Genomic DNA, 288,358 nt, shown 5'->3' with positions numbered 1-288,358 from the left:
CACTGTAAAATAGTTGAAGAACAGTGGTGTAGATAGCGCAACAACAGACCAACAGAATTTGGAAACCTTTTCTTTTGGGATCCAGAAACGAGATAATGTGCATTTTAGCATCTTTTTTGCAGCCAATTTTTAAGCACAATAGAACGCGATCTTAAAATATCGCCTGTAAAGCATGTGATTAAGATACAGCCGGAACTACAAAAAATTGAATGCGGCAGTTATATGCAACGCAAATCGTAATAAATATCAATTACGCACAGCTTGTATCGTAGAGTTCGCGCGTGTTTTGTCGTTTGCTATCGTACGGCACCATCTGTGAATAAAATTTTGAACTATTTTTAAACTCTCCAAAAATATAACTTTTACCCCATGGGAGAGTATTGCAGCAGAAATTTCATTGTTTTTTTTTTATGTCAATCAATGTTTTTTATTTAAAAACAAATACTCATCCATATATCTAGTACTTTTCTTTCAGTGATATGGAAAACAAAACTTTTACGTATATTCAAACATTATTTCATCAACATTGAAATTTGTTTTAAAAAGAATTCACTCTCGCTCGCAGATGAATTCCCCAGAAGTGTTATTACGTAATATCGAGGTTTATATAGATTGGCTACTCATCGATGGAAACGTCGGTATGTACTAAAAGAGCCATCACTAATCCCGGCCCAAGTCCAATCAAAGTGATGGTCATTAAGCTCTTTCTCCCATCGAAGAAGGATTTATTCGAGTTCAGTCGCTCCATGTGTGTTTTATTGACATAGCAGCTGTTTCCAGTCCAGTAGTTGTGTGCATTGGACGACATCAAGGATCGGTACAAGGGGAATAGAAAGTATAACAATAACAAGGGGAAAAAAAAACTTAAAGAGAGTAATCTTTATTTTGTTCTCATATTTGCAATCAAGAAATCTCCCGGCTGATGTTTCCAATTTATTTTTTTGTTAGCTATTGTTATTATTGCATGGTGTATATAATAATGCTGTAATATCCCATCAAAATCAGCCGTTAAGTTGTTGGGATTTGTTCTTCTAGGTCGGGAAATGAAAAAATAATGAGGAAAAAAAATCTAATAAGGTATGGTGTAAGTTGAACGTGAATGGATCAAGTCAGCTTTAGTTCGATTTTTGGGAAATTCCATTTAGTAGCAGCGGAATATCCAGTGTATAGACGAGATCTTGTGAGATATAGCAATTTGTGTACTTAAAAATTTGAAAAAATACACAGTGATATTTGACTGATAAATTCACTGCTTCCAAATTGTTTTTTTTAGATTAAAAACGCCTGAGTTTTTAAAGAAATGAGTGGCAAGTGGTGATCAGTTGCTTAATCAAAATACAGGTTGTTCGATATTAAACTGACGGTAGTCAGAGCAATCTGTAGCTTGATGTAACAACCAGAATGACTCAAAATTTTGTACAGGGGCCTAGTGGCGACATTGGAAAAAGGATTTCGCGAAAAAATTTAGTTTCAAATGTCACCAATGGGGGGGGGGGGGAGAGATGTGGTGGTGTTCAGTTCAAAAAAAAGGAATTACGAACAACAGACAAATGAATAAGAAAGATGAAATTGCAGTGGAACATTAAACTTTATTCATCACATTAACTTCTCCGTCGAGAAGATTGGCAACTTTCAATATGATCATCGTGGTCTCTCGTGGACTACACTCTGCATTCTCTCCTCAACAGTCTCTTCATCACGGTCTGTAATATGTTGTTCTTTGAGGGGTCCTTTTTGATCACGGTAAGTGTTTGGTGTCTAGTGACATCACTCGCCAAGTCGATTAATGCCCCTACGAATGATAATGTCGAGACATGGGAAGTTGCTTGAGTTCTCAGTGGATATGTATGACTCATTAGCCAGCAAAAAGCAGTACTGAACTCATCTGGTCCTTAGACTGTCAGCTCTACCGCCACCAGCCATACCATGCTGAAAACACCGGTTCTCGTCTGATCATCGAAGTTAAGCAGCATTAGTATGGGCGCGGTTAGTACTTTGACCTTTGAAGACCGGGCACAACCCGCTTCCCATCTCAGAGAGATATCGAAGCGTTCCCGGAGGATAGGTGTGTCCGGAAAGTTTTATTAAAAACAACAGAACATGACCACCTCAGACGAAGGCAGCAAAATAAAATAATTTACATAAAAATTGATCGTCAACTACTGAAGTCATATAACAAATAAATAAAATCTAAACAATCAACGCCAATGGGCAATCAAAATTATAAACGGGATTATAAGATAGTGGTGTATAGCCGTCCATCCCATAAGAATCTATAGCAATCGTCCAATTGATCGAAAGATTGCATGATAATCTTGGAACATAACATTTCGAATCACTTTGAATTAGTCGCAGATCGTCGTAGTCTAACCCGCAAGTCGTTAATGGAATCGTCGGAAAATCGTAATGGAATAACAGGAATCGTCACCGGGTGAACTAAAATCAGCACAATTCATTATAGCCGAGTAAATAACACTTAATTCGTCCTTGCCATCAATGACTTAATTTATCTCCTCCTTACAGGTGAACTTGCTTCTGTTTTCCATTTATCGGTTACTTTTGTTGACGCCGACGTGGTCGAAGATCACATTTCCTCTTAAGATCAATCACTGGGGCTCTTGCCGGTTTGAACTCGTCATCGCTCCCACCGCTCAGAGTATGCATTAGTATGTATGCGGTGTAAGTTGTTATCGAGGAACAATATAATCCACCGCACCCGAGCAAGGCTCATAGGGCTCTTCAAAACTCTCCTTTCGAAACACAGTCGACCGTTTTCGGGAATAGCACCAAAATGAAATTTTTTTGTATATGGACAAGATGTCAGGTAATGCCATAAAGATTCAATCTCACCACAAGCACACATGGCGTTGTCCGACTTCTTGAAACGTTCTAAATAAGTCGGTAATGGTCGGTAATAAGTTGGTTAGTACTGAAGGGTGATCACCCTAAGTGCTATTGGTATCGCTTTTTTGTGTCCGAATGGTGCAGTGATAAGTTGCTCATATTCCACCATGAAGGTTACCGTCAACGTCCACGGGTTCAAATATAAAGAAGAACATCAGAAACCTGTTCTTTACATTATCAGTCTAGGGCGACCACCAATAGACGGTGCCTTCATTTTCCACCCAAATCTATTGGTTGGAAATTGCTATATGGCGATATATGTATGACCGGAGTTCTCTATCGGCCGTAGTCACGAGATCCCAATATTGATGTTGAAACGGTTTTTTTTCTGAAGGTGGCTAAATGGTGAAGCCCACGCTTTAGAAAGCTACGATGATTGATCAGGAGGTGCTGTTAGGGAAGCCGGATTGCTCTCCGACCCTCAGTCAACCTCCCGACTATCTCAGACGAGCATCGGGAGGCCACAGTAATCCAACTCGACGAAGTCTCAAAATTGTCATATCGGAACTTATTTTTCGATTGGTTATACGGGACACTCGGAATATTTCTAATTCATGGTTGGAATTTTTCGCTCTTTTTGTGTAACTATCTTGGTGCCGTCTTCTACTAACAGTGAGCTTCTGGATGACGGTGTAGTTGTTCCTAGGTGCCTTATGTACGATAGCCAGAACTATTTTCATGTGGAAAGTTCGACGGTTGGTTTATCAGCGTGGAAATTGCTGCGGCCGACCTGCGAGTCGGGTGTTTGATGAATGGTGACGCCTGCCAGTAGACCGGCAAAATGTATTTTGATCCCGAAGTCAATAAAATATTTCAACAGTGAAGTGCGGTACACCACCAAGATATACCTTGGACTTGAGACATATATCCCCGTAGCCAAAAGTCCCCTGGAGGAATGCGAAGGAGCCGCCATGCCACCGGAAACTTAGGAAAAATGACCAATTCGTTTGATAATTAAGTGATGCGGACTGTGATGAGCGTCTCTTGTGACATGTATCGTTCGACCAGATAGAATGTTACGCAGAGGTTGCAAAGTGTGGTCCACGACAACGGCGATCATATTGAAATTGACCGGTGTTCTCGGCGGAGAAGTGAATACCATACAAATACAACGCCACAACTGTGATGTTTCACAGTAATTTCGTCTTATTCATTTAACGGTTCTTTGCAAGTCATTTTTACACTGCACAGCGCTCCCACCAGTGACAACTGAAACTAAAATTTCTTTAGGACGTAAAAAAAAATTAAAAACATTCAAAGATTATAATTTCGCACTGAAGTAATCACAATATATTTTTATTCTCAACAAACACTAGTCTTTAACACACATTTATATTACAATAACAATAGGTCAAAAGACAACAACTGATTCTAAACATTTCAAAAATATAACCAGTCCTGTTAATCAACTGGAAAATACATGTGAAAATATGATTGTACGTGAATGACGTATTTGCATTTAAATATTTACATAGGGCGTCCATAATTAAAAGACCCTATTTTAAAAGTAGCCTACAGGCGAAATCAGTAATCACAGAAAATTGTGAAATTTTGTGGAGGACTTCATGAAGTGATGGGAATTTGTTTCGAGGAAAAATTTAGTTACACATTTCGCCACCAGATGGCTTTTTTTTTTTTAAATGACACATTTAGGCAAACGTTTACAATTTTAAACACTTTTACAATTGTTACTGCAACAAAACATGTTCCACATGATGGACATCATTTTCAGATACCATATAAAATGGCCAGATGACATGTTCCACAACTGACAGAAGTGTGTGCGGGGAAATGTTGAGCAGGTGGCGGGAAATGCTGCCTTTAAGGTCAGGTAAAGTTCTCGGATTGTCAGAATGTGACTTACCAGACGTTTCAAATGATCCCAAAGCCAAAAATCGCATGGATTAAGGTCCGGGGATCGGGGAGGCCATAGATTAGGGAATTGCCGGATGGTGGCACGTTCTTCTGCAAAACGTGTTTTAAGAACATTCTTAACATGCACTGCAATGTGTGGAGGAGCTCCGTCTTGCATAAAGATTGTGTTTGCACGGCAGCGACGTGCTTGCAGAGCCTGAACAATTTCGTTCTGTAACAGCAATGCATATCATTTCCCGGTGATCGAACATGTCACTGGACCTGTAGAACGTAATTTTTTTCCAATTAAAACAAACAACAAATTACAAGATGCAAACACAAAATGTAATACAACATACAAACACAAACATAAGGCATGCATGACAACGACACCAGATACACACATATATTACATGCACTATGTAGCCCCAAGGGAGGGTAAGGTCCTTCCAGGAGGCCCCTATATGATTTCTATTATTGATTTCTTTTTTCCTTCAGCAACAGCTCTTTTATGTATATTAGATGCATTTTACTATATTAATATATTTCTAACACGCATTGGACAATAACTGATTTCAAATCACTGCATTTATATCTGTGTTTTTGATCATATTAAAGAAATTATATTCTGTATTTCTATATATATATACAGATATAAATATATGTGGTGAATTCTGTTAAAAGGTGATGTTAAACATCAACTGCATTTTTAGTTGCACAATCTCGAGATTTTGCCAAGGGAGATTTGCCACGATCATCAGGAGGTCCCGCAAAGAGAACCTCGTAGGTAAAGCAGCTTAATGCAGCTTTGCCTCGCATCTTGAATCCTCTCACGCTAGATGCCCGATTTCTCTGAGCATTTTCACACCTTGGCGATGACGAGCTCGCCAAGTGTGCAAGAGTGAGCTCGCCGCTGGTGTACGTGACTGTCCTTTTGTACAGTAGCGGTCACTGTAACCGGTGCTTTCTGGTACTTACCGTGCCTGTACAAAGGACCTGGCGTTGAATTAGCGATGATAGTGCGCCCTGAGTTGGTAGAAGGTTAACAACCCCCTATTTGTTTCGAAGACATGCAGTCTGGTTGATTGTTGCGAGTTTGAGAGCTATGTATACAGTTGAATGGCGTTTTGTGCAGACAAAAGGAACCGCTCGTTCTCTGTAGCGACCACACACATATTCTTGGGGGAGATGTATGAGTAAATTTTGCGATCGGGGTCGAGTACGAAAATAAAAATGCAAATTCATGCCTGTGATGGCATGAGAATATATATATATTTATATCTGTGTTTTTGATTATATTAAAGCAATTATATTGTGTGTGTGTATATATATATTATTATATATATAATAAAATAAACAATATATAGCCGCTGTGGTGGTCGAGTGGTTATAGTGACGGACTCGCGATGCGAGGATCCGGGTTCGAACCCCACAGTGGTGGTCGGCTGAAGTTGGTTTTCTGTGGTTCCCAACTTCAAGGCGCAAATGCGAGCCGATCTCCCCGTTAAAAAGTCTCGCCACAGAGAGCAACAGTCTTACAACGATAAATTCAATCATAACACTTCACTCATAGTTAGAAAAACTAGTGACAGATGGCAGCACTACACATAACAAGCATTACAGAGAAACAACAAAACTTCACGTCAGGTTTCACTACACGTACACGCACATTCCCGCATGTACCGATTCGTTGGGGGTGCATGTGTGGTGTAGCAGTAGTAGGTAGGTCCTCCAAAAAATGGCTCGGGGATCCATGATGTTCTTAAGTCAGCCACCTCGTTGGGCATTTGCCTGTTGTGGCGTTGTATTTGTATAACAATATATCAAATATTAATATAATCAAAAACACAGATATATAAATATATATTTATTTATTTATGTGATTGCTAGTGTAAATGAAGATCACATTATTTTTGGAGGCGATGCAACAGAAACTTTTTGAAATAGTGTTTATTACTTTTAGGCACTTGATAAATATTTCTATATCTATTCGAGGATCTATTTTGTTTTTTACTAACAATTCTTCATTTCTGATGATGAATTTGAAAATTCCGTACATGTAGTTCTGTCTCGGTGTTCAATATGTGGCACTGTATTTTTTTTTGTTATCTATTGGAACATTTATTAATTTTCTTAATTTATTGTAAAGATTGTCAAAATTGCGTGTGTTTTCATAATACGCTCCTCCCCAGACACATATTCCGTAATTTATATTTGAGTAAACCCATGCATATAGAAAATATCTTCTAAGAAATTCACTCCTCGTAGAAGTAGGGACCGAGAATAAATGCTGCAGTAAATCAACGCCATACCGTCACTTTTAGTGAATGCAACGGAATCTCTAAGATAGCGTGCGGATTTGCTGAGTATTAACTGCACCATCCAAGTAAAAATGCGCTTCGTCTGTCCAGAGGATATTCCAAGGCCATTCCGAATCGACCTCAACGCGAGCTGGGAAACTGCAGTGAGGACCGGAGTCGAGCGTCATAATCGTGTGGAAGCAACCGCTGCACAAGTGAAAGTTCGTACGGATAATATCGGAAAATATTCCGCATGATCTTATGGACAGTTGAACGTGGCCTATCCCCACGCCTGACACTAGTGTTACCACGAGAATTTGAAGCTCCGTCTTCTTCCATCTGAAGCGAAACCTCCTGTACTGCGTCTATATAAACGGGCTTTCTTCCAGGACAAACAGCCAACGATCTTGTGGTTTAAATACTTCGTTATCATACTCCGAAAGTTTTTAACATTCATTGGACCTTTTCGAATCCTCTTCCAAGTCCGATATTTCGCTGGAATTTGCTGTTTTGGTAGAACAATTTGACTAAGAAAGCGCGATCTCGTAAACTTATCGTCATTGTGAGCAGCAAACACATTGAGGAACAAGATTTCCGCGAATGTTTCTAGGTTTTATAACAGCTGTTGCGTGACATCACATAAATTTACATGTTTGCTACAGGTATTCAAAGTGAAACTCGCTCTGGTGGAGATATGTGCGACTATTTTTTCGCTTGAAACTAATTTCCTATCACTTCATGAAGTCCTCTAAAAAATTTCACACTTTTCTGATGACTGGTTTAGCATGTAGGCTACTTTAGAATAGGGTCTTTTAATCATGGATACCCTGTATATATGTATGTATGTTTCCTCTGTTCAGTTAAAAGATTAAAATAAATAAACAATATGTGGTTTTACAAACTATTAGCCAGTTAGTACATTAACAAGTCTGCTGCTTAATCAAATTAACTGTTTAATTAAATTCATACAGACCCACTGTGAGGACACATAGTCCCTTGTCTGTCCATGGTCACAGAGCGTCTTTGTCATCGCTATGTCATTTGGTGTGTTTTTTAGTGTTTTAAAATGTTTTATGCGATCAGTCCAATAAAAAAAAGTGTTTTCACGAATTTTTACTGTCAGACACCAACTCCACAGTTAATAACGACATATCCTTACCACACAAATCAAGACGTAGTTCCTACTTACCGCATAATTTCACTCCACATATCCTGGTTCCCCGTATTTCCCATAATTCATTTCCAAATAGACACGGAAATCCTCAATAAATTTTCGATCCAATTTTTGCATCTTCGATAAGTCCTTTAGGAAAAACGTAAGGAAAAATATAAAAAAAAATATTGAGATCATTTCCCCTCCATACATTTTTCAGATATTCCTCTCAATTCCAATAGTCATATTAATGCTTTCTACTTTACACCAGAAGCAATTTTTCGAAGTAATGACCTTCAATAATTCCACAAAAATGAAAAAAAAAAAAAACTAAGGAAAGCTATCAGGAATTTATATATGTAGCTCATTCAGTAATAAGACGAAAAAAGAAAAAAATGGCAGAAAAAACCCTGGGTAATCTCTTCCCCGATTTTTTTCCACTATCAATCAAAATTTATTATTCTTCCGAAGCCAATGCAATAAAGTTTCGAGACAAATCTCTTAGTTATTCTTTTCTGTCCTTTATTTTTATTCCGTTAAGTTGCTTTAGGAGAAAAGAGGGAGCCCTTGCCCCCCCCCCTCTCATATTTTCTAAGAATTTAATGGCAGCCATTTATTATTTGCCTTAAACGGCATCCGAATGAATGGGTCCTTAACTTTTAAGAAAAACCACTACTCTCACTAAGAGAAGTTAAGAAGAAAAAAAAAAAATTCCAAACAAAATATGTAATGGTATCTCCAACAATTTCTTACCATTATGGTCATGAAATTTATGAGAGAAGGGGGTTCCCAAGTTTTTATATTTTAGATGTAATTTTTATTTATTTATTTCTGAATGTGTAAAGTTTGAATATTTCATCGTGACCGTCTGTTATAAATGAACGTTTTGCGGCCATCTTTTTCCTCTGTTGGTGTTTTTTTTTTTTTCCTATTCATTCTCTTGTAGAGAATGGGTGTCGTTCATACATTCGAGAGCCGAAATTGATGGTTTCAAGTCGAAAATTCAAATAAAGTGAGATACAAATGAACATCAAGGAAGTAACGTTTTATACAAGGCTTATTAAAATTAAACTTGCTTCGAATAGAAATAGCGTTAGAGTCACCAATTGACGGTCCAAAAATTTGTTCCCCCCATTTATTTATTTTTTTGCCGGTCCGCAAAATATTCCTCCTATTACGGAATTTGCTGATCTGCAAATTCTTTCGCTTTTCGTGCCAGTGCTGATACTATTTCTCACATTTATTTATTTTTTCGCCTGTCCGAAGACCATTTATCTCATTCATTCTATTTATTTGCAGTGCTCAAACTATTTCTGGCATTTATTAATTTTTTGTTGGTCCGCAAATTATTTCTCTTATTTGTTTTCCTGCTTTTTTTTTACACGAACATAACTTCTCACATTTCAGTGCGTCGAAAGGTTGAACAACACTGGTCTATAAACGGCACAAAGGAATTCTGATGCTTTCCCAGACCTGTGTACAGCCTATGGTGTACTGTGCATTATAAAGCTTGAAACTTTGGAGAACGTCTAAATAAGAACAGAAGAAAAAAAAAATCGAGCGGGAAAAACTAGAAAAGTTCCAACATTTACCACTAGAGGGTGGTGTTTCTCCATGCATTGTTGTTGCACATGCTAATTTTTAACATGCACATGACCAAACTGTTCAAGCGTTATGGTGGTATCTAAAATCCTCCAAAACAAAACCGTTCTCCGATTCTCGTTTCTTTATTAGATAGAATAAAGTTGAATTCAAAAGAACACGCTTTGCTGTTGAAAGTATCTAATGATAATTACAAAGTACTTTAGTGATATGCATATTATATACTAACATTCATACAGGGTGTCCTAAATTGTTTGAACAGCGGATATCTCTGTGCATTGCGCAACTGTTGACTTTGAAACATACTTTCACGTATAAAAAGTTCTCAAATCACATGCAGTTACTTAAAATCTGAAAATTTGTTTGAAGGGTTGTATACATTGAAAAAAAATGAAGAAAATAACTTTTTATTCAGTCAATGTGTGCTAAAAACCAATCAGAAGTTGTTGCCCTGTCTCTTCTGAGGGCAAAAAGTCCACGTTTCTAAGTGCAGTATTCGATGAATCAGAGCAAAATTGGGAAAGAACAGCATAAACTAACGGACGAGCTCATTATGTCGTTCTTTCCCACCTTTTCCCCAATTTTTGAATTCAAACATACAAATACAAATACCACGTCTGTCAGACAAATTGCCCAACGAGGTGGCTGACTTAAGAACATCATGGATCCCCGAGCCATTTTTTGGAGGCTCTATCTACTACTGCTACACCACACATGCACCCCGCATGTGTGGTCCAATCTTCTTGGAAATGGATTTTACTTTGCCTTTGCGCATAATACCAATCCAAATTACGAACTGGGACCTTTTTAGGCTTAAGCTAGCCAAAAAAACAATGCCCAACAACATTCCAAATTTACACACAGATATTGAGGAGGTTATCAACTCTGATGTCCTCCAAAAAGCAACTATGAGTTCCACACGGGAACTCCTGAAGCGTAATCCGTTAGCTTTGCCAAGGTGGATCAAGGAAAACATCAAGCGGAAAAATAGACACAGACGTAAGTGGCAACGTAAGCTCAATCCATACCATAGAACGCAATACATCAGCCTGGTTAAAGAAACAAAAAAATAAATTAAGGATTTTGTAAATGAAAGGTATATTAACTATCTCACCGAAGCTTCTTGTGAAGACGGCTCCCTTTACAAAATATACAAAACATGTAAACCCAGGAGTAATGCTATGACTTTAATACAGGGCCCCAACGGGCCTGAAAAAGCCGAGATATTTGTTAGTGTCTTTGAACAACAATTCTCGCCTAACAATAACACTCCTATCGCTCAAATTAATAGAGTCAATAATAATGTTTCAAACTTCTTCTCTACTGACCGGTGTGAATACCCTCCGGCTCTCTATCCCACAGATTTCGATGAAATTAAAAGAATCATTAAAAACCTTCATAAAAGAAAAGTACCAGGCTATGACAAAATTAACAACCTAACACTAAAATCTCTTCCTGATAACACCATTCTTTATCTAACTATAATTTTCAACAAACTTCTTGAGCTGCAATATTTCCTTCCCTCCTAGAAAAGAGCAATAGTAGGTGATTCCGAAACCAGGTCAAGACCTCAGATTGGTGCCCGATCTCGCTCCTCAGTTCTTTAGGGAACTGTTTGAGCGAGTCGTAGCCACCAGAATATCTAAATTTGCTGAAGACCACGAAATTATTAGACCTGAACAACACGGCTTCCGCCGAGGCCATTCCACTTGCACGCAACTTCTCCGAGTAACGGAATACCTGCATGATGCTCTGATCAAAAATGACGCAGCTGCAATAGTCTTTCTCGATATACAAAAATGTTTCGATAAAATTTGGCATAATGGACTATTACACAAACTGGTTTGCATGAACATGCCATACAGCATACAGCATAATAAAATTTGTGAAAAGCTATATGGAGGCTCGAACTTTTCGAGTCCAGATTAACGATTCACTATCAGAAATTAAGCAAATACGAGCTTCCATTGCTCAAGGCAGCGTTCTTGTCCCACAACTTCATAACTTTGACATGAATGACTTCCCCAGAGCCCAAAGGAGAATGACAGCGTTATTTTCTGATAATTCTTGTGTTATCCAGGTTGAAAGAAATCCTGAGAAAGCACTGAATAACGTACAATACACAATAGCTAAGGTGCGAATAGTCATAGTGCGAAAGAAGCCGTGTTGTCTTAAATCAAACAAAATCAGTATTTTTGTGGGTGACCCGTCGGAATATCCTTCTCACGAATGCTCACATCAGTATCAATTAATTACATTATGCATAATCAAATGGAAGAGTGGAGATGTATATATAACCGCAGTTAATCGCATAATCAATATTAGTATTTTTTTGAGAATATTTTAATTTGGTAAATTCCGATAAATTTCAGGTGTTTTGTATAATTTTCATGCAAGAATTAATGAGGAAAAAAAAGAGAAGGGTTTGAGAGTAAGATGAAAAGACAAAAATATCAGAACTATCATGATATTGATGAGAGGAACGAAGAAAAGTGCAAAACCAATCATATAAAAAGGGAAATATGAATGAAAAGATATCAAAAAGAAAAAAAAGAGATGATACGGCGAGTTTTTGCCAAACATGGATCCTACGAGCGATGACAGAGTGCGCAAAAAATTGTATTATGATTGAATAAGCTTTTCCTGGGGAACTGCAAAACTGCAGTATTTTAATTCTAAAAATTTTTTTAACCCTAAGTCCTTTAATGGACCACGTCAATAGTGGTCAGGGTCACCATGATGAAGGAGATGTAGACCATTTATTAAGAAAATGGGTCTGGCGCTCTGTTAAACTGTTGCACGGTCACTATCAATGGAATTAACATTTTCCCGTCAACACAAACCAAATATCTCGGCTTCATAATATACAAAAGGCTAAGCTTTCAAGCACACTGTAATAAACAAAGCAAAAATTGCTTCAGTAATGATCCGTCGCCTCTTCAGAGCCAGATCTACACTTTCGATCAACAATAAGTTAATACTCTATAAAATGCTGATTCGCCCCACACTCCTGTATGCGTCACCTGAGTGGATATACCAAAGAATACAACTTGACAGCACTTTGCATGTCATAATTCTACAGCAGTTCGCAATCTGTTGCCGTGTGACCCGTTTGTGGCCTTGGGATACTAAAAAAGGGGGCACAGATAGAAAGGGGGGCCAAAAATGGAAAAATGGTTAGGGGAGCTATGACCAGTGCTGAAGGGGAACACACACACACAGAAAGAGAGGTGAAGAATTGGAGCTTTCAAGTGAAATATGTATAATATATAATGTATGTATATTAATGATATATATAATATATAATGACGCCATAAACATACATGCGATACGATGTATACAATGTATACAAATTAACTTACTTTATACCAGTGGTTCTCAAACTTTTTGGAACCGCGGCCCGGTGAATCGAATTTCTATAAGTCTCACAGCCCGGTCTAGAATAGCTTACTCGTTCATAAGTTAAAATTAATAAACAACCAATTACCTTCTGATTGCGAGCTAATTATTTAATTAATTAAAAACTCATTCAATCAATTAATTAATTAAACCCTTCTTTAATTGAATAATAAATTTAAACCCCTCCTAAAGTGATTAATTAATTTAAACCCTTTAATTAATTTATCAATTAATTTAAACCCTTTTAATTAATTTATTAATTAATTTAAGTAATTTTAATTAATTAAAACCGTTTAATGAATTGAATTCATTATTATTTTACGGAGTGATGCAAATTTTTTTTTCGGTAATGTATTAATAACGTGTAGAAGTCAAAACATAAACGAAGCGTTTCATCAGCAGCTGCAGTAAACATCCTCATTGCTTAGGCCCCGGAACCTGGGTACTCAGGCTGTTTGAGCTCCCCAATATATTTTACGAGGTGGCTGAGCCACCAATAATCAATATACAATGCAACGCTTCACTCCCTCTGCTGCATAAGGGATTGAGCCCGCATATAAGGGACAAATAGCAACTTTCAGTCCCCTCAATGTTTTCTTTATTCCCGTGCCTCTACCTCATTAAAAATGCAATTGGTCACAAATCAATCGAAACATCTTAATATTCTATTTTATAGATTAATTTCGCATAAAGTGTAAATATACGAAGAGTTTTCATTCATACTTATTATTAACACTTTTAGGAACAACTTTTCTCATAGTAATATTTGTATGCTCAATTATCTGTCTTCATAGTAGTTTTGTATTTTCATCATAACAATATTTGTACAGCTTAGTATTTCATTTTCAACAAGTATCCAATAACCTAAAAATTGTCAATAGATGCCTTATCATTGATGTTATACGTATATGTCTTTGATTATGTCGTTCAGTTTAGTAGAATGTGTGTTTGTGTGTGCCTTTTAAATACATAAAAAAAAATGAAAATGTACAATTAGAGATACCTATCATGTACGTCAACAGACATACAAAATAATGAAGAACTAAAAAGGATTATTATTATTTCAAGTCGGGAAAATACATTCCATGGCACTTAAATTAGAGGATTATCGAAAAATAATCGTATCGTCAAAAACACCCTCAACACATCAACATCTTTAGACATCGACTAATTGATAGCATCTTGAATTTTAAACCAAATATCCGATTCTTGAAACAACGGTGCAGTATTTCAGCCCACGCTAATCGACGTGACGATTCGGAACTCCAGCTTCTAAACTCGACCATTCATAACAGACGTATTTATGAACACTTCGCACATCGTACATATATATCCGAAATAATTCCTGCTCGTATTCTGCTGACATTTTCCTCTGGGTTCGTAGCAGTAGAGAGTACGTAGTTACTATCAGGGTATTATATCCACACACGTACGACTCCTCGAAATTTGCATTTAGTTGTTAGTTATCCCGAGACATCAACAGATGTTTATCCGAGAACGAGTTTGATGTACTCTCTCTCGTAGTATATACTTATAAATACCTCGGTTTATGTATTATATGTGTGTATAACTGCTTCTTCCTCGGGGGCTCTCTCTCTCTGAATACACGCGCACGAGCTATACACGGAAACAGGCGGCTAAACAGCTCCACTTTATTACGGAACTTGACAGCCTTGCATAATTCGTGTTACGATGGGAGAGGATATTGAACACGTGGAAATGTAACTTCATCAAGTCGATCCGATCCATTTTCAAGTTATTACTTGCGAGGAAATACAGCTGGAACAGTTGTAATACATCTGGCGTATTAAACTGGAATGACCGAAAATGTGTGTGTCGACGGAATTTATCCAAAAATTATTACTCTAGGAACAGAAATCCCCCAGTAATGAAATGCCTTCGATTAATCACTCCTGTATGTTGCTTTCCAAATTTCGTGAAAATCTGATTACTTGTTGGTAATCACTTAGAATACTTGGATAACTGCTGCGCGGGAACAAGCATAAAAATACTTACAACACACAGAAGGTTGTGCACTTTTTAAACTGACATTATGACTTACTACCTTTATATACCTGCCTACAGCTGGGAATGAGTAGGATGCCTGCTCATTTCTAGGTAATAGTAGAAGTAGGCTACGAGAAACGCGTAGGATTCATACCTCGTGAAACTCTCATGAACCCCCTACAAAATTTGCGGAAGACATGCAAACCCTTTGAAATGTGTGCCTTGCGTATCCCAAGAAATGATTGTTTACGCCAGATATGTGTCTAAAGCTTACATACACCAAGAAATGCGGAAAAGGCGTCCATACCCCTTACCCATGGGAAACTTGCGTAAACCTAGAAATGTGTTGGGCACATACTAAAGCCCAAACGTGGACAACCCCATACATTTGCAGAAGACTTACGTACATAAACACCATGATACTAAAAAGCAACCGGTATTTTACAGTGCATTGATTTTTATATTCCCACCATCACCACATATTGATCATTTTCATGACGATAACGCATGATTTTACTTGAGGAAATGTAAAAAAATTGTTTTTGAGTTTATTTGACAGATGGCAGCAAAGATCCCAATGCAACGCTGTTTTTGGTATGAACAATTATTGAGTATATTATTGCTACAATAGAACCCTTGCCGTAATCTACAAAAATAAAAAATGCACAGGTTGCACAAAAATAGTGGGTTCTCTGCCACACAATACCGTATTGTTAGTTTCATCTGTATTCTGTTCGGATATCAAGAAAGAAATTACTGGGATACTGCAGCAAACATAAGAATATAGTAACCGATAGTAAGTTATAACGCGCGCAATTTACACTGACATGCAGCATGAGAATGGAAAACATATTGATAAAATATCATTTACTAATCTTCATGCTCCTCACCGGTTTAAAACTAGCTACAAATTTTATTTAAAAAATTAAAAAACAGATAGTTTTATTTTTATTTGATAGGTATCAGCAAACGCAAACCTATCACAACTTTTGCTCGCATGTATAATAATAGTGTACAAATATGAAACGTCATAAGTCAGAGGTTTAGGAAATCCTCCTACTAATATGTTTTTCCACATTTATGAGAAGAAACTCCATGTTCACTTAAATTTCACCAGTCCTTAGCATAAAAAGATTGAAGAACACAGACATATAGATTATCTCAAAACCGTATAAAATATTTATAATATATTTCGTAACTTTTCCCTAAAAAATAATATATAAATTTTTTACTCATACGTATCTAAAGACAATCTAAGGTAACAGCATTTCTTTTAAGACTAACGGTTGAGAAGTTGTCAATCGGGCAATGGAAAGAATGTACAATAGCTCTAGAGAATATCAAATAAAAGATTCAGAAATGTTTTATTCGGAATTTCATTTTATTATTTTCTTACATTATGATGTTTATTTTGGCGAATTTTCTTCGAAATACGATTTGGAAACCCCTTGTATGTGTCTCCTCGATCAACACAAAAGAATTTAAACTCCTTCAACATGTGTTTATGCGATATTTCTCAATAAACTGAAAGACTCGGGGGAAATAGCTTTTACAATGTAAAGAAACAGATGTTGTCGAAGTGAAACATAGGGTTATGTACAGTAGCTATGAAAATCCACGTGGGTGTCTTCCTCGTGTCACAAACGTATTCCCATCGTCATATTTTTCGATGGTGAAACATAATCGATAGAAAATCCATTTTGTTCTCTTTTCTTAGATTTGAGAGTTGAATTTGAAGGGAGAACTCTCGTGTAAAGATAAATATCGTAGATTTTATCAGGTTTTGTGATAAATCAGACAGTTTTAAATAAATAATTCCATTTTTCGAATGGAATTCCGTCACGTTTACTATTGATTTCTTTTGCGTGTTAATAATATAGACACCTTTTTTCTGTGCACACATATTAATTTTTATTTCAAAAAATATATTTTTCAAACAGGTTGGAGAAATATATTGCCCGACGTGTTAGGGGTATGGTAAACATGTTGAACGGAGAACCATATGCTTGACGCTACTATATTAGCTTATGATTCGGATATGTTATATTTTAAGCATTTACAAATACATATGCATTTTTCCGAGATTTATCCAGCTCTGGTTTGATACGAGTGCTAAATCATGTTAAGAACATTATTCTATTAAATTGTAAATATCACATCAGGGAATTAAAGCGTTAGAGAGTTGCTCCAGACCAACTTGAACAGGATTGCAGCATGGGCATATGGAGCATGTCGGCCGCTGTGGTGGTCGAGTGGTTATAGTGCCGGACTCGTGATGCGAGAATCCGGGTTCGAACCCCACAGTGGTGGTCGGCTGAAGTTGGTTTTCTGTGGTTCCCAACTTCAAGGCGCAAATGCGAGCCGATCTCCCCGTTAAAAAGTCTCGCCACAGAGAGCAACAGTCCTACAACGGTAAATCATTCAACCATAACACTTCACTCATAGTTAGTAAAACTGGGGGCAGATGACAGCACTACACATAACAAGCATTACACAGAAACAAACTTTACGTCAGGTTGCACTACACGTACACGCACATTCCCGCATGTACCGATTCGTTGGGGGGTTCCGCGGAAGGGAGGGGGTTTCATGTGTGGTGTAGCAGTAGTAGGTAGGGGCTCGGAGATCCATGATGTTCTTAAGTCAGCCACCTCGTTGGGCGGTTTGCCTGTTGTGGCGTTGTATTTGTATTTGTATTTAGCGTTGACATGTGGCTGGTCACTCATTTTGGATCGAACAACCCACGTTTCTCTTACGAGTGGAATGGTGTCGCTATCCCGGATGCAACTGGGAACTCTCATTGACGAGCGGTTTAGATTTTCGGAACATTGTTCAGCGGTGGTCAAAAAAGCGAATAGAATGCTTGGTTTCAATCTCAAAAAGGTGTCTTTCAATTTTAAAAAGGAGGCTTAGTTCGTCCTGGAATGGAGTATGCTGTAAGTTTTTGGAGATCATACCTACAGAGGAACATAGACTTGATTGAAGGGGTGCAGAGAAGAGCTACGCGTGCCCTTATTGGCACACGGGGCTTGAGTTGTGAAGAGAGACTCATTTGTTGAATATTTTTGCATTGGATGAATGCAGGTATCGGGGAGATATGATCGAAGTGTTCAGAATTTTCAACGGGATGGTTAGGATGGAACATGAATTATTAGTACACCGTCAATCGACTGCCGTCGACATCGTCGTTATGCTTTTACAAGCATAACCATTGGTAAGGGACAATTCTAGGTTATGGTGCGGCAGAGAATTTTTCTCTAATAGGGTTGTTAATAAATGTAATAGCTCATACAACCTCCGGAAGTAGTAAATTCTAACACAATTGACACGTTTAAAAAGAAATACGATAAACATGTTGGGGTAAGTCGAGAAGTTATCCATACTTAGAATAAGACAAACGTATTCATTATGAGCATTGTATAATATTTTATCATGTATATATGTTGTTTGCAATTGCATTTTTAATTTTTTTTTTTTTTTTTTAACCGAGCACAACTCAGGTCTATCGCCATAGGCAATTTTCTACCTAGTGAGTTGTGCCGGAAGTGTAATTGTGTGTACCTAACAGTCTGAGTGCGTATCAAGTGTTGTGTATGATTTTTCAGTGCTGTCATCTATATCTCAGAAGTGAAGTGAATGATGTATCGTGACTGAATATTTGTACTGTTTGTAGGTCTGTTGCTCTCTGTGGCAAGACTTTTTAACGGGGAGATCGGCTCGCATTTGCGCCTCGAAGTTGGGAACCACAGCAAACCAACCTCAGCCGACCACCACTGTGGCGACGGTGGGGGCTCGAACCCGGGTCCGCGCGATGCGAGTCCGTCACTATGACCACTCGACCACCACAGCGGCTTTTAATTGGGTTGCTGTATTTTTGAAATATATGACATCCATATTTGTTATGGGCATCTTTTTCCTTAGGAACCTCGTTGGGCAGTTTACCTGTTGTGGCGTTGTATTTGTATTTGTATCAGTTCATCAAACAGTAGTATAAATATTCAAACACGGTGTTGATCGTTTGGAAAATATTTAAGATTAAAGACTATAGTTTTTTCCCCCAGTCTCTCATTTGCGGGGACTAGTGTTCTACCAACTAAGCTATGAAAACAGACTATTTCTCCCTCGGTTACCGGGGTTCGGGTCCCCTTGTAAGCAGAGATGAATGTTCTTCCTTGTAATCCATCGTCTCCAAAAAATAACCACCTTTCGAGGAATCTTGTATTAACAAGTGGAGAGGATATTTCTACATAAATTTATTCATGATTTATTTTAATCAAAATTTTGCTGTTAAATGATCATTTATGCCAATGATTATTAATAGTTAGTTTTCTTCTTTAATTTTTAGATGACCTGATCAATTTCTTCTTCCTCATAATGCTCTTTCTGGAAATGCTTTTTTTTTCTTCTGAATTATACAGAGAAATTTATTTTTACGTAAAAATTGCGAACAATCGTCTTTTTCTGGCGAATGCTAGAGAAAGAAGCCTCCTTGCGCAAGGTTTCAGTCCATAATTATTTATGTACTGGCCCGTTTATACTTTTCTCGAAAATACGTCACTGGACGTCGCAGTTTGATCTGAAATCAACTATTTTGCCTTTTCAATGTCCAATGGATGCAGTCAAACTTCGTTAAGGACACACGCCATGGCGTTCAGATGAAAAATTTTTATTACTGCACATTTCTTGCTAGATATGATTTAATGGCATTTCAGTATCGATATAATAACAATTTCAAGTCTCTTAATTTAAAAGAAAAAATATGTGTTTCAACAAGCTTGGCGCCTTATTTAGACACCACAACCAAATCACTGGATTCGCAAAAACCAATGCTAGATTCAGAATCAGTGCCTAAAAATCACTGAATTATATTTGCCAATGGTTCACTATATTTATTTATAACGCACGGTTTCAATGTGATTTACATGTTACTTATGGTATTACTATTGGGAATTCAATTTCACTTTATCTCAAAAACTAGAGCCAATTTGTCGAAACTAATGCCATATTCGATATAACAATTGATAATTGATTGTTAAAATGTTAACAGTTAGCAAATTTTCTCCAATTCTAGTAATTTATGATTAAAATATGCATAATTGATACTGTTACATTATTTACCTCTTCTGAAGTCAGAATCACATCAGAGTTTCTTGACCATGTTCAAAGCCTGATTTACGGAAAAAAATAATATAATCCGTTCCGAAATTGTTTAGCAAATTTTTATTATCGTTCTCATGATCTCAAGGAAATGAATTTAAAAATTAAACAATTAAATTAAACAATTAAATTAAACAATTAAATTAAACAATTAAATTAAACAATTAAATTAAACAATTAAATTAAACAATTAAATTTAAACAATTTTAAGTATTAATTTTAATTAAATTTAATCGGTATTAAGTGGTACATAGCCTCGATGCACTACCGATAAAAAATATTGAAATCGGCATTAAATTATCAAAAAAAAAAGAGTAGAGGAAAAACATAATTTTTTCAAACTTATATTGATTTTTAAAATTTTTTTGTTAACTTGATCAAAAAAAAGCTAAATTTGATATCTTGTAGAATTTTGTAAACTAAATTTGGTCATACGAAAATCATGGTTTCTGTTTCTCCAACTTCGAATTATCCGAAAATGTTTTTAAAAAGTTCGAGTTAAACAAGAAATTTTAACATTAAATTAGATAGAAAATTCAAGGAGAGTTCGTAAGAGTTATTCATTCCAATTAATCAAATTTTACTGTATATTGTATTTGGATATGTGTATTTATATTGTATCCTATCTCGCGTACAATATATTCCTTTTTTTCACGCTTCGAAAAAAAGTTCGATTTCGCAGAGCATCACTGATCAAAATAGTCTCGGCTGTCACGCCAACATGAGAAACATGCAAATTTATTTCCCCAGACGTTAGAAAAAAAAAACCACGAGTATGCTTATACTTTCCAGGTTTTGACCTGTAAATGTAGTTTGAACAATTTTTTTTCTTGGGCAGCGTAGCACACATCAAAATTATTTTTGATAGAAAATGTTTAGTTCCACTTGTAATTATCGCCCTAAAATTTCCATAAATTTACATCTACAAGTTTTCGAGATATGACGATTTTACGGCTGCAAACTTTCTTCCACCACCGCAGTATATCCGATTGGGATATTTCTACTGCGATTTCTACGTTCAGAAAAGGCAATTCTTATTGCTATTATCTTTACCTTATATAAGAGTTAATAACAACAAAATGCTTATGCCTTTGTCTTGTACACTTTTAATTAAAACATAACTAATAACTAACAATTATTAGCATTAAATTAATCACTTGCCTGACTTGCCCGTGTCAGACACGGGCATCCGCTTCTTCCCAAAGTTGACTTACTCTTGCCTAGCACAGGCATCGTTACCTTCTCCTCTAGAGAGAGCTATCGAAAAGTAAACAGTTAACTAAATCTGCACAAACGATATGGCTTCATGTAACAGCAATATAATGATATCTAGATACCTAATCTTGTAATATAATGATATCTAGATACCTAATCTTGTAATATAATGATATCTAGATACCTAATCTTGTAATATAATTTCACAGATACATAATCTAGTTCAGTTACACAATCTATCTAAAAAGTAGATCATATATATATCCAAACAGAACAGAACAGAATTTTAATTCAAGATATACAGAAGACTGGATGTTGTGAAGATATTTATTATTTGAGATGTTAATTTTTTAAGGAAGGAAAAAACTCATCTCTGCCTCTATCGGGAGTCGAACCCGGGTCTCTCGATTGCCGGACGAGTGCTCTCACCACTAAGCTACAGAAGAGATAGAGATTTTCCTTCCCGGTAGAGGCAGAGATGAGTTTTTTCCTTCCTTAAAAAAATTAACATCTCAAACAATAAATATCTTCACAACATCCAGTCTTCTGTATATCTTGTATTAACAAGTGGAGAGCGACATTCATGTCATAGAATTTTAATTATTTCGTCGTTTCCCAGTCTAATAAGGCTGCCTGACGACTTACAAATATCCTTTCTGAGGCGTTGTGAAGGAGAAAGATAAATTTGTACATGTATATGTAAAGCATGAGTGTGTGTTTGTGTAAAGTAAACAAAAGTCCAACGTCATGTCCAAAGTACAAATAATAAATATAATCATGATATAATATAATCATTTATATCCCATGAAAAAAAGATCAAATGGGAGCTTTCCAAAAAAAAATTTTAATTGAAAAAATGTACTAAATGAATCAAAATTTTACAATTTTTAAATTAAAAAATTAAGTACGACTTTCTGTAATTGTCTATTATTCCTGTGGTGGTGGTCATGTGGAACACATACTGCTGTAATAAACGATTTGGAGGCATTCTGTTCGTATTTGCGCATCTTTTCTTTGACTTGTGTCAGTTAGTGCCACCTATCGGCTATTTTTGAGTTATTTTTTTTCCTATCTTAAAAAAATTCCCATGATCTAGCGATGCTAAACCTGCAAATCGTTTTATATTTTGGTTATTTTTCCGGATTTTATGAATTTTTAAAGTTTTTACAGACTTACTGGATGCAAACGGGGGCATTATTGAAACGTTTGCGGATAACTTTGAAAAGCATTTTATGTCATACAGTCTGCAATCTTGAAGTAATGCTTCAGCTCATCATGGAAAAGTTCAAGAATTCCTGGGTAGAGTTGGCTTGGACGCCTTGCACGGAATGGGTGCCGGTTTGACCAATGTTGACGAAATAAAAACTAAAACTGATTAACAAACTCAAAACTAAAAAAGCTTCTGGTCATGATGAAATTTCAAATCTCGCTCTTAAAAATCTTCCTCTTTCTATCCTCAAATCATTCACTAATATATTCAATAGCATGCTTCAGACAAGCTATTTTCCCAATGTCTGGAAACTTTCTATCGTCAAACCTCTTCATAAATCTGGAACTGACCCACTTTTCTCTCAAAACTTCAGACCTATCAGCTTACTCAGTAACATTTCTAAAGTCTTTGAACGTATCTATATTTCACTTCTTGACACTTTCCTGTCCTTTAAAAAGATTCTTCGAAAAGAGCAGCACGGATTCAGGTGGGGGCATTGAGTTACCGAGTTCGTGATGACTGCGTTCAACTACAAGGAACATTTCTGTGCTCTCTGTCTGGATATATATATGTAAGGCCTTCGACAAAACAAATCGCACGGTCTTACTATCCAAACTAATTGATCTGGCTTTGCCTGACTATTTCATCATCTTTTTAAACAGTTACCTTTCCAATCGAAGATTTAAAGTCAAAAATGGCAACTGTCTCTCTACTATTAGACCAATAAGAGCCTCTGTCCCGCAGGGTTCTTTGCACTGCACTTTCCAGCTCCTCAGAGCGGAATGCTTGGTCTATTTGCTGATGATGCCATCCTATTGACCAATCACAACAAAGGAAAACAAATGTGTTGGGAATTTACAAGAATATCGGCTGGAGACGTTGAAGACTGATGCCAAGACAACGATATAAAATTGAATCATCAAAAATGTCAATATATTCTCTTCGCTAGACAGTAGAAGTTCCAAGAACTCCCATATAAATCGGCAACACGGTGTTAACAAGAAAACTCCAAGTCAAATATCTAGGATGTATACTAGATAAGTCGGTCTCATTTTCTCCTCAGGTGATGTACGTAAGAAATAGGGCCTCACAAACAGCTGGAATGTTGTTATCCAGAATCACATTTCCACTGGCCCGGCTAACGTTGAGGAATAGAGTAATTATTTTTAAAACTATTATTCGTACTATTCTGACATATACTGCCCCAGTGTGGTCTCATGCCAGCCTTACAAATATGAAACGATTACAGGCGCAGCTAAACATCATTCTTCGTCAGTTTACCACAGCCCCCTGGTAAGCGAGAGTTAAAAACATCCGTGAAGATCTTGACTTACCACTAATCTTGGACTATATCGAGGAGCTTGCAAATGCTCATTTTGACAGGCTACGATCTTCTGAACGCCCGCATCTTACAGAAATTGTCTACTATGACCCTAGAATCCCCACAATACACTCTAGGCCAATGGACGTGCTGAGCGTGGATTGGGTGACGAATTCGTGTAATTTTCAGAACATTTTCATGATCACTTTTATTATCAAAACAACCTATCAATTTAATATCAGTTTTATTTGATATTGCAGATTGTGTGATCGCAATTCAGAGGCATTCATATCTGCTTTTTTTCGCAATTAATCACAGTTGTCTCATTAATTCATGATTTGCTCTTGCATTGTCTTATTGTGCATAGCTTGCAGTTGCATTTTCTCCTAATTTTTGGAATGTCAGCAATATGGTTATTTTCCATATTCTTGGTTATTATTGTTATAATAATAATAATAACTTTTTTTGGGTGAACAAATAATTCACCCATGTTGCATTATAATGCATCAGATTCATGTGATATTGCAGTTAATGTGATTACAATACAGAGATGGTGTGTGCTGTGTCATGTCTTCATTACAACTTTTTCTTTGATGTTCTTGATTACAGTTATGACTGATGCCGGTTCTACAGTATCTGTACTGCCGAACGAACTTGTTTACACAAAAATTTTGTCATGAACTAATCTTTTATTGATTTAAACATTTCTGATTGGTGTCTCTGGATTATGTAAAATTTTATAATGTTTGGGATTTTTGGGTAGCATATCATCAGCTACTTCCCTTATGACATTTTCCCCTTGTTCTTCGATTGTGTTGTGTTTTATCTCGATGAGCATTCATTTTGCAAATATTCCTTCCTTATTTCACGCCCTGTGGCGTGAGGCGCTGAAGTAGAGGCATTAGTAGCCTCTCTTAACTTCAGGAAATGGCCCCCGGGTGGAACGGTTTAGAGTGAGATAGATGGCTTTTTTCTCAGCTCGAGATATCAAGGAAATATTTATTTTCCGGATATTATGCTGCATAATATCCGGAAAATATCATCAATTCAAAAAAAAAATCATTCTCAGAATTATTTTAAATATTTATTCCTGTAAAAATAGAACATTTTGTTATCGAAATTCTTTCAAGTTTTTAAAAACAGTCACAAATATTTCGAATGAATTTTGGAGTAATTTCAGAAATTGAACAAATTTATATATTATATCAATTGATGTGACGTAGATTCAAAAATATATTGTAGATTCAAAAATTCTAATATATTTTAAATAAACTATTTCAGCCGAAATTAATTCCATTTGTATCGAATATATGAAGAGTTTTTCTGCTTAAGTCTTACTGGAAAGATACGGTGATTATCTATATTAAAACAGAAAACTTTTCCTTGAGCGAAATAAATAGTCCCTTGTGGGAATAAAAACGTAAATTTCTGCCTTGATGATAATGGATACGATATTTTCCCCCTAAAAATTCACGAGACATTTCTTATAAAAAAGGCAAATGCAAATCAAGGCATTTGAACGTCGGACGGAAAGGAAACAAAAGAAAGTTAAATTCCGCTCATTTGGAAACAAAATTATGCATGTATCAACAGCTGTGACTAAGATTTTGTTTGATTCCCGAACAACATTCGGAGACTTGAAATTCCCTAGAACGTATATCAAAAAATACGAACCTAATTCAATGTCCATTAGAAGAAAAACTCACGCGAATTGTCTCACGCTTATTTTTATCCAATCTAAATTGGAAACTTTTCGAAAAGGGAAATAAAGAGCGTGGGAATATAAATAAATGTGAGATATTTCATTTTCAGAAATAGTGACTCTTACCTATTCAAAGAATTATAATCTAGAATGAGACCTGCAGTTTAAATCAGAATAAATGTATTAGAAGCTTTGACGACTAAATACGAATTCTGAGCTGTCTACAGCCTCAACTACCCGTCACAAAGCTTTGAAACTTGAGGAATAGCTCAATGGGAAAGAAATTTAGAACAAACTGAAACATCAGATCTAACGTTCACAACTATACGACGTTTTCTAAACGAACTGCGGTGAATGTGATAACTTTTTTTGCGAGAATGTGACCAAATTTCTCAAATTTCATGCCATGATATCTGAACATCTCCAAACTGATCAAGCTTTATCCTTGTATCTAAACATCTCTAAAACCTCTCTTCTCGTTCCATAGCATAGTATTTCAACATCCACAAACTCTCTCTGTTCACGCTTCATAGCAGAGTATCTAAGCATTCCCAAACTCTATCTGCTCCAGCTTAATATCAGAATATCTAAACATTTAAACTGCTCAAGCTAGCTTCGTAGCGGAATATCTAAAACACCTCCAAACTGCTCAAGTTTTATAGCAGAGATTCTGCATATATCCAAATTCTTCTCAAGCATCATAGCAGAGTATTTAAACATCTCTGGCAGAACATGTACATTCTCATTCTCTCACTATAAAGACAATATGCCGTTGGATTTATATAACGTGAGTTGCTGGTAGATATCATTCACAGACATGTTGGTTCCACACCAAAAGCCAATATAAAATGTTTGGTCTTCAAAGATGCTTCGTAAATTCGCTTCATTCATTCATTAACATCTTTCCAAATGTTTTTAATATTTCCTGATGGGTAGTCAAGATAACTGAAAACACGCTGACTTCAATTATATACATTCTGTACTTTCTGAGATATCAGTGCTTAAAATGTCACAAATTTTTTGTTATTCTATGTTAGTCGAGTTTTAAAAATGCAGCCAATTCAAAAACGTTTAAAAATTGAAAGTTCTGAATATACTTGTTTAGTTTTTAATCCAATTTTATCAACAGGGTGTCTCAGAAATCTACGCCGAAATAGGTGGTAGTACACATCAAAACAAAATATTTTTTTCGAATAGGACCTAGGTTCAGAACTCATTTATAAGGGTGGGATACGTGCACACTCCCGAAATCACTAAAATATGGGAATCCTGCTCAAATTTGACTAGTGACAAGGGAAATCTGCGCCAGTCACAAGCAATTACGGAGGGAAAGGTTGCCATCATTCTCTCTGAAATGGAAAAACGTTGCCTGTATGAAGAAAATATTTATCTCTTCTCATTACCAAGGTTACTATATAAGGTTTTTTTCTCCATTTTTTGGCACTAGCAGTCTAAATAAATTACACGCTCACACGTGCTAAACAAATAAGTATTTTACGTCCCTGGATTTTACTGCAAAAATTGTTTGTCTTGGCGAGAACTATCAACCATCACATTTCGCCGCTAGGGTTCTGGGACACCGTGTATGAAGTTAGCGGAAAAAGTTCGTCAATATTTAAAAAAATCAATTTTTTTAAGCGTCATCTCGCACCATCTCTAAGATGGCGAAAATTTTAGAAAATAAATATGACTGGGGAAAATACATCTTTTCTCCGGGCCACAGAGAAACTAATGGATAACATGTATTGATAAAAATTTACGCTAACTAATTATGTGTGATAATGTGATTCGATACAAATAAATGATGTTAAAGTAAGATGCTGAAGATTCAACATGTTAATAGTGATGCAATTAATGCTTTATGAATATGATAATAAAGATGTGTGAATGAGATGATATGAATACTATGTTACTTGAGGTAAATAGGGAATATACAAGGTGGGCAAAAAGTCGGTAGAAACTTGAAATGAATAAAAATCGGAAAAATAACCGAAATAAAAACTGTTTGCAGAGTTAGCATCGTCAAGAGATTCTTTTAAGACAGGAAAAAAATAACAAGAAACAGCCGATAGATGGCGCTGGTACGAGCGACTTCGGTGGAAATATGCAAATGAGACAGTTATAAGAACTTGCGCTCCTAATCCATAATCAGTTCACCGTTGTAAATCGTGTATGCGGGTCCTTCTGCACTCTGCCGTTGCTGGATTTTTGAGTCGCCTGCAATGTGTTATCACCTGTGGTGGTGGTCATGTGGAACACATACTGCTGTAATAAACGATTTGGAGGCATTCCGTTTGTTATTTGCGTATCTTTTCTTTCACATGTGTACGTCAGCGCCGCCTATCGGCTGTTTTTGAGTTATTTTTTGTTCTGTCTTAGAAAAATTCCCCGTGACCTAACCCTCCAAACCATTTTTTATTTCGGTTATTTTTCCGGTTTCTATGAATTTTTAAAGTTTCTACGGATTTTTCGCCCACACTGTATAATATATGCAGCCGTAAAGCATTTAAACATATGCAGCGCATCAATTCTGGCAGTACCAGAATGAAGATTATTAGTGAAGTACATGTCAAAGACACGGAATACTGGTCTGGACATCTCGAGAATATTTTTATAGGCTTTTTAAGTCTAAGTATCAGTGCTATTATAATTGGAGATTTCGCAAGGATGTTCGTAGTCAGATTTGTGCAGAGAATCCTAGCAAGTTCCGGAGAGCCTTTTGGCATAATCCACGATCGTTTCAATTTTGGTATCTCCGCGTATATGCTTATTTCTGATGAGCCAGGGGAACCGGAGTGTTCGAAACGTTCAGGAGCAGTTACATTGGTATTTCTAGCATACATCCGAGCAGGAGCTGCGCAAAATAATATAGTTCGTTTTGACAATTTATGCAAAACATGCGAAATAGGTTTGTTATTGATAGAAAGGGTCTGCAGATTTTGCTAGGGGCCTCTCTGGTTTGTTTGGTTTTCTTAGTAACTTCAGAATAGTTGACGGGTGAACGAAGATGTTTATGGAAAATTACACCAACGTATTTATGTTTATCTGATAGATGAATAATGTTTTCTTGAGCGGTTTTGAATGCATTTGCAGGGAAAGCTCGATTTTTTCCAGAGCTGTTGATGTGAGATAGATCTCTACAATTGGTCAAAAGGAATGGAATATGCACATTCAAATACAGCTGATAAACTATCACGCTAATGATGCATGAATAACTTGTATACTTTGGATCGCAAATGGCAAAGGTAGTTGTCAAACTCTCTTCCAACGTTGCCTTCATATATCATTGGGAAAATGTGTGGTTGTATCACTCTGATAAATCCAACTTGATTTGAGATTCCTACTAATTTCATTTCCATCTGATTCGATGGTGATCGATAGTCTCCTCCTCGTTTTAATTTATAAAATGCTTCATTAATTTATTGCATGATTGCGGTTGACTTATTCACCTTCTGTTCATGGGATGTGAATGCGATGCTAGTCAATAACGTTAATTCTTTGTATTTATAAATATTGCTGACCTCGTAATTAGAGTTATCTTGACTGGCTTTGAATGAGCTCTTTCAGTAATGAACAGAATTCCCGAACAATTTTCAAACTTCCCAGATAGTCAACCTATGTATATGTTACGGTAAATATGATAAATCAGTTATATTATACTCACCGATCGTTTTGGTAAGTTCCATAAACTTATAACTTTTACGGGCAATTAGGCATGAGGCCGGGATTGCACTATAAACGTTTTAGAAAACTTATCGATTGCATTTTTCAAGTTTTATAAAAGAACTTTTCTAAAACGTTCACAGTTTAATGCTGTCCTCGGCGCTTGAGCATTATGCATAATGACCGGTAAAAATAATAATTTTTTTAGTATTTATTAAATTTGCCAACGACGCTGGGGTACGATGCGTAAACACCGGCCAAAGTGATTAATTTAGGAAAATTTATCAAATTTACTAACGAACCTTGGGTAGTATGCATAACCACCGGTAAAAGTAATAAAATTTGGTAAATTTATCAAACTTACAAAAATGTTCGACGATTATGCATAATAATCGGTTATTATGCATAATTATCGGATTTATTACATTTACCGTGACTTATACATACATACATACAAAGTTTCTGGATCCCGGACTGAAAAGGTTGTGCATCCCAGCTGTATATCATGGATCCCAAAAATTTTCAAGTAATAACCCTGTGTAGAGTAGGATCAAGATTTCAAATTTCTTATGACATTTCTGCCCGATGTCGAGGCACTTTAACGCGTCCTTAAACTTTTGCGACACCCTAGTTTGGAAATCAATATACCCTTCATTTAATTTTCCTCCGCTGCTCTCAAAATGCTTTCCTAAAATATCCGGCAACACCTTGTTGCATCGGGCGATATCCTAATACTACGCAACACATCGTTTCTCCAAACATATCAGTCTCGAACCGATGATGCCATTTACAAAATTGAGATGAACATTTTCTCGCATTGTCACGCCTTTTCACGTTTCATATTTATTTCCTTAAAAATTCCAACTTCAAGTAACTTGAGAAGCTTTTGTCTTCCCTTAGGTCTCAAGGCGATCTCAACTCAACATTACGTAACGTCTTCCAGATAAGTCTTCAGATTTCCGTTTTCCGAGCGGCTTCGAGAACACTCCCAATACGTATATATAGACATAACTTGTTCCTTTGCGGTATCACGTTGTATCACGGTATACCGTCTAGAAGCCCATTCGAGCGAGTTTCTGTCACCTTTAATGACATGCCATTAGTTATGAGAGCAGCATCCGCCTACTCTTGCATCCTAGTTATGCGTGTACGAACGTAATCCGGCTCTTCACTGTGTTGCTACCAACTTCCCGTCTTCCGCTTGTAAGACTGCCGTGTAATACCCTCTTGATCACGCATCCTGGACAATAATACCCATGCATGAGCACCAGACATTCTAATGGGTAGCGAGAGAGATAAGGCTCTCTCTCTCTCTCTCCTATATTTATACACTAGGGTGAGTGCACTTGAGAGAAAAGGAGGAGTAACGGGGGGGGGGGGATATGCATGTGAAGTCAGCAATTTAAGTGTCATACTGTACCGGAGGCAGTGATTTCGCTTGGAAAAGTTGCGTCGAAAGAACCGCGAATACCCACAAGGGAAGTTGGATTCCAAAATGTCCGTTTGATTCGGACACTTTTGGGACTTCCTCGAGATTTCACGTGCTCTATCAGCCGCGTGAAATTTGTATATGTTTCGAATCTGTAATATTTTATTGTCTTCCGTATTTAGTGCAAGACAATTTTACCACACTGAGAGAACGTTTAAGTCCTCATTTAAGGTCAGCATTTACTTAGGCCTCGCGTGAATTGTATTTCAAGCTATTTGCGTGTTACTTATAATAGAAGGATTTTACGTAGCGATTAAATTTATTGCTTACAGAACAAAAATAATTTAAATATCATTTATATATGTTCCACTGATTCTGTAATTGATTAAATCCATGATTACACTATAAAAGTTTGATAACACATCTTTGACAAAACTTTAAAAGGCAATTTGACTTTTAAAAATTTAATTAAAATATTAGGAATTTTGCAATTAAAGAGCTGGAAAACAAATTAATTAAAGAAATAGTAGATTCTTAAAATGCTGAAAAATAGATGTATCAAGTAATATATACATATAAATAACAAATTCATTAAAATACAAAGTAACAAATTCACTAAAATGCTAAATAACGCATTCATTAAAACTCTACACAACAAATTCATTGAAATGCTGAAATGATGAATTCATTGAACTGGTTAAATAATGAATTCATTGAACTGGTTAAATAATGAATTCATTGAACTGGTTAAATAATGAATTCGTTGAAATGCTGAAATGATGAATTCATTGAACTGGTTAAATAATGAATTCATTAAACTGGTTAAATAATGAATTCATTAAACTGGTTAAATAATGAATTCATTGAACGGTTTAAATAATGAACTCATTAAAATGCTAAATAATGAGCTCATTAAAATGCTAAATAATGAGCTCATTAAAATGCTAAATAATGAGCTCATTAAAATGCTAAATAATGAGCTCATTAAAATGCTAAATAATGAGCTCATTAAAATGCTAAATAATGAGCTCATTAAAATGCTAAATAATGAGCTCATTAAAATGCTAAATAATGAGCTCATTAAAATGCTAAATAATAAGTTCATGGAAATGATGAAAAATAAATTCACTGAAATGTTTCGTAAGTTATTTCCTGAAAATAAAGAATTTTATATTGATGGCTTTACTTTTAAAAATATTACAGATGTAGAAAATTCGATTCGTTGTAATTTGGAGAGATAATTCATTAAAATATTAAGAAATTAATTCATTAAAATTCTAAAAATTAAGTTCATTAAAATATTAAGAAATTAATTCATTAAAATTCAAAAAATTAAGTTCATTAAAATTCTAAAACATTAATTTATTAACATTCTAAAAGATTAATTCATTAAAATTCAAAAAATTAAGTTCATTAAAATTCTAAAACATTAATTTATTAACATTCTAAAAGATTAATTCATTAAAATTCTAAAAGATTAATTCATTAAAATTAAAAAAATTAAATTTATTAAAATTCAAAAAATTAAATTCAAAAAATTAAATTCATTAAAATTCAAAAACTTAAATTCAATAACTAACGAAAAAAATTAAATTCATTAAAATTCAAAAACTTAAATTCAATAACTAACGAAAAAAATTAAATTCATTAAAATTCAAAAACTTAAATTCAATAACTAACGAAAAAAATCAAATTACTAATACCTTACAGAAACGTATTTCTCAAAATAATTGCAAAATATTTACACTAAAGTAAATTTATGTTCAATAAATTCTGAAATAACATAATTTTTGTATAACGCATACACCATAAAAAAACTGATTCATATGCTTGCATTAATATTATTCTATACGAAAATAATTTTAAAAATGAAAAAAAAATTCAATGAATAAATATTATCCATTTCTTTTAAAATAATAAATATTTAAATAATATTCGAAAAAAGTTTTCAAAGTGAAAATAAAATCCAAATTGAACTTTTATAGAAAAAAAAAGTCGTTTTTAAGACCATTAGTTTCGTCTCAATTGATTTATTTGATTTTCTCTTTTGTTTTTAATGCAATTTTTTTCATTCATTTTCTTTTTTTACCATAAAATAATTTTTTAATGTGATTTCATAATTTATTAACAGTTTTTTTCCCAGTTTTCGAAGGTAAGAAAAAATAAATTACTCCAATAAAAATAATTAATGAGACATTTTTTTTAGGAAAATCGAATTTATTAGAGAATTAATGGGTTTTATATGTTTCATTGGGGAGTAAAAATCAATAAAAAAAGTATTATTTTTTCCTTTTGATAATGTCTTATTGCATTTTTCTTCAATTTTTTTCATTGTTTTATTGGTTTTGGAAATTATTTGTTTGTTCTACGCTGTGCTAATAAATCATTCAACTAATATGGAAATGGTGAGTTTTTGTTTTGCATGTGAATTACATTAATTCATTATCGCTTATTATATATCACCGTGTTTTCTATTGCCGAAATATTCGTTTCTTTATTCAGAAATCGAAATATAGATACGAAAAAGGGATTTCACAACCTTTTTTTAGTCTATTTGATCACACAGCCGGCTATAATTGGCAACTTGACTGACAATCGGCAACATGTTTGGCGGGGTTTAGTGATTTCAAGCATTTTTTGAGCTCAATTTCTTGCCCTTTTCTCGGCTAAATATATAAACCCTTTATTGTTATGGAATTCAAACTTCATGTATAGTATTTTACAGGGGCGTAGCCAGAAATTTCGTTCGGGGGGGGGACCACTTTCATTTTGGGGGGGGGGGACCAAAGTGACAGAACAATGGATTTGGCCATCTTTTTCCCTTTTTTCGGTCATTTTCTCACATTTCGGGGGGGGGGGGACCAGACCCCCAAGTCCCCCCCCCCCTCGCTACGCCCTTGGTATTTTATCGTGTAACGGAGAAATTCATCGCTGAGTGAGTGAGTGATTTATCTAGTGCAATGATTCCCAACGTTGGTGTTAACGCCCCCGAGGGGCGACGGAATGTTTAAGGAGGGAGGTAGAAGATACGGGTGTAACATAGGATCTAAGGGCCCTTTCACACGGAGCGGATGCGGGTCCGGAAGAAGTTTTAACAATTGGAATATACTGCACCTTTCAGACGAGCCGAAAAATCTCCTCACCTAGGAGATGTTCATGCGGGTCCGGACGTCGTTCGCAGGTGTCAAAACCTAAGTGCGGGCTCCGCATCCGCACATACAAGTTTTGACAATAGGTTTATTCGGAGCTATTCAGACGATGCGGATGCGGAGCGAATTCGTCCGCATCTTTGGCTACTTTTTGAAGGTGATTTTTCACGGAATTTTTTTAATTATTTGATATAAATACCCTTAAAAACACCATATGAGGGCCCCTGTTCATCAAATACGATGTACCCACATACGTCTATCCCTTTGTTTCCTTCTGAAATTGAGATATAGCAACTTTAACTGCCTTTTGTCCATACTTTAAAATTTTATACAATAAAACCTGTCAACAACGGCCACTGACGGGACCAAAATGATAAGCCGTTCTGTTCATTACGAATATTTAATTGACTAAATACTTTAATAACTTTTAATTTAAAAAATTTAATTTTTTCCTTTTTAAATTTTTAAAATTACTTAAAAAATTATAAATATTTGAAATATTATTTTAAATATTTATTATTTTTTAAAATTTTTAATCTTTTAATTTTTTCAAACTTAAAAAAAAATGCTTTTATTAAACAGTGTTATCCACGTACGGTGTTGGGCTTGAATATTTTTGGTGGTTCCGCCGATACCTACAAGTATATTTTACTCAATATTCAGTCTATAAACTTAAAAAATGAAATTTTATATTTCAGAAGTGAGACTAATCTAAGGATGGGATTTCACTATAAAAGGTTTATGAAAGTTATTTTATAAAACTTGAAAAAAAGCAACTAATAAATTTATCGGTTCCATTTGCTCTAATGCGACCGATAAATTTATGGTTTTTTTTTTTAAATAATTGTTATAAAATTTTTATAGTGTAATCCGGCCGGGATTATACTATAAAGTTTTATAAAAGAACTTTTATGAAAGTTGAAAAATTCAACCAATAGGCGCATCGGTTGCATTCAAGAAAATGCAACCGGTGCACACACACACACATTTTGCATTCAAAAAATTCAACCAATAAGATAATATTGGTTGAATTTTTCACGTTTTATCAAAGAGCTTTTACAAAACTTTTATAGTGTAATCCCGGCCTAAGGCTGGTATTACACTATAAAACTTGAAAAATGTAATCAATAAACACATCTGTTACATTCGAGCGAACTTAACTGATCGGCCTATCGGTTGCATTTTTCAAGTTTTATAAACTAACTTTTATAAAACTTTTATACTGTAATCCCGGCCTAAGACAGAATTGTGATGTGAATATTTCTAAGCACAGACATTTTGAACGTCCCCACCCCTCCCCTTTTTTTCTACTTGCAAATTCTTTGATATCTCCTGAATTTTTTTTTTAGGAACATATTAGTTTTGGATGTTTTTGGATTGGATTTTTCGAACATTGGATGTTTTTGGAATTTTTCTTTCATATTTTTCCGGAAAGACAGATTTGTTTTCAAAATCTTTTGAAAATATTTGAAGACATTTTCTCCCATCGACTACTTGTGAGGATCGGAATTAAGACATATTTATTCCCATATTCTATGCGGCTCTAGATTAAACCACCAAAGAATGCCTCTAGGCTGCATATGGGCACTGAATCAGGGGTGAAGGAGAAAAACAGTTACAAAAATTGCGAAAAAATAGTTTTTATGCACGAATTTCAACCTAAAGATACGGGCGAAACACCCGCATCTTCAGTGGTCGTGTGAAAGGGTATGCGGACCCGCTTCCGCACCCGCATCCACTCCGTGTGAAAGGGGCCTTATGGGTTAGATTGCGTTGGGAGGCGATGGGAGAAAAAAAATTCTGAAGATGGGGGCGATGGGACAAAAGAGGTTAGGAAACTATGATCTAGTGTGTCAGGAGTTGGTGAAAGAGCAGATGAGCAAATCAGTGAGTGAGTGAGTTGATCAGCAAGGGAGTGAGTCACTCATACGGTAACTCACATACTCAATTGCGCACTTATCCGGTGACTCACCCACTCACTCATTCATTCAATTGCTCACTCACTGGTCTTTCATTCTGTCACTCTCACACGCACTTGGTTATACTTGGCTGGCTCACTCACTCACCCACCAACTTACAGGTTAGTCACTCACTCATTCATTCATTGGCTGGTCACGAACTTGGAAACTCAACCACAAAATAGATCACTCACTCGCTCACACTCGATCATTCACCCATTCACAGCTTCACTCATTAACTCTCCGAAACCCACCCACCCACCCACTTCGTCACTTATACGGTTACTCATCCACATAGTCACTCATACGGTTACTCACCCACATAGTCACTCATACGGTTACTCACTCATCTTCTGATAAGGTTAATTACTCATCCATTCACTCATTCATCCACTAGTTGATACGAAGACACATACACCAACTAATTATGTCACACATTCATTCACTCACTCGCTGGTGACCCCCCCCCCCCCAAACTGTTGACGGTGAATTTTGCTATTGATGAATTGCGTGGCGGTGAATTTTTGGGCAGGAATTTTCCATTAATCTTATTTTACTGCATCTGGGATTATATTTTTCATATTTAAAATATGTTTAAAACATCATCCTCGGTTGTAACGGCACATCGGTTATAATGAAATAATCTCACTGAATCTTATATGTCGTTATAAACGAGTTTGACTGTATTTACAGTCGAGTCAAGTTTTAACGAATACCGTTATATCGAAAATCTCGTTTTAATGAACACTTTTGTAATAACCCCAGATATATATATATAAGTTTACATAGGAACAACGAAACAACCTGAAATTCCTTTACAACGATATTTCGTTATAGCGAAGTGATTTTTCCGCTCTTTTGGAGTTCGTTATAACGGGATTCGATCTTATTTGTGAGTATTCTTCTCAAATATTGACGTAGTCAATGCACTTATACCCCAACTTTAGAAAATCTAATAGAAATCAATATTACACTGAACTATCTTGTCAAGTTAAACACGAGCATCGATTTCTATACTAGGCTAGTATATTTGCCCTATTTTAGAAGCTAAACATGAATGTTGTACTTGCAGTATAAACTGAATATTCTAGCAGTGAACATGTCTCTATATATAGAGACATGAATACACTCTCAGTGCATGTTGACGGGAGAACTTATCTCCGGGGCTAATTCATCTGCTTCTCAAAGAGGGTTTACTATAAACGTTTCAAATGCTAGCAGAGCTTTATCAACTGAATTAAATAGCCTTAGAATTATATTTACTGAATAAATGAACGTTTCAGAAACTAATAATTGAATAGCGTTATATACGGATTCGTAATGATAGAATGTACATGAATGTGTACCGTGTCATAACGTTGAGGAATACGCTTAAATTTGTCATCGTATATGAATTTGAACAGAAAAAAAAATCTATAAACATATTAGTCAATCTATAAAATTATAATCTAAGAAATTATTTTTTTGCATTAAGAAAAATAAATTTTTGATTGTCGGGGAGGGGGTGCACGAGCCCCCCCCCCTCATTCACGTCTTTGATCCCACCAATATGCGGTTTTCATTCAGAGGGACAGAGGTGATAATGAAATTTTGCTGACGGGGGGAGGGGGGGGGAGAAGGGTAAAAAATTACTAAAAATTTGCTTACGTAATACTTGAACAGCCCCTTATGTGGAAAAAAGAATTGCAGATGAAATATTTGGTTAAGCGGTCTAGGCCGAATATTTTTATTTAGAAGGGAAATGCTTATATATACAGGGTGGGCAAAAAAGTCGGTAGAAACTCGAAAAATTCATAAAAACCGGAATAAAAAATGGTTTCCAGGGTTAGCATCGCTAGGTAACGGGAATTTTTTTGACAGGAAAAAATTAGCTCAAAAAAAGCCGATAGATGCGGCTGACGTGTGCTTGTCAAAGAAAAGATACGCAAATAATGAACAGAATGCCTCGAAATCGTTTATTACAGCTGTGTATGCTCCACATAACCACCACCACAGGGGATGACACATTGCAGGCGAGTCACAAATCCAGCAACGCCAGAGTGCAGCAGGTCCGGATGTGTACATGACACCTCTCGGCGGATCGCATTTTCTAGTTCCGACATGAACCAGATCAATATACTTTTCTTTGACTTCTGCACATTAGCACCACCTATCGGCTTTTTTGTTATTTTTTCCTTTGAAAAAAATTCCCTTGACCTAGTGATGCTAACCCTGCAAACTGTTTTTTATTTCGGTTATTTTTACGATTTTTCTGCATTTTTAAATTTTCTACGGACTTTTTGCCCACCCTGTATATGCTCGAAATAGAGAAGCTGTGTGATATGACTTCTGCTGCCATCTAAGCAAAGCAATCCGTTATTATTATTCAAGTGAAATTGATTTTTGGTGTTAAATCTATGAGAAGCGCAAAATACGTTGGTATGATACTGCATATTTTTAATTTTTATGCTCAATACCGATGTAAATTTTACATGCCGTAATACCTATTAATATGCTTTTACGTTTGCCACAAAATCGCTCTTTGCAAGCACCAAGGGGGAAAGTGAATGACATTATGACACCGAAAATTAACCGCAGTATGAAGCATAAAAATAAACAGTAAATGACATCATACCATATAATGTTCATTTCCATGCTGCATACCGGTTTAAAAAGAAGAAATTTATTTCAAAGTTTATACAGATAGTTCTATTTTTATTTGATAGGCGGCGGCAGCAGCACCCACAGTTCAACAATGTTTCTCGTGCGCAATACAGTATTATGTAGTGGTCAGAAAGACAGGAAATTTTCCTCGTCCTATTATTATCATCATTGCTGCTGGTTTTCGTATTATTTCTAACATGTATCCTCTTTGCTCCGGAGGTACATATATGTGTACCTTCATTTTTAACTGTTTTTAATGGCTTTAAATGGTTTCAATTATTTATTTTTCAAGTTGGAACTTTGGGTATGCGTAAAGGTACCTAACCCAAATGGTTTTTAGCGAAAGATATCGAACCAAATTAATTAAATACATAAATAATAATGATTGTTTTCTTTTTAAAGAACATTTTGACATTGAAGAAACACAAATCAATGATTTTTTTTAAACAGTTAGTTTTGATGCAGGTTTGATGAGTTTATGCATTAAACGAAAGTTTTCATTTAATTTCACCTGTCCTAAGCAGAAGAAGTTTCAAAAACATTGATCTAAAATATGTTTTGATGAAGAAAGGGACATTTTGGGGGAAAAAAGTCAAGAACGGCAAAATGCATGAAAACATGGCGATGTGCTGCATATACGTCATATCAATGAGCAAGTCAGAATGTAAAACACGTATGCTTTTATCGTTAGTTACCAATAAAATAACTGTAAATCAGCTCTCTAACCCCGTGATTTTTTGGCAAAACACAGTAAAACTTATTGAAAGCGACAAAGTTTGTCCTTACATCAGAGATTTAATCGTTGCCATCGACGTTATAAGCAAATTTAACAATCTCTATGTGATCACCCGAAAACCAACAATCATTGACGTTACGGCCGACGTGTGGTAATAACCGAGATTAACCAAAAATTCGCTATGGAAATTGAAATTCTATTCAATTCCTACAAATATTCTTGCAGATTTTCCCCTATTCCATCAAATTTTAAAACTAATATACAAGATGTACTTATCTTAGGGATTACAGAAAATGCCTTCGAGATAAACGAAGTATCCATGTACCGGATCTAAAATCAAGCGAGCTAATCTTCTTCCTTCTTGTAATCATTAATCCGACATCGGCAGTCGATAATCCGAGTCTTCTTAATTCTGTTTGGCTTTACGAAACTAAACAAGATTAATCCGGTATTTACTACATCCGGCGTTGAAGAATCAACGCTAAGCTTGTGCTACTGGAAAAGAAATTCAGTAATAATCCTTCTTATACTTTATTCTTAGATGCGGTTATCGGTGTTTTTATCATAAAATAAAAATTTTGGGTGAATTATGTTACTCGCGTTAATCCATAACAAGAGAGTTTGTTGCTGTAATTGCGATCCTGAAACATGTTTTATTGAATGGCATGATGAAAACTAACTGCAGAAAGTGTAAGGTAAGTCGATTTTAAAACAATAGCGAAACCATACAGCTAAAGTTGCAAATATTTTGTTAGTTGTGCTGCAATACACTTTCTATTTCCTATATATCTGAAGGGATTATATAAATTGAATTCTCCAATTCAGAGGATTGTGGAGGGCGTTCTACTTGTCAGTGACATCAAATATGAACATCATTCATATGATGCGCTCACAATTTATTAAATAACAATTTCTCGCCTATAGCTGGCACCGCTAATTGAAAAAATATTCTACGGATTTTGACCCTTATGGTGACTATCCACAAAAACATATTGAATTTTTTTAAATGTAAATTGTTGCCAAAGCCCGAAGTTGGCTTGTTCTTGAACTGGCGGGTCTAGTTGATCCGGACAATGCCCGAATTTCGGACTTTCGCTGGGCTTTGGCCGGCCCCTATATCTTTTTTCTAAGATAGCGATCTTCAGATATCTTTGGTTTTTCACATTGCCCTAATTGTCACAAAAAATACACCAATGTGACAATGACCCTGGATCATAGGTCGATGTAGGGGAGACCCGACGAAAGCCAGAATTTCGGGCATTGGCTGGGTCAACTGGACCGGCTAGTTCAGGAACTGGCAAACTATGTGCGGGCTTTGTCATATATAAAACGATACAAAAAACGGATGTAAATTGGTGTTGTTAGCATATTCTTAACTAGAACAACACATAAACACAGGAATTTAATTAATTAGTATTACATGTAATTAACACGTAAAATTTCAGCAGCTCACAAAAAAAGTTTACTTTCAAAAATACCAAAAAAAATTGACAAAACACTTGATACAATAGGTATTTTGACCATGTATTTACAATGTACATAAATTAATAGTTAAAAATTATTCAAAAATATACCATAAAAATTTGAGGAATCGGTACATTTGAATGCGGTTTGATAAAAAGTTATTCTCACGATAAGTTTTTTCCCTTCTTCCTCTTCTACAAAAAAGAATAGTCAAATTTTTCGCCTATAGAATGCGTTGCACGAAAGCAAACCACAGAATCCTGGATTTGAAACTTTCTTCAATATCTTTTGTGTCCGAAACGTCCGTGAAGCACGAGCTGATCATTCGTGGCTGAGGTAAAACTATTTCACCCATATTGCTTTATCCATCGATATCAACATAACCTTATGCGAGTGTCAGTACCAAGAAAATTCAGAAATGAGACGTTAAACGTGCACCCTGAATTTTATAACCAAACTCTGGTGTGTAGTTATTTGCTTTCGAGCAGCGTGATCTTATCAACAAAAAAATTTTAACTACTTTTTCTTCTGTACTAAAAATAACAAAAACAATTAAAAATCATTGCAAACCGCATTCAAATATGCCTATACATTGTTATTTAGAATTTCTTACACTAAAATATTTACTATATTAACTATTTACGAATTTATGGACACCCTGTATATTTTAATAAAAACCAGTTGATAGAGGGTTAAATATCCCCCCCCCCTCCCGAGAAACACAGCATTCTTAAAATTCCATAAAAATTACACCTACTAATATGGTCATTGACAATGATGTCTGAAATTTCTTTAATACTTTTCTCACAATATGAAATCAGGGGAAAAAAACCGAGATATAAAAACTCATTTACCATCATTAAGTACGCATCCAAAAACACTTTTTTCATTAAATTTATGCGGGAAAAAGGTGGAGAATATAATCTCCGTATGAAACTTTCTCCAAGAATATTTTTCCACCTCCTTAAAACTCTATAAAAGTATTTTTTGTTGATGGTCTTTTTCCTCCTCAGACTTTTAAAAACCCAAAGTAATTCAAAGACTTAAATTATTATTTTTTTAGAATTTCTCCAAATTCTGTCTTAGTGAGCAAAAGTGTTGTTTACGCGTTTAAACACCCTCTCACGATATTCTCGTCGGAATTTTTTCTTAAAATTAAATTCTAGTTTGAGAAGTTCTCTCTCTCTGTGTTCATTCTACGAAAACTTCTCTTCGCTATAGATTAATCTCACTCATTAAAGAGAGAAATATGAGTGTTAATTAAGTCGCTGTGGTGAAGAAAAGTCTATAAGAAAAAAAAAAAATTTCTTCGGCATCAGGACGATTCTCTGGAACGTTCTTATTCTTCTTTGAAGTTCCATTAGCAGGCCGAGATTGCTGTGGAAGCCACACAAAAGGCTAATTCCTCGACGGTTCACTTAATGAACAACATGATGGACAACAAAGGAAGAGGTCATGAACAAGAAGGAATGATAAAAATCGGGACTTTATAGTGGAAACTGGATATTTTTAGACTATCCGATTCGGCGAATCACATATGTTTATACGATCTCTCGTATCCCATACATTACATATCTAATGGAAATTAATTAAATTTGGCATTTAAATAATTTATGTGGTTTAAAAATGTTTAAATTGATAAAAAATTTTTAATGATTTCCATTTTTTTTAATTCTGGTAAATTACAGGAGAATAATCACCTTGGAATTAAATTTAAGAATTTCGAATACCTCATAAATTTAAATCTATTGGTGTTCCGCATTATAATCACCTATAATGGAAATAAAACTGCGATAATAATAAAATAAACTATGAATTCATATTAACACTTACTGTAAATGAAATTTATAAGTAATTTCTGTGAAATCAAAAATTTTATCAAGATTTATTTTACTCTAATATGCCTTGGAATTTCTTTAAATTCTTGATTATGAAACGTTTTATTGAAAATTCATGCTTAACGCGAAATTTGTAACGTGATCATAGAACAATAAAAATTGGCATTTTGATTGTTAAAACAAGACATATTTAGACTATCTGATCAGACGAAATTTTCTCCCATTAATTATATTACATTTCCGATTATATTCAATTTAATTTAGCATTCAACTAATTCATATCAGTGATTTAAAAATTTTAAGATTGATATAGAAGTTTATGTGACTTCCATTCTTTTATAATTACTGTAATTTATTAGGAGCAGTTTTTACGCCATCAAGTTTTGCGTTTCATAACGGACCCCTAGAGAGTGTGCAATAATGTGTGTGGCCAAAACGGTGTGCAAATGTGTGAGTGACCAAAATAATGTGCAAGTACGTGAGTGACCAAAAGAATGAACTGGTGAGCGAGGGACGAAAACAATGACCTGAAGAATGTGAAAGCAATTGAACGACCTGAAGTGACAGAGGCATATTTGCAGTGGTGGGAAAGTGTGTGTGTGTGTGTGTGTGGGGGGGGGGGGGTTAGCGGGATATAGTCCAGAGCGGTTAATTTGGAGGGATGACTAGATTTGATGAAGGGTGGCCGCAAAATCATAATTTTATTAAAACCACGCCTCCGAAGAGGGCCCCGAGAAAAGCTCTAAATGGTGGGCCCTAAAATTATGTGGCCCTTGTCAATTATTTAAATCTCCGCTGGGGGAAAATGAAGCATTTGCCCAAGCGACACCTGCCATTTATTATAGCACCTGATTCCAATATCGTGGTGTGTCCCCTTGCACACGAGAAGGCCCATGCGTTTAGACATCCCTTGGGTACTTTATTAAAAAATCGAGCAATCTCTTTCCTTCTTCATTTATTCAGAAACAAACAAAATGGGTGAAACAGCACTCAATGCGTGACAATCAATAAATATCCTCCGTTGAAAAGCATCGTCATAAAAATTTATACATAATAAAAGCGGTTCTGTTTTGGTTGGAAAACAAATGTTAATTGTTGATGTATATTGGCGCCATGTTTTATAAACATATGTAAGGAACATAGCCGAAGATGCGTGCACATGAGAACTCATATCCATGTTTAGGTAAGGAACCTCTGGCAATCCTATTTCAACGCTTTTTCTCGCATATTGAGTACTTATATAATCAATAATATCGTTACAAAGGAACTTCTGCTGACATCTATGAAACATAAAAAATACTAAACATGAGCCTGCTTAAAAAGACAAAATATTTTATTTCGGTGGTACTAAGGATGGACTTTACAAGGACCCCAAGGACCATTTTTTAAGCAACATGATGGCCAAGCCAGGAACCGGCAAAATCTCATATTCTGGTTTGGTCAAACCAGGGATGGATCCATCCGCCACTGTACATTAAAATCCTTGTGAATCTGTATGTCATCTTGCAATTCGTAATACTGTGCGGCAGTATAACTTGGTCGTATTTGCCAGGGCTCCATGCCGGGTCCTAAGACATTTCTTACCATTTTTTTTCACACTATAAATTTAGTATAGAAAGACTGGTGAAAAATCTGGTCTGGGGACTCCCGTTGCAGGATGTGTGGGGGGGGGGGGGTATGAAATTGGTGGCCAGGGCCTTAACGCGTCTTGTCTGGGGCAGACTTTATCTAAGGGGTCAGAGAAGAGGGGGGGGGGTTGTTCTCCCTCCCCCATACTTTTCATATTATTTCAGCAAGTCAAAATGCAGTCTAAATTCCTAAGAATTTACAAATTAAGTGTAAATTTTTTTGTGGGGGCCGCGGGGCATTTGCCCGGTTGTCCCAGTTTAGTTACGCCCCGTTTAGTGGTGGCCCGCGGGCTCCATGGAAATTTGGTCCATAAAGTTTGAAAGTTTCGAAGAGCCCTGAACTCTAGACAAAACAGTATTCTATTACGTTATAAGGATCATTATCGAAATAGATTAGAACTTCTGCTGCCCCCTACTGAATAAACACACAATTATAATGTTTCTTATTGTGATGGAAGTGTCTGTACTGTCTGCAGTTGTTACCAATATTTTCTTAAAGGCTGTATTTTTCTGTAATTTTAGTATTTTGCTGATAAAATTTCACTTTTTACGCGTTTATTGGTTATGGACAAAGTAACTAAAAACGGCGCAATTTTTTCATAGTGTCGTTCTTAGTTAATTTAGTTCAGTTTAGCTTTTTTTTTAAATATGGGCGTTTAGAGTTTGAGAATGAACGCACTTCCGTGTACGTAGATTTAATTTCTGAAAAAAATTCCTCCTGCTGGGGCATGCTATTTATCTGCCTGCAGATATCGGAATTCTGTGCGCAGAGAAACAACAGGTTTGAGCAAATGAAAAAAACTTGATTCCCATTATCTGGGGAAAAAAGTTAGAGGATATATAACTACATGTCGTGTAGGAATAATACTTTTTATTTACTCGCTAGCATCTTTGGTCGCCTCACATCCTCGAGACGCCTTCCTCCCCCAGACTGAGAGCTTTGGTGGGCCTCCTCAATAATAAAATGTCTCCCTTCCCATACTAGAACCCTGCCAGCTCTAACCTTGTGGGTTCACGCTGCTCATTTAAACCATTGGGGCTTGATTTCAAGGTACTCAGGAGATATTCACCGACAATTCAGTTGAACACCCTATGATTCAATGATAAGAATCATGATTATTTAATTGAAACATATGTCGGAGTTCTTGTACGGTTTCTCTGGTGATAGTCATAAGCAGAGCAGTGTTCTTGATATGTGATCAAGGAGGCCTACAATGCCTCGCGATAGGCTGACAGGGCTCCAAACTTGTGCTAGCACATCAACTTTGCCGTCTTAAGAGCATCATGAGCATCCCGGCAAGTAATGTTCAGGTGCCCCAATCTGGTTGAAATTCACAGTATCAGTTCACATACTTTCTCTCGAAAATCATATTGTCAGAACGCAAATAATCATGAGACCTCCCATGCATTCAAGGCCCCGGGTGCGGCCCATGCGTTAATTACTACAGTAATAATAATAATTAAAAATAAACGACAACAGGAGTCTTTTTTTTGTGACTAAAAAATGCTGAAAACCTTCGTTTTCAAAGATTAACCCCTTCACGTACAAGTTTATTGACAACAATTTTGGATGATCTCTATATGTCGAATCAACGATAAACCTGGTAATCTTATCCTAACCTAACCACACGTTAGAAAAAAAGGAAGGAAAAGCAAATATAGAAGAAAAATAAGAAAAATAAATAAATATATATATAAAAGGAAAAAGAGTATAATATATAAGTAGATAATAGAGTATATACAGTAGATTTCTCTTTTCACTCTGAACTTACGTCTTATCTTTCTCTATTTCACGTATGTAGTAAAAATATACATTGTATGTGGTAGGATCGTTAACATATTAAGTATGGAGAGGACGGGAAAGAAAAAAAAACAACTTCGGTTCATGGGGATGCAATAAAGCTTCACTATGATGAGGAGTGAGGAAAGAAAACAGTGAACTGGATTGAATTTATTCCACTGATGTTTGGATGAAATATTTTATCTGTGATCGTTAAAAGGGTTAAGGAGGAGAAAACCTCTTACAATAGTTCACATTAATTCCTACAGATGGAGGCACTAGCTAAAATTTGTAAATACATTTCTTTTGATCTGTTTTTACCACAGTAAGTATGTGAAAATTCCTTAATCGCCAGTCTTGATTTGATAAAAAAAAAAACCGGATGAAAATTCTCTTCATTTATTCACAATCTTTTTAAAAAGTCTTCACATATTCACGAAACACAAACGTCCTAAAAACAACAAAAACAAATCTTGTTTCTAAAATTCGAATTTTTGAATCAGAACCTATTTCGTGAATGTCGTTTTTTGTTTCATCAGGAAATTTTGTAAAAAAGGCTTTTTTTTTTTGTTGTCGAAAATTTTTATCCACGTGTGATATTCTTGACAGTGAGAATTCTTTAATTGCAGAATTTACCAGTATTTTACTGGACAACCAGGAGCATCTTAACACGATTCTCCCTCCCCGGGGATGGCACGGGGACGTGTCAGTTTCATGGGGGGATTCAACTATAAGATCTGGCTCAATGCGTTATGTCAATAATTATGCTAATTTGGAGTTGGTGACTTTCATTTTGCCCTGGAGCAATGATGCCGTTGAGATGATAGTAGACTTTTTTTATGGATAAATATTCAAAACTTGTGTTTGAGTTCCTTGGAAGAATCTCATTATCATAAAGGGTTCCGCGAAACAGCCTTATAACTATCAAGGGTTCCACTAGAAATTTTACGTTGGAAACCTGTTCCTTATAGGATTTTTTCTACTCTTTTCAACTATGTGCTTAGTTTGCGTGTACGTGTCTGAAAATTTTTAAAGTTTTTTTTTAAGTTTGGCACTTTTCTTCTATAACCGATTATCCCCCATAATTTGAAAATGGTTCGATGTAGGTGTTTTACGTTCCACTTTGACTCGTCTATCGCCCTCTTTCGTTTGTCAAGATAGATCTCGTTCACCCTGTACAGAACAAATCATTTCTGATGAGTTCATATTCCCTAACTTAAAACAAACCTTACCCTTACCAAACGTAACACAATAGATTATTATTATTATCGATTACTTTTTTCCACGAGTTCCAAACGTTCTTATTTATCTTCGTATAAGTATACCTTGTCAGTATTTGATAATAACCAACGATATCTCCCCGAAGTTATAATTTTGAATCATTTTTTTTAATGATACATTAGATTGGTGGTCATTCTAGTTCCGAGCATGGAAACCAAAAAAATACAGAAAATGAATCGAACGCTTCTCTATTTGATTTCTTCCTCTAGGACGAGGATAAAAGAAAAGTTTAAAAAAATCGCATCGAAAGCTTTAGTGTGTGATTCTAAGAGAAAGGCGATGGTTATTGGTGTCATTAAATGGTTTTTTTTTCCTATTGATTCCTTTATACATGCAATGCCGACAGTTGCAGTGATTTTATTGGTGGAATGAACTCTGATGGAAATTCTTTCGAATCTTGATGATGGCTCATTCGATATAAGATGGATTTAAGTCTCGTTGAATTCTTCCAATGAGATTATAACAAGAAACTTGCTGTTTTCATTTCTTTTAAAAAGGAAAAATCGTGAAAATAATTTAGAAAAATCACACTACGAAGGACTACAATATCAAAACCTTATTTATATTTTTAATAAAGATTGTTCATTTTTCAAATGTGTTTTATGTGCGAATAACTTTCTGTTAAACTGGCCAACTAAAATTATTTTGATATGTGTTTCTTCAAAATTAATTTTAATATTTCTTTTTTTATATGATCCGAATGAAACTGAATTGATTCAAATGAAAAGTAAAAAAAGGAAATAAACAAGAATGGGACAATCTCGGCAACCTTGCAAGAGTACAAAAACAACAATAGTCAATAATATTACACAATAATATTCAATATAAAAATTAACATTTTTTTAGAATATTACTTACATGTTTAAATATTACCCCTCTCTTCCAAATTACAGTGATTAGTTGATTATCAAATAAAATGAACTGTTCAATATTCGTTATTTCAAATACGCAATTTATTATAGCTCTTTTAAACATATTAAATGAAAGCTGTTGTCTATTAATACCATTAAACTCATTGTATAACTTTGGAGCAAGAAAGCATAAAGATTTTTTATGAATTGTTTTTCTTGGTAATGGTATATGATATAGATTTTCTGTCCGCATAGTACTTCTTTGTGTAATTGCTCTGCTGGGATACCAGTCGGGATTTTTATACATGAACAGCAATACTTTATATAAATAAAGTTGACGTACGTTAAAATGAATTAGGTATACATCGCATTGCGAGAAATTATTGTTAATGTGTGGAATATCTCGTCGAAAAAAATCATATAAACGGCTTAAAGATAGAATAGAATTTTTGTATGTGTTCCTCCCCAGACAGTTAATCCATATAATATATGTGGGAATATCCATGCATAGAACAAACACTTCTCTCAAACTGTTGTATGAAAAAATTACAGATTTTAGTTTAAACATCAAATTCATAATTGCTCTTAGTTTATTGACAATTAAATTAGTGTGATCTTTCCATTTCAAGTTGGACGAGATAACTAATTGAGGATATTTATAATTTATTACTCTTTCTATATAAGCACTATTACAAATAGTATAAGGATGAAAATAATCATATTCATGAAATTTAATTTCAGTTGTAAAAATCGTAAGTTTAGAAATCGATAAAAATTGAAAGAATCGAAAAAAATATATTTGAACGCGATTTTCAAAAAAGTTATTCTCACTAAAAGGGGATAATTTTTTTTTTGAACAAAAAAAGACGCTGCACGGATGCAAGTTACTGGAAATATGCAAATCGGAGTCCTATTTTAAAATGAATCGTGTATGATTAACAGCTCATTTCTGAATATTCCTGTTACTGGCGTGTACATGAGGTTTTCATTGTGATATCGACATTGGTAGATAAAACACTATCGGTGATGTTGACTTACTTCAGCCACGAATCGCCGGCTGAATCGTGAAACGTTCCGGACACAGAAGAGATTAAGAAAAAAATTCAGGTCCAATTTAACCTGATTTACATTCGTTCATCGCCCTTTATAGACAAAAATCTTAATATATTTTTCTTTCCGCACCAAAAATAATCCCCTTTCATGAGAATAAGTTTTTCGCACAAACCGCATTAAAATACACCAATCCCTTGATTTTTCATGAATTTTAAATTATTTATGAATTTAGTGGACAACCTGCATATCTTCAATTATTTTTGTGTTTATTTAATAGCATTAAAAATTTAACGCTTTTCTTGAGCAGTTCAATAAAAAATATTATATGAGCATATTTATTTTTTTGATTTTGTGTGAGTAAATTTCCTTTATAGAATCTAATTAATTAAATCGTGGAAGTAATTTATAGTTTGAACTCTGTTCATTTTTTTAGCTCCATACAAAAATGACAAATGACAAAAATTAACTGGGAAAAATTCCAAAAATCAATAAGAGATGTCAGAAAAGATTTCAGTAACTAATTAAGGAATATTAATGTCAGTTTGAAAAGTTACCGAGAGAATTCAGAATACGGTAAAATAATCTTCTGTATGAAAAATACCAAAAAAAAAAACACACAAATAAATACGAAAAATTACCCGAGTTGAAGAAAACTAATGCAGGAAATAACGAAATATACGAAAATTCTCATTATAAAAAAATTATATTAGACAGAAATAAAAAAAAATTAAGGGATAATAAATACATTGCATACAAAAGAAATTCAAATATAATATCAATATATTTCAAATTTTTAAAGGAGTCACATACCTCTTAAGATGGGGGAAAAGTTAAAACATCATTAAAAATACTATTTAACGATTGATTAATTAGATTTTTTTACATTAAATATGCTATCCTATATACTGATATAAAATTTTACATATCTCTAATATCTAATTTTTTAAAAATTAAAATAATATATTCAAAACAGCTTGCGCGCATGATAAAATGACATGGCATCAAAAATAAAGAAAACGGTTCATTTCATAAAATGAACTAAAAGATTGAAATCGTATTGACTCATTCTTATTTGAAATTTAATTTAAAATTTAAATTTTAAAAAATTAAAAAAAATATGAAAAATAAAAAATTAAAAAAAATATTTTTTTTATAAATCAAATATTTATGTATGGATCTGAAATCTTTTAGTTCATTTTATGAAAAATTAACCGTTTTCTTCACTTTAATTTCAATATTGTATGATTACATTGATGTGATGTCATTTTTATGCGCAAGATGTTTTTAGTGTATATTTTTTTTTTGAAATTTTTAAAAAAATTACGTATTAGAGATATGTAATTTTATACGAGCAAAGGATAGTATATTTAATAAAAGATATGTAAAAAATTTGTAATAAATAAATGGTTAAGTAGTATTTTTGATGTTATTTTAACCTTTGCCCATGTTAAGAATTATGCGAGCCCCTTAATACACGATAATATAAAAGTAAAATACTAATTTCTGATTATGATAGGAATTTAAGAAATAATTTCATTCAGTTTTACAATAAAAAATCAATAAATGTACTCTGCAATAGAAAAATCAAAACCCATATAAATCCAAAACATTTTTCTTCACGTCTGATATTATATTTCCGTGAAAAAACTCATTAATTCACGCTTTCCATGAATCACAAATGGAATATCAGTTTTAAAAATTTGTTTCATTCGCCATTACGAAAGATTATTCCCATCAGAAATAATAAATATATACATGAAGAAAGCTCCAGAATTTTATTAAATACGCATTTCCATTCAATGTGAATCAAAAGAATTCTATACATCAATATACAATGCAATCACAGTAAGTATAAACAAGAAAATAATTTCGAACTAATTACTGTCTTTGTATCATAAAAAAAGAACGCGAAATAACGTAGAGATTCAATTAAGCTGAATCTTTATTGTGAGATGGGAAAACTCTTGTCAACAGCAATGTTATCTAATTTCATTTCCTGGATAAAAAAAAATAATAATAACGTGGAAAAATCTGGAAAATTCCTAATATTACTAAGATTCTCGAGAGCATTGTTTACGGAGAAGAAAACAAAAAAAGCTATTGAAATTACGGGTTTTAGGTGTTAATTAAACGTCCTTTTGTTCACGTGTGAGTCCGTCAATTGAAAAGTTGTTCTTGTTGTTTTCAATCGGGGGGAGATTTTTCTAATTTCAACAGTTGTGTTTACCTTTAAAACTGGAAAAATCTTTCGAGTGTTTTCCGTGAGAAGAATATTAGTTTTGTTCTCACTTTTCTCCCGTCAGTGTAATTAAAGACTTTCAAGTTTCTTTTGCTGCTCATTGCATTTAAGCACTTTCCTAGAGCAGAAATTAATTTTCGTATCTTGAAAATTTTAATCAAAAGTTCAGATGAAGATTTTCAAATGATTTTGCTTTTTTCTCTTCTATTTTTGTTAAATTCTGATTTTGATGACATGATGACAATTAGGTTTTAATTACGGGATAGGATTTTTAATACTTGAAAATATTTCGTTTTATACAATATTTTATACATCGAAAATTTAGTTCGCTTAGTTTGAATGTTACTGCTCTTTATTTCGAAAAGTTTCGTTGTAGAATGACCAGAAGTCTTGCTTTGAAAGAATTATCCTGTTTTGATAACCAGTTTTTAAGTTATCTCTGGAGGAAATAGCGGAACGTGTTTTTATTTTGTCGAGATAATTCAGAAATATTGTAACTTTCAGATATTTGGATATCATAATTTTTTAGTTGTAGAAATTCGAGATAGAAAATAAATTGTTTTCACACTGATGTATAACGCTATCTATATACGTGAGGGCATAACGCAGTTTCTTTTCTTTCGTGTTTTTGTTGATCACAGATTGGCGATATTTTGCGGGAGATTTTGGTAGCAATTGGTTGTTGTGCAGCAATTGCATTTTAGCCAAATCAAAAACAGATATTTCACTACGTCATGGCCTAATGCAGAATCTTAAATCACAAACTTTCTCATCGTTGAGCCTCTCAGATAACATATAGAGCTAAGCAATGTAAAATTTGTAATCCAACATTTACCACATCAAGAGACGTTATTTTTTTCGACCCGAAATAAACTGAGAAATATGATTTTCTGGATGTTATGCCGAAATGAATCTTTGAAAAGAAATGTCTCTCCTCCGGGAATTGAACCCGGATCCTTCTTCGTTAGGTTCCATAGTTTCGTGTATAAATTGGACACTCCTCCAATATCAAGTGTCTAGGGGTATTCCGCCACCTCCCGGAAATGAGACGCACCTCCGATACGACGTCCGCTTAAAACGTCCTTTTGTTGACGTGTGAGTCCGTCAGGGCAAACTGTGCTGATGGCACCGTATATAAAGTATATAAAACATTCAAGCCCTCTTATTCGAGGATTCCTCCGATTATTGGCATAGCCGGAACAGCATATAGTGATAGGGACAAAGCAGAGGTTTTTACCGACACGTATGAGAGACAGTTCTCTCCATGTGACAACGCTCCTCCTCAAGTTATAGCCGTTATATTAGAGAAGTTCAGGTATACTTTAGAGATATTATTCCAGAACAGCCTTCAGCTTTATTTCCAACAGACATTGATGAAGTAAAGTCTATTATTAAAAATCTTGAAAAGAAAAAGTCACCTGGTCAGGACACCATCACAAACAACCCTCTTAAGAATCTTCCCGAAAACATAGTTCGCCAATTGGTCAATATATTCAATGAGTTGCTTCGAACAAATCACTTCCCGGCAGAATGGAAACTTGCTAAAATTAATGTTCTCCCTAAGGCTGGGCAAGATTTACATCATCCACAGAATTGGCGCCCAATCTCACTCCTTAGTTCTCTAGGAAAACTTTTTGAGAGAGTGGTGGCTAGAGCAGATTACATAAATTCATTGAAGATAACAACATTATCGGTCCAGAGCAGCACGGGTTCCGCTGCGGGCACTCGACCACCACTCAACTATTACGCTTCGTAGAACGAATCCAAGAAGCCAAAATTTTCAAAGATACTGCAGCAGTAGCCTTCTTTGACTTAAAGAAATCTTTTGACAAGGTCTGGCATAATGGTCTACTGCTTAAGATTATTCGCATGGGAATGCCATACAACATCATTAAATTTGTGAGCAATTATCTCGACTCGCGTTCTTTCCGAGTACAGATAAATGACTCAATATCTAATTCCAGACAGATTCGTTCATCAATAGCGCAGGGAAGTGTGTTAGGTCCCATCCTACACAATTTTCACATGAACGACTTCCCAGTTGCCCCTAAAGGCTTTACGGCTTTGTATGCCGATGATAGTGCTCTTTGTTGCACAGATAAGGACCCTAGCAAGGCGTTTTCAAATTTACAAGAAATGGTGAGACTGGTCGAGAGCGCTGGTGTGTGCGATCCCGTGTTGAACTGAATGCAGATAAGACTAAGTTCATGTGGTTCACGAACAAAACATCACTACCACAACAGGCATTTATAGAGGTGAAAGGAATTATTGTCAACCCTGTCAGTCACAATAAATATTTGGGTGTGATTGTGGACAAGAGATTCGGTTTCTCCCGGCAGTGTGTGAATGCCGTTCGCAGGGCGACTGTCGCGTCGGTCATTCTCAACAGGCTAAGCTACAGGCACTCAAGTCTTTCAGTTCGAAATAAAATTATATTGTACAAGATGGCGATCAGACCGATACTGTTGTATGCAGCACTTGTCTAGCTGTTTTCAGGGAGGATGAATATCACCGCATTGGAAAGATTTCAAAATAAAATCCTGAGGCGTTACACCGGTTTACTATGGCTTGTCAGAAACGTCAACATCAGAAAGGATTGTGGAGTGACTGATGTAACATCTTATGCTAAGAAACTAGCGAAAAACTATACGATAAACTTAGCAACTCTGAAATTCCACATCTCATGGAGATTTCCTCATATGACAGCAGAGATAAAGCACGTCTCAAAAGACCAAAAATTTTTCTTCATATGCCCAGGCTTGCGCTGCCAGGTCTGTGAACATTGTCCGAAATATACAGAAACATTGTTCTTGAAGACGAGGTGATGCTGCATGTCGGTACATCTATTTATATATATTAATACACATATAATTATAATTATGCGGTGAGCGTACTCACCTTGGCCCTGATAAGATTCCTTTTTGAAGGAAAAAAAAATCCAATACTTGTGACTTGACCCTTTCTTTTCGGGCTGATGCAGATGATGATGTGATGATCCTGGTTTTCTTGATGATGCTGCTGAAAAAAAAAATTGTAAATACATTTAATCATTTTCACTACTCTCATTTATTCGTGATATTCAATTTTATCCTTGTGAGATATGTCTTGCGAAAGCAAATTGCACTGGAACAGTGTAATACTCAGGAATATTCTCAAGTATTGTTTCTCAAGTACTTGTTTATAAAAAAAAAATTGCTACCCTTTGGGTCTCAGGTGAACAACCCACCTCGTTGATCCTTATTTTCTTTTTCATTTGCAAAGCGCACTACTGCAACAGGAATTGGCAGAGTCATGATGAAGTGGGGTTCGATGGGTTATAACTACTCTTGGAACCCTGTCTCACCAATTATGGTTTTCGGTTTTTCGGTGTGTCCGTCAATTGAAAAGTTGTTTTTGTTGTTTTAAAATTTCTCTAATTTTTTCAACAACAGTTGTGTTTACCTTTAAAACTGGAAAAAATATTTCTAGTGTTTTCCGTGGGAAGAATGTTAGTGGTGCTCACACACACACACACACACACACACACACACACACACACACACACACACACACACACACACACACACACACACACACACACACACACACACACTTTTCTCCCGTCAGTGTAATTTAAGATTTTTATGTTTCTTTTGCTGCTCATTGCCTAGCTGTTTCTAGAGCAGAAATTAATTTTCGTATTTTGAAAATTTTGATCAAAAGTTCAAATGAAGATTTTGAAGAGATTTTGCATTTTCTTTGGTTTTTGTTATATTTTGATTTTGATGGCATGGTGACAAGTAGGATCTTAATTACGGGACACGATTTTTAGTATTTCAATGTTTTATTTCATTTTTATACAGGTCAAATAGACACAGTTAAGATACAGGGTGGGCGGAAAGTGCATGACACATTTTAAAACTAATGAAAAAATGTAGCATATTGAGACATAAAAGTGCATTTGCAAAAATACTTGTCATGGTGGAGAAATTTTTCAAGAAATAAAAAATAAATAGCTCGAAATTTCACTCTCAACTCGACATAACCAAAAAACATGCGACACAAACAGTGCATGATTAATGTCATAAACTTTAAAATAACTCGCTATGCGAGCGATCTCTGGAATGTGACATTAATTTCGAAAACTGATTTTCAGATTGTATTTTATTGCACTTAGTGATCAGCTGCAAACTAGCATTCAAAATGCAAAACAGCTCATTTCTGGACCATGAAAAATAGGGCTCACGAATATCGTTGATTTTGTTGAGCCATCCATACTATATACAATTATAAAATTATACAAATACAACGCCACAACAGGCAAACTGCCCAACGAGGTGGCTGACTTAAGAACATCATGGATCCCCGACCCATTTTTGGAGGCCCTACCTACTACTGCTACACCACACATGCACCCCACCCACCCCCCGGAACCCCCAACGAATCGGTACATGCGGGAATGTGCGTGTACGTGTAGTGAAACCTGACGTGAAGTCTTTTGTTTCTCTGTAATGCTTGTTATGCGTAGTGCTGCCATCTGCCACCAGTTTTTCTAACTATGAGTGAAGTGTTATGATTGAATGATTTATCGTTGTAGGACTGTTGCTCTCTGTGGCGAGACTTTTTAACGGGGAGATCGGCTCGCATTTGCGCCTTGAAGTTGGGAACCAACTATGTATATCATTCTACCGTGGTAACTTAGAAATGAATATTAGTAGTGTCACATATTTCTCAGGAAATAAGAGATAGAAAATTTATTACTTTACCGATGTGTTAAACTATTAAACTAAGAATGTACGTGATGATGTAACGCTGTTTATCTTCATTTTTAGTTTTATCACTGTTCACATACTGGCGATATTTGGCGGGAGTTGTTTAGAGCCATATGTGGTTGCATTGCTTCAACTGCATTTTAACTCAATGAAAAACAAACATTTTTCAGTGCGTTATACACCAATGCGATTTCAAAAATCACAAATATTCAAAAAAATCTTTCCGCCACTCAAATCTCATACTAAACTAAGCAATATACAGTTTAGGTTGAGTCATTTAGGCTATCATATTCTTCCTTGTCGTCAATTTTAGGATGGTGTGTGTTAACAGCACAGTGGGCTCCCGGACACGATGTATTTACGAATTCTCTAGGTTCTCAGTACAACATAAACAAACTTAAGTTCATGATACTTACTCGGCTTGATCATATTGATATAAATCAGCAGTTCTTAAAGTTCGGACCATATAGTACCCTGACTTTTGGGTATTTTTAGGAAGCCATGGGTGAAAATAGTGGCTTACGCAGACGGGAGGGCCATAGGAGGCACGTGCCTCCTCCCCAAGTGAACCATAATTTTTTTTTTAATATTTTGGTTAAAAAAAATTTAAACATCGAAAGAAAATATTTTTTTATACGTTAATTTGATCTATTTCCGTGAATTAAAATGCTTGTTTAAAGTTAGCAAATCAAAATTTTTCTGGCAGAAATTCCTTGTGTCCTCGATCCGAGCCTTTTATAATTTTTCCCAAAGGTTGGCTCCTCGTACGCCTCCGGGTGAAAATAAAGTGAAGAGGTGCAGTGAGAGGTGGTCAAGAAGTCACAGAGGACTGTGATACATTGAAGTGAAAAAATGAAGCATCAAGGAGGCTTATGATAGGGAAAAAGTAAGTAATTCTTCGAAAGGGGAAAGCTGGTAGGACCTAACCCCTTGGGGTCCGGAGACAGGGCTATATCAAGAGTTTCATGGGCTCGCGGATTCTGGTAGCCTCTTAACACTAGAAGGGCCGGACTGTGCGTTGTACCTAAAAGGACCGATGACAGTCATTTTGACTGTTGCTTCTTTTTAGTGCAATATATTGAATCACACTAAATTTTTGCAATAAAAAAACAAGCACTATCACTCATGGTTAATTTGTCAATTTTAAAGAAATTTGCATACAGGGTGTCCATAAAATGACTTCCAACTATAAATAACTATAATTTAGAAGGAACTGTGGGTAAGATTTACCATGAAAAAAAAAAAGGTAAACATTGCATTTACATCACATCACATCGTAAATTGCTCCATTTTGGTGATGTATATGAACCATATGATGTACACCTTTTTATAACGGTCTTTTTTGCTCACTTTATTTAGTTGTTCGCGCACGTTTATGGATAACATACAGTATACTATTATGCCACCATGAATTTGTACTATCGAGGAAAAACCTAGGAGACTATTAAAATTTCATACCACAAATTAACTTATGAAGAATATACAAAAAAAAAAAACACATCTTTGTCTCTCTTTTTCATCACTATTATCTGATTCAGTCATTTCCAGAATCACTACTTTTCTCTTTCGAGTAGATGTAGCAGAAAATCATGGGTTACGTTGTCAGAGCATAGTAAGTCTCCTTTTAGCCTCAGACTTATTGTCCGAAACATCATTCAGCACTGATAAAATTAGACTACTTTGTTCTAATACATCTTTTTTTCTAAGCGTCATTTCTACACACTGTGAATGAACCCATTTTCCTAGGAAACGTTCAAAGCAGATGGTGGCATGAAGAGTCATAAATTGTCAAACTAAAAAAAAAACTGAGCTTGAGGTGAACGATCAGAAAATTTTTTTCCCCTCAACTTTGATAACAAAGGCTAAAGCTAAGTAAGATATAGGTTTTGATTGTGGATACATAATGTGTGTTCCCTACCAATAGACATTTTAGATTTCCCAGTAACACGATGCAAAACAAATAGCAATTTATTTTTTCTTATTGATATGTTACTCCTGAATATATGTTGTGTTGCGTAAGGGAATGATAGGGAATAAAGCTAAAAGTAAAAATTTACATCAACGCCCACCACAAGGAGAGAACCCGTACAATTAACATATGACAGTCAAAATGACTGTTCGTGGTCGTTTTAGGTATAAACGTCGATATCTCCCCCCGAACAAAACCTTCAATGGCTTCAAGTTTTTGTACCCAGAGAGAAGTACAGAAATAATGAAAAGTCACCAAAAACGAAGAGTTTACGTTAAATACTGTTGAGATTACAGTTTTTTCGTCTTTTCAAAATCAAAAACCGTCAGAATGACTGCTCCGGCCATTCTAGTGTTAAAAGTCTAGCCAAATTGATGTTTATAACTACACAAAGGACTATCAGAGAGTCTTAGCTCGTGCCCAGTTTAGGGATAAATAGTTTCTGGCACAAAATATGATCATACACGAATATTGAAACACTTTCGACTCCCGTCAATATTAACAAAGAGATGCTTATTATCCACTAAGCCAATAATTCGCTATAAGGATTAAAACGTAGGAACCCACTGAGATCATCAAGCTCTATAATGAAGGATCTAAGTAATATTATAACGAACATTGACCGAATATCATTGAAATATAGCATTAATAAAGAATAATGGACGACAAAAACCACAAAAATATTCTTCTTCAATTAGAAATGAAAATCAATTTATCGGTTGAGATTTGTATCCAACGTAGCGATCGATCCAGCATTAACCGAATATAATGGTTTCTTTTCAAGTAATAAATGAACAATTCGTGGAACGACCCATAACCAGACGCGTCCGTTCAATAATTTTTCCACCATTTTGGGTCATTTAACATCATCTAGAAGGAGGTTATAAATACAATCTCAACCTATTATTATTATTTCTTCTTAGAAGGTTTTTCCTCTGAAAATGAGCAGAACATTGAGTCGAAAGTGTTCACTCGGGAAATAAATCTGATGGTGGACATATAATACACTCACACCCGTTTAAATGAACCGTGAAGAATTACAGAAAATCGTATGGACGTCCCGGATAAATAGGAAAAAAAAGGGACTCAGATTAGTGGGAAAATGGGTCGCTGAAAGAAAGTGGGGAGGTTCTTGGTGCATCTCCTACCGAGTAGAAAGAGCGATAACCCAGACGAACCCAATCGACCTTGTGTATGTATGTGCTTTTTCTCGGTTGAGAAAGGCTAGCAACCATTGCAACAGCCTGCTTTTTATGTGAGTTTGGATACCCCGTAAACTCCATGAGCAACCCCCTTTCACTTTCATTCCCACCATCATCTAACGTAACGTGACGTGTTAATGCTAATGCGTGTTAGAACCTTTTCTCTCTGTTCCGAGTGCCTTTTATAGTGTGTGTGTGTGCGAAAGCGATCAATAAGCCATTGCTTTTACTCCGAAACGTGAATAGGTTGCTGCTATTCATTGGGTGGATTCTTAAGAGATGGAGGAATGTCTCCAGGGTAGAAATAGCCAGCCACTCGTCGTTGATGTAGTTTTTGCCATTGCCATCATCCGGAATTGCTGTTGAACATACGTCGCTGTTCTCTGTTTTATTATTGTTATTTATTTCACTTTTGAAACTGCTGATGGAGGATTCAATATATTTTTTTTCCATCTGGGATCGGGATAAAGTCTCTCAAAACATACCAAGTAATATAAAAAAAATTACTGTGAAAAATATTTGAGGACAAAAATATACAAAAAATTATAGCAAAGAATAAGAGAAAAATTAATAGCTATAAATAAGAGAAAAATTAATAGCTATAAATAAGAGAAAAATTCAATAGCAAAAAACAAAAAAAGGAAATATAAGAAAAAGGAAAAATTATAACAGAAAAGGAAAAATTATAACAAAAAAAGGAAAAGTTATAACAAAAAATAATAGAAGAAATTAATAGAGAAACGTGATAGAACAAATTATAGCAAACGTCTAAATAAAGAAAATATAAATATAAAAAAATTGTAGGAGAAAAAGTTATAGTGAAAAACAAATGGAAAAGTTGTAGAAAAAATTGTAGTAAAAACCATAGACAGAAATAGCTTTAAAAAATGATCATTAAAAAATGTCACACATAAAATTTCAGGAAAAAAATTAGAAAAAAAATCAAAGAAATGAATAAAAAATATAGAAGAGCAATAGAAAAGTAATTTAAAAAAAATAACAGAGAGAGAAATAAAATTGAGAAAATAATGCAAAAACTATTAAAAAAGTAATACAAAAATATTAGAAGAAGAAATAATAAAAGAAAATATGAGAATGATTATAAGATATTATATCCTTATATGATGTTATATTCTTATATATTAATACGATTATATGAAAATAATAGAAAAAAAATTAAAAGAATTATGGTGAAAAAAAAGTAGAAAAATAGTAAAAGAAGAAAATTTAAGTAATTGGATGTGAAAGAATTATCGAAAAAAATAAATAGAATGAATTATAGCAAAACATAATAGAAGAAAAAAGATAAAAATAAAGGACAAATTATAAAATAGAGGAAAAAATATAAAAAGAAATAATAGGAAAAATAGAAAAAAAAAATACAGAAAAAAACAAAACAAATTACAGAAAAAAATTTAGAAAAAAACAAAACAGAGTACAGAAAAAAAAATTAAATAATATATTTTTCTATGTACAATCTGCTAATGAGAATTTCGCTACTTAGAGGAAAAAAAACCGGATAGCCTGTGTGTGAAGTGGCGAACAATACGCATGTTGAAATTTTAAACATCCATGATGGAATATATATAGAAATGGCCTCTCCACTTGCTAATACAAGATCCATTGAAAGACTGGTTATTTGTAGAGATGAAGATTTTACAAGGAAGAAAATTCACCACTGCCTCCACGGGGACTCGAACCCCGGTCTCTCGCTTGCCGTACGAGTGCTCTACCATCTAAGCTATGGAAGCAGGTAGTACATTTCAATTTTTGAGCACATATATATGTTGAAAGGCTCCGTACATGGGCCATCTGGTGGCAGTGAACTGAATGGCATGTGGCCATCTGGTGGTCTATGTCATTCACGAGCTATTAGTTGATTGCTGCCGCCTTGTACGGAGTCTTTCAACATATATATATACGCTCTAAGGTTGAAATCTTCCATCTTCTTCTATAGTTTAGATCATAGTTTCTCAACCTTTTTGTCCCATCGCCCCCTTCAGAAATTTTTTTCTCCCATCGCCCCCCAAGGCAATCTAACCCATAGGGTCCTCTGTTATATTCGCAGCTTCTACCGCCCCCTGGAACATTCCATCGCCCCCCAAGGGGGCGTTAACGCCCACGTTGGGAATCACTGGTTTAGATGGTAGATCGCTCGTCCGGCAAGCAAGAGAACCGTGTTCGAGATGAATTTTCTTCCTTGTAATCTTCATCTCCACAAATAACCAGTCTTTCAATGAGAATCTTAAATATTATATATCCATTTTTTGCAGATTAAATACCGATTTTTCTATTTACATCTACGCCATCTTTGAATTAAAAAAAATAGTTTTTCATAAATTAATTTTCAAAATACAGTATTTATTTATAATTCATCTCCTCAGAAAAAAAGCTGCAGATGAGACGCAACAGTATATAATCCACACTTAAGCAACTCATATTTTATTATACGAAAGAAATACGGTTATACAGCAAACATTGTGAAAAAAACATATCTCAGAAGAAAATGATTGGAAATAATTGAAGATAACAACACATTAATCAATATCAGAAAATGTTAATAGAAAAAAAATATTGGAAGATATTTTTTTATAGAGAAAAATATATCGCAAAAAATAATAGAAGAATAAATTATATAAGAAAATGTTAGGAGAAAAATTATAAGAGGTATAATAGGAGGAAATAAATATAAGGAAATTATAGGGAGAAACATTTAGAAAAAAATACTAGAACAAAGTGAATAGAAGAAAATAATCGGGAAAAATAGGATAAAAAAATAATACAAGTAAATAATAGAAAAAGGAAGTGAAAAGAATGTCGAATATTCAGGCAAACCTGAAACGAATATCGATGACAAATTCATCCTTCAACATAAGCATTTTCTACATGATGAACATGTTTATTTTTTTCGAGCTTTATTAAGGGGGTTGTCGCACGCAAATTTTCCAAAAAACATTACAATTTTCTGCCTCTAACTAAGTTGAAGTTTTTGTTCTACTTGTAATAAAAATATATTTTTAAAATATATATTTAATATAAACTGCTGGCTGGCATTATACACATGCTAATGTTTTTCACTAAAATGCATTTTTCTCCAAACTAAGTTTTTTGTTAGATAAAGAATATTTTTTCAAACATCACTGATTCAAATGTCTTGAAACTTCGGGTGTCTCTCAACACGATTGTTTTTCATACTTTTAACATGAAGATTTTTTTATTAAAAACTATTTAAAAAAAATTTTATGGCACAAAATATGGGGAAACTTTGGTGATTTTTGAAAAAGTTGCATGTTGTTAAAGTTCAAATTCAAAACGAGTTAAAATTATGTGAAACGAGTTTTATTCGCTAGTAGAAGTCACTCATTTACGTACATCGGAAACAAGCATTTTGAATACTGAATATAAATTAGAGTCTCGATAATCCGAGGTGAAAGGAACCGATGCCACCAGTGAAACTGAAAACTAAGATTATCCAGAAGAAATAACCAATAGAAACCGCCTTTGGGGAAGGGGCTCTTAAGTTTATGTGTCCACCCTTTCTCATTACTCTAATCCACTTTATTCTTAATTCAATGGTTTATTTCAGTGGTTCTGGAACTTGTTCCACCCGCAGCACCCTAGAATAATCTAAAAAAAAAGAACTTCAAAGTACTGAACAGGCACAAGTAACTACACCAGGGGTCTTCAATGTATAGCCCGGGGTATACTTGTGGCCTGCCTGGCTCTTTTATAACATATCCGTATTATAGCTTGGTGACTCACTGGCCTGGCCGAAACTGAAAATGTCCCACGGTGTGTCAGTGGTTGGAGACGCCGATAAAACACTAAATCATCGTGACGCGCCCAGGAGCCGCAACGCACACTTTGAGAATCCCTGGCTTACTTCGTTAAGGTTAGATCTGTTAAGGCCGGTGGTCTCTTTATAAGATAGGCTGACAGAGGCCCTCATATCCCTGGGCACCGCTGTGAATGTTATTTTCATAAATATGTTGTAGAAAGGCGTGGATAATTTTCGCATGGGGCTTCACTCACGATCCCAGCCTAGGCATCAAAACCACTTATAACTGAAATTTCTCCCATTCGTTGGAAGAATCAAATAAAAGGAATACGTAAAAAGCGCTTTGACAATGAATTTCGAAAAAAATCCAGCACCTAGGGTTGTCCGGAACGTCAAACTTTCGAAACTCTACTGAACGATAGTTTCACATTTGTATATATTATTACTGCCAAAGTCCGAAGTGTTGTCAAGTCACGTCATGGACGAAACGTTTGTCCAAAGTTTGATTTAGAAATGCTTCGGTCTTTGGGAGGCCAATTCATGAAGTGGCTCGAGATCCTCGATGTGCTGATGTAAGACGGTCCTGTAGGTGCCACATCCGTTTTTTTTCATCACCAACGTGTGATAAATGGCTATACATAGTGTCTGCATTGGATTAGCTCCACGTGACGAGAAGAAAAAAGAGAAATTCGAGAGAAAAACTATTTATATGATGATAAAGACATACTTTTTTTCTCTGTCAAAGTTTGAAAAAAAAAATCTAATTGAGACTGCGATTTGATTTGTAACTTGTGTGAATCGATATAAAGGTAATCAGTATAGTGAGAACTGTTACAGAGCTCCCTTCGGTTATGGCAATATGGAAGAGGAACGTGCCCCTGCCTCAACACATTCTCAATTATTGAACACGCCCCCCCCCACCCCGAAATTTCTATGACTAGCAGTCCCATAGTACAATTCTTGAAAACAACTCAAAATAATTGTCATTAGAACCTGATAATATACGATGAAAAAATGATAATAAATTATATAATACATAAAAAAAAATCAAGTAACTATTATAATATTATTTGAGTCATTGATATTTCAATTTCTTTTGTCGTTAGGGTTGCCATGCTTAACGTGACCATAATTATCACGAAAAAATACAGATACTTGACGATGACCCATAATCAAGCTTTTTTCGAACTTTGGCCAGGGATCAGCTATTTCACGAACTAGCTGCCAAAGCCAGATATTCGGACATTAGCCAGGTCAATTTTAACGAAATTTTCCGGTTCACGAAGTTACCAATCGCGGGTTCTGTAAATTCTTGCAGTAATACATAAATTGAATCCATGTTGTTGGTTTCTCCTCAGTAAGTAACTTATAGCAGTGAAAGCAACATGCAAGTATGATACTTCCTAGAAATTTTATCTGAGAACTTGATAAAACAATTTTATACGATACTAAAGATGAATTGAACTTGATAGAAGGGGGCCCATAACTGAATGGATTTTTCAGCTCTCATTCTTGATTCACCCATTTCTACAAAAAAAAACAGGGGAAAAAAGTTATATTCTCATGATGAAAAATCACCTTGAACCGGATTTTTATGATGAATGGACCGAATTTAGAGAACGTCGCATTTTCGGGAAAAAGAAATGCGGACCTCCAATCCCGTACGCACAATTCTCATCTACATCTTTAAAGGACGAAAATATATGTTTACGACTTTTGTTTGTCGTAAAGAGATTTAAAGTAAAAGAAGTTCTCATTCTGTGTGTGTGTGTGTGATTTACTGGTTCCCGTCTCGGTTTATTTATTCATGCGAGAGCTCATCGAGTTGTTCGAAAAACTCCATACATAAGTTCGCTCAGCCGTGCATCATCCGGAAAGAATTACCTCAAGTTACCATTTCCTGGATACGTCGGATGGAAAACATTCGAGTAGGATACATAAAAAAGGATACATTTTATCAAAGTATTCGATTTTTCAGACTATGAATAGACTTATTTCTTTCGAACATTTAACTACGTTGTATAGAAGAAAATTTTTTATTTCATATAGAATTAGCGGTGCAGAGAAAACTTATTCTTTAGTCTTAATAATGGATTACAGACACGTGGGAATGAATTCCACTAATTTTATTTGTCGTACAATATTTCTTGGAATAATATGTCGCTGGCATATTATTCATTATCAAAGAATAATACTCAACTTACTAAGAAATTTTAAACAGTCAATTATTACTAATATTAATGCTAATTGTTACAAGGAGTACAAATACGAATTTAAACATGAAGGCCACAACACGCGCATTGCCCAGGGAGTTGGCTGAAAAATTATCCCATAAGAATATGAATGTCAGTCAAATAACCAACATACAGTAACCAATATAAAAATATATACAGTGGAACTTCGGTTAACGAGCAATTGGCATAACGAGCAATAATTTTGAGAAAAAAAAAACGATTCGATTAATGAGCAAAAATTTTGAGCTTTGTTTATTTATTGTCACGTTTTCACAACTAAGCTGATGATTTTTCGCTTTCGTGCACACACGTACTGTGGAATTGTAGGTAATATTCTCCCTTACAGTGTCCGGTCAGCGTGTCTCACGGGAAAAACTGAGTGTCACTGTTATACGAAACTAGATGGCGCATTGTAATCGCGCGTATGTGCGCTTGTTTTTTATATAAATTCTGCTTGGCCAGGAGTTGACCATAGACGAACTGATGGAACTCCATTGCATGCAACAGCAAGAGCTTATATTGAAGGTATCTTTTTCTGAGGAAGAGAGAGAAGTCCCTTACTTTTCAAATGTGATTAGAGAGATGTGTAAAATGTGGGAATCCGTGCAAAATTCTGTGGAAAAATACCAATGAAATAGAAGCACAGTGAAGCAAGCAATAACTCTGTCCAACGACATTGCAATTTCCCATCTCCGAGAAATCCTAAAAAGGAGGCAAAAAGCAAGGGTCATTGGTTTATTTTTAAAATCACAGAAAAAGAATGCAAACAACACGAGATAGTCCACTTCTTTCTCGTTGTTTAAAATAAGTTAACGTGGCTCTGCAAAAATATCAACCGTTGAAATTTTGAAGCTAATTTAGTAAATATTATTATTTATAAAAAAAAAGTTATTGTATCATATTATATTATTATTTCAAAAATTCACCAGTCGGAAATTTTTTAACAATGTCAATTGAAAAATCACATCAGTTTTATTCGGTAGATGAGAGCAGATATTGCAGATGAATTATATATTTGTGTTATTAACATGTTAGATTGAAGTGGTTCTTAACATGGTGCCATATGGTCCTCTAGCGTCTCTAGAATATTCTGGAGGGAGCACAGGTGAAAATCAGATGAAGGGGAACCACAAGTGCTGAAGAGGGAGCCCCTCAGAGAGAGAGGTGATAGATTTCAAGTGAATTATAGTGGGAGAAAATGTTAATACTTTCTGAATCCAGCACAGCATGTATCCAGGACCATCTAAATCCACAGGCCCATATGGACAGCCAAGTACGGGTGACCCCAGTACACTTTGTCAGTGCCGTCTTAATACGTGGGCCCACCCTGGAACGGGGGCCTCAAGTTTAAAAGGGGTGGTCATGATAACGATATTTGGTCAAAATTTTCGGGAGCTTCAATATGTGAATAGCATATTAGACAGGCATTTCTATCCAAGTAGGGGCCTTAGAAAAATTACTGCATGCAAGGAGGAAAGCCGAAGGGGCTCTTGAAAGACAACCCTGCACTTTCCTGAGGACCCATGATGTTTTGACGCCCTCCCCGTAAGAGGGAAGTTAACTGATTTCTAGCCCAGGATAGGCACGGGCCAAGGTCAATATCAGGTCAATATCTTTGAAAATTCATTGCCTTGCTCAATATATGTATTTATTGCATTATATATATATACAGTATATATATAATTAGAGAAAATGGGAAGACGTAAAAAATTAGAAGAAATTGAAAAAATTGTGGATCAATGAGAAAGTCGTTCTTAAGGGGGAACACGCCCCCCCCCCTCCACATTGCTCCAAACTGCAAAATTGTTTCTAATGATGGCAGGCGTAATAGGCGTAAATTTATCATCAGTTCCCCTGACATTTTTGCGATAAACAAGTATTGAACTTGAACTACCAGACAGATACCCACGTTAATATTCCTTACGGAACCTCTAACGTAAAGGGTATCTGTTGGAAAATAGGCAACACCTTCCCCAGCCCATCAAATCCATCCACCCTACCCGATCAAACATGAGAACACTTTTTCAAAGTACATGGGGGGGGGGGGGACTTAAAATATATATAGTAATTTACAAAATAATGTGAACATTAAACATTTGTGGAAGCACAATGCACGTCACAGTTCAGTATGTATGAAAAGGGTGGGGGAAAACATCAGTTATATATACTATATATCAGTTATATAACACTGGAAAACACAGAACAATGAAAAATAAACATCTGTGGTAAGCACAATGCAGGTCACAGTCCGAGAGAAAAAAAAAAAAAACGGGGAACAACAGAAATGCAAATATGAAGAACACGGAAATGCAAATATGAAGAACACGGAAATGCAAATATGAAGAACACGGAAATGCAAATATGAAGAACACGGAAATGCAAATATGAAGAACACGGAAATGCAAATATGAAGAACACGGAAATGCAAATATGAACACGAAAATGCAAATATGAAGAACACGAAAATGCAAATATGAAGAACACGAAAATGCAAATATGAAGAACACGAAAATGCAAATATGGTAAGCACAAGAAATATTCAAATCTTAAGCATCTGTGGTAAGCACAATGCACGTCACAGTCCGTTCAAGTACATATGTATATGAGGAATAGAAAATAAACATCAGTTAAATCACTATGGGAAACACAAAAAACAGTAAAAATTAAACATCTGTGGTAAGCACAATGCACGTCACAGTCCGAGAGAAGGAAAAAAATGTGAACACATTTTTACAATTTCAGCGTAGTCATTAGATTTGGGGTGTCGATGCTGATCTGGCCATCGATCTAGTCACCATGGTGAAGACAGGGATGTCTTCACCACTCTCATCAGATTCAAAGAGATCTTCTTCATTTTTGCTGTGCAGTAACGACAGATTTTCCTCTAGAAAGTTGATAAGTTTAATGATGTCAGCCCAGTTTTTAGTTTTTATTACTTGACGTTTCCAGACGTGGAAATGTTTTAGATTAATCGGGGGCTGATGGTAGGATGCAGTGCTTGGACACGACCAAATATAGTGAGGAAATGTTCCGATTTCCCCACAAGCACATAATTTATTTTTAGATATTTTAAATCTCCTTAAGTAATACGGAACAGGGCCATGCTCACTATATAGGATTGTCCTTTCTCTAATCCATGGTTGGTTGAAGATTTTGGTCTTATTTATGATTTGGAAGACCTTTCTGCCCCGTTGTTCACCATCAATCCATCTGGACTGCCAAGTTTCTTTCGCTACACAAAGTATCTTGTGTTTGGCATGAGACCAGGGAGGAAAAACATCAGAGTTCATATTTTCTGATGAAGTAGCTGTTTTAGCAAGTGCGTCTGCTAATTCATTCCCTTGATTACCCACATGGGCCCTGGTCCATGAGATGAAAGTGTTGGGCTTGTCAATTAGATTTGCTCTGATTTGTCGTACAAGTCGGGTGGGGGAAAAATTATTTCTAAGCGCGAGAATACTGGAAAGACTGTCGGATATAATCTGAATAGGTTCGTTCTCATGTAGTATATGGAGAATTGCCTGATGAATAGCATACAATTCTGCCTGGAAAACAGAGTTGAAGTCTTGGAGCCTATGTGACCATTCGTGTATGATGACGTTGTTGCGAAAGACGACAAAAGCCGAAGCAACTCCTTTAGAAGTTTTCGAGCCATCCGTATATATTTTGATGGCAGTTGGAATGTCTTTTTCTTCAGTGATGAGCTGATTATCTTGAAGATCTATGGCTGGATGATGAGGCCATGAGGTTATTTTTTCTTCGTATGCAGATGCTAGTAGACTGAAATCGTTACATATGACATTGTGTCTTAATAGAAGGAGTCGGCTTCTTTTCGATATAACTTCTATTTGAAGGTCCAAAGGTAAATTTCCAGTGGAAAGTTGTAACACATTAGTTGGCGTAGTATTATATGCACCTGTTACAAAAAGTAAGTATTGCCTTTGAGCTGTCAGCATCTTGCGTTTCATTCTGCAGGTGGGGTTTGCAAACCAAATACTCGATCCATAGGATAATTGGGGGATGATAATGGTTCGATAATAGATATTTCTGAATAGCCTGTTAATACCCCACTTGCTGCCCCCAATCCTATAGAAAGACTGGAGTGTTTTATGAGCTTTAAGTACTTGTTGGTCAATGTGGTAGATCCAGTTAAATTTTTCGTCAAAATTGATTCCCAGATATTTAAAGTTCCGTGTTCTTTTGATGTGTTGGTTATCATGTTGGATTTTCAGGCGTCCTTTCTTTCTATAAGGCCAGAAATATGCAATCTTGTTCGTTTGAAGTTGCAGGTGATTAATTTCAAGCCATTCTTCTATTTCTTTTAGACATCGGGTGGCAATTTCATTGATGGATTTTGATGTGTTGCTTGATACTATAAGAATGATATCATCAGCATATGCTTGTAGGCATACATCGTCTGGCCATTGATGTTTGAGAAGGTCGTTAATAATAACATTCCAAAAAAAAGGACCACTACAGGAGCCCTGAGGGCATCCCTGTTTCTGTGTCTTTGTTGCAGGCCCTCTATCTGTCATGATAGATATACTTCTTTTTTCTAAAATACTTAAAGTGCTTTTAAGTAAATTATCAGGTATTGTTGAAATTGACGATAGCCTATTATATATGAGCTCATGGCGAAGATTATCGAATGCTGACTTGATATCGAGAAGGATCACAGCAGAGAAATTACTCTTTTCTTTTTGTCGTTTCAATTCTTGCATCATGTTGTCTATTGCTTTTTCTGTCGATTTCCCTTTTCTAAATCCAAACTGTAGCGGATGGAACCAATTCTGTTTGTTTAAGAAATAATCCATTCTATTTATGAGTATACGTTCAAATATCTTCCCAGCATTCGATAATAATGTTATGGGTCTGTAAGAGTCAAGGTCTTCGGGCTTCCTCCCTTGTTTCAGAAATAATAATAGCATGCCATTTTTGAAATGTTCCGGAAAGGTTCCAATGTCCAGGCATTTATTGAACAAGATATAGAATAGAGAAGGGAACTGACAATGAAGTTTTTTGATAGTTCTGTTACAAATTCCATCCACACCTGGTGCCTTTCTATTGTTTAACTTGTTAATGATTCTTGTTATCTCCATGTGTGTGATAGTCTTATCTCTTGTGTGCAGTGGAATGTCACGAGATTGGAGATCGGTGTTCCGGATCGGATCTGGATAAATAAGATTTAATTGACGTCCAGCTGCTTGCACAATATCTATTTTTTGGTTATCTTGCAAATGAAGAAGGAGCTGCGGCGGGAAATATTTGTTGTTCTTCGTTGTTTTAAAGCAATTCCCGTAAGGTTCTTTCATTCGGCTGCAATATTCATACCATTGTTTTTTCTTAGTGCTTCTAATTAGTTTCTTGAAAATAGCACGCTTTTTCTTAAATTCTAGTATATATCCTGGTCTGTCATCTTCTTTTACGTAATTTATTTTTCTTTCCATTGCACGAAGTTTCCGCTTTTCTTTAGTCAAATGTTCATTCCACCATGATAATTTGGAAATAGTTTTGGGAACTTTTAAAGTGAAAGTATTACTGCATGCAGTCGTTAAAAGATCCAAGATTTTCTCTACTAAGGTTAGTGATCCTTGATTATTATATGTATCTTGGTGTTTTAGCTCGTTCAATAAATTGTTCAGAGGTTCTTGCAGCTTTTTGCAAAGCAACCTTAATTTTCTCTCTGTTACGTGATATCGAGGATAAGATGAAACACAAATGCTCTCAGAAATGCTGATTCGAATGTACTTGTGTTGGCCCAAGGTATCTTTGTCGCTTATTTCCCACGAAGTAGAAGCCGAAAGCGTTGGAGAATTGCAGAAGGAAAGATCAGGCCATCCTTTAGACTTTCCGTGCACATACGTTGGAGTTTGTAGATCTTGATTGAGTAGTATGAGATGATTCTTTTGTAGAAATTGTAAAATTGTTCTTCCTCTGGAATCTTCATCTCTGTAGCCCCATAACGAGTGATGACCATTCAGATCCGATCCAATAAATATAGGTATGTTTTTGTTGCTCTTTATTGTTCTTTCAATTTCATCAATTGTAGAAGATAAGTTTTCGTACGGAGAAGAGTATGCCGAGATGATAATGAGATCACTGTGATTCAGACATACTCTAACAGCTGTGGTGGAAGTTGTATTGCATACTGTGGCTGGATGAATGTTGGAATTTGTACATACTATTGCAGCTTTATTGTTGGTGGATGACCATCTATTCCAGTGCGGTGGAAGACCGTGCAGTTGTCCGTTTTTGGTGCACGGCTCTTGCAGCATTATGAAATCAATTCCTTCTTTTCCGGCCATTGTTACGAACGATTCGGTTGTGTCCTGTGCACGGTCAGCGTTATACTGTAAAAGTTTGATGGGCCCCTTAAGACTTTGCTGAGACATAGTTTTAGTGTGCAGTAGATAAATTTTAGCTTGAAATTGTTTTTTATTCAGGATTAATTTGAATTCAGTGAAATTGCGTTTTTAGACACACTGACTTCGATGATGCGTGCCCTTCTTTTTTCTAAAATTTATATCTTATGTCGCTGGTTATTTCTAAGTGAAATTTAAGTTTGAAGTTATTGGTCACCTCCGAACTTATAATTTTCGCTGCTAATGGATCTGTGCAAGTCAGTACGAGTTGATTTCCATTTGCATCTGTTTTAATAATGTATTCATGCAGGTTACTGTATGTCAGTTGTTCTTCCAAATCATGTACGACTCTGTTGATGTCACCATGATCTAGGATGTTGAAAGTTAGTCGAGTTCTGTTTATGTCCATATTGCGAAAATTTGTAGTGCGATTCCATCCTGTTCGCTGCTTGGCCAAACTTGCATTTTGTTGGCGATTATACAATACACTACCAGATCCAAACCTGAAAATTGGCGGGTGATTATTCACAGGGTTTGGGTTATTCTGAAGGTATGTAGAGAAATTCTTAGGTTGTGAGATGAGTCGAGGATTCTTTTCCTGGAAAATCTTTTTATCATGAGTCCAATGTTGTGGGTGACCAGAAATATTCTTCTCCGGACAAATGACATATATTGTTTGTCTCAATAAGTGATTGTTGAGAATAAATTTTCTTATTTTGAGACAATCCTGAATGGTATAGCAGTCAATTGCCGTGCCATTTTTTATATGTCTGATGGCATGGATATTGTTTTCAAATTTCTTTATTATAATTGGACCGGTGGTATCAAATTGTTTCGAGTTGGATTTTTTATTTTTGTATAATAATACTGTATGTATTCGTTGTTTTAGATTCTTTTGGTTCCTCCTATAAGTGACTTTTTGAAAGGGCAAGGTATTACAATCTAACTCGTCTACAATGACATATGAAGGTGCACTGTCATCTTCGTTTTCATTATGTGAGGTTAACGAATTGGTTTTTTGTGTTAAAGGAGAAGAAATTCTTGGACATGGAACTTGTATCATCTTGTCTTTCCTAGTTGCCAAAGTTGTGTCGCTAGTTGTAGAGTTTTTTTCTGGAGTATTTGTTTTCTTCTCAACATTGTCCGAAGTCTGAGTAGAAGCATCTTTTAAATCATTATGGGAGCTAAGAGCCCATAAATTGACAATTTCCAACAATTTTTCCGCTTTTTTCCGCATTTGAGTTGGAATTCCGAATTTAAACGTCTTGCCTTCGCCTGTGGAATGTCTTATGATTTGTATGATCTCCTGGAAGATGTCCTGGATGTTCAAGACATTATTCTTGTAACGCTCTGTAGCAATGATTTCCATCCAGTCTTGTTCAGAGTACTCATGTGATGTGGAGGCTATGGGATCATTTTTATTTTTTTCTTTGCTCCCATTAGAATTTGTTGGTTTTCTTTTCAATGGGTCGGATAGTTTACCTTCAACAGCAGGTCTATTGGTCTTTTTGCTGACTTTCTTCTTTGTATGTTCATTATTGTCTTTGTCATCTGGATTCTGTTTAGTTTTTGCCCTGTTGGTATTCAGGAACTTTTCAGGACTTTTAAGGTCACGAATAATGGTGCCGTTCTCTGGATCCTGTTTGTCAGATACAACTCGTGGATTTGAATTTTCCGTTGACTTATCAATATCATCTTCGCCTCCCAGCTTATTTCCATCATTAATGTATTTATCATTATTGTTTCCAAATGGTGAGATCATGTAGAATTTGGATGGAATGACATCAGTAGGAGTAAAAACAAATGTCTGTGATCCTAATAACAATCTGGTATTCTGTTTCTCTGACTCAGTTGTCTGTGATCCTAATAACAATCTGGTATTCTGTTTCTCTGACTCAGTTGTCTGTGATCCTAATAACAATCTGGTATTCTGTTTCTCTGACTCAGTTGTCTGTGCTTCTATTTCCGCTTGCAAAGGTACGTGGTTGGAGACCGATGCCGGGGACGATGACTGTGCATTAGTACCTCCTTCATTATTGAGCTTATATGCATCAGTTAATTCTACATGATGTCTTTTCTCTTCCATTGATAGCTCGGTGATAATGTCCATGATTAAGTTGTTGATTTCTCCATTGTTGTTTGGAGTAGAATGGTGATCATTCGAAAGTCCAACAATACCAGAGAACATATCTGATACAAGAAAACTTGGAGAGTCCAAAAGGTGATCATCAACATTTTCATCAGTTTGAGCTTCCACCCCAGAAATTTCATCTTGTATCTTCAGTTCAGGTTGTATAATAGAGTCGGTATTGAAATTTTGACCATCAGCAAGTGGGTCCTTTTGCTCAGATGTTGTCTCTGTTTTAAAAGAGCCTTCTGTTGTCTCTGTTTTAAGAGAGCCTTCTGTTGTCTCTGTTTTAAGAGAGCCTTCTGTTGTCTCGGTTTCAAATATGGACGACGTAGGTGACATCATTTCAATACAGGAACTATTGGAACACTCCGTCGATCTTTTATCAAGATATTCCGTCATTGAGTCTTGTATTACCTGTTGTTGCAGGTAGGATCTAAGATAATACCTTGACTTCCTCCCCATTTTTACTAATGATGCCTCGTTGTAATTACAATCCAAGTCCAGTGAGACATCAAATTCTGTGTGGTTTTTCATAATTTTCTTTGAAGGTGGGTTAAATAAAAAAATAGTTTCAAAAATATACGAAGAACACTTTTTTTTTTTTAATAAATTTTTCAAATTTTGCAATTTATGAAATGTAAAATTGGATGTCAATCATTCTATATATACATATAAGTATTGTATAAACAAGTATTGGAAGTCAAAGACCAATATAAGAAAATACGAAATTAACCAAAAGACATGAGAAATCGCATGAGTAGCACGATAATAATTAGATATTTACACAAAAGTGTGTTTCAAAATTGATAATATAAAAATTGATAATATAAAAACTGAAATACAAAATAAAATATATTACTATATTTCATTTTATTAGCCTATTAGGCCTACCATCATTAGAAACATTTATGCAGTTTGGAGCAATGGAGGGGGGGGGGGGTTCCCCCTTGAGAACGACTTCCTCATTGATCCACAATTTTCCAATTTTTTCAATTTCTTCTAACTTTTTACGTCGTCCCATTTTCTCTAATTTTTTAATTTCGAGTTATGTGTATAAAGCTGCCTTTTTGGCGCAATACTCTGACTTTTGAAGTTTTGCAAATAAATAAATAAATAAATACATATATATATATATATATGTATATAGTTATTATTATTATTATTATTATTATTGATTAAATGCCATTCTTATTCATTTTTATGTGAATGAATGATTGTGGGATGAATAATCCGTGTTTCTATTATTCCCTATGATGGGGAGTTCGATTCGAATAAGGGGCCATTTAAGTATTACGTGAGCATCGATGGGGGGGGGGGAGGTTCCGATTTGCTGACTTTGGATGACAAGGGGGGGGGGAAGGGAATTTGGATGATGCTTACGTCATCAACCACCCTTTATGAAGATATTAAATATTTTTAATGGCATCTTACTCGGTGCACCAAAAACGAGAAAATAACCTTTCGATAGTTTGTGGGCACTTCAAGTAACATCATCCTATTGATAAGCGCCCTGCATAGCACTTAAATGATCTCTAATGTTTCGAGAATCCAAGTGATCTGGAAATGTGTCCGAGCTCCTCAAGTGCTCTGGAACTGTGCCACGCATCACACAAGTGATCCGTAATTATATCCCGTGGATCACTTAAATAATATAAGAATGTGCCGCGGGTAACTTGAGTGATGTAGAACAGCACTGGGGGCCAATTAAGTGCTCTAAAACTACGTCACATGTCACTCAAGTGATCTCCAAATGTGTCATGGAGCGCTTAAGTGTTCTGGAACGGTGTTCCGGGTCATTTAAGTGATCTGAAAATGTGCCACGGGCCGCTTAATTTCTCTGGAATTGTACCACGGGACACTTAAGCGATCTGTAAATGTGGCGCTTAGTTCATTTCTACAAAATTAGGTTTAAAGACGGCAGTACGCATCAGATAACCCCCAGGGCCATATTTGGTCCGTGGGCCAAGGGTCTTTATGCGATTTATCATTATATGGGTTAGAGGGTGGGTCGCAATGAATTTATTAAAGGCAAATATTTTGAGTTAATAGCTTTCAAATAGCCGCTATGGTGGTCGAGTGGTCATAGTGACGGACTCTCATCGCGAATTCCCGGGTTCGAGCCCCACCGTCGCCATAGTGGTGGTCGGCTGAAGTTGGTTTTCTGTGGTTTCTAACTTTGAGGCGCGAATGCGAGCCGATCTCCCCGTTAAAAAGTCTCGCCACAGAGAGCAACAGTCCTACAAACAGTACAAATATTCAGTCACTACACATCACTCACTTCACTTCTGAGATATAGATGGCAGCACTGAAAAATCATACACAACACTAGATACGCACTCAGACTATTAGGTACACACACTTCCAGCACAACTCACTAGGTAGTAGATTGCCTATGGTGATAGACCTGAGTTGTGCTCGGTTTCAAAAAAAACAAAAAAAGCCTTCAAATAACATTGAAATTAACGGAAATTGATTATAATAACGCATAAAGGTATTTTCTTCCAGGAACTTAAATTTAAAAAATATTTTCTGGATTAAAAAAATAAATTTTTTATCGTCGGGTGGGGTAGGGGGGGTGTACGTCTCTGACCCCACCAATATGCGTTACGATTCAGAGTGGCAGAGCTGATGACGAAATTTTGCTGACGGGGGGGGGGGTCAAAGTTTTGCTGATTTTTACTGACGAGGGGGAGTCAAAAATGGTGAAAAATTTGCTTACGTAATACTTGAACGGCCCCTAAATAGGAGTTTAAAACAATAAATCAAAAATAATTTCAGCATCGATGAGATGATTTCAAAATTAATGAAAGAAAATATTCTAGAATTAATGTAAAAGATAATTTCAGCATTGATAAAAGTGATAATTCCAAAATTAATGAAAGAGATAATAATAAAATTAATGAAAGAGATAATATTAAAATTAATGAAAGAGATAATATTAAAATTAATGAAAGAGATAATATTAAAATTAATGAAAGAGATAATATTAAAATTAATGAAAGAGCTAATAATAAAATTAATGAAAGATAATTCCAGAGTGAAGGAAAGTGAAAATTCCAAAATTAATGAAAGAGATGATTCCAGAATCAACGACATATAATTTCAAAGAAAATTCAAGAAATAATGAAGAAATATTCCAGAATTAATGGAGGAAAATTCAAGTATTAATGAAATAAATTATTCCAGCATTAATGAAATAAATTATTCCAGCATTAATGAAATGAATTATTCCAGTATTGATGAAATTAATAATTTAATATTTTTCACCTTTTGATGAGTTTCTCTCTCCATCCTCTTTTTTTTATATCTTTAAAATCCAATATTTAGAGACCGAACTGTACATTTCTATGGGCAAATTGTCAGGCGGGAACTTTTTTCACCGAGTCAAGTGATTTCCTTGCATTTGATGTCGCTGGAGTCGCGGCGGCTGGATGCTCCAAGCTCGATGAAGCCTTGAAATCTTTGTCGTCTGCTACTCTCCAGGTTACTTGTTTTGGGCGTCTCCTTGTGTCCTGAAAAAATTACTGAACTGGCAGTTCGAACTTCCAGTTCTTGTTGTGAGCTTAGATTGTAGGGAACCGGACAAACCGACTTCTTGTCTGTCGTCTGCTCATTAAAAGGTACTTTGTTTTGGACGTCTCCTTATTCTCAAATAAAATAACCGATCTTATAGTTTAAATTTCCAGTTCAGTTTATGAGCTTTGTTTATAAGGAACTAAGCGGAATAAAGAATATAGTTTTTTGACTTTAAACTTCATCATCACCACAAAAGTCGCTTTTAAATTTGACATTAGATGGCAGCACATTACTATAAAGTGGAGTGTGGAAAAATTCACTTTTTACGATCTTAAAGCCAAGTTTTTCTAGGAATAGGTATTTTGCGCAGCGTGAACCGAATTAGACGATTTCGCTCCGGCAGAAACGTGTTACATAATTACGCTACGTGTTTGTGTTTTCCTAGCGTGGCGCATCAGATCAGGGCGGCTATATTATAGTAAATGGCCTTGGCATCACCTACTATGTCGTCTGCATGCAAGGTTTGAAGGGGAGAGAAAGAAAACACACAAGAGTGAAGAGAACATCGGCAAAACGAGCGGCGCAAGACGCATTTTAAGCCGGGTTTTCCTAGGAGCAGGCTTTCTGCTGCGCGTCCAGCGTGAAAACTGTGATTGGTCGAAAAAACCTGAATTGCAGGTTTTTAACCAATCCGCGTTTTCACGCTGCACACAGCGCAGAAATTCTACTCCTAGGAAAACCCGGCTTCACTCCTCCAGAAGCAGTCAGCCATTAACGTCCGACGTAAAGCGCTGTCGTTAGGCGTCTTGCACTCTCTGTAGGAAAATAGTCGCACTGTTTTTCTTATTGGTGAGTAAACGGCGTGTCGCGCTGGGTGATTCACGTTGCGGAAAACCTGCTCCTAGGAGTGGGGGGGGGGGTGTATGATGCTTACGACAGCAACCCCTCTTTATGAAAATATGAAATATTCTTAATGGCACCTTACTCCGTGCCCCAAAAACGAGAAAAACCTTTCGATAGTTTGTATGGGCACTTGAAGTAACATTTTCCCCTGTTGATAAGAGCCCTAACAAAGCCACTTTAGTCATCTCTAAATGTTTCGCGGATTCAAGTGCTCTGGAACTGTGCCACGCATCACTCAAGTGATCCATAATTATATGCCGCGGATCACTTGAATAATTTGAGAATGTGCCGCGGGTAACTTGACTGATTTAGAACCACACTGGGAGCCACTTAAGTGCTCTTACGTCACATGTCACTCAAGGGATCTCTAAATGTGTCATGGAGCGCTTAAGTGTTCTAGAACTGTGTCCCGGGTCATTGAAGTGATCTGAAAATATGCCACGGGTCGCTTAAATGCTCTGGAATTGTACCACAGGACACTTAAACGACCTGTAAATGTGCCGCTTAGTTCATTTCTACAAAATTAGGTTTGAAGAGGACAGGCCGCATCAGATAACCGCCAGGGTCAAATTTGATCCGCGGGCCAATTGCCTTTATGCGATTCATCATTATATGGCGTAGAGGGTGGGTAGCAATGGATTTATTAAAGATAAATTTTGGGTTCATAGTCTTCAAATAACATTGGAAATTAAAAAATAATTAAAAAAATAATTTTTCGATCGTGGAGGGGAAGACATGCACGTCTCTGATCCCACCAATATGCGTTAGGTATCAGAGGGGCAGAGCTGATGACGAAATTTTGCTGACATAGGGGGCCAAAAATGGCTAAAATTTTGCTTACGTAATACTTTAACGGCCTCTAACGAGTGATTCCTATAACGTTCGAGGAACGAATTAAGCTCATTAACCGAAGTTCCACTGTACCCCGAAAAAAAATACACTGAAGAGCCAAAAAAACTGGTAACCTGCCTAATATCGTGTAGGGCCCCCGCGAGCCCGCAGAAGTGCCGCAACACGACGTGGCATGGACTCGACTAATGTCTGCAGTAGTGCTGGAGATAATCGACACCATGAATCCTGCAGGGCTGTCCATGAATCCGTAGGAGTAAGAGGGGAGTGGAGATCTCTACTGAACAGCACGTTGCAAGGCATCCCAGATATGTTTGATAATGATCATGTCTGGGGATTTAGATGGCCAGCGGAAGTGTCTAAAGTCAGAAGAGTGTTCCTGGAACCACTTTGTAGCAATGCTGGACGTGTAGGGTGTCGCATTGTCCTGCTGAAATTGTCCAAGTCCGTCGGAATGCACAATGGACATGAATGGGTGCAGGTGATCAGACAGGATGCTTACGTACTTGTCACCTGTCAGAGTCGTATCTAGACGTATCAGGGATCCCATATCACGCCAACTGCACACGCCCCATACCATCACAGAGCCTCCACCAGCTTGAACAGTCCCCTGTTGACATGTAGGGTCCATGGATTCATGAAGTTGTCTCCATACCCGTACACGTCCATCAGCTCGAAGCAATTGGAACCAAGACTCGTCAGACCAGGCAACGTGTTTCCAGTCCTCAACAGTCCAATGTTGGTGTTGTCAGGCCCAGGCGAGACGTAAAGCTTTGCGTCGTGTAGTGTACACGAGTTCGGCTCCGAAAGCCCATATCGAAGATGTTTCATTGAATGGTTCGCACGCTGACACTTGTTGATGGCCCAGCATTGAAATCTGCAGCAATTTGCGGAAGGGTTGCACGTCTGTCACGTTTAATGATTCTCGTCAGTCCCGTTCTTGCATGATCTTTTTCCGGCGGCAGCGATGTCGTAGATTTGATTTTTTACCGGATTCCCGATATTCACGGCACACTCGTGAAATGGTCGTACGTGAAAATCCAAATTTCATCGCTACCTCGTAGATGCTATGTCCCGTCTCTCATGCGCCGACTATAACAAAACGTTCAAACTCACTTAAATCTCGATAACCTGCCATTGTAGCAGCAGTAACCAATCTAGCAACTATGCCAGACACTTGTTGCGTTATAAAGGCGTTGCCGACCGCAGCGCCGTACTCTGATTGGTTCCATATCTCTTTATTTGCATACGCATGCCTGTACCAGTTTTTTTGGCTCTTCAGTTTAAATGTATAATGCACTGCCCATAAAGAATATTTACGGTTGTCTTATGTAAGTATGGGTGGCTTCTCGATTTATACCACTGTGTCTATCATACTCCTTTATAAACGTATCAATTCACGACCCCCGGAGATTAGCTATTCCATTTATTTATCAGTTATTCCAAACCTATTTGATAAAAACTCCCTGCGACACCACCATGCTGGAATTGTCCCTCACTAAACGATACAGCAGGTGTCCCCTTGTCGATATAGTTGATTGACGGTATATTAATAACTCATTGTCCCTCCTTTCCATCCCTTTGCAAAACTTCAACACTTTGATCATATTCCCTCCCCCGACACCTGCGTTCTTCCAATGCAAGTATATCCAAGAAATCAAGTCTTTGTCGATAGCTGAAACCTTGTATGCCAACAACAGCACGTCAGCTCTTCTCTGCACCTCCCCCCCCCAACAAAGTCTGTGTCCCTCTGGAGGTATGGTTTCCATAACCTCATGGCATACTCCAGTCTAGGAGTTAAGCCTCGGGAAAGCATTAGAGTGTCGTTAAGAGAATGCGGAGACCTTTTTAAGAATGAAACCGCATTTTTTATTCACACTTTTTGACCACCGCTGAACAATACTGAGAAAACCTAAGCCATTCATCAATGAGAATTCCCTAATTCGTAACCCTAGTTGTATCAGGGTATAATGCCATTATTTCGTAGATCTTGTACACTTATACATCACTTATCATCACTTATACATCCCAACTCTTCAGTGAAACGTGGGTTGTTTGAACCTAAATGGGCGACCATGCACTTATCAAAACTATAGGTCATGGTCAATATTCATTAGCCTATGTTCCAATGTTATTCAAGTTCAACTGGAGGATCTCCCTATTAAATGAAAATAAAAAAAATATATATTAACTTATCTCAACTGGACTTATTTTGAAGTATGAAGTAGGCCTATTCCAGTTTAGAGTTGATATTGCAAGTTTTATAAAATAATTTTAATAAAACATTTATACTGTAATCCCGGTCTGAACAAAAAAATGTACAAGTTATTTGCATATGTGCAGTGTATACATAAGTGGGAATATTTTTTTTGTAAATGAATACACAAATAGAAAATATGCATTTTAGAAACATATCTGCTTTTTTTGCATGGTGATTTTTTTAATGCATATTTTCTCATTTTTTGGTGCGCATTTCGGAATTTTTAACATTTTAGATTTCTTTAGTGTATATTTTGGAATTTTTACGCAGATGTTATGGTTTTTAATGCATATTTTAACATTTTTAAGTGCAGATTTTGTCATATTCAAGTGCAGATTTTGTCATATTCAAGTGCATATTTTGTCATATTCAAGTGCAGATTTTGTCATATTCAAGTGCAGATTTTGTCATATTAAAGTGCAGATTTTGTCATATTCAAGTGCAGATTTTGGCAGTTTTTAGTGAATATTTACATATTTTAAATGCATATTTTACCACTTTTTTCACTGTCGGTAAATTGTTAGTCGGTGAATTTTCCTAGCTGTGAATTTTCCTACAGGTGAATTATCTGAAGGTGAATTATCTGAAGGTGAATTTTACTAGCGGTGAATTTCATGGCGGTGAATTGTTGTCGGTGAATTTTCCGTAAACCGCTGATCATGCCGACCCCTAATTAACGATTTCCTCGATTTAGCGAATAAAACCGTCGGTCTTCCGATGTTCGACTCTATCTCGCTTCGGTAAAACTCTCTTATTTCGGCAATAACTAGTAACAGAGAAGAGTTCTCTGTAAAGCATGTTTTTTCCACGAACATGTTTCCCATCACCACCTCCCAGCCTATCGGTTTACGGAAAATTCACCGACAACAATTCACCGCTAGGAAAATTCACCGACAACCGAAGCGAGATAGAGTCGAAGACCGACGGTTTTATTCGCTAAATCGAGGAAATCGCTAATTCGGGGTCGACGTGATCAGCAGCGTAAACAAACTCGAAACGGAAAATTTTAAAAGCTACTTACTTTGGTGATTGATGTTACAATTTATTTGACATGAACTAAAAATATATGCAGTGTGATTCAAAACTCAACGCACAAACTTTTCGGGGGAGGTAGAAAATACAAAAACAAAACAGAAACGCATATAGGAATGCATGAGCAGAAACCCCAACCTGATCAGCTGGAGGATAAACGATGATGCAGAAATGACAAGCCAATCATGGGTGGGAAAAACTCTTTATTCAGCGATACTTTTACACGAGGACAGTACGTGTACACGTTAACTTTCAGAAGTCCTCAAAGTTCTAACCATCCACAATTATGCACAAAAAAAGGGGGGATTCTGTCCTGTTTTATTTTTGTGATTCTGTCTTGTTTTTGTATTTTCTACCTCCCCTAAAAATTTGTACGTTGCGTTTTGAATCACCCTGTATGTATATATATCATATATACACCGTATTTTAACGTGCGTGTAAGGAACGCCTTTCTGGCAAAAATGAGTCCCGAAAATAGGAGGGGTTTCTTGTACATGGATATAGATATATCTTTTAACATTTTCTCCAAATTTTAGGCCCAATAAAATCAAGGGGTTCCTTATACACGTTAAAATACAGTACATACATGGTGCACAGGTAACAGGGCGTATGCCAATTTGCTGGCGAACCGTAGATCATACGTCCAATTAGAAAAGTATCCAATAACGCAGATATGTCATTCATGTTTCAAGGGGTTGTATAGTTATTGAAGTGAAAAAAAAAATTATACCGTTCCCGTTTGTCCAAAACCCCAGTTGAAAAGTTGGTGCCCTGTTTCTCTTGATGCCAACTAAACAAAAATTCCACGCTTCTAAGTGCAATATTCACTGAGATCTTCTCGAATTCGAAAAACGGAGGAAATTTGGAAAAAAAAAAAACAGAATTAAATGAGGGAAAACCATTTTATCGGCATTTAATGATGTTTTTCCGTATTGCAATGGGAGCTTACCGGTTGAATTTGCACGAATGTAACTGATATGATTATTGGCTTCATTTTTCAAGTTTTATCAGACTTTTATAAAACTTATAGTGTAACCCTGGGCTGAAGAACAACTGAAGGTTAAATCCCGGAAAGTCAAATTTTTTAGTTGTCTTCTTAGGCGACGAGAATTAGGAATAAAAAAAACCAAATTGAGGAGGGTTCGAATAAAATTCGTTACATCCTGGATTTTTGTTCGTTAAACGGGGTTTAACCTTTATTTTTTGTCAGAATTTCAGAAAAAAATTCGTTAAATCAAGGAATTTGTTGAATCAGGTTTGCTATTGCGGGGTCCGACTGTATCTCGAACTGTCGTTATACGAGGCAATGTTAACGATATTAACGAAGGCGAAGTTATAGGCGAGACATCTCGTCATTGTCACTTAGGGGGGTTAAGTTATCCGTGCTCATCAAAAGATTGAGCATCCCCTGCTTTAAAAAGTTCAAAATTTCACTGGAAACATTCTCACACAATTTTCATATATTTCCTGAGACATAAATTCCCATGCATGCTCAGTCTCAAATCATGTAAAGTCTTGACTCCTAAGTTGGCATTACTGAGACCCAAAATCTCTTTGTTCCCAAAATTTACACATGCGGATGACTGTATATAAAACTCATACAGTAACTAGTACGTAATATCATTCCTGTCAATACGTAATAATCCCGAGTTGCTCCTCTGATCACATTTGCGTGACATCTCGCATGATCTATATACACACACACATGCACTCTCGTAGTTATAATCACCGTCATCGAAGCGCCACGCGTATAATACATGAATATTTGAGTATTCAACCTGTTTTGATCTATACGTACGAACGAGGATATATATTTCGGATCTCATTTTATTGAAATACGAATTCAAGCCGAAAGTAGTTGAGGATTTGGCCAAGCGAAGAATTAGATACATCGTGGCAGAATAATTAACAGCGGACATGCATCGCGGTGTTATGAATATGCATGTCGCGTGACTTAAATACGGGATGGCAGCAAAGTAAGTTGGTTGGCGTAGCGCGTATATCGATTCTGTTCGACAAAGTCATCTCTTTGAAGCCTCGCGTGCATTAAAAACCGTTTTCAACATGCTTGTAAAAGGGGGTAATGCATATATATATATATATCGGAACCGAACTCTTCGACAAATATTATATATATATATTCATATTTTCTCCTTGGTTGAAATTGCTTCTGTTGCTAAATGTATCCGAGAAATATGAATATTCATGTTTGGCTATGTTCTGTCGGAGCTATTAACCCTCTAGGTGGACAATTTATGAGTCGGAACTTTTAGAAATTCGTGTATTTCCAGCGGAGTAGTCGTGGGAAGTGATGATTAGGGTCATTGGGATTTGAGATTTCAGCCTGATGATTATGGACTGAGACTTATATATATACGGCGTTTTAGATGGAAGAAATGTTTCGCTTGAGGTGCACGCGAGTTGTACTAAATCCATAGAAATTTGAATATTTTCCATGGCTATGTTTTTTAGTTATTCGAATTTTGAGATTTTTCCGGTGTTTCCTATGGTTCATTATGTTCTGTAAAGTTCGTTATGATTCTAAAAACGTTACGTACACATTCACTAACAGAGTGGTTTCAGCCCCCTACCCCTTCAGCTCTGAGATGTTTGAAGGGGGAAACGGTTTGAGCAAATTTGAGTAGAAGAGGTGATCAATAAATCTCTAAAGAATGCTGTGAAAAAAATTCACATGTGAAGAAATAAAGCTTTCAAGTGAAATATAAGTGGAAAAAGTGTGATGGTTAGAGACCGGATTGTATGCAAATGCATAAGTGCCTATGTAGTTGCATATTTTAGCACTTTAAGCATATTTTAAGTGTTTTTAAATGCATATTTTAAGCGTTTTTAAATGCATATTTTAAGCGTTTTTAAATGCATATTTTAAGCGTTTTTAAATGCATATTTTAAGCTTTTTTAAATGCATATTTTTGCATTTCTAAATGCCTGTGTTCATTTTCTGCGCATCTTTTTTAGTTTGACTGCATATTTTTCTTTTTGGTTAGGCCATACTTCAGTCCTTTTAAATGTGTATATTTCTGTTTTTTGGCATTTTTTTTTAAATTTTGTGCATGTTTATCATTTTTAGAGAAGCACATTTTTGAACGTATATGTTTGCATTTAACTTCCGTATAATGTATACGTTCTTTAGGGCAAGTTGAAGACTTTTAAGGCATTGTTTTCATTTCATGCATATATTTCAGTACTTTTAAATTCATATTTTCATAATTTTTATGCGTTTCTTGTCTTTTTTCTTGTCTTAATTGCAAATGCATATTTTTTTTTCATTTTTCGGCTGTATTGGATGAATTTGTTTTCATTTCTTGTACATATTTTGCGGTTTCTAGGATATATTTCAGAATATTTAAGTAAGATTCATCTTTATTTTTAGCGCATATAATCCGGGCTCTAGTGATGACAGACAATATTGCCTCTCTTACGGCCCTGGAACACTCTAAAGCTACGGGAAAGGGAAGCGGGGAATCAGGTGAATAAAGGGGGAGGTATAACAGATTATTATGGGAGCCACAAAGAGCTGTGAAAAATAATTAAATGCGAAGAAACAAAGCATTCGAATGAAACGGGGATGGGGATGTCACTACCTACACCATATGGCTATGGAACATTTCAAAGGGACCATGGGTGAAAATCGAATGTAGGGAAGCTATGGCAAGTGATCAAAGGGCCTAACCACAGAGAGCTGTGGAAAAAAACCTAGATGTGAAGAAATTATAAAGTTCTTTCGAGAGAACGATTTATGGGGGATGGGGGGTGATGACTTAACAACATATGGGCCTCACAACACATGGCTGAAAAGCTCAACCGAGCGCTGAGGGGCTCAACTGGGCGCCCACAACTCAAAGTCCCTTTGGCTGGCACCCTCCTAACGAGATCACGGTCCGCCACTCTGTCTCAATGGAGAGACTGTAGCAGATGGTCGAAGAAGACCTGCCCTTGCTGAAAGCTGTTCATACATGTGCCGTGAACCTAACGTGATTGACAATTGTCGATACAGCCTGGGTGGTGTACGGTATGAAATGAAACATGCCCCCCCACACCCTTGAATGTTCTAAATGGATCATTGGGAGAAAATCGAGTGAAAGAAGTGCTGTTAAAATTTTCAGAAGTGAAGAAATGAAGCTCTCAAGTGAAAGATGGTGGGAAAAAAGTGACTACTTTCAGAATTTTACAGAACTGCCCATTGAACCACGGCCATCATATCGTATGCGGTCATCTGGGCACGAGTTTGTAGGGGAGCATGCTAAATGTGCTCAGGTAAGTTTTCAGTTGAGTGTAACCCCTCCCCCATCTCGCTCCAGAACATAACGATATTTAAGATTTAAGTTACCATAGAATACCATATGTGTGGAAGAGACATATTGCTGTGCATCCTTCAACAATGATAGAAAAGTAAGTTGGCAAACAATAAATGATATTTTTTGACTACTCAAACCTATGTAGTCCATATAAATACAGTGTGTTCCCCTGAAGTGTAACATCCCATATATACAGTCGAATCCCGTTATAGCGAAAATCTCGTTTTAACGAACACTTTTCTAATCCACCAGATAAGTTCACGTAGAAACAATACAAAAATATGGAATTCCTTTATAACGAAGTTTCGCTATAACGAAGTGATCTTTCCGTTTTATTGGAGTTCGTTATAACCGGATTCGACTGTATATATATATATATATATATAAAAACCCCTCAAAATTTTTCTCCTCTCGCTATGTCAATGCCTGCTACACGCACAGTTAAGGGGTTAAAATTTTCTGTATGAATTCTGTAGTTATTAACTTTATCGACTTTTCCCTACAAATATAATGAAACTAAGGTCCCCAAATGTATTCGAAATCTCCTCCAACTGTTAAAACGGCCCCAATAATGTATCAGGCGCATACTCAGAAAATCATTATCAGAGTGCAGTGTGTTGACAGTAGTAAAATGAGGGCTTCATCGAGAGAATATTATTCCTTTATTTTTCATCCTCCAATGTTTTTGAGCTATTTCCTAAAAATGGTGGGCGAGCCACGTCGAAAAGCTTCGAGGGCTCTTTGCATTTGCGTTGGGGACCCCTGCTCTAGAGAATCGAAAACCCATTTCACGACTCGAGTCCTGTTCATTCGCTGATATCAGAACAAAATCGTTCATAAGATGATTATAATGCAAATCAAGCAGTAATTTTCTCCAACTAATTTTCCTCTGACGAAGCAAAAAATTCAAATTCGCCCGTAACGAATCATCGTCTGTTGTAACGACATTTTTTTTTTTCTGTTGTTGTGAGCTCTTCTTATAACAAACTTATGCTCCGGTCCTTGCGAGTATAATTTGATAACTAGTACTCTATGGATTTCAACGTACTTGACAGAGTCTGGTGAATAAGAGACGTGGAAAAGAACCTGCCGCCACTGCAGTTGTGGGAAAATTGAACAGTTTATCTATTAGAAGATTTAAAAGGCTCTACGCATTAAATCATTTCTAGTGCAAACCATTATGTACTATTATTTCATAGTGAAGATTAAATAAGTGCTACCACAGGCTGCTCCAGATTGTTTCCACAGCGAATATCTCGGCAACCGTTGACTTTAGGAACATAATTCTGGAATATAAAATAATATAAATGAAATAAAAACCCACAATTTGTTTTATTTATATTTGTATACAGTCCCTAAAAACAAAATTCGAACCTATTATTCGAGCCTATCAAAACTGGCCAACACAAGGATAACTCGCCCAAACATAGTAATTGTTCATCTTCAATATCTTGATAAATATTGCATTTAAAAATATAAAATGTTTTTGTCAAACAATTCTCAGAGATGGATCAATATTCTACTAATTTGAAGTTTCAGCAGACAGGGTCTACATAAAAAAGTTATTTTTCTATTTTTTTATACGACCCCTCGGGAAATTTACTACATTTTACGTAATCGCACGTCATATGAAAGGAAAAAAAATTGCAATGGAAAGTATATGAAGACTGAGGTCGACAGTTTTGCAGAGATATCCTTAGTGCAAGCTATTCAGGACAGCCTGTATAAGAATTCTTAGAAAAATGGTAAATTTTAATTATTAAATACATTTTGCAAAATAAAGAAAAAAAAATAGAAAGAAATGGTAGAGAGATTTATGAAAAAGTTTCTTTTGCTGTGTTTGGATAAGTACAGTCGGCCCCGTTTAATCGGATAGCCTGCTTAAACGGATAAAATCCTGCGGTACCGAAATCTTTCCCATACAGACAATGTTAAAGTTCCTCGCTTAATATGATAATCTCAACTGCTTTACCCTGCTGAATCGGATATTACGCTTCACACGTAAACTGTTAATACACATCAACCATTATACACAGAAATGTTTTTATTCAATGAAGTATTTGAAATTGATGGACAATATGTTCCTAGGTTAAGATATATGTTTGAGAGTAGGTAGTGTTCTTTCCAAGTATTGTTGTTTTTAATTCGTACATTCAGTAATTTTATTTTTGTTCTCCCTTAAGCCAATAGATAGAGCTAATTTTCCTAATAGAAAAGAGAATCTCGGGTATTGTGATCCAATTGTAATTGAATAAAATTTTCATTTCATTTTTGATGTCTAATTTGTTCAAGAATCTTTATTAATATTGACCCTTCATCAGTTTTCAACATACAAACCGTACTAAAACCTTGTGGAATGGGAATTTTACATTGTTCTCCGCATAATCGGACACCCTGCTTAATCAGATATTCTGTGCCGGAATCGTTGATATCCGATTAAGCGGGGCCGACTGTAGCAGCATACCAGAAAGTGTTTTACGTGAATAAGCCTATTTTGCATTTGCTTTATGCTTCATTGAATCATATGGATATTTAAAGAAAAATCAATGCATCTAGTCACCGATCTTTTTGAAGAGCTCCAACAAATCATTGGCGGGGGATTTTTCGCGGAGTGCAGTTTGGGAAGCACTTTCATTTTTTCTTTCTTTTCCTTTCAAACCGAACACGGCCTAGACTCTATCGGTTTCATCTAATTTTAAATAAAATTGCCCTTGTCAAATGACGTGACCGTGTCGAAGAAAATTTTATTAAATACAACTAAATGTAAAAACACGTAGAATTTACATATATACACAAAATATTATAGCACAAAAAATGGGGAAAAAATTAAAAACGATGAAGAAATGAAAAATACAAAAGCAATAAATGGGAAAAAAACAAAAGCAATATTCAAATATACAAATAAAATAAAAAAGCAATAAAGAAATGCAAAAATTCAAAAGCAATAAAGAAATACAAAAATCAAAAACAATGGAGAAATTGAAGAAATGAATAAACACAAAAACAATGAAGATATGCAAAATGAAAAAAAAATTAAAAACAAATGAAAAAGATAAAAACAATAAAGAAATGCTAAAATACAACAAATGCAAAAACACAAAAAAAGGATTTGTAGATTAAATGCGCAAAATATCTAGCATAAATTGAGAAAACAGAAAAAAAAAGAAAAATAATAATACAAAAATATATACATATAATATACCCTGCATACGCAATACAATTTACGAAGATTTTTAACCGCTGGCTGATGCAAAGATTCATCTTCGCATCAGTCAGCGGTTAAGAACCTTCGTATAGATAGCGGAGACTGACATCACCTTCGGACAATACAATTTGTCATCGAAATAGCTTGGGAACCGCTGGCCTAGAATATACAGTAACGTTAAAGAACGAACTAAGAATCACACCCAAAACATAATAAAATTACATATTTATTTTGCAGCACGATAGGCAATACAGTACACAACACCTTGGAGGACTTCAAATATATGAAAGCGATCACATATAGGCAACGATGGCATGCACCCGATAACTCAGTGAGAGCAAGGTTTTGTCAACGTATAATATATATATGTGTATATATATATATATAATTATATTAAAATATTACACACTGCAAGGAAGCCACATTACATTAATCACACCGCAGTTATTCAGAATTAAAATATATTAATTAAATTCGTGGAAAAAAAAAAGAAGTATAAAACGACTATAATAAAATAATATACATATTTTTTTCACAACTATTATATATATTCTGAATGAACAAGAACAATTTTTATCGATTTATGACTAAATAATTGATAATTGTAATTTGATTTTGAAAAAAAAAATAGATTTTTTTTATTCAATTTAATTGTAATTTTTGTTGTATTATAGCATTTTGATCTTATAATTACTAAAAAAAATTAACATTGATGTTAGATGTTGAAGACAACATGGATGTACATAAGCGATGACGTAATGATTAACACGAATTCTGCAATTCGAAGGAGCAAAGAATTGTCCCGGGGTCATGTGAGGTCTGGGTAAAAAAAGAAAGCATCGTGCACACTGATGGTCAACATCGTGACACATGTCAGACAAACATGAAGATCGTACTGTATGTGTGTGTGAATGTGAGCACATTCGATCCCCTCAACACCGATGTCTTTTCAATAATGATACCGTCATGTGATATGAGCATGTTTACATTCGACACGTGATGTTTGTTTTGGTACACCGCACATTAAAGGGGTTAAAAAAGAAACAAGTCGGTGCACATCCAGTTGAAAAGCTTGTTTTGATGGGGTAGTCATAATATTCAAATATTAATGCGTTCCGCCATTAATAATCTTCTCACAACCATCGGAACAACGATGACGATGAGGAATCCAAAATCAGGGAAATGGCGGATTACGGAACAAGCAGAACTGTTGTTGGTGTTACTCGAGGAAGACAGAGATGGATCGTGTTTGACCGTCTCGGCAATGATGTCTTTGGTCCTTAGAGATACCTCTTCCGAATAATTTCCGTAGCCGACTGCATTCCTTGTCCTCGCCCGAAGAACGTATGTTGTCTTGAAGCTCAGGTCTTGCAGCAGGATTTCATGCTCTGCAACACAAACATTAAACATAAAATAACATATAGATTTTACTAGGCTTTCATGGCCAGGGTTATATGAACTATACAGGGTGAACTGCACCTATCTTGCCATATGAAAAGGGGAGATAGACGAGCCCAAGTGGAACATGAAACACATTAGCAACCGTCTTATCTCTAACCATTCTGGAGTTATGGTGACAAATAGATTATGAAAGAAAAATAAGTCGAGTCTGAAAAAAGACGCAAATTTGTGCAGTTTCCAAAAGAACTACACCCAAACTAAGTAGATATTTGAAATAAAAAGAAAAAACTATGTACCATGTGACCATTTCCATCAAGTATGTGGATTAATGGCGAGCTACCCGAGTGCTGAAAGATTGGTGAAGTTTAAAATCGGAATCCTTCACCAAAAGTATTAATCACTAATTCCGCAAACACCCTTCCAGCTACAATCGGGAAAATTCACCAAGAACTTGTCCATTGCAACACCTTTCGAAAGAGTGTGCAATGAATCATATCGGTGTTCTAGTTCGGGAGATATTTAGCCTTTTTTGTTTGCTGATAATACGATTCCATTTATCTTCTTACGGTAAAAAGGTCGCAGGGAAAAGGAGCAGGTTGGTATTTTCGGTTGGCGTGTTTTGCGCTATTTCAGCGAATTCTTTTTTTCCCTCTTTTCCCCCGTTTTCCCTACATGGAAAATGAACCCTCCCTTCGCACGTCAAGGTCAGAGGCTAACTCAGTATGGGCATACAATAAATCTGAGCTGTTGTGGTATGATCTCGGAAAATCCACCTCCTAGAATCACTGAAATAAGCAGACATGCAGAAATCACTGAATAAGCAAATTTCCTTTTGGGTTAGATAATACAATTGAACGACCGACGTTAGTTGACCCAAAATTGCGAAAAGAAACCACGGCTGTACGCGTTTTGGAACTATATGAAGTTCCTTCGCCAGTAGCAGAAATAAAGAAAAATATTATAATATACTTATTATAGCGGGAGTTATTCGCTGTTGTAGACAAAAGAGTCGAATTCAAAATGAAACGGCAAAAAGAGCAGAGGAGGAGGACAGAAAAAAGAAAAAATGGCGGAGCCAATCGCAAACGAGAACGTGATAGTGATGCTGATGGAGAAGAATGATTATTGAAGAAACTGTTGCCAGATTTTTGAAAAGGGTGGTGTGCTAGTTAGGTCGTTGACCAACTGGTTTGAGTTTTTGTTGATGTAGAATGATTCCAAGAAATCCAAGTCAGACGGTGAGGGACATTTTTGAATGATTTTAGCAGAAGAGAAGTCAAATTTATGGTCAAAGGACCAGCAGTGTTGGGCTATGGATTGGCCTCGGTTAAAGTCTTGGTTGGTCATCTTCTATGCTCATTTAAACGGTAGTTCAGGGCACGTTTAATTTGACCTATATATATGATAATCCGAGTTGGCATGAAATGCTGTAGATGCCCTAGTTGTTGAGTAGGTCAATGGGATCTTTTAGTTTGGAGAAACTAAATTTATTGACGGGGGTGAAAACCACATAAAAAATTAATTATTCTTCTTAAAAAATTATATTCTTCTCCATCAGCATCACTATCACGTTCTTGTTTGCGATTGGCTCCGCCATTTTTCTTTTTCCTGTCCTCCTTTACTTGTTGCCGTTTCATTTTGAATTCGACTCTTTTGTCTGCAACAGCGAATAACTCCCGCTATAATGAGTATATTATAATATTTTTCTTTATTTCGGCTGCTGACGAAGGAACTTCATATAATTCCGAAACGCGTACAGCCGTGGATCCTTTTCGCAATTTTCGGTCAACTAACGTCGGTCGTTCAATTGTATTTCTGAAATAAGCATTTGTCGAAGTAGACATTTTAGTAGATTTTGACGATCATTCGATTACTGGCACTTTGCCAATCTCTCCGTGTTTGTAGCTCACCATTAAATTTAGATGTCTTGAGAGGCGGTGACAACTTATATGTTTTTTTTTCAGCGAAATGATATTGTGTTGCAAAAATCCGTAATCATCACTTCAGAATTTTCATCGAAGATCTACTTCGACGGATGCTGATTTTAGTTATGTATTGCGAACAAGGAGCTGAATTTCTCCGGAACCAGAACACGATATCGTGTACTGTAGGCTATTTCAAAAGCTGTTGCAATTGGTAAGTGTTTGGTAACTTCGACGGATTGTTGCTGGAAGGGTATTTGGAGAATTAGTGGTTATAGAATTTGGTGACAAAACTGATTTTGAACATCGCCAATGTTTCAGCACTTGTAGCTCGGCAATAAATTGAAACCCTAGCTCTGGCGGTCACAGAAAAAAAAAATAAATATAAAATAAAACCGAACATATATGAAAGACCAGTGAATGCCAACACTCAATTTGATGCATTAAGTAATTGGTCTAGTTCATTCGGTGAATGGCGTTGAAATGTCTCCTGTAGTACCATAAACACCGGCACAAGACGCAGACAAAGAAAGTAGTCTCACATGAAGGGTTTGATACACTAACCCCTCCGTCACATTACTACCCTTGCGGTAGTAAAGACTTGAAATTAGGTGACCTGAATTGGTTGTTTTCACGCGTTTCTCTATCTGCGTCAAGCGCCAGCGTTTAAGGTGCTACAAGTACCGTTATAACATAATTTACGATTTTTTAACTGCACGGATCATTTTGAAATGCATAAAAGTGAGTGTTGTCATTTGCATTTTTCACAATTTTGTTGCTGTAGCCGAACAGCGAGAGCTATGTTTTTGTTCATCTACTTATTCTCTGAAACAGTTATATCTAGAATTTCATTTGCGTTCGTTAATTTTTGCTACCTCTTGAGCTAGGTGCTCGTACATTGGCAGTTATTTTATGACTACCTTGTATTAGGGAACAATATGGTGGCAGTATCAAATAATTTGCTACAGATGCGTGCGGTTAATAAGCGCCCCCCCCCCCCAAGCTACTTGAGGGGTGAAGAATCAGAACGGGGATTTCCCATACCAAAATACCTGGAAGTTGTGCAGAGTTCATTCAATCTGATTACGATTTTCCAGGCTGATCCTGATTAAATGCTCCGGGTCAGTCTGTGATCATGTGTAATAATACATTTTATTCCTTTGAGAATGGCACTCCCCCCCCCCCCACACATCCAATTGAGAGCCGATATTATTTCTGAATGAATAATATAAAATGGCAATTATACTCACTTCCATAGACATGATACTCTTTAGATTTTCTCCAATCTTCATCGAATAATCTGCACTGTAATCTATATCCCAGAACGGGTAGCGTGTCCTTTACAGATGGTTTCAGGTTGACCAAAACGTATCCTGGTTGATCATTATTCACGGAAATGGATGGTGGACGTGGAAACACTTCGGAAGCGTGAAAAGGAGACATAAAGAAAAAGATGGAGCTTGTTAGAATGGATGTATGTAATGGAGCTTGTTAGAAAGCAAATGAGCAATTGAGTTAGCTAGTCATCGAGCGAGCGAGAGAGTAAGTTGAATCGCTTACTCACGCGCTTGTCCAGTTGCCAAGATAACTGACTCTCATCCCGAATGACGCGGATTCGAATCCCGACAAATGTTCGAATCGCCAAACTCGTTACTTCTCCTTAACAATTACGGAAATCAGACTAGTTTCCAAATATCCTTGAAGTCATCCTAACCCCAGTTTGAAGACGTGCAGTGCAGTCCAGTGGGGAAGATATGACTCTCATCCCGATGACCGGGGTTCGAATCCCGACATGTTTAACCTCGCACTGGCTCTTTTTGTGCTTACTTAAATAACACTCACCTGCTTGCTCACACACTTACTCATTGACTAACTTGCTTACTCACTACCCACTCGTTTGCGGAATTTCTGAATGACTATGCCACTTGTTCACCCACCCGAATTTACTACTTCACCACAAATTATTTTCGGCTACACTGCAATTTAATGCCGTTAAGGAGTCGTGTTGGAAATGAAGGCGCCATCTATCGGTGGTTATATATATCCTTTCCCGGTTCGAACCTGGGAACTGACGGCAATCTCCACGGTGATAGACGAGCATCTTTGCCACTCGGGCGCTAAGAATGAGTGAATGATCGAGAAGGTGTAAGCGAGTGGGTGATTTTTTGAGAGAGTATGAAGGTAAATAAACGATTGGAGTAAACAAACGATTGAGAAGGTGAATGAAGAAGCGAGCAACTCACCCAACGGGTCGTTTATTGACTTGCTCTCTCACTAATCATCCACTTGACGCTCGCTCAATGTCTGACTGAGTCGGTCACTTTGAATAGCAATTCACTTTCGCAACAGCTTGTTCACGTTAATCGTTTACTTACTTTCATTCTCACTCATTCGTCCATTCTCTGACTTACTCGCGTACTAAGTGACTCACACTTTCTTCCAATAAGAAACATTTGTCGAGGAAACTTTCCGTAAATCCCCGCAGAGCAATATTAAATCATTCAAATCCGACTCACCTTCGATCTTCAAGGCTAATGTTAACCGATTCCATTTCCATTAAAAACAACTAAAACTGATTAACCTAACCTAGTGTGTAATTATTCATCTTATAACTAAAAAAACGCGTATCCAACAGCACTAAACTTAAAATCACTAAAAAAACACAAATAAATTATAATATCCTCAGCGCCAGTTTTTTCCCGTGTGCATTATTTCAAGCCAGTCCTGCCATATCCGGATTTTCCGATACACCGATTCCAGATTGTCCTTTTTTTTTTCATCCTCCATACATTCATACGGTATGTAAATTTTTAAAGACGAAGGACTCTTTCTACAAATTTGAGCAGCTTCGTCTCAATTTACGCTTCCTCGAGCACATATTTTTAAATTACGTAATTTTTATCTTTTTTTTTTGCTCTGTTAAAGCAAGAACAACTTTTTTTATGACATAAATAGTAGTGCAAAATTTTTTAATACTGTATTTATGTAAGATATATATATATATATATCGGGTAATTAAAATTCATTCACCGGAAAAATACACGTTTTAAATGTATTTTTTCTTTTATATCGCGTTAATACTGAAAAAAAAAATCTATTTTCTCATTTTTTTTTTTAGCCTTTGAGGTCATAATGTTTCATGGGATTGGAGCTCAAACTGGCCAATTTGGTCCTGGTTATTCTTCCACCCGATTTATTCATCCGAGGATGATGTCACTCTCCGCTATCCATACAAAGGTTTTTAACAGCTGGCTGATGCGAAGATATATTCTGGAGAGAGAGAAAATTCCCCCTGCAAGGGAATCGAACCCACGTCCTTTCAATTTCCGGGTGAACGCCCTATACCGCAGAGGCAATGAACATCGCAATCTTTCCTTGGAGCTCGTGTGCACTGAACGGGACCGTACATGGACGATCGGACCTTACTAAGGCCAAAGCTCACAATTGCTGCGATTCCCTACGCGGGGGGGAAGTTGAATTTTCCCCTCTTCCCAAAATATATCTTCGCATCTCAGCCAGCTGTTAAAAACCTTTGTATGGATAGCGGAGAGTGACGTCATCCTCGGATAAGTCGCGATCTGGTGGCATTGCCAGCAATTGTTAGCTTTGGCCCGAGACCCGACCATCTCCGTTCAGTACATACGAGCTCCACGGAAAGATTGAGAGGTTTGTTGCCTCTGTAGTCTAGCGGTCTAGGGCGTTCGCTCGGAAAGTGAAAGTATGTGGGGTCGATTTCTCACAGGGACAGTTGAATATTCTTTCCTTCCAAAATATATCTTCGCATCTCAGCCAGCTGTTAAAAACCTTTGTACGATTCATTCATACCTGTATCTTTCCTTATCCCTTTCGGACCCTGGTGCCACAAACGTGTGGGTTGCTTTTTTTCTCACTGTATAATTTTTCCTTTTGACTTGAGGGAGTTAAGCCCCGACTTTTACAGGATTGTGTAAGTGTTGTTAGAAGTATGGGAAATAGGTACTGCTCAAGTATTACACCAGCATGAGGAAGAGTTTGGATTTGCTGATTTTTAATTACAGGGAGGGGGAAGGGGTGACTGATGCTTACGTCATCAGCCACATTTAACAAATATGAATTATTCTTAATGGTATCTTGACTAGGAATGCGAAAAACGAAACGGGCAAAAACCTTTTCTCCTAGTTTGTGGGCACCTGAACTAACATTCCCTTCCTATTGATAAGTTCTTAAAAGAGATCTCCTTCTCTATTAGACCTCAACAGACGTCCCATACCATGTCCTGTCTCACTTATGTTGTCGGCTAAACGGTTTTGTGTCAACTCAGTGCGTCACAACTGTCGTCTTTGAGTAATTTGCTGGACTCCCGTACGTAAGCGGTTACATGCTCTTCGAACGACAATTAGCAACTTTGCTCCCTTTTTTTTGCAGTTTTCTTGGGGTGGCACGTATTCTTCCGTACACAGGATCAATATCTTTTATAGTTTTCTCGAGGAAATATAATCAGCTTACTGATTTTTCGTATTTTTTTCGATGAAATATAGTCAGCAATTTATGCAGAGATGTACAGAATACCGTTTGCCATGTTTTTCATTTATTGGTGCGCTCATCAGTGTTATCCAAAAAAAATAATTTTTTAAAAGGAATGTCCCTCCTTTTCAAAATTGTAAGGGGAAATATGGAAATATATAGAAGAATATTTTTTTGTCATGAAAAACAGCGAAATAACTTTATTAAAAAAATCACCTAAAACTTGAAGGAGTATTTTCACCCCTCAACGAAATTTTGTAGGAGTAAAATTGAATTGCGAGAAACATGAATGTATATGCGTATTGGCGAACACTGCTGTTCATTATTGGCAATTTATTTTCTTTGTGAGAATCATCTACTTTACTCACCTTTAAATTTTCTTGGTGACAATTGGTAACTTTCCACTTTTGTCAATTTTCTTCGCGTTGGCACGTATTCTTCCGTACACCGGATCAATATCTTTTATAGTTTTCTCGAGGAAATATAATCAGCTTACTGATTTTTCGTATTTTTTTCGATGAAATATAGTCAGCAATTTATGCAGAGATGTACAGAATACCATTTGCCATGTTTTTCATTTATCGTTTCGGAAACACATTGGTATCTATTTGCCAACTCCTGCTAGCAAAGTATTAAATGCCTAGAACAGCGACTCTCTGATCTAAATTCCACTTAAATGGCAACCATGAAAAAAGGTTAAAACATCAATGTCACCATCATTCCCACTCAATTTACGCCTACGCGAATAACATTAAATTACATTCACAGTCATGGGGGGAAAAGGTTGAGAGTAATGCGATCTTTTACATCACAAACACGGGAATTAAAGTTTAAAAAAAAAATTGTCATTCTAATCAAAAATAATGCATCCGGAAAACGAAAATGCTAAATTTCTACTTGTTTCTAATATTCCAGAGAGAAAAAAAAGAGAAATTTATTATTAACAAGAAAAAATAAATAAGAGAGAAATGAAATATGCAAATGAGGAATGCAATAATCACCTCCTTCGAATAGAGCTATCGATTTTTTTGCTTCACCGAGGTTATTACTGGCAACGCAGCGGTAATTTCCGAATGCTGAATTATCCGTTATTTTCACCTAGAATTCCAAAAAAAAAGAGAGAAAAATACATAAAAGAAAATGATTTTATTGTTTTTTTTCTTTTTTTTGGATAAAAAGAAGAAATTTTCATTAAAAAAAAATAATCTAAAAAGGGATTTACAAAAACCCGATAATAATAATGATGTTCTTTTTTTGTAAATTATGTAAAGAATTTGTTTTTGAATATTATTTAGGAGAATTTTTATTACTAAATGTAATTATCACTAAGTACAATGCCGCGGAAAATTGAATTTGGTATTAAGTCTCATTTAAAGAAATTATAAAAATTTTTTTTTGGAAAATGGAGATTTTTGCCCGTTTTATGGAATTAAAAATCATACCGAGTGATTAATACGGATTTTTTTTTCCATGTATAAATATTTACATTAGACATGAATGGACTCAATAATATATTCATTCATCCCATTAGTCTATAAATGGAATTCGATTCCAATCGCGAATTCCCAAACAGATCACGGAATTATAACTTTTTTTTTCCAATTACGAAAGCTTTAATTGCATTTAATGGAGGCCCTGATGGGAAAAGGCTACTCCGATAATAATTACCTATTTTATCTTTTAATTATAAGCTGAAGCGTGAATACGATTCGTTAAAGAAAAGGTCTTTAGATGGTTTTAATTTACTTAATTTAAGGTGAATTCCAAAAGGTGGGGGGGGGGGACTCGATGGATGATGATTCTAGAATTGGGTGCTGAATTATCATGTAAATTAATATAATGCTATCTTTCGAATCCTCTATATATCTCATGTTTTTTTAAAGATGAATTCCCATCGATGTTTAAGATAGAAACTGAACTAACTCAAAATTCCATGTTGAGATGATATCCATCGAGAATGAGAGATATTGATTTATACGTTAATTTATTAAAGTTCGAGCTTTCAGAGAAGTGGACTCTTATTACAGATGGATAGATAAAATCGTGTTTTAGATGCAAATTTCCATCAAATAGCATCATGGAAATCGATAGATGTCAAATTTCTCCCATTAATCTCAGAACAACTTCTGCAACCTCCCGTGAAACCATGGACTTATGGAGTTGTTCATCTTCTATATGTTACGCTAAATATGATAAATCCGATAATTATACATAATAAACCGGTTTTTATGCATAATCACTGATCATTTTGGTTTCATAAATTTCCCTAAATTGATCTCAAGCATGAACCTGTTCATGCTCCGTCGTCTCCTGAAGTTTCGCTAGAATTCCGCGGTGAGGTGGCCAGAGGACACAACCTTCAAGTTTGTTGAAAAATATCTTCGCCATGGACGTTTGTTGAACTATAGAAATGAAAACTATTTTAACAAACAAGCTAAAAATTAATCGATGTTGGAAATAGTAGAAGCTGTGGAATATTCGGTCGACGGGCTGCCAGGAGTTGCAAAAAAAAATTGAAGGTTCAAAAATATATCGGGTGTGGAAAATTTATTATATATTAAAAACTGGATGGGGATATTTCTCTCATCCAGAAGGAATTTGCTGCCATCTATTGTAAAAATACATAATCAAATATTTAACAATGATAGTATGTGCATTAAAATGCATCTGCATTAAATTTAAAAAAATAATAAAATTTCAAATAATTTTTATGTTTAATGAATTTTTATTATTTAATTTTAACCCTTATAATTTCCTACAAATGCCAAGAATCAGGATGATTCCGAACTCATGAGCGAAACTTTTACAAGGACAATCATTTCGTGCATGGTGATGTGTAAAGTCCGGATTATATGCAAATGCATATGTGCTGTAGTGGAGGGTTGGTAACATACTGGGTTAGAGATGGGATGGGTTCAAACCCACCCACCTCCAAATAATTACACTTTTTGCCACTGTGGTGGTCGAGTGGTTATAGTGACGGACTCGCGATGCGAGGATCCAGGTTCGAACCCCACAGTGGTGGTCGGCTGAAGTTGGTTTTCTGTGGTTCCGAACTTCAAGACGCAAATGCGAGCCGATCTCCCCGTTAAAAAGTCTCGCCACAGAGAGCAACAGTCCTACAACGATAAATCATTCAATCATAACACTTCACTCATAGTTTGGAAAACTGGTGGCAGATGGCAGCACTACACATAACAAGCATTGCACAGAAACAAACTTTACGTCAGGTTGCACTACACGTACACGCACATTGCCGCATGTACGGGTTCCGTGGGGGGGGGGTGCATTTGGGGTGTAGCAGTAGTAGGTAGGGCCTCCAAAAAATGGCTCGGGGATCCATGATGTTCTTAAGTCAGCCACCTCGTTGGGCAATTTGCCTGTTGTGGCGTTGTATTTGTATATAATGGCCTTTTTTAGCATAAATGCATATAATGGCCTTTTTTAGCATAAATGCATATAATGGCCTTTTTTAGCATAAACGCATATAATGGCCTTTTTTTAGCATTAATGCATATAAATGCATAAAATAAAAGAATTTTCAGCATATGTGTATATTTTTGAAGGTTTATTTAAGCCAGCTCAATTTTTTTTTACAATTTTTCAAATAAATATTGTTCATAATATTTTCATAGCATCGGTTTTTCCCCCGCAGGAGAAATTTAGTGAATTAATACATATTCAAAACAAATCAAATTTATTCATTTCCAACATACAGAGATTTAGATAAGTTTAAAAAAAAACCATATTTGTCATTCAGAGGCTATGATGCCTGTACGGATGATTGAAAATTTACATGATAATTAATGAATAAAATATATAAAACATACGACATGAACAGAAACATTAAAAAAAAAGAAGAGACAGATATCAACATAAAAGAGACAAAATTAGTATGTATTACTTGTAATTTTTATTAGTATTATTATTTGTAAAGTATTTTACGAATATTAACCGTTTTATTGTGTAAGGCTGTTTCTAGAGATGTGTCAAAGCATTAAATTTTTTTTAGAAATAGTGTCAAAATTCATTTATTACTGCTATTTTCGTTATTGAGCAGCTACAAGAAACTGAAAATTAAAAATGGCTGAATAAAAATATGCAAAAGTTATTTGCATATGTCGTATATATATATATATGAGGGGATATTTTTTGAAAATGAAATACATATGCACTAAGAAATAGAAAAGATGCATTTTAAAAACACATCTGCTTTTTTTTTTTGCGTGGTGATTTTTTTATATGCATATTTTCTCATTATTTCGGAATTTTTGACTTTTCATGATTTCTAATGCATATTCTGAGGTGTTAATGCATATTTTGGCCTCTTAAGTGCACATTTTGGTATTTCAAGTGCAAATTTTGCATTTATAAGTGCATAGTTTTGCATTTATAAGTGCGTATTTTTGCATTTTTAAGTGAATATTTGCATATTTTTAAGTGAATATTTGCATATTTTTAAGTGCATATTTGCATATTTTTAAGTGCATATTTGCATATTTTTAAGTGCATATTTGCATATTTTTAAGTGCATATTTGCATATTTTTAAGTGCATATTTTTAAGTGCATATTTGCATATTTTTAAGTGCATATTTGAATATTTTTAAAGCATATTTTGCCACGTTTTTAGTGCATATAATCCGGGCTCTAGTGATGGTTGATCCACGATAGAAGAGTAGCAAAACAAGCGCTATATGCGTCAAATGGTTGCGCCGTTTAGCAGTTCACCACTGTGTTGCGACCATCCATTGTAAAATTGAAACTACTTTAGATTTTTTCTCTCGTTCTTAAAGTTTTGAATAACCCTTTATCAAGGTAATAGGGTAGGAGTTCTTAACCCTGCAGAGCGCGAGGGGGATTTTGTTTGCCGGAAATGGTTCAGACGACGAAATTCTCGAAGACAACGACAAAGTAAGCGATTAAGCAGTTTTTTTCGCGACCATGATACTTACTCGTAGATTGTAATGTGGCAGAGCAAGTGAAGGGAGTGAAAAGTGCGATTCAAACGAAGAAAATTCTATAAAAGGAAGTAGCTGCTTTTGAATAGAATAAAGCTCCAATAAAATCACTAGAATGAATATTGGATTCTGATCGACCCCATTCATATCGAGTCCGAATTTTAACGCGCAATGCACGGTTGAGCCGATGGGTCATGGCACAAATTTGAGTCATGGAGTCTCTCTAATCATAAAAGTCCACTTACTGTGTCATTGGAAACCCAGGGGCCCTACCTTGAGGAATTTAAAACTACCATGATCTTAAACAAATTCGGTCAGAGGGACTGTTGAGATAGATCGTACATATCAACTTCCCAATCCGATTATAAATTCATTTTTTGTGACACTAATTTTAGGAGAGTCATACTGATTTCGATAGCCTGGATTGGGAAACATATTTTTGAGGCTCTCTTGTGATCCACGATTTTATATAAAACAATTTTGGGGAGAAGTCATCATCTAAAATTACATAAAAGCATTACAGAATGCACAGGAAAGATGAAAACAGAACCGCTTAATAGCATCATGGGCCCCCTACTAAGCCACTAAGTGCCTGCTGATCAATCCACATTGATCAGCTCACAAAAATTGTTGTAACAAATCTTATTATCAAAAGTTCCGGGTGGCCCATGCGTAAAGACGGCACTACCTGAAAAACATTTATGCAAAAGAACACACTAAAAAGTAGATTCAAGAATTCATAAAAACAAATTGAAAATCAATGAGAAAAATAATTCCAGAATAAATAATTAAATTCGAGCCTCCTGTTTATAGTGGGTTCTTGATTGTTGGCGACCTGTAGACAAGCAGTGGACTGGTCTCAGTGATTCCGAAAAAAAAAAAATTTAAGTAAAGAATAGCCTATTTACTGATAATTTTTATGCGAAAGAAATGTACCGTTGGGTTGTGAAGTTTTATGATTAGAACCGAAAAAAGGTTAAGAACCCGTGCGCTAAAAGGACCAATCTAGCATGCAATTATCCTTCTAGTACACACCGGAAAATTGCGAGGTCATGTTAAAGTTAAGGGTACACTCAGATACCAACTACTCTTCAATGGTAGAAAATCGGAATAAAAGTCGACAGAAAGAAAATAACAGAGACGATTAGTATTATCATGAGTCCATTTTGGCATGCTTTTCCTATTTTCGAACAATATTGGGGAAAATAAAGTCCCAATACAACCGAACATTTTCTTTCGAAACGGAATAGAAAAGGACAAATACAAAACAAATTTATTTCGAAAGATAGAGGAAAAACAATACACAAAAAGAAAAAAATGTTTTACGGATGTAAATGTATAAAATATGAATAAGACTTCTTAAAACGACCTGTGAAGTTATATGCAACAGAATGGGCGTAAAAATAAAGATACGAGCCCGTGCTCTGTGGGTGAGAGATAAGGCAAGCCAATGATAGAAAAGGGAGAAATGCTTCTCTCTCTACCCAAACAAATAAAGAAGCCGAAGAGTTTCATACCAGAAATAGATACAGCCCACGTACAGACGTATTTTCTTGGCAGAGAGAATAAAATAGAACCTACACACACACAAGAATACGCTTACGGAAAGATATGCAAAAAAGCAGACATGCTCCCGAAAAGAAGAATCGTTCGTTGATTCTGGAGCTATTCTTTATCCTATTTTGAAAGAGTCATTTTCTTTATGTCTGTTAAGAAGTTTTCTCTTTGAATAAGAGCTATTTCTTGAAATAGTACATCTCTTGAAAATTAGTTTTTCCATACTGACATCACTACCAGCCAGACATACTGTGGAAATACTGAATTGAACATACAGTAATGCGTTTGAATAAATATATTTTTCGGAATGCATTTCATTTCCCATGCCTCGATCAGTTATGATGCAAATACGATACGATATGATAGACCGCCTACAATAGGCGAGAGATATTGAGTTCCAGTTGAAAGAAGGTAAGTGTCCTAGTTGGAGATACCAGTTGATGGTGTTTAGCCCTTTCAAAAAGCAATTGTATTTTCGTTTCTCTTAATATGAGGTCAAATTAGGAATTGTCCAAATACCAATTGCTTTGAATGGAATAGATTAAAGCTAATGCTTAATCTCTAAATGGTTTGATTTTGAATAGAAAAATTTACACGTAGAAGAATGTGGGTATATATTTAAAGTTTCCAAGCTTAGTACGGTTAATTCACATTTACAGAGTCTAGTGTGGATCCCTACAGTATTGACCAATGGAATTACGGTGAAGCCGGGTTTTCCTACGAGTAGAATTTCTGCGCCGTATGCAGCGTTAAGGAGGGGATTGGTTAAAACCTGAAATTCAGGTGTTTTTTTTTGAACTAAAGCCGGGTTTTCCTATTAATATGTTTTTTTGCGCAGCGTGAACCGAATTCAACCATTTCACGTCGGCAGAAACGTGTTACATGATTACTCTACGCGTTTGTTTTCCTAGCGTGGCGCATCAGATCTGGACGGCTATATTATAGTATATGGCATTGACATCAGCTACTCTGTCGTCTGCATGCTCCGGTTTGAAGGGTAGGAAAGACAACACACTAGAGTGAAGAGAACATCGGCAAAACTCGCGGCGCTCGGCGCATTTGATTCCTTCAGAAGCAGTCGGCCAATCACGCTTGACGTAAAGCGCTGTCGTGAGGCGTATTGCGCTTTGTAGGAAAACAGTCATGCTGCTTTTCTTATTGGTGAGTGGACGACGTGTCGCGTTGGGCGAATCACGTTGCGCGCAGCACAAGAAACCTGCTCCTAGGAAAACCCGGTTCAATCAGCGTTTTTACGCTGCACACGATGCAGACAACCTGCTCCTAGGGAGACCCAGCTTAAGGATCCATATCAAGAAAACGCCAAGGCATTTGAAAAAACATACATCAATCGATTTCAAATGCCAGAAATAATTCAATTATGATTCAAGCTATAATATTACTGTATATACAGTTGAAGGTGAAATAAGGATCACATGGCTTTATACGTAGATTCAACCGTCCCGGTTTAGTTCCGGTACTAAATTGATGACATTTTTCTTCAATTGGATCATGTCCTGATTTGTGGTAAAGATGGATGGCTTGACTGTTGTTGGGTGTCAATTGAGTAGATGCTTTCATCTAAAAAAGTATAGTCAGCCATGGTGTGGTGTACATATTTTCTAATAGGAAAATCTAGTGAAAATATATCAGTATCTGCATTAGATTCTCTTCTTTGAAGGAGAACTAGTCCTGCATTGTTTAAGGTATTTTATCCATGATCAGCTAGTTGTTTTTACGAATATACGTTAGTTTTTGAGTCTGTGCGGAATATCAAATATAAAGGAAGAATCCACAGACTAAAAAACTTCTTTGTAAAATAACTACAACAGCGACCGTGGATTTTTGAATTAGAGCTTCAGACAGAGAAGCCTACACGTCTTTCATCATGGGAATCTAATTACTGCATATTGATTACTCAGCATAATAAACTGGGTAAAGGAATCGGATGGGGAAAGGTTAGCTCTCTCCGGTTGAAACAAAAAACAAAAGATTAGCTCTTATATTAGCATGTAGATTGTAGGTGCACTTTGCTATGGAAATTTCAGCTTTCTACTGAGTAGAAGTGCGTTTTGAGGCGCCCATACTTTAATTTTAATAGTAGGAAACATTCAAAGAAAATGCTAAAATGACCTGCAATATGCTCTTCCATTTGTGGTTCGAGATCCTGTAGTTCCTGCTATTACCCAAGAGAGCTCTTTCTCGGAACCATTCGAATGTCGGCGGCGGCTTGGCGTGAGCTTCACAAACGAGATGCGTCGTTCCTCCGACAAATCCATAGGCTATGTCCATGCTGGGGTTGCGCCAAACGGGCCTGTCTGTGAAAATGAAGTCATGTAGCTTATTGCGTTTACTTAGGAGGAACAAACTATAAAATAGCTTTGACTACTGCCGAAGTAAACCAATAATAGAAAATATTACATATGGCGTATACAAAAAAAATTACTGATTATTCATCATGTGTATTGCATAGTGGCATACTAGGGTTAAAATGAAAATAATGGTAAACCCCATTGTTTCTCAATCACAAAGGAGACTGTGAAGGCAAATCATACCTTCACAATATCCTTAAATCAGCATCATTTCCGGCTTTTTTTTGGGGGGGGGGGTAACGGGAGGGGGAAAGTCACCGATACGGACTTGGCCAAGATTATCTAAAGATAAATTGTCACCGACCGGTTGATAATTTATCTTTAGATAATCTTGGTGATCCACCTCAGTAAACTCTATTGAGAACAGCTCCTCTACGAGGAGGATGCAGGGCTTTCATCCGAGAGCCGGACTCTCGAGCATGCACTCAAACGGAAGGTGAGTTTTTCCCCCAGAGCTGTGGACTCGCTCCTTCTACTTCGAACTTAGAATCAGCAAGGGTGTGCCCGGTCGGATCGAATCCCTACCAGGCGGATGTACAGATGCGATCGATTTACGATATTTGACAAATAGGTCCAATTATTGTAAGTGGATGCAACAAAGTTTCTTCGGAACATTAATCTATCCTGTATGATAGGCAGGGTCGGCTTTGGTGTAGGTTTGCCCTTCCTTATAGTGAGTAGGGAGACGATTAGTCGGAAGGAAGCTAGATAACTGGTACGTGAACAAGACCACCGGCTCTTCATTGGCAAGCTGACAGTAGGTTTTAAGGAATCCCGAATCTTTTACGGGATGCTCCTTCTGAGCATGAATGGACCTCCATTAAAATGCTGCTACTATTACTACTTTAACGTACATGCACCTCGTACACATTCCTCTACGGAATTTCCAACGAACTGATACATGCCGGAGTGTGCTTATGATGTTCACATGATGTGAACCTAAAGTGAAGTTTTTTCCGTGTAATTACTTTTTATCAGGGCTGTCATTTCAACTTTTTCCGGGGGGGGGGGGAGGGGCAAAACACATGTACTCAATGTATGTATATATATATATTTGTATATATACATATATCATTTTTAGTGTATTTTCAAAATCCGGGGGGACGGCTCCCCCTTCCCCCTAAATGACGGGCCCGCTTTTTATGTATAGTACTGCCATCTGCCATCAATTTTTTTACTATGAGTCTATCGAGATTCTGCAAACAGTTGTTATCTCGAACTAATGTAAGGCAGTGGTTTTTATTCAGGATCCACAGTCCCCTTAGAAGTCCTTGGAGTGGTTCCAGGGATCCATGAGCTTGCATGAACTAAAAATTGCTTTCATATTATTGCGTACTGAATATTATTCTGCGAAGGGGTTCATTGTCCATATCTCACTGACAAATTGAAGTCCCCGGTCTTTGCCTTATTGACACAAAGGGCCCGTGGAACGCAAATGGTGGAAACAATCGCGATTTGCTGGGACAAATGTGGGAAGGCACTGTCGTGAAAAGCGCAACGAACGCAGTCACAATCCAGAACGCTTCTCCTAAACGGCAAGACGCAGGAGTTTCGATGCTGCCCCAGACATTGGAATGCCTTACAGGGTAATGCAAACACATTACCTCACCCGGGAACTGACTGGGAGGCTCTGATGACATTCCATTGAAATGGACGTCAATTCTAACGGATACGTTAAGCTTCGATGCATTTATCTGCAATTGGGAGCGGCCAGGATTGTGTTAGGATAGCACTACTGTACCACACACCAACTCCTGCCATATATCGTCATAGGACAATTTCTAACCAGTGGAGTTGGGTGGTAAATGAAGGTGTCATTTCCCACCCCAGGTTCGGTAAGTGAAGAACTGATGTTCGCACCCGTGGACGTTGACGGTGACCTTCATAGTGGAAGACGAGCATCTTACCAATGCTCCTCCCGGGGGCTTTTAGGATAGCACCGACAACTGCAGGCTTTGGACGTCAATAACACATCAGACTGTCGGCGTTACTTTCAGGAAACTCTGCAAGTAGTGGTCTTTGGTAACCGAACAAGATGATCAAGGGCGGCTGCTGATAAAGTTCCTTGGTTATTAAAGAAAATGACCAAGCTGAAGGTATGAGAAAGAACTGGACGACCAGCCTACTCATAAGGACCACACTCACCAAACACATCGAATTTGCATGCAACATCAGCAGTGCTGCCACCGCCACTGTTTTCGGCATTATGTACGGTGTATTTTTCCTACAGTTCTCGTCGCCTCCTTCATTTGATCCCCATGTAATATTGATCTCTATTCATCTCTATACATCTCTATTCCTATGCGAAAACTTTTCTCTGTATCACTTTCCTCTCCTCAGAGGCTATATATAAAAAAATACACAGTGGACAAAAAAAATGATCTCCCGGCAGCATTTTCTCCTTTTGATACATGTCAAATCTTATTCAGCAGATTTCAGTCCCTATTTTTATCGTTTCTTATCAATGTCTCTTTTTAGGTTAAAAGAAAACGCTGACTTGGTGTATCAATGTGTATGACCGAGAAAAAAAAAAATGCTTAGATACCGCTGAGACAAGACAAGTAAAACTTTATCCGTTCTTGTATCTCTCAGTGTTACATGATCGGATTACTTACGCCTTTCACAGACTTGCAGTTTCTTTTATACGTGTACGTACAAGAAAGACCAAAAATTGTTGTGATATTATTTCTATTGGTATCGGATAACTTGTTGAAATATTATCTGTTGAATCGAGTTACACTGAATTTCTTTTTAGGATTGTATTTATTGGTTGCTATTGTTTTCACGGGTATTTTCTTATGTTTTTATATGCGTTTTGAAATTATTTAGATCATGCTATACAAAATATGCTTCCCCAGAAGCAAGCTGTCATATAATACAACAGAATTCCCAGAATAAATGTAAATAAATTTTATAAGGCGATTGTTCGTCCAATTCTTCTCTACGCATGTTCTGGATGGACCTATGCCAGGAAGGTTAACATGTACGTACTTGAAGTATTCTAAAACAAGTTCCTCAGAAGGATCACCAAGTCTCCATATTATATTCGAAACGAAGACATTAGGAGGGGATTCTAATGTTACAACTATCTTCAACTACGTTAAAAAGCTGTGCCGAAAACAATTTAAGAGCAACAGAGAATCTCCATACTCGCATATTAGAAACCTCTTAACCTATAGATATGATAATGTGGCTAAATACGCAAGGCCAAAGAACATTCTCTGCAGGACTGGCAGAATCTTACTAATTAACTGAATATGAGTCTTTATTTTGTCTTTTATGTGGCTTGTAGATGCCTTATTATCCTTATTGTTCCTAATTTTATTATGTTACACGTATGTACATAAAACATGTAGCGTGCAAACCCCCCCCCCCCCAGAGTGTTATAGCAAGGTGGAAAAGAAACAGAGAAAAAAATACATGTGTATAGGTATAAACATAAAACACTGCACGAATTTGAATCTGTAAATACCATTTGATTTAAATTGGTTATATTTACTTTCATGTTATTCCGAATTTTGCCTAGCAACATTGATTTCTGCAAAAATTGTATATCAAAATTGCATGCATAATGATGGGTTGTAAAAGCTGCAATGTCGACTTAGGATTACGATACTAGAGCATTAGGTTTTTATTTGAAATATTGCAAATCACTGTAAAGAAATACAGTATCATAATGTAAATTTATAATAGATTATTATTATTTTGACATAAGTGTATTATGCATGCATGTATGATGAGATTTATTTGTTTATAAGATATATCTAATTTGCGAGGTAGAAATACCAGCATAAAGACTTTGCAGAGTCTAAGAGTGTCGATCAGTAACCAACTGACAATTGTTAGGGTTTGTTTTCCTCGAAGATCATCTAGAGGGTTTTATTTCCCCCACCAAACTGAGTGATTGTTATTGGCCTCGTGTTTAGGGAACGGATTGCTTATGTTGTAATGGCCACGTTGACTCTGTGCAAAGAGATTACTGAAAATATAATTGTCTCTTTTTCCCGGACTTTATAATATCATTTTTCAATCTTTTTCTTTATAATAAATAATTATTCATTACTCTCTCATGAAAGTAGCAAATTAATAATATTCTGCTTTAGTTAAGAGCCATGAGAAAATTTTAAATTCCGGTAAATCAGCAAAAGCGCTCACATAAATATTACCTCGAAAGAAATACATTTTTAGTAACCCAGTAGATACGCTAAAAGAAGTATCAAACATGCTAAAATAAGTGAAAAAAAAAAATAGAGAGGAAATGGGGAAAAATCTCTACTGCCATTGATACATAAATTATTTACTGTACCCATGCTTTTTATGAAGCAAATATTTTCTCGAAGTTACTCGTAACCGTTCAAGAAAGATTCATATTCCTATCATATCAAGAAATAATAATAGTGGAAAAAAAAAATGATCCGGGGACCACATTCGTATCTGAAAGAAATATAAGGAAAAAGACGCGGTGAAAAGAGAGACTATTTCTCCTTCCTTTAGCATTTTTGATAAGCTCGGTAAATAAATTTCAGTAATAGCCTTCCCTTACTACTTGGATGGCTTCATAGATTATGTGCGCCATTCCTCACATTCCTTCCAAGAAGTTTACGGTACCTTTAAGTATGGGAGGGGACTGGTAACACGTCAGCGGCAGGAGCAACCAAAATAAAATAAGAAAATGGGCCTTATATAATGCATAATATCTTACAATTTTTCTTGCCGGCTATATTTTCCTTCGAGAATATCTTTTCTAGCCGAAAGAGAATTGAGATTGAAAAATAATAAGAATTTTTTGTGTGATAAAGATTATAGAACTATCGATTCGGGACCGTACAGTGGACGTCGAATCGTATGTGTATGTCCTTCATCTGGGAGCTGTGTTGAGTGACCACGAATGCCCGGCATGTGTAGTTCCCGGAGTCGCTTCTCTGGAGGTGGCGTATGAAGAGGCCGTCGTCCGTTATCGTCCGTCTGTGTCCTGTTGGTGGGAAAAAAAATTGGTATTATGCATAATGGACGAAGTTTTATTTGAAATGTATTTACGCAAATGCATGTTAGAACCAGGCCCGTCGTTACCGGACGCGGGGAGGCGGGCGCTCAACAATTTCGGGGCGCCAAAAATGTAGGACACCTTTTGCCCCGATTTTATATATTTTATGCTGAGAAATATCCATGCAAGAAATTTTCAAACGCATAATCAAATGTGAACTACAACAAAGATTAATTAAAATTCAGCATTGAAGGTGATTTTAAACTAGTTTCGGGAAATGTTTCGCTCATTAATGAAAATTTCAGAATTTTAGAATTAGAAATAATTGAAAGATATAATTCCAGCACTAATGAAATTTCAGAATTAATGAAATAATTGATTCCTGGAATTAATCAAAGGAATGATTTCAGAGTTAATATAAAAATTACGAACTATGGAAAGAAATAATTAGAGAATCGATTTGAAATTCAGAATTAGTGGAAGAAATAATTGCAGAATTAATGAAAAAAATAAATTCCAGAGTTAATGAAAGAAATTATTCCAAAATTAATGAAAGAAATAATTCCAGAATTTGTACAAATTCAGAATTAAGGTATAAAAAAATTCCAGAATTGATGAAAAAGTAGAATTAATGGTATAAAAAAATTCCATAATATTCATAAAAGTTCACAAATAATGCAAGAAGTAATTTAAGAATTGGTGGATCCTCCAATAATTTACCGTGAGTGCGGGGCCCGGTGCCAGCCCCTGTCGCACACCCCTAAGGGCGGCTCTGGTTAGAACACATCAACACGCACAGTAACACAATACACACAAATACAAAATGCAAATACTTGTATACATTATTCACCCACGTGGTTGCCCAAGGGATTATAGCAATCTGTCTAGGGCAAATTCAAAGCTATAAATATTGATTAAACATGTACTGGAGTGGTGGTAATTCTATGCTTTTTTTTGGCTTACCATCATCAGAAACATTTTTGATTCTTGGGTTAATGTAGGGGTTCCCCTTGAGAACGACCTCCTCATTGTTCCATTTATTTTTGTATTTTTTTCTTTTTTTTTCTAATTTTTTAATTTCTAGTTATGTGTATACAGCTGCCTTGGGCGCTATACTCTGGTTATTGAAATGTTTCAATTTTAAATGTTTCAACACATTTTTTTTTTTAATTCAGTATTTCTTTTTGAATGTAAGTTATACAACCTCTGACAATAAAGTTCAGTGAATAGTCCCGTAACATTAACGTAGATGAAATGTTAACGAAAGTTACCTTACTGTCCTTCGAAATAGTCACCTCCCATTACTATGCACCGCTGAGATCTGCTATACATGTCCTGGAAACTTTGCAAGAAGTCTTTTTTTGGGGTGGAGTTCAAAAGCCTCGTCTCACGTTTCGTTGGATGTCAGGAATATCGTCAAATCTCTTTCCTTTCAAAGCGAGTTTGAGTCGTGGGAATAGGAAGAAGTCTGGAGGATTGAGATCTGGCGATTATGGTGGATGTTCAATTTGCACCACCCCTCTTTTTTGCCAGGAACTGTTTGACGATATTGGCCGTGTGCGGGCGAGCATTGTCGTGAACAAGAAACCATGAACCTTGTTGTGCGTACTGAGGTCGTACCCTGCGTAGACGTTTCGTGAAATGGGTCAAAATTGTAATGTACCTTGCAGCATTCACCGTCGTTCCCTCAGGTAGAAATTCCTTGTTGATTTTCCTGTTCTCAGCTAAGAACCAACGCACTAAACAAGCACTTTGTAAAACAAGTCTTTCACGGAACACAAACGACGCTCAACTGAACAACGGTGGCGGCAGATGGTCAACCCCTGCCGCTACGCATGTGCAGCGTTTTGCTTCGCCAGTGTTGCCAGATCGGCCGTTCTGACTTCATTCACCGAACTTTATTGTTTGAGGTTGTATATATACATTGTAAAAATACATTGTTAAACATGAAAAATTTAAAACAAGATTGATGATGAGAGAAACTAGAATGTCAAAGCATTATATGAAGATTGAAAAATTCAAAAATGAAATGAATCGAGGCCAGTGCCTCGGGCTCTCATCATGATGAACACCCTGACATTGGCTTAGACCAGAACGTTTCTGAGAGCATATCTTGAGCTTCGAAAACCCAAAATAGATGCTCTATCCCCATGAGAGCCCGAGACATTGAAAAATTAAAAAAATGAAATCAATTGAAACCAAATCTTTATTCATTGCTTTCACTCCTTATATAATGCTTTCAAATTCCAGTTTTTCTAATCATCGATCTCGGTTTTCAATTTTTCATATTTAACAATGCATTTTTACAATGCTTATACAATACACCGTATATTTCAGCTGCCGTTAGCGCTGATATTGGTGAGTTTCGATAAAAATTAATTAATTTTGTAAAATAATGTACATTTTCTCTCTCATATGTGTGTGAATAAAAATACCATATTTAATACGATTTATCATGCTTACCAACGACGCAACGCTGGGGCGATTATTATCTATAATCGCCGGTAAAAGTGATAATTTTCAAGCACTTATTAAATTTACCAACGATGCTAGGGTACTATGCATAATCAGCGGTAAACACGACGAATTTATGGAAATTCATCAAACTTACTATAATGCTCGGTGATTATGCATAATACCTGGTTATTTCGGTTCAAAACAGGATTTATCACATTGACCATTGCAGATATATTCGTTCAAGTTTAATTATTTTACGATTTTTACAAAATTATACACTCAAATATAATAAATGGTGCAACTCACCACTCGTAATCAACGTGTCGTTCACATACCAAGTTACAATCGCTGGTGGGTCAGATCGAACTTTACATATTAATAGGAAATCTTTATCTTCGACACCATGTTGATCCCTCGGAGTTCCAAGAAACCCTATAGATTCTGTATGTAATATCAAAAAAAAGGACAAATAATGAATTATAATTCATTAAAAAACCATATTCTCTCACATACGCAATGAAATACGAATATAACTGTAAATATATATATAACATAAAAGTTTTATATTTTATGGAGTGATGAACATTGACAAGTACGATCAGTAACTACAGATTATTTCCTCGCATGGGTAAACAGGGCACGTGCCCAGGGTCCAGAAATTTTTGGGACCCATTCGGATGCAAAAATTGGCATTTTTTTTTCGAAATTATGTAACTTATTAAATTATAAACTTGCGTAAATTATGCAGATTACGAAAAATGTAAATTAATTATCTTTGTTTAATCAAAATAATTAATAATTACAATTTTGGGGAATCTCATGTACCATGTGACAAAAAAATTTGGGGGGAAAATATTTCTTCTTATTTTGAAAATTGTATTTCTGTTCATAGTCAGGAAAAAAAAAAATTCAGATAGAAAATCTGAATAAAATTCCTGAAAAATCCCCCCCCCACAACGCAATCTAACCCATAGGATCCTATGTTATACTCGTAGCTTCTACCGCCCCTTTGGAACTTTCCATTGTCCCCAAGGGGGCGTTAACTCCCATGTTGGGAATCACTGCTCTACACCAGTGTTTCTAACCTTTTTTTGCCCGTGGCCCCCTTTGAACCATATCTTTTTTTCTCGTGGCTTCCCTGTCTTACCCAGAGTCTTCGACCCTCATCTAGAAGTAAGATCCTTCATACGTATTGGATTTTTGCAGTGATTTTATACTGAACGAAAATTTTTCAAATAAGATTGGTCTCCGAACCACTGGGCTAGAATTCATTGAGCTCCCCGCTAGTCCGAGTTCTATTCAGGGCCGTCTCAACATCATGGGCCCCCTAGGTAAAGTGATGCCTTGGTAGTCCCACACTTAGGTGGAAATAAACAGCCTACACATTCCCTACTTATTTTCAAAACTTATTGTACTATAATACAATATATAAATAACAATACAATATATACAATATATAATAACAGAAGTACAATACAATTGCACTGTGGTACAAAATATCATGAGGTGGGGTCACTTATGGACCCGAGACCTCGGGCATGACCCTCTCACAAGAGTGGGACTGACAGAACTGCAGCCCGGGGGGAGCCTGATATGGTTTTCATTATTTTTTGTTTTTTCATACTATAAATTTAATCTAGAGGGGCCTTGCGAAAAACCCCTATCCTAGGGAAATTGCTGCAGAATGTAGGCGGTGAGTCCCGTGTGGGTCCATGCCCTAAAATGGCCCTACTTTTATGGGTAGTTTTGTTGGATTCTGTAAGTGTCCAGTCACTAATACAAAAGCTTTAAATGCTTTATTTCTTCACGCGTTAATTTTTCTTCTCAGCTCTCCGCAGCCCTCCAAACCCCCTGTCATGGCCCCTTTCTCAATTTTCTTCCGTGGCCCCCCTTGAAGTATCCCAGTACCACCAGGAGGCCATATGACCCCCGGTTGAGAACCACTGCTCTACACGAAGAGGAAAAATCGCCCCCCCCCCCGATCGTGAAAGAAAATAACTGAACTTAGCTTCTAACGGGATTGGATATTAGAGTTCATTTTCAATTAGTGGCAACCCGCTGCATAGGGTACGAATTGTTTTTTCGTTTGGTGTTTGGCGCGTAACTGAACGTTACAAAAATGACCCGTCACAAAATTTTAAAACGTTATAACTTGCATAATATTCGTCCAATCCTACAACGGCAAACACGTTTTTGTATTTGTATTTTACATGGAGTCACGTGTGTAATTATTGGGCGGTCGATAATAACCACCCTTTATTCAGTGTGTCCTTCAAGTGCTAATGCAGTGCTAATCTTTAACCGTCCTTCGTAGAGGTATGATTAATTCAAAAAATGCTCAAATGGCGTTCAAGAAATTACCCTGTACCAGTTTTGAGAGTGAAAATACAGTGCCACAAAATAAAAAAAATCTAAACTCTTACACAGTCCCCCTCGTCCTCTATTTTTCATGGCTCCTCATTGGTTGATGCTAGGTGCATGGTTTCAGGTGCTTCTTAGAAATTCAAATATATTAAATTGCGGTAATACGATACACAGAAGTCTATTGAATTGTCCAGTGTGATTTATATTGTGATGAATATATTTTGAAACTTTTAAGAGGGTTGTTCAATATAGTTCCCCAAAGGTCGAGTTTTAGGCGTTTAGGGTTATAATCGAAAATACTTATATAGAAAAATGTTTCTCCAACTTTTAGGAAATCATATGAAGTCTACGGAGAGATGGGGTTAGATGAGCAGTTCAATGTTTTAGCAAAGCTTTAAGTTAAATAAAGTTCAATTAAAATAAATTTTTGTTTTAAGAATTTGACTCAGAGAGATGAAGGTTGGACTGGATGACCTGTTGCAGCGTATAATGATGTCATGAAGGCGACAATCGAACAATTAATCACTCGAAATTTAGTGTGCTTCTGAACTTTTCTGAAGTACAGTTGACAAATATCTCATGAAACTTGTGGGAAACTGTGTGGATCGATATTGCGTGTATGGCACGCTTCTAGAAGAAAACAAAAAAAAGGACCTAATTTTTGTTAGACAGCCCAAAAATTCCATAAGATGGCCTTGAATATTTCATCGCACGCACCATACTGACCAAACAATGCTTAATTTTTCTTTTGTTGCGCTTGCTTTTAGAATATGGAAAAATCATCCGTTAAATTGATGATGCCTTAATCAATGTTCATAACTGTTTTTTGCCTCTATATCAGCTAAATTCCACACCAACGGAATTTTTTTAAATCCGCGGCATAAATGCTTCAAATTTTAAGGAAAAAAACGCACAGGGTATCCCATAAACACGTAAATGGCATCCCAGGAAAATCTATTTTCACGAAGGGGGATCTTGTTTTCGCACGGAAAAAAAATTACTTCAAATTTTTGTCAAAGAAAAACAAAAAAAAAAATAATAACAGTCCGGAAGGAGTGATCGGACCTGGACCTTTCTTCAAACACTTTTGTGTTTGAAACGTTCGTAAAGTTTCAGCAGGTGATTCGTAGCTGAGGAAGAACAACTTCACGAATTGGACTTTATCCACCAGTGTCAACATAACAATGGAAAACCTTAGTTAAGCCCCAGTAACAGGAAAATTTAGAAATGAGCTGTTTTAATCGTAATCCTTGCATTTTTGTAGGACTTATTTGCATATTTTCAGTGATTCTCTTTCGTGCAGCGCTTTCTATCGACGAAAATTTGAATTTGTTTTTTCTGTACCGAAACCATCGTGAGAGTAACTTTTTCCCAAACCGCATTCAAATCCAATTCCTTTGATTTTTGTGAATTTTTAAACTATTTACGAATTAATGGGCACCCTGTAAGGATGGAGAAGCGCAGGTTCGTCTTTCTTTCTCTTTACTTAGACACAGTATATTTACGAAAAAATTGTCAAAAACTTTCGGGACGACGTAGTAACTACATTATTTGACTATTCAAGTGAAAATTCTTGACTTTATAAATTCAAAGCAAACTTCTAATTCTAAACTGTTATAATCATTTTCACAAAAAACGAAGAAAATAATTTACATTTCCTTCCAAAATGACGTTTTAAACGTAGTCGCATACTTTAAAATTCTTAAAAAACTAGGGAAAAACTTCCTCTCGATTCGACTTCATTCAAAAAAGAGTTCTCAAGTAATAATTCCCAATTAATACAAAGTTGGAACTTTGCTGCAAATTCTCAAAACTAGGAAGAACGACTACAGCGGACACAACACTGCCATTTTCGCTACTCGAGTAGTGCTTATCTTATTTTCTTCTAAAAGTTTGAAGCTATCCTAAGCTCATGGAATATCTAGAGACTAGAGATTGATAAAGAGCGGGCATAAGGATGATTCTCCCTCGTGGGCATCTATCACAGTTTAGGCTTAAGTTGCTCCTTGCGTTTCTTTTTGGTTTGAAAAGCCAAAAACATATATCATTGTATGTGTGTGTGGGTGTTTTTGTCCATGTCTCTCTCACTCCTTCTCTTCAACCTTTTCCCGTTTAAAATTGATGTACAAAGTTCGGTTGCGTTTTCTTAAAGGTTCTTTTTCTTTTGCTTTACTTGTTTTCTTATTCAACTTTCTTGAAATGAGAAGAAAGTCAACTCTTTTCCTTTTTATTTCCATTTTGAACAAAGACACGAACTTTTCATTTCTAAGGAAAGAAAGAAACTACTTCGTACTTTCATTTTTAGGAAAAAAAAGTTCGTCCCGGAAATTTTCTTGGTGATGCATGGCTTTCTCTCCGTAAAGCTAGAGGAAATGAGAAATACGTGAGCAAGGACAAAACAAAAATTGGCTTCGTGTTGTCGGACCCCATCCTCGTGGTTCTCAATGTTTCAGTTATGTCTTGACAATGAGATGGATTCTTTGCGCACCTCTAAAAATTCGCTGGAGAAATACGCATCTTCTAGAAATTTGTAACAGGTGTGTGATGCGTCTCTTTTAGAACAGTCTAACAGGTGTGATGTGTACCTTTTAGAGCCATGTAACAGGTATGTGATGAGTACCTTAGAGATGCGTAGAAAGTGTTCGCAGTCTTAGAAATGCATAGAAAGTGTTCGCAGTCTTAGAAATGCATAGAAAGTGTTCGCAGTCTTAGAAATGCGTAGAAAGTGTTCGCAGTCTTAGAAATGCATAGAAAGTGTTCGCAGTCTTAGAAATGCGTAGAAAGTGTTCGCAGTCTTAGAAATGCGTAGAAAGTGTTCGCAGTCTTAGAAATGCGAAAGAATCACACGAATCCCTAGGAATGGTTAGAAAGATTTATTGCCTAGAAATGTTCTTGAGTACATTGTTTACTCTCATACATGTGAATGAAACTTGTCCAGATAAAGGAGTAGGAGGCTTATCGCTAAAAAATGCGTGGGAAACTTGTTTACTCTCCTAGAAATGTGGGAAACTTGTTTACTTTCTTAGAAACGTTGCAGGCTTGTTTATCCCTTTAAAAGTGAAAGAAGATGCTAGATTTTTTTTGTGAATTTCATAAAAACTGATTGGAAACTCCTCATGTTATAAGCAAAAAAAAAAAAATGTTTTGAAAATTGAAATTTTTATAGAAAACATTTACATCTTCGTGAATATACGTGGTGTTATTCTCACGAAAATGCACACAAGTGTTGTGCAAACTTATTTCAATACTTCGTAAAATTTACACATCATTTGCAGCTGTGTTAAAAAACATTTTTTTTAAAATTTAGTTTTTTTTTGTCGGTCTCGTGACTAAATTTTCACTGGAAATTGTGAGCAGAAACATAGGGTTCACGTGACCGAAATTTCAAAACGATTTTTTCAATATTTCTCTAGGAATTCGAAATGTGCCTAAACTCCAAAAAGGATACAGAGCTTTGGAAACATAGTGTATATTTTAATTTTGAATTGAGCTCTGATTTTGAAGGCAATGGCAAAGCAAAGACCTTCGGTAATCGGTTGTTCTAAATGGAATCGTCCATGGGGAATCCAAGTTCATCAATTACGAGAGAAGTCAAGCCCATTTATGAACATCGATTCAATATTCATTTCCGACACGTGAACAGATTGGCGCTGGCGGCAACAAGTTCCGCAATGAATAAATTTACAACCTTTTGCGGTGGCAATGGGTATTCGATATTAAATGAAGATTGGTTTCTATGAGTGTCTTCTCTTTTCTCTGCTGGGAAAATTCCAATATCTTCAGTGAATTTTCATTTCGATTATTTAAATTATCTTCTAAACTTGAGTTCTTTGCATTAAATATCACATGATTCATTCGAGCTTTTTTTTAATGCATTTTAAGAATTTTACTTTAAAAACAAATATTTTACATACGTTTTTGAATTTCTTTTCATACATAAAATCCATCCATTATTCTGCACTTTTAATTTCTATTTCGTTCATTTTTAGTTCTTAATTTTCTTTAATTTTCATTCCATTCATTTCTAATTCTCGGTCTATTCATTTTTGATTCTCATTCCATTCATTTCTTATTATCGGTCTATTCATTTTTGATTCTCATTCCATTCATTTTTGATTCTCATTCCATTCATTTTTGATTCTCATTCCATTCATTTTTGATTCTCGTTCCATTTATTTTTGATTCTCGTTCCATTTATTTCTGATTCTCTTTCCATTCATTTCTAATTCTCGGTCTATTCATTTTTGATTCTCATTCCATACATTTTTGATTCTCATTCCATACATTTTTGATTCTCATTCCATTCATTTTTGATTCTCATTCCATTCATTTTTGATTCTCATTCCATACATTTTTGATTCTCATTCCATACATTTTTAATTCTCTCATTCCCTTCATTTTTAATTCTCGTTCCATTCATTTTTAATTCTCGTTCCATTCATATTTTTTTCAATGTGTGTGTGTGTGTAAATAAATAACTCGCCATTCTAATGTCGTTATTCTTCCTCGTTATCTTGTATAACTATTCCTAAGTATTCATAATTAAACACTCTACCTATTTCTTCACAATAACATTCTGGTATAGTTTGAGATTGGTAGTGAGTGTGTAATTCTACGTGGATTTCTGTACTATCATTTATATTTTTTGTTGTCGCACACGTTGTAATTTTCCCCAATAACCTTCCCATTGGAATAAACTTTCTTGCATAACCCGAAAGAGCTCATCCCAAAGATTTAGAAACCGTTGACAAATGAATTGCGAAGAAAATAGGAAATGTTCTCTTTCGAAAATAAGCCCCTCATTCATTAGCAACCTATAATGAAAACGATTGCCTCGAATTTCATGTCTGAATTGTCCAATTAATACGTTTACTGTCATATCGCCAACGTCAAAAACACGATTATTCTCGCTAATTATACTCATTAGTTGATAACTGATTAAAAAAAAAAAGAGTAAAATTTTAGTTGAAAATTTTCATCTTGAATTTAATATCCAGATAATTCCAGCGGGATGAGAGTTAATATACGGGCTCTCATCTAGAATATACGAGACGCTATAATTTTGCGCGAATTTTCGGGTTTATACTATATCGCGCGAATCCAGACATCGGTCGGACAGACTCGGAAGATAATTTATAATTTAGGAGTGAGTTTCGAACGAGCAGCCCTCCAGTACAATGAAAGCACATCTGTTTTCTGGTAAAGACTTGAAAGGACGATAGCACATAGCTATACTGTTTCCTATACAACGACAGACAAGTTTGTGCATTGGGTCACGGAACTTTACTCCTCCCGTTCCAATTGGTATTGATAAATTGTATGCAGCCGTGAAATTGCTCGCTCAATCGATGCGAGATGCTTAATTATTTCCACCGCTACCACATATTACTCCACTGTTCGTACTAAATGTTGGTAGCAATATGGCATGGAACACAGAGAAAGGGCTTCATTCTCTCTCTCTCTCCCTCCAATTCCGGGGATTCCGCTAAAGTCCAATAAATTGCAGATGAATTTAATGTCGGATACTTACGATAGACGCTTAGGGAGAACCTCGTCCGGACTTCAGCTCTGTCTACGATGGCTGAGCAAGTGTAGATGCCCTGGTCCTTGAACCTGGTCTCTTCGACGACCAGCTGTAGACCGAGTGGGTTGTTTGGTGCTGGAGCGACGTGTACCCTGCATGTAGAAAATTATTAACTCTTTAATTGCCAATCTTTAAAATATCCAAAGGAAAAACATTTTGATTGAGTATGATAAGCAAATGAGGTGCCCTGAATACTACAGTTGTATTACACAAAATACTATTGCTATTACCTAAATAAATACGGGATGTTGCACTTTAGGGGGGAAACATGCTATATTTACATAATTTAAGTACATTTGAATGTCATTTATTGTGTGTCAATTGTTGAAAAATGCACAGAAATATCTCTCCTCCATACATGGGAGTCATTTCTCTCCAAAATGCAAGGGTCAAAAATCGTTCTTGCTTTTCTTGTCAAGAAATAGTAGACATTGAACCATTCTGATGACACTTATGGAAACTTCATGGACAGCTCACTAGTAAAAATCGAATGTTTAGGAATTTCTTAGAAGCATCAATGCCAAAATGAGCTCAAAACACAAAATGCCTTTATTTGAGAAATATAAGAATTGCTCATGTGTGTTGCTTAAAAGCATCGCGGTCAAATAAAGGGTTAAATAAGTGATTATAAAGTGTATTAAGGCGTATCAGCGCACATAAAATATTGGTAGAATAATATAGAGATAAACGAATACATTGGAGTGAATTGGTTTTTGCTGAATGAATATCTTCAGGAAAAACTTGTGTAGTAATAGTTACAGCATCTATGAAGATAAAAATACGAAATTAATGTTCGCAATAGATTTTCTACAGTTGATAAATGATATCTGTCGTACATAAAATACGGTTTACCGGCTGAGAGACGCACACACAACCATAAATGTTTCAAACGCTTTAGTTCACGCGGAACCCTTGATAGTTATGAGACCGTTCGAGGAAACCTCGATGATTACGAAACTGTTACACGGAATGCTTTAAGATTATGGTATTGTTTGACGGACGGAACCTTCGATGATACATTTTCACAGAACTTTCAATGATTACGAGGCTGTTACATGGAGCCCTTTTACATTACGAGACTCAAGGGCATGGGCGGAAATACGGTGGGGGGGGGGCGTAGGGGGGCAAGTGTCAAAGGTGAAGTCGACTGATCTAATGTATATATGCATATATGAATTGACTGACATCATCATCATCATCGTGCCCCCCCCCCTAGCAATAATGACCATGCCCCCCAGACTTCCAAGTCTATCACCGCCTATGCTCAGGGGCGGATCAAGCTTAGCTATCACTCGTGTTCAAAACCTTATAATCCGCCCTTAAAGATGACTCTTTCGGGAGGCCGGCAGAGTTTTAGCCTAGGTCACCCGGGAGAAACATGATTTTTTTTTTAATACAAAGCCGCACATCTCTGTCCACCGGACAAAACCTTTGTGACTATACGTCCCACTTTTAAAGAAACTGTCTTGCATTTTGTTACAGAGTTATTTTACCGTTTTAAATTACGTCGGACAGCTTGATCCGCATCACAGCTTTTATTAATGAGCTATCATTACCATACACCACAAAAACCTGCAGCAGAGTCCCAAGGCTAGGACCTTTGTCGGGCTCTCTATAGTGAAGTTTATAGCGTAGGAAAAGAAAAATTAGAATCGCCCCAGGCACTAGGGCAACAACTGGATGCTTGGTCAGCCGGGTAAAGCAAGCATTTTGATGTCCCCTTGTAATGTTAAAAGAGAGGATAAAGAGTGAAATTATCACTCCTCTCTGGTCCAGACGGAGCACCAGACCCGCCTGGCATCCACCCCAGTTGCGGCCCTGCTTGTCGGCCCCACCCTTGTGGAGGTCATAAGAGCATCAAAATGTATACTTCCTCCCTTGTGACAGAGTACATTCTTGTTTGTGGTATTACGGTCCCAGGCCCTGCCTGTTCCCTCTTGTTTTTTCAACATCTTTATCGTCAAAGTATGGCTCAAAAGTTTTATGCCATGTGAGTTTTAACTATTAGAAATTTTTAAAAAATTTGCCCCAACTAAAGCTTTAGCTGCCACCCCTTACAAACTGGCGCCCGGGTGCCCCGAACTCCTTGCACCTTCACTTAAGCTACCCCTAACGAGACTGTTCCATGGAACCTTTTAATATTACAAGATTGTCACGTCGAATCCTTTAACATTATGTTACACAGAACGTTTAATGATTACGGGAGTGTTACACCGAACCCTGGTGGTTGACTAAGTGATGACCCCCAACCTACTAAATGCGGCGGCGGTTAGATACCATTTCAGTTGCCAAAAGTGGTGAAGATGAAGAAATAATCGAAGGCAATGCCGAAGTAAGTGATGAAGTGATCTCTCAGCGACCATGACGCTGACTCGCTGTTGAAATTGTGACGGAGCAGCTTAAGTAAAAAATTTCTGCACACGTTTAAGTAGATGCATTTTGAATGAATCGATTACCCTGTATTTTAATAATATCACTAAACTGAACATGAGGTCTGATAGACTCAACGCGTGTCTTTCCAGGCGATTTTTAACAGGTTAAATTAATCATTTCAGCTCTTTCCATACAGGCTATAATACCTACACGTGTCAAAAGCCATTTTGCCAAAAGAAACAATTTCGTATGAAAAATCTTCGATTTTTCCTAAATAACTTCTCTACCTTACTATCAAGCGGCAAGTTCCATTCATATTGTGCATTTGGTATTTGGTATACGCAGTATTTTATCGATTCATAGCCATCAACCAAAAAAAAATCATATTGATTTCTATTCGGGGCAAAACACGCTAGAGTGTACATAAAATTGCATTTCTCTTAAATATACGTATCGAATAGTCGGAAAGAAAGGTGCATTTTTTATCACCGCCTATATTTATAAGAATAGGTATTTCTTGCTTTATACTGACTCTATCGCTAGGCCTAATGCTCAGCAATTTTTGTTCTTTTGTTTGCTCTTTTTCTTGTTTCAAATCGGTGGTAGTGTTTACCCTTCCCTTTTGGATGTGGATTTCGTATTAGTATTCTCGATGTATTTGCCATTCCACAGTTCATATAGTATTCAGTAGTTTGTAAGTCTCTCAGTTGTTTTGTTTTTCACTTTCCTCTCCCCCCCCCCCCCTTCGTTTTATGTATCGTATTTTCACTGAAGATAGACGACGTCGTTTAAAGCTCAGACAGAGTAAGATAGCGGTAAGAGATGAGACAAGAATTGGGAACACTCTCTTTATGCAAATGGACGAAAAAGTTTCAAAACAGAATAGGGAATTTCTGGATGCTTCTCCCTCTGATGTATATACGTTTCCTAAAACTGATCTCTAGAATACTAAGAAGGCTTCATCCGCATCAAAACTTTGACAACGTTGTATTTTTTTCCCCTTTACTGATCAAAGAATTTAAATTGCTTTCTTCAAATAACTATTACCTCCAACATATAGCGCAGTTTCTATTTCGATATACGCGTATTATGCATTTCTCGCACACCGATGATGATACGGAATGTGTATCTCTTGAAATATGAATTGTTGAAAATTCACTGTTCGAAAAAAGAACTTATTGTTTCTTATGTTTTTTTTTAATGTTTGTGGGGGTGCATATGGTTTCACGCATAGTAGTTGCCATCACCAGGAGGCGTATTGTTCGAAAAGGCACCAAGTTGCATTATTGCATTATTGAATTAGATGATTTCGTTCCTAACTAGAAGTCTAGTACTTCCGGGTCTTTGACTTGAGGGGGCGGACGCGGAGCCCCAGGTCGATAAGATACTCGCCCAAACTATAAAAGAATGTTTTTAGAGGTGTCGCGAGTTCGATACCTGATCCGTCCTGGTCAGAAACTTTCCTGACACAGGTGTACGACAGAAACGGCGACAAGATAACCACAGAAAACGATTGCTACCGTAAGGAGTCCCCCCCCCACATCGGGGTGGGGGGTTGGCTCATCAATGTCTTGGCGGCGAGTATAAAAATGACAAAACTTCGAAACCGCTTGGAATCGAAAATAAATTGTAGGTGCCGGTCTAATTATACCTCATTTGTCTTGAACGGGGCCTTTAACGAAGCAAACCATTATTTATGTACAGTCGTTCAGATCAAGTTATAACAGAACGGAACAGACCGGGCACAGCTAGGCTCGGTCACTCACGTGATTTTATCTCATTGCCCGGATGGTGCGGTTATGCCGGAGAAAATTCTGAAAGATAAGGAGGGGAATTGGGGGGGGGGGCTCTTTCGTAGTATACAATATACATTCGTTAAGCGTTAGATATCGTATAATTCGTTATACATACAGTTGTTGTGACCATATACCCCGTGATCAGGTTATAACGGGTCTGATTTTTTTATTTTCCGGCTTGGCTGGTGCCACTTTGCATTGAATGGTTGTTATAGACTGGAACGGATGTCTAACTCTCATCATAGACCAGTGGTGGCTTACACTTTTTTGGCTCACGTGATAATCATCATCAACTCTCATCATTTGGTAAAGTGATCAACAACCTCAGGTATGCTGATGACACAACTCTGATGGCAGAATCTGAAGAGGACTTGGAAACACCCGTGGACTGGGCAAAAAAGCCATGAGAAAGCTTGATATAATAACGAAGTACAAAGATGTCTCAATGAAAACAAAAATTAGGACTGTAAATGCATTGGTCTTTCTTGTCACAATCTATGGATGTGAGAGCTGGACACTGCGCAAAACAGATAGAAAAATAATTGATTCCTTTGAACTTTGGTGCTGGAGAAAGATGCTCTGAACTCCATGGACAGCTAAGACGACAAATAAATCGGTTACAGAAGAAGTCAAAACTTACAGATATTCTCTTGAAGCAAAAGTTACATTTCTACTTTGGTCATATAGTGCGTACAGAAGGCTCGCTAGAAAAAATGATAATGCTTGGAAGAATGCAAGGAAAGAGAGGCAGAGGCAGACCGAGCACCAGATGGATAGAGGACATGTTGCAAATCACCGGAATGAAGTCAGCGCAACTGAGGCATGCTGTGAATGACAGACTAGATTGGAGAGCTATGATCTATGGAGTCACCAGCAGTAGGAGTCGACACGATGGTTCCTAACGACAAAACATTATCAAATCAAACCCACATGTTTTACGCTTGTTACTTTTCGAGTATGAAAACTTTGTTTGTTTTTGGCCGTTGACGTTGCCAAACTTTCCGTATGTTACGGGATCGTTTCATAATATATTTTTTGCTTTTACTACCTCGGAAGTTTTCAATCAAACCGAAAAAACAAATCGACCTTTTTTTTTTCTGAACTCATATATATATATATATATATTCGTGCATCTTCAAAAGCAAATCTTCGCGTGACCCCCACCAAGTACTACTATGGGGTGCCGCTGGTTGGCTACCCATAGTCTAGATCAGTGATTCCCAACGTGGGGGATGTAATGTTTCAGGGGGTGGTAGAAGCTACGGGTATAACATAGGATCCTATGGGTTAGATTGCGTTGGGAGGCGATGGGAGCAAAAAATTTCTGAAGGGGGGTGATGGGACGAAAAAGGTTGGAAAACTATGGTCTAGATGAATGCGATTTGTCAAAATGCACCGAGTTATCTGATTAATTTCCTCACACATTTTGTTGTTGATTGGCCACGGAATGAAGAAGGGGGTCTAATGCCCCTTAGAGCGGGAAGCCGCGTCTTGCTCAGCTTCATCTCACATGCAAGAGTTTTGATGTGTGAATATTTCAATGGCTTCACGCTAAATTCTAGGAAAGTAGCTGCCTTTTCGTTTGTTAGTACCTAGGTCGTGGTGAAAATTGTTTGTTCGTGTGTGTGTGTGTGTGTGTGAATAAGTACATTAGTTACCATAGAGAAATATTGTAGTATACGAGTTATTGAACCAAAACATACGCAAAGCTAACAAAAACTCTATTCTTAATTCAGTCACAGAATATCTCTAAAGACCACTATCAGTATTTTCTCGACAAAAAATTTCCGGGATAAATATAATGTAGGGCCACAATGAAACAGTATTAAATGTCCTCTATTGGGTGATTTTGTAAATTTTCTTTATTGCGGTATTTTTTCCGAGAATACAAGGAATAGTACGTGCATATTTTTGAATAAATTTGGTTATTGATCAGAAAATCAGAATTTTTTAAATTTGACAACTTTCCCCCACCCCTCTTTTTATGACGTGTATACTTTTTAAGGAAACAATTGTATTAATTAAAGTATCATAATAATGTAATGTTTAAAAGTTCGTTGTCAAATATATACATATCGTTAACATATTTACCTGTTTTGACGCCGAAAGAAAAAGAAAACACTATCCAAATATGGCGCTATCGTCATGCCACAAACTGTCTCGAATCTAATGATAACGGAGATTGAAACTCAATCTTCTCATCTTCCTAACCATATCATGGCCCAGCTACTCTGTCTTAATGAAGAGATTTCAGCAGATGGTCTAAGAAGATCTGGGCCAAGCTGGAAACTGTTTCGTGAATCTAATGTGCGCTAAAGTCTGTGTAACACTTGTTATGTGTAGTGCTTTCTTTTTTCTTTTCTTTCTTTCCAACCGAGCACAACTCAGGTCTATCGCCATAGGCAATTTACTACCTAGCGAGTTGTGCCGGAATTGTAAGGGTGTATACCTAACAGTCTGAGTGCGTATCTAGTGTTGTGTATGATTTTATGTGTAGTGCTGCAATCTTCAGTCAATTTTTCTAAATATGAGTGAAGTGTAACGATTGAATAATTGTGTCGTTGTGTAGGCCTGTTGCCCACTGTGGCGAGACTTTTTAACGAGAGATCGGCTGGCATTCGTGCCGTGAAGTTGGGAACCACATAAAAAAAACTTCAGCCGACCACCACTGCGGCAACGGTGGGTCCGTCGCTATGACTAATCAACTACCACAGCGGCAATCTTCTCATCCCGACTGTTGATATATCATACACTCCAAGGTTGAAAAAAAATACAATTTCTGAATCTCAAAGACTGCATGCCTTTATACGAATTCGAATACGGGGGAACTTCAGTTAACGAGCTTAATTCGTTCCGCGTATGTGTTCGTTATAGGAATCGCTCGTATATCGAATCAAACTTTCACTTATGAAATAATGGAAACTCGGAAAATTCGTTTCACAATTATTCATTCACATAAAAATTAGTGATAAAAACGGCAAACATAATCAATAATAAAACGTATAACGTATAGCAATAATATAATTAGTAATACACAACCGCACATACAATGATCATATAATGAAATAACGCATAAGCCATAAATAAACATAACTATACACTAATGTTCGCAAATCAACCTAACGTATCCTAAAGAAGAGAGGGGAGGTCTATCATGTAGGTAGGACGATTCACGGGACTCACTGTTGTCTGTTTAAGTCAGTTGAATTCTTCATGTGTGTGACTTTGAAGAAGAACCTTTCCAATGACACTTTTTTCTGCTTATTTCTACAGTATTTCTCAAAATGAGAAATTGCGTTGTCGTTGAACCGATTCGTTGCTCACACACTGCTACAGCTTTATTTGAGTAGTATCAAATAAAGCTGCAGCAGTGCACTCCACAAAATATTGCTCAGATTCTCACACACATCTCCCAAATCTCATTTTAAGTGAGGGACATCTCCTCCCATTTCAATCTCACTCAGAATACAAAAACCCTTCATAAGCTCTTGATGTCATGTGCAATGGAGAACCATCAGTTTGTCTATGGTCAACTCCTGGCCATGTTATTCCGTTAGTCCTTGAATATCATCCTCAACCACCTTAAATCTTATGGTCTTCCCCAATATGCAATCAGCCCACGGCTTTCGCCAAGCAGAACCAGAACAACACAAAAAACTTCAAGCTCACACACGCGTGGTAACAATGTCACATGTAGTTTCTTATCGTAAACAGTCACGCTCGCACGTTTGTTTATTTTCCGAATGAGAAACGCTGAGCAGAGACCGTAAGGAACAATATTATTTACAATTCCACAGTAAGTGCGTGGACGAAAGCAAAAAAAAAAACATCTGCTCAGTGATGATAACGTGGAATTAAAAAAAAAATAAAATAAAGCACAAATGTTTTGCTCGTAATGCGAATCATAGCACGTTAGTCGAGTCAAAAAGCGTTCAAAAGATTTGCCCGTTAAGAGATTCACTCGTTTAATGATGCACTCATTAACCGAAGTTCCACTGTACACTAAGGAAGGAAAATAGCGGAATCTCTATAGGAATCCATCAGAGGGCATACGCGCTGTTTGTTCAGATAAACGAGAAAAAAAGAAGGGGAAAAAATAAATAAAATACAGTTTCAGCGTGGGAAATTGGCGAGACTCCTGTGATCCTAGGTGATGCCATAGATGTGAAGAGAAGAGAGACAGAGTAGGTGATGCCATAGAGAAGAGAGACAGAGGAAGGGATCAATGATCTGAAGGAACTCTACCGGCCCGTTGAATGGTGTAACCCACAATAGAACGACATAAACGCCCTCTATTGGGTGATTTTGTAACTATACGTTCATCACAGCGTCCATCTAATAATTTAAGCATTTTTTTTTATCGGTACAGCTATTCGTTAATGCTGCAAAAATTCATTAAATTTGACAATTTATTCTTTCCCCACTTTAAAATATGAAAAAGAAATGAAAAAACGTGAGCCGAAATAAGTTGGCTTATGTATGAACATCGCCGAAATGCACATCCATTTGACAGCAAAAAGACGAAAAGAAACTCTATTCCAAAATATCATAAACGCCATGTCACAAACTGTCTCGAATCTAACGATAACAGGGGGCTTGAAATTTAATCTTCCCATCCCGACCGTTCACATATCGCAGATATTTCATATAAATACAAATACAAGGCAACAACAGGCAAAATGCCCAATGAGGGAGCTAAGAAAAAGATGCCCATAACAAATATGGATTTCATATATTTCACAAATACAGCAACCCAATTAAAAATGCGATTACAAACAATATATATATATATACACATGATAAAATATTATACAATGCCCATAAAGAATATTATTTATGTCTTGTTCTAAGTATGGACAGCTTCTCGATTTACCCGAACATGCTTATCGTATTTCTTTTTAAACGTGTCAATTGTGTTACAATTTACTACCTCCACGGGTAAGCTGTTCCATTTATTAACAACCCTATTAGAGAAATATTCCCTGCGACACCATAACCTAGAATTGTCACTTACCAACTGATATTGGTGTCATTCATGGTCCATCCTAACCATCCCGTTGAAAATTTTGAACACTTCGATCATATCTCCCCGACACCTGCGTTCATCCAATGTAAACATATTCAAAAAACGAAGCCTCTTTACGGGTGCGCCAATAAGTACACTCGTAAAGCGCTTCTCTGCACTATTTCAACCACGTCTATATCCTTCTGTAGGTAGGGTCTCCAAAACCTTGTAGCATACTCCAGTCCAGGGCGAACTAAGCCTCGGAAAATCGGAAGAATGACTTTAGGAGAACGCGAAGAGACCTTTCTGAAAATGAGACCAAGCATTCTATTCGATTTTTTAACCACTGCTGAACAATGTTCAGAAAACCTAAGCCACTCGTCAATGAGAATTCCCAAATCGGTGACCCTACTTGCGTCCGGGATAGGGACACTATTCATCTCGTAAGAGAACCGTGGGTTATTCGAACCAAAATGAGCGACCATGCACTTGTCAACGCTAAATGTCTGCTACATTCATTAACACCTCCCTTGATTCGCGATTACCCCCATTCGCTTCACGTCATCTGCGAATTTGCTTGCAATCCCATCGATACACTGATCCAGTTTATCCAGTCACCATAACTCGTTGCGACCTATCTCTTAACCACGATTCTATCCAATTCAGCAAGTTGCCCCCAATCCCAATCTCGTGTAAACTCTGCAAGTGTTGGACCCGATGGAATGCCTTCTGGAAATAAAGGTAAACAACATCTGCATTTTTGCCCGTACCCCAAACCCTTCGTCATGTGATCGTAGAAGCAAAGGAGGCTAGTCACACATGACTTCCCCTTTCTGAACTCATTCTGATTAAACGACAATACATAATTCCCCTCCCGCCACTTCACCAATTGCTTTTTTGCTGATAATTTCTCAAATTTTCGAGAGAGTGCTCGTCAAACTCACTGGACGATAGTTGGACACAGCCTCTCTACCACCCAATCTCGGAACAACATTAGCAAGCTTCCAATCCCTGGTGTCAGCAACACTCTTCCTGTAAATCTGCGCGACTGGCCCCAACAATTCATTAGCACATTCCCTGATGACCCTAGGAAAGATATCATCTGGTCCTGATGCTTTACTCGCACATACATTTTTTAGAAGATTTAGGACCTCCACACCTTCCACTTGACTATCGTTGAGGATTTGATACTCTATGCAACACCCGTGGATTGAATATCATTATCTCTATTAAAAACCAACGCGAAAAAGTGATTGGGAGCACTACACGTGCCTACATTGCTCTTTAACCTAGACCCTCCAATCGACAGGGAGCCAACTGTCCACTTGTTATCTGCCAACATAGATACAACTAATCTTCATTATCCTTTATCGCTCTTTCCTCAACCCTCTTCTATTATCAGTAAATAATGATAGGTCACCTCGTCCGCTTTTATATTCTCTGAATGCTCTTTTCTCTTCAAGATAAAGGTTACGCACGCTATATGTGAACCGTAGAGGGCGCGATGTGCAAACGCGCTTTTTTTCCCGAACAAAGGGTATGACGTCGTGCAAAACAGAGAGCAGCCCCGTCTTAAATTCTTCCCATTGACTTAACGCCCCGACTGATCCCAACCGGTCTTTGAAATTTCGGCTAACCTTTCTCTCAAAACATCAAAGTTATTTCTTCGAAAACAAGGAACCAGTCTTTTGTTATCAGCCTTACCCGAAGGAAAGTTACAGTGAAAACTGAAGACATGATGATTACTGGAATAAACCTCGTCCCACACACAAACATCTTCAACAAGGGCGTCGTGCTCTGTGCGACCGTACCCTTCGCGATCTGTGCTCTGTGCGGCCAAGATGGGTGTTGTCGTGCCCTGAGCGACCAAATCCTTCTCTATTATTTACTTGGGCAAATCCTTCCTTTTCTGATATCTTGGTGAATAGAGTAATCAATTAGATTTCCTTTCGTCCTTTGTATTGAAACTTCCCCCATATCACCAATATACGTGGAACTATAGGAATACAGTAGATACCGTTTATAAGAGCTTCTTGAACATCTCTTTTATGGGATTTTCACATTTATACGACGCATAGTGGGGTATTTTACCCAAAAACCTGGCCAAAATCATGTTTACATTTTCAGTGCTCCATTTTGAGCTGAAATGCCCACTAATTTATCGTTAAAATAATAAAGAAATAGTTTTGTGCGGATTAAATTATATAAAATATAAACATATATGCCAACATATTTTGACAAATTATATAATTTCCTCAATGATGAGGGAAATTCCTGAATAAAGAAGAAAAAGTCACATTGATGTAAGAGAAATTCGCGTATATTGTTGGACTCTTGAACGTTGTGAAGATGAATTATTTATATTTATTCACTCATTGATTTTAATTTGATATAATTCGTTACGATTATTTATTTTTTAATATTAAAATATCGATGCAATTTTCCATCGTTTCTTTTGAATCTTGAAAAAAACTGAAACTATTTCGAGAATAACGCATCTTTTTTATTTCCGCGAATACGATATTACGGAGGAGATGTAGAACATTCTTTTTTCGCTGTTTGCAAAAATTTTGTTACAGGGACAAAATTTGTTATCCAGCCACCTTTTATGAACCTGTAACAAAAAAATTCTGTTTTGCACTGGATGATACGAGCGTTATTATAAATACGGCCAATTCAGTCAGGTATCTGATATTTAAGACTTATTTACTCCGAAAATTAAAGTCACTTGGTACTCTGTGTTCCACAAAATTGAAATGTAGGAATGGGGGAAGAGTTCCTTTTTCAAATCAGAACTTTTTTCCCTGTTATTTTTTCTCTGAAATAAAAAAAAAAAAATCAATAACGACGCTCGTATAGGTAAAAATTGAATAATTTCAATTGTGAATGGATATCTTAATATGGTTTTATATACCATCATATTTATGTTAAGTTTTCACAAAACTGTAATGACTGCTAATTGTAATGAGTGAGTTTTTCTGTTATGTTTTCTAAGGATAATTGGCCTGTGGCGAAAGTGTTCGTGAAACACTGAACTAGTCATCGTCTCATCGAAATCGTCAAATATGATCATATTTTAAATATAACGGATAATATAAATTTTCGACCAACTTTTTTACTCGTTTTCATCAAGTTTTTCTACTACCGCAACTCTCTTTAGAGTTTAGTGAACAACTTCTCTTTGAACAGCTTGTCAAACGATGCGATGGGCTGAGTTTTAAATATTGTGTTCTATACGGTAACTTTTCGGTGTGCGAAAATCCGAAGTTATGAAAAGAATATCTGACGAAGTTAGCGGCAAACCCTTTCCGATCACCCTAACGTGCCACGCGCCACACAGTTGGAAACTATTGTCTTATTGATATTACAGCCAGACTTCAGTATAACGTCCCTCCTCGGGACCGAATAAAAATGACTTCATCAGCGGGTGAATTAATAACGAATTTAATTTTTTTACAAATTGTGCTAGCAGGACCAAAAAAAAAAACTGACGCTATAGGCGGAATGATGTTAAACGTGGTCAACGTTATAGACCTGCTAAAGTCTTAATGTTACTCTCAAAATGTCTCGTATCAACCTAAAATACAACGGCTCCCTTTTTGAAAAACCTGTTCGTGTACTTATTATAAATTGGATATTATTATCAATTGGGACGACAACTTGGATATCCATCCAAGTTGTCGTCCCGACGATATAAATTAGTTCATACGATTTGAACGGTGTAAAAACGATTTTAGATAAACTAAAAAACAATATTTTTTGCTTCCATTACATATTAAACTAAATGTTACATAATCTCTGTAGCAATCAATTATAACGTCACGACATGAGGGATGGTCCCTTGTTGTGCAAGTGAATAATAGAAAAGAATTTGGTCGGCACAAGAACACGACGATATTTATCTTGGTCGCGCAGAGCACGATTTCTCCTTGGTCGCACAGGGCACGTAACCTCAACAAGATCCTCGGGACTAGTAAAAACTAAATCCAAAATAGCAGTACACCTCTAGTGGCTTCTCATACATACTGATACAAAAAATTTTCGAGCACCAACTTAAGAAAGTCTCTTTCATACTGATCTTTAGCTGAAAGGTTCTCCCAATCAATACCTGGGTAATGGAAATCCCCTAGTATGACAACCCTATTTGATCATGAAATTTGGTGATGTAGTTCAGATTAGGTGGATTGCTTAAAACAATACAATTTCTGAATCACAAAGACCACATACGAATTCGAAAACTCTGAGAGAGGAAACAAAATGGCGGAATGACCGTAGAATTCCTACACGCAATGTTCAGATAAACTAAAAAAAACCCAGTTGTTTTTAGCGTGTGCGTTTGGCGAGACTACCATGATCCTAGTTGATGCGATAGATCTAAAGGGAAGAGGAAAAAGGATCAATGATTAATGACCCGATGGGAATTCTACCATCCTGCTGAATAGTGGTATGATCCTCAATAGAAGGACCTAAATTGCCCTCTAGTAGTTGATTTTGTAACTATTCATTCATCAGTGTTTTCAAAAGAATCCAGTGATAAGTGCGTGCGCGCAAATTTTTTTATCAGTCAAGAATTATTGGTTTAAACTACAATTTTTTTTTTAATTTGACAACTTATTTTTTTTCCTGATTTTACGGTATGAATACTTTTTGAGGAAAAAAAAATTAAAGTCAGTCACGGTTAAAATAATAAGTTTTACAGGAATTTGACTGTTTCCTTCTGGATGTCGACGTGGTTTAAACCGTAGTCACAATTTTTGGATAGTAGATCGACACGGATTTGCTAAATTAAGGTTTATAACCAATCCGTGTCGATTTCCTATCCAAAAATTGTGACTGTAGTTCAAACCATGTCAGTGAATACCAACCTAGCCAAATTTTAACCATTTATCACCAAAAAACAGAAACAAAACCCTATTCCAAAAATATCACAAAGTGTCTCGAATCTAATGATAACAGTGGATTGAAATTTAATCTCCTCATCCGGACCGTTCATGTATCAGACACGTCATGTTAAGAAAAATGCTATTTCAGAATCGCAATTGAAAAATGGACTCACTCATATATAAAAAACGTCAAACATATATGTATGTCGAAGGTAAAGGACACTATGATATTAGGATAAGGCCGGGGTTTACAATATAAAATTTTGATAAAATATATTTTACAAAACAAAAAAAACAACCAATAAGGGAATTAGTTACATTCGCTCGAATGTAACAGATCCACTTATTGGTTAAATCTTTCAAGTTTTGTAAAAAACTTTTATAGTGTAATCCCGACTTTATACACAACATTTATTTGTTGTACTTTCGATACTTTAATATACCATAAGAAGAGGGCACCAAGTCCTATTTCCATAAACAGGTTGTTTCAAAATTCTCCCACATCATAGTTTTATGAATGCTTTTCTTTAATGAATATGAACTGTTTTAACAGAAAATAACAGATTAAAATTATGCATTGTAACATTACCTATTTAATAAAAGTTTGAAAAAGACTTGGAATTTAAAATAAATGTGCAAAATGTTGGCCTTTTTCACAGACGCATAGGCACATTTTTTTACCAGATAGCTCGAGACTTCCCAAAATCTGTGAGAATTAATGTCTGATATTGCATTGATGATGTCAGTCTCGAGTAAATCAATCGTACGTGGATCATGGCAGCGTGTCATATTTTTTTTAAGATAGCCCGAAATTTTGGTATTGGTCAACTACGAACCCTCATATTCGTGAATAGCCCTTACATGATAGACAAAGAAAAATGTGTTTGGTCCACGCCGTCGAATTGTGGAGCCTATTTTTTTCAATTCCACTGTTGATGCCAAAGTCAACAAATACATTATAACTCAATTCATTTCACTGTTGAATACCGATGAATGATACTCCTGATTTCAACAGGATATTGCCCACACGTATAACCAAAACTTTTCAAGTTTTAACTGAATTTTTTGTCCATCGTGCCTCGTTCACCGGACTTGTTACTCCCGGACTTTTTTCTTTGGGGCTATCTAAAAAATATGGCATACTGCAAAAATCCACATACGATAGATGAACTCAAGTCTAACATCATTTATGTAATAACAGATATTAATTCTTACGGGTTTTGTGAAGGCTCGAGCAGTCTGGTAAAAAAAAAGTGCATATGTGTCTATGAGGAAGGCCAACATTTATTGTAAATTCTACGTTTTTTTCAACTTTTATTGAAAGTAATGTTACAATTCATAATTTTAATGTTATTTTCTGTTAAATGTATATTTCGTATTCATTTGGAGAAAAAAAAACACGTTCGTAAAACTATGATGTGCGCGAATTTTGAAACATTCTGTATAACGAAGGATTTGATTGGATTTTGTTTTGTTTGTTTGGCGTGAGGACCAATTTGGTCAAACTGCATCAAAAGAAATGGCCAATTAAAAATGAAATAAAATATGTTCCTGTTATGCCAGGAAAGTAAAAGTACGTATGACAAAACCAATGATGTGCAAAAGTAAAACAGTGACGCAGATTATGAAAAATTATAATTTGTCGTGAAAACCAATGGCTTTGATAAATTTAAAAATGCGAGAGTGCATCGCAGTGACCTTTTAAAATGCCACGAAGTGACAGATGGTTATGAGTTAAAGCAGCCGTAAAATGATGACGATGATGTGTACAACTAAAAACATGAGTAATAGTTAATGGGCTATGACAATGTTGGCACTCTGGTTGACGTCTCGTACTAAAAGACATGATTGTGTGAGGCGAATGTATCCCATGCTTGACCGGGCAAGCAGGACATGCTCTTTGTGGTTGGTCCTAAAGCTCGAACCCCAATGACCGCTTGGGGACTTAATGACATGTAATTCATTATTAGTTTGATTATTGCAATGATCCTGCTAGCGGCTATGCATCATTTCCTCGGAGGATTGAGAAGTGGTCACTCTGGCAAATACCAAAATGCTATTTTCAATATTAGATGCTGTTCGAGCTGCGGTGTCCGCTTTCTCATTACCCGGTATTCCAATATGGCCTCGTAACCAGTGAAATATTTCACTGTTTTTCCATATAATAAATAACAGAGATATTCAATTTATAAAAACAGGGAGATCTAGACCAAAACTGCGCCCAACAGAAGCAACTGTCGCGCTGCTAGCGGTATCAATTATAATAAGGTGCTTACTAAATACCGTAAATTTTTTCGAATTGATAAATAAAACATCCTGGGGAATGACGAATAAGGGTTGATGGGGGTGTGACCGGGAGTGGCTTCGGCATCTGTTTTGGTTTGTGGGCCCCTCCTGGGCTTGCTCCGGGGTGAGGGGGCTGCAAGTTGCTCCGAGCGATAGAGGTGTCCTGACCTCACGGCTCGGAGCCCCAATAATAAGAACTGAGGGCTGGTGGCGCCGGACCGGGGGCCTTGGCATCCAGTCCTTCCGGCCCGGCGCACTCAGTTCTTTCCGGCGTGGCCCAACCCCTCGGGATAAAGGGCTTATATCCCTCATGGGACAGAGCCTGGGCCATGTCTGGTCTTACAGTGAGCTCCATAATAAAAAACTTCAAACGGCTCTAATGTGAAATCCCCCCTTTGGCACGTGGTGCCTTTGACCCATCTGTCACACAGATAGTTAAATCTCGATAAGTTAGTTGAATGTGCAGCGGCCGACAAAAACTTCGAGTTATCGTTAGTTCGACTTATCAAAAATTCCGATTTCAGAGTGGGAAAAAGAAAAAATTATTAAAATAACAGTGGTATTTACGGATATTATATTATCAAAACTACTGGGGGATGATGAAATTCCAAAAAACACAAGTTATTCTAATTTAATCATTTTTAATTTTTGAATGAGAACATTCAGAAATAAACTACACGTGCATAATGCACTGTATTATGGAAACGGAAGCATCCATTATACTCGAACAAATGAATCGAATTATAAATAAAGTGCTATAAGATTATTTTCTGTCAAAAAATGCAGTGGTTTTTGACTGTCCCTCTCTTTTTGTCCTCGTTTTCGTGAGAAGTCTTTCAGTTTCTACAAACAAACGAACGAATCCAGTGAATTAATCTGTTGAATTCGGTTGCTAAACGCTAAATTCTATTGCTAAATGATAAATTCTATTGCTAAAGGATAAATTCTATTGCTAAAGGATAAATTCTATTGCTAAAGGATAAATTCTATTGCTAAAGGATAAATTCTATTGCTAAAGGATAAATTCTATTGCCAAATGATAAATTCTATTACTAAATTCTATTTCTAAATTTCTACCATTCTCAAAAACTTGGAGTTAAGGGAAAATTTTAACACTAAAAACACGGAAAAAGTTCTGGGCCAAGTGAAAACTTTCACTTAAACGGATATTCGAGTGATCGGAGTTCGAGTTATCACGAATTCACTGGATATTCATTTCACGCCAAAAAAAAAATAAAAAAAGTGATTAAATGCCATGTCGCAGACTGTCTTCAATTTAATAAAAACAGAGATCGAAACTCAATCTTCTCATCCTGACTGTTCATACATCAGAAGACAGTCACTCCATTCTTAAAAAAATTCAATTTCTGAATCTCAAAGACCGCATGCATTTATACGAATTCGAATACACCCAGAAATAATGATAAAATAATAATAAAAGCAACGCTAGGATGTCTGTAAGCATCCATCAGGAAGCTCAGACAGTGTTCAGATAAACGAGGAAAGGCAGTGAAAAAAAATAAATAAATAAGATACAGTTTCACATCGTGCGCAATTGGCGAGACTCCTGTGATCATGGGTGATGTGATAGATTTGAGGGAAAGGAGATCGATAATTAATGATTCTATGGAATCTCCTACCATCTCACTGAATAATTATGTAGCCCACAATAAAACGGCATAAAGCGCTCCCTATTCGACAATTTTGTAACTATTTTTCGTCGCAGTATCCTCCAAGTTAGTGGTTCTCATCCGGTTCTCCGCGGAGCCGCAGGGGCTCCGTGTGCATCTGCCAGGGGCTCCGTGGCGACTCGAGGAGAATAAAATGAATCAGTAAATTTTATAGATAAGTAAATAAGAGAGGCCTACAAGCTTCTGCTATAAATAAAACTATGTACAAAAAAGGGCTCCTCGAGTCAAACAGGACTCCGCCATAGAAGTTATATACTGAAAAGGGCTCCGCGAGTCAAAAAGGTTGAGAACCGCTGCTCCAAGGAATCCGTAGTATAGTGTTTGCAAATCTTGGACTCTTGGTCTGGTTATTGTTAAACTGCAATTCTTTTTTAAATTTGACAAGTCATCGTCTTCTCAGTTTATTTTGCAAATAGTTGAGGAAAAAAACTATTGAATAAAGTTATCATAATAATAAATTGTACATCAAGGGATCCCCAGTAACGCATGAAGCGTCAAGTATATATCCACTTGACGCCGAAAAACCACCAGTCATAAATGCCATGATAACAGAGATGGAAACTCAATCTTCTCTCATCCTGACTGTTCATTTATATCAGAGACACTGCATGCTTAAAATATACAATTCCTGAATCTCAAAGACCGCATGCGTTTATACGAATTCGAATACACCCAGAAATAAAAGCAGGAAAAAAAATGGTTGGATGTCTGTATAGGAATCCATCGGGAGCTCAGACAGTGTTCAGATAAACGAGAAAAGGCAGTGAAAAGGGGGAAAAAAAATAAGATACAGTTTTACCGTGTGTGCAATTGGCGAGACTCCTATGATCCTAGGTGATGCGATAGATGCGAAAGGGAAGAGGAGAGGAAAAAAAGGATCAATGATTAATGATCCGATGGAATCCTACCATCGCGCTAAAGGTGACAAATGGTAGCTGCGGGAGGCGAGAGACCACCAAACTGAAGTGAAAGGAGAACGAATTGAATCCTTTTAAACAGTTTTTCTCCAGGAAAAAGGGGGGGGGGGGAGGGAATTGGGATTGAAAGATACATTCACACAGACAATCTCTTAACAGGATTGAAATGTTAAAAGTTAAGGATCCTCTACCAAGTAAGGTTCATGAAGAAGTCATCACTTCAATGGCGTTCTCGAGGGGTTAAATGGAGTCATATCGAGAAGTTCTTCGCCGTGGAAGATATTTCTCAGGAATGATCTATGCATTTTATATGATTGCGGTTTTTGTACTGTTGTTGTTGCAAGTTCCGGACGCTGGAACTTGCAACTGCTTAAGGGTCTTCAACACGTGGCTCGCGGGCCATATATGATCCTCGAAGCTTTTGCAGAGTTGCCTCAAGCGAAGAAGATCACATAGTCACGGAATTGTTCGAAGAAATAATTTTAAAATTTCTGAAAAGCAATTTTAAAGTTAATGAGAGAAATGATTTCATGATTGTAAAAGAGAAACCAGAGAGGCTTAATGTATGTGATTATTGAAGGAGCTAATTTTTCAGAACTAGTGGAAAAAAAAATTATTTCTCAATTCATGAAAATTCATTATTAATGAAAAATATTTCCAGAATTGCCGGAAGAAATATTTTTCTAATCGACGTAAGTTCATATTTAATGGATAAATATATTTTCAAAACCAGTGAATAATTTGATGAAAATATTTTCTAAATAAACGAAGTATTCAGGGAAATTCATATTTTATCATTAAAAATATTTCCAAAATTAATGAAAAATTGACAGAAACTCATATTTAACGAAATAAGTGTAGTTAATTAAAAATGCAGGAAATAAGTTAATGAAATACATATGCAATAGGAAAAATAATTTAAATTTAGAAAAACCATAAGTAGTGGTGTTTTGGGTCGTTCTGGCTGCACCGCACCAAAAATTGTCCCGTTCTGGCTGCACCCTCACAAAAATTGTCCCGTTCTGGCTTCAAATAAAACACGAAAACCACAACTAAACACAACTTTACAAGTTTTAAAGATAGAAAACATTGATTTTTTTATATATGTAAACGAGTAGGCTTGCATTTTTATAAATTATTAGATAATGAAATTTGTTAGATAATAATATTTTAATATTTCTAAAGACTAAAAATTGTATAGAGACAAAAAAAAAAAAACTTACTGTTCATTGTTTCTGTTATCCATTGTTTTCTTTTTTCAGGTGATTTTATTTTTATCACTATGTATGCTAGTACGAGCATAAAAATATTCAATGTCTTTTTTATGCGCGCACTAACATGAAAAGTGATAATTTTATCTTCTTTATTTATTCTTTAGCTTTTCTAATAAAAATACCAGGTACTGAAAAAGTTGCTATAAAACACAAACTATTGATTACATAAAAATTATTTTTATTTAATCTAATTGTTCAATCTAAACTGTCCGAAAAATTAAATGCTTTGTTAGATTTAAAAACACCGATTAATTCATTTCAACAAATTTTGTCATGTTTTTAGATCTTACGTTTTTTAAATCTGGTTTTTTTTTTTTTTGCGGCCTCCAACCTCCCCGAATAGCCGCACCCTAACCAACCAGGTTTTTGAAAACAAGGTAAAATATACCTAAAATTTTGTATTTTTTAAAATTTTGTTGTCATTAATTTAAGATTTAGGAGGGGTTCACTTGATAACACTCTACGGAGCTAGAAAAACCCTCCTCTAAAAACTAGCTTGAAGTGTTATCAGTTCACTAAACAGAATAAAATTCATTTTTTTATTTTTATGTGTCCAAATGCAAAATTTTCTAAGATATTAAAAAAAAGTAAGATTTATCAGTGAATGGGTATAATATGTTATCTTATTTTCTTTCAGTGTGTATAAAATATGCTTCTTGGTTTTAATAAAGTGCTGTGTACGTTTAAATAATTATTCATTGTATAAAACTTTTTTATATGTGTTTAAATCATAAGTTTTGAGAATACTTTTTTTAAATTCCTTTCCTAACTGGTTTAAAGGACCGCCTAAATGTTTAAGCATCTTTTTTCCAAGTTTATAATATGTAGCTGAGCAATCCAGTGAAAATCACATTGAATTGATTTTCGTTAGGTTTTCGTGTTTTGTCTATTTATATATATATATATATTTTTTTTTTTTGCGGCCTCCAACCTCCCCGAATAGCCGCACCCTAACCAACCAGGTTTTTGAAAACAAGGTAAAATATACCTAAAATTTTAAGTTTTTTTTTAAATTTTGTTGTCATTAATTTAAGATTTAGGAGGGGTTCACTTAATAACACGCTATGAAGCTAGAAAACCCCTCCTCTAAAAACTAGCTTGAAGTGTTATCAGTTCACTAAACAGAATAAAATTCATTTTTTTATTTTTATGTGTCCAAATGCAAAATTTTCTAAGATATTAAAAAAAAGTAAGATTTATCAGTGAATGGGTATAATATGTTATCTTATTTTCTTTCAGTGTGTATAAAATATGCTTCTTGGTTTTAATAAAGTGCTGTGTACGTTTAAATAATTATTCATTGTATAAAACTTTTTTATATGTGTTTAAATCATAAGTTTTGAGAATAATTTTTTTAAATTCCTTTCCTAACTGGTTTAAAGGACCGCCTAAATGTTTAAGCATCTTTTTTCCAAGTTATCAAGTATGTTTATAATATGTAGCTGAGCAATCCAGTGAAAATCACATTGAATTGATTTTCGTTAGGTTTTCGTGTTTTGTCTATTTATATATATATTTTTTTTTTGCGGCCTCCAACCTCCCCGAATAGCCGCACCCTAACCAACCAGGTTTTTGAAAACAAGGTAAAATATACCTAAAATTTTAAGTTTTTTTTTAAATTTTGTTGTCATTAATTTAAGATTTAGGAGGGGTTCACTTAATAACACGCTATGAAGCTAGAAAAACCCTCCTCTAAAAACTAGCTTGAAGTGTTATCAGCACGCTAAACAGAATAAAATTCATTTTTTTATTTTTATGTGTCCAAATGCAAAATTTTCTAAGTTATTAAAAAAGTAAGATTTATCAGTAAATGGGTTTAATGTTATCTTATTTTCTTTCAGTGTGTATAAAATATGTTTCTTGGATTTAATAAAGTGTTGTGTATGTTTTAATAGTTTTTCATCGTATAAAACTTCTTTATACGTAGTTAAATCATAAGTGTTGAGAACACTTTTTTTAATTCCTTTCCCGGCTAGTTTAGAAGACATCCCAAATGTGTAAGCATAAAGTTTTGGCTTCAATGAGCAAAATTCTTTAATAGGCTCCCCACATGTTTCATCTTTTAGATACCCTAATCTGTTTTTATTATCGATATTGTAGAAACGGCTATCAGAAGAATAATTACTGAAATCGAGAACATGACTGAAATCTTTTTTTAATTTTTCGTAAACATTCGACGCTTGGATATTTAAGACTAGGTTATCAGTGTCTGTGTAAATAAGCGTGCATTTGTTCTCCCCGAAATATGATTGAAAATTATAATAAAGATCAAACATTTTTTCTTTAGCTAATTCTAGTATAGTGAAACCTATGAAAATTGGTTTATTTAAAACAACTTTTTTTTTTCTATTTTTAAATAAAACTAAGTTTTCGTTGAGAATTTCAAAATATTCCATAGTTGGGTTCGCTAAATGTTTTTGGGTTTGACTTTTAGTTAGAGCACATTTAATGTCCGTTTTATTTCGTACGTTTTGGCAAGTTTTGCCAAAGAATGCATTATTCATTAGTTTATAGAATAATCGATCAAAATCATTTGTTGCTGATTTTCTTTGTGAATTATTAAAAAGCACATAGGGTTCTAAAAAAGGTTCCTGACGAAAACTCAGTATTTTATGTATTTTTATCAGTTGAAGCCCCATTTTGAGATAAAATTTTAGTAGTCTATAATGACAGGTATATAGATGCTTATCATATAAAGTGTTTATTAATTTTTTTACGTTGGAATTGTATTTTATATTTAGATTAGCCAGTAAGTCTTTTTGGTAAGGTGATAACATTTCCTCGTTAATAACTAGATGTTCAGGAGCTAGGGGGAACGAATTGTGTTTATCATGTAATTTTCTACTATATTTCAAATCTACTTGTAAAATATATCCAGTTTCACTATTATCAGGTACATTTAAAATATTGAATTTGTTAATTTCTTCATCACTCAACCAACGGAAATTACCTATTGGTAAACATTGAGTTTGACAGTAACCATAGAGATTATTTACGTCTAGAGAAAGTATGTATCTCTGTTTCTTACTCGGGTCAAAACCATATATTTCTGGGTTATTAGCTTTTACATGGCGATGGTTATTAAAACACATCCCACCTCTCATGGCATCTTCTATGAAAGTGTACATCTGTATTTCTGGTAAAAGTTCAATACGAGCCATCGTGTATTTCAGTCCAGCTACCCATGTGAGGTGAGGTGTTGATAAGAACTTCGTTACTTCTAGACCGTAAAATCGATATATAATCGTTCTAAAATGCTCAAATACATCACTCAAAAGTAGCACATCCGTGATTTGATAGAGCTTAAGGTAATCACTGAATGTCGAACATTTAAAATTATTCCAAATTAATTTAGCATGACTATATTCATCGTCACTTATTTCAGAGTTTGTTAGTAAATTGAAAAAAAATTTTTTATCGGGTAAACGCGAGTATTTTAATTTTTTTTCATCATCGAAGAAAGAATAGGGAAAAACTCCTTTTTTTCTTAGTAAAAATTTATTTTTGGATGTGAAAATTGAATTGAAGAGAGGAAATTCAGTATTGATATCAGCTAGTTGTTCTAATGAGCTCTGAAGAAATTTATACGAATCCAGTATCAGAATCTCATCTAACTGAATGGACGTGAATCGCTCCGAACTACTGGGTATAATTCTTATATTTTTAAAAAACTCCTTGGTTAGAGCATTGATTATTAAATTAGAATCATATCCTGTGAAATTGTGGATAAATAAAGGTAAAAAGAATTTTTTTTTTCTGTTTAAATTGCAGGAGTTGTGGGCAAAACCCATGAACTCACCTGTTGCATGACAATGATCCTTGACGACTGTATCATTATCACCGAAACACTGTCTGCAAATGTGGCAGAACTCTTTGTTAATATTATTTATACTATGTTTATCAAGTGGTTCTATTTCATGAAGCTCGTTAATAAGCTGTTTTTTTAATGTTTTAATTGTTTTTAAAAAAACCTCAACAGCATCTAACCCGCAATAATAATTTAAAAATATTATTTGTTTCTTTTTAACAACAGCGATAGCATAACTAATCGGTACATGTTTTTCTATAACAACAGAATTGTCACTTATAATTATAGTTTTTTTTCTTGTTATAGCTTCAAAATCCGCATACATACAGATAGGGTGTTTGACTGTTTTTATATAATCTTCGAAACTTGTCATTAAATTTTTAGGCAAACTCACGGGGACAATGTCATAGCAAAGTTGTTCGTGTCTTATGAGAGATTCTCTTCTTTTGAAGCCAAGTAGGCATGAACTGCAATAGTGATGTTTACCGTTACTGTTTATGAGTCTGTTGATATTTGTGATTAAAAAATAATGACCCTTAAATAAAAGTAAATTTATTTTTTTTTGTTCCCTTGTTGTTTTTCCTATGTAAAGAGGTGTTACAGATTTTTTTTTATATTTAAAAACATTAATTATTAGATTGTTTGATTTTTCGAAAATGTGTATATTATTAATATCCATAGGGAAATCTTGTTCATTAAATTTCAAGTATTTGAAAAATTTAAAATAAGAAGTTTTTTTACTTCTTACATTTTTTTTGGGGGGGAAGAGAGCTGCTAATACAGCAAACAGAAAACATTTCTGGTCATTAATATTTTTAATTTCAAGTAAACATTTTTTATTTTTTAAATATTTTGGTAACGATACAAATTCACATCCACCCGTCAGAGGTTTATATCGACCTAAACTTAGATCTATAAAATTAATGTTTTCTATAACCCACCCACTACCATTTCTAACAAAATTATCTATTCTATCGAGAATATTAACTAAGGCATCATTCAAAATATCATCTAAATTATTTGAACATATTATTTTAAGAACTTTTGATGCGAAGTAAAATTTGGTTCTTGATATATTACGATATTCATCGTATTTAAAAAAGGATATTTCCAAGCAAATTATGATCTTAATATATGTTTTATGAAATTTTAAAATCAAATTTTTAATCTGGCCCTTTGTTTTTGATAATAATTTATAAGGATCACGTATGGTTGTTACCGCTCGATATGTTTTGATAAAGTTATTGAAAGCTGTTTGTTTTAATGCAAACATTTTGACCACATAATTTTTTTTTAAATATTAGTATTATATTATACGCAAAATATTATTTAATAATATAAAAATTTAGTATTCTTTTATTTTTTTTTATAATGAGTTTGGACACATAAAAGCTAAAAAAAATGATAGAATTTCTGATACCAAAATACTATTTAGAAGTATAAAAATCTAATCTCTTGGCAACGGGGGTAAAATCTGCTAATCAATCATTCAATATAAAATTTTAATTCTTTCTTTTTTAAAAAACCACCACCACCACGATAAAACCTATTTCATACATACTTATATATACATTTAATACACCCTTTTTTTATATTTATACGATAAAATACTTTTTTTTTCCTTTTTTTCACATTTTTTTTGTATATATTTTATAATTTTTTAACATTTTTTTTGTATATATTTTATAATTTTTTAAAATTTTTTTTTGTATATATTTTATAATTTTTTAACATTTTTTTTTGTATATATTTTATAATTTTTTTACATTTTTATATAGATAGTTTATATTTTTTTTAACATTTCATATATATATTTCATAGTTTTTTTATATATTTTTATTGTCTTTTTATTCTAGAAGCTAAAAAACGCTTCATTTAAAAAATATGAATCTTGGCTAACAACACAGGAAGATTATTTTTACTTTAAATGCTCAGCCATGCAATCAAGAGCCTTTCGCAAAGAGTCTAATTGCGTTACAGGAACATTAAATCTATTTTTTATCTCGCCGTCTATTGATCTCGATATGTTTATGTAAGTGTTGTTCCTATATATTTTGTTTTCAATAACTATGCCATTACCTACATAAATAGAATAAGTCCTGGTTTTGCTCTTCTTTATGTGATCATCCTCCAATACGAGATCATATTTTTTTTTGGTTTTGCTAATCCGACGTTCTGTTTCTGATTGGCTATTATTGTCCTCGTCGTCGTCAGATGAAATGTTTGCACTTTTACGTTTTTTTGTTTTTAATGAGTCTTCATTTCTAAATTTTTTATCTACAAAACAAAAAAAAAGAAATCGCCCCCTGTGAATATATAAAAAAACGCGATATAAAAATCTTATTAAGAAATCAATGTTCTTGAATTTTATTATTTAAAATCATAGCGCGAATAAAATAAGAGCTAAGTTGTTCTTTACACGAGAATAAAAAAAATTTCTTTGTAAAAACTTACCAGGAGTAGCCATCTCGTCTTCCGAGCTTTTCGTTTGTGTAATGTGAAATGGTAAGCGATGCACTGGTTTTTATTTTAGATTCAAGGTCAACTCACGCGATTAATCATTCCTGTTAAAACACGATATAGCATACCACAAAAATAAACATGGTTTATATGACATTGTGATGCGTGAAAGACCTGAAGAGAGGGGGTGGTGGAATGTTATGGTTTTCCCCATAATTTAACTTCGGTTTTAAGATAAGGGAGTAGAGGAAGCAATTATTCATAGCTAAGCCAAGAATTATAATTTGATCGTAACCTTCAAGAAAAAAGGAAGATGATTACCGAATATGTGTTACGGAAACAATCATATTGTTTCTGATTTTCATTCACGATTTGACCTTCAAGAAATGAAAAGTGACCATTATAATGTATTAACATTTGTAAAACTTTTTTTTATTTCCGGGATGGTTTTTACGTTTCTAATTTATTATTTAGCGTTTCGCGAGGTTAAGGTAATTACAGTGTAATTTGTTTAACAGCCTTGAATTTTTTATATCCATGAATAAAAAAAACCAACAAACAAAAACTCGAGATATTTATTCTTAAATTAAAATATTTTTTTTATTATTCTTACAAGTTAGATACAATATCATTGTAACATATACACACTGCATACACAATCAATATAATCTTACATATCAATGTTATAATGACAATATGTAATTTTTTTTTTACAAAGATATACTCGAGAGTTGTAAAACACGAATACTAGCAGATTGTTTAATTAATGAAAAGATTTTGTTTTTTCACAAAAACACTGTGAATTTCTGTCACCACGGAATCCACCGATAACAGTTTAAAGTATGCTATTTTAACAGAATTAGTTATCAACGGTAGATCAAAGTCAGTTTCTAAAACACAGTTAACGCATTCCGAAATGCTGTTGTAGAAATTATCGCAAAATATATGTGGAACCCATAGTCCAGCTTCTAGTTTTAAAATGCAAAAACCATATAGTTCATCATCCATCAACGATGTTGGAATGCACTCATCGTGAAGTTTGGCCAGAATTTTCTTGTTATTCATTACTTTGAAATATTTTAGTTCCAATGGACAGCTATCGGGGTAATCAAGGGATACACTCATCGCACTTTTTATGGCTTGAATCATATCCGAGAATAATAAAGGTGTAGGGTGAGATGGTTTTTCGTTCGAGCGAACATAAACGTAACCATATTTCTGGTCCATCTTCAGAGCGTAGAATGATGAAAATTGAGATGTTCTAGCGTTTATATAATCACATTTACAAAATTTTAATTGGTGTATTAAAGCAAGCTCACGCAGTACTGTATGACATCATTTTGGGGGATACGGGAAAACTGTAGCATTTGTTTAGCAGCAAAAGAACACATTAACTTCTCGTTCTTTTCTTTATTGTTCGTCAATTCATTCAGTCTCTTGCCTCGCACGATATGTGTAAGGAAATACAAACAGAAAATGCCACATGATTTTGAGAACGGTGATTGGTACACAGTTTCATTATATTCAGTAACTTTTGAATTTCTACGAATAAATCGTAAGATATACACGTTTCTGCATTTCATTCCGTAACTATCAAAGTAATAACATTTTTCTTTATCAAAAAAAATAGCGATCCAATGAGAACCGGGCTTATTTTTGGGGTCTATATTTACAATATACGCTTTATGCTTCCTTTTCCTTTTTAGCGGAAGTTGATCGCAAGCAAAAACCCCTGCAAACACTGGTGATAGTAAACTATCACCGTGAGCGATTTGAAATAGATCGTTAGAATTCATATTTAGAAATCGGTGTAAATGCTTCTAGATTTATCGATTTGTATCGTTTTTGGGACTTGAGAATAAACAATCAATGTCATCGTCTCTGTTAAAGCTTCTGAAAATTTAATTTCGATAGATAGATTGGAGGTTTCAGGAGTGGAAATCCAATCACCTTCGCTTGAAAAGTCTGGAGTTAAATCCCATGCTATCAAGTAAAAACCGTTAGGATAATCTTCGTAGCTTATTGGGATATCAGTAGAACTGGAAAATTTGTTCAGGTCTGTGAATAATGACATATAATTTCTAACGTAGGATGTTGCAGAAGGAGTGTATGGGTTTGATGGATACGTCATGCCATCTTTTCTTAGACATATATAATTTATGTTCGAATGCCTGAAATTGAATGGATTTTTTCTTTCATCACCACTGAAATTTTTGTTTGGTACTAGACCGAGAATCAGTCTACTGGGAATTTCACTCAAGAAAGCATTTGATATAACATGGCTTTGCAAACCTGCAGAAAGGGTAAAGCTTCGAATCTCACTGTGTTTAATCTGAAGCTGTATATTCCCTAATTCCAATGCTTTAGCATGTCCTAGAAGAACAGATGGAGCTATTTGTACTTTTCGAACGTACAAACTAGCCTCTGTGATTAGCAGCTGTGTGTCTGTTACATCACTCATTAGAACAAACGAATTTTTAGCGCGTTCTAGCTTTATGGTAAGGTCAACTCCATTCAATAAAAGTTTTGATTGGTTGGCTAAATCAAAATGTAATGGACCTATTAAATCCATCTCTCGTGAGGCTTTGCAACGTTCATGACGTTGTTTTAGACCGGAGTTTAAAGAGTTCAGAGGGGCATGGTCATCCATTTTGCCAGCAGTGTCAATGTAAAACAGCGAACTAGTCAAATGAGTTTTTTGTGCTGCACTCGAGGTGAACAAAAGTGATTCAATATATGCCTTGTATGCATAATTAGCGTAGTTGCTTATTGGTTTATCATTCAAAAATACTTGCAACGAAGAAAAACACGTATTCAAAATATAATTTATTGGTGTAGATTTAGAAGTTTCGGGTAAATCTGTCCCATCTTGTTTCACGATTTTAGCTTTCAAATGCAAATAAATATTCGAAGGGTCTATGTATTTCTCAGTGTTACTCCCACTAACTAAAAACTCGATTGGACCTTTTTGTGAGATACTTGCGATTGGTTTTACTTCTACAAAAGTAGAATCATCCACAGCCACTTGAATGAAGGGTTTTTCAAAAATATCTAATTCTGATTTCAAACACGGACAACCTTTTTGTTCCATATTGGAAATAAATGTGATGATATTTTGTTTTAATCATCTATTTTTATAACTTAAGAAAATAAATCTTTTCGCTTTTTCTTGGTTAATTTTTTTTTTGTGATTCTGCGTCGTTTTCGACCTGAACCTTTTTGGATCTTATCAATAACATCACTGGTTATTGAATCACGCATTTGCGTCAATCTGGATTTAGCAGCTGTTTTAAAATCCTGACCACTTATTACATCATTTGCAACGTTAGCAGATGTTTTCAAAATCTGTCGACCCAAATATCGACCACCTTTGGCTAGAAATGGAGTAACATATCTAAATATATTAGAAAAAAAACCATTTCCTCGTTGAATTAACCTGCCTTGAAAATATGGTAAGCCTCCTCCTGTTTGCTGATTGATATAGTAATTGCAACACGCTCGCGCGCACAACATAGTGACAATACTAGATGCTTGTCACTATAATAAGAATCTGAAGAAAAAGGTAGTCTCTTTTATATCTCCATGAAAGATAAGACTAAAAAAACTTTTCCTGAGTGGAAACGAATTTTCGAACCAGATGAATCACGCAAAACAACCTCAATCGATTCGATAAAATTCCTCGATACGGAGCAATATAATGGACTTGGAAAGCTTAGTATAACCTGTTCATTATCTTTTTCTTTTAAGACAGGTATAATTTTAAGTAGTGGGGCCATGGTATTACCAATTAACTGACTGGAAATGATGTCTGTATAGATAAATATTTCTGAAACCCCAGCAAACAACTCGATTTCATGTTTTGAATGATATATACCATGTGGATAGTTTAGTTTTTCATACCCCAGAATATCTGCTAGTTCCTTAGAAAGATTTAACTCATGGTTCTGTGGTACAATTATTCTCGACATACCTTTTTTTAGCATTTGAAAATTAATTTTTTCAAAATGAGGTGTTAGTTGTTCACCTTTCGCATACAAACCAGGAGGCAGAGAAAAATTTTCGGTTTTTTGAACATCTATTTTACGTTTGAATGCCACTTCAGCTATTTCAAAAAAATCTGAATCATTGACATTTACAGAGTTTTTATCATAAACACTTGCTGTGACACCGTGAGAAAATTTTGTAACTTCTCTTTTCAGATTCATCATAGCTGAAAAAGATGCAGCATCCTTTTTATTGATAATCAATTCAAAACCTTCAGAGACTCTAATTTGAACGTATTTCTCAGTTTTATCGAGTGAAAATTCAACTGCATTTGTACCTGTAATCAACTTGATATTCTCATTTAAACCCGAAAAAAATGATAAATGAGAAAACTCATCTTTGACTGGTTTAACTGGAATCATATAGTTCGGGATATCAAAACTTCGTTTATCTACTAGTGTAAAGTATTGTTTACTTAAGTCCCTTTTACTAGGTGACCATGAAAACGTATTGTGTGTTGTCGAAGTTAGAACTTTATCCTCCTGAGGTAAACCCAAAATAGCCATCAACTCAGATGCGTTTCTATCAAATTTAATTTCGTATTCAGTAGGAATAATAATTGTTACTTCTTTTTTTTTCTTTTTCACATTAAATGATATCATATTAGTATTAGCGGTGTGTAATATATTTTTATTAATATTCTCACTAAGTGTAGCAGTGTCATCTCCGGATAAAAATATTTTATATTCTCTAATGCCTGTATCATCAATCTGTTCAAAAAATGTTACTTGATATTTGGAGTTATCATCAGTAATGTTATACCATGTTTTAGGAATTATAATGTCTGTTAATGCGCATTTCCAATTTCCCTCAAGAAGCAACGGATTGAATAATTTTGTGATGAAATGACTCTGCGTATTTTCTGGAAACAAATCATTATTAGCGTTACTCGCGAGCGTTACGAAAAACTGATTCTTCATGTTTTTAAATCCGGTTCCCGTATCCATTCATTAAATTTCGAGCTGTACCCTAAAAATTTCACGTAGAATTCTTTGTTTTTACCAACTTTACGGGTTTTCAATATCTTTTCAATCTTCCAATATGCACTATCAAGCGGTTTTATAACCTTTTGTAATTCGAATTCGTTAAAGCGTCCAATAAGCGGTTCTTTTTTCAAATCAATCAAATCATAAGTTGGTGGTTGAGTTTTATACCGTGCTTTGATGAGAAAAATTTCTTGTGTCCAATTAGGTAGATAAGATTTATGGAAGACTTTCCTGGTTTTTGAAATTCTTACTTGGTCGTTTATTTTGAACTTGAATCTGACATTGTGGCTAGAGCCGTATAGTCTTTCAAAAATTTCTGAATGGTGAATTTTCTTAATTTTTGATGGGGCAAAACCAGTACTACGGTTAACCGAATCGTTGATTGATCTAACTAGCGCAGGTAAAAAGTGAATGTATTTATATTTCGAGGTGTGAGTGAATAGCCTATATATCTTGTCTTTAATTTGACGGATTTTTCGTTCAGCTAGCGCAGCTTTAAAAACTGATTGTGTTGAGTAATGTTCGATATTATTATCCCGAAAGAAAGTCTGTAGTTTTCTGTTGAAAAACTCGGAACCGCGATCGGTATGGAGTTTTTTACACTTTTCTTGTTTGAAAAGCGCTTTGAAAGCATGCAAAACTTGGTCCTGTGATTTGTTTTTGAGGGGGTGAACGAAAAGTTTCCTTCGAAACACATCAACAACAACTAACAAATATTTTACCCCTTTATTGTATCGTGAATATTTCTTCATGTCCATCAAATCGGCTTGCCACAACTCATTAGGCCCTAAAGCTATTGTGGGTCGAGTTGGAAATTTGTATCTGACAGGTTTATGAAGCGTATAAGTGTCCTGACGCATTAGCCAATCTTTCGCTAACCGCTCAGAAATATTCGCTTTTTTTGCTAACTTCTTCACACCACCAAAAGAAGCAGGATTTTCCAAATCGTAGTAAATATCCCCTAATAATTCAGCCATTGAGCACCAGGTTCGTGCGTTCTACTTCGTTTACGTGCACTTCTCTTAGGTTCTTTTTTTTTAAATGGTACTCGCACTGGAGTGAAGTAGCCTTCAGGTAAATTCACCGAACTTATATTGCGTTCATCCGGAGAACTTTTCTTCTTTGGTGTTAGCAGACTTTCCTGGGCCAGTGAAGGAGAGTCTTGTGCAAAAGTTCTTTTAACCATATCATTTTGTATCCATTCGAATGGTATTCCAGTTTTAATCAATTTCATAAAAAACAATGGAAAAGCACTGGGGATTTCAGCTGATCTTCTATTTCTGAGTATAAAACTGAATATATCGATGATATGCGTACCTGGCAAAGATTTCCCGTCTATTAATAATTGTCCTTGTTCATTCCAGGATAGGTTAGCTTGCATCATTTTATCTATAAGTGGAAGAACATACTTCCTTGTTGTTTGTGGAATTGAAAGATATATCTGCTTAATTATCGGATCTTCGTCCACTTTTTTAGGTGATTCGATAACTGTTTCAGTTACATCAATCGATTCCTCAGGTTTTTGGATTGAAACTCTGACAGGGTCGTACGGAGTATGAACCAGTTTTTTGTATTTAGAAACGAGATTATTAAGTATTTTCACTTTGACGTCATCAGACATGTTGTTGGTATTCAAAAGATTTCCGATCTCATTTTCGGTTTGTGACTCCTCAGATATTCTCATTCGCCGAGGTAACAAATATTCTTCTGGAACTAAGGCCATTTTTTTAGCCATTTTTAACGCTGGAAAAGACTGCCTATTGCGCTGATCACAGAAGGAATAAGATATGGTAGAAACGCTCCACCTGTTTGATTAGATAATATCCGTTTCTTGACGTGGTTTGAGACCTTCTTGTCAGCAAGCTTTCTAATCACTGTCTTATATTTCTTAAGTTTAGAAACATTACAGTTCAGGTCCTTGTTATGTAGGGCATTATAGCATACTTCACATATAGAATGCAATTGGGATGGACTAACATTTTTCAGAACAGCACGACGTTGAAGTGGGGTTGCTTTTTGTAAGAAAGCAAGCATATGGTAATTTTTACGTATTGACTTCATTTTGTTGGAACAAAAACACAGTAGACACCTTCTGCGTCCGAGAAACACGAATCTCTCAAACGAAGCGCTTTGTTGCTTAACGGATGACAATCAACCAGCAAATAAGCATACGGTTTCTCAGTGCTTTTTTTATAAGCATCGATGAAGTATTTCGACTGACCCGGGAACATCTGACGAGCCAAACACTGAATTTGACTGCAATCCCTGTTGTTCCCAAATAAAATAAGATAATGAGTATTAAGGGAAATATTTCGAAAAATTTTATTTTTAGGAAACAGATTTTGAGTTAAAAGTATAACACTTTTATTGCCGTGATGAGATGTTACTGTAAATAAACGTGATACTTCATCATTTAAAGATTCTAATAAATCATCAAGAACCACGACATCATAAAAATCATCAAATGCTTCAGGTATGCCTTGGTAAAAATCTATTTTTGATTCTTCTATAAACCATGGCTGGAACATTGAATAACACCATAAGATATTGTTAATATCTCTCCCATAAAGATTACACTTTAATAACTTTCTGACTAAAGTTGTTTTGCCACTTAATGTGGGTCCAACAACTAGTGTAGTGGATGGGAAACGAAAATGATAAAGATCATTCATCACTACATCTTGACTGGCAAAGTTTTGAGAATTCATCTCTATTCAACTGCACACCGACAAAATATGGAGCTAGCTTCCCTTGATTGTTTTTAAAGAAATGTCTGATATCAAAAACACTTTTATTATCCTTTAAGCAAACATGAAAAAAGTAACTTCTTCCAAGATAAACCGATTCAAAACAAGATGAATTAGTGAGATTGGGCGTTAAAGCTTCTTTATCATGATTAGTGGTAAACAATATCAAGAGGAAAAAAAATAGCAGGCAAATAATGCTTATTACATAAAAAGAAATAAATCTTGTATGCCGGTTTTGAAAAGAGAGCATCGTTTTAAATAGCAACCTTGAATGCCGTGTGACAAGCTTACAATTGCGTTATCTTAAAGAAAAGTTTTCTTTTTATTCAGGTTAACAACAAAGCAGGTATATTATAATGAGATACGGAAAAACAACCTTGAGAGGGAGAGATTTTAAGTAATCGGACTTGTGATTTTTGGGTGTGGGGATTTTCGTGTTTTATTTGAAGCCAGAACGGGACAATTTTTGTGAGGGTGCAGCCAGAACGGGACAATTTTTGGTGCGGTGCAGCCAGAACGACCCAAAACACCACTACTACCATATTTAATATTAAAAACAAATAATCTCGAAATACATAAAATTCTCCAATGTCCATCAGTCGTGCGGATGACTGAGCCTTTCACTAACAAGTTGAGAACCAGTGATGTTCGACTCGGAATTCCGAGGACCCTTTGGGCAGGTTATGACGCCACTGTATGAATCTAGATACCACAGGAAGATTCACTGGCCCTCGGGCTTCATGGAAATTTTCTTTTGGCCCGCGATGTCTCAAAAGGTTGAAGACCGCCTGTTCTAGATGATGCAGGTGTATTGTCTTCGCTTGATTCCAAACTAAACGATCGACAAGAATGGATGAATTCAAAGTTTCTTTCAGATGAATGTTTTATTAGGTGTATAGAGTAGGTTTGATAGTCGTAGTGAGACGTGCGTTTAATGCCTTTAGAATCGTGTCCGGAAAATTCACCGCCAACAATTCACAGCCATGCAATTCACCGATAGAAAAATTCAACTCTGTGAAAAAATTCACCGAATGGAGAATTCATCGACAACCAATTAACTGACAAAAGTTCGACATGAGTGAATGAATGAATGAGTGAGTGACTGAATGAACGAGCGAGTGAGTGAACGAACAGGTGAGTGAGTGAACGAACAGGTGAGTGAGTGAACGAATGAATGAACAGGTGAGTGAGTGAACGAATGAATGAACAGGTGAGTGAGCAAATGAGTCATTGAATGAAAAAATGAGTCAGTGAGTGAGCAAATGATTCACTGAGTGAAAAAAAATGATTCACCGAGTGTGCTAATGAGCTAATGATCAATGTGCTAATGAGCCAGTGAGTGTGAAAATTAGTGACTGAATGAGATAATGAATAAGTGAGTGAGCAATGAGTTACTGAGTCGCTCATTTTATCACCCACTCACTAGGCCACTCACTTACTCCCTAGTTCACTTACTTGCTCACTAGGTTATTCACATACTTCACAGGTCACTCATTCACAATGTCGCTAAACTATGTCACTCATTCACAATGTCGCTAAACTATGTCACTCATTCACAATGTCGCTAAACTATGTCACTCATTCACAATGTCGCTAAACTATGTCACTCATTCACAATGTCGCTAAACTATGTCACTCATTCACAATGTCGCTAAACTATGTCACTCATTCACAATGTCGCTAAACTATGCCACTCATTCACAATGTCGCTAAACTATGCCACTCATTCACAATGTCGCTAAACTATGCCACTCAACCACTCTAAGTATGTAGGTCACTCACTTACACACTAGGTCACTCACTCGCAACATTAATTAGCAACATTTTCGACAGAATTTATGACGCAACGTATTTATGATCTGAATTGCCTGTATTTTACTTGAAATAACTTCATGCATAGTATTTGATTGTGTCTGACTATGTTTTTTGTGAAAAAAAGGTCTTTAAAAGTTCGACCTTGGTTATACCGAAATATTTGCTACAACGACGTAATTCCGCGGAATCTTCGAAGTCGTTATAACAGAGTTTGGCTGTATTTACATACCGCATAATAACGATAACATTTCTTGGGAAAATTCTTAGAATTAGCAATGAATAGGAAAATGCGATAAATTGCTTTTCGCTACCGCGTTTAATGCATCTTTTCTCATTTGTTATCTCGGAACTGCTAATGTCGTGGTGGAGTGGTCATAGTCATGACCTCGCCGGGATCGAACCCCAGTCACGTGACAGTGGTGATGGGCTGAAACTAGTATTCTGTGGTTTTCGACATCTGGGCGCGAATGCAAGCTGATCTCCCCGTTGAAAAGTCTCGCCACAGAGAGCAACTGACATACAACGGTACAAATGTCCAATTGTTACACTTCACTCACAATTTGAAATATAGACGGCAGCACTAAAAATCGGACACAACACTAGATACGCTGTCAGAGGGTAAGGTGCACACATACACACTTTGCTCCGGACTCTACCACGAAGCTCGGCTGGAAGTGATCGCGGCAACGAGATAAGTTGGGTGGCACAGCCCTGACTTTCATTCAGTCACGTTATCTCGGAAGAACATCGATGACCTCTTCTGGAACTCGTGCCAAAACCGACTCGCACCGAACTCATCTTAGGATACGAACGTACTGCAAGCTGGTTTCCGATTCTGCTTATCAGCGTCGTTACGGGACTGGTGGAACAACAAATCAGCAATGGCGTCGACTTACTGAATCAGAAACTAGCGTGAACCGCGTTCATATCCAAAGACACCCTGAAACCCTAGCGAGCTCGCCGTAGGTGAGAAACCAGTTTTCTATTCAATGTTACGGGGCAAAATGACGTCTAAATAAACCCGGACAGCTATTGGCCGAAGCGATAAATCGGAATGAACGGTAATGGCCGGTCTGCATTTTTCCAAGTGTCCATAAACTCATCCATTTCATTAATATTTTAATGGTTCGATAATGACGTAGCTTAAAATGCCGTGAACTACAATTTTCATGATGCGATTCATTACGTCCATTACATTTAGGATTACCACGATTATGAAAAGCATAGATTCAGAGCCCATGAGAAAACTTTAAACATCCGAACTAACAATTTTCGTCGTACAAATGCAGAGTCATAACGCAAACGGTGAACCGCTAGACGGCGCTGTCATTGAATGCATAAAGGGCTGGTTTTGCCCAATTGGGTCATTTCTGTCGTGCAGGGTGGGCAAAGAGTCCGTAGAAACTTTAAAATTCCATAAAAACCAGAAAAATAAACGAAATAATAAACGGTTTGCGCAGCGTTAGCATCACTAGGTCACGGGGATTTATTAAGACAGGAAAAATCCCCTCAAAAACAACCGACAGGTTGTGATGACGTGCACAGGTCAAAGAAAAGATACGCAAATAACGAACCGAATGCCTCCAAATCGTTTATTACAGCAGCATGTGTATGTGTTCCACATGGCCACCACCATCACAAGGAATAACACATTGCAGGCGAGTCACAAAATCCAGCAACGGCAGAATGCAGCAGGTCCGGATGTATACGTGGCACCTCTCGACAGATTGGGTGGACCGGATTGATACATCCGGGATTTCAAATATCCCCATAACCAGAAGTCTGCCGGGGTCAAATCTGGAGACCGAGGAGGCCATGGGAACCTACAACAACGCCTGCTAATGATTTTGTCTTCCCCCGAACGTCTGTATCAGGAATGCCTTGACCGGAGTAGCAGTGTGAGTAGTTGCTCCATCTTGCATAAACGTGACGGTAGAAAGAGCAACTCTTTCACGCAAACATAGCACGACCTTCTCGCGCAGAAGCGTTAAATAACACTGAACAGGCCGTAGCGAGTGAGGGGGGGGGGCGAAATGTGAGAAAATGACAGAAAATGGGGAAAAAAGATGGCCAAATCTATTGTTCTATCACTTTGATTCCCCCCGCGAAATGAAAGTGGTCTCCTCCCGAACGAAATTTCTACAAAATAAGATGTTTACACATTCGACCGCAACGCCGTCTAGAGGTTCGCCACTGGCGTTGCGATCGCTTGCACACTCTCTCTGTACAACAAAAATCGGCTGTTTAGATACTTTCTATCACTGCTTAAACATTTTTTAACGAGTACTGAATTATGTATTGTTAACAAACGCATGCTACAGATAAGGATTCTACCCAATCAGACGAGGGGTTTTGTCACACCCTATAGTCAAAAGTTTTATCGAGTACAGAGGAAATTTTCTAATTATATTGACAAGGTTACCATATTTATTGTCAATTCGTCAAACGGAGATCATCCGAATTTCTCGCCAATCGCTTGTAAGCGAAGCTGTTAAATACCCAAATCCTTCCCTACCAGCGTCCCAGGCAGTAAGACGTGAGTAATGCTTTGTTTTCGCATTGTTAACTGAAACCCGTTGCTCACCCTTCTTACTTTGCGTAGTTTTCAGACTCTCACGCGCACATGTCTTGTATTCTCTTCTGTAACTGTATAATTGGGACCACAATATTCACCCCACTTATTCCTCTATTATTACTGACAGACTAGGAAGTGCATAACACTTCCCTAGCTGTTTGCGTATTACATAGTTTATAATTGGATTGTTTATCCTTCTATTCTCATGTAAAAATAGTGTATTGTTAGATACTTGGAATGCAAAATGGACTTGCATGTGCACTCTACTCCTAGCGACCAATTCTATATTCCTTCCACGGGAGCACAATTGCATCTTTTCTCAATGTAGTTTTTGCATTCAGTGTTTTATGCAATTTTTTTCTCCCTTCCCAGTAGTGTCATTTCATACACACCCAATTTTATAAGCAATGCACCTTTTTTTTTCTGCAGCTCTTGCTTTTAACTGTACACGTGTATTTTTCGATACTTTGTTCTTAACACATCATCTTGTGTGTGCGTGTGTGTGTGTGACACTCCCTGCCCTATTTTTTTTTTTGACCTCGGCGGTGACCTGGGTTACCGTTTCGGTTAGTAAGTAAGGAGTGAGTATAACCATGGATTAAGCTAACGAAGCATGGATTGCTGTAAGCACGGATAGCTAACGAAGTGTCTCCAGTGAAGTGTTGATCCTTATAACCTTCATTAAAATGTCATGAGTTCTACAACTCTCGAGTACCATAAAAATGAATGGACGCCGGGCCTCTGGCACCGGACTTATCCCGTTGCCGAGATCTCTTCCAGCCCAGCTTCGTGAGTGCAAACAAAGTGAACAAAGTGAGTGCGCCTAACAGTCTGAGTGTGTAGCTAGTGTTGTGTCTGATATTTCAGTGATGACATCTATGCTTCAAATAGTGAATGAAGTGTAATGATTTAATATTTGTAACGTGGTGTAGGCCTGTTGCTCTCTGTGGTGAGACTTTTTGACGGGAAGATCAACTCGCATTCGCGCCTCGAAGCTGGGAACCACAGAAAACCAACTTCAGCCGACCATCACTGTGGTGCCGGTGGGGTTCGAACCCGGATCCTCGCGATGCGAGTCCGTCACTGCGACCACTCGACCGCCACAGCGGCTCGAGTACCATACCATAATTTACGGCAAATTCACTGACAACAATTCACCTTTGACCTTTGAAGACCGGACACACTTCGCTTCCCATCTCAGAGAGATATCGAAGGACAACAACTCACCACCACGCAGTTCACCGATAGGGAAATTCATCGCTTGCAAAATTCACCGTTGGAAAAATGCACTGTCACCAGTGAGTTAGTGACCGAGTGATTGAGCAAGTGAATGAATATGTGAGCGAGTCAGTGACCGAATGAGTTTGTGAATTAGCTAACGAAATAAATAGTGAGTTAAACTAAACGAAATAATGTATAAAGCAATCTTGAGTTATTAGTGACCGTATAAGTAATAGAATGAGTGGGTGCGTGAGTATCTGCATGTGTTTGCGACCGAATGAATGACCAAGTGAGCGTATAAGTGATTAAGTGATTGAGTGACTGACCTAGCAAGTGAGTAACTGTTTAGCGATCCAGAGATTGGGTGAGTTGCCAACTAAGTGATCTATTGATTGAGTGGTCGTACGAGTGGCCAGGTGAGTGGGCAAGTGATCGACTGAAAGTGGCAGAGTGAAAGAGCGATTGGTTGAGACATTGACGAAGTGAGTGAGTGAGTGAGTGAGTGGCCGTGGGAGTGGATGAGTGGCAGAATGAATGACCGAGTAGGCGGGTGAGCTATCGTGTTAATGAGCGACTCACTCACTCGTTCACATGCTCACTCACGCCTTTGGTAATTCACTAATTCAGCTTCACTTGATGAATCATTCGCTCATTCACCAGATCATCCAATCATTCACTTTATCGATGACTTGTTGTCGGTGAATTTTCCAGTGGTGAATCGCTGACGATGCATTTTCTTCATGCACCATACCACACCAACCAAAAACAGTCAAGGAGTTTCATAGCCTGTTCGAAGGTTTTTAACAACTGGCTGTTGCGAAGATGAATTTTTGGAAAGAGAAAATTCAACTGCCTTGCGGGGAATCGAATCCACGCCCTAGACCACTAGACTACAAAGGCAACGCATCTCAATCTTTCCTTGGAGTTCGTGTGCACTGAATGGGACCGTACATGGACGGTTGGACCTGACTCAACTCAAGCTCACAACTGCTGATGCTGCCACCAGATGGCGATTTATGCCTATTCATAACCTATATATATATATATATATTGACAATATCAGTCTTTACCTACCTTTGCAGTGGCTGGGCTGCCTCGGGAGATTATTATTTGAAAATTAAAACAATTTGAAAATTGCATGTTCGGCCGTCGTTATTGGCTGGCAATGCCCCGCGAGTACCGCTGAATTGATCGATGTTGAAATGTAGACGTAAAATCTAATACCTTAGCGTATTTATTGGTGATAGATGCCGTGTGAAGCACCGTGGTTATTTCAATTGAATAGCAGGTGAATGTCGATGCTTATCGAAAAACCGCACAGTAACATCAATTAATTGCCCCAAATCTGGAAATTAGATAGGTCAGTCTATTATCTGCTTGCTTCCATGAAAACCAATTAATCACCATCGATTCTAAAGCGTGCGACACATTCCATCCAATAGATAATACCTTTCAAATGAAGTTTAAATACATGTATAATGAATTAACATCTTTGATAATGGACTAATCCCACTGTAAATACCGATCTGCGGTATTAGAACTGTACATTAATTCCCATTTATCCATTAGTTCTGAAGGCAAGAGTACTAAAGCCTAATCCAGGTATTAATGTCTAGTTTCGAGTTCCATCGAAAATTTTAAAACTGATGGATTTACCGCTTATCTAAAAGCTTTATGAATAACTTATCCTAAGCGCATATTCGTCTGTAGTTGCCCTAGAATATATATTTATCATGCTATGTGGAATAGATTAGTTTTAACTGTTTCCTCGTGATTATACCGATAGACCAAACACGACCCAGGCTCTGTCCCTCCCGGGATATAAGCCTTGTACCCTTGCGGGTTGGGTCGCGTTGGGGAATCTCATGATTATACCGGCAGGGCCAAACGAAAGCATCTCGAAGCTTTCCGAAAAAGGTTGTTCTCAACCTGGGGCCAGGCTTGCTTTAATTTATGTGTAAAATCTAGGATGGCAAGAGTGGATAAGAAGCAGGAGTGGATCCAGGTGATATGTCAGATGAGGTTTTGGGGAGTGAAAATCGTACGCTGACAAGATGTACCGCATTTACGGAATAGAATGATCATTTTTCTATAAAATATCCTTTACTCCCAAGAGGATGAGTAGCGATCGCCGATCTCCTTTTGGGGCCCTACCATTCCACCATGCTTATAAAAGGATATCCGGAAGTTTGACGGCTAGCTCTCGCGATTACTATAGGTGCCCATTCTGAGAGCGCATGCCCATTTTAGAAACAATGTTCGAGAATTGATATATTTAATTAAGGACGGCTGGCAGCAACTGTTGAATAGTTGGTATGATGACAATGAGGAATTAAAGGCAACTGCAAGATTCATAGTTCGCGAATCCCCCCGAAAAAAATTCTATTCTTTTTCCCCTCTCTTAATTTACTTCTTCGGATGATTCTTTGGGTTTTCCTATGAAATATACAGTAGAGGGAAAACGATGCTTATTCAAGAAGTGGAGGGAACCGCTGGCTGATTTTCGGATTACGATGTGTTTCTATATTCTCACGTATTTCTATATACACTCACGATAGCGTTGCGTTTGTGAAAAATTCATTTTTTCATTTATTTTTGAGAAAAATAACTACAATGTAATCACAAAACCTCAAATACTTTCATTTTATTATGCGGAAAGTAATAAAACGTGTGTGGGGAGACTGGCTGATACGCCATCCCCGCAGCAAGCGCATCGTGGCCCCACACACCTCTAGGAATGTCGGGACGGTTAATAACAGCTTTGAGTGCATGCGAAGAAAAAAATAAATATATATAATCATTAAAAAAATTGAAGATGTAAGGTAAAACGGTGAATATTCCGGCGGTGAATTGTTGTCTGTGAATTTTCCGGACACGCGTTACAAGCGGGATTCGAACCATGAATCTTGAAGTTACCTTCAATTCCGCGTCGTCACCGCACCAACTGTGCAACAGTTTCTGCCAGCCGTTCTTAATCAAATATATCAATTCTCGAATATATATTTGTTTCTAATGGGCATGCGCTCTCAGAATGCAATCGCGAGCGCCGACATCAGTTTCTCTCAGATATTCTTTTATAAGCGTGTGGGGGAGGATGGCAGGGCCTCTGGATCCATGCCCACCTAGGAATGACCATCAAAGTGCTGTTATAACAATGATAAAAAAGCATACCTTCAAGGGGGGAAGAAAGTGCGCAGGTAACCGCTTGAAGGTTTGGAACAGTGGTCTACAAAATGTATATGCGTGAACGAAACGATGAACCTCTCCGCTAGTTATACGAAGTAAATATGATTGGATACCAAGCGATGACAATTGCAAAGAAAAGTCTCAAAAAAAATCACAATCCCCACACAGGGTAATGCGACTTTTCTTTCTAATTTTTTTCGCTTGGTATCCAGTCATTTTTACTTCTATATGCATGGCCTCCCAAGGAAAAAAGTTGTCTGGGCTATATAGAGCCTACATGCCAAAGATCACTTTAACGACAATTTTTTGTCTTCACATATTTTGAAGACGATCAATGAAGAAAGGGGTAGAACCGCTGAAGGTTTAGCATATAAAAAAAATCTACATGGTTATAACCCTGGACTAGAGAAGATGGCTGAATGTGGGTTTTTTAGTAAAACAGACATATATTTTTCACATGTCATGCCTCTGAATTCACAGAATTTGCCTTTTATTTGTGAATAAGTTAAATTAAAAATGTAACAAAAGTAATTCAAGCCTGTTTTGCATCCTGATGTGGCCGAACTTCCCGTATTTACTCAAGCCCGGCCCTGATTACAGGTGGAAAATTCATAACCGCAGGCCTATCCGTGACACCTTTATAACTATATAAAATTATTGATTATGAACCACATGAATACGCAATACAAGTGATTCCTTTACCTTCCATGGGAGTTGGTTATGTCTTTGCCAGAAGGTCCTTGCCAAGTGAGACGAGTCGCGCTGCTTTCTTCGCGGGACAAGCAAGTGACAAAGAAGTTGTCGCCGGTGAAAAACGAATGCGATGATCCTGGTGGCTGTAGTCGGAGATGGGTTGAGATCGATCCTCCTGCAATAAGAAAACAATGCTATTATTGATTGTATTGAATCCCGGTGGAATTTTTTTTTTTTTACTATTTTACAGTAGATTAGAGTTGCATAATGAAATTAAATACATTGTCCGTTCATGACGAGAAGTAACTTGATCACGTGTTTTCTAATTTCTCGAGGTATTCAAGTACGGATATTTTCAAGCACATTTCAGACTTGAATACTCGTAAAATCATCATATAAGTTGCCAAATAGATGATATAATCCAATCAGATTTTTCTGGATACTTCTTCGTGAATTTGTGTATACACACGATTAACAGGTTGAAGTATATGAGAAGATTTTTTTTGACCACAACAAAACATTGTTCAGTAATATGGGCTATTTGATCCAAAGTAAGCCATCATGCCCTTGACAATGCTGAGACTCCTGCTTCATTCATTTGTCCAGGCTACAATCTATTTCAAGTTAGTCGGTAACAAATCTCTATTGCTTGGATATCTAATAACACACACCCGTTTCACGTCATCTTCGAATAACCTACTGGTTCCATCGATACCTTGATCGAGGTTATTAATAAAATTCGCAAAAAGTATGAGTCCTAGTACATACCCTAGCACGAGTAGCGCAGTGGTAACATGGTGGTCTTCCGCTATGAAGGTTGACGTCAAGGTCCATGGGTTCGAATCCAGCCAAAAGGATATTCGAAACAAGTGCTTTACCTAGCGAACTTGGGGCAATCACCCCGATAGGTGACGCTTTCATTCCCCCATCCAACTCCACTATTTGGATATTGCCATATGGCGATATATGACTGGACTTGGTGTGCGGTAAAGTTGTACACCTGCCAACCCCCAGAGAAACACAGCTTGTGAAATCCACCCAGTCGGAAAATTCACCGTTCATTTGACACCATGACTTTGTTTCCTATTCTATACAACCACTCACTCATCAATTCAATTCAACAGGCAGCAGCCACCCACCCCCTCAAATACAATCTCATTTATACGCTTCAAGAGTGAACCATATTTTTACCAATCGGAATGCCTTCTGAAAATCCAAGTAGACAAAGTTCAAGTTTCTGCTCCTGTCTGAAGGTTTGCACTTTTTTTGTGATTGTAAAAGCAGAGGAAATTGCTTACACGCAACTTTTTCTTCCCAAACCACGCTTGTTTTTTCCTGACAGTATATTATTCTTACCAAATCCATCTATTAGTTGATTTTTAATAATAACTTTCAGAATTTTCAAAAGGAATTTGGTCACTCATGTCATATTCCATTGTAGCACATGATTCGTTAAAACATCTGAACCTGGAATATGAATGAAAGTGCTTTTTAAAAACCTTTCGTCAAGTTAGCTGAGCAAGAAGCTTTGAACGCTCCTTCTATCATACGGTTTTGTAACTATTTCTTCTTTATAGCAAAATTGGTCAGAACATTTTTTTGGACATTAAGTGTACACTTTGCTCCACAATTACAAATTCAGAAGGTTTTTAGTAGCTCAAATTACTTTATTCTCACCCGTACATTACATCAAGATATAAATACGGCAATATTCTCTGGACGACGTCTGCAAAATTTTGATGTTTCTGCTCATTTCGGTCAGATATATTGGAAATCAAATTCAGATAGATGACATCAAGAGCTCAATGAATTCTCCGAAAAATATATTTAATATAACAGCAGACTTTTCTGGAAAATACTGTAAAAAAACAAATAATCTGTTTTCTGTCGCACCCTGTTTATTCAGAGACGGAGACTGTCAAGTCATATACATGCGGACGTAATTAAGGAAAATGAGTGGATCAAAAGAGAAGTTGGAAGCGGACGAAAAAAAAAAGGAAAAAACAGGAAAAGTTCAAAAAAGACAGCAAGAGTTTCTTTACCGTCTCATATATTTCCGACTTCTCTATCTCCATTTACCACCTCTGCCTTGAAAGGAGCAGAAACGCTTCTGCGGAGGAAATTGATGGTTTAAACTGCGCTAAAGGGTGTGGTTGGTTCACCAAGGGATGAGGAATTCATTATTCATCGCTTTTCTGCGAGTTGTATCCTTCGTTGTAAGTCAACTCTTTTTTTTTCTTGTTTTTGTTCCTCCAGAAATTTCTCTGAATATGTCATTTCCATTTTATGACAAACCACCTGTCTCATTTATTCCGGTTTCTCTCCTCTCAAGTCCGTTTGTAAGCTGGAATTTGTTTTTGAGACCTTCCATGATTCCATGTTGGGTAAAAGAATCACCAAGTCCCAGTGGTGGATTTATATTTTGAAAAAAAAAAGTTGATGGTTCTTTTTTATATCGAGTGTACGGTTATGAAGAAAATAAACTAATGAAATGTAAACGTTTGTACAAAAATATGATACATGGAAATGATGTAGACGTCTTGCGTTCAATCATTGGGGATGTAGTTCGAGATTCATTCAATTAATGATCACATTCTGTTAATGACAATTGATAGATATTATCAATAGCACAGAACCGAATAGTATGGCTGAATACTGCGGCTGACTATACACCTACATAAAACTACACTTTGACTGAAATAAAGAAAATTGTAACTGAAATAAAGGAGTAAAATTAAACGTATATTAATTAAAGCAGATGTAGCTGTAACGGAGCACTGTAGCCAGAGTGGAAGAAATGGTCAGCTATAAGTGAAATGTAACTGAAACATAGAGCAGAAAATAGAGGGCGTAGTAGAAATGAAATGTAGTATAAATAATAAAGAAGTGTAACGGTGAATGTGGAAGGAGTGTAACTGAAACACAGATCGATGAAATCGTTCAAACGAAATAAAGAAAATCGTTATGTGTGACTGTGAAACAGAACAGTTTATGTGAAATATAACTCAAATTTCAACCGAAACTGATTACATAAGTGTAACTGGAAAAGGACGTAGCGGGATATGAACATCAAGAACCGGACTCACTATAACAGAAAAGTGAACTTGAGACAGAGCAGAAAATTATTACTGAAAGAGAACAGTGTATCCGAAACAAACAGAACAGAAGTAATCTCAGCCACCTCGTTGGGCATTTTTACCTTTTGTGGCCTTGTATTTGTATTAGAAGGATAACTGAAACAAAACAGAACAGAAGGATAACAAAACAAAATAGAACAAAAGGAAAACAGAACAGATGGGATGAGAAGTAACAGAAATAGATCAGATCAGCTCTAAAGTGACGGAAACAAAGGAGAACAAGGAAACTTAAGCAAGAAAGCGTCTGAAACGAAACAGAACAGAAGGATAACAGACACAAACGAGATCAAAAATGATGGAAACAGTTCTGAAGTGAAAAAAACAGATCGAATGAGAAGTAACGGAAACAGGCAAGGCCAGTGAAAATGAAACAGAAAATATTAGTAACTCCAAAAAGAAAAAAAATAAGTGTTAATAAAAACAGAACAGAAATAGTACAACTGAAACAGAACAGTAAAGTACGGAAGTGCAACTAGACCAGAAAAAAATGCCACTGAAATAGATTATAATGAGGCTGAAACAGAACAGAACTGCAAGAACACCAAACTAATTTGGTTTTTGTTTAATAAGTGCATGCTTGTAAACACACACAGCGTGAAATGAATATTAATGCAAAATAGTGACAAGAATATATCCAGTTATATATATATATATATACAATCGAGCTGAAGTTATCCATAAATCGAAGTAAGACTTTCATGGTCGCGGTTCGATGTGTTACAATCGGGTTCCGGGCTATTAGACCATGGTCTAAGGTATTTTCTTCCTGACGTTTCGCCAGAATTCACAAGTAGCCAATTATAACACGACACATCAAGTAATTCAAGCCAGCTAATGTGGCTCTTCTGCGGTCGATTAAGCCTCATAAGTGTGTACAGAGAACAACTCGACGATACTTGATGCATATACGAAAAATATGCCTATCTGGGCCGTCTGTGTTCCCACAATCGACCCCCTTAGGGATGGGCAGGAAGGGGGGGGGGTCTGGTCTAGTCTTAGGTACACGAAGTATTTCTCGCTTGCCGCAGAAACCTACGTGCGTTTAACCTCAGATAACGTACCACAGATGTGGGCGAAATGTCAGGAAGAAAATGCCTTAGACTACACTATAGTTTCCCAAACTTTTTATTCCTCCCATCGCCCCCTTCTTCAGAAATTTGTTTCTCTCATCTCTCCCCGACTCAAGTGAATCCACAGGATCCTATGTTACACTTGTAGTTTCTATCGCTCCCCCCCCGTGAACCATCCCATCGCCCACTTTGGGAAACACTGCTTTTAACCATGGCCTAAAAGCCCGGAAATAGCTTTCAACGCGTAAATCATTATATATTTTGAATCCTCCGTATTGTACATATTAGTCATACACAATCTTGGACAATTCGAAAAGAAAAAATTGGGAGCGGAAGTGATAGAAAAATAAATAGCCCACCATAATAGTGGGTATTCAATTTTTCAGTTTTAATGATTCCACGTCATCGTGTGATCTTATTTTGAGATTTTCAGCGTATATCCTCCGGAAATCGATTTCTATCCGTGCCTGTATCTGCCTACTGACAGCATCGTATTCTCGCAGCAGTGATTTAATCCGAATTTATACCGGTGGCTTTCGGAATCCTTTGGCTAATTCATTTAAACTCTTATCATTCGTAGGATTTATTTCACGCCGTTCTGCTTCCAGTGCAGCGATTAATATTTCGGCGGCGAACGTGCGGTGGTACCCGAACTTTGGAAATGTCACGACCAACTTATGCTACATTAATCAAAGAGTTGTTCAGGAGCACATGTGACTGAGCCTCTCTAGCGCTCTCTCTCTGGTATTTCTCAAGAAACGGTATGGCTCATTTAATATATCACTTTTCGGTCTTTTGGACTTGGTATGAAAGACTTGCGAATACCGAACTCGAGTAAGTGTTTTCACCTGCCTTTAGCGATATATTCGAGAGTGCCTCTCATTCTGTTGGAATTTTCTGGACTATACAAAGCACACGAAATGTTTCATGGCTTTCTAAATTGTTATGGGCACCTTAGCACTTCTTGGCATTTCATTAGCCAATTCGAAAGCGTCCAAGGAATATTATGCACGACATATTTTATCACCGAAACGACTCGATATTTATAAATGATTCCGCTTCATTTTATTCGCGCGATATCCTTACCGATAGAATATTTCATTTAAATGCGCTTAGATTGGTAATTCATTATAATGTAATGAATATAAGATGAATAATCTCGTGATAATGTCAATTATTATATTATAATAATCGTTATTATCCCACAATATGATTATTGGGAAAAATATAATAAGGGCAAACTTTCGAGCGGCGTAACTTTACGGTGACCATTATTCTCTGTGAACGTGTCATCTAACGTTATAATATTAATGTATTCATTTTGAATGGGTTTTTTTTTCCTGATGGGCATACAGTGGAACCTCGTTTATACGACGTTAAAAGGGCAGAGTCAAAACGGGGCATAAATGTGTAAGTCGAATAACTGGAACTTTTTTTTAAACAAAATGATTTCTCTACCCCCACAGACATACAACATATTATAAAATTCAATGTGATCGATTGCGTTTCTAATTCTGTTATAAAAAGAATGTCATTTGAATCATACTGGAGGGTAATGTCCCACAGCTGCTCTCAGCGTCTGGGGCTAATACTCAAGATACCAATTAATACCACTCAATTATTAGCGAGTAGCTTGTTACAGTAATAAGTTAAATTGCATTTCGAATCATTTGAAGAAATAACATTTAGTAGAACATTACATTTGGGACACGACATCGGGTAAAGAATTGTAACAAAATCTGTTCGATTCGAGAAAATTTTTCATTCCGGACTCTCATTTTTTCGGCAGTAGATGATTATTGGCAACCAGCAGCTTTTGGTCTCTGTTTTGGTTTGTTTCTGATTTTGTTTCTCTGTGTTATAATTGTTTCCAAAGCTGACACGGAGATATTCAACTGTTTTGCAAGATCAACTTCCTTGTCACTTGATTCAAAAAACTCATGTCTAATTCTTGAAAAAATTCCAGTTTTGTTTTCTCGGCATTTGCGAAGATTGGATTCGACCCAGCCAGCAAGCAAAGCACCGCAAAGAAAGGAAACTCTACAGGAAATGATCCAAATAACATACTGTGTATGCGTACCGTATTTGTCTCTTATCGGCAGAGCTGTAACCTCCAAAAGCTTACAATGTGCGTGGACTTCCTTACTCTCTGGGGATAACGTTAAAAAAATCGGGAGGAAAAATATTCTGGAAGGACATATGGTCATCGAAACAATTGAAACCCGTTCATTTGGGACTTGCCACGTCTAAGCATTCTCAGGAAACAAGCAGTAAACAAATCACTTAAGTGTTCACTCTAAATGACCATCAGCCATTGGCTATTTCCGTATACGTCAGGAATCACGATAAAATTTATGGCTTTTGTGGCGACAATATGCAGCAAGAACTGTTGCAGCAACGCGTTCTCACTGAATACAAAAATTATCGCGCATTTGACGGATATAAATGATGTTTTTTTCAAAAGATTTCGAATCGAAGTGAAAACGTCTAATAATTGAAGTTTTGCGTCGAATCCAATATATTATTTTACCATTAAAATGTATAAGAACCAATTGTGACCGAAGCCAAACGTCACGTCGTATAAACGTTAAAGTCGTATAACTTGGCTACGTATAAACGAGGTTCGATTGTAGTTAATGATGTCTGATAGAAGTAGCGCCTGCGATTACGCATGAGCAACAACGTTTATATCATCTGGCTCTACTTCAGTTATCTAATATTATTATTTTCAATTGTTTTCATAATTATTATTTCTCGAAATAATTGTTCTTTCTTTAGGTTGCTGTTTAGATATATCCGATATATCCATATTTTTGTGCGTATCTTTTTTCAGCCCCCTCGTTGGGCATTTTGAGTGTTGTAGCATTTGCATTTGTATTCATTTGATAAATAACACCTGTAGATGCCGCTGCAATCGGTGAATGTTATTGATAAAGATAGCTGGAAGGAGACGATGAGGTGTTTTCGTAGTAATTGGTTGGCATTATATAAAACTATTATCATTATATGTGTCAGTAAAACAGGTTTATAATGCACCTTTTTTACTGTTTGTAACATTGCCTTTGCAACCATTATACCATTCTTAGAAATAATTTTGTTTGATATCATAACTATTACTCTGTTCTTATTGGTACTGTCGTTGTGTCATTGCAGCTTTTGCAATGTTTTTATTAATATCTTTGTTGGCACTGAAGCTATTATAAAGCTCTTATCGGTAACTGTAGGCTTTGAAACTTCGTTACTGGTCTCATCGATACCTTTTATTGCCCTTAATGTAATTGAGATCTTTAATACGCTTTTCTTATCGATAACTTAAATCACCATCGCAACTGTTATACTGTTCGCATCGATAACTAACACACATCGCAACCTTTGTACTTTTATTTTCGTTAACTTAATTTACACCGTAAAAATAGTCTACAATGCAAGCGAGATGTACTAACGACGCTTTTTGGAATAATCATCATCAGCATCACTTTGAGGGACAGGCACAGGATGATCCCCATAGAAATCAATGTTAAAATTGCCGATATTAACCGTAGAAATGCGGAAATTTAATCGCGTTTTCCGCCACATCAATAATTTAAAAAATTGTTTAATTTCTCCATTTTTGAAATATTGAGTTCGCTTAGAGATATACGAAGCCCAGAAAAGTAAATGCAAAATAATTAGCCGGACCTACTTTTGAGTTGGATGTTCATGCAATAACACATTGATTTTAACTTTCTATTTATATCTTCTCAAGCACGGAAATGGAAATTAATGTTCTCCGTATTGTCTTATATTATCGAACTGCATCAATCCATATAGTTGAGGATATTTTGAAATTAGTTATGGGCCCATATAAATTACATTGAAGAAATTTCGCACCTTTAACCCTTTCACGACCAAGGGAAACGAATTTTCTCCATTTTAAAATTGGTGATTGTCGTATTTTTAATTATAAACTTATCTATACATTTTTTATACAGAATGTCAAAATAGAACGTATGCCGAACGCAATTACGTAAACGGAAACGTTTAGAAAAAAAAAAGGAACTGTCAAATCGAAATAATGATCTAAAATAACAGTTACATAGTAATATTTACTCTTAGCAACCTTATGGTCCTGTAAGGGTTAATACCAAGCATTTTTTGAAGCAAAAACATGCAAATCAATAACTTAAACTTCAAGAAAATTTTCGAAATATCTAGCGCCCATCAAAAAGAAAGAAAAAACGGTCCATTTCTACATTTCTTTTATTTATATTTATGTCTTTCATAGGTCGCGCAGAAAATCGCCATATTGGTAACCTTGTCTACGGTTTGTATGTCCCTCAAAGGAAAGAGGGAAATATCATGGCATCCAAAAAGCCCGTGTAGCACAATGGATTCACAAATTTTACTCCAAGAGTCATTTTGAAATCCTGCACACTGCTGAGAGACAGGTGGCAGCACCTCTCGAACACGAAACAAGCATAACTCTAACATCGTAAATGTGTACGTTAGGGGTCATTCAAGTATTAAGTCAGCATCGGGGGGGGGGGGGTTTCGGATTTGCTGACTTTTGATGACAAGGGGGGGGGGTTTGAAGGTTGCTTACGTCATCAACCACCCCTTTTTGACGAAATGAAATATTCTTAGCTGCTGACGAAATTTTGCTGACGGGGGGGGGGGGAAGGGGTAAGTGTTCTGCTGATTTTGCTGACAAGGAGGGGGGGGTTCATAAATGGATGGAAATCTGCTTACGTAATACATGAATTGCCCCCTTAGGGCCATACATAAAATTTTACGGCATGCTCCAATTCATTAAAAATTCTCCAAATACAGCGAACCCGGGATATAGTGAACTCTCGGTTATTGTGAGCTTTTTCAGTTGTCTCAACTGAACACCTATTTCACTAATGTTATTTTAAACGCTTGTAGTGAACTGTGTGCTGAGAAAATGAAAGTCCGCTTATAATGAACTGAAATGCCCCTTCCGCAGATTCTTTTTCCACTTTTTCAAGGGATCGGGGCGTTATTCGCAGACTCAAATATCAATACAGGAAGCAGTTTCTTATGCGTATTTAGGGTAGTATGAAAAAAAAAAAAAATTAACAGCGAATATAACCAACACCACCTATGGTGTCGGTATGACATCTCTCTTTTGGAAGCAATCTTTCCGCTGGAGAAGTCTTGGAGACAAGTAACAGATGCATCAATCCGCAACTGCTGTCGACACGAGAAATTATTAGTATTGCTATAACACGCAATTTATTAGTAAATTGCGTGTTATAGCAGTGAATGTTTCTTACAAAAGCACCATCAAATGCTAAGAAATATCAATGTTTCAGCAAATTTGGATATAGTGAACTTTTTATTTTCTACACAGACGGTTCAATGTAACGGGGTTCGACTGTAAATGTTTGCGAGTTGCATGTACAGTTAAGTTAATAACACCATATATATTTCAAAGATATTTCAGGGTATCTCCCCACTTAAAATTCAAGATCCATTGGCCATCTTTCATTCTTATCATGGTGTGTTTTATCAGCTCAATTTACTCACTGCTAACAACTAGGGTTAGGATAGGTATTTTTCCCACGTATCCATCTAATCAGTAACATTGTGACCATTGAATAGCATTATTCTTTATTCCTCTCCGATGTCATAACAACATGTGCGTATAATTTTTACATTTAGTAAAACTTAAGGATATGCAAAATGTTTGTTCCACCATAAAAGAAATGATATCATATATCTTCGAAAAATCACGTAACATGCAAAAATCTCAGCAACATTTGTGTTTTTTTTTGGAGTAGAGGAGTAAACAACTCTGCAGAAATTTTAGAAAATACTCATCTTAATGGGAAATGAGACTCCTCGTTCATCTCGAATACCCTTATTCATGATGCTGCCATTTTGATGGTGTAATGTCAGGCTTATTTTATACACAAACATGAATGTGTAAGGATACTTTGAATAATGTCATGATGCAACAATATTAAGAGCTGGGCGATTTCCTCTTCGCTATCGTTTTGAACAAAGTTTCTGGTCGTCATAAATGATGATATGCCGTTGCTAAACGTTTTATGGATGTATATAAAATCAGAGCCGCCCTTAGGGGTGTGCGACAGGTGCGGTCGTAACTTGTTCCGCATCCTGATTTTCATCAATTCTGTGATTTTTTTTTCTCTCTCATTAATTCTCAGTTTTCATCAAAATTCTGGAATTCTTTTCTTTATTCATTTTAGAATTTTTTCTTTCCCTAATTCTGAATTTTCATTAATTCTGGAATTTTTTCTTTCACTAATTCTGAATTTTCATCAATTTTGGATTTTTTTTTATCAGTTCTTAATTTTCATGAAATTTGGGAATTTTTTATCGATTTATTCTCAATTTTCATCAATTCTGGGGTTTTTTCTTTCATTAATTCTGAATTTTCATTGGCGAGTAGATATTTTTGTAGTATTCCTGTATATTCTGCGATATTGCATATGAATCTTTGCATACCGATTTCCCTCCCCCGCAAAATTGATAAAATAGGGACTAAGGAGCCCGATATTATTTTCGCACCTGCTCCCACGTGTGATAAGGGCGACCCTGCGTTAACAAAAATTTTCGTATACTCTATAGTTCAGCGGTTTTCAACCGGTGCTCCGCCTTGGGGCTCCTTGTGCGCTCCCCAAGGGCTCCGCGGCCGCTCGTGGGAAATAAAATAAAAAACAGTAATTTGAAAAAAAATAATTATAATTACTTTAGAATAATAAAAATAAATCAGTAATTTTGCTGAATAAGTAAAAAAATAAGTCTACGGGGCTTCACCATAGAAATTATATGCCAAAAAAGGGCTCCGCGAGTCAAAAAAGGTTGAGAACCGCTGCTATAGTTTATTGGATCCTTTTGGCACTAATTACAGCACGCATTCGTCGTGGTACTGATCTTACGAGATCATGCAATATTTTAACACTTATTTCGGCTAAGATTCCGTAAGCGGGATTTCGCCAAATTTGGCGATTATTTTTTGTCGCTTCCCGATTACTTTGGCACTTTCGAAATTTTTCATTGGCGAAAATAATGTTTTTTTAAGCCAAGTGCTATTCTTATCTATTATTTCAGTGCCATTTTCATTTCTTACTATCGCCAGAGTCCACACCTGCTTCAAAGTTTACTGTTAATGCAGCTTTGAAAGCGTTATCAACCAGTATTTTAGGCCTTGTTATCGTGTTCATCATCATACATCCATTGCTCGTAAATTTTTCAATTTTTTTCATGGATGAGAATTTTTCCGTCCGACGAAAAAAACCGCTTCGGTTTTTGACAGAAGTCGGCGTGACACCTGTAAAAGAAATCATTGTTTCTTGCCCGAAATATGCCGCTAGCATGGCTTCCAACAGCGATCGCACCAAGAAATTTGGTTGGTGTTTGGGCTGCCGGAATAGAGGAAAACAAAATCCACACAAATGTAACGTGTCGGTGAATCCCTTGGCCAGTACTTTCTTAGATAGCTTCAGAATTCCTCTTCGCATGTTCTAGCTTGCACCAAAAAGAATTGTCGATTTTCTTTTTTTGTCGGCCATCTTGATATTCACGATGTTGGAGAGCAAAAAAATTCTGTCACCAAGGAGAAAAAATCTTGGCGAAATTGGTAATTGCCAAATTTAGCGAAATCCCACTTACGGAATCTTAGCTCTTGTTTCTAGTATAGTGCATCAGTTAACGAAAAATTCACCGACAACAATTCACCGCAAGGGAAATTCACCGCAAGGGAAATTCACCGCTAAGAAAATTCTTCGCCTAGAAAATTCATCTCTCTCTCTCTCTCTCTCTCTCTCTCTCTCTAAGTAAAATTCACCAACCATCGACAGAAAACTCACCGACCAGCAATGCACCGCCGGGAAAATACACCAACAACAGTTTGACAAGTTAGCGAGGAATGACCGAGTGAGTGAGTCAGTAAATGGTGCAGTAGTGAGTGAGTGACACAGAGTGGTTAGTGTTGGGGAGTGAGTGAGCTAGTGACAAAGTGAGTGACCTAGCGATAGTGTAGGTGAGAAATTTCGGAAAATGTTCATCTTAATGGGAAATGAAACTCTTCCTTCATCTCAAATACCCTTATTCATAATGCTGCCATTTTGATGGAGTAATGTCAGGCTTATTTTATACATAAACATGAATGTATAACGATACTTTGAATTATACAACAACATTAAAAGCTGCGCAATTTCCTCTTTGCTATCGTTTCACACAGTCTCTGGTTGTGAGTGAGCGTCATCGTGAGTGACCCAGTGTTAGGCTGAGTGACCAAGTAAGTAAGTGCGTGACAGAGTGAGCGACCTAGTCAGTAAGTGAACGACTTGGTAATTGCGTGCGTGTCACAGAGTGAGGGGATTAGGGAGTATGTGAGTGATCTAAAGAGTGAGTAAACGAGTGAGAGTGAGCGACCTAGCAAGTGAGTAAGCGAGTGAGAGTTAGCGACCTAGTAAGTGAGTAAGCGAGTGAGAGCGAGTGACAGAGTGGGCGACCAAGTGATTGAGTGTATAACAGAGGGAGCAACCTAGTGAGTTGATGATAGAATGAGTAGCCTAATGAATGAATGCAAAGTGAGCGACCTAGTGAGTGATTGACAGAGGGAGAGACAAAGTGAGCGAGTGACAGAATGAGCTACCTAGCGATTGACTGAGTGACCTGGTAAATGAGTGGGTGAGAGGCTGATTTCGCTCATTCATTCACTCACTCGTTCAATTGCTCACTCGACCATTCATTCACTCATGTCAAACTGACGTCGGTGAATTCTCCCAGCTACGAATTTCTGGCGGTGGATTTACACTATTTGCATAACTCTTCCATCAAGATTTTTTTGGATCATAAAATAAATAAATATCTTACTCCTCAGATTCTTCTCTAATAAAGTCTACAGGTTCTCCATTAAACTTAGGTACGAATTGAATACTTTCCAACCACGTATTACTATAATGCATAGGGCTTTCTCAACCGGTTCTCAAAGTTTAGTTTCAATGTGTCTCGTCATTTTCATCCTGGAGCATGCCTTTATAGAATAAAATGTCCATTTGATGGATAAATATGGCCATTAAGTATGTTTCAGGTATGCAGGTATGTAACTGAAATCTATACAGTCATACACTACGACTTTTGGAATTGCAGACTCTCAGACCGAATCTCCTTGTAAACTACTTACAGACTATGAAAAAGTTACGTAATGGCTACCGACAGACAAAGGACTTCTCCAATCTATGGCCAACACCTGGGACCAGTACAGATCTAAATGACTTGTCTCATGGCCAGCATACTTCAGAAACTGCAACTACGACGTCTACCGCTACATTATCGACGACAAGCAACTTTTGTGCAAGACACATTTCTACAAACTGTCTACAGACACTCTAATCCTGCCATGCACGTACTATGGGTCAAATACGGTGTCATACCTAAAGCGACTGTACAATACAACGACGAAGATGGACTCTTCTCAAAATGGCAACTAGACTCTAAAAAAAACCTTTCAAGTACCTTCGCCGTATCCTTAAATCTCATCGGATCTCCCTTACAGATCTCAAGACTGCGATCAAAAGAATTGATGACATCATCGGCACACCTGAACATATACCTAACGGAGTATAACTCCTTATAACTGTGTTGCTAACTTTAGTCGAACTTAATTCAGAAATAATCCAGTTCATATTCCCTTCAGGGCCACTCAGCGCCATTTGTTTTTACAATAGTGCAGTGCAAATATTTATACAGAAACAGTTACCAACGTGAAATAAATTCCCATTATGTGTATATAAAAAAAATAAATTACAAAAATACGAATACATGCATTTTTTATTCATTGTTTTATCTTAAAACAAAAACAGGAAAAATAATTAAAAGCAATTTAATGAATGTTTGTTAAAGCACAAGTACTTTAAGTAAATATTTTACCAACCAACGAGAGAGAGAATGTTTTTAAATTTATTCAATTCAGAAAACTAGTTGAAATACTTATTATACAAGACAAGATATAAATTTATTGTGAAAAATTTATCGAAAAAATTTAAAATAAAAAGTCATTTCTAATTCACACATTTTCGTGAATGCAAAAAATATTAAAAATTAACATGATCTTTGAATATTTGTTTTTAGAACTTGCAAATAAGTTTTCTTTCATTTATAATGAATGCTAATTTTTTTCACGTGTATGTAGTAAATTATAGGATACAATTTCATATATGAGGATTTTTGTCTTCAAATTTCGGGGGAAATTCACAAAATTGAATCGATAATAATATTAAATCAAAACATCGGAAAAAAAATTAATTCAATTGCAAATTGTTAAATGGAATTGTTTGATGGAAATTTTGAAAAGTTAAAATTGGTGTCCGAGCCCTCAAGTGGTATATATAACGTGTAATAGGCACAAGTACATAATCAAAATAAAATTTACAAGTGTTGGATGTCTTATAAAAACATGGATCTGCGCATTCTGCAGCCTGTATTGGTTGGTCCATGGGGGGCAAAACTTTAGAATGACAGAACGTGTCTAAACAAACAATTTTCGTCATGCAATGCATGTATCATAACGCAAGCGATAGTCCGCTCCACGGCGCTGTCATCGAACTCATAAAGGTTTTAGCACTTGGTCGTTATTTCTATCGTGGTTTGCGGAAAGGATGACTAGTTTCACGAATCATGAAAAGTCGGACATGCATTCAAACGTATGGTGATGCTGACGGAAATGCTCTGGAAGCTCATAAACTGTACCTGATGTATATATATATATAGTAAGAACAAGGATTGTGGTGTGAAAAATCTAAAGATCGGAAGATTACGGAAGCAAAAATAGCTTTATAAATGTGATAAAAGCTCTGGTGCTGCTCACTTATTCATTCAATAGATATACTGTATATATATGCAGACACACAAAAACAAAATTTTTTGAAGAAAAAATACAACTCTGAGTTGTTTCACCGGTGTCTGTGCGAAACGCGTTCCTTTATCAGCGGCATACGGGATACATGTGCCAGGAATGTGAGGCCACCTCAAGAAGCCTATTTCGTACTGGCATTGTATCCTGTGGGTGACCTGTTTGAAATGGCTCAAAGGTTTTTTGATCTGGCACGCGTCTCCTCAGAAAATACTCCCGGTTCAGTCTATGGACCTCCAAAGCATACTCGTCCATAGCGATCGAAAAATCTTGGAATGATTGCGCCGGTGGTCTGTGCGTAACGTTATTTTGTATTTCACGCCCTGTATCCCGCTTGCTACTGACAAAGAAGCCTTTTCATTTTGACAGCTGTGCGATCCTCAAAGTGTTTTCGAATGCACCATACATGTCCGCTTTTTCCTCACTCGTAAAGACAGTCATCCCTTCTGCAATAGTTTTTTTGTCACAATTAAATGGCAAAACCAGCGCTCAAGTCCGGTCGTCCACTGGAAGCTACCACGAGCGAAAACAAGTCGCGTGTATGCGCATACACGCGACTTGTTCTGCTACTCGCGGTAGATTCCGTCTTATTATGCGTTCAATAACAGCTCCGTCTAGCTATTTGAATGTGCCCGACATTCTCGGGAATGTAAAAATTTCGACCGGGCATGTATTTTGCACATCTCCGTTTGTTTTAATTTTTTTTTTTCATCCATGACCATGCAAGTGTTCCAACAAACATGTGTGAAATTCCCCAGAAATTGCTTCCTTTGGCAGGAATGATGTAAATGTATAGTGAACGTATTTCGATCGCATTTCTATGGTCTTGATATTTATCAACCCGGCGCGGTCATGGGCCCTCATATACCGCAACTGGGCTGTTCTGGAAAAACTCACTCCCAGCGAAATTTGTTTCTCCTGATGGTATTCGCGGGAGAAAATAACTTCTCAGTTTTCATAAAAACGTAAAAATATATTTTTCTAAAGAAAGTTACACATTGTATAGCCCTAATACAGTATATAAAGTGCTCGGAAGGGATACAAATTCTGCGATTGATTCTGAAATTGTAGAAAAAATATTCATGTGCATTTCTCTTCTACATAAAAATATCTGAAAAAAAATCACAAAAATATATGGCATCCCTCTACTGTCATCTATTAAATTAATACTAAACTATATGGCATAACTTTTCAAGTAAATATTGTTGTTGGTTTCAAACTCGTATGCAGACGGAAAAACGAGCAAGATGTTTTATACCACTATGTATTATTTATGTTTATGCTGCATACTGGTGTAAATTCTATGCGCCAATATACTTCTTAGCATGTTTTTTATGTTTGCCATGGAACGTTTTGAAATTACCAAATGAAATAAAATATGAAAAAGAATTAAGACCTTTCAAAAAATTAATTATATTAACTTTTTACTACAATAGGAAGATACTTCTTAGCCCCCAGTATACAGTGTTGTCACACCAAGGCCTCTAATATTTGTGTCTGTCTGTATACCCTGTTTGTACTTGCTATTATATGAAAGTGTTTGCCACCACAGAAATATTTATTTGTATAATCTGGACGGATCAAGCGATCCCTTGAGTAGAATATAGTATGTATAAGTATATATATTGTATTTTTCTTTTCTCTTTTTTTTTTCTTATTCTCAATATATTATTATTATTATTATTATTATTACTATTAAGTCAAGAAAGTTAGGAAAAAATTTTCTTCTAATTATTTTTCTATTTCTTTCAAAATTTCGATTAAAAACAATTACCGTCGAATCCCGTTATAACGAACGCCAAGAGACAACAAAGGAATCACTTTGTTTAAACGAAATTTCGTTATAAAAGAATTCCAGGTTACCTAGCATTGTTCCTATGTAAACTTATTTGGAGGATTAGAAAAGTGTCTCGTTAAAACGAGATTTTCGCTATAACGGTATTCGTTAAAACGAGATTTTCGCTATAACGGTATTCGTTAAAACGGGATTCTACTGTATATATCACATTCGCATTCTTCTTGCAAATAAATCAATTTCTTTTTTGCATTTTTTTCTGGTAAGTAAATCCAGTGATAATACATTTTTTTTTCGGGAATGTAAAATATTGTAATTCAGGCATCTATTGTTTTTTAAGCCCGGGGAAGTGAATTTTAGGAGATATTTTTTCAGCTCTGACATTGACATATCTGTCTTGTCCATTGAGGCAGAAATGACATAGTGTGGGGACATCATACTCGCATTCAAATATACACATGTTATGTTAGACCACGTAGGAAAGACATTTAACAACACTTATTTTCGAAATACGGTTTACTCTTGCATGAGGAAAAAAACCACACACCTGAAAACCTGCATCAAGTAAGCTTATCATTAGAGACCAGAAGTTTTGGCAATAAAAACTTTATAAATAGGCAGAAAAAAAGGCACTAAAAAGGGTTATAGTTAAATTTTGATTATAAGCTCATGATATGGTTTATAATTACAATTTTAATTACAAGCTACTAAAGAAATGTATGTAAGTGGACGAAAATAATTAAACACTAATAATATATCAAGTGTTCGAAAATTAGCTAAAAAATTGGCTTCCGTCACACCGTTTATTGCTCCTTATTAGTTTATAGATAATATATTTAATTATGAATATAAATATTATTCAAAGCCAAGTTGATACTATTATGCAAGAAAGAAGTGTTCGATCTTTCATGCTTACGTCACAGGTAATTTAATCAAAAAGCTAAAAATACGTAATTAGCTGACATGTAAATAATACTATCAAAATTTGAATAATAATAATAATAAGTGAAGAAATAATTGTAATTATGTTTCAGTTACAACTCTTCAAACAATATTGACGTGATTGATGTTACGTTGATTGCTATCTAAAAACTGTGTTTAAAAGCGATGGAAATCTTTGTCTATTGCTGACAACAGTCTTCAGGTGTCCACCTCTTGCGCCTACTTGCGTTTAAAACCGTAAAACCGCTCAGACGTCCACTTAATTTCTCATTTTCCCCCTTTTTTAAAAATTTGAAGCTGATAAAATGAATTTTCCTGAATAACATTTTTTATGAATACATTTAAACTGACTTCCTCAGGTTGTTAACAGTTTTTTTTAAAATCATAAACAAAAAATAAAATAAATTATGATATATATAATTGAAATAATTACTAATTAGTTTTCAAAAATTGAAATAATTACATCAAAAATTGGCGTGACGGCATATGCCGTCATAACTACCTGACTGGTTAAATGGGGCTGTGTGAGGCTTTCTGATAATAATTTCTACTAACTATTGAAGACTCTAAAATGAGTAATTGTGACGTTTTTAAGCCTAAAATATCTAGGTTATACAAAATGTGGCCACTCTCTCTTAAATTTATTGATAAACATAAAACGATGTCGAAATAGGCATTTACGGCAGGAAGAATTTAAAAAAACACAGTTATACAAAAGAGGTTAAAAAAAAGGCGAAAATGCCTATTTTTGTCTGAAAACTTTCGGGCTGTATACTTATCATATATTGAATAATATTTGAACTTTTCTTAGCCTCTTTCATAATCGATTTATTATAACTTGAAATATTCATCATGGCATAAAAACCTACTTATTTCTTACTGTAACGAGATGAATGAAAAAAAAAAAAAAAAAATATATATATATATATATATATATATATATATTCTTTTTGGCTGAATCAAAATCTCATCAATTATTTCTGTTTTTTTTTCATAGTACAAAAAATATCTCTAAAAAATGAAAGACATCAATCAATAAGGGACAAAGGCACATAATGGAGGAAAAAAGAATCTTCCAGATGAACTTGGAAAAGGGGGGATTTCTATTTTTTCCCCTTTTTTGGCGGATTCACGCGATTCACGAGAAAATAGTATCGCCGTAATGTGTTTCGAAAATAATTGCGATTTCCTCACGGATAGGAAACGTGCGATAGAAATCGGTGCGGGAATTGATTCAATCAACTAGAGACTGGAGTATCCCCTCGTGGAAGATTGGCGAACGCGTTTTGGATAGTTCTTGAGCACGTGACTTTTAGGCATTGCCTCTTGTGTTAGAGTTTTGAACGAAAATCTTCCAGATACTCACAATATAACAATCGACAATATTGTGTTATTATTAGTACTATTTGTAAATGATAATTTCTTTAAAATTCTCCCATCTGCACAGATATCTTTGCTGACGACCAACTCTCGGCTATCTAACTATTTGTCAAACATACACGTTCTTTTTGACTTACAATACGCGTCATTTTCCACGATCGGCAGTTTTAACGATAGTTGGCTAGTTTACTTGCCTTTATCAATTATTTTTGGCTATAATTGGCAGGTTTATTGGCAATTAATTTCTTTTTTTGGTTGCAAATGGCAGCTTTACTTGCCTTTGACAATTGTTTCATTTCTGCAGTAAATAGCAACTTTACTTGGTTTGATGACCTTTCTGGTGATATCCGGTAATTTTATGAAAATAATATGGTCACCCTGGGTGTATATCGTGTTGTAATGTATAGATACTTTTCTACTGGAACAACTTTCGCGGGACGGATGGAATCCATTGGCGGGGCGCATTCGGCTCGTGGACCGCATGATGTGAACCGCACTTGGAACGGAGTTTTTAACGTATGTCGCGCCTGCCATATTGAAAACTGTGACAGTGATTACGAAAACTAATGGTGGCCTAGATGATGCAGTGAGGTATAAGATGACCATATTTTATCACAGGGCCGCCCTTAGCAGGCCCGGTGCGGTAATAATCGCGCGGAACTCTATCTTTCACAGTACGAATAATTTTCCTGAGATACACGCATTCGCAGATAGTGGTATGACCTTCCCAGAGGAGAGTGGGGGGGGGGGGGATGATAGGGCTCCACGATTCTTTGCTGCATTTTCTTATTTATTTTTTATATTTTTACACAATAAATTTATTTTCGATGGGCTCGTGAAAAATTCTGGCCTTGGACCTGGCAGATATTATAGGCTGCCTAGGGGCTAGGCTTCAGGGTGTGAGAGTCATAGCTAGCGTACACTTTTCGTTGATTCGTTGACGGATGTAGCATAGGAGCAAAGAGTGCTCAGAATGCGCCCACATTATTTTTTTGCGTGGGGCTCAGTAACCCTCCCCCACGTAAAATCGAAATTTCCTACATAAAGCTCAAGGACTAGCATCTGCAGTTCTTAACACTTTTGACGTACCTGGTTGACGGATAAATACAGGCGTCCATAATTAAAAGACCCTACAGGTGAAACCCGTCATCAGAAAAGTGTGAAATTTTGTGGAGGATTTCATGAAGTGATGGGACTTTGTTTCGGATAAAACAATTAGTTTCACGTGTCGCCACTAGAGGGCGTGCACTTTGAATACCCCTAATACATGTTTGAAGTAAACATGTGAATTTATGTCATGTCACGTAGCAGCTGTTATAAAACCTAGAAATATTCGCGAAGACCTTGTTTCTCAATGTGTTTGCTGCTCACAATGACGATAAGTTTACGAGATCGCGCTTTCTTGGTGAAATTGTTTTACCAAATCGGCAATTCCGCAGTAACCGCTCTACGGAAATATCGGAAGAGGATTCGAAACGGTCAAGTGAATGTTAAAAACCTTCGGAGTATGATAACGAAGTTTTAAACCACAGGATCGTTGGCTGTTCGTCCTGGAAGAAAACCCGTTTATATAGACGCAGTACAGGAGGTTTCGCTTCAGGTGGAAAAACTTCAAATTCTCGTGGTAGCACACTAGTGTCAGGCGTGTAGCACAGGCGTTGGATAGGCCACGTTCAACTGTCCATAAGATCATGCGGAATATCATCCGGTATTACCCGTATAACCTTTCACTTGTGTAGCGGTTGCTTCCACATAATTGTGAAGCTCGACTCCAGTTTTCACTGCAGTTTCTAGCTCGCGTTGAGGTCGATTCAGAATGGCCTTAGAATATCCCCTATGGCCTTATATCACATTTACCGTGAAACAATCACTGCACATAAAGATTTTCGAGCTAATACGAATTACGTAAATATTCAAAAACAATTCACTAACTTAAATATATTTCCAAGAAACGTTTTGTTGCAGCGAAAGTTGTGAACACATAACTCAGAATCATAGCGATAATTTTGCAGGAAATAATCTGTGGCATTTTGAAAACATAATATCGCAAATATATTCGCATAGTATCTAATTACTATGTATCGATACGTCTGGGACTGGGTCTGGATTCTTCAAACAACTTCAATCATCGTCAATTATCCGAAGATAACTTTCACTGGGCATATAATTATCTCGAGGTAACATCACGCGTTTCATATTATCGTCTCAACAGTTTTATCTTGATTATCGTGATGGTAAAAAGCTCGAAAAAGTTGAAGTATTTGCGAAATATAACACATGGTAAATGCTTTTGTTACAGAGAAGAGTTTTGTTGGGGATAACACGTAAGGATTTTTCAAATACAGTAAAACCTTTCCTTTGCGGACACTGACGGAGCAAACAAATTCGTCCATAAAGGAGTTGTGACCGTTAATCAGGGGTTTGAAATGTATACTTATATTATACGAGGGGAAATTATTATTCGGCCGTAAAAGAGGGATGACCGCATCTGAGGGGTGTCCGCCAAGAGGGGTTTTTCTGTAATGGAATGGTCTCTTGGAACCCCAAAACTCCCATGAGACTGGAAAATTCTGTAATTATAAATATTTAAGACAAGAGACAAGTAAGTGCGATATTGCTATCACTCGAAATTTCGAGTTATCATCCTTCAAAAAGCATTTAACTTAACAGGAAATTGGTTAAAATTAGCATTTAAAAAGGTATTTCCTTTCGATATATTAACCGTTTTTTACCGAAATATGACTTTTTTTTCTAATTCCCAGTCAGCTTGGGGCGGAGAGGGCACGGACCCTTTGTGGTTGTGAAAGGCTCATGGGCCAGAAGCTGGTGCATAGTGGGTGGCCATATGAACCTTTTGTTTCACAAAAAATCACCATATCCTCCCATAACTTTGACTGAGGCGATTTTTTTTTCACAAAAATGTCCGTATATTTTCGTGTATAGGGGCCGTTTAAGTAATACATCAGTAAATTTTTAGCCATTTTTGACCCCCCCCCCTCCCCCCTTTCAGCAAAATTTCGTCACCACTGCCCCCTTTCTCCTAACACATAATGGTGGGATCAGAAACGTACGTGGGGGGGTGGGGCATAGGGGGCTCATGCCCCTTCCCCCTGACAAAAAAAATTTTTTTTAATGTAAAAAATATTATTAAAAAAAATTGAAATGGCGAAAGAAAATACCTTCATTATAATCGATTTCTGTTAATTTCAATGCTATTTGATGGGTAAGAACTCAAAATTTGTCTTTAAGAAATTCATTGCGATCCACCCTTCTAGCTATATATGGTAAACCCTTGACCCACGGACCAAATGAGGCCCTGAACGCTATCTGATGTGGCTTCTCCCCTCAAATCCAATTTTGTAAAAATGAACTAAAAATGAACTGCACATTTTTGCAGCTTGCTTAAATGACCCGTGGCACAATTCCAGAGCATTTGAGTGGCCCGTGGCACATTCAAAGATCACTTAAGTAATCTGTGAGAGTTCCAGAACACTTAAACGATACATGGCACATTTAGAGATGCATTGAGTTACATGTGGCACAGTTTTAGAGCAGTTAAGCGGCCCCCAATGCGGTTCTACATCACTCAAGTTATACGCGGAACATTCCCAGATTAATTAAGTGATCCGTGGCGTAATTACGGATCACTTGAGAGATGCGTTGCACAGTTCCAGAGCACTTAAGAGTGACACAAAAACATTTCCTGAGCACTTGAAGGATACGTGAAACATTTAGAGATCGCTGAAGTGGCTCTGTAAGGGATTTATCATTAGGGAGAATGTTAGTTCAGGTGCCTACAAACTAGCCAAAGATTTTTCTCGTTTATGGCGCACCAACTAAGATGCCATCAAGAATATTTCGTGTTTTCAAAGGGTGGTTGTTGACGTAAGTATCATCTAAACCCCCTCCCCTTGTCATCAAAAGTCAGCAAATCGGAACCGCCCCCCCTCCCCCATCGATGCTGACGTAGTACTTGAATGACTCCATATTTTCAGCAAAGCCTACAGGAATTTGTAGTCTTTACTGAAATTAAGGACACACTAAGATTATTTCCATACATTATAGTATAACATAAACCATACATATAGTTTTAACCATAATTATTATTATTAATTGGGTGAATTATATTATTGTTATTATTTTACGTTTCTTTTATATTTTCTCTCTTTAACTTTATATATACTTTATTGCTTCCTTGTTATTTTTATGTCCGTCGTGGTTTTACATCTTTGTAATTGGGCTCAGCATGTTTAGATGTGCAAATAAATAAATTATAATCAGATAATTATTCATCGCACATGCATGTGTGATGCTAAACATTTATTTCGTTGGTTACATTCAAATCCTCTGTAGTTTGTGCAGTAGTGATTCATTTTCCGTTCTCAGCTTTCAGTGATTTTAGAGAAAAAAAAAATGGCAACTAAAGAAATATGTGGCCATTTTTGGAATACCAGACCAGCATCAGAATTCCCCCCCCCCATTTTCAGTGCCAATGGGCTGATAGTGGGAAATCCAAACGGGGCCTAGATAGGCCTACGAAGAGTAGAAGAAAGATGTATGTCAGTAAGTGAGTGTGCGTAAGTGTGAAAGAAGATAATTATGGTCAAATTCGGGGAGTGTGGTCATGGCTGTATAGATCTTATGCCAGAAGGTAAAAATAAAGTCCACAATGCCGGCACACACCAACAGATCCAAAAGGAGCCACAGATGAAGACAGCCACAATGCATTGTAAATGGATTACACATGTAAAATAGTAAGCTCTGAAAAAAGTCCACCATCAAAAACTGCATCGCTTTAACATATTGAATTTTTTTGGAATACGCTGTATGTTGGGCGTTTTAATTTTTTTTGAAACACTTTTCACGGGCCGGATTTAATGCATTGGCGGACCACAGTAGGAGCACCTCTGATTTAGTGATTTATTTTCTTGTTTATAATTCTGATCTTCGCCAAAGAAAATTTGCATTGAACACTACCACAAAGGACAAAAAGGAATTACGAAACTTATAGCTGCGTGCGAGAGAGAAAGGGAACTGATGTTTACCCAACCGAAATCGCAGTTCAAATCTCAAAACAACAGCGATGTAAATGTGACTTCCATTACCAGTTGAGGCACATCGTGGCATTAAATATCCGCCGAACAAAAGAAAAAATAGATGCAAGAATCCACATCCAAAGAAAAGCTGAAGAAGAATATGATGGCATTATGAAAGGAGAAGAGAATATAACGTCAATCTCACATGAAATATGGCTTTGTGACTTATCTCGCGTGGATCTCCTCTCGTCATATATATATATATTCGCTTCTGCCTCGGTTGATGAGAACTTACTCGTGAAAAATCACACCAACGTCTGGCAGGACCGAATGGAGATATAATGTGGGTAGAAATGAGGAATGCCTTGGTAAGGATATGAATAAATCAAAAAAGGAGGAGCCTGTCATCCTCTGGTAGAGTCTTGAAGAGATAGAAGGGAACCACACATACACATTTAATATATATCACCGTCGTTTAGCGAATATTTCCGAGCATAAGTTCTCGTAAATCGGAAAGTAACATTCAGATAGTTTGCAGATACTTCTTCATATTTTATCTGTTCGTTTAACAGCGACACGGAACGTCACGAAAAACTTCAATCACTGAATTATGATAAGAATGAAAGGCTATATCTATACAAATTGCCCGATCTATAGCGGAATGATTCTCAACGCAGTTTTTGTGATAAATATTTGAATTTTATAGTTAACCCTGCTGTACTATTCACATTTACCCTATAGTTGAAACGTTCACCGCTGTGGTGGTCGAGTGGTCATAGTGACGGGTGAGGATCCGGGTTCGAACCCCACCGTCACGGCAGTGATGGTCGGCTGAAGTTGGTTTCCAACTTCGAGGTGCAAATACGAGACGATCTCCCCATTGAAAAGTCTCGCCACAGAGAGCAACAGGCCTACAACGATACAATTATTCAATCATTACACTTCATTTCATTTATAGTTAGAAAAAACTGGTGGTAGATGGCAGCACTACACGTAACAAAGCATTACACAGAGACAAACTTCATGTCAGGTTTCACTACACGTACGCGCACATTCCAACATGTACCAATTCGTTAGAGGTTCCGCAGAGAAATATGGAAGAGGTACATGTATGGTTTAGTAGTAGTCGAAACGTTCGGGTTTAATATAACCCGACTTTTTTGTTTTCACTTCAATGCTTGTTTATTATAGAAAAACAGGGAACTTCAAACTTTCGAAACATTTACACATAAATCCATCGTTTCTTAATTTATGAAGTTAAAAATTTGACTTTTAATTGCATTAATTAATTACAATTAGATAGTTAGCTATCTTTGTGTAGATAATAAAAATTCCGTATGAAATAACTGCCGAAAGAAATTACTTTTTTTTTCCAATACGCGAACATTATACAGTAAGACCTCGGTATAATGTCTACCACTTTTAACGTCACGCCGCTTATAAAATCAGTTTATGAAAAGTCAATTCAATTTGTACAAATATCATCTTTTGACAAACTTATTATATATGTCACTTCACTTATGAAGTAATTTTTTTCCGGTCTTCAGGGACGACGTTATACCGTGGTCTGACAGTAGCATGCATGCAATGAGATGTCATCCTCCCACACATGAAAGGGAGTGGATGATAGGACCGTGAACCGAAGGATGGATCTTTTCTTTTTTTTCAAGTTTTTTACCCCGTATATTTACTGCACAGGGACCTTACTATGAAATATTTTGGCCATGCAAATTGTTCATATTCTAATACACTAAGCGTATTTAACAATTTTGAAGAAACCAACACCCACATGCATTGGCGTACGCAAAGGGTGGTTTTTGGGTTCTAATACCCCCCAAGCCGAGATTATAGTGTTATTTTGCAGGAAAAAACGTAAATCCTTCCCCCCCCCCCCCTTGAGAAAAGTATGCGTACGCCTATGCCTACATGTATGTAATTGACCGTCCAATACACAATTTTTACAAGGGATACTACATTCTAGGAGAGTTCCCACACTCAATTTTACCAGGAAATATTCAGATTTCCATGTGATCTAATTGCTGCGTTGTACCTTATTTCATGACATTTTCATCAAAGCAGTCACTTGTGAGATCATGCAGAAGATTAAAAAAAAACAAAAAGATAACGCAAGTTGCAGAAACCTGCAACTTTTATGCCATAATTTTATCATGAGCTTCCCAGCAAAGTACACATACTCAACCAATTATTGAAATTCTAACATGAAAACTTAATTGCATTATCTTTATGTAAATATATACACGGCAGTGATAGAAACGTTATTTCCGACTCAGTGCTTAAAAATTAGTTTTTTGCTGTAAAATAATTTTCTGGAAAAAAAATTCATTTTTGATGGATTTTTTTTTTAAAAAAAGGAAAATAAAATATTTGTTTTCATGATTTTCTAAAATAATTCTTGCAGAATTTTTGAAGAAAATCTTGCAATTACCTGAAAAAAAAATCTATTTACCCCACTATCTGAAAAATAATTTTTTTATCATTCTGTCTCTCTCTAAATATAATACATATTCTATATCTTAAATAAAAATTATTTTACTTCTTAAAAATGTATTTGTCCTCATGAAAAAATTAATTACATCATTTAAAGATATTATTTCATCATATGAAAAATATTATTCAATGATTTAAATAAATAGTTTGATTATGTACTAAAAATACTTGACAATTTCTTAGACAAATATTTTCCATAATTACCTTTAAAAATTCACTGTGTTATATGTATTTTTTGATGATTTCTATATGAAAAAAAAAATTTCATGATTTATGAAAATCAAAGCAGCATTTCAAGGACTTTTTAAAAACATTAATTTTTCTTAAATAACTCAAAAAAAATATTATGCCGAATTTTATTTAAAGAAACATTTTTTTTTCGTGAAATTTATAAGAACTTCATGAATTGGAAAAATACGGATTAGAGTATATTTTGTCCAAACAGAAACAAACAATAGAAAAATTTAATCATTAAAAATCAAGGATTAAATTTTTGATCACAACACGTATTTCCAATCAAAAATTATTTTTTTTCAAGATCCCAGTAATGCCATTTATTTTCCGAGATGGACTAAAATCATCGAAAAAATGTTTGCTTTTTCTGATACTTTTGGATCACCCGGTAGATGTCAGTGATAAAAAAACAAGGGCTATGAACGGGGAAAGCGGAAATTTGCACTGATTTAAAATCATCAACAAACAAATTTTATAAATAAGGGGCCGTTGACTCCCACCCGTTAGCAAAAGTCAGCAAAACTCTGACCTACTCCCCCCCTAATTAATTAATTTAATTAATTTATTTATTAATTTAATTTTAATTAAAATTTCGAAAGAAAATACCTTAATATGTTATTATAATCAATTTCTGTTAATTTCAATGCTATTTGAAGAACTCAAAATTTCTCTCTAAGAAATTCATTACGACATATGCTAAACCAGACCATATGTGGCTTTGAAGGTTACCTAATGTGGCTTGCCCCCCAAACCTAATTTTGTAAAAATGAACTAAGCGGCACATTTACAAATCGCTTAAATGACCCGTGGCATAATTCCAGAGCATTTAAGTGGCCCGTGGCACATTTTCAGAACACTTAAACGATCCGTGGCACATTTAGAGATCCATTGAGTTACATGTGGCACAGTTTTAGAGCACTTAAGCGGCCCCCAATGCGGTTCTACATCACTCAAGTTATCCGCGAAACATTCCCAGATTACTTAAGTGATCCGTGGCATAATTACGGATCATTTGAGTGATACGTGGCACAGTTCCAGAGCACTGAAGCGGCCCGAACACATATCTAGAGCACTTGAAGGATCCGTGAAACATTTAGAGATCACTGAAGTGGCTCTGTAGGGGACTTATCAATAGGAATAATGTTTGTTCAAGTGCCCAATAACTATTGAAAGGTTTTTTTCCGTTTTTGGCTTACCGAATAAGATGCCATTAAGAATATTTCTTACTTTCATAAAGGGTGGTTGATGACGTAAGCATTATCTAAACCCCGCCTCCCCCCTTGTCATCAAAAGTTAGCAAATCGGAACCCCCCCCCCCATCGATACTGACGTAATACTTGAATGATCCCTAATACTTACTTCTTTATAAGCTAATTATAAATATCAGATTTCAACTTCTAATGAAAATTATTAAGCATAACACAAGCAATGGCACTCAAATCAATCAAATTAAGAAAAAATTTATGAAATTTTGGTATATCATATACTCTAATAAATTTTTAAAATTCCTCAGGACACTTATATCAACGAAAAAATATATTCAATTTAATTACGTGCTGCATAAGTATTTTATTGTCATCGACAATCTCAATAATGCACTTTATGCATGTATACGACTGCTATATAAGCTAATTTCGAGACCTCGCATATAACATACACTTCTCGAATCACAGGGAGAAGTGATATGTTATAAACGAACTCGACTGCACATTTGTAACATTATGCAGGATTAATTTTATTTTTGACGTGTGTTATGTGTGAAATTATGAGTCACACAAAAAGGAAATGTTCCATACTCCCCATTTACTACCACCCCAATGATTCATTCCAGCAGTCCCCGACGGGATAATATCACCCACTCTGGGAAACACTGATTTAGATGATAAATATGTAACAAGTGTAGATGCAGTTAATGAATCGTAGCAAAACGGTGGAAGTGTGAAATGTTAAAACAGGGCCATCTGTCAAGTCCATATGTTTCAGCCGCGTGAAACTCGGCACATTAGTCATTGTCACAAACGTAAATGTGCATCTGGCAGCGAGGATTAACGTAATTGACGTGTTCGGCTCAGTTAATATCCAACACGTGGTCTAAATTCAAAATTATTTGAGCTAGAAATTCATACTCTGATAAAATTGTATAGCTCGTAAATTTCACTACGATCCATATAAAAATACGGTCTGACCCTCCATATAAAATGTGCTCCACTAAAATGAATGCTAATTAAATTCCTCTCCGATTTTAATTTCCTGAAATTCATCGGGTTATTCAAAATTATGCAAAATTTTTGAATATTCATGAGCGTTATCTCGAATTACATGATTGTGCTTTCCCGTTGATTGTCCATCATGGAATTATAATAATTTTTGGTTACTCTTTAAGGGCGTCCACAGAGAGTCCTACTGGATATATTTATTATGGTATTGCGCCGAATTCTAAAAATTTCGATGGCTTTGTTCGTGTAAAATGCCTGCCTCGATTGATATGAAGATCGAAATTTCTAACTTGAATAGAAATAAATAAGTAGAGAGAGGAAGCGACGGCATTTTTCTAAGTTGAATTCAACTCACGCGTCGTACGACCGACTGGCCATGGGTCATCTTTCGCCGTTGTGTGGCCTATAACAGTATTTCTTAATTGCTGTTAAGTTCCTTTGGCTGGCATCTGGGTCGGTCGGCAACGTCGAGACATGGCTGAAAAGCTTGTAAGAATTCACTACATTGTACATGTTGACTTGAAAGACTTTATTATATATATTTAACACTATTAAAATTACTATTAATCAAATTTAACTATTTACATCGCATCCGCGAACATTTAGAAGTTTCGACTCTCTTTCTCTCTCTATCTTTGCCAGTGATACATAGATGCATATATAAATATACAGTCAAATCCCGTTTTAACGAATACCGTTATAGTTAAAATCTCGATTTAACGAACACTTTTCTAATCCCCAAAAAAGTTTACTTGAGAACAATGCAATGTAAACTGGAATCCCTTTAAGACGGAATTTCGTTATAATGAAGTGATTTCCCCGGTTTCTTGGAGTTCGTTATAACGAGATTTGACTGCATATTCCCAGCATTCAATGACAATCGTGGATGGCCAACGCCATCTGCTGGCACTTGGTTGCTATGTATGTAATGGTATCGCTACAAGCCCAACCGGGCGCTGAGGCCGGTCGGCACTAATGAGATAAGACCCACTACGGGTAAAAATCAAAAAACAACATACCTTCTCGAGCGAGGGCATAATCTGTGCTGCACGAACCCTGAAGCCTGAACCAATGAAGCATACAACTGCGCCAAATGAGGCATCTGTTCACGTCGCGGGGATGTCTCAGAGCTAGGCCAAACTGGCCAAGCGCGTCGTATGACATCTCAATTCTTTTCTTCTTTTATTTTGGTTTACGTTTCTATACAGTCGAATCCCGTAATAACGAACTCCAAGAGACCGGAGAAACAACTTCGTTACAACGAAATTTCGTCGTAAAGGAATTCCAAGTTACATAGCATTGTTCCTAAGTAAACTTTTCTGGGGATTAGAAAAGTGTTCGTTAAATCGAGATTTTCGCCATAAAGGTATTCGTTAAAACGGGATTCGACTATATTTGTAATTTTTTTTTTTTTAAATATGTTTTATTGTCGTGTATGTAACCACATATGCATATACGTGTATGCACCCGATAAAGCACCCGACACCTTCCAGCCCCCTCCCTCAACCGGGGCAATGTATTTTCTAGAAGCCACTACACCAGGAAAGCCACTACCATCAGGACCGGGACCCTTCCTACTCATTGAATTGCTGTTTTTTTCACTAAATTCTCATAGTGAGCAAAAATTTTAAGAAGCAAATAAAGCCCACTGTGTGAGCCCCAGGACTAGCGGTGTTTAATGAACTCCCCCCCTTAATTTCATGCACTGCAGTCTCAACATCATGAGGCCAAACTTAGAGTGGTGTTCTCGGGGCCTCATACTTAGATGGCAGTAAAAAAGCTTGAATATTTACATTTATATACTCTCGAAAATTATACTACCAGATCTTGTTATGAGACAGATCGCGCGTCACAGATCTTCTTATGCTGACTCTCAGCCATCGATTCCCAGATCGATTAAGTGAATGGCGGCATATTTACGGAAAACTTAAGTAACCCGCGGTACAGTTCCAGATTATATGTGTGATCCGCGGCCCATTTACAAATCACTTAAGTGGCTCGTGGCATGTTGAGTACCCTTGCGTTAAGGGAACTTGCTATGAAGAATATTACAAATGATTCTGCAAAAATCAAAATAGATTTTAGCATTTTTCATTGTCAATAGAAAAATCATAGGACACATCTGACTTCCAGAGACATCTTCTAGTAACAAAGACACTCACTGTTGATGCAAACTAATAAAAGGTGCAATGTATGGTTATTAACGGCCCCCTAAAAGTTCCCGGGACACTAAATTATCATATTCATTTCATTATCTCGCGGTACTTTTAAGCCGTCACTAGACGTAATAAGTTGATTAACTCATGTCCAGTTTTATCATTCTCAATATATGGACTCAAACGCACGATAATGAATCAAAATCGTCATATGACCACCGATAGATATATGACACCTTCATTTCCAACTCAACTCATTAATGGCGGTGAATTGCAGTGTAGGGATATGGCCGGAGTTGGTGTAGTTGTCAAAATGACCAGAGGTTGATATGATTGTCACTATAAAATCTCGATTTTCGAGTGCTTTATTATGTTTTAATGTACATATCATGACAGAATGACATGGGAACATGTAAAGGAGACGTCCATCCGGCGGTGGATTGAAAATAGCTGTTGTTGCTGTTGATGATGATGAAATGCACATATATAGGCGCTATACAGTCATATCCCGATTTATCGAATACCGTTATAGCGAAAATCTCGATTTGTCATTGTCGATTCCATCAAGACCCGGAGACTTCCCCCAGTTTCAATTTCTTAACAACACCATTCACCTCATCAAGCGTAAAAGGCACATCATCAGCTGTTTCGAATGGAAGTGCAACATCGGACCGGGTGGCTCTGTGAGTATCATCATCGTCCTTTCTCTCGTGTGAAGGTCAAGACTTATCAATGATCGCGCTGATGGACTCTCCATATGTTGCCGTAAAAATTCTCGGAGAAATTTCAATACCAGATACTTCAACTGCCCTCGAAAAGTTGTTTTTGACTGATTTGTAAATTTTTCTCCAAACATTATGAGTATCAATATCCGATAGAAATTTCTTCCAGGAGGTTAATTTTGCTTCCTTTAATTTGAGGTTATAATTATATCTGGTTTCCAAGATATTTTCTCTTGTAGATACCTTTAATAAGCAGAGATTTCTCTCTTTGGAATCTTCGTCTAATGGCGTTAAGCTGCTTTCTCAGGCAAGAAATTTCAGCTGTCCACCAATGAACAACTCTCATTCTCTTAAACGGGATAGAATCATTTGCTTCACTGGTGATTAAGTCTTGTAGTCTCTCGACTAGAACCTCCAACAGTTCAGGATCAGAACATTCTTGTAGACATCGAACGAAATCCTTTTCAAAATGTGAACAAAGCGTTTTGAAACGGCTCCACTTTGCTCTCTTGATGTCAAAGAGTTTTGTCATCAAAGGAGGTAGCGGATTTCTTCTGTTTGAGAGAAGTATTTTGAAAGCAATCATTCTGTGATCAGACATTGAATCTATATCTGGAATGTTCCAATCCATGATTTGTCTAAGAATTTCTTGACCAATAAATTGTCCGTTAAATCGAGATTGAACGGACAATTTTCTGATCTCCAGAAAAGTTTACTTACGAACAAATGCAATGTAACCTGGAATCCCTTTGCGACGAAATTTCGTTATAACGATGTGATTTCTCCGGTCTTTTGAAGTTCGTTATGACGGGATTCGACTGTATTTCCAAAAGTCTGTGTCCACATTTTTTCTCGAAATTTCTAGAAAACTACTGGGTGAATTGTTCTGGCATTTCGGTCATGTAAATGACTGGAGGTTGGGAGGGAGGATTTTTTCCACAAATTGGTATATGATTATTAAGTGATTCTCACTTATTCTCAAGAGATCTGTATAAATACGTCCAGAGAATTTGTTCGCGTTAGTAGACACAAATGCCCGAACCGGGATTCGAACCCAGACCTGCACAGTCAGGAGCTAACTCCCTGACTACTTGACTGCTAGGCGGCGCTGGTTACATATTTATTGACGTATTTCCTGTTTATTTCCTTTTTGACTTCAGTATGTTTATTTTGACATCATACACGCATGTTATGCTAAAACACTTTTCTTACATAGCACACACCAGACACTCGTGTTTGCTCATTCGCGTAATGCTTGGGGCTCATTCTCGAGAAATAAACAAATAACAGAAAAAAATCGTATACCGATTTGTGGAAAATCCCTTATTATTCAGTTACTTTCAGAAAGTTTCGAAATTACAGCTGACAATATTACGTATATTTTTCGGAATTTTTATGATATTCAGCTGTGGAATTCTCATGAGTTGCATTACATATGTGACTATCGAACTATAAAAAATAAAATTTATATTTCTTGCGCAAACTCAAATAATCAACATTTACTAAAAATACTCATATCTTATTGACTAATAATTTGTCACATCGTAAATTTCTATAAAATATGTATTATGAATAGCATAATGAATTTTTTGATAGTTTCGTAGAAAATGGTTGAAAACTCGAGATGTTATGAGGAAAAAACCAACCAATAGGAATCGGAATTTTTTTAGAAAGCATTTATATCTTCGTGTACGTATATGCTACTTACGAAAATGCACAGAAGTATTGCACAAACTTAGTACAATATATTTTCAAAGTTTAAAGTGATTTGCAGTTTTATCTAACACAGGATTGATCAAAAACAAGTTTTTCTTATTTAATTTTTTGTCGTTCCCCCAAATGCCCTCGTGACCAAATTTTCAATGAAAATTTTGAGTGCAAATATAAGGTATATACACTGAAGAGCCAAAAAAACTGGTCCAACCTGCCTAATATCGTGTAGGGCCCCCCGCGAGCCCGCAGAAGTGCCGCAACACAACGTGGCATGGACTCGACTAATGTCTGAAGTAGTGCTGGAGGCATTGACACCATGAATCCTGCAGGGCTGTCCATAAATCCGTAGGAGTAAGAGGGGGTGGAGATCTCTTCTGAGCAGACGTTGCAAGGCATCCCAGATATGTTCAATAATGTTCATGTCTGGGGATTTAGGTGGCCAGCGGAAGTGTCTAAAGTCAGAAGAGTGTTCCTGGAGCCACTTTGTAGCAATTCTGGACGTGTGGGGGTGTCGCATTGTCCTGCTCAAATTGTCCAAGTCCGTCGGAATGCACAATGGACATGAATGGGTGCAGGTGATCAGACAGGATGCTTACGTACCTGTCACCTGTCAGAGTCGTATCTAGACGTATCAGGGGTCCCATATCACGCCAACTGCACACGCCCCATACCATCACAGAGCCTCCACCAGCTTGAACAGTCCCCTGTTGACATGTAGGGTCCATGGATTCATGAGGTTGTCTCCATACCCGTACACGTCCATCAGCTCGAAGCAATTGGAACCGAGACTCGTCAGACCAGACAACGTGTTTCCAGTCCTCAACAGTCCAATGTCGGGGTTGTCGGGCCCAGGCGAGGCTTAAAGCTTTATGTCGTGCAGTCATCAAGGGTACACGAGTGGGCCTTCGGCTCCAAAAGTCCATATCGATGATGTTTCGTTGAATGGTTCGCACGCTGACACTTGTTGATGGCCCAGCATAGAAATCTGCAGCAATTTGCAGAAGGGTTGCACGTCTGTCACGTTTAATGGTTCTTGTCAGTCGTCATTCTTGCATGATATTTTTCCAGCCATAGCGATGTCGTAGATTTAATTTTTTACCGGATTCCCGATATTCACGGTACACTCGTGAAATGGTCGCACGTGAAAATCCAAATTTCATCGCTACCTCGGAGATGCAATGTCCCATCTCTTGTGCACCGACTATAACACCACGTTCAAACTCACTTAAATCTCGATAACCTGCCATTGTAGCAGCAGTAACCGATCTAACAACTATGCCAGACACTTATTGTGTTATATGGGCGTTGCCGACCGCAGCGCCGTACTCTGATTGGTTCCATATCTCTTTATTTGCATACGCATGCCTTTACAATTTTTTTTGGCTCTTCAGTTTACGATAGAAATTTTAACGATCCGTTCAGTATTCTTCTAGAAATTTGAGAAAAATATCTAAACTCTATAGTAAATGACAGTCTTTTGTAAACAGTGTAGAGTGTATATATATAGGTAAAAAATTGAATTTGAATAGTAGGGGATGGATTTTTTTTTAATAACGATTTATGTAATTCGATTTTATTTTAAATTCCAAAAAAATATGTTTTTTCGTACGATAAAAAAATATGCATTCCCCACATTACCCAGCATGCCGTGAAACTCTAAGTACGCCCGCTTTTTGAATGTTGAGGTCTGGTCCGTTCCAGACGTGCGCAAAAAAGCGAAGTTTGATAAAGATAACAGAATGCATTCACCCAAATCAATGGATTTTAAACATAAAGATATTTAAGAATTTTCTAGAATCTGTGGCTCAAATTTTTCAGCATGTCGGAAAATACGGATATTACCGGCATGCCGGTTAATGTAGGGGTTGTGTTACATTCTAAACATTACAACTACAGTTTTATACTGGCAAGTCCCACACTTTTTTACATTTTTTAATACCTTTTCTTACATTAGAAATGGATTTTTCACTCACAGATTTCCTACCAATTAAAAATGTGGCACTTGTTTTCCTATTGCATGGCGGGGTTTGAAGACGGACAAAAAAAAAAGAATACCGCAAATAGGGAGAATAATTTACGGATCGGCAAAAAAGGAGAAATAATTTGCGGACCAGCTAAAAATAAATACCACGAATAAGAGAAATAATTTGCGGACCAGCAAAAGGACAAATACCGTAAATGGGAGAAGTAATTTGCGGACGATAAAAATAAATAAAGGGAAAAGTAAGTTGAGGGCCTGCATGAAGTAAAAGGGGAGAATAATTTGAGGACTGGCAAAAGAATAAGTGGAGGAAATAATTTGCGTTCCTGTGCAAGAAACAAATAAATGAGAAATAATTTGCGGACAGGTAGAAAATAAATAATGGGAATAACAGAAATGATTTTCGGACCAGCGGGAAATAAATAAAGGAGCGAAATAATTTGCGGACTCGCAAAAAATAAATGGGATAAATTATTCTCTGATCTGTGCTGACGGGCTAATCAAAATAAATATAAAACTACATAGGGGCTATATATGAATTGGTCGCAATGTTGAAAATGAAAAACACTGGTCTATGGTCTCGCAACTAACATACCTTATTCAAAGTCCATTCGGTCAAGGACTTTCTTCGATACCAGAAAAGAATCATATCTAATCATAGGATCTATCACCTAATAACGCAGAAAAATCCCAATTTAGCTCCCATGGAAGTCACCCTATTCTTCCAAAGCGTGTAATTTTCTCAAGAAATTCCAATCACGAGATCAATTTCATCCGAGAAGTCCCCGCCGGTGGGTGTTTGTGCATCAGGTTACACAGACACACACACACACACACACCAGCCTGTTTTGAAAATCTTCCTATCAGAAAAAGGAGAGATAGAGAGGGATATCCGGGATATCTGCTCTCTCCTCCGTTATCGGATTCGACGACTAAGTAATCAGTTGATCATTTCATTAGCATTCGCGCTCACGTAACTAATTAATGAGTTGCACTTTCTGCACTCTCTGATCAATATGCTCTCCGCCCCCGAACTTTGGCATTTTCGAATTCCCTCGACTTTATTTCCATAACACTTCAGGCAACAAATAGCCATTCAACTGGTTCAATATCAGATGGTGTCTGGTATAACAAATGATTCGAAAATGATTCGGTTTCCTCCAACGGCTGTCTGTCGACCGAAATCTTGATGAGATATTAATCAATACGACTGAGATATTTCCCGATTTCAATACCGGGTGCAATGAAAAGCCCTCATATTATAACGCCCAAACCGTTGACCGTACAGGGTGCCCCAATGGGTACGAAGTGTCAGATATTTGCGGATTCTGATAGAGAGAGATCAGCGAGATGAGCATTTTTAGATATGTAACGAAGTCTCTGAGTAATCTAAGGCGGGGACGTACGAGCTCCAGCCGGAGGACCAAATGCGGTCCGCACATGGGTTTAATCCGACCCGCGAAAGATGTTCCAGAAAAAAAACCGTATTAATACACTCAAAACGATTTGTATCACCACTGACTGTATTTCTTTGAGAAAAATACGAGAAATCAGAATCACTGCTCGGAAATGTAAGACAACGCTAATTATTGCCAAAAAATAAAGTTTCCATAATTAAGCAAAGTTGCCATTTATCACTGGAAAGTTGTCGAAAACGGCATTTGAAGTGTTACCGCCAATCGCAGTGGATAAAAATGTAATTCCCGAGAAAAACACCTAATTTGACAAATAGGATGTGAGGTAGGGAGAAACATTAAAAGGACCGTAATTAATTGTAATAATTACAATTATAATTGCCATAAATAATTCTTAGTTACGAAAATTACCTGGATCTACAACAGTTCAGCGCCGCGACAATTCAGCGCAGTGATTATGTTTTTGTAAGTAAACCAAATTCCCTTCCCACTTTGTCCAGACTTACGACTGGCATACTTTCAAAATAATTTGAAATGATTTTGAAAATAAGATGTGGTGTTAGAATTTCATTTTGACAGCAATATGTCGTCGTCATGAGAAATGTATTATCATAGCATAAAAAGTAGTTACGGTTGCAGTTAAAAATTGTATGTGCTATTCTTCGTAGAAATTCATCTGATGTTCGATTCTCTCGGGATTTTTTGAATCATTTCAAAAATTATTTTTTCAATGTCCATAGCTCTTACAACGCTTAGTATTTCCTTGACCGCGAAAATGTCCTGCTCTGATTTAATTTCTGTTAATCTTCGCATCTTCGGTCAAGGAAATACTAAGCGTCGTAAAAATGCTAGTCACTGAAAAAATAATTTTTGAAATAGTTCAAAATCACGAGAATCGAACATCAGATGAATTTCTGCGAGGAATAGCACATAATTTTCAGCTGTAAGCGTAACTACTTTTTATGCTATGATAATACATTTCTCATGACGACGACATATTGTGTCAAAATGAAATTCTAACCACATCTTATTTTCAAAATCATTCCAAATCGTTTCGAAAGTATGACAGTCCTAAGCCTTGAAAAAGTGGGAAGGAAATCTTTATTTACAAAACACAATCATACTGCGCTGAATTATCGCTACGCTAAATTGTCTCGCGCTGAAATGCCGTGGAGCTGAATTGTCTCACGCTGAACTGTCGTGACACCATCTTCAATTTCAGTAAAAAACAAAAAATTGAGTGAACTTCGTTATAAACACGGAGGGAGGGGGGAATCGGGACAGTCAAAATTAGGGAAATGTCCGGTGTAGAACGGGTAATATGGTCACTCCATATCTATACCAGTTTTTGGCCCACGGAAAGCAAATTGTTGTACATCCGTTATCTGAGATACGTCATTAATTTTTTCAGTTTTTTATTGTACCTCGCAAGTATGAGATCCTGGGCATATATCATGAGAATGATGACTTGGAGGAAATGAAGGTCATATTGCCGCATTCGTCCCGTAAAATACGGGACAAAATCTTTTTTTTTTTAATTTTTCCTCCCAAGCTTTTGGAAGACGGCCTATCACTCTCTCTGGAACCTGTCCTGGTCCACCGTACCTATAAATTATACATGAGGTTTTTTATTTTTAACTGTTATGGGGCAGAAGCAACTCCAGACTAAATTCCCAGCGTGTGTAACATCTTTACGGTGTGCCTCTGGCGTATAAGACGCACCCGTAAAATAACGCGGGAACGTCGCAGGTTTGTATACGCCGAGCGCATGCATAAAATATTACACTTTACTCTGAAAATTAGTTCATCATTCATTCAAACCGAGCGCAACTCCAGTCTGTCGCCGTAGACAATTTATTTACTACCGATTGAGTTGCGCCGGAAGTATGAGTGTGTCCTCGAAAACCCCCAGGGTCCGCTCCGGATCTCCTGCAACCCGAAACCCCTGGGCGTAGCAGCGAAAAACGGTTACATACAATGTATACATCACACATAGTAGTACACATAGCTGTCTGGTGACATTCGGCAAGCTGTGGCACCAACCCCCAGCCTTCAAAGTTCAGCCACCTCGCGAGCAGTTGCCAATTTCCTCCTTCTAGTAGTGTAGAAATTAGTTCACCAAATATATTATACGCTCAAATTTGAAAGGCGAAAATATTTTTGCCCAGAAATTCTTCAGGCAGTCATTTCTCCACTTACCACTGATTTGGCGCTCCGTCCTCTTCGGCGCTACGACCATACCGGTCACACAGCTAGTGACCGGGCCGATAATGACCGACTTTTCCTTGGTGTCTGGGTATAATCGCATGTCTAACTTTATCTGCGGTAAAAACACGATCGCTACCTTATTTCATGAGCTACGGGCATGAGATGCCGAGAATATATAGAGGTGGTTGTAATAATGTGACTTAACTGTCTGTATGTATCGGTCACCGAAACATACAGTATCCTCATCGTTCCAGAGGTACAAATACGTGTACCTTCGTACTTATAATGGTGTTTAAATGGTTTTAATGATTCTTTTTTCAGTCAAGGTATGCGTGAGGGTACCCAACTCAAATAGTAATAATAAAGATATCGATCCAAATTAATTAAAACTAATTAATTAATTTTTATTTTTAAATGGTATTTTGATATATAGGGTGGGCAAACAGTCCATATAGAAACGTTAAAATATTCATAACAACCGGAAAAATACCCGAAATAAAAAACGGTTTGCAGGGTTAGCATCGCTATGTCACGGGAATTTTTTTGAGACAGGGGAAAGGAAATAACAAAAAACAACCGATATGTGGAGCTGACGTACACAAGTCAAAGAAAAGATACGCAAATAACGAAAACAGAATGACTCCAAATCGTTTATTACAGCAGTATGTGTTCCACATGACCACACCACCAAAGGGGATAACACATTGCAGGCGAGTCACAAATCCAACAACGTCGGAGTGCAGCAGGTGCACGGTTCACAAAGGTGAACTGATTGTGGATTAGGAGCGCAAGTTCTTATAACCATCTCATTTGCATATTTCCACCTCAGTCGCTCGTGCCAGTGCCACCTATTACCTTTTTTGAGTTTTCCCCCCCCCGTCTTAAAAAAAATCCTCGTGACCTAGAGGTGCTAACCCTGCAAACTGGTTTTTATTCCGGTTATTTTTATGGTTTTTATTCATTTTTAAAGATTCTACGGACTTTTTGCCCACCCTGTATAATAAACCCAAATCAATCGAATTTTTTTTTTTCAATAGTTTTGTCTCAGGTTTGAAGAGTATCAGGTTATGTAGGGTGTTTTATAACCTCTACCTCATCAGTCGTTAGTGGTAGAGGCGTGGTTCCAGTTTTAAAAATGCAGGAAACTGCTGTGTGTTACAAAATGAGAATCTAAATTACTATAGGGACACCCCTGTTCTAGAAAATACAATTTCAAAGGTGTTACAAATTTAAATATACTAGCGAATATTATAAACGTAAAATTCTTTTTTGTTGGCCTCAAAAGAGACAAGGCAGCAGAATTCTAATTGGTTATTTTATTAGGACTGCGTGTCCATATAAAAACTTCGATTTCATATTTTGTGGCACACTGCGTTTTCACTCTTAAGTCTGGTACAGGGTGATTTTTTAACACATTTTGAGCGTTTTTTAAATTCGAACCGTACTTCTACGACGAACGGTTGACGAGATAAAGGCCGCATTAACACTTACAGGTCACTGTATGTTTCAGTTGTATTTATATTCATGAGTTTTGATATATATTCATGAGTTATGATTTATATTCATGAGTTATGATTTATATTCATGAGTTATGATTTATATTCATAATATATATTGCATTTTTACTAAAATACTCACTAAATACTTTTGAGGCTATAGTTTTACGAGCTTTTTTGACTCTTTAAACTATATTTCAACAAGGCTCTTAAAGATAAATCTCAAGACTAGTCAAAATACAACCTCTGACAATAAAGTTCGGTGAATAGTCCTGTAACATTAACGTAGATGAAATGTTAACGAAAGTTACCTTAGTGTCCCTCGAAATAGTCACCTCCCATTACTATGCACCGCTGAGATCTGCTATACATGTCCTGGAAACTTTGCAAGAAGTCTTCTTTTGGGATGGAGTTCAAAAGCCTCGTCTCACGTTTCGTTGGATGTCAGGAATATCGTCAAATCTCTTTCCTTTCAAAGCGAGTTTGAATCGTGGGAATATGAAGAAGTCTGGAGGATTGAGATCTGGCGAGTATGGTGGATGTTCTATTTGCACCACCCCCTTTTTTGCCAGGAACTGCTCGACGATATTGGCTGTGTGAGGGCGAGCATTGTCGTGAACAAGAAACCATGAACCTTGTTGTGCGTACTGAGGTCGTACCCTGCGTAGACGTTTCGTGAAACGGGTCAAAATTGCAATGTACCTTGCAGCATTTATCGTCGTTCCCTCAGGTAGAAATTCCTTGTGGATTTTCCTGTTCATTTTCCAGTTCTCAGTTAAGAGCCAACGCACTAAACAAGCCCTTTATAAAACAAGTCTTTCACGGAACACAAACGACGCTCAACTGAACAAAGGTGGCGGCACATGGTCAACACCTGCCGCTACGCATGTGCAGCGTTTTGCTTCGCCAGTGTTGCCAGATCGGCCGTTCTGACTTCATTCACCGAACTTTATTGTCAGAGGTTGCATATATATATGCAATGTATAATGAATATAAATACAACGATATATTTCACCAAGTGAAACATTGATATTTTCCTAATTTTTTTTACAAATTTATATAATTTCAATATAATATATTTAAAAAGATATTTAATGGAAGGAACAGTTGTGTGATCAATTTTGCCCAAGAATATTAAGAAATCACCAACGAATAAGGCAAATACACGAAAAATACAAAAAATCCTAATTCAACACCAATGGGTGTCGTCTTCAGAGGAAAAATATTAAACCACTAATTACACGCTGACTGATTATTCCACTTTGGTTGAATGCCGAATTTGAACTCTCGGTTGCTCAGCGGAAGAGTACGTCTGTTCACTTCAAACGTCGTGGTCAGAATGTTGAAGTGAACAGACGTACTTTTCTGCGCTGAGCAACAGAGAGTTGAGATTCGGTATTCAACCCAAGTGGGATACTCGGTCAGCGTGTGATTAGTGGTTTAATATTTTTCCTTTGAAGACGACACCAATGGGTGTCGAAAAATGCATTAGGATTTTTTTGTATTTTTCGTGTATTTGCCTTATTATTTGGTGACTTCTTAATAAATGTTTAATACTAGCTATAATACCCTGTGCTGCCCGGGTTTTTTTCAATGAAGCTGTTTCGGATCACGTGATATCTCCCTCTTTCTTTGAGGTACATACAAACCCTGCCCAAGTTAACCAATATGGCGACTTCCTGCGCGATTCATGAAATAAACAAATCTAGATTTAAAGAAACGTAGAAATGAATATATATTTTTTCTTTTTTAAGGGGCGCTAGGCATTTCGATTATCCCCCCCCCCCCCTAAACTTCAAGTTATCCATCTGCCTGTTTCAGCTTCCAAAAATGCTTAATTAAAGCTGTTGAATTTTTTCGATCCACTTTTTACGGGCTCATAACTAATTTTAAAATATCCTAACCTACACGAATTCATGCAAATAAATATCAAAAGACAATACAGAGACATTAATTTTCATGCTTGAGACGATATAAATAAAAGGTTGAAATCAATGTTATTGCATGGATCTCAACTCAAAAGTAATCCTGCTAATTACTTCATATTTAATCTCCTGGACTTCTAAGCGAACTGAATGTTTCAAAAATCGAGAATTTTCAATACAATTTTTAAAATTATTGATGGGGCGGAAAACCCCACCAAATTTCCGCATTTCTACAGTAAAATCGGCAATTTTAACACTGATTTCTATGAGGATCACCCTTTTCCTGACTCTCAAGTTTAACGAGTCATCCGCATAGCGATGCTGATGTTGATCATGACGTCTATTCAAAAAGCCTGATTACTGAGAGTATATTGAAAATGTGGCAACCCATTATAAAGGCATAAACTATTATACATATACTAACAGGATTAAAGAAATGACAAACCATTGTAAAGGCATATACACGTCTTAAACGCATTGCTAGAGAACCACGGTAACCAAAGTAAACGTTCGGAAAGTGATTGTTGAGGCCCAAAACCATTGTTGCCGGGCAGTTTTTTGCCCACTTGGGGCACTTGACCTGCTCTGACGAAATTTTAAAGTAGCCTATCGGTCAAGTCGGATCCTATTTGGTATATATGCAAAATTTGGTGACGATCGGTCTAAAACTGTAGATTTGTATAGTGAACACACACACACACACACACACACACACAGAAAATCAATTTTATATATACAGTCAAACCTCGTTAGTGCGTCACCCGGTCAACACGTCACTCCGTTTACTGGGTCACTGTTTGGAAGTCCCAATTGTCCTCAGGCAGGAATTGGCACAACTATGGCTTACTCCGTTTAACGAGTCACTCCGCTTACTAAATCATATTTTTGCTCTCCCAAGAGTGACTCATTAACGAGGTTTGACTGTATAGATAGATATTTCAAACTTTTTTTTTTATATATAATATTTCCTAAATTTTAAATTGCATTCTAAAGACATTGAAGAAACAAGCATTCAAACGAAATACCTAGGAAATACAAGCACTCGTATGCAATGGAATCTCCATTACAGACAATTTAGCGGGCACATTTGAAATTCGTGAAACAGGACATCAATGTATTTCGCTATATACAGGATGTTACGAAAAATTGTTTTGAAATCGGAAGTTTTCCTATTACTCCGAAGTTTTCAAATGACATGCGGATTCTTGAAATGTCATAGTTTTTTGGGGGGATTCGTTTACCAATAAAATTAAACTTTTCATTCATCTCCCCCCCCCCCCCTTCCCCGTATGCTAAATGGCCAATTGGTGAAATGTAGATCATGCTCGAAAGAGTCATTTGCGAAAAATTCTATATTTTTTTGTAATGCAATATTATAGAGATATATGACTATGAATTTTTCAACATTTGCCGCCAATGATTGAGGGTGTGGTTCGCAAGTTACGAAACGTAAATCAAACTCCGATTGCAAAAGAATGTAATTGTATTTCTGACTGAAAAAAAGGTAAAGATAGTTCAACTCGTCCACGATTTTAATAACTAAAGCCTTTATATAGTGAAGTTGTTATACAACATAACTAAGGTCGATTTGTATTTCTTACGTGACCAGTGGTCAGTCGTGGATTCAAGGCAATGTGATGGGAAGGGCAAGTTATTGTAGGTTTTAGGATATTTATAGCACTGGATAAACCGATGATTTTTCCCATATTATCAGGCTCTTGGGAGGAGCCGATCAAGCCCATCTTCCACTTCTGTTTCCTCGCTTGCTAGTGGCTTGTGTGTGCGTGTGAAGTGGGAACCACAAAGTTTCGTGCAATAATGTCGAGAAGAGATATTTATACTGCGTTGTGTTCCTTATTTTTTTAAATTTAAAATCCTGGTCCTCAAAAGATTGGGAAAACTACTATATTACAATTTTGTCCAAGAGGGATAAGAAGTATCCGACACAGTGAGCGATTAAAATCTTTTAAACCAGTGATTCTCTACCGGGGGCCATATGGCCCCCCTAGTGGTGCTGGATACTTCAAGGGGGGCCACGGAAGAAAATGGAGAAAGGGGCCATGACAGGTGGTTTGGAGGGCTGCAGAGAGCTGAGAAGGAAAATTAAGGTGTGAAGAAATAAAGCTTTACTATAATAATATTAGCGACTATACACTTAAAGAATCCAGCAAAACCACCAATAAGCCCACGGCCGTCTCGGGGCATGGACCCACCCGGGCCTCACCGCCTACATTTCATAGCAGGCTCCCTAGGATGGGGATTTTCCGCAGGTCCCCGGCTAGATTTTTCAGAATCCCTTCCACCTATATTAGATTGAGAGAGTGAAAAAACAAAAAATGATGAAAACCATATCAGGCCGGGCTGCAGCTCTGTCAGTCCCACTCTCCATGCCTGGGGGTCTCATGTTCATAAATCACTCCACCCTTCATGATATTTTATATAGTATAATAAATTTTGAAAATATGTAGGAAATATGTAGGCTGTTTATTTCCGGCTTGGTATGGGACTACCTTAGCATCACTTTGCCTAAGGGGCCCATCATGTTGATACGGTCCTGAATAGAACTCGGATTAGCGGGAAGCTCAATAAATTCCAGGCCAGTGGTCTGGAGGCTAATCTTATTTGCAAAATTTGCATTCAGTATAAATTCACTGAAAAAATCAATTCAATACGTATAAAGGACATTACTTCTAGTTGAAGGTAGAAGACTCTGGGTAAGACAGGGGAGCCACGAGGAGAAAAGAAATATGCTTCAAAGGGGGCCACGGGCAAAAAAAGGTTAAGAACCCTTGTTTTAAACTACTCAATGAAATAATCTAAGCATAACAACCAATAGTTGAGGTCATTTAATTTGTGTACACTGTACAGTCCTGAAAAAATTGAGGTGCTCGAGCCAATAAAAACATGCCAACAAGGCGATATAGTCACCGGAAAACATTGTGGTTTTTCACCTCTAATATCTCGATCAATATTGCATTTAAAACTATAGAATTTTTTGCAAATCACTTTTCTAAGCTTCACTTCACTAATTTTTGTCACACGGGGACTTGTATGAAAAGTTTATTCTTAATTTAATTTTTTTTAATGCAAGCAACCCTTCGAAAAATTACGGCATTTCGAGAAATCGCGTGTCATTTAGAAACTTTTTGAAATTGGAATTACGCTTCTGAAGTCAATGGTTTAAGAGATAGTCCTATGGAGAAACAATTTGAAACACCCTGTATATTAACTTTGACTTTGCACGTTGGCGTACCCATGGGGCACTACATTCCAGCAAAACAGATGGCTTTACACCGAAGGCGTTGAACCTTTTGGAGATTGTAGGCTACTTCATTGATTTTAAAACGTGTCGTGGAGCTGCACTTAAGTGATCTGAAACTGTGGTGTGGGTAACTTGTTTAATGTGATTTGAAAATGCGCAGTGGTTCACTTTAAGTTATCTAGAAATGTGTGCTGCGGGCCACTTAAGTGATGAGAAACTGCACCATGAGTCACTCGAGTGTTATGCAACTGTGCAGCGTGTCTATTTAGTGATCAGAAAAAAATGCGTCGGAGGGCCACCTAAGTTATTTTGAACTGTGCCGCGAATCCCTCAAGTGAAGTGGAACTGCACCGCGGATCATCGAAGTGATCTGTAAATGTGCCGCGAGTCAAATCAGTTACCTGTAACCGAACAGTGAATCACTCAAGTTATCTGTAAATATACTGCGGGTCACTTAAGTGATTTGGGAATGCGCCTCGAGCCCCCCCCCCCGAAATGAAATTACGTGACACACACATACACCGCGGGCCACTTTAATTGATCTATTACAGTGTCACTTGGTTCATGTTTACAATAATAGTTTTGAGGTCACGGACCACTTCAAATCCCTCCAAAAGCCACAGGTTGTGTGCTGCACACTACCATAAATCCGTCTAAGAATACAAAGTGAATTTGTGTGGCCCAAATTTTTAAAAACGTTCATGTGTTCAGAGACTCAAAATTAATACATCAAATCTAATATGAAATAAACAGTATTTTAAGGTAAATCGTGTCGTTAAGCAAGATTTTATGAATCATTTCTCAGTTAAAACTCTCCTTATTATCCATTTTTAGAGTCAAACTATTCACGAATTAATTAGAGAGAACGCACACACACACACACACACAATTTACGTCTATATTCATAAAAATATATTGTCGACGAGTCTTTTTGAGGGATAAATGAAAATTTAATTTGAATATTCGTTGCATAAACGACACCGTTAAAAAACTGTACTGAATACCTACAATTTTCTATGTACAAATACATACACTTAAATGCACAGATATGCAGTGGAACTTCGGTTAACGAGCTTAAACCGTTCCTCGAACGTGCTCGTTATTCGAATCAAACTCCCCCATAGGAAATAATGGAAACACGGATGATTCGTTCCACAATTATTCATTCACATAAAAATGACTAATAAGAACGGCCTTTAATCAATAATACAATGCAATAATAATAATGATAATAATTATGTATATATAAATAATACAATAAAATACACATATTGGACGAGCCACTGAATTTTCAGAAATATTGACCTTGGCCCGCGCCTATCCTGGGCTAGAAATCAGTGAACTTCCCTCTTGCGGGGAGTGCGTCTCAACATCATGGGTCGACAGGAAAAGTGCAGGGTAGTTGAGCCAAGAGCCTCCTCGGCTCCCCCCTCGCCCCGGAAAGAATAATTTTTCTAAGGACCCGTACTTGGACAGAAATGCCTGTCTAGTATGCTATTCACATATTGAAGCTCTCGAAAATTTTGACCAAATGTCGTTATCATGAACACCCCTTTCAAACTTGAGGCCCCGGGCCGTTCCAGGGTGGACCCACATATTAAGACAGCACTGACAAAGTGTTCTGGGGTCACACGGACTTTGCTGGCGAGAAGTAAAAGCTTACATATTCATTACATCCAGAAATTTTAGTACCAGATCTAATCGTGTGCCCCCCCCCCCAGGATATCAGTGCCCGGGCCGTATGGGCCCACGGATTTAGATTGTCCTGGTTCCGTGCTGTGCTGGATTCAGAAAGTATTAACGTTTTCTCCCACCATAATTCACTTGAAAGGTCTCACCTCTCTCTGAGGGCCCTTGTTCAGCACTTGTCGTGGTTCGCCTTCATCTGATTTTCACCTTTGCTCCCCCCAGAATATCCCAGAGACACTAGAGGAGCCGTATGGCTCCATGTTACGCACTCAATCTAACATTAATAACATAAATCATTGATCTGAAATATCTGCTGCCACCTACCGAATAAAACTAATACGATTTTTCAATTGACATTGATAAGAGGTTTCTAATTGGTGAAGTATACTAAAAAATAATACAATATTATGTAATAAAATGCTTTTATAAACAATAATATATATTAAATTATTGAAAATATCTCAAAATTTTAACGGTTGACAATTTTATACAGTAAAATAACGTTAGTAAACTTGCAAAGTAAAGCCGTCCACGAAGATGTGACGTCCTCTGTAATTTCAATCTGTCTTTTTTTCACTCATCAAAGTGAAAGACGGCTACGCTTGACGAAATTTGATCATATTATATTACTGTACACAAAAGTTAACTAATAAAAATTTTTTAGAAAATTTAATAGTTTTATGTATATTATTGTTTTCTAAGATATTGTCAATACGATACGATATTTTTTTCATTACTTTATTACGTTTTGCAGAAGCAATCTAGCAACTTTAATAGGAAAATTAAAACAGTTTTATCCGATAGGTGACAGCAAAAGTTCCAATGAAATGATTTTTCTCTCTTCGCATGTTATATAATACTAGTACGCAACCTGATGCCATGTGACCCGTTTGTGGCCCTGGGATACTCTTAATGGGGGCCACAAATGCAAAGGGTAGCCACGACAAGTGCTGAAGGGGCCACACACACAGAAAGAGTGGTGAAGAATTATACGATACATTATACGATAATGTATACAAATTAACTTACTCTAAACAATGAGAGAGAAGAGGACTATCTCGTGTTGGACGATTTACGGACTCGCTGTTTTTTGCATTACTATTCTGTGTGTGATTTTAGAAAGAACGTATCCAATGATGTAACGTTACCAATTGGGCCCCCGTGGAAATCTTCCTTTATTCTAGTCATTGTTTATATATTTTGTCTCCGGGATCGACCGGCAGGATTTTGTCCGCCTATCGGCCGCCAATTTATGTTTGGTTGCCAGATTCAATATTATAATGTCTACAATATTTCCTTTTCTCATGAAATTATGTAAATCAGATACAAGCCAATACCGCACCTTCAATGTTGTGATTGGTTCTTCAGTGAGGCATTGTGGGAATGCTGCTATATAAAAGCCAGCTAGAGATGTGCTGACTCTCGACTTCCTTGCTTACGACCGACTCAACGATTTAATCAGTAAGGCATCACGCCCTGTCATGGTGTGAGCTAGATCGTCTCATAAATACAATGAAGTTACAATAGTAGAAGTGTGCCTTAGCACTTATCCCGTCTCATCGCACGTAAGGTTTCAACGTCGTCGTGATCCAGTGATCGGTTAGTGGCTAGACCGGCCATCCGTGGACTTTCATCTCCACTTCCATGTGCAGTGGCTGAGCTTTCATCTCAACGTGTGTATTTACACCAAAATCGTCTGAAGCTGGTGCCGACGAGTCTTTGGCTGTGTGGCAGACACCTGGGAGTATCTACCGGACGATGTGATAACACGTGAAAACCTGGACACGGCGGTGAGATCGATTCATATTTCTGTTTCATTGTGACAATGAGAGAAAAGCCTAACTGTGATAATTGTGATAAAACGTTAATTAATAGTATAACATATAAAAGGCCTGTGATAATTGTGATTACGCTGATTAATGGTTTAACAATGTAATTGAATAAATGTTATAGTTCTATCTAAACTTTGTCTATTCCATTGTTGACATCCACTCAATGTTTACTGGGGGGAAAATATTAAAGAACCGGGAGGTAACGACAACTAGACGTTACAATGACACTTGCTTTTTGTCTCCATTTTAGGATTTCTCGGAGATGGAAAATTGCATTGTCGTTGGAGAGATTTATTGCTTGCTTTACGGTGCTTCTATTTCATCCGTACTTTTCCACAGAACATCGCACAGATTCCCACATTTTACACACATCTCTCTAATCACATTTGAGGGACTTCTCACTTCTCTCTTCCTCAGAAAAAGATACCCTCGATATAAGCTGTTGCTGTTGCAGCAATGGAGGTCCATCAGCATGGCCCCCACATGGGGGGGAAGCTGACAGGGCTCTAGCCCTGGAGCCCGGGGCGGTTATCATTTTTTGCTTTTTCACGTTATAAATTAACTACAAAAGGGGCCCGTTAAAAGTCTGACCGAGGGGCCCGCAAAAGATTCCAGCCTAGGGCCCCGCTACTGGATGTGGGGGCCATGTCCATCAGTTCGTCTATGGTCAACTCCTGGCCAAGCAGAATTTATATAAAAAACAAGCGCACATACGCGCGATTGCAATGCGACATCTAGTTTTGTATGATAGTCACATTCAATTTTTCCAGTGAGGCACGCTGACCAGACACTGTAGGGGAGAACGTTACGTATAATTCCACAGTACGTCTGTGCACGAAAGCGAAAAATCATCAGCTTAGTTGAGAAAACGTGACAATAAATAAACAGAGCAAAATTTTTGCTCGTAACGCGAATCATCCCTCGTTAATCAAATCACTTTTTATTCAAAATTCTTGCTCGTTATGCGAATTGCTTGCTAACCGAGCCACTCGTTAACCGAAGTTCCGCTGTATATAAAACGAATACTTTCTGATTCCAAATGGAATAATAAATTTTAATAATATTTCGGTAACTCTCTTTCTGAGTTATCTACATTATGCTCTCGAAAATAGCTTATTTTAAGTATTTAAGCTGCACATATTGCACATTGAAAACTTCTACATAAATTACAAATATTTCTGATGTTGTACGCTGCTATTGCAGTTGGGTATGCAATGAATAAACGGTTTTAAAATACACTAAATATTCTCTGAAACATACCAATTTCCGTGACACAATACGTGAATTTTGACAGAAAAACTAACATTTTTATCTTTTCAAAATATACATTTAAACAGCTGTAAAATACAGCAATTCCGAACATAATATATATATATATACATACAGTGCGAGTCATAATTATAAGACACTCTTAAATTTTAATGAAATCACAAGAAGGTGCAGAGTAAAAAAATATCAAAAATTTCAAGCTCTTTTATGACGGCAAAAAATAACTTTATACCAAATATTGGAAATTGAAAAAAATATTTTCACGTTATTTTATGGAGAAACAGAAAATGTGGAATGGACAGAATTATCAGACACCTACACTGTTTTTTGAGGGAAAAGTAAAATAAAATTCAAATAAATTTGCATATATGTTTACTATTTTAGTAAACAAAATCAAAATCAAAATCAATTATTTTGCACAGAGACGTCTATTGCTAATCAAAGCAAAAATGCAATTTGGCATGGATTCAACCAAATCAACGAGAGTGTCAGCAGAGACATCATTCCAAGCCTGTGATATGGCGGCTTTTAGATGTTCGATGAAAGAAAATTGCCCACTACCTGCGTATACTGATCTGCAAAGGATGCCCCACAAGTTTTCCATGAGGTTGAGGTCAAGACAACGAGCCGGTCATGAAAGAACATTGATGTTTTATTGCTTAACCACTGCTTTATGTGACCCGAACATGAATTATGCGCATTATCTTATTGGAATATGCAATATTCGCCACAAAGAACTTCTTTATATATACCAAGTTGCTCCTGCAAAACTTCTGCATAGCTTTCTCAAATTATCCTTGAGGGTAGAAAAACTACATGAGTCTTTCTTTGGTCAGAAAATGCTCCCCCAAACCATCACTGAACCACCACCCATTTGACGGCTCATTAATTACGGCGTTGCATACCTCAAAAACATGTAAAGATGAATGGAAACCATCTGGACCATCAAGATTGATTTTTTTTTCATCGGAGAACAGAGCAGAATACTACTGATGAGTCCAAGGCATGGGCACGTTTTGCGAGAGTCAAAAGATCCCGTTAGTGTTTCACAGTTAATGAGGTTTTTTTCTTGATTTTAATGAATTTGATGTTACTTGCAGAACTTGAAATCTCTAGATATTGTTCGCTGTGGAGCACCGAAGTTGTAATGCAGGTTTTATTTTTCTGGATGACATTTTGCTCCTTAATTCTAGAGCACAAACATTGCGCTTTGATGGGGCAGACCAGCAGGTGGCGCGCCCAGATCGTTTTTCTACAAAATCACATATACCACGGTTTAAAAAATTTGTGCCGGTACATCGAGAACATCCATTTTTACTTGCTATACACGTTTTAGAAACACCGGTGCCAGGCAATAGCAAAATTTCACTAATTTCACTTTTTGGCAGCATTGCACCCCCGTGACATTTTTTTTACTGATTAGGTACTTGTAGAGAGGGAATATTTTTATTAGTTTATTATCCAGTGACGTAAAAAAAAATTACTTGCATAAAATAACGCAGTGCTACTTTACTGTAAAATGGTAGAAATGAAAATGTCTTATATTTCTGCCCCGCTAATTTCTTACTGGAAGATCTAGAAATCGTCAATGAATACAACTATATAGGTGTAATGTTTTTCTTCTTCGGGTGTTTTCCGAAAAAATACTAATCGCGTTGTGGCTAAAGCCAAAGCCGCTCTAGGTAGAGTTATTCGGATTCTCTGTGGCGCACGTAACTCATCTGTTCCCGCAGCATAAAAAATGTTTGATTCTCTGTCAAAGCCCGTTATAAGTTATGCTGCACCAACTTGGACAATAGACCACTGCAAGATTCATCGAAAGACTGGTTATTTGTGGAGATGAAGATTACAAGGAAGAAAATTCATCACTGCCCCCACGGGGACTCGAACCCCGGTCTCTCGCTTGCCGGACGAGCACTCTACCATCTAAGCTATGGAAGCAGATAGAATACTTCAACCTTGGAGCGTATATATATATGTTGAAAGGCACCGTACATGGACGGCGTCAACAATCAACTAATAGCTCGTGAATGACAAAGGCCAACCAGATGGCCATATGCATATAGAAACATCCTCTCCACTATGTTTTCTGACGTTTCTATATGAATATACCATTGGTTTCATATTGAAAAAGCTGAAGATTTTTTTTCTTCGCAAATTATTTACAACGTCCAGAAACACAACGTCACAATCGGGTCATGGTTATATTCTTAGACTTGAATCCACCAGACGTCCAATATCTGTGACTTTTCTAAAAAAATACACTTTTTTTCCTGGTACAAAGTCTTAATGCTTCCAGATAATAGACTCCCCAAAATCTGTTACAATGCCCTGTTGAAACGTCCCCCACTGAATAACAGTCGTAATTAGGCCTTTAATAATTTTGAGTTTACTCCGTATAACTGGGATCCCATTCGTTTGGGACCCGCAAGTGGCACCGGCTGTGCTCCGAAAACATTTTCCCACGGTCATTTTTACAAATACAAATACAACGCCACAACAGGCAAATTGCCCAACGAGGTGGCTGCATCATGGATCCCCGAGCCCCTACTGCTACACCACACCCCCCCCCCCCGCGGAACCCCCCAACGAATCGATACATGCGGGAATGTGCGTGTACGTGTAGTGCAACCTGACGTAAAGTTTTTTGTTTTCTGTGTAATGCTTGTTATGTGTAGTGCCGTCATCTGCCCCCAGTTTTACCAACTATGAGTGAAGTGTTATCGTCGAATGATTTACCGTTGTAGGACTGTTGCTCTCTGTGGCGAGACTTTTTAACGGGGAGATCGGCTCGCATTTGCGCCTTGAAGTTGGGAACCACAGAAAACCAACTTCAGCCGACCACCACTGTGGGGTTCGAACCCGGATCCTCGCATCACGAGTCCGGCACTATAACCACTCGACCACCACAGCGGCACTTTACAGCAGGCACTTTTCTATTTTGATCAAAAAAGTAAATAACTGTGATTCATTACAGCTGCATATCAGAATAACCATGGGTTAGAAGTTAACAGAACATGTCACCTCTCTTGTTGCTTTCTTCATTCATGCACACAACTAAACATTTATGCTTTTTAAGATACATAGGATACATTTCATCAATTCATAGGTCTACAAGATATGCTCACCACGAGATTTTTTCCAGTCTCACATCTGAGAATTAACTGCTTTTTAACATACCTTCGTCGGGCGTGGTAGTCCAGGTCGATAAGATACTCGCCTAAAGTACCAAAGCATGTTTAAAGGTGTCGCGAGTTCGATACCCGGTTCGTCCTCGTCAGAAAACTTTCCTGACACAGGGGTACAACAAAAACGGTGAGTTGAGCGCAGCAAAAAGTTGCTACCGCAGGGAGTCCCCCCCCCATCGAGGGGTTAGTGCACCAACCTCTTGATGAGTATAAAAAGCAAGCCTGCCGTTCGGAATCGGCAATAAATTGTAGGTCGCGGTCTAATTAGCCCTCGTTTGCAGAAAATGACCGTGGTAGGGACAAAAATGATCAAGTGATCAAACATACCTTTGTCATGAAAACACCTAATTTTTTAAATTAGAGTAGGCAGTGGTTTTTTTTTTTTGCGTTTACATAGTGGACATGTCATATTAAATCATGACCAGAATTGCCATAATTGCAGCAGTAATTTCAGTAAATTGATGATTTATTATTATTATTTCTTACTGGAATTCCCAAAACTAGTAGAATACCAAAAACTATATCTCGGACGTCCTTTGTAACTTCACTCACAATTGTACACAACATGAACGATATATATATATATATATATATATATATATAATTGAGTTTCATTATGTTGGAAATATTCTTTTTTTTCCTCGCAAATATTCGTAGCGTCTTATGATTATGTCTCGCACTGTATATATATATATATATATAGCCAGTTTCTTAGTTGACGCACGGTTAGTAGTATTTGAAACAATGATGAAAAAATTTCATTAAAATATCTTGGTGTAGATATTTTAATGAAATTCATTGATATATCAAGATATTAATAATACTTTTTTTTCACAAACATAAAAAAAACAGTATTATTACCTTGCACGCATGATAAAATAGCAAGATATCAGTATAAATAAATCAAAAATTGATTAAAAATAAAGATTTTGAATTAGTAAAATTATATTTCAATTAGCACAATTGTATTTTTAATCAATTAAAATTTTGTTTTAATTGGAAAAATAAAATTTTAATTTAAAAAATAGATTTTCAATTAATAAAGTTATATTTTTAATTTCATGCTTATAAACTAAAAGATATGATAAATTAATGATACAAAGAATAAACTATTCAGTTCATGCAATTAAGCGAAAGACTAAGATTGGGAGAGGATTAAGAGCACACATTGACTCGATCTTATTAAAATTAAATTTAAAATTCAAATTTACAAAACTGAAAAATATATATATATAAATCAAGCATCTGTAAATGTATATCAAATATTCCACCTCATCTTTATTAACTGAACAGTTTCCTTTGTTTTTCAATGAAATTGATTTTTATTCAATAACATTGATGTAATGCTATTTTACGCACAAAAGTCCATGCGCGCAAGGTGTTAACAATATATGCATACATATATTTTCGAATGAAAATTTGCAAAAAAAAATCATTAAAAACATTTGAAAAAAGCATTGGCATAGCATATACAATTAAAAATATGTGCATCAAATTTGAAATAAATCAAAGCATAATTAATATGTTATTTTTCCGGTCATTTCTACTAGAGCGTAGCTTGTGAGGCTTTTGAAACGTGTAAAAAGGTATAGAGCCTTTAAACAGGGGTAAAATATTGAATTCTGAGCGTATAGACAATTCCTAAGCTGATTGCATGGCTGCAATGTATTTGAAACAGTGTCAAATGTGTTTGGTGAAAATATCTTGCTTACTATATGGGAAAAATAGGTTTCGCATAAAATAAACCAAAATTATTGATTTTGAGACGATTCAGTTGCTTCAGATAATCAACTCAACTGTAACTTTGGTTCAATTTCTCTGCATGGGTGAGAATAGAACAGTTTTTCTATTTTGTGAGTAAAATTCTAAATAAATAGGTTAAAAAAAATTTTCACCAACTTTCAAAAAATATATTCATTTGAAAGCAGTTAGTGACCTTAACCCTGTATGGCAGCGGCTCTCAACCTTTTTTGACTCGCTTTTTTGTACATAATTTTTACGGCAGAGAACCTGTAGGACTCTTTTATTTGCTTATCTATCAAATTTATTGATTTATACTATTTTTCTCGACTCGCCACGGATCCCTTGGGGCTCCGCGGAGCACCGGTTGAGAACCCCTTCTCTATGGTTCATCCCCATGGAAACGTACTGACGACTACTTTTACGTAAACTGGTGTAAATTAGAGCTGTTAGCATATTTTTAACTGAGACAATACAAAGCGGATTTTTAATATGTAAAAATGGTTAATTTTAAGGGTAAAATAATAGTTTGCCGTGATTTTAATGTTATTTGCAAAGACATAAAATCTCGCATAGCAAAGTCGAATAGTTTTTACCCTGGTTTTTATTTTAAATTCCCTCAATTTCGTGCGATTTTCTAAATAAACACGTAAAATTTCAGGAGCTCTCAAAACATGACACTGACTAATGAATAAACTCTTTCTAGATAATACTGCATTTACATAGTTGCTTTTTTGTACTGAAATGTCGCTGAAAGATATACTTTGTAAAACACCAAAAATATTGAGAAAAGAATTTGGTATAATGGAACTTTCTTATACGTCCACACGGTGTATTTGTCATTGCATATTCAAATATACACGACAATAGAGGAGTAAATAAATATGACAATTTGTAAATATTTACTCACCTTCGATTGCCCACCAATAACTGAGTGTCAGTAAAAATTTCAGTATCAACACCATCACAGACAGAATTTCAATAACCCGCCGACAACACCGCACACAAACGCACAAGCACGTGTATTCGATATAAAATAAAACCAAATCAAACCACACACATTCAAAATCGAAAACTTTTCCACACACAACTTTTCTATGCGAGTTTTCTCTCTCTCTCAGACCATGTTCTGTAAATAGCCACCTGTTGTAAAACTCGCGAACATAACGCCAGGCTAAAGTCGCGTTCCCGGACGATCGGACAGGTCTGGGATGGGAAGAGAGAAAAGAATTTTATACAATCCCAGGACCTTTTTCGGGAGGGGGAAAGAAAACCAGGCTCTCTCTCATACAAGGATTGTGATTTGTCCAATTCCGGCAGCATCGGCAACAACCACCGTCAGCCTCAGCGTCCACATCTTAGCAGAGCTGTTGGAATTCTGATAATAGGAAGGCTAGGGCTCCAGAGAGCGAGAGCTTCGACGATGGCTTCACTAAGGAATTTCCTCACTCCCCCCTCTCTTTCCGGAATTGATCAAGGAATAGGAGAAAAAAAAAAGTATAATGAATAACAGGTGGCGCCACCGACATTTGCGGCAGGTGCTCTTGTTCGCTCTGTGTGTGTGTGTGGGTATCTAAAGGTGGAGAGAAAAGTGTTCTCGCATATAACCCGAGCAAAAGAAAGTTTCATCCTTGCTAACGTGTCTTGAAATCATCAAGAGTTTTTCCTCAGTAATGTGTTGGATGTTTAGTGTGGGGAAAAACTTTTTCCTACACTTTCATTTTTTTTCCCCCCGTCTATATTTTCCCAGAATACGGAAAAAATTCTGGGTAGAATAATCTTGTTTAATCACAAAGATATTCGAAACTTTTTACAAGATCGATGGATCATCTTATGAATTTTTATTTCTATTAATAATGGGAGGGAAATGTGTCCTATTTTCGTAGAAATTTATAATATTTTGCAATTCTGAGGCATTTTTTGGTCGAAAGTTACGAAACCAAAAGGAGTTTAGACATTTTTTCCTCGAATTTCTAGAAGAATACTGGGCAAAAAAATTCTGAAATTTCGGTCACGTTGGTACTTACCATTTCCAGTGTAAATTTAATCGTGAGTGTATTTAGGGACCGACAAAAAATTGAATAAGAAATTAAATTTTTTGATCAACCCTGTATCAGAAAAAGCAGAAATTGACTCTTGCAGCTTTACCAAAATATTTTATAGACTTTGTGAAATACTTTTGTGCATTTTTCGCGAGAATAGCACGTATATTCCCGAAAATATAAATATTTTCTTTAAAAGTTCCAAAATTATTATCGCAAGTTTTTTTTGCTTATAATATGCAGAGGAGTTTCAAACCAATTTTTCAAGAAATTTACAGAAAATAAAATAACGCTATACATGAGATACAAATACAAATACAACGCCACAACAGGCAAAATGTCCAACGAGGTGACTGAGAAAAAGATGCCCCCCATAAAAATAAGACAACAGATATACTGTTTGGAAATTTAAAATGTGACAAAATATTATTTAATGCGATATGAATATTTTTATTACGTGATTATAATACGTGCGCATGCTCACAAGAAGTATAAATTTTATTTTTTCACAATTTGATTGATAGAGATATAGCGCAATTTGTATGAAAATTCCAGCCGAATGCAGAGATAATCCAGAAAGATATCTGTGATACCAGGGGCGTAACCGCCGCCCAGGCAAAGCCTCATGTGCCGCCCCTAAACATTACCCTGGCAGAAGGATGGTGAGACAAAAGCCTAGAGGACCATGACATAAACCTATTTTGTTTTTAGAACAGGCCCGCACACCATTGTATTTCAAGAAAATGCACGTGATCATACGTCCCGCTTTTGAAGAAAATGTTTCGTTTCTTTCTCGTTCGTAATTATTCTACCATTCTTGATTATGTAACATAACTCAAAACAGCACTTATTGATGAGTCATTATTACTTATAGTTATCCTATAAAGATGATGTATATAATGAGGCGATTTTTATTTATATATTTCTTAATAAAAATCGCCTCATTGTATACGCGTGTGCGTGTCTGGTGCTCCAGGGACCTGGCAAATTAGAATTAATTTCGAATTATTATTTTTTGTTTGTTGACTGTTCCGCAAAAATTACTGTTTGAGAGCACCAAAATGCATACTTGCCATTTGTGATAAAGTGCATTTTTGTTTCTGGTATTACGTTCCTAGGTCCTGTCTTTTTCTCAAGTTTGTTCAAAATCTCCGTTATCAGCGTGTATTGCTCAAAAGCGGGACGTCATGTCGATTTTTACTTTTGGAAACTTTCAAAAAATTTTGTGTATAACAAAAGCCCAAGCTGCTGCCCCTTACAACCTTCCGCCCGGGTGCATCGCACCTCTTTCACCCTCGCTTAAGCCGCCCCTGGGTAATACGAGTAAGTATTACTGATCAGTGTAACTTGTTGAAAGTAACTGAATGATAAGGCATTTTCCACAATTTCCTCTTTCACTATTGACTCCAGATTGTTCATTTTGACATCACACACACACGCGTGTTAAGGGGCATTAAAGTATTACGTATGCGGATTTTCAGCCATTTTTGACCACCACCCCCCCCCCCATATCTTCAGAAAGGGGTGGTTGATGACGTAAGCAACCTTCAAACCCCCCTTCCCCCTTATCATCAAAAGTCAGCAAATCCAAAATCCCCCCCCGATGGTGACGTAATACTTGAATGACCCCCCTAAGCTATGTCTAAACCTGTCTCACATAGCAGCAGGCACTCGTCTTCGCTCATTGGCATAATGCTTTGGGCTTATTCCCGAAATAATTAAATAACAGAAAATAATCGTATACAAGTTTGTGGAAAATCCCTTCATTCATTCCGTCTGTTTGAACAAGTTTTTTGAATTACTGCTCACTGTATCACCGATATCTTTCTGAATTTTCATGATATTCAGTTGAAATAGAGTCATTGATTCTGTAAATTTCATGAAAATTGGGTGAAAATTACGAAAATTTATTTTCTTAATATTGTATTGGAGTATATTGCGGGCACTTTTTTTTTTCGTTAATTGGATAACGCGTCACGGGCCTTTTTGATTAAGTAGTCTGTAAATGTCCCACAAGTCGCGGGTCGATTTATGGATCTCTAGTGTTAAGCCTCATTGAACTTAATGAGCTGTAAATATGCCACGAGTCATTCAAGTGACCTTGGAATGTCCCGCGGGACGCTTAGTTGGTCTGAAATGGGCCGCTTGAGGGGGTCTGTGCCACGGTGATCTGTTAATACGCCGCGGTTAATTAAGATATCTGGGAATATATATGTCGTGGGATACTTGACTGATCTTAAAATGTGCCGCTTAAATAATCTGGAACTGCGCCGAAATGATCTGTTAATATGCCGAGGTCAATATGGTTATCTGAGAATGTGTCGCAAGACACTTAAATGCTCTGAAATTGTGCCGTGGGTCACTGTCACTTAAGGTGATATGAAAATGTGCCGCGGACTGCTTAAGTGATCTGAAATGAGCCGCGGACCACTTGAATGATATCTAAGAATATGTCGCTTTCCACTAAAGTGACGTAGAAATGTGTCTCTTGGTTGGTTTTTTACGATAATAGTTACACATCTGATGACACAGAGGGCTTCATTTATCTCGCGAACCATGGGTTGGGCTTGTACGCTCTAGATTATTCAGCTGGCTGTCAATTATCTATTACTCAATGATCATATCTCCCATAAATTATCTACTAATTAATGCCCAATAATCTATTACATTTTTGTACTTCTAATACACATAATATTTAAATCACTCTCTCCATTAAAATAACCTTGCTTAATGACAAAGGTATTCCAGATCTCATGCACAGTCAGCAGTACCCGATAAATTTTGATTTTGATTAGTAATAATAGAAAGCGTCCTATTTTCCAATCAATTGATAAAAACATTGAAACTCTGGTTCAATATTTTATCGAAATGTAACTCTGATCAGAAAATAGCCATAGAGAATGATATAAATTTGGTTTCTTTAGTTAAAAAGAGTTTAGCAAAATTTTTCTTTCTATATCACATCTTATAATATGTGTGAGCATAAAACAGAGTAACAAGATGTAATTATATAAGAAAATTGTCTGAAAAATTTTCTTTATGGAGTTGAATTCAAGAAAATACAGTGAAACCCCCTGTTAACGGTCACTCCTGTTTTAATCAGGAGTGACAAATAAAAACTTGTTTTCCTCCTTGTTGCCTCCTGTTTAAGGCAAAAAAGCATATTTAAATTTTGTATTGCGAACCCCTGTTTAACAGTCACCCTCAGATACGTTCACGGACACCATCACCATTTTCGTCATTCGTTTGATTAGACTAAAACCCTGTACGTACACACTAATAGTTGAATTTTTGGTTCACATTATGCTCATCAGATTGCAGCTCAAGTCCCCGTATTAGGTCCACTTCTATGGATACTTTTGAATGAAATTTTGGCTTGTGTGAAGTTTGCTTTTTTTTTGGCAGCTCCGATATCAGTTTAAGATCTGAAACCACGTGTTGCTTGTTGTGCTCTCATATTTCACACATGATCCCAAGCTTATTCAATAAGGCCAGCCCTAGTAATAGCCACTCTCATCAAGGTCCATGGGTTCGAATCCGGTCATAGAACGTCAGAAGCAAGTTCTTTACCTACCGAGCCTGGGCAGCACCTCCTATAGAGACAGAAGGCCTCTGCACTGTTTGCCATAAACGTCATTCAGACTACTTAGCAAGTTAGCCACATTTTGAAACACAGCATCCTATTTCGTTTCTTCTTATTTTGGCGTAGAATCTTCTCGACTGGCTCAAAAATACCGCATAGTAAGTGAATGTGGGGCATAGAAATCGCCAATTCTGAGCCCGATCATTTCTTTTCCTCACAACGATGATACTGGCACGAGCAGGGAGTTTTTTTCCCTGAATATTCTGAGGGAAAATGGACTACTTACTGACGTTACAAGCTGAGTGCGGAGGCCTTCTATCTCTAGGAGTTGTTGGCCTGGGGTGGCCACTGATGGATGGAACCTTCATACCCCACCCAACTGCACTGGTTGAAAATTGACGTATGACGATATATGACCGAAGTCGGTGTGCGGTAAAGTAGAAGTAGTAGTAAGTCACTCTCTATCACTAAGATAAAAAATTGATGTCATCAAATACGGTAATTTGGGACGGTGTGCGGAAGTTGTTATCCTTCTAGAGATGATGATGATGATGTGAAAATTGAAGATAATGCTACCGAACGAGAAAAATTTGACATCGTTTAGAAATTAGCAATGTTAAGGCCGAAGACATACTACACTGAAGTGACGTTGTAGTGTGTTTCGGCCTTTAAAGTTGTGAAGAAGACGGTACGAAAGAAATGGAGTATGGAGGATAATGAAAGCAGCGTGAAAAACTTCAGTTTTTGATGTATATAACGGTACAATAGCTTTTCAAGCACAATAAAAGTCCGTTATGACGACTATGGCTTGTAACGACAATCTCGCTACTACGAGTAATTCAAAGAGCTAACATTTAAAGATACAAAAACATATTCGCTTAAAGCGAGTTATTAATGAATGAAAATAGGAGCACATTCGCTATAACGACAACGTAAATTCTCGAAAGAATCATCTTTTTCTTTCGTTAGGAATTATATATAAAATAGACTAGAGAGAGTGACATTTTTTTACTTAATCTCTCATAGGTGTTTATTAACGGAGCATGTCTGTACCTCCATATAGATAAGACCACATGTGCTGTATCTTATCTAGTTAGTTAATAAGTAAAAAACATTATTTTATCTGTTCTTTTGTGTTATAAGTTAGGCAGGTGATGCGCGACCTCTGGTTTTGACATCGTTGTTATGTCCCTTGAAAAATCCTTCTCCGACTCCCCCCCCCCATATCTTCCTTCATGGAATCATCCGAAACTGGACGCATGGAAACGTGTCTTAAACATTTTCTTTGCCTTAAATGTTATTGGACACATTTTATGTGTAACAAATACTCCAGTAGCAGAAACTGCCATATTCCACAAAGTGCAAAATTTTGTAATACAATCCAGCATTCTATTCGAACCCCCGACCAAGAGATTATGATCCTCCTGCTCTACCAACTGAGCTATTCAGCCTAATTAAAAACCTTGTTTATGCATAAACAGTTAACTCTAGATGCATATTTCAGCAAGTTCAAAATAAAAGGTAGACTGATCTAGCATGTTTCCTCCCTCCATTTACATGTTTCTACAGTGCAAAAAAACTAAAATTCGTTCATAACGAGAAGTCTGTTGTAACGACTATTTTACCTCTAATTGTGAACTGTCGTTATAACGGAATTTTACTGTACTGCATTGGACGGATTAAATACATTTTCCTCTAAATGCAATGACGGAAAAGCATTGGATTTAATCTCGCAGCGTAAAATACATTTTGAAGGAGTTAGAAATCTCAGCAAAATCCACCAAACATCGATTGATCAGTTCACATCCAAAAGATACAAATTCAGTATGCAAACTTTCTTCAGATGACGGAGATCAGTATGATCTGTACGGGGAATTTGTTGGAGTTATAAACTTCTTAGTACAGTAAAACCCCCCTTAACAGACATCCACAGATTCGGCTATCCCTCTTTTACGGCCAAATAATAATTCCTCCTTGTGTAATAAAAGCATGCATTTAAAACCCTTGATTAACAGTCAACCCTCTTTTACGGACAAATTTATTTGTCCCATCGGTGTCCTAATATTCCTTTTGTAATTTGAATTGCGCAGCATCGCAATAATCATGTACTTTCATGACTTTAAACGCATCTTACATTATCCGAATTTCGTTTATTTCCAAGTAATGAAGCATTTCAGTTTTCTTTAATCCTGTATTTTACAGTTTCAACAGGATCTCCCCCCCCCCACCGGATACAGCCACCCCTCTTTTACGGACATTCTTTTTCGGCCATGGGTGTTCGCTAAAGAGGTGTTCTGGTGTAATTTTCTGAAGTATTTGTATTGCAAAAAATATGTATCGAAAAATAACATTTTATATATTAATTAACAAGTGTAATATTTTTTGCATGAGAAATTTGTATCAACGTAGGAATTGCTTATTGATGATTTTTAAAAAAAAAATAAATATCGAACAATGAAATTTATTATTCGTCAATCATTTGCGAAGCACGAAAATACAGGCATTTCGATTTTCACTTCAAAACATGAAAGGCAGATGGCAGCACATATAGGACTCGGATTACGCATGATTCTGACAACATAACCACGTTATCGCCACACACACGCACACACTTATAATAAACATTCCGGCGTGTACCAGTTCGTCAGAAATTGCCCAGAGGAATATTTATGAGGTGCATGCGTGACGTGGTATATGTGATAAAGCGGGTTATTATGCATAATCGCCGAGCACTTTCATAAGTTTGCTAAACATTTCCCTAAATTAATTACTTTCACTGGCAATTATGCATAGAACCAAAGCGCCTCGTTGGTAAATTTACTAAATACTAAAAAATTATAACTTTTGCCGGCGATTATGTATATTACCCAAGCGTCGCATCGTTGGTAATTATATAATTCATTATAATTCATATAATCATTATAATTCGATATAAGATACAGATAATTTACGCACGTATCATTATATAGGGGTACGATCGTAAAATTTGTCATCATATTATACCGGGGTCCTACTATATTCATCACACAAATTTTAGACTCATTTGTATTTTATTTTTATTTTCATCGAATTCACCAATTACAGTAGGGTAATGTGTACCATTATAAAATTATTTATCACAAATTATAATTAGCGATAAATGTCAAGTATTTATCAAATTTACCAACGACACCTGATTATTATACATAATCGCCGGTATAAGTGATTTATTTATATATTTTAAGTACAAAGCTACATGTTTAAAACCCAATTACAGCTTGCAGTAAAAATAAAAATTAGCACAGAATAGAAAAACGACAACATGATAAGGTACAAATAATAAGTAAATTTTTAATTTTGCGTAAAAATTACGCAAAATGAAAAAATTCCACACAAAGATATATACGCATACAACGCAATCACAGCAAAAATCTTCTAAAGTCGGTAACAGACGAATGAAAAATATCCAGATGTTGAGGAAGCTCATTATAAAATTCGGAAAATCTGTTTACAGCACAGTAATCACCAATATTAGTATTGAATGAATATTTGACGGCAAATAAGTAATTAGATGTTATATTGTGGCACTTAATATTGAAACAGATTTCGTAAAGAATGGGTATGCAATCAATTTGGTTAGTCAACAGTTTCTTGAACAAAATAACGAGCAAGTACTCTCTGAGTTTTTGTAAACTAATAACATTGAAACTATTCTGTAGGTGAGTGGCTGATAGAATATTGTTATAAGGACCATGCTTTTTGAAATATAAATACCTTAGAAAATTGCTTTGAATAATTTCAAGACTCATAATATGGCAAGCGTGAAATGGGTTCCAGATAATCGAAGCATATTACAGTTTAGATCTAAGCGTATTAAAAATGGATATTAAAGTGTTACTATCGCGTTGAAATCTCTCGCCATTGTTTTAAGCAAGCCAAGTTTTTTATATGACACAAGAACAAAGATCTCTAATGTGATCAGCAAAGTTGAAATTGGTACTATAAATAACACCCAAATCGATCGCAGAGGTTCTTCTAAGCAATTGGCTATTATTAATGCTATACGTAAGAAACATTGGATTCTTTTTGTGAGTGAATGAAAGAACAAAACATTTATCAATACTGAGATTATGTCTATAAAGTAAACATCATTCGTGAAGTAAAGACAACTCATTTTGTACTTTGTACTTTTAAAAATATTCAAATCATCAGCAAGGAGTAGACAATTTTTGAAAAGTGCAAATAGATAGATAGAGGAAGTGTAAAGGGGTTCACGGCCTGTATTTCATTTACAACATAAAGCATAATCGTATCGGCTCTCTTTGGAATAAGATTAATTTTTGAAGATTTTCAAAAAAAAATCTCATTATATTAGAACTCATAAAAAAACGTCATTAATTTTAAAACTCACTGCCTTAAAATTAGTAACAAAAAATGCTGAAAACGAAGACCTAAATTAAACCGATATTATTTTTAATACTTTTATAATGGCGGGCTACAAGCGCGGAAAGATTGGCAAAGTTCAAAATCGAGTTGTCGCCAAAACTTTTAATTGCCAATTCCGCAAACACCCTTCTAGCAACAATTGGTCAAATTTGTAAAAACTCGCCCATTCCACAAGCTTTTGAAGGAGCCTAGAACAAACCAAATTGCTTATCTAGTTCCGGAGAAATTTAGTCGTTTGTTCGCAATACTTCACTGAAATTAGCAAAATTCGGAATTGGCGGTTAGAGATTTTGGCGACAATTCGATTTTGCACAAAAAATCCTATAAGGTGACACTACCACTATTTACAGAATAACCGTACTTAATGGAGAGATAGAAGGGCTGAGAGGTTGGTAAAGTGAACAATCAAATTATCGTCAAAACCTACTAAAATTAAGGAAACGGTGATTTTCTGGATATTATGCTGAAGTGAACTCGGAAAGGAAAGTTATCATGTCTCCGCCAGGACTCGAACCCAGGCCCTCCTGTATACCGGAGCCTGCAAGAGGGTACCATCTACACCACTCCAGTGGTGGAGAGTTCCGGCGGAGACATTATGACTTTTCTTTCCGAGTTCACCTCAGCATACCATGCAGAAAATAACTGTTTCCTTGATATCTTGGGCTGAAAAAAGCCATCTATCTCTCTCTAAACCACCCATCTGGGGGGTGGGGAGGCATTTCCTGAAGTTGAGAGGCTACTACCATCTCAACTTCAGCACCTCGCGATACAGTGAGTGAAATAAGGAAGGCAGGGTCGTGTCTGCAGTGGTGTAGATGGTAACATGATTGCCTGGTATGCAAGAGGGCTTGGGTTTGAGTCCCGGCGGAGACATGATGACTTTTCTTTCCGAGTTCACCTCAGCATAGCATGCAGAAAATAACTGTTTGCTTGATATCTGGGGCTGAGAAAAAGTCATCTATATATATATCTTTACTAAAATTACTTCGACGAACGCATGTATTGCACACGAACGACCAAATTTCTCCTGAACTGGAGGACCAATTTGTTTTATTCTAGGCTCTTTCAAAAGCTGATGGAATGGACAAGTTTATGGCAAATTTGATCGATTGTAGCTAGAAGGATGTTTGTAGAATTGGCAATTAAGAATGTTGTTGACAACTCGATTTTCAACTTTGCCTATCTTCCAACGCCTATAGCGTTGAAAGAGCTGGATTTAATAGCTCGCAATTTAATCGAAATATGTCAATAGAATATGTGACCTACTTTTTCTGCGCTTTTCAAATATGTACTTAGCTTGCGTGTATGTCTCAGAAACTTCACAAACCTGAGTTTTTTTCAGACTTCACACATTTTTTTTTTAATCGATTATCCACCATAACTCGAAAACGGTTCGAGATAGGACAGGAATGGGAAGGTTGTTTCATGATCCACTTGGGCTCGTCTATCACCCCCTTTCGTTTGGCAGAACAGACCGGATTCACCCTGTATATGCGGGATTTTTAGTTATTGCTTCATTTTTTTTTTTTTTTTTTGTTCAATACATGGCACTACGGCACGAATGATAATGAAGGCGATTAAGATATGGAATGATGGTAACGATTTTTGTTGTCGGGGAAGATGGCGGGAAAATCCACGTTTTTTGAATTTATCCAAGGTCTGTCAGTGTCTTGTATTTTATGTGTTTGTGCGCGTTATAAATGTTTAGAAAACTGAGCGTCGCGTTTTTCTCTGTGAAGAGCTCACAGAGAAAATGGGAGCTCGGCTGGGCCGAACTTGGTCTGACTCTTCCAGACATTAGTGTATCTGTTTGTCCACTTCTTGTTTCTCACTAAACGATAGACGTCAAGCTCTCTGATATACCAGGTGGTCTATCGTTGAGAATGCTTCTCATAGAGGCATTTATTTCTTGTCTTTTTCGGCCTGTAAGATAGAACAGTCTCTATTACATTCTCCCTCATTTCTGTATCACGAATGTGACTCATTCTGGTTCATTACCACCGCTACCGCAGCTGATCTCAATAAACGTTTTTGGGAATGTCCCGAATTGTTGTGTTTAGATTTTTTCATGTTTATACAAATATAATTGCCGTTGCTCGAAGTACCGAGCCTAGGCCCATATCTTCTCCATCATTGCCTTTTCCGTAAGGAAAATTGTAATTTCGAAATATAAACACATAAAAGGTCATTTCTCTTCAAATAAACCTGCATTGGAACACTGGATTTAAACTTGAAATTTGTAATATAGTGCTTATTTGCGTTTATACTTATACAAATATTGTGTTAGTTTATTTTAATGCTTATTATACATATTGTGTCTATTTGTTTTCAGTATTTTTTGTTGAAAAAAAAAGGTCACAAAGTTAGTGAGTCGTAAAATGGCTGAATTGTGGAATTTGAATCATAGCTTTGTTTTTTGGTTTAGTAGATGACGCTGCAAGAAAAATAAAAATTAATGAGATAAGTGGATTGATGGCAAAACGGGTCGTTGTTGGGGAAGATGGCGTTGAAAACCCATTTTTTTCATGTCTATCAGTGTATCGTCCTTCATTTTGTATGCCTGTGTGCGTAATAAATGTTTAGAGAATTCATGTTTTGTTTTTTTTTTCTCTGTGAGGAGCCACCACATAAGCCTATACGATTCTTTAAACCTGAGGAAAGACTTTTTTCCGTAAAATAATAACTATCGGAATCGCATGCGAAGTACAGTATTTATAAATATCAAAAAAATCAAAATAAAAGACTTGAGAAAAGAATGAACGTAATTAACGTCAATTTTTTTTTAACGTAATAAAGCACAAAAACCTGTACCGACTCAAACATATACATAGAATCAAACATATGAACGTAAAACCAAACACTACGTCACCTCAAGGGACTTCCAGCAGGTCTACATTAACCTTAGGGTTAAAACTTCGAATATATTTCAAGCAGCAGCTTATATGAAGACTCGACTCTCGTCATACTGTATACTTGTTTATGAATTTACGATTCCAGTATAATGTATATAATTAAATTAATCGCTTTGAATATCATATATTTATGCAATTAAATTACCCATTGTGAAAATCAGTGCAATGTATTACAGACATTACACATATGGTTGCAAACAAACATTCTGTCAAATTATATGTCAAAATCTATACTTTTCTACATAATTCATACATATATACATTCATTTACCACTGTACGAATTTTATTTTGGACTTTTTATATATAATTACAATGCATTTGTCATAATTGTTTCGTAATCAATATTGTTAAAAATTTCAAAAACTATATGATTTAATGTATTTTTTTTATTGCTAAGGGACCATTCAAGTATTACGTAATCAGATTTTCAGTCATTTTTGACCCCCTCCCCCCTTGTCAGCAAAACACTGAAGTCCTCCCCGTCAGCAGCTTAGAATATTTCATATCTTCAAAAAGGGGTGGTTGATGACGTAAGCAACCTGCAAACGCCCCTTCCCCCCCCCCGTCATCAAAAGTCAGCAAATCCGAAACCCCCCCTCTATGCTAACGTAATACTTTAATGACCCCTAAACTGATTATCAATGTCGAATAAGTTTAAAACCTTAGGGGCAATATGTGGGAGAAGCTCTTTTTATAGTTTTTTTATTAGGCTTTGGACTTGGTATAGGCTACTCGATTGCTTCTAGTTATGGTTCTCGTTAGATTTTTTTGTTAAGTATTTTTTAATTTATTCGTGAAAATTTAATAATCTGATATAAGTAGTTTTTGTGGAGTTGAAATAAAAGACTTAAAAATAATTTAAAAAATTAAAATAAAAGAATCAAAAAATGGAAGTTTTAAAAATTAAAAAAATACATAATAATTATCTTTATTAATAAAGAAATATTCGAATTTGTCAAATGATACCCTCATTCTTTCAATACAATTTAACAAATTCCCAAAACGCTCTTTTCCCCATTTTTATCCATTTCCTAGATCTCAAAAATTTCAATTTTGTTTCCTTTTTTAAAATATGTTTTCGTATACTTCCGAGTTTCTTTCTTGAAAATTTTCGTTTTCCCCCTTTTTCCTTAAAAACTCGGAAATCTCCCTCCACGAAACCAAAGAACTTTTTCTACACAGTGATCATCACAATATATTGGTTCCCTCCAATCTCGTTATTGCGTCCAAAATTGGTGACTTGAAACTCGAGTTCCTTCGCTCAATTAGTGTCAAAAAAAAAAGAACAGGAAAATCGTTTACTCTCTTCGGTTTCATTTTTTTTTTCAGGAAAAGTCTCAGATTTTTCGTGAAAATAATTAACTCATTATTAAGGGGAGAAAATAATGTTTTTTTATTCCCTTAGTTTCATGTTCTCTGTTTTCCTTGGATCATAATTCGCGTTTCCAGGCGGAATAAGGAATACAAATCATGAATGAAACGACATGAACATGTAGTAATTACTCCGTAATCATCAGTGGGGGCCCTTCTTTTGTTGTTGGTCCCAGATGACGTAATTAGCCGAGATAATATGCGCGTGGAAGGTTTTATTACTTTTTTTTCCCCCCTGTATTTGCCATTTCATTTCTGTATGCATGAAGGCTGTCACAAATATTCGTAGTTGGATCATGCCAAGTGTTATAGGCTAGTTAGAAATCCGATTCTTTCGATAGAAATAAAAAAAACCTCTAGGAAATGTTATAAACACTGATTTTTCTTGTCGTTGGTAGTTTGAGTTTTTTGAAATAAATGAAAACTTATTAATTTCCGGAAAGAAGTATATTTTTTTTCTCTCTCGAGTTATATCGGTGGTGATAATTTCTGTTGATGAGGAACAAAGCAAACATAAGTACAATATTTTCGCCAGTATTTTATTTTTGATGATCATACAGTCAAACTCGGTTATAACGACCTCATCTAAAACGGCACTGAAGCTATAACATTGACTGTTGGTGGTCCGGGCTGACTCCCGTAAATAATAATGCTAATGAAAAGGGTTTATAACGACTATGAAAATGCGGTGGCCTCGGATATGACGGCAGTTTTGCTCTTGTTGTTTTACGTATTTTTTTTAAGAAATCTCTAGAAGTGGTTCTTATTGCATTGAGGACGGGAGTGTATGTTTGTTTATTTGTTCTATTGACACGTTAAGTTGAAAAAAAAACAAATTCATGTTTAACCCTATTTTTGTGGGACGCTTTTTATTTTCCGCAATACGCTAGAACCCGCTTCCAATATGCGTTAAGAGGTATGTGGCTTATATCTTAAGTCTATGGGCAGAGCTGACAAAATTTTGCTGGCAGGGGTCAAAAATGGCTAAACATTTGCTGTCGTAACACTTGAATGGGCCCCAAAGTAAGTTGGCAAATATTACATGACATATTCAGACTATTAAAATCTGCTTAAATCATGTAAATATAGTGTGTTCCCGAAGTGCAATGGGGCCATTCTAGCATTACGTCAGCAGATTTTTAGCCATTTTTGAGAACCCCCTCCCCTGTCAGCAAGTCAGCAAAACACTGACCCCCCGTCAGCAACAAAATTTCGTCAGCGCAGTTCTTCAATTCTTTTAAACATGACTTTTTTAGAACTGCAGCAATAGTGAGTATCCCTCTCGGCGGGATAAGAGCAGGGCCGTCTTAACGGCATTATGGGCCTCCGGGCCAAGTGATTTTTCTGAGGCCCTACGCAGCTAATTCTTGAAAAATTCAACTACTTCTCATTTTTCTGAGGCCCTTTTTCTCTTGAGGCGCCCGGGCCGTGCCCGAATGGGCCTATGCGTTAAGAATGCGGGAAAAATTTAAAGTGAAATTATTGTGAAATAAATTGAACTGAATAGATTGAAATTATTTCAAGATAATTCGAAGCAAATTATTATTTTTTATCTTCCAATACTACGTCTATTCTTCAGCTAATGAATTAAGGGGCATAACAATCCATCAAACTGTGCAAAAAAAAATGTTGCTTCGGTACCTTATTGAAGATAAGAATGAGTCGTTCCATTTTCCACAAATGAAAAAAAAATTCGATGAAGCATGGGAAACTTCGGGGTTGAGAAATCAAATTATCTAAGTCCCCTTGGAAGTGTTTTTTTCAAAACAAAGAACTTTTCATTCGAAATCACTCTAACAATTATCGTGTCAGAAAAATTATACTCTTGCCATCTCTGTAGGCTATTTCATCAGCTTCAATTTTCACCACTTCATTTCTAAGTGAGTATCGAGATTCTTAGTTATTTCATGTACTTGATGGAAAAAATTCCGTAGAAATTTTAAAAATGAATAAAAACCAGAAAAATAACCGAAATAAAAAACGGTTTGCAGGGTTAGCATCACTAGGTCACGGGAATTTTTTTTTCAGAGGAAAAACTCCAAAAACAGCCGATAGGTGGCGCTGGTACGAGCGACTTTGCTGGAAATATGCAAATGAGGCGGTTATAAGAGCTTGCGCTCCTAATCCACAAACAGTACACCGTTGTAAACCGTGTATGTGGACCTGCTGCCGTTGCTGGATTTGTAACTCGCCTGTAATGAGTTATCCCCTGTGGTGGGGGTGGTCATGTGGAACACATACTGCTTTAATAAACGATCTGGAAGCATTCTGTTCGTTATTTGCGTATTTTTTTCTTTGACTTGTATCCGTCAGCGCCATCTATCGGATGTTCTTGAGTTATTTTTTTTTCTGTCTTAAAAAAATTTCCTGTGACCTAACGATGCTAACCCTACAAACCGTTTTTTATTTCGGTTATTTTTCCGGTTTTTATGAACTTTTAAAGTTTCTACGCGGACTTTTTGCCCACCCTGTATTTTATGTGGCTAACTACACATCAAGAAAATCTGGACTTACACCATTTGATATCTCAACCTTCCACTTATGACCAATCATAATCAATAAACAACAAAGGAATCCGATTTAAAAAAAAGATGAAATTCTTCAGAAATTCCTATGGCTGTGAGGAAGCAAAAGAGTAGAAAAAGATATGGGTGAAAGGTTATATGTATCTAATTATCATTAGGCTGTAACGGTATTCAAATATCATGTATACAGAAATCGTATCCGATGTTTCAACTTGCAAGATCAGTGGTTTCCCAAAGTGAGCGTCGTTTGTCCTAGAGACGTCGCCAACCATTGCCAAGGGCGTCGCGGTGAGGTGCGAACGTTTACGACTGCCTTTTCACTGGTTTGAAGTGGTTCTTTCTAAGGCTATTCTGGGGCGTCGCTGAAAACCATTGTCATAGAAAGGAACCACGGATGGCAAAAGTTTGAGAACTGCTGGGTTAAAAGATTACGATGCTTCACCACCAATTCATTCAGAACCTGTGATAGCTTTTTGAAACTACTATTCCGTACGTGGAGCAGCATGACAATGCAACCCCTGCAGACATCATGATTCTAAGACGATGCCGCTTCTTCAACTTAAAACGGAAGATTTTTTAAGGCTTAACTATGTAATTCTCCTTTGCGTGATTCCCCCATGCATGAAATATAGCGTGTAATAAAGCATCATTAATGAGTGCTCGCTTTTTTCAGTTGTTGTTTCTTCGACCTTCTCGCTTTCTTCTACGTTTTAAGAGACGTTCGGATAAAGCGGGTTTTTCGGATTAGCGGGATTCTAATGTATTTAATGAAATTATTTGATAAATGTTATATCTACTTCAACATACACAGCAATTCCGGTCATATCGCTGTACTGCAACTCCCGAGCTCGGATGGAAATGAAGGTGCATGTCTATCGGTGGTCACCTCAAGCTCGTTTTAGGGTAAATTTCTTGTTACTTATATATTCTTCCCCTTGTTCAAACCTGGGACCTGATGGCAACTTTCATGGTTGTAGACGAACATCTGACCACCACTTCACTTGGGTGAAAAATGTTGTATCTGGGCCTGATGAATATAAAATATGGTGAGCAGCTTTTTTTTTTGCATTCCTCGGGGGGGGGGGGTAGTGGTTTTGTGGCATAACCATCGCTCCGGTATAACATAATATTGATGAAATTTTTGGCTCGCCATATTAAATCTAATAAGGGCATACGGATCATTTTTAGATTTGCCTGATTCACCCATATGTTTAAATTGAAATTGCTAATTTTCCAGCCTCAATTAAATTTAAGCGTTGTTATTCAAATTAGTACAGTCAAACACTCTTATAAAAGTCTTCAAGAAACCAAACGTTCGGTTATTTATGTTAAACGTAATAAACAGACATGGATCATAATCCCACAAAATCGTAAAAAAAATATTGTAATTTTTTTAATATATATCGCAAAAAGACATCGATTGAATAACTATAATTTCCAAAAGCAATGAATGAACGCCAGGGTCTCTGCCACCGGACTTATCCTGTTGCCGAGATCTCTTCCAGCCCAGCTTCGTGGCAAAGTTTGGAACAAAGTGAGCGTGTACACCTAACAGTCTGAGTGCGTAGCTAGTGTTGTGTATTATATTTCAGTGCTGCCATTTATACTTCAAATTGTGAGTGAAGTGTAATGATTGAATATTTGTAACGTTATAGGCCTGTTGCTCTCTGTGGCGAGACTTTTTAACGGGGAGATCGGCTCGCATTCGCGCCGATTTTTATACGCTTCCTCCTGCTCTAGAAATCCACAGTCAGAATGTTGTTGCCCTGTCTGTTCTGAAGCCAACGAAAATATTTCACGTTCCTAAGTGCAATATTTACTGAGATATTTTAACTCAAAAAATCGGAGAAAAGTAGAGGAAGAAGCGTTGTGTCCGCTAGTTTCTTTTTTTATGCTGTTTTTTTTCCCACCTTTTCTATTATTTTTGAATTTGCATATAGATCATTTTATGTTTTGACACATTGTAATTTGACTCTCAAAACTGGTAAAGTGTGATTTTTGAACACCTTTTCGGCAATTTTCAAATTGGAACCATTCGTGTACGACGAACGGTTGATGAGATAAAGGCCGGTCATTAGGATACCTTGTTTTATAATGAATTTTATTATTTTTTTGTTTAAGTTAAGAATGTTTCTAATAGTATTAATATTACTTGTGATATAATCCGCTTAATATTGGAGATTCTGATTTCAATGCTGGCATTATTCGTGGGAATTATCAAGGATGTAATGTTTTTTGTTACACATAATCATCTTAAACGAATTTTATCGAATTGCTAATAACCTGAATAAAACTCTTGATTTGATAATTGGAAAACTTGATTTCGTAACATCATTAATGGGTGTCACCTTTTCGTTTGTTGATAAAGATTCTCATCACGCGTGTCTTCTTATTGAGCTCGTTAAGAATTCAAGCAATTTATATAGGTTTTCTTCCAATAATAATAAGTGTTTGTCGTAAAAAGTATTTTACAAAGTTATTCTTAAGGTGTCGGAAACTGATTTTTATTGCTATTTTTTTTTCTTTTACAATTTTGATTGGAACTTTGTAAATATTTTTAGGGATATTGAGTGTGTAGTTTACACAAATTTTTAATCTATCTTTCTTGACTTTTGAGTACTGTGTTAGAAGATTAGTGAAAAAGTACATAATAGCAAATTTGATTTTACCGGTGAATTTACAGTATCGCTAACCTGATCATGATAAAAACGAATTCCAAAGTTGCAAGCGTGTTATAAAAAGACATTTTATCATTAAGATACCTGTTATGCTCATAAAATATTTGTGCATAAAGCTTTTTATTACTATTTTCGTAAAATCAGTTTTCAGTCATATAAGCATTACACATTTTATCCATGTTTCGTCGTATGTAACTTTATTTAATAAAGTTAATTGTGCAATAAAATCTAACATCGTCTTGGATAAAATTATTATTCGACGATAAAGGGGGTGCGTACAGTTCGGAAGAAAGGAAGTGTTTGCAACATTGAGCATGAAGAGGCTTTAATGCCATATCAAAGGTTTCGAATGCCCTATTCTTTACGTATTAAAAAAAATGATCAAGACAGACATTACTATTGTCTAAAAATAACTACCACGTCGTCCCGATATCTTTTCAAACGTTTTTAATTAATCCTTTAATTGGTAAGAATTGAAATATCCAAAGAAGGACATTTTTCAGGGGTTATGAATGTTATTACATCAGAAAAAAAAAATGTCCACAAATTAAGGATAATGCCAGCTCCGGCAAATAAAGGTTCAGAAACAAAACAAACGTTACTTATTCATAAAGTCCAGTTATTAAACAAAAGATAAAGAACAAAAACGATGGTGTATGTATGATACCATTCATAAAAACTACGATTTTTGCTCCCTGGAGTAATTGTAAAAAATATCTCCTTTACAAAAACTTACTATTACATGGTTGGTATGATGGTTAATACATTGTATGTCTCCCATGCGATGAAATACAGTCCGTACAACGCCTAGGCATGCTGAGTATCAAATTATCGATCTGATCTTGGGGAAGATCACTCCACTCGACAAGCAATGCTCTCCGAAGTTCCGGTACACATGTAGGAGGTGGTTGACGAGCTGCAACTCGTCGGCCAAGCATGTCCCACACATGCTCTATCGGATTCAACTCAGGTGAGAATGCTGGCCATTCCATACGGGTTATATCCTCCGATTTAAGGCATTCGTTTACGATGTTTGCTCGGTGAGGACGGGCGTTGTCATCCATAAACACAAATTCTGCGCCCATGGCACCCCTAAACAAACGTACATGTTGTTCCAGAATGATGTCCAGATAAATTTGGGCTTTCATGGTTCCGGTTTGAACATGCAGATCTGTTCTAGAACCCAGTATAATTCTACCCCAAACGAGCAATGCTGCACCACCGTAACCAATGGTGTCGTTCAATGATGTTGTCTTGGTGGTAACAGGTACCTGGCGTTCTCCATATGAAAGTCCGACGTGAATCAGACTGCAAGCTAAACCTGGACTCGTCGGAAAACATCACACAAGCCCACTGTGACGATGTCCACGTTGCATGTTCTCTACTCCAGGCTAATCGCTTCCGACAGTGAGTTGCCGTGAGCGGAACACATCTGACAGGCCTGCGAGCATATAGACCAGTATCTCCCAAACGTCTGTACACGGTTTGCCTTAAAACTGTGGTACCCGTGGCTGCAGATAGCTGACGAGACAGGTCGGATGCTGTGCTCCGTCTGCTTCTTTTGGCAGTTACTACTAAATACCGGTCTTCATTCGGCGTTGTAACTCGGGGGCGACCTGTACTGTAACGTCTACTGACATTTCCGTTATCTTGGAATCGTTGCCGAAGCCTAGAGATGACACTTTGGGCAATTCCAAGTTCCTCGGATACTTCCATCTGAGTACGCCCACATTCCAGGCTGTCGATAATTCTACCACGTAAAAAATCATCCACATGCGTCCTCTGTGTCACAAATATTCGCTTACGGCACTGAGCGCCTTACAGAACTGTTGTGAACAATTTCACTTCTTTGCCACCATTCCTTATATACCCCCCTCTTACACTCTCGTCATTGTGACGTACTATCGGCATCATCGGGTGGCTTCCTGAAATTTGCATATCATTCTTGCAGATGTGTGTGATAACTCTACAGGTGAAATTTTCATTTTGGATTTCGATTTCCGTGTGATTCTGAATTATCCTTAATTTATGGACATGAGTGTATATAAATATAGTCAATATATTAAAAATCAAAAGAAGACATATAGGGGTCATTCAAGTATTACGTCAGCATGGGGGGAAGAGTTTCACATTTGCTGACTTTTGATAACAAAGGAGGGAGGGAGAGGGTTTGAAAGTTGCTTACATCATCAACCAACCTTATTGAAGATATGAAATATTTGAAGCTGCTGACGAAATTTTGCTGACAAGAGGGGGGGGGGGGATGTCAGAGTTTTGCTGACAGGAGGAAGGGAGTCAAAAATGGCAAAAAATCTACTGGCGTAATACTGGTCCCATAGCAATGTTATTCAATGTTATTTGAAGGCTACGAACTCAAAATTCCTCTTCAATAAATCCATTGCGACCTACGCTTTTAAGCTATATATGCTAACCTTTGGCCCCGGGATTATCTAATTTGGCCAGCCAACCCAATTTTATAGAAATGAATCAACGAGACATGCACTTGAATAGCTCGCGGCAGAGTTCCGGAACACTTAAGCGTTTCGTTGCACACTTATAGATCCCCTTAAGTGTCATGTGACACAGTTTTACAGCACTTACGAGACCCCCATTGCAGTTCTACATCACTGAAGTTACCCGCGGCACATTCCTGGATTAATTAAGTGATCCGCGGCATATTTACAGATTACTTGAATGACGCGTGGCAAAGTTCCAAGTGCACTTAAGAGGCCCGTGGCCTATTTCTAGAGCAATTAAGCGGCCGGGACTCATTAACAGATCACGTGAAGGGTCTACGGAATACTAGAGATCACTAAAGTGGCTCTATAGAGGACTTAATCAATAGCGGGTGGGGGATATATATATATATATATATTAGTTCATGTGCCCACAAACTGGGTTAAGGTTTTTCCTTGTTTTTGACATGCTCAGTAAAGAGATGCCATTAAAAATATTTCATATTTTTATAAAGGGTGGTTGATTGCGTAAGCATCATTCAATCCCCCCTTGTCATCAAAATTCAACATATCTGAAATCCCCTCACTCCTATCGATGCTGACGTAATACTTAAATGACCCCTCCCCCCTTTTCTATGATCGTTGAAGAATACACAACAATGTCACTCCACACATGGTGGTCATTTCCCTCCACAATGTAAGGGTTAAAAATCGTTTTGTGTTTGACTTGTCAAGAAATAGAAGACATGTGTACTGTGGCGACGAATATTCCTCGAGATGGCAGTCGTGTCGCGCGCGCCCTATTCGGCTCTACTAGCTGAAACGCGCACACGTTTCTGATCAATGTTCTCGAATGTACTGTATAATATTGTAGAGTCTTCTTGTTGTTGTTGTATCAGTCGGTCGCTTGATTCTCGCTCTCAAAAGTTAATTAAATAAATGTTAATTATTTGTTAACTGTTGACCATGTTATTACATCACGGAATAAAACATCAAATAGCTGAACCAACTAGCTAAACTGGTGACAACCGGCCGTTCAATATGGATATTATCGCACCTGCTTCACTTTCGTTTATCAGCACCATGTGGTCTTCTCATTAGCACGGATTTTTGCCGTTAATATTTTTCAGGTAGGCGAAACTTTTATTTCACGTTCAACAATTTAGTGAACTGAACTGCTCTTAATCGATCATGGCAAATCCGAATGCACAACAGGATCAATCATCTCAAGCTGATGTCAACGCACGTGCTTTCGATTTGTGCCGTGTTGCTTTCAAGGCACCTCCATTCTGGGAAACGGATCCTGCCGTGTGGTTTGCACAAGTGGAGTCACAATTTTTAGTTTCTGGCATCTCTAATGACTTAACAAAATTCCATTCTGTTGTCGCGTCATTAGATTCAAACGTTTTGAAATGTGTCCGTGACATTATCGTTCAGCCACCCACCACTGATGCCTATAACACGCTCAAAAAACGCGTGCTTGCATATTTCGAGCAATCGGAAAGTTCACGACTTCGATTATTGTTCAACGATTTGCATTTAGGTGATCAACGTCCATCACAATTGCTTTGTGAAATGGAAAGTCTCAACGGTGGAAAACTAAACGAAAGCGCACTCTGCACGTTGTGGACCCAACGATTACCCTCGCATGTACAGCAGATTCTCAGTACTTGTAGTGATGAACCTACAAATATTCGGAAGCTTGCTGCAATCGCCGATAAAGTCTGTGAGGTATCCAGAAACAGTACCGTAGTCGCGACTGTTGATTCTCATTCCGAGGTCAGCACCCTCCGTACAGAAATTGCCGAACTGAAAAATGCTTTTCAACAGCTTAGCAGCAACAATTCATCTCATTCGAGTTGCAGCCGCACTCGCTTTCGTAACCGTTCCAGAAACCGATCCCGATCCAGTCCACGTTCTCAAGGGCTGTGTTGGTACCACAACAATTTCGGCGAGAAGGCTCGCAAGTGTGTCACTCCTTGCAACTGGTCTACGGGAAACTAGTCGGCGCAGCTGCTTCGTCGGCGGCAGGCTGTGGTACAACAAGCCGACTTTTCGTCTTCGAACGCAAAACTCGAACACGATTTCTAGTGGACAGCGGTGCAGTTATTAGTTGCTTTCCCAAACGGCTAACGTCCTTGAAATGTCTTCTTACGGAATTCAAGCTGTATGCAGCGAACGGGTCTGAAATCCGGACTTACGGTAAGCTCAGACTAGAACTTGATTTTGGGTTGAGGCGAATATTTACATGGAATTTCGTTATTGCCGATATTTCTACCCCAATTTTGGGTGCCGATTTTCTTGAACGATTCGACTTACTAGTCGACGTCAAAAATAAGTGTATTCGCGATAACGAAACATCCTTATCAGCGGTATGTTCATTTGCTGAATGCCCACATACGAGTTTATCTATTGTCAATGGGAAATCACAGTACGATACCATTGTACGTAAATTTCCCCAATTATTGGGCTCTAATCCCCAAATCAAGCCAGGTTATGACATGCTGAGTCACTGTATAGAAACAACCGGACCTCCCGTATTTTCGAAACCAAGGAGACTCAACCCCGAAAAACTCGCTGCTTTGAAAACCGAATTTCAAATGCTCATGAATCAAGGTATTTTGAGGCCATCAAAAAGCCCATGGGCCAGCCCCATTCATTTTGTGCAAAAGAAAGACAGTACTTGGCGCATATGTGGGGATTTCAGAGCGCTCAATAAAGTTACCGTAGCTGATAAGTACCCGCTCCCCCATATCCACGACTTCATACTGGGATTGCGAGGAAAGAAGATATTTTCAAAAGTTGACCTCGTCAGGGCTTATCAGCAGATACCTATCGAGCCCAAGGACATTCAAAAAACCGCTGTAACCACTCCAATTGGCTTATTCGAATTCCTGAAGATGCCATATGGTCTCCGAAATGCTGGAAGCACATTTCAACGTTTTGTTGACAACATTCTTCGCGATCTCGATTTTTGTTTCGCTTATTTGGACGATATCTTCATCTTTTCTGAGGATGACTCTTCCCATAAGCAACATTTAGAGACGCTCTTCCAGAGACTCCAGGACTTTGGAGTGGTAATCAACTTGCACAAATGCGTTTTCGGAGTTACCGAAATTTCTTTTTTAGGATTCTTGGTATCAGAAAAAGGAGTTTCTCCCTTACCTGACAAAGTTCGTACCTTAGTCGAGTACCCCTTGCCTAAGACAGTTAAAGAACTCAGAAATTTTCTTGCCGTTTTAAATTTCTACCACCGATTTTTGAAGGACGCTGCAACAAAACAATCTTGTTTATATGCTCTCGTAAGCAATAAACGTAAGAATGACAAAACCCCTATCGATTGGACTGACACTACTAAAGAAGCTTTTGAATCATGCAAACAATTAATTGTTGATGCCACTGCTTTAGCATTCCCAGAGCCCCATGCTCAATTGGTTCTGATGGTCGATGCATCTGACTTTGCAGCAGGCGCTGTATTGCAACAGAAGGTTGAGAAAGGACTTGAACCTCTTGGTTTTTATTCTAAAAAACTTTCTCCCACTCAAACAAAATACAGCACATTTGATCGTGAACTTTTGGCAATTTATTTGGCCGTCAAACACTTCCAACATATGTTAGAAGGCAGACAAGTCGTTATTTTCAGCGATCACAAGCCTCTTACATTTGTGTTCAATCAAAAGCTAGAGAAATCATCTGCTCGTCAAACACGGTATCTAGAACTCATTAGTCAGTACACCACTGATATTCGGCACGTATCAGGTGAAGAAAACGTTATTGCTGACACATTATCTAGAATCAACGAAATAAAACTATCCGATTCTTTAGACCTAGATTCCATGGCTGCTGATCAACAAAATGATCAGGACTTACAAAATCTGCTAACATCAAACACTAATCTTCAGTTGCGTCTTGTGACTTTCCCTACTGGCAATACACCCATCTATTGTGATGTTTCTAATGGACGTGTTAGACCTTACGTTCCAAGTAACTGGTGCAAGGTTGTCTTCGACAAGATCCATAAACTGTCACATCCTGGTGCCAAGGCCACTTTGAAGCTCTTGCAGCAACGTTTCGTGTGGCAATCCATGAGAAAAGACTGTTCTGCATGGTGTCGACAGTGCATTTCATGCCAAAAGGTGAAGGTTCACAAGCACACGCGGTCTCCTCTTGCAGAGTATCCGCTTCCATCTGACAGATTTCGCCATGTCCATCTTGACATTGTCGGCCCCCTTCTGCCATCTAATGGGAATTCCCACTTGCTCACCTGTATTGATAGATACACACGCTGGCCTGAAGCCGTTCCTATTCCGGATCAAACAGCCGAGACTACGGCTTCAGCGTTCATCAATTGCTGGGTGTCCCGTTATGGCATTCCTGATGTCATCACAACTGACCGGGGCACGAATTTCGAATCTCATCTTTTCCAGCACTTGTCAAGACTACTCGGTGTTCAGCGAATTCGCACTACCTCTTACCATCCTCAAGCCAATGGGATGGTAGAGAGATTTCATCGAACCATGAAAAGTGCTCTGATGGCAGTAGACCCAGTGCATTGGAGCGAGGCTCTACCTTTGGTGTTGCTATCTCTTCGATCAACAGTTCGTGAAGATCTGCAATCATCACCATCTGAACTAGTTTTCGGAACTGTCCTCAGACTTCCCGGGGAACTCATCCAAAGTTCTGACCAACTGCCAGTTCCAGCACCTGTATTCGTCGAGAGGATTCGCCAACACATGTCCAAACTGCGACCAACACCAGCTTCTAACCATGCCAAACAAGCAGTATTCGTGTCAAAGGACTTGAAGGATTGTTCTCACGTCTTTCTACGAACTGATGCTGTGAGACGTCCATTGGTTCCTCCATATGAAGGACCATATCATGTCGTATCTAGAGACTCTAAAAATTTTTGCTTACTAATTAACAATAAGAAAGTTTATGTTTCTATTGATCGGGTAAAGCCTGCATATATCCACCAAGAAGCCAACACGTCTCCCTTTCCCAGTGTTGTTAATGTGCCCATACCTAATGCATGTAACACGAAATCTGGCCGCAAAATTAAGCCCGTAGTCCGTTTTCAGGCGGGCGTTTAATCTACGGGGGGAGTATTGTGGCGACGAATATTCCTCGAGATGGCAGTCGTGTCGCGCGCGCCCTATTCGGCTCTACTAGCTGAAACGCGCACACGTTTCTGATCAATGTTCTCGAATGTACTGTATAATATTGTAGAGTCTTCTTGTTGTTGTTGTATCAGTCGGTCGCTTGATTCTCGCTCTCAAAAGTTAATTAAATAAATGTTAATTATTTGTTAACTGTTGACCATGTTATTACATCACGGAATAAAACATCAAATAGCTGAACCAACTAGCTAAAGTACCTTTGAGCCATTGTGCTGTTAATTATAGAAACTTCATAAGCAGCTAACACGTAAAACTCGGATGTTTAGGAGTTCGATAGAAGCATAAATGCCGAAACGAGTACAAAATATGCAATTTCCTTTATTCAAAGAAACATGAGAAACCCCCAAGTTGCTTTCGAGAGCAACACGGCCAAGTAAAGGGATAAATATCAATATCAACCTCGTTTTTGCTATAAACGAATTCAACTATAGTAAAAATACGAAGGTTTTAACAACTAACTCTTGCGAAGATGAATTTTGAGAAAAAAGAAAGAGAGAAAAAAAAATCAACTGCCTTTGCGGGGAATCGACCCCACGTCCTTTCATTTTCCGGGTAAACGCCCTAGACCAGTGGTCGGCAAACTCATTAGTCAACAGAGCCAAATATCAACAGTACAACGATTGAAATTTGTTTTGAGAGCCAAATTTTTCAAACTTAAACTATATAGGTAGGTACATTGTTATTAACTTAATTAAGGTACTCCTCGGCTGGGCTTTGCTAGAAACGTCCTCGATCTGATTGAGGAACATTCGCTGAGGTCGACTCCTTAAAACTCCCCCATCCACACTCGTCTTGTGTATACTTGTTTCGTCTACCTCCTTTCGTTCATCCTCTCTATATATATACATCCAAACCATCTCAACATACCTTTTTCAATCCTTGACACTACATCTTCTTTCACACCACAACGCTCCCTAAAATTAACTTAATAAACAGTTTACCAAGTTATTATTTTACTTGTTGTCTTACGGATATCTGGCACCCTTCTCTGTGAAATGTGCTGAAGACGGGTTCATTGTAAGCTCGTACGATGAGATGTTAGCCGGAGAACGTCGTAGATGAAAGCCGTCTTTGGGGCAGAGGCCCCAGGAGCATCGTCTTCGGATGGTCGCCCCTGGTGGATTGCTTCAGCAGCGATGACTGATGTTTGATACAGATGGAGAGTCGTCATGAGAGATGATAGTCCAGGAGCGTTGTCTTCAGATGTGTGGCCCCTGGTGGATCGCCTCTAGCAGTGTTGATCGACGTTGGTTGGAGAGAGGAGGCCTCGGGAGGCTGTCATGAGAGGTGGTGGCCCAGGGGCATCGTCCTCTATAATCTGGCAGGGTAGAGGTTGGCATTCCTTACTTTGGAAAACATTGCATGTCCTCCTATGTTCGTTTAGGAGGAGACGTTTCGAAAAAGCCTCGTTGAATTCTGAGTTCGAGAAAGATTCTCGAACTCAAATTCAATGGCCCGAGTCAGGTCTGGCCGTCTATGTACGGTCCCTTTCGTGCCCCTTTACGTAATCGAAACAGCTTATACATATTTACACTCAAAAATTATAGTACCATATGTGACCATGAAGGGCCTCCATGAGCACCCCAAGCAATGACCGCATAGGTTTAGATGGCTCCTGCTTGCTTCATGGACAGCTCTGCTGGATTCTGAAAGTTTAGTCACACTTTTTTCCCCAACATATTTCATTTAAAAATTTGATTTCGTCATACCTCTCTGCTCCCCCCCCCCCTTTACCACTTGTCATGACTTCCATTTCATCAGATTTTCACTCGTGGCCCCCTTAGAATATCCCAGGACCACAATGATGGTTAGAAACACTGGTCTAGGGCGTTCACCCGAAAAGTGAAAGGACGTGGGTTCGATTCCCCGCAAAGGCAGTTGAATATTCTCTCTTCCCAAAATTCATCTTCGCAACATCCAGTTGTTAAAAACCTTCATGTATAGCGGACAGTGACGTCATCTTTTCACTTTATAGTAAAAATACCCCCCCCCCACAAGTTATTTACTCAGGCTAAAAATATCAAGCTGGAGTTGACCAATGAAATACAAGAACGAATCGCTAATATATGATAAATGACAATCCTTGGATATTGAATCAGGAGAAGAAATCTGAAATGATTCTGACCATATATCTCTTGCCGAACAGCACCCTTTACGAAACATAAAAAAAAATGAGACATTGGCAGATTTCCAGACAATTCAAATGATACGGAACGGGACGAAAATAGAGAAAAGGATCACTCACACAGATATATCCTGACAGACATGGTGAATATTGAGCGAGTTTCGGATTTAAGACAGTAAATCTTGCATCGAGAAAGTGAATCGAAGGCCGATTCTCTCCCATAGAATTTAAATTTTTTTTTTTTTCGCCCCCTTCCATTTCTTCGGCCAGAAAGACTTTCTCTCTTACAGACGGTGAAGCATGGCCGCGATACATTTGCGGAATAAATTCGATGATCTGGAGAAGATGAAAATCCATTTTCCGTGCTTATATTTATATTTTTGTTTTGGTCTCAAGAGTCTCTGCATGTCAATGATTCAATTCCGAGCATATCGTGGGAAAATTCTGTGAAACCCTACTTAGAATGGAGGAACCAAGGCCTTAGCGGGGTTTAATTAATGAATTAAAAATAAGAAAAATAAGTGAAAGTAATGATTACAGCATCAATGAAAATTCAGAATTAATGAGAGAAAAAATTCCGGAATTTCGATGAAAACAGAATTAATGAAAGAAATCAAGAAATTTGATTCCAGATTTGATGGAAATTTATTTATTTATATATATATTTTTTTTTCAGAAATGATTGAAATTTATTATTTCGAAAATGACGAAAATTTAGAATTCTAAAAGTGATGAAAATTCAAAATTAATGAAAGAAAAACTTCAGAAATTAAAGGAAAAGTTCAGAACTGATTAAAGAAAAAAAATGCAGAATTGATAAAAATTCAGAATTCATGAAAGAATAAATTTTACATTTGATGAAAATTTATAATTACACAATTGGTGAAACTTTATAATTAGGGGCCATTCAGGTACAGAACGTCAGAATTTTAGCCATTTCTGACCTCCTCTCCATGTTAGCAAAAGTCAGCAAAACTCGGAGCCCCTGTCAGCAAATTTTCGTCAACACTTCCCCCCACCTCCTAACGCAAATTGGAATCAGACACGTATGTGCGGGGCAGGGAATAGTGGGCTCATGCCACCCTCCAAATAATAAAACAAAAAAAAAAATTTTTGATGCAAAAAATATTTAAAAATATTTTTTAAATATTCTTAATAAAATAACTTGAATCCCGCGAGAAATTCCCAGTTTATTTAAGTGATCAACGGCATAGATACAGATCATTTGAGTGACGCGCGACACAGTTTCACCCGCTTTAAGCGGCCCGCTACACATTTCTAGAACACTTTAGCGGCCCGGACTCATTTCCAGCTCACTTGAAGGATCAGTGGGGCATTTAGAGATCGCTAAAGTGGTTCTATAGAGGACTTATCAATAGAAAGAATATTAGTTCAATGCCAACAAACTAGCGAAAGGTTCTTTTCGTTTTTGGTACACCCAGTATATAAGATGCCATTAAGTATATCACATAGTTTTACAAAGGGTGGTTGATGACGTAAGCATTGTTCAAATCCCCCCCTTCACCCTTGTCATCAAAAGTCAGCAAACCCGAAACCTCCCTCCCCATCGACGCTGACGTAATACTTGAATGACCCCCTTACGCAATTGATGAAAATTTAGAACCGATGATAAAATAGAATTTAAAAAAAAAATGGTGAAAATTCAGATTTTTAATTTCCTTTACTGGATACCTAAGATTTTCCAATCAATAAAGTCGTATTTAATGTTTAAAAAAAAAATACTAATAATTTCTTTTTCAGAATTTCCTGATTATTAAATCCCTAGTTTGTATTCGAATGGGGTAAAGTTTCGTTAATTTCGTAAATGAGGAAAAAAATCTTGAGAGATCCAAAAGAAGATACATATTTTAATTATTTGTGTATTTCTCTTTCTGGAAACCTCACCTCATCGAGAGTATTTTCGGAATTAACTGTTTTCAGTAAAATGAGGTGAAATACTGTTTGTCCGTTCCGTTAGTATCACAAAATAAAAATATAGCTTGCGAGAAAAATATTAATAAATTATTATTATCTATTATTATCGTAAAAATAACTTTAATTTATTATTATAATAAAAATATATTTCCCTGGTATATAACGGTGTAAGCTTGAATTTGGAACAAAGAAGTCGTCATCAGCTTATACAGTCATAACGAAGACGGATATTAAGAATTTCCAGATAAAACGAAGTTTTTCCATGTCCTGAGAATTTCGTATTACATGTTATTTTAACTGTTTATAACAAACAATGAAGTTTCCCTAGTTTGTGGGCACATGAACTAATATACAGGGTGATTATAAAAAAACTATCCCGACATATGGGCCCCTAACTATCATACCATTCACAGAAACTGAATGAAATTTTGGCATAAGGTATTTTGAGGTATGCGCTCAAGAATGATATGGAAAACAACAGTGTCACTCTAACAGTTACGGTTACAGTGAGAAAATTTCGTAAATATCAAATGGCAACACCAAGTTTTTTGTATTGGAATGCGATCTCCATACTGAAAAACACTAAATAGCGTTGGAATGGCACCTGTAGCACGAAAATCCCCGGAGCTAGGCAAGGAAAAAGTAAGAAGGACTTTGCCGTGCACCAGAGCATTAATGTTCGTTTCATTCGTCACACCGTTTCTTCGGCTGAGATCCCAGCCTGATTATTATACTCATGGTCACACAAGGTCATGTGAAAAACACAATAAAATGCTTTATTTTATGCTGCTTCTCTGTCCTTATTGGTTGTCCTCACTTTTAGCCTATCTACCGCCGGTGATTTTCATGCTGCAGTTGCCGTTCGGACGCTATTTAGGGTTTTTCATAATGGAGATCACATTCCAATACAAAAAACTTGGTGTTGCCATTTGATATTTTCGAAATTTTTTCACTGTAACCGTAACTGTTAGAGTGACACTGTTGTTTTCCATATCATTCTTGAGCGCATACATCAAAATACCTTATGCCAAAATTTCATTCAGTTTCTGTGAATGGTATGATAGTTAGGGGCCCATATGTCGGGATAGTTTTTTTATAATCACCCTGTATATATCCCCCCCCCCGCCATTTATAAAGTCTGCTGTACAGCCACTTTTGTGACCTCTAGTATTCCGTAGACCCTTCAAGTGATCTGTTAATGCGTCCGGGCCGCTCAAATGCACTTAGAACTTTGCCGCGCGTCACTCGAAATATGCCGCGGATCACGTAAGTAATCCAGGAATGTGCCGCGGGTAACTTGAGTGATGTAGGGGGGCCGCGTAAGTGCTACAAAACTGTGTCACATGTCACTTAAGGGGATTTCTAAATGTGCAACGGACAGCTTAAGTGTTCTGGAACTGTGTCGCGAGCTATTCAAGTGATCTGCACGCTTATAACAAATTTTCAGCTGGTTTTGGAAATAAGAATTGTCACGAATTTCTTTATCTTATCTAAATCATCTTACTCGTCTCATCTGTACTATATTGGATAGCATGCATAATCGTCGGTGAAAGAGATAATTTTTTAAGTACTTATTAAATTTACCAACGACACTTGGGTACAATGTGGTAAATTTAGAGAAATTTATCAAACTTACCAAAATGGTCGGTGATTATGCAGAATAACCACGTTTGCCACATTTACCGTAACATATACACTTATGTATCACGTAATTGCATAATTAGCATCATCCTTTTCAGACCTCGAGCATTGATTTGTCGGAAAGATTTTTACATTTCTGCTACTCAAAAGAGCATCGGAAACATTTATGTCAAGAAATCTTCCTTTTTCATTTTTTTTTGTAAAGAAATATTTCACGTCGTTGAAACTTTTTCAGCAAAAATGGTGCAGAGTATATTCATCTTCACATACAATGTTTTCCAGAATTTTATTGATAAATTTTAGGTAATAAATCACACTTTTCTCGGAGGCACTTTCTTCTGGACTTCATCATAAAATTCCCCTGAAAGTTTAACTTCAAGTGCTGCCCATTGATGAAAGCCCCCTAAGTTCATATTCACCATATTTCCAACTTAAAACTCACACAATTCTTCAAGTCAGAGCATAACTCCCTAAAGTCAAAAAAAAAAAAAAAAAAATCGACAGTGAGGAAAAGCAGCCAACACATTTATGGCACCAGAGTCTAAAAGGTTATAACAAGATTCACAGAAAAGTCTTTTTAACTTGAATAAGTTTCGGAACTGAGTCACAGCAGTGACTGCGACCGATAAAACGCAATAACCAGCAGCAAATCATTTAAGCGGCAATGACGTGAGAGACCTGTATCGGGCAATTTTCGAGTTTTGATCAGTGATGGCTACCTAGTTTCAGGATGTGTGGTATTGACTCCCTTTTGCCAATTTCTGGCTATGCCATTCGGACACTAAGAAGAGAAAGAAAAAAAAGATTGTTTTTTAATGTATATGTATTATGTAGTGTGTGTATGGTGTTTGAGAAAAAGTTAATTTAGGTAAAATTAATTAGTCAAATACAAAAGGAATTTCAGATATCTCTACTCTGTGCGCCTTTAATGAAAATGTCAATCCTTAGTAATCCCCAGATCAAGCCAGCTTACTGATTTTCGAACTTAAAAATTTAATCACTAGTCATACCTAGTTAAACAAATTCAAAGTAATGGCCTCCGTTTTATTTATTTTTTGCATAGTAATAGTGAGGCAATAATAATGCAAGTAATGTGAGAGTAACTACAACTAATGTGAATAAATGTGAGTAATGGGATTACGTGCAAGTAATGCAATTATATGTAAATAAATACGAGTGTAATAAGATTAAATGCTATTAAATGCGAATAAATAGGAGCAAGAGAGTAATTCAAATTTTCCTCAGAAAAGTACCGAAATTGTCTCTCAACCTTTACGTAATCTTTACAGAAATTATTAGCAAAGTAATTATATTAAATATGATATATTTAATTAACAGAATTAAGCATAGATGAGAATGTCTTATTTACATTATGTTCTCACTGATCTTTTACAAAAATATGTAATTTTCTAATTCGTGATGGCATGTGTACTGTGGTGCATATAAAATATATGATAATATCTAATACTGTAAGTTGTAATGCATAAAATTGACTGAAATGTAACTTGTATCGCAGTGTTCTTCGATCTCGTGGAAAGTTAACTGATTTGCTTTTGTACATTTCAGCTGACCTGATGTTTTGAATAGATTTTTTTTTCTTCTTTTTTTTTTATGTTGAAAGATCAAATGATTGTCGGACTCATATGATGATATGTGAATGTATATCTACAGTGTGTGATAATTAGAATGTAAAATATAATACTTAAGTGAAGTAATTATTATAAATACCAGGGACACTAAATTGCTGCTCGCGAGTTGTTAATGGTTGCTCCCTGGGGTAAGATGTAAAGTTGATCATGATGATTTTTTTTTTTTTTTTTTTTGTGGAGAAAATAAATGCTCCCTTCGGGGAACCCCGTATGGCGAACTATGTTTGCCGGACCGGAGGTTAGTATCTCTTACATTATGTTCTCAAAACGCTCATATTACCTTAAACTACAATATTTACATGCGTTTTATGAGAATTAAAAAAAAATAATAATTTTTAACGCTAGAAATAGAAAAATTTTCAAAGAAAATAACTATTTTTTTGTAGTTGTATTTACTTGAAATGGTGAAGACCAGCTTATTTGCCCCGGTGGGCAATAAGTCCGTAGAAAATTTTAAAAAAAATTCATAAAAACCGAAAAAATAACGGAAATAAAAAAACGGTTTTTCCAATATCAGCATCGCTATGTCACTGGAATTGTTTTACGACAGGAAAAAAAACCAGCCGATAGGTGGCACTGGTACGAGCGACTTCAGTGGAAATATGCAAATGAGACGGTTATAAGAGCTTTGCCGCTAATCCGCAACCAGTTCACCGTTGTAAACCGTGTATGTGAACCTACTGCCCTCTGCCGTTGCTGGATTGTGACTCGCCTGCAGTGTGTTACCCCCTGTGGTGGGTGGTACCTATCGATGCTAACCCTTCAAACCGTTTTTATTTCGGTTATTTTTCCAGTTTTTATGAATTTTTAAAATTTTTACGAATTTTTTGCCCACCCTGTATGTAGAATTGTCCCTGTATGTCTCGAACAAGTAGACAGTACAAGAATTTCAATTCCCGATGCCTCGGCAACATTTCATCCAGATGTCATGTATGGGATGAATCACACCAATTGAAATTGTTGGATCAGCAACCGTATACGGATTTTGATTACTGTATCTATTGACCTAATCATTTCTATCACGTGCTGTTCATCTGATTTAACTTCCAATTTACGTTGCTAAGTCTTACTGTCTAAATTGAGCATATATAGCTGAAGCTCTCGTCATTCATTTCAGGTCGAAAAGACTTTCCTACGCACCCTATGTCATGATACAGATTTTTCGATGTCTATTGTAATGGGCTGGCTTTTTTTTTTTCAAGAACCACAGTACATCTATCGGTACGTCTAAAATGGAACCTCTCGGTAATGGACAACGTGGAACCAAAATTTTTGTCTACTAAATGGGGAGTGTCCGTTAATATATGGCGAAATACAATGAGGCCCTGTTTCACAGACTTCAAAATCGTCCGTTGACGGAACGTGCCAGCTAACTGAGAGTATCCGCTATGGAGGTTCCACAGCATTGCGTTTTTTTTTTAATATTTAGATCTTGATTTGATGATTTTTTCGGTGTTTGAAAAACTGACTTACTTCACTTTAATTTCTCACAAAATACAGTATTGTTTTTGGCCAACCTGTTATACTGTTTATAGGCATTACTTGAGCATGGCATTAAAACATTCATGAAAATATTTAGTTACAATTTCTACAAACGTTAACATTTCATTGTTCAAACTAACGATACAATTATGTTTCCATACGAATATCTTGAGTAATCAGAAACAGTGGAAACACACACGTTAAGGACAAACGAAAGTGAAGTTGTACGTTAACGACAGCCTAAATTTGAATCTTCGTGATCATGGAATAAGTCCAATTATTATATGGACATTCATATTATAACCTTCGTCGAATTGTTTTAATCATAGAAACGTAGGAAATCATAATTATCTGTATTCCATACTCCAATTCCAATCTGGTTCTAAAACAGAAGATCTCCTAATTTGCTCATTAGACGGTCAATTACGTCACTGCATTCGAGTGTCCTAACACAGAGGTACCTGGTGTTCGTTACTGATAACAGCACACACGTCGAATGCACACTATTCCCATTTCTGAGAAAACTGATCACCATGAAGCTATTTCATGGCGGTAAATGTGAGGCCTTTTATTTCACTTTTGTTCTCCTATCCGTGATCATAGAGTCTACTGGCCATTTAGCATCGTGGAAACTCGTTCTTGTGATTGGGAAGCGACATTTATCACATGAAGGACAGATATTGCTGTCGGATACATAACCGATTATTTTATTCACCAGCTTCATTCGGATGTAACACCGTGGTTCCTAACTTGGGGCCCACACTCCAACGGTAGGGAAATATGATTTTTAAGGGGGCAATTTGATTTTTAATGGGAGCAACTCGATTCGAGAATGCGTTATTGACAGAGAATGTTTTTTCATGTTTATTTTCATTGAATCACTTTTTTTAAACATATGTTTATACATTTCAGTTTTCTATCATGTGTTTTGAAACTTCATTTGCTTTATTCGCTCGAATAACACAGGTCTACCAAAAGAATACTTTTGAATTTTTTTTAGTTTTGATATATATATATATATATATATATATACAAAAAATAATTATTTTAAGAAAAAGGAAAAAAATTGAATTTTATGAGAGTGAAATAGAACCTATGCAATGGGTCATCATCAGGGGGAACCCCATGCATGGTTCGAAAAGTGTAGGCGTTTTTGAAGAGTGGCTATGCCTGAATGCATTAACAATGCCAACCCTTGTTCCCCGGCGCCTGCCTTCTCAAAGACATGTTGAACGAAAAAAAGGCAATGAAAAAATGTTTAAAAAATATTAGAAAAATATATACAGAGCTTCAGATTATAAGCTTCACTATAGTGAAACATGAGTGACATACCTGAGTACTACACGATATTTGGAAACGTTTTCTAATGGAAAGTATAACTCTGGGATCAACGGTTTGCCCTTAAAAGGGCATACCCCCTCCCCCCTGTTTGCTATGCACCCTGTATATGTTACAGTAGAAGAGAGCCCAAAGATTGGTAAAACCTATGTTTTACTGAGGCGAGTTGGTGAAAGCCCGAAATACGCTTGCAAACGTTTTCATTTTAGAAGTCGAAGCCCATTTTTAATAAATAAATAAACTGTTATGAACTTATTAGTTCTTGACTCTTGTTAATTAATTAATTAATAAATATTGAATTAATCAACCATATAAAAATTATTAGTTCCTGACGATAACTAATGACTAATTTTCATAAATTCGTTTATTGATTGACTTTAAGTTCGTACTGTTCGGAATAATTAAAATAATTTCAATAGTTTTTAACCCGTTTCCATTGAGCCCATTTATTAATTAGTTAATTTAATAATTTATTAATATCAATAATTGCTTGATAAGCGTTCATAGTAATCGGTTAAATATAATTAATGATTATTTCATTTGTGTCAGGACTAAAAAATTCAAGACAGTCAATTAATTAATTTGTTAATTATTAATAAGTTAAAATTACTAAAAATATTATTAATTATTTAGTATGAGAAATAATTTACTATATTTGTTTTTAACGATTGAACATTGAACAGTTTCAATGTGATTCGTACGCTGCTTGTGTGCATTACCATAGAAATTTTATTTTCACTTAATCTCAAAAACTAGACGCGATGAAAATTTTTAATTATTTTTCCAGTCATTAGTGTTCGAAAAAATATTTAAAAAAACACAAATTATTTCTAAGATTAATTATATTATTTCACAGACCAGTAAAATTAATTTTTTTGGTGATTCTTTTTATCCTTACTCTAATGTACAGCACATGTTATATAAAACTATAATTTTTTCGAATTCTTTTGTTTTTCTCTTTCATGGATACCATGTTCTTCAGAATCATTAAGCCTGGGGTTCTTCAACACATAGCCTGAAGGCCATAAGTGGCCCTTGAAGCTTTATTCAGTGGTACGCCTACGAAAAAGCTTACACAGTTACGGAATTTATAGAAATGATTGGGGAAATAAACCTTAATGAAGAAGTAATTTTAGAATCATTTCATCCTATTGGTTTTATAACTATTGAAGGAAATCGTATTAGAATAAATGAGAGAAATGGTTTCATAATTATTCAAAGAAATTTTATCAGAATTTGTGACAAAAAGTTTTTCACAATTCATGACAACTCATATTTTATTGAAAAACTCCTTAATTAATTAATATTAATATTTAATGTGAAAAAAATTTAAGAATTGCTTGAAATTCGCGTTTAATGAAATAATAATTTCACAGTAGTAATGTAATTTCATATTTGGGGAAAAAATAACGTAAGAGTTAATGAGATTCTTTTTCAATGAAAAAGTAATTTATTTAATAAAAATTCATATTTAATGAAAAAATTATATCCGAATAAATAAAATTCTCCAAAACCATACTTTGATTTCCGTTTGCGATTCTTATATGAAATTGTAAATTTTTTTTTGCTCAGACAGTGTGCGTGGTATCAATTATATTGATTCATACATGAATTTAAAAAAATCGACAAGAATGTAACTAAATTTTAAATGAATACATCAATCACAGCCTCTGTCCAAATCACATTACAGCTATCGTCATAACTAATATTTCACGAAGAGTATCTGAAAGTAAAATTGAAATATGAAAAATGGTCACCAAAAAAAAAACAAAAAGAGGTTGTACTTGTTTTTCATTCCTAAAGAAAGATGAATAAAGAAATTAAAAAATTGAATGGCCCATAGGCTGAAATCTTTGGCGGGTCCTCAGACTAGGACTTTTCGCTGGTCTTTCTCTAAAGTCTCTCTTGATTGAAAAACATCTTTCTTCTTTGAAAACCTCTAAAGTTCATTTTTGAATCATTTTGATTTATCTTGAGAATTAATAAATAAAATTATTCTTTTGGGGTTTTCTAATGCCAGTTCTTTGCTCAATAAATAAAAATACGTCATTAATATTTCATTTCTATAGAACAAAAAGAAAACTACATCATATTCCGAGAAAAAAAAAATCATTAAATGTTGCAAACCGAAAACTTCCATCTCAAATTTCCAAAAAAAAAAAAAAATGAAATAGTTTAGCAATATAAGATAATAGAACTTACCTACGACTTGTATTTGGACGAGATTTATACTTATTTTATTACACGATATTTATTCGGTTGTTATTTGATATTCAGATTAAATATACTCACAAGATAATTATATTTTATAGTGAAAATAAAGAAACAATACAGGATGGAAGATATACTATTTATTCTTTAAATGTACGAAAACGAGTTTTTTTTTTCATGTTTTAAATAAAAACAGTAAAAAAATTGAGAAAGAAACAGATAGTTGAACAGAAGAAAGAATAGTTGAAAGAAACAGTATACCGAGAAAATTATTTGATGCAGTACTTTTTCAATGTTCAATCAAAGAAAAGTTATTTTCCGAATCTTCGTTCTCTAACAAAATAAATTTCTACACACAGAAACGATGTCCAATTCCATTTACATAATTTTCTATATTTCTTGGAAAGAAAAAAATTTCCTCCACAGTTTTCAAATATAAAAATGATTCCAAACGTTGCTTGTTATTTAGCAAACGTATCAGATAACAGAACTCACCTGTGGTTCGTATTTGGACCAGATTATACTTGTTAGAGACAATGTGGTACGTGGAAGGTCGTGGAATCGAGTAGTTTTACCTATTTCGTTCGACGGAGCCAACGAGCTCGGATTTCGCACAGAAGAAAGCAACTACCAAGAGAGCGTATATATATTTATATATAAGAAAACAAAAAGAAGCTTTCTCAGATATTTTCTTGTTACAAGCACCAAGTAGGCTGGAACAGAAAAAGTGGGAAAAAAAGTAAGATGAATCGGGTAAGGTGAAGTTGAGAAAAGGAAAATAACGAAGCGTATTTTTACACACAAGAACCCTTGCTAAGGAAGAGATTCGATACCAGGAGAGACTTCTTCACTCGGGGCAAAGATTATATTGAATCTTGTTCGTCTTCAACTCATAGAGATAGAACCAGAAAAACGAAAACTGTGGAAAAGAGCTGGGATATCCACTAGATGGAGGATGGTTAGATTGGAAAAGGTCAATGATGATACCAAAAAAAACTAGAGGATAGTTCAATAGCTGAAGACATAAATACAAGAGGATTCCGTAACATTTGTTTGTCTCTTTTCATGTAAGGGATACAATCTTTTCTCCGAGTGGTCATTGGTGAAACAAATATTTAATAAGATCCGGAAAATCCCCTTTGCTGAATCTTCTACTAGGAATATTATTGCAAAGGCTCTTATTTTCATCCTTATTATGAAGACCAAATGATTTTCGTGTTTGTTGATCTACATGTACTCATGTTATAGTACAGTTTTTGCTTTTTACAGAGTAAAATTCTGATTTGAATTACTAGCAGCTATAATATGTTTTTCAATTCTTTATTTTGCTTTGCAAATTAGTTAGAAGAATAAGAAATGCTAATACGAACCACTATGTGTGCGAAAAAAAAATACGTATGGAAACTTAAATTTCAATACGATCCCCGTGAATGAAGAAAATGTAACTCTTGAGAAAATTTATGAATTTTTCCAATTCTATGAAAATAAATTTACTATGTTACATCAGAATGAAAATTCGTAGTGATATCAATAGCCATATTTCTTGATATTTTCACGACCATCCCCATATTCTTTTAAGTCATTTTAGTTTCCGAAAATTGGCAATGTGGGAATTCATCCATCGATATCTCGACGAAGTAATTTCATGTAGTTTAGTAATGAAAGGAATAAATGTGAGATTTTAATCATAAACGATAATTATTATTTATATATATACAGTTGCAGGCATTCCTACGCGTCTTTCGTCCACCGCGTCGTCAATCCTTCTCCTTGTCCACTCTCTGCGCACGCGTGCCCACACACAGTCACCAACTCGATCCCGGCATGTTGTGTCATCTTTCCCACAATCGGCCATCCTGCAAATCTTCCGTCCCGGAAGATCTGTTTTCCCGAAACATCCACTTCATCATGCACTCAGCACAGCTGACGATTCTCGATGGTACGTCATAATCACCGATCTCGTCGTATGCGTCTTTCACCTTGACTTTCATCATCAGTCTGTCGAGATTTCGACACTCTGACCGCATCTTCGAGTCCTCAAACTGATATGCCTTCATCGCGGCCAAAGCAGCAGCGCGACACTTTTCTGCGGTCTTCCGTCTTGAGTTGAACGTCTTCCTGTTTTTGTCAGTCACTTCACTAATCCGTTTCTTAGATGCCCTCCGATGTTCCTTTATTCCTGCATCCTGAGGTATCAAAGCCTCAGTCAGGAGTGTTTCAACTCTCATTTGCATTTCATCCACTCACCGTGATACAGTTCTGTCAATGGCTTGATGTAACGAAGCTTTCAATGCCTTCATCTCTTCCTCTTTCTCCCTTTGTAGGAGATTCTTTTGCTCTGTCAACAGAGCCTCTTTCTCTCGTTCGAATTCAGCTTCCAGTTCCATCTCTTTTTCATTCAGTCTGAACATCAGCTCCATTTGGTGTCTTTTCGTCATCTCAGATAGTTCTTGTTTCAGTTGTTTGATGTCACTCTTGTCCTCCAGCTCAATCTGCTTCTTTCTCTTCTCCTCTAATTTTTCTTTAACGTACTTGTTGCCACTATACCCCATGTCGACTTCGTTTTCACTCACCCCAGCTGTCAACGGAACACAATTTGTTGATGTAAAACGATTCCGCTTCAGTTCAGTCTTATCGCCGTCTGTTAAGCGAGCGTTTTTTCCCTCACTCACTGGCGTTGGTTGGTCGTCTTGAAAACACACGATTTGAGCATACTTTACTGAAGTTTCGGCGTCATCACGTAAACCACTAACTTCGATGCCTCTCTCAGTGAAGGAGATGTTTACTTTACATATGACATCGGCACCCATAACCATCTGATTGCAGAGGTTCTTTACGACATACACTTTCGTGGAAACAGCGTGTTCATCGATGAATATGTCCGCGTAAAAAAAAACCTATGGGAGAGACATTTTCTCCAGCTATACCCATCAATGTCACATCATCAAAACACATACTGGGTGATCCTAATTCTGAGTGAAAAGTTTGATTGATCATGGTGACGTCACTTCCCGTATCAAATAATGCATCGACTTCTTTATCCATGGTCTTCACGATTTTTCGGCAATTATTTCTTTTACATTTATCTGGGGCACTGACTGTTTCATTCACATCTTTTTGCGTGCAGTCAAAAGATTTGTTACCGAACTTATTACACCGGAAGCATTTAATGCCATGCGACTTATTTCTACAGTCTTTTGAGAGATGATTTCTTTCTCCACAATTGTAACATCTGATGCTAGATTTTGAACCACATCTGGTCTTGGCATCGGGTTGTAAGGCCTTAGCTTGTTTCCGCCCTCACATTGACACTCGGTCGAAGGTACTGGATAGTGATACCCTTGATTATTGCTAGTTTTCAAGTCATCATACACCACCAACTTCGCCTTGAACTCTCTCACCGACGTCGCACCATATAGCAAGATTTTGTGGTTGTCCTCTGGAATGCCGTCGAGGACATACTCGATAATTGCAGCGTCCTCGATATTACCTCTGCTAGCAATTTCTTTCATATGTAAGAAATATCCACTGCTGTCTCGTTTTTCAGATAACATCTTATGCTGTTCTAACATCTTATTTTGTTCAAAATTGAGCAGCACTCAATTTTGAACAAAACTCATCCAGGAGTGCATCTTTCAAGATCGCCCACGATCTGATACCTCGCTCACCTTGGATGAATAATTTTGCGAGACCTTTGAGCCGTTTCTTCGCGAACACAAACAAATGCAACTCCGGCCACCTGAAAATCTGAGCCATGTTTTTCAGCTCCTCGACTGGATAGGTGCTCGTGCCATCAAACGGCTGTATCGAGTCCTCGACGTCTTTCAGATTCCATGGCAAAGTTCATCATGAAGCACTGGGAATCAGCAGAACCAGGTCTTGGAATTATCGATTCGTTGTCGTCATTTACTGGAAGCACCGTCTTTAACATCTGTTGTAACGCTGAGATTGGTTCGCGAGTCGTAATACATCGTTGAACGTCTGGCTTTTCTTCGGCATTGGAAATGGAAACACTACGGTCGTCGTCTTCTTCATTGTCGGAATTTTTCGTCGTCTGAAGTTTCGGACGATTGAAGTTTCTGATTCAAGCCATTCAAGTCCATCAGAGTTGAAAGGAGTTGAAATCGTCGTCTCGTCTTGAAATCGCGTCATCACTAGAAAGAGACCGTCGTCGTCTTGAAATGGCGTTGTCACGAGAAGGAAACGGTCGTCGTCACTGGAAAGAAACTGTCGTCTTGGAAATCTCTGGAATGATCGTCTAAGGAATCGTCGTCATCTTGAAAATCAATCCATCCATCATTCATCCATCCCGGCCGAGCCCCCATATTTGTGAGATTTTAATCATAAACGATAATTATTATTTATATATATACAGTAACAGACATTCCTACACGTCTTTCGTCCACCGCGTCGTCAATCCTTCTCCTCGTCCACTCTCTGCGCACGCGCACCCACACACAGTCACCAACTCGATCCCGGCATGTGGCGCCATCTTTCCCACATAAATATACACTAGAACGACGGAGACGGTGATTTTGACGGCTTGTTTGTAGTACTGCTGCTCCGCAGGCCTGCACAGCAGTATTCTATTCAATCATTACACTTCATACATAGTTAGAAAAATTGACGGCAGATGGCAGCACTACACATAACAGACATTACGAAGAAAGAAACTTCACGGAAGGTTCACTACATGCACACGCACATATTCCAACATGTACCAATTCGTTAGAAGCTCCTTAGAGGAATATGGACGAGGTGCATGTCTGGTTTAATAGTAGTGGCAACTTCACATTATAAATTCACTAGAAGGGGGGGGGGGCCGGGGCCAGACCGAATATCACAGTTTATGGGCCCTGCTGAAGAGTCATTATTCTTCTACCACATATCATGCTTTCGACTGAGCAAAAAATAATTCTACAGCTGGTAAGCAGAGAAAATCTGGAACCTGAGTACCATGCATAGACTAAATTGGAATGGTAAACAAAGGAAATTTTGCCAGAAATGATGAAATTTTACTGCTCTTCTAATGAATTTCACTGATGTTTTCGACGAAATTAATTCATTCAGTGCGCAATGCCATCGGTATCGGGAAGCTTTGTCTCGCGTATGTATTTTACATTGCTCTGGATTTGGCGGCTATATATTTTCACGGTTTTTCATTCCGCGTATTCATTCTTCCCAAATTTTCCAAGCGTGTGATACCTCACACATTGTCAGTGCACTGCCAAATGAAACTGAAGCAACGAACTGCAGGAGCCCAAAAAGTCATTGTCAAGCCTCTTTTTTAAAGCAACAAAACACGGGATTGGTCTTTGGGACAAGCCCTTTTGTCCAAAATTCCAAAAATGAAGTTTGTACATGAAAGAAACCTCTAACGCACGCGCAAGAATAAGTCGGAGAGACTAAAAAATGCAGTTTTAAAAAATATCACTTAAATATATATATATATATATATATATATATATATATATACAATCGAATATATACTGTTTTAACGAATACCGTTATAGCAAAAATCTCGTTTCAGCGAATACCGTTGTAGCAAAAATCTCGTTTCAGCGAACACTTTTCTAATATCCCAGATGAGTTTACATAGGAACAATGATAAAACCTGGAATTCCTATATGACGACATTTCGGCATAACGAAGTGATTTCTCCAGTCTCTTGGAATTCGTTACAACGAGATTCGAATGTATACGCTCAATTTCCCCCTATTGCGGTCAAAATGACCTCTTTCTTCGTTCTAGGTAGTTCGAAATTCATGTCGTTTATGATCATATTGCATCCAATTTTCATTTCATGGAAGTAGAACTTTCGCAGCTAAATCTAATTTTTATTTGATAGTTTTTTTTAATAATTTACTTTAATTATAGAATCAATGTCCATTTCGTTCTTCGTTAAACACACTATTTACAACAATAAGTATCGCATTGCACATCACTACAAAAACATCACAATTATATTTCTGTAAAATCGGTATTAATGAAAACAAATTTTTTGCAGTCATATTTTGAGACACTTATCGATAGCAGAAAGACAACGAAAATCAAAATAAAAACATCCAATGACATTCATCTGATTAAAAACAAAGGAAAACTGATCATAATATCTCTCGGATACATGGATACAAATCCAGTATCTTAATCAATTTTTCCTGTTCTTTCTGCCTAAAAATTTCCATGAATTTCATTTCACACACACACACACAAAAACCCTTGTCTCATACAATCTTCTTAATACGAATGCTCTAATGACTTTATATTTTATTTTTACATGAAAATTGAGAAAATTGAAAAATTCTTTTTGAGATTTTTTTCTTTTTTTGGGGTTTTTTGTTCATTACAGATCTAATAAAATGGAAATGATAAGAAAGATTTCCTTTTGAATTCCATCATATCGACATGTCCCTAAGAATGTTATGTATTCATTGTAGTGAGTAAGAAAATGAGAATCTATTCGTCTTTGTGTCTCTCTCTCTCGTTGTAAGAGAAATTGATTTCATCTTTTTCTGTCTTTTACTTATTGAATTCGGAAATCATCTGGGTCAATTTAGTGTAAGATATGCATTTTGTTGAGAGAAATAATAAATTGAAAAATAGAGATTTCTTACATATGAAAAAGTTTGAAAAATGAAACTAGGTTGATCGGATTTGAAATGTAAGATTGAGGCTGATCGAAGGTAAAAACAAAAATTTTCTTAGAAATAAGTTTTCAAGATTTCTTTTGTTTTGGAATTGATTTTTCATGAAAATGCTAATCTCTAAAAATATGAAATATATAATATATATTTAAGGAAAAATACGAAATTTACTTAGGAGAAATGCGAAGGATTTTTTAAGCTTTCAACGACACTTTTGAACACCTACAAGTTTTGAGAAACACTTTTGTTATCTACAAGTTTGAAATGGAAATATAGGTATTGTATTAGTTTTTAGAAAAGTTCCGAAACAAGATCGTTTGACATTGCTTTGCCAATATTGTAGATTCAATCTACAAAATTTAAATTAGCTCTTTCATTTACTTCGTATAAGAAATTTCTACCGTGAATCTTCGGAAATAAGATCAATCAATAAGATAATCTTAATCAATTAAGATCAACTAGATAATATGCTTTTTCAGTATGTACCTAATATAAGCCCGACCCCGAAAATAAGCCCTATTTAAAATCATCAGCCAGCGGTCCGCATGGCTGATGATTTTCTTCACGTCCATTGCTACATTCGACGAATGCATTGAATTTTAATTGAAATAATATTAATATATAATTTTTTTTTTGCTTTGTTACTATCTGTTTATTAAATTTATACTCAAAATAAATGACAATAATTAATGAGACAACTGTAAGTACTCAAATGGATGCCTTGAACGAAAGGGTTAGAGTAAGGATTCACGTAAGAACGATAACTACTGCACCATACATGCACCCTGTCCATATTCCTCTGTGGAATTTCTAACGAATGAGTACATCAAAGAAACAGATGTTTTTTCTGGGTATTATGCCGAGGTGGAGAGGTCAACTAGTCTCCTCCGGGACTCGAACGGAGGCCCTCTTGCAATCCGAGTTAGCATGCTACCATCTACACCATGCGTGCATGTTTGAATATGCATGTATGTGTTGCGTACCTAAACTGAAGTTTTCTGTGTAATTCTTTTTATAGCACTGCCATCTGTTTTTCGATCTATGAGCGACGTGTGATGATTGAATACTTGTACATTTGTAGGCCTGCTTCTCTCTTTGGCGAGACTTTTTAGCGGGGTGATCGGCTCGCATTAGCTCCTCGAAGATGGGAATCATATCTCAAGAATAACTGCCTATATCTCGAGATTCGTGATCTTACTTTAAACAAGCTATTGAAAGCAGAGCTCTTACCAAATGGGGGCCGAGGGAACGAACCAGTGACAGCTGAATTACCAGGCACCGTGGTAAGATGCTCGTCTTCCACTATGAAGGTTGCCATTAAGGTCCATGGGTTCGAATCCGGGCATAGAACGTTCGAAGCAAGTACTTTACCTACCGATCCTGGGGTGCTGAGGTAACGAGCCGCGGATGGATGGAACCTTCATTTTCCAACCAACTCCTCAGGTTGGAAATTGTCGTATGGCGATATATATGACTGGAGCTGGTGTGCAGTAAAGTAGCTGCATTACCAATGCGATGGAGCAGGCCCTATAGAAAAATAAATGCTTATTTTATGAGAGCTCTATTGCTGGGCAGAAGAGATTAAGGACAAAGGTTCTCGGTAAATGGAGTCGTGAGAAATTCAAGCCAAAAAAAATAGGCAAATTATTTCTTTTTGCTTATCGTTTTATACCTTTAAAATACGTCATTAAATTTATGCAGAATTGAAATAATTCCGAAGTGTATGTTTTTATATATGTCAAGTTTTACATATCAATAAATATTTAAATGATTGCACAGTGTTTGCAATTTTACGTATTTTGTTAACTAAACCCCCTTCACGATCAGGGACGTAATATTGCGTCCAAATGCCAGTGGAATAAATTCAATAAAGACGCTTGTTTCTTCCTCTTTTTCTCTCATCTTGGACCTTTATTGTAACCTATGAAACAAAGTTGTGTGTGTGTGTGTGTGTGTGTTCCTCCCCCCCCCCCCATCTGTTCTTCACAAATTCATTCGATTTCATATAATGACTTCTAATTTTCCAACCTGTTTATTTTTAGCATGATTTTCTTTATCAAGAATCGGCTCATAGGAAATTATTTCAGGTGTGTAATCATAGTCTATCATAGCCCCAGTACTGAAACTACGTGTTTTAACTCCATTGTTTCGTGCCGCTGATCGTCACCCAGCTTCTAGAAATACGCCAAATTTATTCATGATACAGATTATATGACATCACAAGAGAAACCATTAATTTTAAATTGAATAAATTTCCGATATTTCATGCATTTTTAGGATATACATTAAGAATACTCTCCTCCTCTCTGTGTGTATGTGTGTGTTAACACCATACATGTTTGTCTCATATATATTGAAAATATTCGTGTGATATATGAGATGAATATACCATGCTTTTATATAGAGATGTTAACACACGGAAAACAGCTATTTACATGCAAATAATATTCACATGAGATATACGGTATATATTATTTTATTACCTATCATAAAATATTCTTTTCTCAAAAAATGATTTCAAGACAATATGGGCCATGTTTTTATATGATGAGCTTGTAATGATGTTATAAAAAGAGGTATGAAATATCAATGCATACGCATTATGAATATTTGATGCGAGTGGGGAGGGAGGAAATACACTACATTCATGGGAGTGGAATATTGGAATAGGAAAAAACAATGAAAATAGTCCAAAGCGGTTATAAAGACATCGTGTGAAATATTCCGAGAGAATGTGTCGTTATATCCAAGGTTGTTGTCCTTTCGTCGATATCAAAAGCAAGGTTTATTTTATTTTCTATGACAGTGTTTCCCAACCGGAGTGCCGCGATATCGGCTAAGGCAGCGGTTCTCAACCGGTGCTCCGTGGAGCCCTTGGGGCTTCTTGTGCACTCTCCAAGGGCTTCGCGGCCGCTTGTGGAAAATAGATAAAAACGATAAAAACAGTAAAATTAAAAAATATATAATTGGGAATATTTGTAAATAGTAAAAATAAATCAGTAACTTTGATGAATAATTAAATGATGGGCCTATGGGGGCCATAGAAATGTTTTTGCTTAAAAGGGCTCCGCGAGTCAAAAAAGGTTGAGACCCGCTGGGCTAAGGGGTGCCGCGAGATATTATGGACATGAACCAAAAAACACATATTACAGTCCACTTAAGGTCTTAAAATAAATTTGTTCAAATTAATTACTCTCATGCGTGACAGACTTATCGGATAAGTCGCCATCTGATGGCAGTGTCATCAATGTGAGCTTTGGACTTAGTTAGGTCTGGCTGTCCATGTACGGCCCCGTTCAGCACACACGATCTCTAGGGAAAGAAGATTCGTTGAATTTCTAGATAATGGTCTAGGGCGCTCATCCGGCAAGTGAGAGGACGTGGGTTCGATTCCCGCAAGTCCAATTTTCTTTCTTGAATTTATCTTCTCATCAGCCACGTAGTAATAGCGGAGATGACATCACACACACCTTCATATATATATATGTAAAATACATATATTGGACGAGCCAATGTATTTTCAGAGATATTGACCTTGGCCACTGCGACGTAAATAAGAAAACAGAACCTCCGTTCACAGTGATAGACATTCCCCGTACTTGGATAGAAATGCCTGTCTAGTATACTATTCACATATTGAAGCTCAAAATATCGTTATCATGAGCACCCCCTTTCAAACTTTAGGCCCCCGGGCCGTTCCAGGGTGGGCCCACATATTAAGACGGCACTGACAAAGTGTTCTGGGGTCACCTACTTGGCTGGAGAGAAGTGATAGCTTACATATTAATTGCATCCAGAAATTTTGTAGTGCCAGATTTCATCATGTGCCCCCCCCCCCCTATGGATATGAGGACCCAGTCCCTGCCCATATGGGCCCGCGGATTTAGATGGTCCGGGTTCCATGCTGTGCTGGATTCAGAAAGTATTACCATTTTCTCCCACTATAATTCACTTGAAATCTATCACCTGTCTCTCTCTCCCTCTGAGGGCCCCTCGTCAGCACTTGTGGTTCCCCTTCATCTGATTTTCACCTATGCCGCCCCCCCCTTTCCCCAGAATAGCCCAGAGACGCTAGAGGGCCCCATATGGCGCCATGTTAAGAACTACTGCAATCTAAAATGTTGATAGCTTAAATCATTGAGCTGAATATCTGCTGCCACCTATCGAATAAAACTAATATGATTTTTCAATTGACATTCGTAAAAGGTTTTCCAATTGGTGTATTATATCGAAAAAACAATGAAAGATAACATAATGAAATATTTTTATAATCAATAATATTTATTAAACTATGAAACTTGCTTAAGAATTTTAACAATTGATGTTCCTGTGAAGTAAAACAATAGGATTAATTTGCAAAGTAAGTCCGTCCTGGTTTTCTTTGTGGCTTTAAAGGACGGCTTGACTGAAGAACCTCCCGAAGGACACGAACGTCTTTTAGTGGACGGCTTTGATTGACAAAATTTACTAATATTATATTACTCTACGCAAATATCAACTGATAAAAAATTTTCAGTATATTTAATAATTTTATATATATTATTGGTTTTTCAATTATTTTTAATATGGTACAATGTTTTTTATTACTTTATTTTGCTATTTAGAAGCCACTCAGCAACGTCAATCGGAAAATTATAACAGTTTTATTCGATAGGTGACAGCAAAAGTTCCAGTGAAATAATTTTTCTTTGCATGTACTACAGTAGTTCGCAATCTGATGCCTTGTGGCCCTGGGATACTCAAAAACGGGGGGGGGGGGCTGCACAGATAGAAAGGGGGGCTACGAGCAGTGCTGAAGAGGGACACACACACAGAAAGAGAGGTGAAGAATTAGAGCTTTCAAGTGAAATACGTACAGAATATATAATGTAATAACGCCTTAACAAACATGCGATACGTTAATGTATACAAATTAACTTACTCTAAACAACGAGAGAAAAGAGGACTATCTCGTGTTGGACGATTTACAGACTCACTGTTTGCATTCTTATTTTTTTGTGTAATTTTAAAAAGAACGCATCCAATGACACTTGCTTTTTCCTCCTTTTTAGGATTTCTCGGAGATGGGAAATTTCAATGTCGTTTGACAGATTTATTGCTTGCTTTACTGTGCTTCTATTTCATTGGTACTTTTCTACAAAATTTTTCGCGGATTCCCACATTTTACACATCTCTCTAATCACATTTGAAAAGTGAGGGATTTGTAGTGTCTCACGCAGACGACCAAAAACTACAGCGGAGAGTCACTACACACGAAAGCGAGAGGTTCAAAATTTCTGTCTGCCTTCCTTTTTTATTAACCAAGATAATTGTTATGTGTCGTCGTAATAAATGTCTATTCTGAAAACAGTGACTCCGTAGACGTCTCACTTTTCAAATGTGAAATTTCTTCTCTTTCTTCCTCAGAAAAAGGGAGCAGTCGTTGGTGAACATTCTTGAAGCGTGTTTTAAGCCCGCTTTTTATATTTCCCGTGTGAACGGGGCTTTAACAGTGCTGCGATCTGTTAAGAAATAGGCTCCAAGACCTTTAGGATAATTTACGTGTTTCATTGCCAACTTTAAGGCTTGATTTCAAGTATCTGTTCACTACGCATCAATCACAAGTTTCACATTAGTGATTAATTACACTACAAAACTCTACTGGTGTATTTTTACTTAATATATTTCACTCGTCCGGCAAACGAGGATTCGGGTCCCCTTGCGGGTAGGGATGAATTTTCTTTTCCTGAAAAATTGGTATCTCCTCACACTCAGCCAGTTTTCCCGCATCTGTCGGACCTTTATTTATTCCGAAATTACTTTTTTTTTTATTAAATATCAATTTTGATTAGTTCTGAAAATATTTTTGACACTAATTCCGAAGAAGTGTTTGATGTTTGATTAATTACTGATCAAATTAATTAATTCAGAGATTCATTTTTAATCTGAAATCCCTTTAAATGATTCTGAAATTATTCATTTTGGTAATTCTGAAATTGTTTCAAAAGTTATTTCCTTGAGTAATTTTGAATTTTCATCAATTTCAAATTTTTCCCAGAATTGTTGTTCATTAAGTCTGAAATTATTTTCCTTCATTTTAATTCTAGAATTAATCGTTCCTCAATGTTGTCTGAAAATTATCGGTTGGTCATGAAAAAAAGCTCCGAGGGTCAAATGTGGCCCGCGGGACACTCGTTGAAGAGAGAGAGAGAAAGAAAGGAAGAGACCACTCTATTTTACTTCTTTTTTTCTAAAATGTCTGTCAAATGTTTAAAAATCACATTAAATCGTTTTGGTGACATTGTTGGAGTTTTCATGTACTATATACACATATAGTTTTTCTCTAAATGGAAATATACAGGGTGATTATAAAAAAACTATACCGACATATGGCCCCTAACTATCATACCATTCACAGAAACTGAATGAAATTTCGGCATAAGGTATTTTGATGTATGCGCTCAAGAATGATATGGAAAACAACTGTGTCACTCTAACAGTTACGGTTACAGTGAGAAAGTTTCGAAAATATCAAATGGCAACACCAAGTTTTTTGTATTGGAATGTATCTCCATTGTGAAAACCCCTAAATAGCGTCCGAACGGCAACTGCAGCACGAAAATCACCGGCGGTAGATAGGCTAAAAGTGAGGACAACCAATAAGGACAGAGAAGCAGCATAAAATAAAGCATTTTATTGTGTTTTCCGCATGACCTTGTGGAGGACTAATCAGGCCTTGTGGGATCTCAGCCGAAGAAACGGTGTGCCGAATGAAACGAACGTTAATGCTCTGGTGCGCGGCAGAGTCCTTTTTACTTTTTCCTTGCCTAGCTCCGGGGATTTTCGTGCCACAGGTGCCATTCCAACGCTATTTAGTGTTTTTCAGTATGGAGATCGCATTCCAATACAAAAAACTTGGTGTTGCCATTTGATATTTTCGAAATTTTCTCACTGTAACCGTAACTGTTAGAGTGACACTGTTGTTTTCCATATCATTCTTGAGCGCATACCTCAAAATACCTAATGCCAAAATTTCATTCAGTTTCTGTGAATGGTATGATAGTTAGGGGCCCATATGTCGGGATAGTTTTTTTATAATCACCCCATATTGTAAAATATGCTGTAAACTTATGTTGCAAAACATTGGCAATTTGTGGCAAAGTGGACCACTTTAGTAAACTTTAATTGTTTAATATTGTAGATATTGAGAATATTTGCAATCTTCGAGATTTATTTTTGAAAGTATGTGTAATCTGATGTGGTAAAAGATGTTTTAACCCTGAAAACTGTTGACAATGTAAGTCAGTATACTGATATTGTTTTGTAGTAGTGAGAATATTTTATGTATAGAGGGTTTTATATAATAAAAAAATAAATCACCAATGGTTGTATTTTTAAGCAGCCATTTTTGCTATTGACTGATCAATATCTCTACCTAAGTAGAGAAACCGAGCTCAGTGCTCGGCACTTCGCACCAATTAGCAACGGCAATCGTTGAAGATTCCCCTGCTGTTATTAATTATCTAAAATTCATATTTTGGCTGTGATAAAGTTCTATTTTTACCCGTTTGTTGGTTATAGACAAAAGCAACGAAGAAATTCACAATTGTTTTCGTGGTGAATAAGTTTACCAAATATGGATGATAGACTCTGAGAATGACTAATAATGAGAACATCTCCGTGTACATAGTCCGGGGCTGTGAGCGGTTCTATCTATCTATCTATCCGTGTACATAGAGTTTTTGCGGCACATTCCGTGCAGATATCGAAATTTTGTGCGCAGAGGAACAACGGGTGTGTGCGTGTGAAATTATAGAGAATATGCCCATTATATCTGGCAAATGAAAGGATTCACGGTACCACCTAAATCAGTGTTTCCCAAAGTGGGCGATGGAAAGGTCCAAGGGGGCGATAGAAGCCATGGGTATAACATAGGATCCTATGGGTTCACTTGAGTTGGGGGGCGATGAGAGAAAAATTTCTTTGAAGAAGGGGGTGATGGAACAAAAAGTTTGGGAAGCTATGACCTAAATAAATATTTTTGTTCAGCTCAGCTGGTGTTTTCTAAGCCGTCACAGGGGTTCCAATGTGTAACGATATTATTTATTACTAGCTGTTACCCCACGGCTTCGCTCACGTGAATTCGGTAATTTGAAAAAAAAACTGGGCGATTATTCTACCATATAACATTTGAACACCTCATGGTGATGAACTTTCAGAAATCCCGTCTTATTGGGTATCTACATTGAAGAACGTAATACTGACGAAATTTCATATTCATGGCTTCATCGATTTTGGCTCAGTGATGACTGTTCCATATAACCTTTGAAACTCCCCGGCGTGATTTCTCCATATGACACTCCCAACCTTCTTATTGAAACCTCTTATGATCCCCCTAGAGGTTTACTTCCGAAAAATCCCTTCTTAGTTAGTTTTTACGTCATGAAATAAAACTGACCAAATTTCATGAATATAGATTCAGCGGTTTTGCCTAGCAGTGATTTCTCTATGTCACATTTGAATCCCCTTATGAACCCTTTAGGGGTCTAATTTCGAAAAGAAACCTTCTCAGTTAGTCTTTACGAGATGAAATAAAACTTCTGACCGCACACAAACTTCATGACTATAGATTTGATATTCCTGATTCAGCGGTTTCGACTTTGCGTGATTTCCTCTATGTTACCTTTGAAACCCCTTTTGACACCCTAACACATGGGAAATAGAAAAAGCGGGTTTAAAACCCACTTCAAGAATTTTCACCAATGACTGCTCTCCATTTCCTGCCTTACGAAGGAAAAAAGTTGTCAAGCGGGTGCTATAACTCCCAATGCTACCGCAATATTTGCACATGTGAACGGGGCTTTAGGGGCTGAATTTCAAAAATAAACCTTTCTTAGTGCTTACGTCATGAAACAAAAATTCCGACCAAATTTCATGAATAGCTTTAGAGTTATTTGCTCGGCGTGAATTTCTCTACGTTACCTTTTAACCTCCTTATGATTCCCTTAGGTGTTGAATTTCGAAAAAAAACCCTCTTACTTAGCCTTTACCTCATAAACAAAAACTTCTGACCAAATTTCATGAAAACAGTTTCAGAACGGTCTTCGCTCGGCATAATTTCTCTGTATAACCTTTGAACCCCTTTTTCTTCGGTCCCTTAGGGGGTCGAGTTTCGATAAAATCCTTCTAGTGAATCTTTACGTCATGAATCAAAACTATTGATCAAATTTGATATTTATTGCTTGAGCGGTTTCGGCTGGGCGACGATGAATCAGTCAGGACATGTTACTTTATATATATATATATTTACGTGTACACTGAATATGCGAGAGAAAAAAAGAAAGCGTTGGAAAAAAAAGTAGAGTACCAGAAATTCCTAAACTAGGACATGAGGACGCATGTACGCGCATCTTTGGCTATGTTCCTTATAAATACAAAAGCAACACCACAACAGGTAAAACGCCCAACAAGATGGCCGATAAAAAGATGCCCATAACAAACATGGATGCCACATACTTCAAAAACACAGCAACTCAATTGAAAATTCAATTACAAACAAATAAATACAAATACAATATACTTACATAATTTTTACAAAACATGATGCCACCACACCACCAATAAACAGCATATTGTTCTCCAACTAAAACAGAACCACACTTCTTGTGCTTTTCAACAGAGGGTATTTGTTAATTATCACACACACAAGCACTGAGTGAGTGCTGTTTCACTCATTTTGTTTTTTTCTTAATTGACGATATTTCCTGATAAACTACCCATGGCTGTCTTATTGCATGGGCCCGCTAATCATGGCCCGGAGGGTCTTCTGTGGTGCATAGGAGCACTTCACGATAATGGAATAAGGTGCTATGATAAATAGTAGGTGCCGCTTGGGCAAATGCTTCATTTTTCCAAGTGGAAATTAGAGCATTTTGCAAAAATCACATACACATAATTTTAGGGCCCTCGCGTGAGGACTTTGTCCGAGGGCCCCCTCCGGAGACAGATTTATCATCTTGTGGTCTGTGGGATACGCAGATTTAGCCGCCATGCACCCGCTCAAGTCAAGTTTTCTTGACTACTCATTCTTCCAAATTAGTCACCCAGCAAGACTTATTGACAGAAAGTGTCCATATAGCCCGCTTAGCTACCTCTTCCTCCCCCTCCCCCCCCCCCTCCGCACCGTAAATATGCCAAAATCTTATAATATACTTGTGTCTAAGTCACTCTTTCGGTCGTTCACTGGATTACCCAATCTCTAAGAGTCTCTAGGTTCACCGTTTTCGTCCCTTTCTCACCAGGTCATTGTTTTGGTCACTCTCTAGGTTAGTCTTCCATGTGGTCGGAATTTCTTTCCAATGTGAACAGCTCGTCAAAACCCAAAACAAAGAACAGTTTTGCGAATATCAATAATAACTGCGAGCTTTGGACGAGAGAACATTTTACTGATTGCTTTAAATTGCAATGTACTGAATGCACTGCAATTCTGTAAAGACATTGGTGCGTGGCCTTCATCTTAATGGCACAAGATGTCCGGTTTGCCTCAACTTTATTGACGGAAATTGTCCGTTGTCTGCACTTCATTGGCGCAGAGGGTTTATGGATTTCATTTTAATGGATGTCCATTTTTTGCCTCAACTTAATTATCAGAAAATGTACATTGCCTCCATTTCAATGACACAGAGGGTCGATGGATTTCATTTTTTCATTCCACAAGTTGTCCTTATTTTGTCTCAACTTTATTGAAAGAAGGTGTCTGTTGCTTTCATTTCATTGGCACAGATGGTCTATAGCTTTCATTAAAATGGCACAAGATGTCAACGTTTTCTGGGAATATGCAGCCCGTGGACTTCATCTCATTGACGCGAAGGGTCAGCCGCAGGAAAAAATGTTTGAAAAAAACCTTTGGTCTAAATACGAATCATCAAAATAGCCATCGATGCTTCACACAAAATTCTCGGATCTGAGGTCAACAAATTGGATTCTCTCCGGCCAGGCTACCAGATTGACCAGAAGACGTGAAGTTCTCCGATGTGTTTCTCCAACAAACCGTATTTCCTACAACCGCGCTTTAAACAGTCATACTTTAACTATGGCCACTCAGTATTTAGTGTCATCGATGTTTGATACGTGTAATAATAAACCACCAAAAAATAGATTTCGGGAATTGTTTTTACGCATACAGTGAATAAAAAAAAACAAAACCACTGGTAATTCAGATTTTAATGATTACATACCGTAAACAAAACTCCAGCACGAATGGATTATGGGAATAACGATGCATTTCAATTACCGCGATGGTAGAAGATACTAGCTCTAAGGGAGGTCATTTGTTTCGACTCTACCCTCAGTGTGTATTATTATATCGTAACATTTCGCGAGATTTATTCCATAGAAATAGGAGCCGAGTATGAGGAGAGAGATAATTCTGAAATATCGCTGCCAGGAGATCTCGGTTACACTAAACCAGATTTGTAAAGACAACGTCCCTTAAGACAAAACACACTAGACCTCATTGCTCTGCATTAATGCAAGAATACAGAATATTCCAGCAAGTATGATAACGCAAAAAAAAAAAGTAATAATAATAAACACAAGAAAAAATCGGAGCATTTTCAGAAAATTGCCGATGCCATAACGCGTGAATTTAAGGCGAACCAGTTGCATCAGTAAATTTCCGTAGCGCAATAAAGGAAAGTTATTACTTCGCTCCATTATATGAACAAGTGTAACCTAAAAATTTATGGCATCGCTGCAAATCTCGTAAATTCTCGTCTTTCGGCAGCGTCCCGTGTAACAATAAACTTTCTTCCAAACCCCTCCCCCCCCCCTTAAACCGCTATTTTTCCCCCCTTGAAACAATAAATATCTGAATCTTGTCTTTAGAAATATGTAAAGAAATGGTTAGACATTAAAATTTTTTGGCTTTTACTCAACGTATGCGAACGATATTCCGTTTATTGTCACGGGAAAGAAAATGCAAGTAATAAAAATTTCCAGATGAAATAACACACCCAGGATATGAGAGAATACTAGGAAAATACTTTTTTTTTTCTAATGAATTCGTAGGTGATAAAAGAATTTCAAAGTTAATTTTGATTATTATTTTTTTTTTTTAAGTCTTTGAAATCCCAATGAATATGTGAAAAGATGTTATTGCGTAATAAAAACATGCATAAAATGTCATGTTATGTGATGCAAAAATTGAGAAATTTCTGAGATAATAAAAACATACGTATAACGTCCTGTAAAAAATGAAAAATTTAAATTTCTACGATAATTTCGTTTTGAGGCATGAAATTCTCCTGTAAATAATTTATCATGGATTTCACCAACTAGAGTTCATAAAGTATTATGAATTAATATATAATAAAAATACCAGAGTTTCTCACAACCTTGGACCTGCTAACCAAGCCATAGCCAGCCGCTTTATCTCAATGAAGAGATTTTAGCAGGTGGTCGAAGACACGGGCCATGCTGGGAAATGTGCGTGCGTGTGTGTGTTGTGAATACAAATACAAGGCCACAACAGGCGAAATGCCCAACGAGTTGGCTGAGAAAAAGATGCTCATAACAAATATGAATGTTATATATGTGAAGAGATGGTATTTTTTCGGCCTGAAATATACTGAGAAATTGAATTTTTTGGATGTTATGCCAAAACTGATATTTCGAAATAAAAGTGATTTGTCTCCTCCGGGAATCGGACCAGAGCCCCTTGCATACCGGGCAAGTGCGCTAACCAATACACCAGAGACACACTTTTCAATTCCTCATAACACGCATTAGTAGCGTGAAGCGCAGCGCTGAGTGGAGTTCAGGCCGAAAGAATACCATCTCTTCATACAAAAGCGCCAACTGGGGCGAAAATTGCTGTAGTTAAGGGGAGGCTGCTGCGACTCCACTCAGCGCTTCAGGCTACTAATGCGTGTTACGTGGAACTGAAAAGCGTGTCTCTGGTGCATTGGTTAGCGCACTTGCCCGGTACGCAAGGGGACCAGGGTTCGATTCCCGGGGGAGACAAATCACTTTTCTTTCCAAATATCAGTTTCGGCATAACATCCAGAAAATTAAATTTCTCGTGAATGTGATATACAACCTCTGACAATAAAGTTCGGGTGAATAGTCCCGTAACATTAACGTAGATGAAATGTTAACGAAAGTTGCCTTACTGTCCTTCGAAATAGTCACCTCCCATTACTATGCACCGCTGAGATCTCCTATACATGTCCTGGAAACTTTATAAGCAGTCTTCTGTTGGGATGGAGTTGAAAAGCCTCATCACGTTTCGTTGGATGTCAGGAATATCGTCAAATCTCTTTCCTTTCAAAGCGAGTTTGAGTCGTGGGAATAGGAAGAAGTCTGGAGGATTGAGATCTGGCGAGTATGGTGGATGGTCAATTTGCACCACCACCCCCCCCTTTTTTGCCAGGAACTGTTTAACGATATTGGCTGTGTGAGGTCGAGCATTGTCGTAAACAAGAAACCATGAACGTTGTTATGCGTACTGAGGTCGTACCCTGCGTAGACGTTTCATGAAACGGGTCAAGATTTCAATGTACCTTGCAGCATTCATCGTCGTTCCCTCAGGTAGAAATTCCTTATGGATAATGCTTTGACTATCAATAAAGGTGATTAGCATCGTTTTGATGAGTGATTTTTCTGTTCTGACCTTTTTCCGACGAGGTGATGCAGGAGAACGCCATTCCATGCTTTGCCGTTTCGTTTCATGGTTGTACCTGAGACACCAGGACTCATCCTCAGTGATCTTTTGTTCGTTCATTTTCCTGTTCTCAGTTAAGAACCAACGCACTAAACAAGCACTTTGTAAAACAAGTCTTTCACGCAACACAAACGACGCTCAACTGAACAACGGTGGCGGCAGATGGTCAACCCCTGCCGCTACGCATGGGCAGCGTTTTGCTTCGCCAGTGTTGTCAGATCGGCCGTTCTGACTTCATTCACCGAACTTTATTGTCAGAGGTTGTATTTCAAAAGTACACAGCAACCCAATTGAAAATGCAATTATGAAAACTATAAATGCATGATAAAATAAGGTATGTCCCAAAATGATAGAGCCATTCCTATACAGTATTTTCTGATAACAGTTACTACATAATAACACCCATACCTAGCATGTATTAAATCTTTTCTAGAAATTGTTTTTGTTGGAATTTCAAAGGATAAAAAATTATTGAATGTTCTCTATTAAAGTGCCTCAAAATGATAGATCCACCTAGGTTTGTCGTGCCCCGTCATGCGAATTCCGCCGCGTTTGCGCAGTGAGTCTTCTCTACTAGAGTAGAGGGGAAGAAAAACCGGTTTTATTGAATCGGCAACTGCGTAGTTTTTGTCTGGAATTTAGTTTTGCGTTTTTTCCCCATAATGGGTAGAGGGAAATCTTTAACAGCTCGAGAACGACAACACAATTGATGAATCGCGTTGGAATAAGCTGTCGCTTCGAGCGACTGCAAAGTCAATTTGCCAATCCCGAGCATCAGTATCTAATTATTTGAAATTAGAGGGACTGTATGGCACCAGAAAGACTAAAGATCGTCCTTCGGCGTTGACGAAACGCCAGAAAAGTGCGATTCTATACGCAAAGTAAGAAACTCTTCCATAAGTTTGAAGAAAATAACATCTTTCCCTGACGTGAATGTATCTTAACATTAAGTTCATCTCACTCTTCGGCGTTGCAAATAAGTCTGGCCATCGCAAAACGCTTACTCGTCCAAAACTTAGTGAGCATCATAAACAGGAAATACCCGATCTCCCCGTTAAAAAGTCTCGCCGCAGAGAGCAACACGCCTACACAACGTTACAATTATTCATTCATTACACTTCACTCTCTATGAGTTGAGGGAAAAAACTCATAGTTTAAAAAATTGATTGCAGATGGCAGCACTACACATAACAAGTATTACACAAAAACAAATTTCAAGAAAGGTTCACTATACATACACACACATTTCAACATGTACCAATTCGTTAGATGTTCCGCAGAGGAATATGGACGAGATGCATGTGTGGTTTAGTAGTAGTAGTAGTGTCTATGACCGGGCCTTTCACTTCCACAAAAGAGATTTACCGAGCCGCGGGCTTCCAAAGGTTGAGAACCACTGATTTAGAGTTGTTCCAGATAATTTTCTGCAAGACTTCGAGATTGCAAAACAACAATTGGTTCGACGGACAAACACAGATTTATTTACAGAACAGCAATTTACACGTATTTACAGCCTAATCAGAGAGATAACAACTTTCTCTCAACGTTTAAACACAACTGACTTCTCATCCAGTCTCTCTGTTATTCGAGTCTCCCCCTATATTTATAGGTCTGCTGAAACTTCGAGAAAAGGAACATTCCACAAAATTATACTTTAAAGTTTTAAAGTTGGCGGCGCCACCGTACGGAGGGGTTGGACCAATGTCTGGAGGGGCGGGACTTTCTAGAATGTTCCCACCAGCTCTCCGCCAATCGCAGTCATTTCCGCCAAACCGAAACCGGTATCAACCGATTTCGATAATTCTGAGAGCCATCGAACAAATCGCGCTATCTATCGCCTACAGATCGTAACAGAGTGATGAAAAAAAGTTTAATTTGGACTGTCCAGATGGCTGGAAGTATTACTCGCATGCTGTCAGAAAGTTATATCTGAACGTCTGAATGCTCAGACATACCAGGAACTGTTGAATCAGTATCTAATTCCGTTTCTTGAATCTCAAAACGGCTCCACAGCTCAATATCAACAGGACAATGCACCCCCTCGCAATACAAATACGACTTGGGTATGGTTCCTTGCGAATGGGATCCCAGTGATGGATTGGCCCGCATGTTCTCCAGACCGCAATCCGATCAAAGAACATGTGGGGCTTCAGTGGCACGTAAAGTGTATGAAAATGGCAAACGGGCGTTCTCCAAAGTGTGGCAAGATATTCCTCCTCAGCATCGCCAAAAAACTTGTTGAACCGATGCCTAGACGGGTGTTTGACATTATAGAACAATGGAAAATTTATTGGGCGTTTGAAATATACACTGAACGTGAATTTTTTTGAGTGACTTTATTTATTATTTGGGACAGGTTTTGATTCCACTATTCGATCTAATTTTTTTTTTCTGTCATAAGAAATGCTGACATATATTAAATTATTATTGTAGTTTTAATCCTGTGCAAAATCAGGGATTTTAAGTTAAAAAAAATTTTCACCTCAGAAAAATAAATTGTTATTTATAGAAAATTGTATGTGGCTCTTTATCATTTTGGGACACACCTTATTATACACTGAAGAGCCAAAAAAAACTGTACAGCTGTCTAATACCGTGTAGGCTCCCGCGAGCCCGCAGAAGTGGCGCAACACGACGTGGCATGGACTCGACTAATGTCTGAAGTAGCGCTGGAGGTAATTGACACCATGAATCCTGCAGGGCTGTCCATAAATCCGTAGGAGTAAGAGGGGGTGGAGATCTCTTCTGAACAGCACGTTGCAGGGCATCCCAGATATGTTCAATAATGTTCATGTCTGGGGATTTTGGTGGCCAGCGGAAGTGTTTAAAGTCAGAAGAGTGTTCCTGGAGCCACTTTGTAGCAATTCTGGACGTGTGGGGGGTGTCGCATTGTCCTGCTGAAATTGTCCAAGTCCGTCGGAATGCACAATGGGCATGAATGGGTGCAGGTGATCAGACAAGATGCTTACGTACCTTTCACCTGTCAGAGTCGTATCTAGACGTATCAGGGGTCCCATATCACGCCAACTGCACACGCCCCATACCATCACAGAGCCTCCACCAGCTTGAACAGTCCTCTGTTAACATGTAGGGTCCATGGATTAATGAAGTTGTCTCCATACCCGTACACGTCCATCAGCTCTAAGCAATTGGAACCGAGACTCGTCAGACCAGGCAACGTGTTTCCAGTCCTCAACAGTCCAATGTCGGTGTTGTCGGGCGAGGCGTAAAGCTTTGTGTCGTGCAGTCATCAAGGGTACACGAGTGGGCCTTCGGCTCCGAAAGCCCATATCGATGATGTTTCGTTGAATGGTTCGCACGCTGGCACTTGTTGATGGCCCAGCACTGAAATCTGCAGCAATTTGCGGAAGGGTTGCACGTCTGTCACGTTTAATGATTCTATATTTTTCCGGCCGCAGCGATGTCGTAGATTTATTTTTTTTACCGGATTCCCGATATTCACGGTACACTCGTGAAACGGTCGTACGTGAAAATCCAAATGTTATCGTTACCTCGGAGATGCTATGCCCCATCTCTCGTGCGCCGACTATAACACCATGTTCAAACTCACTTAAATCTCGATAACCTGCCATTGTAGCAGCAGTAACCGATCTAACAACTATGCCAGACACTTACTGTGTTATATAGACGTTGCCGACCGCAGCGCCGTACTCTGATTGGCTCCATATCTCTTTATTTGCATACGAATGCCTGTACCAGTTTTTTTGGCTCTTCAGTTCATAATGCCCAATAAGGGCGTGGTAGCCCGGTCGATAAGATACTCGCCTAAAGTGCCAAAGGATGTTTAGAGGTGTCGCGAGTTCGATACCCGGTTCGTCCTTGTCAGAAAACTTTCCTGACACAGGGGTACAACAAAAAAAACGGCGGCTTGACCGCAGAAAAAATTGCTACCGCAGGTAGTCCCCCATCGAGGGGTTAGCGCACCAACCTCTCGTTGAGTATAAAAAACAAGCCTGCCGTTCGGAATCGGCAATAAATTGTAGGCCCCGGTCTAATTAGCCCTCGCGTACAGAAAATGCCCGTGGTGCGACAAAAATGATCAAATGATTAATGCCCATAAAAATATTTTTGGTTGTCTTATTCTAAGTAAGGACAGCTTCTCGATTTACCCTAACATGTTGATCGTATTTCTTTTCAAACGTAACAATTGTGTTAGAATTTACTACCCCTCAGGGGCATGGGCGAAGATACAGCCCCCCCCCCCCATCTTCAAAAGTGGAGTTGGCCGATTTAATGTATATGTGTATATATGAATTGTCATCATTATCATCATCGTGCCCCCCCCCAGACTTCCAAGTCTATCCGCCTATGCTCAGGGGTAAGTTATTGCATTTATTAACAACCCTATTAGAGAAAAATTCCAGCGGCGCCACAATCCAACATGAAGTTTGTTTCTGTGTAATGCTTGTATTAGTGTGTCCATTTCCCAACAATTTTTCAAACTATGAAAGAAGCGTAATGATTAAAGTTATGTTACGCAAAGAAAAAAATTGAAATTTCGCAAAAAAAAACCTTTTTAAATCTGAAATTGTGCATTTATTTGCAACTAAATAAAAAAAAAAGCGCTTGAAATCAAAATTAGTGATGTAAGCCAATGAGCGTAACCCCGATGTAAAAAAAATCTATGTATGGGATAACGTGCCCGGACAACCTGTATTTCATATGCGTTTCTTTAGGTTCGGATCATTTTATGTACATAACTGCTGTGACCAATCTAAATGCATGGCCCTGCCTGAGCATGATTCCAGAGCCTCAAATGTATTGTGTGCTCCATGATAATGAGATCTGATAACACGATTATCGGGAGTGGTAATACGATTATCGCAAAACCATTTGCGCGGCTCCCATGATGTTGAGGAGACATCCCTAAACGTCAAAGACGATTTCGAATAGGTACATTTTCATGTTGTTACCAGGATAGGTGTTGGTGAGCTCAGCGAATCCTTCATTGATTTTTCGGTTTTTGAACTGATAGTGGTTTTTATAGTGATGAACAACTACTATAAAGAGGAATAAAAAAAATTATAAGTCACGTCCAAGTTTTATGGTTCGACTTCGAACATTTTTTCTTCCGTTTCGAAATTTACGCCGAAAGAACAGACACTGTTTTCTTAAAAGGAAATGAGAGATAAAACTGAAAAAAAGTACAACAAATACAGAAAGTAAATGGTTATAAACAAAGTCCGGATGCTGTTGACCTTAAAGAATCCTGAAAAATGACCATAAAGAAAAAAATTACCCAAAAACTCGAAAAAATGCCCTAAAAACTAAAAGTTCCCCGAAAAAATGACGAAAATGCTATTAGAATAGCCAAACAAATTTCTTTAGTAAATGAACCTGTCGTTATTATGATACTAAGCATGAGAAACCAATAACATGCACTAACCCCCTTAAAACTGAAAACGTTATTTAAAAAAATGCAAAAAATTCAAATTTCATAAGAATCCGGCGAGCCTTGGTGACAATATAGTAATATAGTGACAATATAGAATAATGAGATAATATAGTAGTCTTTCGGGTGATTTCAATGTCATAGTCTATGTTCTAAGTCTTTCCGTCCTAATACAATGCCTCCATGAATTTATATTATATGCCCACTGCGTTCACGCTAAAATTCACACCAAATGCTCTTTTTTTTTGGAATAATATCGCACCGAGGTCCCTTTTTGCACACGAGGGCTAATTAGACCGAGACCTATAATTTATTGCCCATTCCGAACGGCAGCCTTTTTTATACTCACCGAGCGGCTGTTCGTTAACTTCTCGGTGTGGGATTCAATGCGGTAGCAATCTTTTTCTTGCGGTCATATCACCGTTTCTGTTGTACCCATGTTGTCAGGTTTCTGACAAGGACGACCCGGGTATCGAAGAACTCAGGACAACTCTAACCATCCTTTGGTACTTCAGGCGGGTATCTTCTCGACCTGGGCTACCGCACTCTTATTTATTTGCATAAAAAATATTGAAAGTACTATGAACTTTTCTTTTAAATCGAAAGAAATACGAAGATTTAAAAAGAATCTGGTAACCATTTGAAAATCTAAAATTACTGAATCCGCTCATCAAAATTTTCCGATCTGTTACGGTCGTGTTCACCAACACAGTTTAAACTACAATCGCAGGTGAAAGGATTGAAGATCGAACCGGATTGGTGAAATTGAAGATTTTAACCAATTCGTGTCGATCGCTAATCGTTTAACCTGCGATTGTAGACTAAACTCTGTCGGTGAATACGGCAATTAAAATCGGGAAAAAAATTTATCAAGTCAAAATTAACCTCGCTTATAGAACCATGGCGAATTTACGGTGAACGACAGGACTTGGACAGGTGCGGGCCTAGGATTGGGTGGCCAGATCACCGGGTTCGAGCCGCACCGTCACCACAGTGGTGGTCGGCTGAAGTTGGTTTTCTGTGGTTCCCAACTTCAAGGCGCAAATCCGAGCCGATCTCCCCGTTAAAAAGTCTCGCCACAGAGATCAACAGTCCTACAAACAGTACAAATATTCAGTCATACAAATACAACGCCACAACAGGCAAATTACCCAACGAGGTGGCTGACTTAAGAACATCATGGATCCCCGAGCCGTTATTTGGAGGCCCTACATACTACTGCTACACCACACATGCACCCCCCCCCCCGCGGAACCCCCAATGAATCGGTACATGCGGGAATGTACGTGTAGTGAAACCTGACGTGAAGTTTTTTGTTTCTCTGTAATGCTTGTTATGTGTA

General features: G+C 36.7%; 2 protein-coding genes and 1 non-coding gene across 3 annotated transcripts; 1 reads left to right on the top strand and 2 right to left on the bottom strand.

The window, feature by feature from the left end:
- Window positions 1-90,254: 90,254 nt before the first annotated feature.
- LOC149083899 (igLON family member 5-like) lies at window positions 90,255-223,120 on the bottom strand. The gene is made up of 9 exons (XM_089234272.1): window positions 222,617-223,120; window positions 165,914-166,079; window positions 122,091-122,236; window positions 114,503-114,637; window positions 111,584-111,727; window positions 106,517-106,701; window positions 98,872-98,968; window positions 94,618-94,785; window positions 90,255-91,432 (listed from the first exon to the last, which is right to left on the bottom strand). Exons 1-9 carry the CDS (start codon window positions 222,669-222,671, stop codon window positions 91,143-91,145), a joined length of 1,386 nt encoding a protein of 461 aa, XP_089090398.1. The 5' UTR covers window positions 222,672-223,120; the 3' UTR covers window positions 90,255-91,142.
- TRNAA-GGC (transfer RNA alanine (anticodon GGC)) lies at window positions 218,648-218,719 on the bottom strand. Its single transcript has one exon. It is a non-coding gene; the product is annotated as a tRNA-Ala (tRNA).
- A 21,770-nt stretch (window positions 223,121-244,890) lies between the features above and the next one.
- LOC149083898 (uncharacterized) lies at window positions 244,891-245,703 on the top strand. The gene has a single exon (XM_089235228.1). It carries the CDS (start codon window positions 244,891-244,893, stop codon window positions 245,701-245,703), a length of 813 nt encoding a protein of 270 aa, XP_089091354.1.
- The last annotated feature ends 42,655 nt before the right edge of the window (window positions 245,704-288,358 follow it).

This window comes from Pholcus phalangioides, unplaced genomic scaffold (genome assembly GCF_987345545.1).
Source record: "Pholcus phalangioides strain wild (caught in Gottingen) unplaced genomic scaffold, Ppha-v1.0 ptg000008l_1, whole genome shotgun sequence".
NCBI lineage: Eukaryota > Metazoa > Arthropoda > Arachnida > Araneae > Pholcidae > Pholcus > Pholcus phalangioides.
The sequence above is the reverse complement of the archived record's forward strand: the minus strand, read 5'-3'. Positions and strand labels throughout refer to the sequence as shown.

What these genes read in the sequence shown, in the direction of transcription:
- LOC149083899 (XM_089234272.1), bottom strand. Translation starts at nt 222,671, where the DNA reads ATGGTGTTGATACTGAAATTTTTACTGACACTCAGTTATTGGTGGGCA. An exon ending in TTATTGGTGGGCAATCGAAG is followed by an intron (nt 166,080 to 222,616) that starts GTGAGTAAATAT and finishes TTCTTATTGCAG; the next exon opens with GAGGATCGATCTCAACCCAT. An exon ending in GATAGCTCTATTCGAAGGAG is followed by an intron (nt 94,786 to 98,871) that starts GTGATTATTGCA and finishes ACGCTTCCGAAG; the next exon opens with TGTTTCCACGTCCACCATCC.
- LOC149083898 (XM_089235228.1), top strand. Translation starts at nt 244,891, where the DNA reads ATGGCAAATCCGAATGCACAACAGGATCAATCATCTCAAGCTGATGTC.